At 38.1% G+C, this 288,358-nt stretch overlaps 2 protein-coding genes across 4 annotated transcripts; one reads left to right on the top strand and one right to left on the bottom strand.

Annotated features, from left to right (window-relative positions):
* Positions 1-96,080: 96,080 nt before the first annotated feature.
* Positions 96,081-211,956, bottom strand: EXOC5 (exocyst complex component 5). 2 transcript variants are annotated; one of them, XM_079909234.1, is made up of 18 exons: positions 211,683-211,956; positions 201,341-201,435; positions 200,568-200,715; positions 199,402-199,596; positions 195,718-195,782; positions 193,425-193,453; positions 189,924-190,033; positions 189,369-189,413; positions 189,129-189,269; positions 188,065-188,147; positions 186,532-186,741; positions 185,084-185,231; positions 174,734-174,842; positions 171,088-171,208; positions 169,771-169,857; positions 167,456-167,564; positions 167,044-167,259; positions 96,081-96,189 (listed from the first exon to the last, which is right to left on the bottom strand). In XM_079909234.1, the coding sequence occupies exons 1-18, from the start codon at positions 211,707-211,709 to the stop codon at positions 96,148-96,150; spliced, it is 1,980 nt and encodes a 659-aa protein (XP_079765360.1). In that variant the 5' UTR covers positions 211,710-211,956; the 3' UTR covers positions 96,081-96,147. The 2 variants fall into 2 exon arrangements, with proteins under 2 accessions (XP_079765360.1, XP_079765359.1); XM_079909233.1 differs by lacking the exon at positions 96,081-96,189 and adding an exon at positions 158,100-166,387 and having other exon boundaries at positions 211,683-211,955.
* Positions 211,957-212,091: 135 nt separating this feature from the next.
* AP5M1 (adaptor related protein complex 5 subunit mu 1) lies at positions 212,092-238,090 on the top strand. Of its 2 annotated transcripts, XR_013825519.1 has the most exons (9): positions 212,092-212,463; positions 218,905-219,550; positions 224,194-224,421; positions 224,991-225,130; positions 225,856-225,941; positions 226,032-226,150; positions 229,020-229,116; positions 231,555-233,634; positions 233,771-238,090. XR_013825519.1 is itself a non-coding variant. In XM_079909249.1 (8 exons), exons 1-8 carry the CDS (start codon positions 212,390-212,392, stop codon positions 231,635-231,637), a joined length of 1,473 nt encoding a protein of 490 aa, XP_079765375.1. In that variant the 5' UTR covers positions 212,092-212,389; the 3' UTR covers positions 231,638-238,090. The 2 variants fall into 2 exon arrangements, 1 of the variants encoding a protein (XP_079765375.1); XM_079909249.1 differs by having other exon boundaries at positions 231,555-238,090.
* The last annotated feature ends 50,268 nt before the right edge of the window (positions 238,091-288,358 follow it).

Here is a 288,358-nt window from a genome sequence, read left to right as displayed (position 1 = left end):
AGAAATAGAAGCCCACAGATTAATGTTTGCAAGTACTACCTATGACAGGACTGTCTTAGAAAATTAATGGAATGGTAATTGAGTTAGAGTAGGAAACTTAAAAACTATGCATTTACACTGCATTCTTATAAGTGCTCTTTGAAGGAAGGGAAACTCGCAGTCTCTGCCTTCTAAGTGTTCATGGTAGCGATACCATAGATTTATTATCAAAGAATAAATGCCCTGAGATATATCACACCCAGACAACTCCACCCTGCCCAGTAAAACTGTAGAGAAATGATGCCAAACACATAAGAAAATACATGTTTTATAGTGGCGTTATGGCCAAGATGTTGGCTTTATTTCATGCGTGTTGTAGGGTAAGAACTGGCAATCGGGTTTATCTATATTGCTAGGGGAAGAGCACTTAATCACTACCAAACCTAGGCACAAAACATGGGGCATACCCCCAAACAGAAGAAATGGTCAGAGGACTTTCCCTCTGTCTTCATTCCCTGGCTCTTTGTATTTAGCATTCTTTTCATCTACCATACACAGGCTCTCTCCAAATGGCAGGAAAAAAATGGCTGCTGCCCACCCAGCTCAAATCCTTGTAGCCTGCAGTTCAAAAGGAAAAGAGACCATCTCTCTCCAAGACCCCTTATATCAAATCACATGGAAAGGCTCTGATTGGCCCTACTTGGGACAATATTTATGTGTTAGACCAGTCAATGTGAACAGGGTAGGATAGGGATACTGTGACCAGCCAGTCCTGGGTCACATGCCCTCCTATGAAACCAGAAGTAGATGGACATTCTGATTGGCAGATAGAGTTGGCCCATGTATTTATTGTTTTTCTGAAATGCAAACTTAGCTGGGTGTTCTGTATTTTATCTGGCAGGCCTGCCACCAGAACCATACAGGAGCGAGAAGGAGCAGTTCCCAAAAGAACGAAGGTTGTGGGCTAATATTTCCTAAAGATAGAGTTCAGTCCTATTGGTTTGGCCCCCAAAGACTAGATCTCAGTCCCAAGTTCTCCGAGAAAATGCTGAGTTTTAGTTATAGCCCCATTTTCAGGGCCAAATCCTTCACTTGTGAGTTAGCACTTGACGCTCTAAATCTATTGCCACGACTGATGTACATGTCTGAAAGCTATTGAAATTCTACTTAAAACTTTAAATTCGCTTCTCTTGTTAAATGAATATTAATGAATCCAACAAAGTCACAATACTTATTGCCATTTATGCATTTGGGTTTGTTATGTTAAAAGTTCAATGTAACATTTTAGTTTTAAATGGAACAAAAAGGCTAGTTATTTATTTATTTTTTTAACAAACCAGGAGATACTTTCTAAAACTGTTGAACCAAAAAATATATTTTGCCAAAGGTTTATACAGGGACTTCCCTGGTGGCACAATGGTTAAGAATCCGCCTGCCAATGCAGGGGACACGGGTTCGAGCCCTGGTCCGGGAAAATCCCACATGCCGGGGAGCAACTAAGCCCGTGCTCCACAACTACTGAGCCTGAGCTCTAGAGACCACGTGCCACAACTACTGAAGCCCGCGCGCCTGGAGCCCGTGCTCCGCAGCAAGAGAAGCCACCGCAATGAGAACCCCGCGAACTGCAATGAAGAGTAGCCCCCGCTCGCCGCAACTAGAGAAAGCCATGTGCGGCAAGGAAGACCCAGTGCAGCCAAAGATAAATAAATAAATATTTTTTAAAAAGGCTTATACAGTCAAATCCTGTTGGAGAAATCAATCTATTTAATTGAAAAATATTTAAGGTGACTCTAGTCAATGGACCAGATGTTACAGACAATATAGAACAGAATTAAATTATTGTACAAAAGGAAAATTTGGATGGCCCCCTACAATATGTTGAAATGTAATTTAGTCTTGAAACCAAGCTCAAGCATTGTGACCTTGAGGTATATTTAAAAATGAAGATTAAAATTTTCCCTTTTGTCCTCCCTCAGTCTTCCGGCAGTCCTTTTGCCCACCCTTGGATTCTCATCCTCATGTAAAACGTGATAAAAATGTAGAAAAAAACGTGGAACATGGGCTTCCCTGGTGGCGCAGTGGTTGAGAGTCCGCCTGCCGATGCAGGGGACGCGAGTTCGTGCCCCGGTCCGGGAAGATCCCACATGCCGTGGAGCTGCTGGGCCCGTGAGCCATGGCCGCTGAGCCTGCGCGTCCGGAGGCTGTGCTCCGCAATGGGAGAGGCCACAGCAGTGAGAGGCCCGCGTACCGCAAAAAAAACAAACAAACATGGAACAGCACTGTCCAATTGCAATATCATAAGAGCCAAATATGTAATTTAGAATTTTCTAGTAGGCACATTTAGAAACGTAAAAAGAAACAGGTGAAAGTAATTTTAACAGTATACTTTATTTAACCTAATATATTCAAAATTTTATTACTTTGACATGTAATCATTATTAAAAATTAATGAGATATTTTACATTCTTTTTATACTTACAGTACATCTCAATTTGACACTAATTTAATTGGAAATATTTGATCTGTATTTAGATTTTACAAAATTTACAGTTAAAAAAGTAGATTCAGGGCTTCCCTGGTGGCACAGTGGTTGGGAGTCCGCCTGCCAATGCAGGGGACACGGGTTCGAGGCCTGGTCCGGGAGGATCCCGCATGCCGCGGAGCAACTAGGCCCGTGCGCCACAGCTGCTGAGCCTGTGCTCTGGAGCCCGTGAGCCACAACTACTGAGCCCTCACGCCACAACTACTGAAGCCCACGCGCCTGGAGCCTGTGCTTCGCAGCAGGAGAGGCCACCGCAGTGAGAAGCCCGCGCACCGCAGTGAGGAGTGGCCCCTGCTCGCCGCAACTAGAGAAAGCCCGCGCGCAGCAATGAAGACCCAATGCAGCCAAAAAAAAAAAAAAAAAAAAAAAAAAGTAGATTCAGGGACTTCCCCAGTGGTCCAGTGGTAAAGAATCCACCTTCCAATGCAGGGGAGGCAGGTTCCATCCCTGGTCGGGGAATTAAGATTCCACATGCCTCGGGGCAGCTAAGCCAGCGCACCACAACTACTGAGCCCGAGCGCTTCAACTAGAGAGCCCGCGTTCCACAAACTAGAGCCCACGTGCCCTGGAGCCTGTGTGCCGCAACTAGATAGAAGCCAGCACGCTGCAACGAAGAGCCTGTGCACCGCAACGAAAGATCCTACGTGCCTCAAGGAAGATCCCACGTGCCGCAAGGCAACTAAGACCCAACAAAGACAAAAAAAAAAAGAAAAAGTAGATTCACATACCCACGTTGTTCCAAAAATATTTAATAATTTTCCAATAACTGAATTGCGTTTCATTTCAGGATATGTATCAGTTAGGGTCCACTCAGGAGACAAAACCACATCAGTATTTGAACAGAGAGAATTTAATTCAAAGTTATACAAAATTTAAATTTAGCTGTACAAAATTATCAACTTGGTAACTAAACAGTGTAAAACAAGATAACTGCCTGCTCTCACAGACCTAGCAACTGCAGGAAGCAGCTACCACTACTGCTAGGAGGGCTGGGGAAACAAAAGGAAGAGGTGGGAATTAATAAAACTTAGAAGCTTAAAGGTGGGGTTTTTGGAGATAAAATTCAGCCTTGAGAAAGGAGCACTGCTTGCCTAGTGCTGTGTCAGCATTTGGAAGATTTCTAATGAGCTAGAGTAAAACTTTTATATACATTTCCAAACATTACAATACCCAAGCTAGTACATTTTTACAGGGCTGCTGAAATGAGTCTAAATTATTCATAGACATAAAATTAAAGGTATTAAATTGAAGAAGAGATGGATTACAAGGGTTGTTAAAATTTTCATGAGGAGGAGATACAAAAAAAAAAAAAAGCCTTCTTCAATTTTGGAAATTGACAAACGATCATCTAAGCCAGGTATCAGCAAACTATGGCCTGTGGGCCAAATCTGTCCTGCCTCGTGTTTTGTAAATTTTTACTTATTTAAACTTTTTTATTTATTAAAATTTTTGTAAAGTTTTATTGGAATACAATGATGCTCATTTATTTACATATTGTCTATGGCTGCTTTTCCACCACAGTGACAGAGATGAGTAGTGGCAGCAGAGACCATATGGCTTACAAAGTCTAAAATACATACTGTTTTGCTTTTTACAGAAAAGTTTGCAGAACCTTGATCTAAATTTTTGCTGAAATAAATGTTTTGCTCATTTAAACATGACACCAGTAGCAAAACGTTTCCTAGTATGCCAGGCAGTACATATTCTTATGGTGCACAGTCCAATCCCAACTGTTGGCATACTGACATCTATTTCTTAATGTTGGCTTACTTTAAGCTTTCCCAAAATCTTAGGAACTGCATAACATCAATAAGCATATGAATTAAAATTAGCCTGTCTGCTGGCATTCACCCCTCTGGATTTCTAAATTCTACTGTAGTTATTTTTTCATGGAATATAATCTAAATGTAAAACTAGAGGATATCCACATATTCCTTTAAATATTAGACTCCCTCAAAATAAAAAAGATTATTCAATCAGTACAAGAAGCAGAAATAAAAACTCAACACTCATATTGAGGTAAAATATATCTTATTCATTGTCAAAGTCAGTTGCAGTGCAAAATTATATTTAATTTTCTATTCATTACATTAAAATTGCACAAAGTGTGAGTCTTCCCAAATAATTTTTGATAATATAATTTTCCCAGAAATGGGAAAATGAATATTTTTACAGTTATTTTAAAGCCCTAAGTTTAAAAAAAATTCAAGATTTTATTTAGGCTCCCATGTAGAAAGTTTAGTTACTTAAGCAAAAGCTGTGATTTTTAAAGAGAAAAAAAAAATCTAGACCGCTCTCTTTGACTCTTTAATAATGGCCTTCATATTGGCCTTCATCATGTGTGCATTCCACCCCTTTATCTATCTAAAGTCATAACCAGACACACAAATAAACACAAAGGCAAATAATCACCTATGTTATTTAGAGCATAAACTAGTTCTGAAATTTGGGCATGTTCCCTTAAATAAAAAGCTTACCATTATGGGAATAATAAACTTGATGATAAAGCTTTCTCCTCCTCCCCCCTCCTCCTTCTCCTTTTTTCACCTTTTCCTTACCCATTTCCTTCTTCTTTCTCCTCCTTCTTCTTTTAATTTTCTTTTGTGTGAGCAGATAAAGACCTTTTTATCCAAGTCCTGCATGCCTGTGACAGAAAAGAAAGATATATGAGACAAAGGGCAGAAGATGAGAGAAAAGGGAGAAAAATTTTAAGCTTATCAATGACAAGTTTCTTTGAATGTTAGTCAATTAAAAGAAGTGAAGTTTCTATGCAGACACAAAAGTTGTGTTCCATGTTGGAAAGGGTGCATGAGTGAGTGGTGATGGGGAGAGAAGGGAGAGCTTGAATATTAGAGAGAAGTCTTCATGTTACCAGTTTCTATTGTATCTTATTTTAATTGGACCATGTACTACGTGCTAGTGCTTTCATGCTTGTGCTTTGGTGAGGGTTCAACTTGCCTAAGGCAGCCAGAGTACTGAAGGTTTCTGCAAAATCAAATTCCTGGAGCTGATTCTTAATTAATGGTCAAACCCATTGCTCAATAGGCAAGTAAACGTTCTCTCTGCCACTAAATAGGGTTCAAAAGAGAAAACAAAAAAATATCTAGGCTATTCATCAAACTTTAATTCAATTCATTCAAAACCTATTATAAATTGTTCACTTCATTGGAAATCAAGAATGCAACTTATGGAGTCAAGTAAATTCTTGGGCCATTAAAAAGAAACACTGGACAGAACAGTACCTTGATTCCCATTATAGCATCTGACTCTGGCAGTGAACGAGACATGTTTTACCCCTCAATAAGTGTTGAGATTTCATTTATCTCTTTCTCGTGCTGTTTGATTAGAGTTTCATAAAAGATCAAGGATCTAACCCTAAGGTGCTAGTGAGGCAAAAAAGTACCCCCGACTGTATACAGTTGAAATTCACAATGGAGCTATACACTTGGACTCTATTAATAATAGTACCTAACTTTTCTGATAACCCAAAATGTATCAGGCACTGCATTAGGCAAGTTGCTTGGATTATGTCACGTTTGATATGGCGGAAAAACAAAATGCAATAAAGCTTAAAAGAAAAAAAAGGAAGATTTAGAGTTGAGGGAGGGAAATGTTGCTTTTTAAGCTGTGTGTGGCAACAACCAAGTAGAGATATCCAGGCAGAAATTAGCTGCATGAGTCTTGAGCTCATAAAAGAGATCTTGATAAGAGGTGTAGATTTATACATATTTAGAGGAGTAGGAGAAGAAAAACAGAGTACAGAGGAATATGTGCAGTTAAGCAATGGTGAAAACATGAGTAGAAAACTAGGAGACCATGGCATTACAGAAGCTGATTAAAATAAAAATAAGTGGTTACGAAAAGATATAATAGTCACAAACCCATGTACATCAAATAACCTTACAACTGAATATATAAAACAAACACTTTTACAAATGCAAGAACCTAATAAAATTGCAGTAGCAGTTTTTTATCAGTGACAAAGAACTTTATTACTCATAGCAATAGCAGATGCCAGAGTACCATCATCTGCATCAATGCTCAGTTTTCACAGAGCATCAAGAAGAGGGCTAGATGATGCCTGCTCATGCAATTGGCTGTCTATAGGAGAGGAGCCCTGATCCTACGGAGCCCAATTCTTTTATACTGGGTAGTAAGCTTGCCTGACCTTTGCCCCAAAGAGAGACATTATCTTTATTATATTGGATAGTCAACAAACCTACTCTTTGCTCTGGAAAGAGACACAATCTCTATCTTCCAAGGCTGTTTGCTGTACAAAAACCCTTGAAAAGGTATTTGGAACAAAGGGATCCAGTGCCTCTGCTTACAAGATGCAAAAACAAGAGAGATCCATGAGGAATACATCTAATATTTAACATACTAGTCCTTCTTTGATCTTTCTCTTTCCTGATTATTTAAACTAATTAATTTCTCTGTACTCTCTCCTTTCCTTTAGTGTTCTGGATGATACACATTTGATCTGTAATTTTTTTTTTTAATCTTTTTTTTTGGGGGGGAGTGCACCTTGCAGCACGTGGGATCTTAGTTCCCTGACCAGGGATGAAATCCATGCCCCCTGCAGTGGAAGCACAGAGTCTTAACCACTGGAGTGCCAGGAGAGTCCCTGATCTGTAGTATTTTAATGGTTACTCTTAAAGTTTTTAATATGTATAATTGACTAGAACACTGTAGTTAGTCAATCAAAGACCTGTATCCTTTTTCTTTACAATATAGGACCTGGTAAATTTTAACTCTAATTATATCTAACAGTCTCACAAGTTATTATGGTATATATTCTCATTCAAATTTATAATTCCCAAGTTGGTCATTATTATAATTATTTTTATTATACATCCAATATATTTGTTATTTTTTCCCCATGCCATTATTTTATTTGTAATTAAAACATTTTAAAAATTGTAGTAAAATACACATAACATAAAATTTACTATTTTAACCATTTTAAAGTATATAGTTAAGTAGTGTTAAGTACATTCACATTGGTATACAAATAATTTCCAGAATTCTATTCATCTTACAAAACTAAAATACTATACTATTAAAAAATAATTCTCCATTCCCTCCTCCTCTACAATTCTACATTCCTTTTTTATGAATTTGTTCTAGGTACCTCATATAAGTGGGATCATACAATGTCTTTTTTGGTTGACTAATTTCATTCAGTATAATGACTTCATGGTTCATCCATGCTGTAGCTTGTGTCAGAATTTCCTTCTTTTTAAGATTGAATAATATTCCATTGTTACAGTTACAATTTAAAAAATATATCTTTTGAAGCAAAAAGATTCAGTACACAAAAGAATAAGGACATAGAGAAATTGACTAATAAGAGCAATAAAGTAGATGTAATAAAATTATATGGGGACTTCCCTGGTGGCGCAGTGGTTAAGAATCCGCCTGACAATGCAGGGGACATGGGTTTGAGCCCTGGTCCAGGAAGATCCCACATGCCACGGAGCAACTAAGCCCATGCACCACAACTACTAAGCCTGTGCTCTAGAGCCCATGAGCCACAACTACTGAGCCCACACACCGCAACTACTGAAGCCTGTGCGCCTAGAGCCCGTGCTCCGCAACAAGAGAAGCCACCACAATGAGAAGCCCGCGCACCACAACGAAGAGTAGCCCCCACTCACCGCAACTAGAGAAGGCCTGCGCGCAGCAACGAAGACCCAATGCAGCCAAAAATAAAATAAATAAATAAATTTATTTAAAAACATTATATGTACTTTGTTTCCTACCAATTCAGAGTGTGCATTTTTGCATGACTATAAAACATGGAGGAATTGATGGTGTATTTGACTACAAAGAAAACTTTTTAAAACTTTTTGAAAGGTAGACTACTCATAGAACACACAAAATTAGAAGTAAATAAAAACTAATGACTAAAAACATCTTAACAATAAAAAAACTTAACATTTTGGAAGTTAAGGAACACTCTCATAAATAACCTCTGAATCAGAGAGAAATTTTTTTTTTTTTTTTTGCGGTACGCGGGCCTTTCACTGTTGTGGCCTCTCCCGTTGTGGAGCACAGGCTCCGGACGCGCAGGCTCAGCAGCCATGGCTCACGGGCCTAGCCGCTCTGCGGCATGTGGGATCTTCCTGGACTGGGGCACGAACCCGCGTCCCCTGCATTGGCAGGCGGACTCTCAACCACTGCGCCACCAGGGAAGCCCCAGAGAGAAATTTTAAACTGAAATTACATACTATCTAAAAGCGTGGAAAGGAGAATACTTCACATTTAATACTTTATATTAAACCAACTGAGTTTATATTCAGGGAACAATGCATAGACTCAAATTCCTTCATGCTTGAAGAAATTTGAAAATAAAGTAATTTAGACTCACTGTTACTGGCTGAATTATGTCTATCTAAAATTCGTATGTTGAAATCCTGACCCCTAGAACCTCCAGAAGTGATTGTATTTGGATATAGGGCCTTCAAAGAGTTAATTTGGGTAAAATGAGGTTATAGAGGTGGGCTCTGATTCAATATGACTGGTGTCCTTATAAGAAGAGATTAGGACACAGACAACACACAGACCAAGGGACAACCATGTGAGGACACAGGGAGAAGACAGTCATCTGCAAGCCAAGGAGGGAGGCCTCAGAAGAAACCAAATCTGCTGACACTTTGATCTTGGACTTCCAGCCTTCAGAACTGTGCGAAATAAATTTCTGGGGCTTCCTGGTGGCACAGTGGTTAAGAATCCACCTGCCAATGCAGGGGACACAGGTTCGAGCCCTGGTCCGGGAAGATCACACATACCTCGGAGCAACTAAGCCCGCGAGCCACAACTACTGAAGCCCGTGTGCCTAGAGCCCGTGCTCCGCAACAAGTGAAGCCACTTCAAGGAGAAGCCCACGCACTGCAACAAAGAGTCGCCCCTGCTCGCCGCAACTAGAGAAAGCCTGCATGCAGCAACGAAGACCCAATGAAACCAAAGATAAATAAATTAAATAAATTTATTAAAAAAAAAAGAAATTTCTGTTGTTTAAGTCACCCACTCTACAGTAGTTTGTTATGGCAGTCCTAGCAAATTAATACACCCATCTTAAGAATTAGTAAAAAATCATAAAATAAATTGAAGAGGGTATACAGTGGGAATTAACAAAGACAAAAGATAGAGTTAATAAAATAGGAAACACAAAAATGAAAGAAGGAAAGAAAAACCCAAAAAATGATGTTATGAAAACAATAAATAAATTGCTATTAGACTGAATAGAGGAAAGAACTAGAGAGAAAATATGCGAGATTAAGAATGAATTTACATAGTCACAGAAAAGAGATGAAGGTATTTATAAATGTATCATGTGAAATCCTATGGCAACAATTTGATATAACCTAGAAGAAACAGATGATTTACTAACATAAATAACAAAATTGACCCAAGAAGACATTAAAATTTTGAAAAGAGTAATCAACGTGTGAAAGATTATGAAAGTGACTGAAGATCTACCCATTTTCAAAAAACCATCAGATGATTTTACAGCTGAGTTCAACTTAACCTTTAAAGCAGAGGTAACTCCAATATCATTCACACTCTTTCAGATCATAGCAGAAGATGAGAAGCCCTCCAATTTGTTTTATGATGCTAATATAACTTTAGTATTAAAGCCTGATAAAGATAGTTAAGAAAAAGTGATAACGGTGGGGGAAGGAGCTGACAGAACAACAGTACAGAAAAAAACTATAATCCAGTAACAGAAATTAATGCATATCAATGCACATGGGGAAGGAGTAAATTATTCAAACAATGGAGTTGGGGAAAATGGTTAAGAATTTGGGTAGGAAGGAGAATTCAATTAGAGCTTTACCTAACATTATAACCAAAATAAATTGAAGATAGGTTAAAATGTTGAAAGTAAAATATGAAAACAAAAAAAAAAAGCTGTCAAAGAAAATATGGGCAAATATTTTAAAAGCTCTTGAGATGGGGATTTACTAAAGATTAAGGCCTTGGAAGAAATCACAAAGGAAAAGAAATAGATTCATTTGGCAACCTAAACATTTTAAACTTCTGAACATTAAAAAGTCATGAACAAAATAAAAAAGAAAATAGCAAACTAAGATATAATTGAAAATATTACAGATAAAATATTAATCTGATATCATTATAATTTATTAGGAAAAGTACAAACATGTTAACAGAAGCATTGATAGAAGAGAGAGATGAACAAAATTTATGGAAGAAAAATTTTAAAAATAGAAAAATGAATAATTTTCAATCTCTAGTAATTAATCAAAGACATAACTGAGCAGATATTTTTTGTGTAAAATTAGCAAAAAATCTAAAAAATTATCGTATTCAGTGTTATTAAAGATGAAAAGAAATCAGTGCTCATGATACACTGTAAGTAGGAAAATTCTAGCTGGAGTTTTGGAAATATATATAAAAAGTTTATTTTTTAAAATATCTTTTATTTCAAAGATTCTATTTATAGAATATATTTTAAGAAAATTTACATATGCATTAAAGGTAAAAATGTTAATCTGCATTTTTAATATGAAAAGATATCCAAAACAGATTAATAAGAGCAAAAAATAAGTTATAAAATAGAATATACTGTGGTCCCAATTTTGTTTAAATATGCTGTCTAAAAGAAAGATCAAAAAGAAATACATCAAGCCATAAATATGATTGTCTCTTGGCTAAAAGATTTTGTGTGATATAATTTTCAAACTTAGACTTTATATTTTCCAGTTTTTCTGTAATCAATATATTTCCTAATTTAAAAACATTTAAATTGAAAATGCAATACAGTACAATTTAGGATATTTCTATTACAAAAGTTTGTTAACATCATTTGAGATTGAAAATTATGGTTGATAAAATTTAATATTATAATTGAAATTCATTCATTAGAAAATAATGGATCTATGCAAAGATCATCAATGAATGTAAAACAGTTAGCTGAAAAGTTGATGGGAACTTTCTAATGGATGTATCAATCTGACAAAACCTGTGCCCTCAGATTAACCTCAGCATCATGAAAGAGGGACCACTAGACATTAAGTGTCTTGTGATGTGAAGCAACCCATGAATATTCTTGCCAGAAAGAAAGAAAAGATGGAAAGAAGGGAGGGAGGACAGAGGGATGGTGGGGAGGAAGAACCTAAATCTAATCACACTTATAAACCTACCAGTTTACAGAAAATACAGGGGATGGAAGAATAAGCTGAGCAATGCCACAGGGAGGCTAATAGCCAAATTCAGAATGTGGGAAAGTCAACAAGTTAAACAACCTGGTCCTTTCAAACCTAAATGGTAAGAATAAAAGGGAAGGGGATGCATCATAGATTAAAAGAAATTTGAGAAATATAATAACTAAGTATGACATATGGTTCTTTTTTGGATCGTGATTTGAACAAACAATAAAAAGTCATTTTTTAGATTAGTTGGGGGACTGGATTATAGGCCATGTTACATGATACCAAAGAATTTTTATTAAGTTTCTTAGTTGCAGTAATGGTGTGTTATATTTAAAATATCCTTATCTAGGGACTTCCCTGGTGGCGCAGTGGTTGAGAGTCCGCCTGCCGATGCAGGGGACACGGCTTCGTGCCCCGGTCCGGGAAGATCCCACATGCCGCGGAGCAGCTGGGCCCGTGAGCCATGGCCGCTGATCCTGCGCGTCCGGAGCCTGTGCTCTGCAACGGGAGAGGCCACAACAGTGAGAGGCCCGAGTACTGCAAAAAAAAAAAAAAAAAATCCTAATCTGTTAGATAGGAATACTGAGGTATTTGTGAGTGACATTATATAATGTCTGAAATTTGATTTTAAATACTCCAGAAGTTTTTAGAAAAGAAATCTGTGTGTGATGGGGGAAGCTATATTGATAAAGTAAAATTTACAAAATTTTTGAAGCTTAAATGAGGAGTACACTGGGGTTCAATAGATTATCCTCTTCACTTTGGTGTATATTTGAAAATATCCATCATTAAAATTAGAAAATAAAATGCTAAAATTATTAGCACAGACTTTCAGGTGAAGAAAAAATATTTCTGCTCAAAGTTTGGTATGAATGGACATTGTTTGCAAATGTGTGCATCTTTATTCTTTAGAAATTAAGATCTTATATCTCTGACTGGGACAAATAGATATTTGGGAATTCTTAGTTTAACCTTAGTTTAACATAGATGTACATAGAGTTTTGAAAATGGTAATGAAAATCACAGAGTAAAACAGATTGTGAGAAGGTGCTGTGAGAGAAAATATATCTGAAAAGCTAAAAAAGAAAACATAACAACCCCTATAAGACACAGCACGTGTTCTTTGTAAGGTGTTGCATAAGAATAACTGAATAATAGAGTCTCTAAGAAAGAATAAGGGTCCTCCATGGACATGGTTCTGCATGTCCAAAGGACAGCTTAGTGAAGAAGAAAAAGAAAGGAATCATGAGCATTTTTAAGGTTGCATTCTCTCTAGTAGACTGGATGTCCAAATCCTACAAGGAGATGCCTTTAGTTCTCTCTGAGTTGGGAGACTGTCAATCCTAACCTCATCTTTTGTTAGGCATGACTAGCTTGTCACACTTGCTCTGTACCTGTCCTGCCCACTAGAGTGTAAGAGTCATGAGGGCAGGGACCATGCCTGCAGAGTCACTGCATAACCCCATTCCCTCTACGGTGCCTGGTACACAGAAGTGCTCAGTGAATATTATTTAATGAGTTGATTATCTTTTTTGTTATAAAATTACTTCCCAGTCTTCTCTACCCTATTCTATATGATAAGGGCTTGTTTTTATTGAGAAATGGCAAAATAAAGACTTTAGAACCCCTGAAGATTAAATACTAAAATCCCCACAACAATTTTTTTGTTCTTATGAGACTGCATGGATTCGAAGGACATTTATAATGCCTAATAATGCTCTAGGAAGTTAGCCAAGAATTCCACCATCACCTAGGAGTTTCAAAACCTTGAGAACTTTTCTCCTGGTGTGTTTAAGAGTATTCAAGCTCACTCTGCACGAGGAATGGTCTGGCTTATGTTGACATTTCTGTCTCCCCCAGCTCCCCCCTTAAATAATACTGCAGTTTCTTTTCAGGGTCATACACGATTCCAGCAGCCTTTTTGGTGTGGGGAAGATAGCTCTACATGTTTCCCTCAGCTCTCACGGCTCTAATAAGAGACAATCCCTACAGCATAGTACAGTTTCTCAGCAGGATAAAAGCTAGTTTCTGTAAGATAATATTTCTCTCTTGAGAAAGTATAGTTTGTAACTTTGGCACTATCAAATTTCCAGGTCATCTTTGCTTGCTGGGAAAAAGAATCCTTATGAAGAGAAGTTGCTCCCTGTAGGGAGAAGAAGGCAACGATCGCCACCCAAAGTGACCCTGTGTCCTGGAAGGATGGCTACAATGGCCACAGGGAGGCTGCTAAGTTGTTGGGCAGAAGAGGTTTGGGTGACCACAGAAGAGAAGATCCCTTAAATGGAGTGACTTTCGCGGCCCTTCTGTAAAGCTTTCGCAAACTGGCCAACGCGGTCATCAACCACGCTCTGATCATTTTCAAGTTGCTGAAGTAGCTCAGCGGATTAATAGGACATTGCATTGGCTTTCTCAAATGCACACCTACAGAATCATTTAACGTCATTTTCAAGGGCACAAGCAAAGAGATATGAGAGCTCTGCAAGTGAACAGAGAATAACAACATAAAACCATCACTACCACCAAACCGGGAAAACACTTCATGGGAGAACTCATGCCCTCCATTGCCCCTGCCCTGCGCATTCTCCACTGAAACTCTTCTTTCCCATTCCTACTTCACTGGGGCCCCACCTCAGCAATGGAGGAGGGAGCTGTGCTAAGGAAAGGTCCATGTCTCCTTAACACAAACTCTCTCCTCTTAAAGTACCTGCATGCTCATCTCATTGCATTTCTAGCCTCACCCCAGTCAAGAGAACAACTTCTTTGTGACCTTTGGAGTTTATCTTGATTTTTCAAAAATCTAGATAGACCTAGTAAAGGGGGGAAAAATCACTTGATGTAGAATCGTATCACTGGAAAACTGATTCAGGTTGAGATTTTACAACATCGTTATTTGGTCATATTTACTAACTTTCTTACCTGCTCTATTATCTGCTTTTTCAGATGTGTGCTGTTTTTGATTTTTTAAAAAATTATTTATATATATATATATATATATATATATATATATATATATATATATATTTATGGCCGCATTGGGTCTTCGTTGCTGTGGGCGGGCTTTCTCTAGTTGTGGTGAGCGGGGGCTGCTCTTCGTTGTGGTGGGCAGGCTTCTCATTGCAGTGGCTTCTCTTGTTGTGGAGCACGATCTCTAGGTGCACAGGCTTCAGTAATTGTGGCACGCGGGCTTCAGCAGTTGTGGCATGTGGGCTTCAGTAGTTGTGGCTCGTGGGCTCTAGAGCGCAGGCTCAGTAGTTGTGGTGCACGGGCTTAGCTGCTCAGCGGCATGTGGGATCTTCCCAGACCAGGGCTCGAACCTGCGTCCCCTGCATTGGCAGGCAGATTCTTAACCACTGTGCCACCAGGGAAGTCCCACTGTTTTTGATTTTTAATTGCTTTTATTTACCAAATGTCTTATTCATTATATTTTCTGGTTTTTCAGTTGTGTTGTCTTTTTAATTTCACTGCTAAGAGAGTCTAGCCTAACAAAATCAGTGACTTGCTTAATAATCCAAGAACTGTCAAGCACCCTGTGCAGGTTAAGTTGGCAGCTTCCATGGCAGTGACTGGTTTCTTCATTCTTACAATCAATGCTTTTTATAAGAACTGAAAGAATTTGTCTTCAAAAGGAAATTTTAAATGCTGACAGTTTATTTGATAAGCATCAAATGTTTTTTTGGATCAAATGTTTATTTTATCAAATGTTTTCAAATATTTGAAAGGACTGTTTCAGTGGTCCTCCCATCATCTTGTAAAATCAAACAAGCAAACAAATAAATCTTTGGAATCTTTTGTAATTTAAAGAAGTTATATTAGTGCTTCAATTTCTGAAAATACCCATGTGGACAAATATATCCTAATATGTCTATGGAAGGAGGTAACAATGGAAAATATTTCCGAAAAGTATACAGTCAATAATAGAGTGCACGGGTATAATACACTTTATAATATTTTGGATGTTTACATTTTGGTATTCTTTTTTTTTCACTCATAAACTGGACAGAAAAATATTTTGGCTTTTCTATTCTCTTCTAAGAAACTCCAGGTTACTTTACTTGTGGCCAAGCACAGAATTAGCTAGACCTTTGTACTAATACCCTTCACGGTACAGACTGAGAGATGCTGTGAGACAAATCATGTCCAACAAAAAAAATCATTACCATATAGAGAAAAAACCTTAAACTGCAGAGCATATGCCTGTCTATTTGGTTTCCTCCTAAGGCTTTTGCTTTCATGATGCACTAGACTGTTTTGGTCAACTATACTATCATTTGAGTTTTAATCAACACTCATAAACTTTATATATATATATATACACACAGTATTTTATTTATTTATTATAAATTTATTTATTTTTGGCAGCATTGGGTCTTCGTTGCTGTGCATGGGCTTTCTCTAGTTGTGGTGCACAGGCTTCTCATTGCGGTGGCTTCTCTTGTTGTGGAGCATGGGCTCTAGGCACATGGGCTCAGTAGCTGTGGCACATGGGCTTAGTTGCTCTGTGGCATGGGGGATCTTCCTGGACCAGGGATTGAACCTGTGTCCCCTGCATTGGCAAGCAGATTCTTAACCAGTGCGCCACCAGGGAAGTCCCAGTATTTTATAATATAGATATAGATATAGATATAGATATAGATATAGATATAGATATAGATAAAATGAATTTATAGGTCCTTACAGGTCCTTTAGGCACCTATCATGAACTCGCAACCATTAGCTGTGTGTTCAGTTACCAAGGAGATCTTTCAGATTTCTCTGTCTCAAAGCTATTGAAGAACTAACTGTTCTTGCAGCCACAATTATTAAGAAATAACTTCATAAAAGCAATTTTTAACCAGAAGACAGTCTATGTGTTTATATAACAGATGGATCAAACTATTCTAAGGCTTTTTTTTTTTTTCTGTACGCGGGCCTCTCACTGTTGTGGCCTCTCCCGTTGCAGAGCACAGGCTCCGGACGCGCAGGCCCAGCGGTCATGGCTCACGGGCCCAGCCGCTCCGCAGCATGTGGGATCCTCCCGGACCGGAGCACGAACCCGCGTCCCCTGCATCGGCAGGCGGACTCTCAACCACTGCGCCACCAGGGAAGCCCCCTATTCTAAGGCTTTTAAATTTTTTCCTTTTAAATTTAAGACTTCAGATGACCCAGGAGGCTCCATAGAAAAACCAAAAATTGACACACTTTCACATGTTCACATTTAACTCACTTCAACAAATATTCACTGGGACTAGGTCCTGGGGTTCAAAGATGAGTAACAGCTCCTCTTCAAGGAGCTAACAATCTGAGAAGAAATCAGTGAATAGACAGCCAGCTGTGTCACGAAATAATAAGTGTAAAACTATCCATCTGAAGGAAAGTCTCTGAGGGCATATGAGAAGAAATTATTAATTTCCCCTGGAGGATGTGTGGAAAGATGGTAAATTCACTTTACTGGTTGCTTCCCAATATTCAATTTTCCCTTTGGGTGGGACTGTAAGTGATTGACCCCCACTTAGGTTCCAGGGGTGAGTCTTCATAAGTGTCCAGCCACTCAGCACAATCTGAGACCCTTTTCAAGTGTTTAGCTCAAAAATGGATGCTATTATCTTCATTGGCGGTAGAGACTGGTTCAAGGAACCTAAACTGGTCCATTCCGAGTCCACCCTTCCTCCCATTTTCTTTCTATCATGAGTCTCTTCAGTCTCCTTCACTCGTTCCCCTCTTCTCCCAGTCTTCTTGGTTTTGAGGACCCCATGGTTCAGTCCTTGGTCTTCTCTTCTCTACCTTCTCTTGCTTCCTTGGTGATTCATCCAGTCTATGGCTTTAAATATTATCTGTGTGCTGACAAGTGCTGAAAGACGTCTCACCAGTCTAGACTCCTCTCCCAAATGCAGACTCAGATCCCTCTGCCTACTCAACATATACACCTGAATGTTGGTGGACTTCTAAAATTCAACATGTCCAAAACTCAAGACTGGATCTTCCTCCCCATACCTGTTCTGCCCACAGCCTTTCCCACCTCAGATAATGGCTTACAACAAAAACCTGGGAGTCATTCTTGACTATTCTATCAACTCCCACATCCAATCTGTCAGGAAATTCTTTTATCCCTACATTCATTCTCTCTCCAGAATCCTACTATGTCTCATTACCTTCGCCACTACCCTGGTCCAACCACTGTCATCTGCCTGGATTACTAGAAGAGGCCCTCACTGGTTTTCCAGACTCCACTTTCGCTCCCTTGCAATCTACTTTCAATGCAGCTGCTGGAGAGATCCTCTTTTTCCATAGACTTCATCATCATTTAACATGCTATACGATCTGCATATGTGTTTATATATATATATATATACACACATTTATAACTGTGTATGTGCATATATATATATAATATATATATATATATATATATATATTTTAAATGTGTCTTCCCCCATTTGAATGTATGCCCCACAAGGGCAGGAATATTTTATCAGTTTTGTTTACTATTCCAATAGCCTAGGACAGTGTCTAGCATGCAGCAGGTGCCCAATAAATATTTGTTAAATAAATAAATAAAATAAGGAAATCAGTCTGAGGGCAAATCCAACTCCCAGGAAAGAACTCAGAGAATTGGACCCAAAGCCCTGATTGAACCATGCCTAAAGTCCACACTGGAATTTTTTCAGTAGCCTAAAGCCACCATTGGATTTTACATTTTAAGCAAGTTCGAGTTCGGTTTTCTATTATTTACCAGCAAAAGCATCCTAAGGACTGCAGAAGGTAAGGGAAACTTCAGAGACCTCAAATGAGAAGGGCCTTAAAAGCTGAATAGGCTCTCATACTCTTTCATAACCTTGACACTTACAAGAGTGGTCTGCATGTCTTATCTGCATTTCCTTATCACCTCTAAATAGGCTTCCACACCTAGCACTGCCTGAAACTGCATGTCACTCAGGTCACCAGGGATCTGCTAATTGGATATTGTTCAACTCTTATCTTATTTGTCCCTCTGTAGAACTTCTCTCTATAGAATTAGTCTTTTCTCTGCAGAGTTGGCCCCTCTTACTTCTCCTCCCATGGCCTCTATTATGCCATTTTCTCCTGGATTGCCCACTTTCCTTCTGGAAACTCCTTCATACCTCCACAGTGGAGGCTGGACATCTCCTAAAGGTTAGTGCCCTCCAGGGCGGTGTCTACGGACCACATAACCTCTTATTCTACAGTCTGCCTGTGAGGGATCTCATACAGTCCCAAGGCTTTCAGAACGCATAGATGCTGCGCTGCTCATTCCTACATTTCTACCTCCAGCCCAGACCTCTGGGTACCACACTCACAGATTCTACAACCTAGAAGACAGCTCCTCTTAGGCCTCCCACAGAAATCTTAACCTCAATAAATGGAATTCATTAATTCCACAGTAAACTCCTACCCCGTACTCCCTGCCTATTTGAATGGTCCCACTTACTTCCTCCTTTCCTTTCCCCCGCTTCCTGCTGGTTCCCCAGACATTCATCCCTGAGATGAAAGCAGTCACTTCCTAATCAGCCTCCCAACTTCATATGCCTTTCTCTGCCTTTCCCTCTCCTACTGCCAATCCTGTCTCTAACTTGTGTTTATCTCTTGGGGCAGCATCCCACCAAGAGGCATTTTAGAAATGTGGAGGGGGTATTTTTGTTGTCACAAAGATTGTGGGACAGTCACACAAGGAAGCTAGACACCCCGCAATACATGGGCAGCCACATGTCCCATACAACTCTCAAACGTCTCACCAGACAGTCACTAGTGCTACCAAAGCAATTGCCTATTGAAATAATTTTCTTTTTATTTCCTCTTAATCTTATAATTAAGGCCTTATGTTAATTAAAAATACATTACGTGTGATAGGTTGTATCATCTACGAAGTTTATTTTAGCACAATAAGCATGATGACATGAACTATTTGCTACAAAAGGGTGGCACTCCCCAGAGAGTCTAGAACCTCTGTGATCTGGACCACAGGGCACCATCTGATAGCTCACACTCCTGATGTGATCCATGTGTGTGTCTGTTTGACTCCTAGTTAAATTTGATTTCAGATAAACAACACGTCATATTTTAACATAAGTATGCCTCATGCAATATTTGGGTTCTACTTGTACTAAAAATTATTCATTGCTTATCTGAAATTCAAATTTAACCAGGTGTCCTGTACTTTTATTTGCTAACTCTGGCAATTCTAGTTTGACCTGCTTGCTTTTTTTTTTGTCAGTATTTAAAATCAGCATATTTTTATGTTAACATTTGAAATCTTAAGATTTCTTTGGAAAAGCAGAGGTCTCAATCTGGCCTACATGCTTGCCTGGGAACAATCTCCTGGAGATGAGTAGGGATCTCACCCTTTAGATGGGGCCTGATCTGCTCACCAGAGTTCACTGCAGCCCTCACCCCACGTGCTCAGTGGAGTAGTCAAAGCATTGTCACACGTCCAAGTATTTACTGTTAGTAACTCTTATAGCTAAGAGAAAAGTAAATGTTTCTTTTATTCATTTATTGTATCTACTAAAAATGGAAAAATTAAAGACAGTTTAATAGGGCTACATGTCTCCAAGAAAATGAGAGGAAATAGATATATATATATATTTGGCCGTGCCTTGTGGCATGCAGGATCTTAGTTCTCCAACCAGGGATCCAACCCATGCCCCGTGTAGTGGAAGCGCGGAGTCCTAACCACTGGTTAGGACCACTGGAAGTCCCAGAAATACATTTCTTTAAGGATGTGAAGAATTTTCCTATGTGTTCTCTTACCTTTGACCAGCTTTGCTCAAAGGTTTGTAAATATTTAAGTTTGTGATGTTTTCCCTAAACTATTTCCAAATTGATTTAACCAAAATTGCTAATATGATTAGGTCATTTCCCTACTAAGTAGAGAAATCCTTCGTTAGCTTTCCATTTTCTCAAGGTAAAAGTCTGAACTCTTCTATGTCACCCCATAGCCCCTCCCAGCCTCATCTGTCATTCTTCCCACCTGTTCTCACTTAATCCACTTTTGCAAGATTTAAGTCAGTTTCGTATATTCACTTGTTCTCTCATTCCTTCCTGCTTATCTAGGAAAACCTCCTCCTTCTGCCATTCTTCAAGTCCTAACTTACGCATCACTTCCTTTGAAAAGCCCCTTGACATGAATCATTCCCTGCACCTCCCTCCCCAGCCTCAAAACCTGGGTCAGATCTCCCCCCGAGAACTGCTGTAATGTGCCCGCCCCACTGTGTTATAATTTCCTGTCATCTCTCTGTGTGTCCCACCAGACTGTTAGCCAGTTGAGGTTAGAGACCTGGATTTATTCACCTTTATAGCCCCAGAGCCTGGCACATAGTAGGAGCTCAATATATGTGGGATCAACAAACGAATGAATGAGGGAAGGGAATTCCAGGCAAAAGGAACAGTAGGAGCAAAGGCACAGAGGCATGATGGTACCTGTCATGTTTGGGAAATAGCAAGAAGTTAGATTAGCTGGTACTGCACTTGATGATGTGGTGGAGGTCAAATAAATCTGGAAAGGATGTGGCATCAGACTGTAAAGATCTTGAAAAATGAGACTAAGGAGGTTGGATTTTTCTCTACAGGCATTAGAAAGCCAAAGATGGGTTTACGTAGAGAAAACATGCAAGCAGGTATATATGGCAAACCGGTGATAAAGCAGAGATTCCGTATTTTTCTCTATGCTCTTTTCCTTAAGTTAATTTTTTCCCTAACAGTGATTAAATTGGAAAGATAGACAGAGGGCGAAAGGGAAAGAAAAGAGGATAATGATTTTTTTTTTAAAGTACAGGAAATAGAGTCGGACATATATGAGGTTTCAATATTGGCTCTGTGTGAACTGTCTTAATTCATCATTTCTAACTGTCTCAATTCATCATTTCTGTGTCCTGGTCTAGAGATGTTAGGCTGAGGAAAGAGTAACAGCCAGTCGCCTGCTCAGAGGGTTGCTAACGTTTAACTAAAATAATGTGTGCCAATTGCCAAGCACAGGGCTGTCCATAGTAAGAGTTCAAGAACATCAGCTGTTCCGTGTGGCTCCTATCTGCGTGTCACCTCCAGAGGCTGCTTTCCGGAGGAAAGCAAAGAAGGGACATTGCAGCAGGGAGAAGAGGTAACAGTTCCTGCTCAGAAGACCCCACATTTGGTATTTACTGATGCCACCTGCTCCCTGCTACAAATTAGGCAACATTTCTTTTGCTTTCCTCCTACCTTATTAGGAGTTATATTTAGGGACCTAAAATAACTGCTGTAGGGCTATTGGTGAGGGAAGGTTTGGCTTCAGGTAAAATTGTGGTGAGTGGACATCACCGGGGGCCTCCCCTCTCATAACTCTCTGGTCCTTGAGGCCTTCTTCACATGATCCTGACACATTGAGACTCTGGGGGAATCTCTTCTCATTCTGACCCTGAACCGGATCTCCAACGAGCAGCCGGGGGCAATTGTTTCTCCCTAATCTGATCTTTTCTGTCTATATTCTGTTCCCAAGTTCTACAGAGGTGACTGAAGGCAAGCTGACTGATTAATTCCCAAAAAAGGAACAATGGATTAATGTGTGAGCCCTCTCACATCCTAATAAAGGCTCATAAGTCTCTACATAAAGAGGTGGGTGGGGCTTCCCTGGTGGCGCAAGTGGTTGAGAGTCCGCCTGCCGATGCAGGGGACGCGGGTTCGTGCCCCGTTCCGGGAGGATCCCACATGCCGCGGAGTGGCTGAGCCCATGAGCTGTGGCCGCTGATCCTGCGCGTCCGGAGCCTGTGCTCTGCAACGGGAGAAGCCACAACGGTGAGAGGCCCGCGTACCTCAAAAAAAAGAGAGAGGGGTGTTCTCAGGCTTTCAGGCACCAGAAGCCAATGGGAAGGACACAGGGAGCTGAGGAAGGTTTGAAGAGTGACAACATGTACAAAGTCAGAAGGAGCAGCTCTGCTGATATTTGCTTTATCTTGAGGACTAGATAATTTCCCTTGGCTCTGAAGATGAGGGAAACAAATTTGAATACCACCAACAGAATACAGATCCCACATTTTGTGCAAAAAGAAACTGAGGGCCAGGGAGGTTAAGTGGGTTGAACAAGGTCTCTCAGCAGCCGAGGCAGGACCAGAACCCAGGTCTTGCCAACTGCCAGCCCAAGGTTCTTTCTGCCAAGTGCCCAGTTCTAGGAGGCCCATGGGCCTCAGGGGGGAAGTGGCTGTGCTGGGAGCGGCTCAGACCCAGGAAGGGCAGCGCAGCAGGTTCTTAGGTTGGAGACTTGCCACTTAGCCAAGGCCTCCCTGACAGGTTCTGTCCCACCGGCTGTGTCAGGAATGCAACTCTGACCCATGGGGAAGAGCCCAGGAATACTCGGATAGCTTCTCCCCAGAGCCTGCTGGTGAGGCCCTTGGCATTTTACCCCACTGTGCATATCACCACCAACCAGGGCAGAGCTCATTTGTGAAACTCTGCTTCTGAAAATGATTTTATGAATAGAACTGAGAGGAATGTTTATTTTCTAAAGAGCACAGAGAGGAAGGATCTGGGATCCCTGAGGGATAAATTGAATGAACGAATGAATGAATGAATGAATGGAGGAAGACCATTGATGTCTCCTGTGTGTCTGTGGCTCTACAATGCGCTTCCGAAGTTCTCACTGTCAGCTCATCTGCGCTCTATGACTCTAACTTCCTGCTGAGCAGGACTTATCCTTGCTTCTCATGTGAGGACGCAGAGGATCTAAGAGCTGAAGTGACTTGCCCAGTGTCACACCAGGCAAGGGGGTTTTGCCTCAGCCCCCTGACTGCAGTTGAGTGTCCCATTACCCAACAGCTGCCACGGTAGGGGCCTTTTGGCCGATGGATAAGGTCACCCATATAAATTCTTCTCTTTCTTGCCAGTTATTTTATGTGTGCTGCATAGACTTACCGAGAGAAAAGGTTGTTTCACATAAAACTGTTCCTCCAAATATCTAGCAGAAATGGTGGAAGGGCATCTTCTCTGTAGAATTAGGGAAACTCTCCTTGAAAATGGGCCCAGATGCATTGTGCCCTTTTGATCCCACTCCTTTCCTTAGATTGCCTGGGGTGTTCCGTAGGGTGGACCCTCTCACCTGTGGCTTGTCTGGTGACCCCGGATATGATTATGGTGCCTTAATTGGATACTGATCTCCTGGAGTAACTCTCCCTGCTTCACCTGTAGAAAAAGAGAATTGGGTGCTCACTCTCTCTCTACACACATGCACACACACACACACACACACAATACATATATACTTTTGTGTACACACATATGTGTGCGTATGTATGTAAAACATTTTGTGGGAGCCATTAGTGCTGTTCTCCAAATATTTCCAGCTCTCTGCCTCCTGAGCATATTCCTTCCTGGCCCCTTTGTGAGAAGGTGAGGTCATATGACTGATACTGACCAAGGAATTTGATGAGAGGTGTCTCACTTCTAGACTGAGTCTTTTAATGCTGCCATGAAACCCTTAGAGCTCTTTTGCCCTCTGCATGTGACCAGCAAAGTCCAAGATGGTGGCTGCTTCATCACCTGGACCCCTGAATGGCTATCATGAGCAGAGCCCCCACCTTGCCAACCAACAGTGGGTATGTAGCATAAATTAGAAAAACTTAGTTGTTTCAAGCCCGTGAGAACATGGGGCTGTTTGTTATGCAGTATAAGCAGCCTAGCTGGACTGATACAATTTACAGGGTCAAGCACTTTTTGCGCATATTCTGTTTCATCCTCTAAATAAATTTAGGAGGTAGGTACTATTGTCATGCCCATTTTACAGATGAAAACACCTCGGCTGAGAGAAGTTAATTAACTTGTCTAAGATCAGTGCCTATGGCTAAGACAGTTTTCTATTCTACATTTCTGTGGCTCCAAATCCTGGTACTTTCTTAATTAGCACTTCACCTCTGTTCTCTGTGCCTAGGTACTTTCTGAGCCAGAAGGAAAACAATACTTGTTAAACATTCTTCCAGCGCACATATTTGCTTCATCATGTCACTTCACACATAACCTCAAATTTCAAATTGTACTTAAAATCCACATCTTAAAAAAAAGAAAATTTGGTTTTTGACAAACTATTAGAACATCATAAATAATAGTTTAATGATTGGCATTCTACCACATTCTACAAAATATGATCTGGCAGATATAAATCCTTCTCACAGCAAGCGGCCCTCAGCTAAGAAAATTAGTTTTATTAACCAAAAAATCATTCTTAGAATTGATGGCTGTGTAGATGACCTTTGGCCTACTGTAATATAGCAATGTGTCTACCACAGTAAAAATGCCAAAGTAAGACAGGTCCCACAAAAGGCAATAAAGGAACAACATTCCAAAGACAAATGCACTTGAGACACATATGACAGCCACGGGAAGGGGGGAGTAATCAGTTATAAGAAATGACAGTGTTTTGGCAGCCTCAGTTACTTTAACTGACAGGACAAATAAAACTAATGTAAATTATTTTTTTAAAGAGCAAGTCAGAAGAGTTACAAATATAAATCAGAGTTAGTTTTGGACTTTGGTTTAAGTCAGCTGGATATCCCTCCTTTTTCAACGCACTGAGGTTGGCATTTCCCTGTTACAAACGTTAAAACTTTTCTTGTTCTTCTACTAATTTTTCTTTGGTTATTTGATTTAATCTGGGTTTTATTCTGCTGTTAATCCTCTCAGACTTACTTTGCCCTTCTCATATTCTGTTAGAGACATATCTTCATCTGGGTGTGCTTATGTTTAAGTGCAAATCTCCCATGAATTTCGTGGGGAATACAGAGGGCAGTCCATTAAAACAGCCATTGTCATTTTAAATGCAACCTGTTCTAAAGAGACTGTGTAATATTTTAACTTCTGGACTTTCTAAATCTGGATCCTAAAATACTAACACGACAATGTTTAAGTGCCTATCGGTTCTTTCAGGGAGGCAGAAATGAAAGTCTTGCTTAAGCTAAGTTCACATTTATTCTGTGACCAGAAATTAGAAACAAAACGAACAAAGAAGGAAAATAAATACCCCCTCCTGATGATAATTCTTCACCAAGCATATCACTACTAGAACCGGGATGAGCAGGTTCCACCTTATTTGCTGGTCAGAGACAAGGGTATTGGGATTCTTGCTAAAGAACAGGACATAAATCCAGGGGCTTTTGAAGTCTTCAGTGGCTTAATGTTCAAATCTTTGCTTCCTCAAGATGAAGGTTCAAACACAATTTAGGTCAAAGGTTAAAGAAGTCTGCCACTTCAGTGGACAGAGAAGGGTTCTGAAGGTTGCGGCTGAGGCCTGGTGGCCGGGCCAGGCAAGGAAGACAGAGGATAAAGGAGACCCAGCTCATCCCTCCCTTATCTGCCTCTGGTTTCCTTAAGAGCTAATGTCTATTAAATTCCTCTCCCTTAATAAAGAAGAGAAATTCACAACAACCAAAAAAGTAAATCCTGTCTTTGTTCTGGCAAACTAGGTCAGCATCATGTGTTTCTGCTGTCAGTTTTCTGCAATGTGGGCTCACAATGAGTCACAGGTATTTATGAAACTGTGCTTGATTAAACTTTTCCTTTCTCCCCATCTGAGGGCTCCAGTGTCTCTTAGTCAGAGAGAGATTGAGTTGGCGGGTGTTTCTCTCGGAAGACTCCTAAGTGAAGACAGCAGATCTGAGGACTACCTTTGCACCAGCTGCATTTGGAACCGAAGCATCACAAACAGATACGCTGCCTGCCGAGATGCCACTGCCACATAAAAGCAGCTTAGCAGCATGGAAACTTTATTTTTTTTACAACCTGTTTTAATGGGATTGGATTCAGTGCTATAAATGTCCACGAAGTCTGCCTTTTAAAAAAAGAAATTCATTCACATTTTCCCCAGACTCTGGTTCTCTCCCCAGACTCATCAATATTGCCATTTAGCACTCTGTGTTGATTCTAAAGCCAAGATAAGGATTTTCTTATATAAGCAGTAAGACAATAGCCGTCTTTGGATATAGTTCCGAGGCATCAAAGAAGAGTAACACAGGCTATAGATGTCAGTGCAAATACAGAAAGCAAATCTCCCCTCCACGAGCAGACGAGGTGGCATTCATGACTTCCATGTGCACAGCCTCAGAAATGGAGACAAGGGTTCCCAGGGCAAGGTTTTTGTAAAGGAGGACTCAATAATCAGTACAAAAGATGATTTCACGTGTGTGGTCCCATTGCTAGAGCCAGGGAATAAGAGCTAGGAATTCTTGGGTCTTGTGATTACATCTACTCTCTGCGCACTGGAGCTTTCGTTATTCTCCACCTCTGTTTTTCATGACTATAAATGAGTATGACTCAGCTATCAGGGAGCACAAAAAAAAAGACGGGAGGGACAATATTTTCCCTCCACATTAGTGAGGCTCTCAGAAATACCTTGATGCATACCTTTTCCTATTCAAATATGTAGAAGACTGTGCCAGGCATGGAGCTGGCGTCCTAGAGCGAGCAGATATTCTCCAGGTCACACAGCTGTGACGCCAGGTCCCCACTTCTCTTTTCATGTGTCCCCAAATCTTCTTGAGCTGTGTTAGAAAGATGCATTGCCATTGGTTAGAAGTGCTTCTGTCTTAAAAGAAAAATTCTCGCCTCAAACAACAGATAAGTCCATTTGAGAGGGAATTATAGAATAGGGACGTGAAGGTAAGCATTGGGTTTAATTATCCGCACCTACACATCACTCTCAGAAGCTGGCCTCCAGTAGGGCTTCATAAGCAGGGCTTCCATGGATCACCCAGGCATGTAGTTAAATGCGGATTCTGATGCAGAATCTTTGGCTCTGAGATTTGGCATTCTAGCAAGGTCCCAGGTGATGCAATGCTGTGGTTCTCTGGACCACACTTTGGGTAGCAAGAGAATAGACTACACTTTGAGTAGCAAAATGTAATTTGTGGTTCAAATCCTGGTACCAACAGTTGTCATCACAAGCACCAGTTACTTAATATAACTAAGCTTCAGTTTTTTCTTCTGGAAAAGGGGAATGTTATGAGTATTAACTAAGATGGTATGTTAGAAATCCAGATGAGAACTGATGAAGGTCTGCAAGAAGGTAAAATAGGGGTGGAAATAAGGGGAAATGCTCCTGAGATGTTAAGGAGGTCGAATAAAGAGGATTGACTGAGTGTGGAAAGAGTCGAGGGTGAGCCCCAGATTTCAGTCATGGACGGCCAGGTGGGTGGGGTCACACTCACTGAACACAGAAGTTACGTGTGGTGTGTGAGGAGAGGGTTGCACTGGGGAGAAGTGATGGATATAATTCTGCACACTTTGAGTTGTGGGTCTGGGCTGGAGATATAGGTTTGGTAGAGCTCATCGAGGGAAACACTGTGGGGTGACAAGGGAGGAGAAACCGGACAGAACCCTGGCAAACACTCACGTTCAGGGAGTAAGTGGCAGAAGGGAAGCCACAAAAGAGACTGAGAAAGAAGTGTCGGAAAAGCGGGAGTAAAACCAGGAAAGCGTGGTGCCCTTCTGCTGGGAGGTTGGGAAAGAGAACACTGACAAAGATGGGATGAGCAGGAAAGGAACCACGTTCGGGAGAGAAGATGATAAATTGCACACTGGCTATGCTGATTTTGAGATGTGGAACGACGAAGTGTGGGTTTTTGGAAATACAAGATAGATGTACCAGGAGAACTAGGCAAAGACCTTTAGGAGATGGCAACATTTGGACTCAACATTTGGACTCAAAATTTGGAGTCAATAAAGACCAGAAGGGTGAGGGGGCAGCAGTTAGGGAGGGTGTGGGGGAAAGGAGCCAGAAAATATAGAGAGGGAGGCTCAGAGACGGTGTGGCAGCTAGAACACGGGGATTCACAAAGGCGGAGAGGCCAGTTTCATAGTCAATTTTCATTTTAAAATTTTCATTTTAAACATGTGGCAGTTAGAAAAGCTGTAAGAAACCTTCCTCCATGAAAAAGAAAAATTTTAATCTTTTAAGACAGTATCATAAGTATAAGAGATTGAAAACATCAGTGGAAATTTGAAGGGAACCTTTAAATTTGTGTCTCTGTAGTAACAACCCTGCTAAATGAAAAGTTCAATAAAGCAACTCTTTTGTAAGCAAAATGGCAAACAGCTAACCTGAATACTTTTCGACAGAACAGGCCAAACTGCTGGATGATTTTAAGAAGTCCACATGGGCTTGAGACATTCATTGTGCTCCTTTTGGTACAGAATTTTGGGGTGTCCTTTCTACATTAGCTCTGATGATACACCTTAGGTAACAGACTTTATTACTTTTTTAATTCTCCCTGCTCTTGCAGTGACCAGAAAGTCAACATCAGTCCCTAGATCTAGAAACCGTCAAGAAAAAATTCTAATATGGTATAGAACATGGTACGAAGTGAGGTCAGAATGAACATTAAGCCTTGGGAATATGACCTTGTCTCATTCATCCTGCCATCCAAGATGTTCACAGACCCAGGACCCAGCCCACAGAGACACTTACTTCACAAACGTTTGTTGAATAAAAGGCAACATAAAATACTTCATTTAACAAGCTCTGCTCAAATCCCACTACTTCAGAGGGCTTTTCCTGACGAATCCCACTCTCAGAAGGCACTTTGTACTCATGGATTTCTATATAAGCTTTTAATCTTGCCATCTTGCAATTATTATTATTCATGTGTTGTTTTTAATTATTCTCTTATTAATTTGTGTGTGTGTCTGTGCGTGCACACACACATGCACGTGTGCTTCACTTCTTCAATTGACTACAGGTCCCTTAAGTCAGATCCTTTATTTTCGTCTGTTTTGAATTCCCAAAGTGCTTGCACAGGTCTGGGCACAGTGGATGCCTAAAAATAGTTGTCAGTGAAGTATCTCTCCTCTGCCTGGACTGCACTGTCAAATATTTTAAGCACTGACAATAATTCTTTTGCCCCTCGTTTATGCGCTTTTCTACTTGACAGGAAAATGGAAAATTAGAAATACTTGAGGGCTAAGATTTTGTAATAGAATGAATTTCTAAAAGAATTAAGATGATTCTACCCTAGAAGTCTTCTAGAGCCTTTACTTTTTGCCAGCACACTGCCACATATACCTAAAGGCTAATGTTATGTAGATAATACATCACATCCAAGCTGGAGTTCTGTCACATCACATACGTACAGCACTTTATTTCTGTAGATCATAGGTAGACCCATGTTCCCAATTTCACATGCAAACATATATATTATGGGAAGGATCCAAAGCAACAATCATAAAAACTAAATGGATTCCTTAAGATTTACTTAAAAATAGACATTTCCCTGATGACCATTCATTTCAGTAAGATCCTTTTTGGAAGCACAAAGTTTTCCAAGGCACAGAAGAATCCGTTTTTCTGTTACATGCAACAATATTAAAAAGGGCTAGGGACTCCCTGATCATATTTAGGGGAATACAAACATCAAAAGGCAAGCTCTGTTTTTACTGTGATAACCATAATTATAGCCTTCACATAATGATACGACTAAAATATATGCCTTTTATCAGCTTAGCATAGAATTCACTCATTCATTCAACAAATATTTCTGGAGCACCTACTATATGTCAGGTGCTGATCTAGGTGCTGAGGATACATGATAAGACAAAACAAAATATCTATCTTCAGCTAACACATTCTGGTTTAATAAAATACTAGTAGCCCAATGGCATTATATTTTTAAACTAAAAGAAATGGCTAAGGGGTTAATTTTTTTTTTTTTTTGAGAATTGCTGAATATTTAAAATTAGGAATAACACGGTGGTAAATTGAAGAGATAATTGTAATTTTATATAAAAACTTTAAAATATTTTTTGATGCAGTATTTTAAGTACAGCAAATAATAATCACATAAAAGAAGCACTACCTGGGATTCCCTGGTGACGCAGTGGTTGAGAGTCCGCCTGCCGATGCAGGGGACACGGGTTCGTGCCCCGGTCTGAGAAGATCCCACATGCTGCGGAGCGGCTGGGCCTGTGAGCCATGGCCGCTGGGCCTGCACGTCCGGAGCCTGTGCTCTGCGATGGGAGAGGCCGCAACAGTGAGATGCCCGCGTACCGCAAAAAAAAAAAAAAAAAAAAAAAAAAAAAAAAATGAAGCACTACCTATTCTTACTTAAGGGGCATATTGAGCCTCTTAGAAATGCGGCTCCTAAGTTTTAGGCTTTTATGACAGATTACTTGTGGTCCTCTATAACATACAGCCTGATTAAATACCAGGTTAATTAAAATATGATCTTCCTAGGATTTATAACAAAGAATTTACTTCTTCTTTGACCTATCAAAATGAGTTTCAATCCAGACTGAACAGCGTAATTTTTATCTTTGAAGCTACTAAGATGAACAGTCTTCCGGTGCCAAGTTCTTAACTCTAGCCCCACACAGATAGTTATGTTTTGAAAAGAAGACCATTTGAGTGATGGATTCTTTTGGCCTCCATGTTGACCTTATTGTTCTGTTTCCCAAAGCTGTTCGTGTTGTGGTTATTGTAATAAAGCTCAGCTATTGAAAACCTGAAGCTACACATCCTAGCGTGTGCTTACTGTATGACATGTTTATTATTTTTCTTTCTGTTGGTTTCATGGTACATTCCCACGGTGGCACATGAGTCACAATATGTATTTGTTTTTGAGGTGTCTGAATTGGCTCAGAGGTAGACAACAGTGCTAGCCTCACCTGCGGTGAATTAGAATTCCAAGAACTGTAAAGGACCCAAGGAGACCCTAATACCTTTGAGCAATATGGCCCAATTTTCCTAGATAAAGACTTTGGTTCAAAGTTCATTTATTAGTAGGACTATTAGTTGGTTTGTCTCCTTCCTCTGTTACAAACAAGAACAGATGAGTTAGGTTATGGGGATGTCAATGTTCTAATCTTCATCTCTTCACCATTCCCTTATAATTCACCCTTTTTGAGAGAATAGATCCTTTAGTGGCATCATTTATTCTGGTGTAAGAAAGTCCAACTTGTTGATTGCTAGGAGGAGAGAAAAGCCAACTATTGATTGTTGATATTACTTAATATAGGAGCTGTTATCCCATAAAAAATACTTATTTTTAACTTTTGCTTTAAAATGTTTTAGAAACAAATAGAGTTGATTCTCTAGTTAAAATATCAAAAAATCTACTTGGTCAGTATTTTTTTGATACTGACCAAGTATCAAAAATTTTGATACTGACCAAGCTATTTTATCACTTTTTTTTTTTTTTTTGCCCCATTAGGTACTTTGGCTTTCTCATTGGTTCTTTATTAAAGTTCCTTGGATTGCCTCAAAGTACAATCCCTTAGACAAATTTAGTTGCCTTTAAAAAAACACCAGCAATAGAAAGCACACTAGGAAAACAAGCATTACTCTAAGAAGCAGCAACCCTGGAAAGACAGTTTTGTTAGTGGAAACACATTAGTCTTGCACAAACTAAGCAGTGATGATATTTACAGAGCAGTTTATAAAAGGTCAAATGCCCGTCTTCTGCCAGCAAGTGATGCATGACCTTGTAAAAGGAAAAGTAGGTTTTCAAATGGTGGCCCATGGATATGTTTTCAGGAATCTGTGACTTTTAGGATGTTGAAAATATTTTTAATCATTGCATCTCAATAACAGAATAAAGATTTAAAAAATCAACCTTTTAGCAGTTATCAAGACAGAACTTTTCGGGCTTCCCTGGCAGTGCAGTGGTTAAGAATCCACCTGCCAATGCAGGGGACACAGGTTCAAGCCCTGGGCCAGGAAGATCCCACATGCCATGGAGCAACTAAGCCCATGAGCCACAATTACTGAGCCTGTGAGCCACAACTACTGAACCAGCATGCCACAACTACTGAAGCCTGCACACCTAGCGTCCATGCTCCGCAACGAGAGAAGCTGCAAGGAAGACCCAACGCAGCCAATAAATAAATAAATAAATAAGAGGGTTAACATAAATTATAAAAAGACAGAACCTTTCTTTGCAGTTATAATTCTCAATTGAAAGACATTGATGTAGAAAAAGATCCTCATTTTTAAGTCAGTGTTTCCCAAAGTGGACTCCGCTGATGTATTGTGGGGTGTGTGAAGATAATTCTATGCTTTTAAAAGGGGTCCTGGCATTATTCAAGTTTGAGAACCGGAGCTCTGCTGCGTGAACCACTCACTCCCTGCTGAAGAGGCCGGCAAAGGTAGAGGGCGCCACCGTGAGGCTCCCATTTCAACGCTTGTCATTTCAATTGTGGTGGGTTAGAGATCACAGGAAGCAGTGCTATCTGTTGAAGAGACATCAGACAGTGTAGTAAAAAGGGTAATCCATTTATTTTTAGAGAAGTTTTCCACTCAGAGATCATACACGCTGCAGATCACAGAAACACATGCAAGCATGAAATTTAATTTTTAGGAACTCTTTCCTGGGGCTTCCACAGAAAGCAACAGTGAAAGGAAAATGATAATCATGACAAGAAAATTATAGAGAGGTTGAGGGAAAATGAAAAACATGTAGTTAAAAAATTTTTTTAATGAAAAATCATGCAAGTGGCATTATTTTAGCTCAACAGAGATAAATTAACATCACAGAGACAACACTTTAAAACTTTAAAACAGTCAAGAAAAAATGATGCGCATGTTTTTTCCCCCATGTGTTTTTTCCCCCTAGTCACAATTATAATTTATAAATGTGATAAATATTGACTTACTAGGCTTCCAAGAGATGGAATGAAGCATGCAGTAAAACCAAAGCAATACATTTGTGCTTTTGGCATGAAATGAGTGAGAGATTAAGCTGAGGCTTCCCTAGATTATTAACGGGAAACAAAGTGGATAATACTAGTGTTTATGCACAACTGCATGCTGTTTTCAGCAAATAAATACAACGATTTTTTAAAAACTCAACCATTATTTTTTTCCAGGGTGATAATTACCTTTCCTGTAATTTTCCATTAAAAAAAATCACTGAAAAACAATAATAAAAAGTTTATATTGCATGTCTTCAACTAAACTCTCAGTGAAGATTTATTTCAAAAGAGAATTAAGATTTGGCATGTCTAACAGTGCTAAGAAAGAATACCAGTGCAGCAGAATACTGACTTACTGAAATTCCCCAGTATTTAGCAAATATGTCCAACAGACATAGTTCGAAACTTATACTCAAATCTTCCCTGATGGCAAAAGTCACAATGCAATGGAAATTCAAATTGTAGATGAACTAATTAATAACTATGACATGATATGGTCACACTGGCACGAGAGACTTTTTCCTCAATTGAAAAATCTTTGGAAAGAGCTTTTAGCTGAAGAACAGGCCAAAATGGCAATTTTTCCTTGAAAGTATTGGATGAAATAATATATGAAGAAAATGTGAAAATCCATTTACCAATGTTTCGGTATATATAGCTATAGATATATAGATATATGCACACACATATTCTCTCTCTATATAGAGAGAGATTTTATCTATCTATCTATCTATCTATTTCTTTTACAAAGGTTGCTACCTTTGTTGCATTGATATAATGCAGGTCCAGTGGAAAGAAGGGAGCTCTCAAGGAACTAAATTCTCACATGTGAGGTTTTCTAAACCGTCATCACAGCAACAAAATAATTTGTCAAATTCTTAAAATTTACAGCCATCCCAGACATGAGAAATTTTGACCAAATTTGCGCCTTCACACGGAGCTAATCTCACTCCCGTAGCTGTAAACATGATGGTCGAAGTGACAGCCTGGCTACAAATCTGTCTGGCAGCTTCATTAGACATCTCTCGCCTGACTGATTAAACTACATTTAAGACCCACTTTTATTTTTCCAAGCCTTTTGTTTAAATTAAAAGGTCATGTTTTCAAGCAAATGATCTGCTGCTCCCCTCAGTCCAGCACCATAATACAGTTACATTATTACTAGTATAACCCCAAGTGATGAGTCAGCTGCCCAGGCACATGGGTCCCGGCCCCTCCCGGGGGGACAGCAGGACACTGGGGAGGGGGCTGTTTATTTATTTACAGTAGAACCTAGTGAGGGGGCCTGGCTGGGTAACCATCAAGTGTTCCTTCCCAACAAAATCCTAATGGAGTCCTAATGGGAAAACTGGGTTCAATATGTAGGACACACCTGTAATTTGGAAATCCTTCCTTTCAAATTTTGGCAGTGGCTTTTTTCTTTAAGTGGACACCATTTCATAAACCTCCATATTTTATCACTGTCCATTTAATTTTTTTTAAATTGAAGTAAAGTTGAATTTCAATGTTGTATGAATTTCTGCTGTACAGTGAAGTGACTCAGCTATACATACATATGCATTCTTTTTCATATTCTTTGCCATTATGGTTATCACAGGATATTGAATCTAGTTCCCTGTGCTATACAGTAGGACCTTGTTGTTTATCCATTCTATATATACCAGTTTGCATCTGCTAATCCCAAACTCCCACTGTCCATTTTTTAAAAAACAACCAACTTTCTCAGATAATGAATTATTGCATCAAGAAAATAGAAACATACACCACACTTTACATAATATATGCTAACTTTTTACTGTAGTGAATCAAGAGGTTTATGTTATGCATAAAACAGAGAGCAGGCCCACCCTCATGAACCCCTCCTACAGGCATTCAGGCCAAACAAGGAAACTTCACTTACTCTGTCCTGAGATTTTTCTGTTGGTGTGATGGCAGATACAGAAGAACCAACTGAGAGATAGACCATTACTGAGCTATTTTAACTTTGTGGGTGACCACTGAAGGCTATGTCCCATACATTTCACAGCAGGCCTAAGACGAGGAATCTAAAAGCTAGAGACTGCAGATGTGGGAAATCTCTGCTTTAATGCAAGAGAGGAAGAAACTGTGTCTGTTTGCAGCCCTGTTTTTCCCTTTATCTCACATGGTTTATATTGTTTATAATGCCTGCCTTTATTTCATAATGTATTTGCCATGCCTCAGTGTGAGACCAATTCCTCTGTCATGAAGTGGTTGAAAGAAGCCAGGTCAGGAAGCATCTACACAGGTGTGGGATTGATGCTGGGAACGAAAGTCTTATTTCCTAGTGCTGATATTTTTCATTTGTTAGTTATAGAATTTTGAGCTTTTATCTGTTATTAAATTCTATGCGAAATTGATTTTTGGATTAGATTTTGTCCTTTTTTTTTTACATTTTCAGTTATAATTAAATCCTCCATAATCATCAAGGGTTGAGTAGAACTGCTGTTGGCAAACTCCTACTGAGCGTCAGTACTCGGTGTGAACAGGGTTAGTGAACCATGTTAAAGAAGTAGTATTGCCTTTTCATTTTCATTTCAATGACATTCAATTTATAATAAATAAATTTGCATATTGATACTGCAAATAAAATCCAAAAATTTAAAATGCACACATACACACACACACACACGTTTTCACGTACTTGAAATGTAAACAGTTTCCAGTTCTTTGAGAATATTGTTTGGCTGTCTGAACCACAAAGCCCAAGTTCTGGACACACATTCATGTCAGCCTATTTGTGGGAGACTTTGCTGCCGTTGATGTGTAGGGAGTTCACACATGGGCACTGATGAGAAAAGAGAATCAAGACTTTTTTTTAACTTAAAGGATTTTTTCGAGTTTTATTTCTCAACTTTCTGATGCTGAAAATCAAAACAAAACAAAACAAGAAAGCTGGTTATAGAAAACAAAATTCCTGTACTGATATCAAGTCATTATTTAACCTGAATAATATAAATCGGTTTAAATACAATGAGTTTTAAATGATTCTGACACCTAAAAGTTAGATTCATAATGAAAATATCTTTTGAAAGGTACAGAATTCTAAAATTATTTATCTGCTTGCAAATTTCATTAACGAAGAAATTAGTTTTAAGCTTTTTTTAATTCTCATAAAAGTATATTAACACATACTCTAACTGAGGATCACTTGAGATGTTACGTGAGTACATTCCTGTTACTTTTGTACAGTTCAAACTCCATAGTAATTTTAAACTGTAAAATTGATATAAATCACGTAAATAAGGAAACACATACGTAAAGTGCTTTGAACTTAGCTGTTGTCTAGCAAATGTTGGTTGTTGTTACTTAGTTATTGGAGTAGTTTCTAGATAAATATCTGACTGCTAATGATCAAAGTAATTGATCTATTACAGCTTCTGTTCCTGATCCTATATTTCAATAAAATAAGCCAATCTTTACCGATAGAAAACAAAAAAATAGTAATAAATAAATAACTTCAAAATGTTTTCAGATATCAAAACCTTCTTAAAATTAAGTTAATGTCAACAATTTTAGGTTCTATGCAAAAATTCTCCCCACATAACAGTGCCAGATTGGCAGGGAGAAGGGGTGATATTTCTCTAGTCTTTCATATGATGTTTTTAATCTGAAAGTAAGAGTCTATTTGAAAATCTCTACCAAGTAGGTCTGAATACAAATAACTTACAGTTTGTTCCATTCGTTAATCATGTAAGCTCTAAATATGTTTTTGAAAAAAAGTATATTATTATTGATGGACGTATTTGGCAAAGCAATATCAGCTATACACAAAAGCCATTTTAAACAGCCTCTTTAATAAGGCAGGAGATGAAAAATACCAGCTCACAATAGTATGTGTTTAATTAGGAGGTATACTGTACTTAGAGACATTCTAATGAATAATAAATGATGTTTTATTTCCTGTGTCTGAGACACAAAGCCAAATAATCAAGAATCAAAGCAACTCAAAGTATTAGGTAACAATCAGTAAACTTGGGCAAGATCCTTTTCCCTCTCAAGTTTAATTGGCTCATTGTTCCCAGGAACTATAAACCATGGGGTTGGTGGCAGTGCTGAAGTTTACTTCTATAAAGGAAGATTAACATATTCTGGAACTTTACACTAATCCTTGTTTTGAATTAACTCAAGCAGATTGGATTAGTAATTCTTACCTACCACCCACTAGAAGAGACCCGGCTTCGGCTTCGCTTCTTTGACAACCAGTGGTATTGTACACTTTCTGTGCAGTATCTCCCACTGAAAACATTCTCAGGAAAGAAACTGTTTTACGGGAAAAAGGAAAAGTTTTACATGAGGGGGGCAAGAACCAAGGCCTCTCAAAGCCAAACCCGGTTAGTTTTTCTATTATCAGCTTGGTGCACATTTGGTTAATTCAGGCAGTGGTGGGCTATTCTGAGAAGTTCATTAAACATCTCCTTGTCACTGAATTGGCTTTTCTCTGCTCCTCATCTGGGGAGGGCTGTGGGCAGAAAGGCAAGAGGAAGGGCTTCTCCCTCACAACCTTCTAGAACCATTTCCATACCCTTTCTTTCCTCGTATTCCCTCATCTCTCAGATATGAACTAAAAATAAAGAAAGAAAGAAATCAACTACTGAACGATTCTCTAGGGCAATGGTTACTAACCCCCGCTTTCATGACTGCAATGAATTTATACACCTATTGATGTGGAGTCTTTACAGAAAGAACACCAACAAAATCAAGTTCTGCCAGACTCTTCAAGAAAGATGCTCTTGGCCTGTAGGTTCAGATCACATAGGCCTATGTTTGCTACCATGTGCCTGAAGATTTTTGATTTTCCATTTATAAATAAATAGCTTAAAATCTCTCTTTTCTGGTTTTATTGAGATATAGTTGACATACAGCGCTAAGTTTAATGAATTGACTTACATATATTGTGAAATGATTACCACAGTAAGTTTAGTTAACATCCACCATCTCCTATAGATACAAAATAAAAGAAAAAAAAAATTTCCCTTGCGATGAGAACTCCTAGGGTTTACTCTCTCAGCAACTTTCAAATATACCATACTGCCATGTAAGTGTAGTCTTCGTGTTGTAATTACATCTCTAGCACTTATTTATATTATAACTGGAAGTTTGTACCTTTTGACTACCTTTACCCAACTCTCTTTATTCCTTCCTTTAACTTTCTAAATGCCTTAAACTGTGAACCACAACTCTTCATGATCTTCTTCCTTTCTCTAAAGAATAACGTCATAAAAATCCACTCTGTCCTCATTTTCTTGGTTGCTTTTGCTACAGAGCAGCCAGATGGCCCTTTTGTAATGATGAGGCATAGTTAATTACTGTTTTTACTATTTAAAATGATTAGAAACACATAAAATATTCATATTTCATTTTATAAGTAAAAGTCTACATATTAACTGTTGCTTTACTCCAAATAATCAAAATAATATAATCTGAAGCAGAATTGACAATAAGCTAATTTTAAAAATTAATCTGATGTTTAAGATTACTTGACCTCATTCCTTTCAGTGGACTCTGGCCAAATGAAAACAACTACCTACCAATCATTAAACGGGGAATACTGATCTATGATTTTGAGGAATTTGAAAGGAGTAAAGGGAAGGATAATTACTTAGCATCTACTTGGCATCCAGGCACTGGCTAAGCAGTTTATATACAATCCTGAGGGAAATGGACATGTTTCCCAGGTGTACAGATGCAGACGCTGGGAAGTTAGATAATGTGCCCAGGTCCATACAGCAGGAATGGGGATTTGAACCCAGGTCGACTGGTCTCCAATACTCATATTTTTCAGTACCAACTGCCTTTATGTTTCAGATATCTTTTTTTATTTTTTATTTTTATTTTTTTGAAGTACGCGGGCCTCTCACTGTTGTGGCCTCTCCCGTTGCAGAGCACAGGCTCTGGACGCGCAGGCTCAGCGGCCATGGCTCACGGGCCCAGCCGCTCCGCGGCATGTGGGATCTTCCCGGACCGGGACACAAACCCGCGTCCCCTGCATCGGCAGGCGGACTCTCAACCACTGCGCCACCAGGGAAGCCCCAGATACTATCATTTTGAGAGCTAGATGTTAAAAAATTTAAAATACTGAACAGTAAACGAACTAACTTAAATACACTTTCACCACCTGCACATGACATTGACTGAAGGAAGAGGAGGAAGGAGAGATGGGCCTGAGAGATGAGCTTTGAGCAAGACCCCCTCCTAGAAGGGCAGGTCTAAGTAGGACTTGGAAGCATTTTTGCTTATGGTAATGGATACGTGGACGCCTGCTAAAGGGATCTCTGAATCCGTGGAGGTGAAGGCTTCAAGCAAGAACATCACTTCTAAGTGGGGCTTCCTTCTTCCCACTCCCGTCCTTCTCACCACTGTCTGTTCAATGCTGGCCTAGAAAACGAGCCAAGCCATCCTCCTGGCCTGTGGAGAAAGAGCACACAGCAGCTGGGGTCCAAGACCCAGACCCTCCCCTCAACCCTGTCTGCCTCTTGGTAGTGCCTCAATCTCATTTTCACTGGCTCCGAAATGGTCCCGTGATGTCCGTGTCCACCCTCCCTCTCTCCAGCCCCTCACTGGTCCTCTGCCAGCACTGCTGGGCTCACCTTTCAGTTCAGGGTCTCCCAGGAGCCTCAGATAGCAAGTCTCCCACCTGGCCCCCGGCTGGCCTTCTAGGGCTCACGGTCTCACTCACCTCTCATGCTCTCCTTCTGGCATGGGGAGTCCTCCCCACTACACTCCAGCTCAGGCACCCCTGGCAAGAATGAGGCAGCAGCACTTTAGCGTGAACACTGTTCATGAGGGCTCACTCTTCCTGTCGCCCCTACCCACACCAGCACTCTGGCAGCGGGGTTGGGTCAGGGCATGTCCTCCCCAAAACCTCTGCCACACTTCCTGCCCCTGCTCCTTTCTACCTCCCCTCTTCACCTGGTTAGGGACGGGAAGTCAAGAGGAAAAAAGAGACAATATAAAAATAAGTCAATCCTGCTAGAGTAGAAAGTAACTCAGAGGCCCATAGACTAAAGTGAGGAACTTTGAAGAAAAGAGGGGAGAGGAGGGGATACTCCAGCACCCAAGTCCCTCCCTGCCAGAGACGTGATAGGGATGGGTCAGCCAGGCTTCTCGTTCCTCCTTGTGTGGTGGCTGTGTTGTCTGGGATACCTGATTCAGAGGGGCTGCTTTCCTTCCCTGAAGAAGGACACCTCACAGAGAAGGAGAGGAGGGGAGGCAGCAGCTGGTCTGAAAACTTAGACACTTCCCTGTCCCTACTAGTAACAACGGGGTGTCAGGCACCCCGTCCCCCGTCCACACCAGGATCTGGGTGTAGGTCCCTGCAGAAGTCTCAGAGAAACTCCCGCTTTATTTCCCCTCCTTCTGCTGGATGTGACCCTGTTTGACAACGGGCAGGACAGTTACGACTAGGCACACACGTAAGCGTCAGATGACTTGTTAAGACATTTGCTCTGGATTATGGCTCTAACTGCGTATCTGCTCAGTCTTCTGAGTGCTCTGCTCAGGAAGCATGGGTGGCCACGCACCACCTGAAAAAAATGAAAAGGCCCATCGTTTTCGTGCATGTTTGTTATGACTGTTGCTTTGCTCCTGCTGTTTTCTGTGACTCTCAACATTCACTGAGTGCCTGCCTTGCTCTACTGCACTAGGAACATGAAGATCTGCACCTTGTCCTCACAGGGCTCACAGTTTAGTAGATGACAGCAAGTTTGACTAAGGGAATGAAGTTGAATAAAAAAGCACTATCCCAGTTAGTGCTATTAACAGGTGTCCATGCACTTGTTCCTGAGTGTTTATTACTAGTGACCCCTTTCAGTCTCAAAAATGTCCCATTTTAAAGGATAAATTATATAGTTATCCTAGCTGTTGGGTAAGTACACACATACACACACACACACACACACACACACACACACACTCACATACATACATTATCATCAGCCAAAGTCCAGAGCTTTCCTTAAAAGGAAAGCAACCCTGGCAGGGCATATAATAAGTTTCTGTGAAAGGGAAGGGATGAACAACTACATTCTAAACTTTCCTCTTAAGTCACGTGCCATGATTAGAGTGAGAAATAGAAAGCAAGCTTGCATTTATTAGTTGCCTCCTTCCTGTGTCAGCCAGGGATGGGAAACAGGTTTCGGAGGTGTGTCGTCCCAGCAAGCGACAGTGTCTGTGGGAGTGTCCTGTGGAACTGTGAGCTTTGCCCATGCTCAGTTGCACAGAGAGCCACAACCGACCCACAATGTCAGCAGCATTTGCAGAAGCAGCTCTGGATTAGTTCTACTTGAAAACACGATTTTGGTTTCTGAGTATACTTTACAGACGAAATTTCAAAACTTCAGCTTTATTTAATAAACTCTGTCATTTGTCTTGGTTCTTTCTTTTTCTGTTTCCTCAGTATTCTTTTTGGTCCATGCTCGTGAAGAAAATTATCTGACATTGCATTCAGACAATTTTTTTTTCTTTTTACTGCCCTGTAAATGTTTAAATCTATAGAATATTCTTTGACTATGCATTGGGGTGCCCCATGTATTAGTCAAGATTCTTTGGGGTTGCTAGTAAAGGAAAACCAGATCAAGCTACTTTAAGCCTTAAAAGGTATTTGATTGGCTCACTCAAATGAGAAGTACGAAACTAGCTTCCAGTATGGCAGAATCCAGGGGCAAATGTCATCCAAACTTTCTCTGTCTCTCAGATTTGCCTTCCACTAAATGTGGGCCTCATTAATTCTCTTGTTTTGCAAATGTCCTTCCTCAAAGGGCCTGGGGAAGATGGCTGCCAGCAGTTCCCAAGCACATACACACATATACAGTCGTACATTAAACAGAGAAGGAATGCTAGGAACAAACGCAAAATGACATGCCATACTTTTCACCAAGACCCTTTCCGTTTTCCCTTTCTTCCTTCTTTTTCCTTCTTTCCTTTCTTTTTCTCTTTAAAATTTTCAGCATTTTAACACCTCTGAAATCAGAATGTATCTTAAGTTTGCTGTTACCAGGTGGCAGTTGAGACATAGTTGTCTTTACCTGGACACGTGCATCAAAACTTGCAGAATTGGTGTCCATGGCTTGGGAGAAAAATCCCAGGACTCTAATAGAGCACTCTTTCCAGAAGTACTGCATCACTGATATTCTTGATGGTACGAAGAACACTGGGTGAAAAAACATGTGTGGCAGCAACTGCAAGTCCAAAAATGATTCAGAAGAATTGAACACTGCATATAAGGAAGTTTTAGATATATCATTAGACTTGTTTATATCTTCTTTTTACTTATACACAAGAGTAAGACCTCATAGAAATGAGTAATCTAAATAAGGCTTAAAGAGTTCTATTAGTAAATATAAAATAAAATTTCATAATTATGCAATTTACAACCAAGGGCACCTTAGTGCAAACGAAATAGGTGGTGTCTACAAATCCACATGCATTTTCTACTGACAGAATAGGATTATCACAAGTCCCAAGTCTAAGCTGATAGAAGTGTTATTCTATGGTGTTATAATACTATTCCTGACCTGCACTAAATTTTTTTCATTGAGCTATCATTGACATATAACATTATATTAGTTTAAGAGGTACAACACAATGACTTGATATTCGTATATATTGCAAAATGATTGCCATGATAGTCCAGTTAACATCCGATCTGCATTTTACAGTTTACATGTGAGATCACGGAGAGGGAAACAGCAGAGCTTCCTCGGGCTGGTATAGTGGAAAGGGCTTGGGATTCTAACTCCAATTCTCACTCTTACCGGCAAACTTAGGGGACTCATCTCACCTCTCTGGGCCTCAGTTTCCTTACCTGTAACAGAAATTTCATTATCACTAAGATCACTTCTGGTTATAAAACACTTAAAGCTAGTGATGGCATATGTTATATAAACCTAGTGTTCTATTGTAGAGCTACATTGATTATTTTAGAAATTGTCAAGCATGACAACTGTATCACAAAGAAAATTTAGTAGTAATTCATATTACCTATTAGAGCAGCAACACCCACAGTTTTTCCTAAATCCATCAAAATAGCACAAAATACTAGGTTAAGCATTATTAAATTGTTTTTCTTTTAACCTGCCTATGATAAACACACCAAGATATCCAGTGTAAGTGCTAATGAGTTTAGCATTGTTAGGCAACATAAAGAAACAGTAATTCCTGACTCTAAGTTCTGCAGGTTGATTCTGTACATGCAGAAAATGTGTCAGCCAATTTCTTATTCTTTTCTCAAAGAATCAAGAGAAGGAAGTCGTCACCAGGTAGAGGCCAGACCGAATGCATCCCACAGTTAAGAATCAGAGTGCAAAGAAAAAAACAGCTTGGGCTGCAGAATTACATGAGGTTTCTATTAAAGCACAATGCAGACTAGATATTAAGTTTACAAAAAAGTCTTACCAACCAAGAAAAGAAGAAAACATGTGATAGATGTATTGCAACCTGACAGTAACAGCCTTTCTAATGAGGCTGTACAGAATATCAAGGCAGCCGCTCCTTATTTTGTCCTAGTTACAGTCTTACTCATTTCTTTTCATCACATCTGCATAAAAACCCCAGGATGTTGGTGCTTCTGATTTCTGTAAAACATGTAAACAGTAAGAAGCAGGAAAAAAAAAAATCTTTACTAAGATTTGGAAGTCCAGTATATGCTAAGTGTGATCCAGAGCAGGTTTTTTTGGTGAGAAAATGGAGGCAATTAAAGAGTGAGTTAGTTATCCAGGGTCACAGAAGGGATCAGTGCCTAGAATTAGAATAAGTCTGATTCCTGAGTCATTGATTACATGAAAAATCGAGTTCTCATGTCAACAATGACTGCATCGGGACTTTCACTAGAGCGCGAAAATTTGGGGATAGACATAAGGACAACTTCCCTAATATGAAAATGTAAGCTAGTAGAGTATGCCGAGAAGGGAGAAGGGACACCCTCTGCCCGTTCAGAAAAGAGGCGCCAGACAATGTGTCGTTCTAGACAACCACTGCTGGCCTGGTATCCCTTTAGACGTGGAAATGTCTGATTCCTACCCATTGCTCTGAGTGCTTCTTTCTAGTTTCTTTCAATAACTTACACTGCCTTTTACTAGTCCATCATTCTCCTGTGTCTCAAGCTACTTTATCAATAGTATTTTTAAATGTTGTGCCCCAGACTGAGTGTAGTACCCCGAGTGGTCTGACTAATAGAGAAGAGTCCACTTAACTCCCTTTTTCTCTGTACTAAAGGATTAGTGCAACCAGTACTCCCTGTGGCTTTTTATTTTTTTGGTAAACTATGGCCACGTTGCGATGTCAGTCCAAAAACCTGAAGCTCTCATGTGCTGTTGTCACGATTTCCCCATTCCATACTTGATTTTTGGGCCCAAGTGCAGGAGTTCATATTATTTTCTTATTACATTCCTTTTTGTTAGAGTTGGCCCATTGAGATATTTTTAGATTCTGATTCTGCCATTTGCAAGTGTGATTAGCATACGCAGTAACTACATCATCATCCAAATTATTGTTAAAAATGGTGAGAGCAGAGAAGAGAGCTTGGCAATACTGGGGTCTAAACCTCCCTCTTGGGTGACATAAGTTAGCCCCTGTATCAGTCAGGGTCCAAACAGGAAAACAGAAACCACCCTGAGTATTTAAAACAGAGAGGATTTAATACATGGGAGTTGTTTCCCAGGCGCTAGAAGATCTGAGAAGTCAACCAAGGAACAGTTAGGCAACCAAGAGTAGCAACAACAGGAAGCCATTGTCAGTCGTAGACTGGAGTACGCATGGGGGCAGGGGTAGTAGAACCTACATAGCAGTGAAAAGTGGAGCCAAGGAGGAGATGCAGCCACTGCTGGAGCTGCCACCCAAGGCACAGAAGCAGGAGGCAAAATACGCCAATCCTCCCTTCCTACCTTTGGCCTAACCGAGCTGGAAACCAGCTGACGCAGAAGCTTAGGCAACACAGCTGGCTAGGTCAGCCTCTGCGACACAGAGCAGAGAAGCACTCTTGAATCTAAGACAGTTTCTCCATCTTGCTCACAAGAAAATAAGAAAAGAGTTTCTCTTATGGAAACGAAGATCCTTCATCTTTCACCAGACACTCTCTGTCCTGACTACAAACATCTAGTGGTTTCTACTTCAGCTCTTTTATGCTAACCACGTGTAGGCCACATATACTTGACACAGGCAAATTTATGAAGCAGAAAGGGCGACAGAACAGATTCGTTTGGCTCAGTCTCTAAAAGCCATCTAATAGCCCTTATTCTCTCCCAAAGTCACCCTAGAGATACACTACAGGAGCACCTCTTAAATTAATGACCACTATGAGGATATATTTTTTTGAATTATCCTAAATATAATTATGTGATTTTATACTACTTCTCTAATCAATGAAAGTTATCCTTTAGAAAACTTTATGTAACAAAAACACATTCAAACAGTATCAGTGTCTGGGGGGCTTCCCTGGTGGTGCAGTGGTTAAGAATCCGCCTGCTAACGAAATTGAGTCATTTGTTGAGACGTGGATGGATCTAGAGACTGTCATACAGAGTAAAGTAAGTCAGAAAGAGGAAAACAAATATCGTATATTAACACATGTATGTGGAACCTAGAAAAATGGTACAGATGAACTGGTTTGCAGGGCAGAAGTTGAGACACAGATGTAGAGAACAAACGTACGGACATCAAGGGGGAAAAGCTGTGGGGGGTGGAGATGGTGGTGTGCTGAATTGGGCGATTGGGATTGACATGTATACACTGATGTGTATAAAATTGATGACTAATAAGAATCTGCTGTATAAAAAAGTAAATAAAATTAAATTAAAAAAAAAAAAAAGAATCCACCTGCCAGTGCGGGAGACACAGGTTCGAGCTGTGGTCCCGGAAGATCTCACATGCCACGAAGCAACTAAGCCCGTGCGCCACAACTCCTGAGCCTGCGCTCTATAGCCAGTGCTCCTCAACAAGAGAAGCCACTGCAATGAGAAGCCTGCGCACCACAGCGAAGAGCGGCCCCCCGCTCGCCGCAACTAGAGAAAGCCTGTGTGCAGTGACGAAGACCCAATGCAGATGAAAATAAATAAATAAATAAAATTAATTTATTAAAAAAAAAAAAAGAGTTTCTTAAGTGTCCCGCTGAAGTCCAGATCCATAATCTTGACTCCATTTGACTTATCCTAATACACTGATGGTCCCATTAAATGAAGAAATAAGATGATTCTGCCATAACTTATTTTTGGTGATCTCTTGCTTTCTCAACCAAGTCCTCACAAATTATTGGTCTATATGCATAAGTTAGCAAACTACAGCCTACAGACCAAATCCAGCTCATCATCTGTTATTGTAAATAAAGTTTTACTGAACATAGCCATGCTCGTTCATTTATGTACTCTCTATGGTTGCTTTCGTGCCTTAAAGGCAGAGTTGAGTTGTTGTGACAAAGACCAGAGGCCCTCAACACCTCACACATTTACCATGTGATCCTTTACTTTAACTATTCCTTTTATTTAAAATTTTGGCCACGCAGCATGGCTTGTAGGATCTCTTTTCCCTAACAAGGGATTGAACCCGGGCCATGAAAACGCTGAATCCTAACCACTAGACCACCAGGGAACTCCCTGATCCTTTACTTTAACAGCCAACCCCTGGTCTATAATTTGCCATATCCAACTACTTCCACCTTCTAAACACCAGACACTTCCCATCTTTAGCCTTTTCATTTCTTTCCCATTTTCTGTTTTATCTGTTAGATAGTCAACAGTGGTTGATCAATCTTCTTTGCTCTTTCCCTCAGGGGGACCTAAAATGTCCCCACAATGGCCTATAAGACCCTTCGCAAATGGGCCCCTCTTACTTCTCTAACCTCATCTACCATCCCTCTGCTCTCATTCCTGCCTGTTAAATTCCATCTTGTTTGGGTTGGTCCATTGAAATATGTTTAGATTTTGATTCTCTTTCTCACTAACTCCTAGGACAAGCTAAGCACACCCCACCACAGGATCTTTGCACTTGTTGTTCCCTCTTTTTTTTTTTTATACACTTATTTATTTATTTTTGGCTAATTTGGGTCTTCGTTGTTGCGCTTGGGCTTTCTCTAGTTGCGGTGAGCAGGGGCTACTCTTCGTTGCAGTGCACAGGCTTCTTATTGCGGTGGCTTCTCTTGTTGCAGAGCACGGGCTCTAGGCGCGCGGGCTTCAGTAGTTGTGGTACGCAGGCTCAGAAGTTGTGGCTCATGGGCTCTAGAGCACAGGCTCAGTAGTTGTGGTGCACGGGCTTAGTTGCTCCGTGGCATGTGGGATCTTCCCGCACCAGGGATCAAACTCGTGTCACCTGCATTAGCAGGCGGATTCTCAACCACTGTGCCAGCTGGAAAGCCCTTGTTGTTCCTTCTGAGCGGAGAACTCACGCCCCAGATGTCTACGGGGATGCCCTCTACACTCCTTTGCTGAAGATTCACTTCTCAGTGAGCCCTTCCTGACTTTCCTGTTCTAAACTGCAATCACCATCTCTCTCTGTAGCATTCCCTCCTCCCCATCTCTGCTTTACTCTTCTCCATAGCACTTTTCACCTGACATAGTTATTTGCTGTACTTCTGTACTTCTAACTCCCCCGAGAATGTAAATTCCAGTAGGCCAGCTTTTCATCTGGTTTGTTCACTAATGTACTCCCAGCCTCTAGAACAGTGCCAGGTATGCAATAAATATTTTTTGAGTGAATGAATGAAAGTCAGGCCGCTGACAAACTCATTTAGAGCAACTGGCTACTCCCATCATCTCTTCACCCATCTCAGGTTCTCGTTAGTGTCATCTTCTGCAAGCAGGGAGAGCAGGTAAAGAATCATCCCTGCAGCTGGACCAGCAAAGAGAGAACCTCAACATGGCAAGACAAAGAAAAGTAAGCCATTAAGGATCTATTAGAGTTTGTGTACAAATTGCTCACAAACGGTCTGTAGTCAACATTTTAAAACTCAAGGTTAAAAAAATCTTGAAAGGTCCAGGTCTAGTTAGCAGTTCTGATTTTTAATTGCTGCTCCAAGGACTTGTCCCTTCCCCTCACACACCCATGATACTCCTTTAATAAAGTTGCTCTGACTTAACCCTACGTGGGTGTAACAACCATATCCTAAGAGCTCTGAGAATTTCCTTTTAACTCATTGAGCCACAGGACACCTTTCCAGTACCTAAGTCAGAAATAATATTTGTTCTAAGAACCTATAAATTTATAAATGCTAAAAAGTTAGTCAGAAATGTCATAATGGTGATAAATAAATATGATGATTATACATAAAAAGAAATAGTATTTGTTCACAACTATTCCTTTACCTTTTTTCAATCCACAAAGAGGTCTTTAGGCTGATAAAACTGAGAAAACTTGCACTCTTCACACACGGAGTCTTGCCATGAATCTGGTGACTAAATGATGGCTGGTCGAAATAAATTTGATTGGGCAAACTGTTTATTTCACTGTTCATTTCACAGCCAATAATTATTGGCTTTTAGACTGTTTTTATTGATGAAGTTGACTTTTTAAGATTTTGAAATATGCATATAACTACACAATACTGCAGTTTTTTCAGCATGAAGTTTTTTACTGAACATATTGAATCTAAGCCCTCAGCACAATTGAAATTTTTGCACATTCTTAATGTTAACATTTTGTCTTTTTTTTTTTTCAAATAAACCTTTACTTTCTGAATATCACTTCCTTATTCAAATACTTGTCTGTCCTCACTATTAAGTATGTGGCTTTTTCTTATTCAGGGATTTAAAAATTATCTCTCTTTTTATTTCATCTTATAGAAACATTTTACAAGTGTTCAGGTCATTAAACATTCCTTAAGATCTATAAGATAAGTCATTGTTATTTCAAAATTAAACATGAAGCTATTCTGCCTGGAAGTCTTTGTTCTGTGTCACCAGGAAGAAGCTCATGCAAGTGAACTATGAAATGATCTAAGCTCTTTCAGTCATTCTTTAGGTTCTACCTGTATGCTTATAATTATAAATGTTTATAATTTATTTTAAATACCTTTATAGTTAATAAAAATATAATTAAAAGAAAGATTTAATTGCACCTTTAGTACTAATCTAAAACTGTTTCAAATGACCCCCATTTCATTATTCCACAATAGTCTTTTGTTCTGGCTTTTTCCATCTGTTTGCTAAGCATTTTTCAATGGAAGTCTCAATTAGAAGAAAAAAAGGGAGGGGGGACAATCATTTAATTCAAAAATTAATTTGGAGATCAGGCAACTGACTTAGGCTCATGCCAGCAACTTAAGGCTTTTCAGCCTTGGCCACATGATCCGAAGGAACTGAGCAACAACTGTCTGGCGGCTTTAATCCTCCTTAATTTGAGAGCAAAGAAACTCACATGTGTTTCTAAGAACATTTTCGGAGTACAAGAAGTCCATTTCTGGGGGACACCATCTAATGCCCTTGTTTCGCTGATCTCATGTATTCTAAATTAATTTTTAAACTGCACGTAAGCAGAGGGTGGGGTGGGGCAGGGCGGGGGGAATAACTAACAGCAAGGCAGCTGTCCTGAGTTGTTAAAACAACTACTGAGGAGGCTTCAAAGACTCCCTTCATAACATGACATGAATTTTCTTTACGTTGTGATAAAGCTGGGCCCAGTCATGAGAAAGACAAAAGTTGGGAATGCTCACCTTATCTTCTCTGAGAAGCTGCTGAAAGGCACACCCCTGGCAGGCTGCTTCTCCCTCTTTGTGTTGAGCCCTCTAGGTTCACTGGTCTTTAGAACTTAATTAAAATCTGCGGACAATTTTCCAGGAAGTTGATTAGGCCCTTATAGTAAACACATTCTGTTTGGGGGCTTCGATTCTCTCGACTTGTTTTACTGGAGAGGGGAAAAGCTGAAAGACTGAAAAACTGGTGGGTCTCCTATGCATTTTAAGTCTGATGAGTTGATAGGCAGCTGAATCCTCAAGACTTTTTATCTGGGGTTTACTCATCAAATGGAAACTCAGGAAACCAGGCAGGATGGGACTTCCTTGGGCAACATTTCAAAATAGAAGCTGTTGTCCCCTGCACCGTGTTCTGCTTTCTTTAGCTTCCTCCCCCTTGGTTCCCATCTCCAGCCGTTCAGAGAACCACCTTCCCTAAAGCAAAAATCCCTCCTTGCCCCTCACCTACACAAAGCCAAACTTACCTCAAGAAAGAGTCTGATCAAACCCTTCAAACCAAGGAGTAAATAACAGCTGGTATTTCCTGATCTCTCACTTTCTCCCAGGCATCGGTCTAAGCATTTGACGTGTATTTCATTTAATTCTCCCAGCATCCCTATAAGATAGGCATTATTCTCATCCCCATTTTACAGATGAGGCTAGGGATTTGCTGAAATTCACACAGAGATTCCAACCCAGGAAGTCTCATTGCAAAGCTCCTTCTCTTAAACACATGACTCTGCAATCATTATCCCTCAGTGCACCGGGACAAGATGACTGGTAACACTTAGTGCATTGCTTTTCCCAGATAGGTTGCACTGGCTAGGGGACACAGCCTTAAGTAAAACAGTGAGGCTGTAATTGTGTCTGTTTCTAATCCGTGGAGCCTTCCTGAGTTCCTTGAAACCCAATCTTAGGAGCAGTTGCCTATTCTGAACTTGCTATTGGCCTTCATGTACACTAATGAGCCAATTTGGAAACAGAATTAAATAATATTCATAAACTTATGACATAGATTTATGTTAACGATATTCAGGGAATCACAATCCTTTTGGTTATATGAATCTTAAAAGTCATCTATCCAACTTTTCATCCAAAACAGGAACCCCCTTTCCGAATCCTTGAAAGATAGTCTTTAAGCCTCTTACTTCCAATGCCAGAGAGCTCATTGTACATCTCAGCTGACTGATCTTCCCTACTTGTTACAACGTTCTTCTTCATACTGAGTGCAAACTTGCCTCCGCATAAGTCCAATTTGCATTCAGGGTGAGAAAGATACAGGGCACTGCTTTCCCCTCTCTCCTCAGAACTTTCCAAATAAAATGATATTCTCAAGAGCACTGTCATGGACCAGAGGGGACGCATATGGGCCCAGAATTTGAAAGCCTATGAGGCCAGCTCCACCAGCAGCAGCTGTGAGGATAAAAACCACTAAGTTCCACCATTTTCCACAGCACTGACATAGCTAGGGAAACTAACTCTGGGAATTGTCTTCAGTCTCCCCAAGCCACCTGACATCTGCTCTGCCTTCATTCCCCAAGCTACACTCTAAATTTCCGTGGCCTTTATAACATAGCCACCTCTTGACCTCAGCTACCCCAATCCTGGCTTCTGACAATGACTCACAAAAACAACAAAAAAAAAGCGAAGTGTGAGCCTCAAATGCCTTGGCCGTGCGCTTCACTTTGTTAATGGCAACCTGCTTTCACAGACTCAAACTCTTTGAGGTTTTCACTATGTGATTCTTTTTGGAACTCATGGCTATATTTTTAAAAAATATTAGCCACTGTGATATAAACAAGCAACAAATCAATAAGAAATTGCCTTTAAGATCTGAATAAAGAAAAGGAAGCTTCTGTGAATGACATGTCTGCCCCCCAAAATGAGTCTAGTTTGCTTGAGGTTTGATGAGCTGATTTCTGGAAACTAGGCATCTTTATCAAAGGAAAAAAGGGTGTATGTAATTTCTGGAACTAAATTATGAAAGGCTGAGGAGACAACAAGAGGGACTCACATCTTGACCTCCAAACTCAGACCTAGAGTTTACCTCGTCCAGGAGGCAGCTCTGGAGCTGGGCCAGGTATTCAGCCTTAATGTAGAAACTCAGCTGATGAAGAAGCACCACGAAAGTAATTAAAACAGGATAGGAGAAGGCACAGGAAGTTCTGAAATCTCTCCACTGTTGATGACAGCCAAGTTCTGGGCTGCTGCCTGGAATAGCTATCCCAAAAACCAGCAGGTGAAAGTTCCAACATTTTGTGAATGTATTTTGGGCATGCTGAAATAAGCAGGCTTCATACACACATTATTATTATTATTAAAATGTGTGAATCTTTTTGATATTTCACCCATTTCTTACTGATTAGATAGCAGAAGAATCAAAGCATAGAGCCTGAATTATACGGGTTAAGGATCACTGTGTGTTGGAAACAGTAATGACCAAGAGTCAGAAGCCAGTTCTCTAGTCTCAACTGTAAAACAGTTAGCTGTGACCTTAAGCAAGTCACTCAGACCTGTGAACCTCTATGAGGAAAGGACTCTCACAGAACGTCTTACATTTCTTCCAATTTAATGCTTCTGTGCCACATAACAGCTCACACCAAAAGATATCTCTATTATCAACTACCTATCTGTTTATCCATCCATCTGTCTATCTATCTATCTACCACCTATCTATCCATCCATCTATTCATATATCCATATCCATCTCTCTGCAAAATGGTCCAATGTAGTTTCAGTATTACTGTGTTTCTAGGTTCAGCCATAAGAGGGATTTAAGACTAAAGTAAGCAATGTTGGAGGGAAGGCAAAAATGTATGAATGGCCAAATGCATGGTAACTCAATGGTAGATCTTAAAACAACTGAAAAAGCAGGAAGACAGAATTAAATTGCAATGTTGAGAAAAGCTTAAATAGGGGAGGGGCTACATTTGATTAGGGCAGTTCCCAGCACGACACTTGGTGTCTAGTGGGTGCTTAGTTAATATTGAATGAATGAAACACTTATAGACAAAGACTCTCAGGTAATGGATGAACACGCTCCAGTGTAGGGTTAAGTTGTGAGCGGGGCACTACCAGAGTTCAAATCCTATCTGACGACTCTAGAAATACAGAGTCACACAACCGCAAGGGACATTTTTGTATTCATACCATGGGGTCTGTGAGTGTTCTGACCTGACTTATTTATATCAGGAAAATTGGGAAAAGCAAGAGTGCAGACAGACAATTTCAAAACCAGTTCCTGGTCTGCTTTGTGGAGAGCTCCCACACAGGTTTGTGTGGCTGGAATCAAAGGCAGTCAAACTGCAGAGCTGAGCTCTGGAAGAATGAGCAATCACTTTGCTCCTTTCTAGCACACATTCCCCGGCGAGGGAGGGCAAGCACTCGTTAGATGCCAGCAGCAGGACCCAACCTGGGCACAATGATAATCAAACAGTCAATGTTTGCCTTCTGCAGCCCAGTGCCCTCTTGCTGCCCTCTTCCCTGGAATTAGACTTGCTGCTGGCAACTCTTTGATTCAGAGATCTGGCCTCAGGAGCTCTGGGGAGGAATCCTTTAGAGCTAGTGTATTTATTTGTTTGTTTGTTTAGGCTGCATTGGGTCTTCGTTGCTGTGCGTCGGCTTTCTCTAGTTGCGGCAAGTGGGGGCTACTCTTCGTTGCGGTGCCCGGGCTTCTCATTGCAGTGGCTTCTCTTGTTGCGGAGCATGGGCTCTAGGCGTGCAGGCTTCAGTAGCTGCGGCATGTGGGCTCAGTAGTTGTGGCTCGCAGCCTCAGTAGTTGTGGCACACAAGCTTATTTGCTCCACGGCATGTGGGATCTTCCCGGACCAGGGCTAGAACCCGTGTCCCCTGCATTGGCAGGCAGATTCTTAACCACTGTGCCACCAGGGAAATCCTAGAGCTATTTTTAAAGGTGATCATTAGGACAACAGTATGATCAACCAGTTATGCTTAACCATGTATCATGCTATTGGATGCATAGTTATCCTTCCACACACCCACAATGGGTTGGCTTCTAATTCTCTATGCCTCTGACCCTATAAAATGGGAGGGTTTCCGTGATCCTTTTGGCATGAGATGTATTTAATTCCATTTGTGAATAGAGGCACCAAATCTGCTCCAAAATTTGGTTCAGTTACCACCTGGGTTACTAGTTGCCTGCCTCTATCCTTCTCCATTTGAATGGTATTTTGCCACCCTATAACGAAGCTTCTTAAGCCATTTATTGGCCGCCGTGCAAGGCAACTGCAGAACAACAAAGAGTTAATGTGCTGTTATCCCAATGCATCTCAGCAACCCCAGAACATCACGTCCTCCTGAATGTTGAGAAGCAAAAGCAAAATTCCCCCAAATATTTGTATCTTCCAAATAAAAGAGCAAGGTTTAGGAGGAGGACCAGACTGGAAAACAAAAGAGAGGAGGAACCTCCAGGGGGAGGTGGCAGATGGTCCACCAGGTGGACCTTGACAGTCCATAGAACTGGCCAAACTGACTGGTGGACCAGGCAATTTTTAGCAATGATTGCAGTGTGAGCCAGAGTGCACCAGCCATATGGCACATTGCCAGGCATTACTCCTAGTGACATTCCAACCAGATAAGCAATACATTCATTGAAGGAAGGGGGTTGAGGGGCACCCGGGAGGAAGTTAAGGAGAATGGGCAGGCAAGCAGGATGGAACAGGGATGGCATAGAGCACACTCACAACCCACATCTAAGAGGTTCCAACATGTCTGAACAGGTAACTAGTAAGGTGGCTTAACCTTTGGTCTCTGCACACCCAGGAACATTGCCCTGTAAGAAAGATTTGATTTACTCAAAGAAGTAATTAAATCTGGTGGCACAGTGCTAATCAGGATAGCATTCATCAGCACTCAGAGCTGGAAAATTCTTTCTCTCCCCTTTGTAAATGTCCAAACCCTGGGCACCTTATTATTCAGGTTTTTAATTAAAAAGGAACAGGAACAGTTCAATAACCTGGAGCAATCCATCATGCTCACAACCTAATAAAAGAATGCAGGGTTGTGAAGATACCCTCCCCTCTACAGGGTCCTGTATGGCTCCGCAGTGAGAAAGCCAGGAGTTGCTTGGTTCTTTACCTCTCTGCTGACTTAACTGTCATATTGCATATTTGCTGCTGAACTGCACAAAAGGTATTTCTAATCTCATGACGGTGACTGGAAGAGGTTGAAGGACACAAATTAAGTCTCAGAGCAGTACAGCTGAGTAAGAATGGAAGGTCAGTCAGTTGACTCTTCCCACAATTCCCCGAACAAGGCAATTATTCATGAAGGAAATTTCAAATTATTTTCATTAGACTTGTGTTTTACCAATCTAACCAAAGTGATTAATTAGGGATTAAAATATTTACTCTGCACATGCTGCCTTGGCTCAGTACTAGCATATTTAAGCATCGTGCTAAAAGGGTCAGCTGTTTCCAGTATTGTTTGGAATTCATTTCCTATTTTTTATGTAAAAGGGCACTGACATGCATGTCTATACCATACTTGGGGCCTCTCCAGGCACCAAACTGGAGAAGGAGAAAGAGGCTCCAGTGTTCCCACCCTTTACTCCCAAATGTCTTCCTTGTTAGAAGCACTTTGTGTCAATGGCCATAGTTTTGCTGTATCTGTGCCTTTGTAACAAGGTGTTCAGGATGCCTGGGGCCAACACAACACCTTAATCAATGACCCATGGTAGAGCAGTGACAGTTGTAGAATGAGATACACCATGGCACATGGGGGGGAAGGAGACAAGAATGGGAGGGTTTTTTGAGATTTTAGAGGGGTTTTCAGCACTATATGATTGTGAACAGCAAGTTATAATAACAATTTCCCGTGTGTTGAGATAGTGGCAGCAGAAGTGGTTATTCAGACAGGATGCCCGAGCTTCACTTGCTCTGAGGTGCCCAGCAGGGCCAGAGTATTTATATAAGTTTGAATTTATTGCCACCTTAATGAGACTCCAAATGGGACACCAGTGCTGGAGTTGTGCCTTGTTTATTCATAAGTTTCTAATCTTTTAAAGGATTGCTAAGACCTTGCAGGGACAGGAGATAGTGGGTGAATTACTCCCTTATCTTGCTGCTGGATGCCTTCACTGAAGGGATGAGACCCACGGAGGTTCCATGACTTACCTCTGAAGGTTTGTAAAGGGTGGTTAAAACCTGCAGATGATGCTTAGGCATTTTCCAGTCCGCTTCCTGCCAACAATGTTAATCACATTCCTTCAACTGTTCCCACCAAGACCTTAGGGAAAAAATTATATATGTATGTATATATATCATATATATATATACACACACATATGTTTATGTAATTTGAGGATAAACCAATTAGTTGGTCTAGAAGCAGATATGGTGAATGCAATGTGGTGAATATGGAGGGGTAAATAAAACCATGATCCATGCAGAGCACAGTAGAAGAGGAGAATAGTACGTTGAAGACTCTGTCTGCAGGGACAGGCAGAGCTCTGAAGGGTGGGATAAAGGGTGGGGAGTGGCGCCATTGGAAGGGGAAGGAGTCATGTATGAGGAAAACCACGAGGGTGGGTGCCCTGATGTCAAAACCAAAAAGCATCCAGTGGAGAGGAGGGAGTCCACAGTACCCAAAGCAGGAGAGGTCCTGGAGTGGTCAGGAGGATTCACTGACAGGGAGAACAGTAGTTTGGTAGATTGGCTGGAGCCCAAGGAGGCAGCTGGTGTGGAGATGTGGCTATGGTAGCAGGTACAGCAGTGCAGCTCTGGAGTTTATCTAGGAATAATAATAATAACAATGGAAATAACCTACTGAGTGCTTTCCATGTGCCAGGTACTACACGGGCAATATCTCACTTTCTTTACAAATCTATGTGCACTTTACACATAGCTTTTAAGAGCCAGAATCAGGATTCAAACACAGATCTGTCAGAGAGCAAAGCTTGTGCTCTTAACGAGCACAAAATTCAGTCTTAATAAAAGAGGCATGGGATGGGGACTAAAGGAGCTGATGAGAGCATAGCTGGGGAGCATTACTGATAGTTATGATGCCTTAAGGGATGACACATGGAGAAGTCTTGGGCCATTTCTCACCCCAGAGCGATGATGTGGTTTAGAAGACCCTAGGCAGCACACTTGAGGTTGGAAACCAGGAGGTATGGATTCTAATGTTGATTCAGATCCCCCAAAAGTTTCTTGACTTTAGGAAAGCCATTCAACCTTTGTGCCTTGGATTCAAAGGCACTCATGAAACAAAAAGAATACTGCTTAACTCTGTCTACTTTATGAAGCTACTGTAAGGATGGGATATAGTCAATTAGTTCATTTAAATGGTTTACAATTATTTGGTAAATGCTATGGGTCAGCACTGTGCTAAGCACTTCACATGCGTTCTTTCATCTAGCTCTCGTCATAACCCTGTGCACATGTATTATTATTACCATGAGATAAAAGAGGAAAAAAAGAAACATTTCAGAAAGTTCAAAGAACGACAAGCATATCAGGTTTGATGACGATGATTTTATAGGAATTAGTACTATCTGTTTAAAGAGAAGATGGTAAAAAATCTCCTCTGGGGACTTCTCTGGTGGCGCAGTGGTTAAGAATTGCCTGCCAGGCTCAGTAGTTGTGGCACACAGGCTTGGTTGCTCTGCGGCATGTGGGATCTTCCAGGACCAGGGCTTGAGCCTGTGTCCCCTGCATTGGCAGGCGGATTCTTTTTTTTTTTTTTTTTTTGCGGTACGTAGGCCTCTCACTGTTGTGGCCCCTCCCATTACGGAGCACAGGTTCCGGACGCGCAGGCTCAGCGACCATGACTCACGGGCCCAGCCGCTCCGCGGCATGTGGGATCTTTCCGGACCGGGGCACGAACCCGTGTCCCCTGCATCGGCAGGCGGACTCTCAACCACCGCGCCACCAGGGAAGCCCTGTTGATAAAAGTTTTAAGTTAGATTTATAAAAATCTTACCTTCAAACAAACTGGACAATTAATTTTATAATTCTTTAATTTCTAAGTATTAATTCTACAATATAGATGATGGGTTTAAAAAAAAAATTGCCTGCCAGTGCAGGGGACATGGGTTCGATCCCTGGTCCAGGAAGATCCCACATGCCACGGAGCAACTAAGCCCGCGTGTCACAACTATTGAAGCCCGTGCGCCTAGAGCCTGTGCTCTGCAACAAGAGAAGCCACTGCAATGAGAAGCCCGTGCCCCGCAAAGAAGAGTAGTCCCCGCTCACCACAACTAGAGAAAGCGCGTGCACAGCAACGAAGACCCAACACAGCCAAAAATAAATTTTAAAAAAACTGCTTAAAAAAAGAATCTCTGAAACGTCTAGAAAGAAAAAAGGATAGAGGCTGAGGTAAGGCACTCATAGGTATGTAATTAGGAATCATGTAATATAGCTGAAGGCTCAGCTATAGGGGAAATTTTATAGATAAGTAATGTTGTTTACCTAAAATTCTGAATAATTGAATTTGGGATAATCTTGGCTCTATTTCTGAGAGAGAATGTATCAGATATAAAACAAATTGATCTTGGCCAACAGCTTTGAAACATTATCTGCCCCTAGAAGTTGGACATGTTTCGGGGTATTTTAAGTCTCAAGGGAAGTTATACTTTCCTTTACCTTATATCTAACTTTTATAGCCATTGCAACCTCACCAAGATGAAACAGATGCATAACAGGATTTGCATTCCTTCTCAGAATATGACTGCTGCAAGCAAACAGTTCAGAACTTACTTGTTAGCAATATTATTAGAAGTCTCAACCGTTTCCTCACAGGGCAAAATGCCCGGAGGGGAAAGAAGTCACCTGTCACTTTCTAATGTTATTTAATCTTTTTAGTCTGTCTGAGCTGTAAACTGTCAATCACAGTTAATGTTTAGTCACCTTGAATGCTGTTTAATCAGTAGAATGCTTTGTATATCTATAAATACATGATGACACAGGAATTAAGTCTTCACAATAATTACCCCACTACATCATTTGACATCATTACTCACAGGCAAGGCCAAAACCATTTTTAATCTCTCACAGTTTTTCACTAAGAAATGTTTCATTACTGCTACATAAATGGAATTGTTATTTCACATTGAGAAAAACGGGCTACTCAAATCTGCACATTTGGTTGTTTATAATGTCTGAATGGCCCTGTCTGTCGTTAAATGCTGCCGATGACAGGATAATTATGATCGTGGGAACTGATTGCTAAGTGTATGCAGCAAGAAATAAGAGCAGTTCTGCTTCAGTATTTGATAAGTGATTTGTGTTATGTGCACTGAGGTTCATGCTAATGTATTTAACTTATTAAGTTCATTGAAAGATGACTTTTTTTAATGTAAAGAAATGAATGTAGGTCCTGAGACAATATGTTAATTGTACATGTCTTTGTGACTATGGGTGTTCCTTCCTTTCTAAGTTTTTTTCATTCTATTTCATTGTTTATTCCTTTATTGTTTTTTATATTTTCCAAATTATGTATACTGTGTATGTAATATTTTTTACAAAGAGAAATATACATTTAAAACCATGTTAAAGTGATAATCACTTAGTAATATTACATAAAATAAAGACACACTTGGTTTAACATATTGGTTATGTTCACTTTAACAACACCAGCTTCAAGTGCCTGCTTGCCATGGGTTCTTGGAATGCTGGTCATAGGGCCTCAGTCTTCCACGAATGGCTCTGTAAGCATGGTTATTGGCATGGATTCAATTTTGAGGGCTGTGAAAATGCTGGCTGGTAAAGGTGCAGTGTATTTTGTTAGAATGTGAAGCCACAGATTTTTCTTTTTTTTTTCTTTCCTTCTTCCTTTCTCTGCTTCTCCTTCCTTCCTTCCTTCCACTTACATATGGTTTATTTTTTAAGAAGCATTTTAAAATTTGTTTTTTCCTGTCTGACTTAAAAGGAAAGCAGAGAATGCATTCATTCGTTCGTTCATTCCACAAATATTTCTTGAGCACTACTATGTGTGCCAGGCCCTGGTCTAGGTACTGAAATACAGCAGGAAACAAAACAAACAAAAATCCCTGCCTGCAGTGAGCTAAATCCTATGGAGGGAAGACCAAAGAAAACAGAAAATCAAATAAATTTTATGCATGATGGTGATAACTTCTATGGAGAAAATCTGAAAAGGAAAGGAGAGAAGTGAGTGTGTGTGGAAGGGTTGAAATTTAAATGGATGTCATGGAAATTTCACTGACGAAATGCTATTTGAGTCAAGGTGACAGGTGGAGGCCCTGGGACCATCTGGGGGGAAAAAAAACAGGAAGAAAAGAGGCTCTGAGGTGGGAATATACAAGGAGGAGCTGCAAGGTGGCCAGCATGGCAAGGGTGTCGGGACGGAAAGTTGTAGGAAATGAAGTCAAAGAGGTAACAGGGGCTGCTCATGCAGGATCTTGGAAGCCATTGTAAAGACTCCAGAGAGTGGGATGCAAAGTTATAAAGGTTTTGAGCAGAGGAGTGCCATGATCTAACTTTTATCCTGACTCATTTTAGTGACTAGGTTAAGGACAGACTGAAAAGGGCAAGGTCAGAAACAGGAAGACCAGTAAGAGGATATTATGACTAGGCTATTATTTGACTAGCCTGATGCCTATGGAGATGGTGAGAAGGAGAAAGATACTGGATATATTTTGAAGGTAGAGCCACTAGGATTTATTGGCTGATAAATGTGGGGCTCAAGAATGGTTTTTAGCCTGAGCAGCTGGGAGAATGAAGCTGACAAAAATAGAGTTGGTATTGAAAGGTGTGAGACTGGATGAGGTCACAAGGGAAAGAGGGTAGAAAGAGAAGAAATCCAAGGACTGAGCCCTGGGCACTCAGTGTTGAGGGTACGGGCAGGTAAGGAGCAAATTAGTCCAGATACTTCTACTTGCTGTAACCAGCAAAACCAGAGATGAATAATGGTTCAAACTCAATAGAAGTACATTTCTCACTCACATAAAGTCCATAATGGGTGTCCTGATTGGTGGGTGACTCTGCTTCCATTCTGTGGCTCTTCAATCTTCAACACATGGATTCTGAGGTCATCATGAGTATCTGCGTCATGTAAGGAGGAAGGAAGGAATGTGGAGGATGGTGCATGGCAAAATTTTAGGAACCATGCTTAGAAGTGGTACCCATGGGCCCTTCAAATTGCAAGGGAGATTCAGAAATGCTCACGAGAAACAGAAAGCACATTTGGTAAGCAGCCACCCCGGCTCTGCCACAAGGAGGAACCAGGAAAGGGGGCTGAAAAAGACAGGCTTACTAGGCATTAGAAAAGTCAGTAGAGCATGATGTCCAGGAAGCCAAGTGAAGAGAAAATTTCAAGGAGGAGAGAAAGGTCAACTGTGCCCATTGCTGCTGAGAAATTAAGATGAGGGCTAAGAACTGACCATAGGATTATTATTATTAACATTGTTGGTGACAACATTAATGGTAGAGTGATAGGGGCATTGACTTGGAATGAATTCAAGAGAAAAATAAAGAAAGGAAATTAGAAGAGTAGGTATGGTTAACTCTCTCCAGAACCTGTTGAATGTATATCAACACAAAGGTGTATCAGCTACCTTCCCTGTCATCGTTGTGACAGGAAACGGAATTCACCCCAGTTGGTTTAAATGAAGAAACTTTCAGGAAAGTATTACTTAAGGAGGTTTGGGCTGGGTTGCGGGAGTAAACAACAGATGGTGAAGTCCCAGTCACTAGCTATAGTGGGAAGCTGTTATCGCCTCTAAACTGAAGGGACAAGAAGAAGAAATCAGGTTACTGGAACACAATGAGAGACGAAAGAGCAGAGCAGAGTCACCCAGTGGGAGCTGTGGTCATAAAGAGAACCAGCTGTGCCTGAGATAGAGCGTGGAACGAAGGAGAGAGCCCAGAGAAACTGCCCAAACCTTCACTCTCACCCTCTGATCTCCCAAAATAGATCAAAGCTAAGTCCACCAGCAAGGGAGCTCAGGAGATGTAGTCCATATAAGATAGGGTCTTTGTGCCGTGGGTCCATCTTGCCACACTCAGCAGGTTGGGAGGGAAAGGACAGAAAATAACAAGCTCAGATGGGTTGCTTGACTTGGATTTCAGAAGTGGAAGGGTGTTTGCTGCATCTCATAAGGGACATACCTTTTGCTCTATAGACTGCTCAAGGGATAGTTATCATATCATTCTTGTTGGTTATCACACGATATGAAGAAAGAAATATGATTACTCCAAATAACACTAAATGGGGTCTATATAAACACTTGTGGAGATTAGCACACTATGTTTACTTAAAATGGGAAACAAATATTTGACTAAGTCTCCAAAAACTGACTCAGTGATAGCAACTATTCCACGGGAAGGGTTATATAAGTCCCACAATGTTCTGAGGCAGCAAATTGTGTGCATAACTAAAATAAGGAGGGGTTACTTAATATCCAAGGCTACCTGCATTTAACTGAAAAGGAAGTACATTTGTATTGGTAATCCACTTGCAGAGTACAGTTTGTAATTAGAAGGCCAGGTGAGGATGTTATGCAATTAGGTCACACGTGTCCATGTGCACATGCACCATTCCCAGAAAGGAATTAAAGAGGGATTCTGGAGTATACCAAAATTAGCATAATCACTATGCCATCTACCCCTGCCCCCAGCTCTTCCTCTTCTGATTTTGTGAAATACAAACACATCCAGGAATCGTTGCTCTTTTGTGGAACAGATAACAGCTTTACACGTATTCATGTTTTCAATAATATCCCTTGCAGAGCACCCTTGAGGTTTCTTTTATAACTCTCCTAATCATCTTCCACCCAATACAATTAGCATTATCTAAATTAGTTATCAGTTTACCAAATTGTCTCCTCCTTTTAAAGAAGTTGTATTGCGAAATTATAGGTATAGCCAGAGACAGAACCAATCGTCTATGCTTGCAGCCATTTGGAGAGAGATAATGTTCTTAATCCTAATTAGAATTCTTAGATGAACTCCTCAGAATCAGGGGTGATCTTTTTTTTCGTTTGGACCGAGGCATGGTAAATCAGCTGATTTTCATTTGCCTTGACACATAGCACCTCCTATTCAAATGTGTTTATTTAAGCTCTGGGCCTTTTACCGTCTTTCTGCATTACTGCTTCTCCCAAAGATATCCATTTGGAATAGATTGCATTCCCTTATTCTGCAATATGCTCTTTAGTACATATTAACGATTGTTTGAACCATGAGTCCTGCCTTTTGAAGTTAGTGCTTCCAAGCTCAGTGTTACAATGTTTCTATCAGATTGTCTCTCAAAGACTGGAAAACTGTGGATTGTCCTCCAAAATCTGTTCTCCCCTCTTTCCATAGCACTAGAATTTAAACTAAGCATGTGGATGCTCAGCTAGAGACTACATTTTTGGCCTCCTTCGCACGGGAATGTGGTTACGTGACTAAGTTCAGGCCAAAGGAATGCGTGCAACTTTTGGGACTTCCACCTTTAAAGACAAGCCACTTGTCCCAATGCACTTCTCGTTCCTATTCCCATAAAGCTGGGACGTGGATGTGACCACGTCCATGTTTTGATTAAGCAAGGCCAGCTTTGATTATTCGGACAAGGACGAAGCCCTAAGGGATGACAAAACAACAAGATGGGTTCCTGAATGACCATGTGGAATATATTCTCCCTAGAACTATCTTCTTTAAGCCACTGTATTTAAGGTTGCTTTGTTAAAGCAACTTAACCTCTACCCTAACTAATACCATTGTCAAATGGGCTGAACTTTTCAAATATATCAGAAGAGATGAGATTAGATCAAAGCATAACTACCCTCAAGGAAAGTATCACTTTTCCTTAATTGTTGTGTTTGAGTTAGCAAAACATGGATTTACCCAGAACATTCTTCTTCCTGTCCCTGACGATGGAGTGTAAATCATAACTCTTACTCTCAACTTTCCAACATCTGGCCTTTTTTCAAACATTGCTCATTCAAACTAGAATCTGAAAAAAGTAATTATTTCTAAACAACTTTGTAACTATTGACTAAGTTAAAAATAGGATCAATTACCCAAGCACAAAAATTTGTTTTTTAAAATGTACTCTTTTACTGAGGATTTCCAAATTTAGAGTCATCAACAACAGCTAATAATAATAATAATAAATAAACTAAAAAAAAAAAAACCCAAACGAAAACACAGAGAAATTTGTATCTTGGTCTTTTTGATTTTCCAGTGGGTGTATCTGGCTATCCATCTGTTTGGTTGCTACAGTGAATAGTAGTGTTTGTTGGTGTAATTATATGAGTTGTCATTCAAAACAAGAAGACATTTCTCAAAGAAAATTGACTCCTAGAAACATTGTGACATATAGAAATGCACAAGATTTCTTTGTATTTCTTCAAGAAAGCGTTCTGCACCTTGCTAACACAAGAAAACGCTTAGATGTGGCATTTGCTGCAATAATGAGGCATTTTTTTAAAACAACAGAATGAATCAGCACAAAAGCTTTCCCATATGCTGAGGTTGCAGCAGTAGATCCATTTTTATATTTTTAAATATTCAAGCGATTTGATATAAATATCGTTCATATTATTTCTCTTTCTTTCTCATTTCGGGGTCAGGATGGCACATAGGTACAACCACACAAGTGGATCCCTGTCAAAGAAACTCACAAACACTCAAAAAGACTAGAGTGTAACACTGACACTGTGCTCCCATTTATGAGATCCAGCTTCAGGATCTTGTGAGCAGACATTTCTTTTTCTTTTTTTTTTACTTTTTGGCTGCACCCCGCAACATGTGGGATCTTAGTGCCCCAACCAAAGATCGAAACTGCGCCCCCTGCATTGGAAGCGTGGAGTCTCAACCACTGGACCTCCAGGGAAGTCCAGTGATTAGACATTTTAAAGAGCAGAAATTACTTGATTATGGCGACTAAGCCAAGCCACTAAGCCCCAGTCTTGTGGCCCCTGACTTGAAGCTTAATATTTAAGTTTTCTATGCACTCCTAGGTTCAAGGGAAGCAAGTGAAAGAGGCTAGAGATACACCAAGGATCCAGCCACAAACACAGATGTCGCTGGAGCATGGCCTCCCTTGTTTCTGTGGCACTGCTCATTTCTAATCAGCTTCTCCAGAATCAGACCATTTTCTACACCTCTTTCCATCTATCTGAGCCTTAAATATTGGTGTTTCTAAGAACTCTGACCTTTAATCTTTTATTAATGTATATACTCACTCTGGGGGATTTTATTCATGCTTATAACTTACAAAGAGAATTGTCAGTTGGTTATTTCTGGCTGTTCCTCCCCAGAAATCTCAAATGCAAAATAAGCAAGACTCAGCTTCCAAAGTTCCCTTCAAAATTGCCTTCCCCTCTATTTCCTATTAACGAATAGTACCACTACTTATCCACACCAGAAACCTAGGAGGTAGTCTTCATGCTTCCTTCTCTGCCAGCCCCTACCTCTGAATCTCCTCCTCAGCTAAATCTTGCTGATTCTATCTTTTAAGTGTCAGCTGTGTCCCTTCTCCTTATGACTGCTTGTCTGCCCCTGTCTCCACACATCAAGTCACTTGTAAGTTTCCAAACTGGACTCCCTGGATCCTGATTTGTCAGGTTCTCACCTTCAGTTCACTCTCATGTTGCCACCAGGGTAATCTTTCTAATATGAAATTTTCTCTCTCCGATGGTCCTCCACTTAAGAAACCTGAGGAGCTTCCAACAGAGCAAAGCCCAAAGCTCTCAGCAAAGTACATGCAGCTTATTCATCCACCAACAATTTATTAAGTGTCTACTACATGCTAGGCACTTTTCTGGGTGTTAGGGATTAATCAGTGAACAAAACAGACAAAAAAAAAAAACCTCCCTGCTTTCAAGGAGCTTAAATTCTGGTGGGAAAGACAGATAACAAGCAACTTAAATAAATTAAAAATATATTAAATATTGATAAGTTTTAAGTTAGAAAAATAAGCAAATAAAAAGAATTGTGTGCATGTGTGTATGTAGGGGATGTTGATATTTTATGTAATGTGACCAGAAATACCTCACTGAGAAGATGATATTGAGTAGAGACTTAAATGAGGTGAAGGAGCAAGCCCAGCATATAGCCTGGGAGAACACTGTAGGAAGATTGGACAGCAAGTGCAAAAGCACTGAGGCTGATAAGGGCTTGGTGTTTTCAAGAAACAGTGAGAACTCCAGGGTGGCTGGGGCAGAAGGGGGAGAGAAATAGGAGATGAAGTCATAGAGATAACAGGGGTCAGATCATACAGGGGGCTTTGGGTAATTATAAGAATTTCAGCCATTATTCTGAATGAGATGGGAGACCCATAGAAAGGTTTTGAGTAGAGGGATAACATGATCTGTCTGACTTTGTTTTTCCATAGGATCACTCAGGCTGAAGCAGGGCAAGGGTGGAAGCAGAGAGACTAGTTATTGCTACTGCAATAATCTAGGCAAGAGATGATGATGGCTTACACGAGGCCACAGTAGGATGTTGAGAAGCCATAGAATCCTAGATAGATTTTTTAGGGTATGGATAACAGTATTTACTGACAGATCAAATGTGGGGCGTAAGACAAAGAAAGGAGTCAAGAAAGTCCTGAGCAACCAGAAGGGTGTGGTTGTCATTAACAGAGATGGGAAGACTGGAGAAATGAGTTTGGAGGGTACCAGAATGAGCTCTATTTAATCACATTAAGTTTAAGGGGTCTATTAGATATACAAATGGAGATGTAGGCAATTGAGAGATGATAAGGAAACGGCAGAGCATTCTAAGAAGAGGGATTAGAGAGATACTGAAAAACCATAAGAGTTAGAAGTCAAGTGATCCATCTTCCTTCAAGGAGGAAGGTGGATCCATAAGGTATAATGTCACTGATTGGCCAAGTGAGGTGGAACCAGATAATTTACCATTGGCTCTAGCAATGTGGAGGTCACTGGTGACCTGGATAGAAGTAGTCCTAGTGGAGAGGTGAGAGCAAAATGCCTAATGGGAGGCGGTTCAAAGAGATGGAGAGAAATTGGTGACAACGGTATAGACAACTCTTTCAAGAATTTTTGCCATGAAGAGGAGAAAAGTGGGAACAAGAGAGAGTTTTTTTTTTTAATGGATGAAATATTTGATGCTGAAGGAAATGAATGATCCATGAGGGAATCAAAAATCTGGGGACCAAGGAGAGAAAAGGAAGGAATTGAGACCTTAAGTAGGTAAGTGAAGGTGTGATCTAGTATAAAATAATCATCTGGGTTATTTCATAATTGAACATATACCGAAAGTTAAAAATTCAGCTAACTAGACTTATTGTGGTGATCATTTCACAGTATATACACAAATGTGGAATCATTATGTTGTATACCTGAAACTAATATAATATTCTATGTCAATCATTCCTCAAATTTTTTAAAAATAAATTTATTTTATTTATTTATTTTTGGCTGGGTTGGGTCTTCATTGCTGCGTGTGGGCTTTCTCTAGTTGCAGCAAGTGGGGCTACTCTTTGTTGCGGTGCATGGGCTTCTTGTTGCGGTGCATGGGCTTCTTGTTGCAATGGCTTCTCTTGTTGCAGAGCACGGGCTCTAGGCTCGTGGGCTTCTGTAGTTGTGGCACGTGGGCTCAGTAGCTGTGGCGCACGGGCTTAGCTGCTCCACAGCATGTGGGATCTTCCCGGACCAGGGCTTGAACTCATGTCCCCTGCATTGGCAGGCAGATTCTTAACCACTGCGCCATCAGGGAAGCCCCTCCTCAATTTTTTTTAATAATTAATAATAATTTATTCCACACTTAATATTGACCAGGTATTGCTTTAAGCATTTTATAGTTATTGATTAATGTATTCATTTCCAAAAATACTGATTCATTAAGTTAATATTTTGTGTCAAAGTTAATTCAAATTTGTCTGTTTTTTTTTAACATCTTTATTGGAGTATAATTGCTTTACAATGGTGTGTTAGTTTCTGCTTTATAACAAAGTGAATCAGCTATACATATATATATATATATATATATATATATATATATATATATCTCCATATCTCTTCTCTCTTGCATCTCCCTCCCTGCCACCCTCCCTATCCCACCCCTCTAGGTGGTCACAAACCACCGAGCTGATCTCCCTGTGCTATGCGGCTGCTTCCCACTAGCTATCGATTTTACATTTGGTAGTGTATATATGTCCATGCCACTCTCTCACTTTGCCCCAGCTTACCCTTCTCCCTCCCCATGTCAAGTCCATTCTCTAGTAGGTCTGCGTCTTTATTCCTGTCTTGCCCCTAGGTTCTTCATGACCATTTTTTTTTCCTTAGATTCCACATGCATGTGTTAGCATACAGTATTTGTTTTTCTCTTTCTGACTTACTTCACTCTGTATGACAGACTCTAGGTCCATCCACCTCACTAAAATAACTCAATTTCATTTCATTTTATGGCTGAGTAATATTCCATTGTATATATGTGCCACATCTTCTTTATCCATTCATCTGTTGATGGACACTTAGGTTGCTTCCACGTCCTGACTATTGTAAATAGAGCTGCAATGAACATTGTGGTACACGACTCTTTTTGAATTATGGTTTTCTCAGGGTATATGCCAGTAATGGGATTGCTGGGTCATATGGTAGTTCTGTTTTTAGTTTTTTAAGGAACCTCCATACTGTTCTCCATAGTGGCTGTCTCAATTTACATTTCCACCAACATTGCAAGAGGGTTCCCTTTTCTCCACACCCTCTCCAGCATTTATTGTTTGTAGATATTGTTATGATAGCTTTCTGACCGGTGTGCGGTGATACCTCATTGAACCTGTGTCCCCTGCATTGGCAGGTGGATTCTTAACCACTGTGCCACCAGGGAAGCCCCTCCTCAATTTTTAAAAAGCTAAAAATTCAGGATGTAATGGGGTAACCTGAGCACAGTTATTTACATTTGGTGCATTTAAAAACACTATATTTCTTTTGTAAGGACAGAAGGCTGAAATAAAAAAGGCTTTGGGGGCTTCCCTGGTGGCTCAGTGGTTGAGAGTCTGCCTGACGATGCAGGGGACGTGGGTTCGTGCCCCAGTCCGGGAGGACCCCACATGCTGCGGAGCGGCTGGGACCGTGAGCCGTGGCCGCTGAGCCTGCGCGTCCCGAGCCTGTGCTCCACGACGGGAGAGGCCGCAACAGTGAGAGGCCCGCATACCGCAAAAAATAAATAAATAAATAAAAGACTTTGGTAATTTCTCCTGTGAACCTTGAAGATCAAGTGGCATAGAAAGAGCACTGACTGGAGGAAGTGCACTTGGGTTCCAGGCCTGGCTCATCCATGAACTTACTGGGTTGGCTCAGAGCCTCTCTGAGCACTTGGTTCTTTACCGCTGAATAAAGGAAGAACTCTCAAGTGTTTCCTTTTCAGATGCTTTGTGATGCTGGACCTCCAGCTTGATTTTCACAGCGTGCCACGTTAGCAGTGTTCAGGATGCCACACCAAGAAGCAGACATGCCCCTTCCGTAATTTCCAGAACCCTGGAAGTTGCTTTCCCCAGAAACTGCAAGGGAAATGCACTGTGAAACACGCCCATTATCTGAGCCACTGTCCACAACTGATTCCCAACACCTGAGCTGCAGCGGAATCATCCAGGTGCTACTAGCATTACAAGATTCTGTCCTCACTCTCAGATATGCCATAATCTGAGTGAGGCCATGGAATCTATATTTTCATAAATTCCCTCATGTGATCCAGGTAATTTGGTCAAGTTTGAAACTATTGGTTTAGAGGTCTGAACCTTTCCTATGCATTTAAATTTACTAGTTTACATTGTTATTATTGGCAGTCTTTCTTGTTATTACACTTCAAATGTTATTCATCAGCTAAGTGAGATAAATGAGAAAATGGCTCAACCTGCATAATCTTTCTTCTAAATATTAAATGAGTACAAAATAAAGTGTAGTCTACAGTAGTGAAAGCTACTCATTTACTTTTCCTATTTTATTATGAAAATTTTCAAACATACAGAAAAGTTGAAAGGCTTACACAGTGAGTAGTTATATACCCACCACCTAGATTCTACTATTAACATGTTACATTACTTGCTTTAAAGCACTTACCTATCTATCCACCAATCCATCTTATTTTTTGGATGCATTTCAAAGTAAGATGCAGACATCATTACACAACACTCCTAAAGAATAGAGCATGCATATTACAAATAGAGTTAAATATTTGTTCATGAATTCTTACTTTTGAGGTAAAATTTTCTTACAATTAAATGATCGTAAGTGTACCATTTAATTAGTTTTGACAACCTGTATAGCCTAAACCACTATCTAGATATAGAAAAGTGTCAACCTCCTCCACCCCAGGAGCACCATAGATCAATTTTGCATGTTCTAGAACTTCCTGTATGTGGAATCATACTGTATATATTCTTTTGTGTCTGGCTTCTTTTACTCTGCATGATGCTTTTGAAATTCTTACATATTGCATGGTTTAGTAGTTTGCTCCTTTTTGTTGCTGAGTAGCATACCAGTCAATAAATTTACCACAATTTATTCACTCTTTTGTTGATTCTTTTTTTTTATTATTGGAGTATAGTTGCTTTACAATGTCGTATATATATATATATATATATATATATATATATATATCCCCTCCCTCTTGGACCTCTCCCTCGCCCCGCCCCCGCACCAGGGCTCTTACCAGGTTGGGTTGTTATGAATTAAAAGCTTTTATTCTTGTAAAAGTTTTTTTTTTTTTAATATGTTTTCATTTCTCTTGGGCAATTACACAGGAGTGGAATTGTTGGGACATAAGATAGGTGTATATTTAGTTTTAGAAGAAATCGTCAGGCTGTTTTCCAAAGTGGTTATGCCATTTTACATTCCCACCAACACTGTATGCGAGTTTCAGCCATTCCCATTTCCCCACTAATATTTGATGATATCAGTCTTTTAAATTTTAACTGTTCTGGTAGGTGTGTAATGGTGGGTTTTTTTTACATTGAAGTATAGTTGATATACAATGTTGTGTTAGTTTCAGGTGTACAGCTGTAATGGCATTTTGTTGTGGCTTAAATTTGCATTTCCTTTATGGATAATGATGTTAAACACCTTTTTTGTGTACTCAGGCATTTATATATCTCCCTTTACTGTTCAAATCATTTTTCTAATTTTAAATTGGGTTATTTTTAGTTGTATAAGTTCTTTACACATTTTGGATGCACATTCTTTGTCAAATATATATTTCATAAATATTTTCTCCTCATCTGTGATTTGCCTGTTCCTTTTCTTATTGATGTTTTTTGATGAGCAGAGTTATAAATTTGAAGTCTAATTTATCAGATTTTTCTTTTTATGGTTTGTGCATTCTGTGTCCTGTCTAAGAAGTATTTGCCTACCCTCAAACTGCAAAAATATTATCCTATACTTTAAAAATCTTTAGAGTTCTAGCTTTTACATTTAAGTGTATGATCCATCTTGAATTGATTTTCCTCTGTGATGTGATGTAAGATCAAGGTTCTTTTTTCATTTTCCCATATGGTTATCCAGTTGTTCCAGCACCATTTGTTGAAAAGACTTTCCTTCCTCATTGGATTACTTTAGTACCTTTATCAAAAATCAAATGGCAGTAAGTGTGGGCTCTCTATTTGGTTCCATTGCCTATTTATCTGTCTGTGTGTCAATACCACAGGTTTTGATTACTGTAGCTTCATAATAAGTCATAAAATCAGAAAGCAAAGTCCTCCAAACCTGTACTTCTTTTTCAAGCTCCTATTAGATATTCTAGGTTCTTTGCATTTCCATACAAATTTTAGAATCAAAATATATTCATATACTCTTAAAAACTGAAGTTTAAAATGTTTAATATAGCCATGCATCCAAATAGAGTTCCATGCATCCAAGAAGAGTTTTATGCATTTATGTTCCTGTATTAATTGATACACTAACATCTTAAGGTCACTCACCTCATCATGAAAGTCAATATTTCTTCCCATTGGTACATCAACTACTCCCAAATCATGTGGGAGTAGTTGATGTAGTTAGTAGTAGCTGCTACTACTAGTTAGTAGCTGCTACTACTAGTTAGTAGTAGCTGCTAACTACAAATGCCTCACTTCTACCAGTGAGGCATTTGTAGTTAGCAGCTCTGCATTTTTCAGACTGGATTAACTAACCAGGTCCTATCACATCATAAACACAACTAACTACAATAACAAAGTAGCTCATTACTTTGACTAAAATCAAGTAAATTCAAATATCAAAATTTTAACTGATCCATTAAAAAATTTGTGGCTTGTTTGTTTCAAGTTAATCCTATTGAATAAGCTGAAACAAAATTTGTAATTTCTAAAGAAAACTGAAGAAAAAATTTATTCCAATTGCTCAACTAAGTTTTAAATAAAGATTTCTATAAAGAACAGCTTACCATGACTTAAATATTCTTTCTGCAGGGTATCATAGAGTGATACTTTCCAAAGCCTAGTTATTTTATCCATCATATGGTAATTAATAGCAACGGGGTAGCAGAGCTTCTCTTTTTAAATTCTTTTTTTTTTCTTTTTAAAATTCTAGTCGATTCCACACTTTCTCAAAGATTCTTTCTATCTTGAGAAAATGGTTTGGAAACAAGAATAACTAGTGGAAGGGGAAAGGGAAAAAGAAGTCTTTCTTATAAAATTAAATCTTTAGCAGACACTGCATGTACTTAACATATTCACAGAAGTATCCCCTCCAGTTATGTTGCAAAAGCCATGCAAATAATAATTGTGGCTAAGTGCACAACACTGACAGTCAATATTGTATTTTCCAAGCTTGTACTCATTATTCTTTATAGTATTCATGCATTTTGTGAAAGATCAAAAGATTTACATATCATATGGAGTGCTTTAGGGAATAACTTGCTGAGTACTTTAAATGCACAATGTTCCGTAGCCTTTTAAATACGGATTTCACTTCTCTCTTCTTTGTGATAAAGAAATAACAAGATAGAGCTAGATGTTTTTTCTTAATATAATAAAATGTCTATTTTAAGATATAAGATAAAAGTTTGATATTTTTATCTGTAATTCTAAATACAATTCTGTGATCCAGAACAATAAATTATGGGTTTTCTTCCATATGTGTGTTGAAAAAGCCTCCATATGACCCAACTCCAACAGATTCTCAAGCAATTCGTTACACAAACATGCCACAACTTTTATTGAAGTTACTAAATAATAAAACTGATTCAGTTGCCTGAAGACACTGAAAGGGTAGCCTTTCTGGAAACTGAGAACAGGACTCCATTCCAAAAAGCTTTAATATAAAATAAGGTGGGAGGAGCTAGCAACAGGCATATTTCAGTGAGCATGGATATAAAAACATAAGGGAGAAAATTCTTAAGAGAAAAGGAGTCTGGTTTACTAGCGAAATTTCCCTTACCCGAGATGAATCAAAAGGAGTTGGAAAGGTTTGCCATTCCCAGACTCCGCATAAAGCTCATCAGTATTTCTTCCGCCCATAAGGTTATTATCAACAATAACATTAAGAGGCGGTTATCGACATGAACAACACCAGCTGGAAGACACTGCTCTTCGAACAACAGCTTAGAACAGAAACCATGAAAATTTCCAAAAATCACCTATGCCAATGTGAACCATACCAGAAAGGCATTCTCCCAATACCCCCCAAAATATTAGTGATTAGATATTTTAGGAACACTGCTTTCCAGGCTTGGTTTTTTCCCCCGATAAATCATACTAGTTTAACTAACATTAGTTATCCAGATCAATAATTACAATATCGAGGTTTTTGTTTTTGTTGCAGTCATTTACCCTGGTGCTTTATACAGCATGTACATTCAACCGAGGAATAAGGAGGGGACAACTGAAGGAGAAGAGGGAAGGAAAGACCTTATAATGTATAAGGATAGGAGTGCTGGCACCATATTACCACAGGATACTGAACAGGTGACACGTTTATGCTTTCCAATCCAGCCAAATACTCAAAAATTTTGCAGCATGGGAAAGCACAGAAGAAGGAGGTTGAATGGTACATGAGTCAATTCAAAGCATATATGTTTCAGCAGCTGGGAGAAGAATGTCACTCACTCATATGTAGCCACTTTGCACAAGGATGCACACAAACACCCTTTATTTGATCCATTCCTGTCACAGTGTTTTCCTGCCACAGACCAAATTCTGGTAAAGGGGCATGGATAAGAGAGGAGGGTTCATCATCATAAAGCCTTTCTTCCTGAGAAGTCCTTGTTTTCCTACTGTGGAAAAAAAAAATGCTGGGAAAAACTGGAGAATGTATTGATTTGGAGCAACTCACTTTACTCCAGAACAAACCGAAAGAAAACTGTTCTTTAATGAAGCATAACAGTGTAGAGAATTCTGCTTAAATATTTGCTCAGATAATATTTTCTTACTCTGAAGCTGTGAATCTGGCAACAGAGACAGATTAATAATAGCAATGAGCCCCATGACTGTTTGAAGAGAGACTCTGCGTATCCAGAGGTAGCAATCAAATTAGCTTTGATAACTTCTACCACAGAACCATATACAGAGTGCCAGGGAGCTCTCCTCCATGTGCCTAAATGTTTAAAGTTGTGACACTGGCCCCTCTACATCCTAGAGTGTTGCTCTAGTGACTACTACTGAAATTACAAAGTCAGAAAGTACATGAAATTGTGCCATCTGATTCAGTTTCAGCTTCAGAAATAGTATTTCAAAACACTTGAAGAAAAACTGCAGCTTTTAAATCCATATTTACATTTAACATCACAATACAGAAGATGTCTGGATAATAATCCTGAACTAAAGAAGCCAAAAACATAAAATAGTGATCTTTAGGGAAAAGAAAAATATGTATATAAATATGTATATTTAGATATATATACAACTAAAGAAATAGGGTTTTTTTGCTTTTATAATGAGAAGGAGAGGAAGAAAACAATAAACAAAGTGAGATTTAGGTTTTCCCCTATTAGACTATCAGATCATTTACATCTAGTGTTGGTGGCATGCAAAATAATAGGCATTAGCATAGCTGCTGGTGACCTTGGAAAGTGACACAATCTTCGTAGAGGGCAATCTGACAATACATGTCAAAAATCTTTAAAACGGGGACTTCCCTGGTGGCTCAGTGTTTAAGAATCCACCTGCCAATGCAAGGGACACAGGTTCGTTCCCTGGTCCGGGAAGATCCCACATGCCATGGAGCGATTAAGCCTGTGCGCCACAACTACTGAGCCTGTGCTCTAGAGCCTGCGAGCCACAACTACTGAGCTCTCGTGCCACAACTACTGAAGCTTGCACACCTAGAGCCTGTGCTCCGCAACAAGAGAAGCCACTGCAATGAGAAGCCCACGCACTGCAACGAAGTGTAGCCCCCGCTCGCTGCAACTAGAGAAAGCCTGTGCACAGCAACGAAGACCCAATGCAGCCAAAAAAAAATAAATAAATAAAATGAATAAATTAAAAAAAAAATCTTTAAAGTGGACTTAGAAATTCCTCCTCTATGAATTTACACTGAGGAAACAGATAAAAAGAAATTTAAAATGTTTATTTTGGCTTTGTTCATAAAAATTAAAGACAAGTTGAATATTCAGAATAGGGGGTATATATATATATATTTTTTTTTTTTCGGTACGTGGGCCTCTCACTGTTGTGGCCTCTCCTGTTGCGGAGCACAGGCTCCGGACGCGCAGGCTCAGCGGCCATGGCTCACGGGTTCAGCCGCTCCGCAGCATGTGGGATCTTCCCAGACCGGGGCACGAACCTGTGTCCCCTGCATCGGCAGGCGGACTCTCAACCACTGCACCACCAGGGAAGCCCAGGAGTATGTTTTATATAAGGAAGATATATACAATGTCTACTAAGCATTTAATATCAGTTTTTGATATTAATATGCAGATTTGATATGAAAATATGTTCACAATATATCAGGTGAAAAGCATATTACAGAGCAATCTTTTTGTCATGTTCTTGATTTTATAAAATATGTGTGTTATGTATGTCCAAGCACAGAAAAAGAACGGCAATTATCTCAGATAAAATGTTTGTAAATAAGCTTTTGCTGTTTTTCTTATTCTTTTTACTGTTGCTTAACATACTTAATATGTGCACAAGTTCATTTTACAATCAGAACTAAAGCTAGAAAACTGTTTCCATTATGAACAAAGAAAGAAGCAATCCATTTGATTTTAAAATAAAAACTTTTTTGAGTGCTCAGCACCAAATTCTACTTTAATACATAAATTCATACTTAAGTGATTATTATTTTTTGTTTTCAAAACATCAAATCTAGAAACTTTGACCAAAGGTGGCACTATTAGTGCAGGTTCAGTTACAGAGAACAGAATCTACTCTGGTTCACTGAGGTAGAAATGGATTTATTACACTGTACAGCATGGCCTATGCTATGGGTGGGATGGCCAAAGAAACAGATTCTAGGCTGAGTTTCTAGGAACTGCCTGAAGCAGTAGATCTGTTAATTCTTCTTAACTCAGTCTTTGGTAAACAGATCTGACTGGTGAAATCAAATTACATTTGAGTCTACATCTAGTCTGCACGGGAGTCCAGGAATTGTAGTTTTCAGATTTTTAGCTTCTGCAGCATAGGAAAGCACACAAAAAAGAGGTTGAATGGTGAGTGGGCCAATCAAAAGTATATGCTTCAGCAATTGAGTAGAAGAATGTCAGTTAATATGTGGAGAGATTTCCATTATTAGTTTGCCAAGTGATTGTTATAAACCTTTTCTGCAGAGTTTCTATTCATATACCAAGGCTGATGGAAGGAAAGAAGTGTGGTGGATGGAATATGTCTAAAAACCAAACAGGTCAGAAAAAAAGAGTTGGTAAATTCATCAATTATCCTTCTCTTTATACTTCAGCTTGTTCAAATAAATCTTTTAAAAGTTTTAATGAGATATCTATTTTAAAATAGTTTTAACTTCTTTATACGTGTGTTTCATGAAATTTGAATACTCTTTTCAAATTCAAACACAATTTTATTTGTTAATAGCCTTTAATCATAACAGGTAATCTTAGCTAAATAATTACCTTTCTAAATTAAATAACAGCATATATGCTTAGTTCATAAATTTTTTCTGAGTTCTCCCTTGCAGCGGTATTTTCAGATAATGGTACACATAATCTTCATATTTTTTATGTGTCTTTTAATATATGGGTGTGTGTATCTGTTCTTAATCTTTCACTGGCAATGATGATGTTTTATCACTCTCTCTACTTTCTCTGCTAGAAAAATATTACTCAGCCTTCAGGACTCAATCCCAAAATCTCCTCCTCTGAAAAGACTTTCCAAATTTTATGCCAGAATTTTATTATTTTCACCTGTCTCTCTGTACCATCACTACTAAAAGACTTAGCATAGTGTATTGTAGAGAGTATAATACCTGTCTCCATTTCTGCCCCTTCTCCCTCACACTGAGAGCAATTTGAGGACAAGTTTTGGTTATGTGACCTCCGTTGGGAGCACGGGGGTGAATGTACTAAAAGTGGAGGAGGAGTGATCCTCCAAAGGAAAATTACCATGCTCTCATTAGAAGAAGGAGGAAGACGATCAATGAATGGCCACTGTACAATAAAGAGAACATCCCAACTGGATCTCAAAGGCATTTCAAAGGAAAAAAGTCAGTCTAAAGGCTCACATATGATTCCATTTATATAACATTCTCAGCATGACAAAATTATAGAGATGGAGAAGAAATTAATGGTTGTTAGGGGGTAAGAATGGTGGTGGAATATATCTAAGGGTTATATATCCAGAGAATATATCTCCTGGGCATATATCCAGAGAAAACTCTAATTGAAAAGATACATGCACCCCTATGTTCGTAGCAGCACTATTTACAATAGCCAAGACATGGAAGCAACCTAAATGTCCATCGACAGATGAATTGATAAAGATGTGGTATGTATATATAATGGAATATTAGCCACAAAACAAGAATGAAATAATGCCATTTGCAGCAACATGAATGGTTCTAAAGATTATCATACGAAGTGAAGTAAGTCAAAGACAAATATCATACGATTTCACTTATATGTGGAATCTAAAATATGATACAAATGAACTTACTTACAAAACAGAAACAGACTCACAAACATAGAAAACAAACTTATGGTTACCAAAGGGGAAAGGGGGTGGGGGAGGGATAAATTAGGGGTTTGGGATTAGCAGATAAAACTACTATATATAAAATAAACAACAAGGTCCTACTATATGCACAAGGAACTATAGTCAATATTCTGTAATAAACCATAATGGAAAAGAACATGAAAAAGAACATATATATATATACTATATATATATACTCTCTCTCTCTCTCTCTCTCTCTCTCTCTCTCTCTCTCTATATATATATATATATATATATACACACACACTTATATATAACTGAATTACTTTGCTGCACACCAGAAACTAACACAATATTGTAAATCAACTATACTTCCAAAAAAAAAAAAAAAAAAGAATGGTGGTGGAGAAGAAAAGTAGGTATGACTATAAAGTCATGGAATAGTTCTACATATTGATTCTAGTGGTGGTTAGGTTATACAAATGTACACATGCAGATCAGAGTTCTGAAGAAAAGAAAATGTGATCCAAGAAACTCTTATCCAGTGAGGCAAATGTTATTCTTGTATGAAAGCTACAGGTAGATATTCTCAAATTAGGGGAAAAAAACCCTTAGAAATAAAGCATGCATATATCCTTCTTTAGAAAAAACTACTTGACAATTAAATTCATCTTATTCTGAGATTAATCAAAATTCATAACTTAGAGTGGAAGCTGTTGTAAAAGGATTGGAAATGAGCATTATAGTCATTTAAATGTATTAAATGAATTAATACAATACATTTTTAAAGAATAGAATCTCAATATTACAAACATGGGCGTTGTACAAATAATAACATAAAAACTGGGAAGTGAGAGCACAGGAGATGAGAGAGTATGTAAGAGTACAAAGATTCTCTTATTTCACAGAAAAGCTTAATTGGTAATATCTACTTGTTTTTTAACATCTTTATTGGAGTATAATTGCTTTACAATGGTGTGTTAGTTTCTGCTTTATAACAAAGGGAACCAGCTTGGTGATATCTAATATTGAAACATACATAACTGCAGTTCAAACTTGTTATAATCTTTTTTTTTTTAATTTAGATATACCGGGCTTCCCTGGTGGCGTAGTGGTTGTGAGTCCTCCTGCCGATGCAGGGAACACGGGTTCGTGCCCCGGTCTGGGAAGATCCCACATGCCGCGGAGCGACTGGGCCCGTGAGCCATGGCCGCTGAGCCTTGCGCGTCTGGAGCCTGTGCTCCGCAACGGGAGAGGCCACAACAGTGAGAGGCCCACGTACCGCAAAAAAAAAAAAAAAATTTAGAGATATCATGTGGAATATGTTAATTCTTACCATGAAAACACACTTAGTTTAAGTTCCACAGTTCCTGAAGTTTCATTTTTCCCATTAAATTATATGTATTTTTTGTTTTATTAAAAATAATTTCTAGAGTATGGTCTCCATTTTATAAAAGCATTTCTCTCTCTCCCTTTCCCTCTCTCCCTCTCTCTTGCTCTCTGTATTTGTAGGTGTACACACAGAAAGATATCTGAAAATATGTTCATCTAATGTAATGATTACAATATCATTTCTGGGTAATTGAATTTGAGGTGATTTTAAAATATTCAGCATTATTTGTCAATGTCTGATTCTTTTCTATGTGTATGTTTCATTTTTATTAAAGTAGTGAAACTTTTTTCTTACTTAAAATTATGGATATAAAATATGCCACAGAAAATTATTAGAAAATAAGTCAACAGTTGTTATTTCTAGGTGGTGGATGTATTAAAAACTTTTTTCTTTGTGCTTTAATATTTTTTAAATTTTAGAAATAAATAATATTTTACTTAATAAATAAAAGATGAGCAGCGACCTGAGACACTAAGGAAGACTTTTCCAATATCTGAAATTTATCCTTGAAATTAAGGCAAGATAAAAAACAACACCTCAGGCGGACAGGAGGATCCAGAAACACTGTGCTCCATTTTTAGGTTCTTTCTCTGCACTACTCTAAATCAGTTAATATATTTTCATTTCTTAGTAGTCAGATCTGCACACTAACCAGTTGACAGTGTGACCACCATCTCAAAGATCTGGGTTTTCAACGAAAGATGCAGTGATAGAGTTTCTTAACCCTGTTGATTTGAAGGAATATTTGTGAGTGCTTCAGTTTACATGGTTTCATTTGATGCCCTGGGAAAGGACTGGAAAGATTCCCCCAGCCAAATGAATGAAAGCCTCTCTGAAACTGGGAAGTGAGCAAGGTGTGGGACAAGCTGAAAATATCATGTAGATCTTAGTAGAGAAATCTGAGTAGAAAGTAGGGTTCAGAGAAGAAAATCTACTTCAGGTACCACCTATGAGGTATAGGCATTGACACCCCTCTGTGTAAAATGTTCTGACTTCTAAGAAAGTCTCATGGCTTGGAACAATGCTGTTGCTATTCAAACACAATCTACTGTAAGATTTACAAGTACTTCCAAAGATTCTACTTTGACAATGGCTTACATTCATTTGCAGATCTGTGTGGGTTATCCCACCTAAATGAAGGGAGAGAGAACTGGGGACTTGACCCAATATGACCAATATGACTGTGAAGCACCCTTTCCATGACTGTGTCCAGAGAGATGGGTTGGAATTGAAGAGCAGAGCTGATCTTTCTGGGAATCAAATTACAACTTAGAGGAGCATCTGCTAATCAGAACAGCTAATATTTATCAAATGCTTAAGGTGGACCCGCAACTCTACTAAGTATTTGACATAATAAAATACTAAGTATCTTATTTAACCCTGATGATCTCTATTATCTTCATTTTATAGATGAGGAAATTGAGGATCAGAGAAGTTAAGAAACTTACCCAAGTTTACATGGTCACATAGCTGGGTAGCACAGGATCCAAACTAAGATCGACTGTGCCGTCCATTGTGTGTCCTTGTTGATACCTGCTGCAAAGAGGGAGGCTACATAAGACTTGTGGTAGTCACAGATCTGATAAACTTCAACACAGGAAGGTGGAATTCTTCCTCTTGATTTTAAACCCCAGTACAACTTTTATATATTATGGCCAAATGTAACAATACGAAAACATAAATTGAAAATAACAGTACAAATAATGTCTGTTCTAAAATCACACTTAGCCACTGAAAAACCCTCTGGATTTATCAGAATACAAATAAAAGAGTGATGAATGCACTTTACAGAAATGCATAAAGGTATACCAAACCAGCCAATTTGTCCTGAGACAAGACCATGTAACAGTTCTAAAGTCATGGGTGTTTAGAATCTATTGAAAATATTACTTCTTTATAATGAACGTAATGTTAATCAAATGATAATGGTTTCTGTGTAAGGACTACAGAGAGTGGATAATACAAAAGCCACTTATATTTTGCTTTGATTTGCAATTTATATTATTTGTGCAGCAACAGATTTACCTGCCTATTGAATGTTGCTTATTCAGACTAGTAAATCAGTTTGTTTTCTCTGAGCATAAACCAAGTGAGTAAGTTGGGGAGTGTTCACACGTTAAGGAGAAGTAAGCGGGTGCGTAGTGCACAGATCATCTAGTGCAGAAGACTGGACTTGTTATTCTTTGAGGACATTGAAGAAATCCCTGCCCTCATGGAATTTATGGTCTAGTTGTAGAGATAAAATGTACACATATAAGACACCTTAAATTTTTGAAGCAACATGTTAACAAAAGCAAAAAAAACAAGATAAGAAGTAAATTATAATTAAATACAAACGTTCTAAGGATATGCAAAGAATAAAATGATTAGAACAAAGATATAACTAGTAAGTGACGATTTTTGAACTGAGTTTACATGAAGCCTTCCGAGGATGAAAAGCTTATGAAAGATAATCCCCAACACCTAGTCTAAATTAAATAAAGGTTGCTGCTTTTTTTTTTTTCATGTCAAATATGCCAAGAGACATACGTGGTCCTCTATCAGTAGAGTTAAGAAGTGAACTCTGCTTTCCCTTTAACAAGAAGACTGTCAATAGTTCTTTTGGTTTCTCTTTGTGAAATAAAAATTTCAATGTTTTTCCTAGATATTGGAGGCTAACAATGCCACATATAAATTGCCTTTCATTCCATACACGTTTGAATTTATTTGAGCAGAGGAGCATGGACATAAAAGTCTTGATTTAATATACATTTTAGGATATATAGCTATTAATTCTATTATACTATGCCAAGGTGAGGAGTTAGATGACTCGTAGCCAATAAGGAAAATGTCACTATACAATCCCACAGAGATAAAATTGAAATATATGCTATAAAAGAGATTATTTTAGCTCCAGAAGAAACTGAACATATCCTGGTGCTTTTCAATACAGAGTGACTTTCACTTCACCTTTGTACACAGAAGTTCAGAAATTAACTATTTTTCCAGACAACTTGCTTTTTTGCTGTGAGCATGTCTCTCAAGCCTGTCATTACAAGTTCTCTTATATTTTCTATTATAAATGTCTTCAAATCCCAAACTCTGTAATCTTGGCATGACTCATAATGACCAGATACCTGTAAAAGAAATCCCAGGGGAACCATTTCTGTCCCTGAACTTCCACTCAGCTCTTTTTTGTATCTGTACAAGATACAGAGCTGAACATGATCTAACTCATTATTACATTTCAGCCTCAGCATAAGGATCCCACATGGTGGGAATACTCATTCGATTTCACTGGCCACTAATGGAAATTGTCATGAGAGCATCGGAGAAGAGGCAGTTCAGTAGGTTGGGCTCCATATCCTTTAACATGCACACACACACACAAACACACACACACACTTTCTTTCACTTCAGCTCCACTTGGCCCACCCCCCGCCCTTTTTTTTTTTTTGAATCATACTGGAAATCTGCCTACTACTTCTTTTGAACAAAATGTTCTGCCACTTTAAAAACACATATGTTCTAAAACCACTGTTCTGAAAGATGAGATATAATGCCTTAGTGCTGTCTTCCAACTTAAAACCACTACCTTTAGAGTCAAATTCTCAATAGGAAATACTGTCTATCAACGAAGAGAAATACATAGAAGGAATTAGTTCATCTAATAAAATGCATTCAAAATAAGTGAAATTAAAGGGCAGTACTTAGTCTTTCAAAACTCTTTATTTCTTATTTCTGAGAAACATGATCAAGGAACCCCACTTAAATCTTACTTAGAGTGTCTAAATAAAATTCTTTTTTTTTGCGGTATGCGGGCCTCTCACTGTTGTGGCCTCTCCCGTTGCGGAGTACAGGCTCCGGACGCGCAGGCTCAGTGGCCATGGCTCACGGGCCCAGCTGCTCCGCGGCATGTGGGATCTTCCCGGACCGGGTCATGAACCCGTGTCCCCTGCATCGGCAGGCGGACTCTCAAGCGCTGAGCCACCAGGGAAGCACTAAATAAAATTCTTTGCATGAATTTAAGATTATGTAAGTGTAAAATAGTCAGCTCATAAAATGTGTCTGCACTTTCCAGGGTTCTGCCCTTGTACACACATAAACCCACAAGAATGGGCTGAGTCCAGTGGTCTCAGAGTTATCTGCCTTAAATGTGTGCCTCGGGTTTCATTTTAGGTTCACTCTGTTTGGATGCTGCCACAGCATCAGTCCTCTTAGCGAAAGCTGCCCTTGGAAATGGCAGGCATAAATCAACTTGAAAATACTGACAATGTTCATGCCAATCACTGTACAGAATCAGATTCAGCAAAGAACTTTGAAACAAAATCCACTTTATTCTTATCCAAAATGAATGTGATATCCAATAAAAATAACTACTAGAGCATCACAATTTCAAAGTGCTCTTTCATTACCCACTAGCTCATTTGGTTCTCTGAACAGTCCTACAAGATGAGCACCATTTCACTCATTTTATATTGTACTGAGACTAGGAGAAGCAGGAGACTCATTTGACAGAAACTCAGATTTTTCAGAATCCAAATTCCCCAAAGGGAACAAACTCACCTCTGATTTAAAGTTCGACATTCTTTGATTCAAGGGCAGTATCAGAATTTTGATATGTTATGAACTCTATAGGCAAAAGTTCCCTCTCTTTCAATGTATTTCTTTGACATATTGTCTACAGAAGAAAGAGAGAGAGAGCATTTTGATGTGAAGGTAGGTGAACATTTCAAGTATGTTCTTGGATCCATGAAAATTTTCACTAGTTTTTCCCATTATTTATTATAAATAGAGTCATGTGACTATGAATATACAATAATAACACTGAAGGCATCAAAATGCTTTCAAAATGCAATACAAAAGACTGGGGGCACAAGTGCTATTGCAGAATTATGGCAATTAAGTCCTTAAAAGCAATCTTATTTCATTCGTGGTGAGCAACAATTCATCTGAGCTGATTTATGTGACTGAGGAAGAAAAAGAACCTCGTCTCAATTTAAACTCATAATAGATCTTTTGACTACATTGACTCATATTTTCTAATTAGTCACTAGAAAGTTGAATTCAACTAATCAAGTTACTAATCTGTAATAATGGTCAAAGTACTTGTGTGTGACATCAAACTCACACACTTAAAACAAAAAGAACCTAGAAATTAAATATCTAGTACTCAACTTAAGAGCTTGGTGAGAAATAAGTTTATTTTATTAATTTACTTTTTTATACTTTTGAAGACGTGGCATAGGTACAAAATAATAGGAAAACTTCAAACAGTACAAAACAATACACAGTAAAATCTGAATGTCAGATCACTTGTCTCCCATTCCCAGAGGTAACCACTGTTAAGTGCTTCTTGTTTATCCTCCAGACATAGTCTATGTATAGATAAACATATATATGCATGTGTGTATATTTCTTTTCTGTTTTTACACAAATGAAGGAAAAATATACACATTATTCTACACCTCATTTTTTGCCCTTGTGGTTTGTCTCAAAGGTTAGCCCATGTCTACACATACGGAGCTAATTCACGCTTCTGAACAGTTGCATAATGCTGTTTTTAAGGATGTACTATCCATGAGATGTGCCCTACAGATGGGCCTTTAGAGTTTTCCCAGTCTTTTGCTATTATTTGAAACAATTCTGTATTCAATACCCTTTATGTACATATATAAGTGTATGTTAGAGATAAATTCATAAGATAAATTTTTGACTCAAAACCTGTTACTTAACTGGGAATTTCTGACATTACTTAATGATTTTAACAGAAAGCTACTCAAGAAAGATTTATCATCATTAAGAGGGAAAGGAATGTTAACAATCACAAGACTGTTAATGCTCTTCCTTTACAAACCCTACATTGAAATGAAGTGAAAGTTTTTATTAAGGAGTGGTGTGTCTGTGTGTGTGTCTGTGTGTGTGTCTGTGTGTGTGCGTGCACGCGCGCAATGTTAGAAGGTCAGAAACAAGAACGGGGTAATTTCTATCATTCGAGGTCTAGTTACTCATTAAGACCTCTGGGAGAAAGGCTATCCGAAACAGTAATCCACAAAGCTTCTCCCTTCCTTAAGGCTTTATCTCTCTCACCACCTCTGCTGCATGCTGGCGTGAAGTGGCTGAAATGATATGTGCTATAATAGATAGATAGATAGATAGATAGATCTCCAAATCACAAGCAGTGGTCTGTGCAGAGAAAAACTCCCTCATCCAGATCTGAGACTTATTCCTGAAGGGTATCCCTGGAGTCTTGAGAAAAGATAAGAAGAAATTAGACATATCTGACACTTCTCCATCTTAGGAGGCAATTTTGTGGGCAGAACCAAACTTTGCTATAACATCCCACTGCAGTTGTGAAACTCTTTCAGCTTAGCTGAGAACCCCCTTAATTTCAAGGTGCTCAAATAAAGGAAGGGTCTGGGTGAGCATAATGTTTGCATGAGATAAAATGTAAAACCCCATCTATTCTTTCTTCTCAGAAAAAAAAATTAAAATTACCCAGGATATTTTTCTAGCCAACTGCCAAAAACCTGAAATGGAGTTGTTTTTGTCTTGCTCTTGACGGCTGATGCTGGCTTCCTTCGAAGCAATTCAGGACAGCATCTGGCTTACCTCATGTTCCACTGAAATACAGGTTCTGAAAAGCAGCCTGAAGATGACATTCTGGAAAGAGGAACTATGTTCTGTGTGGTGGGGAGGCACTGGGGAAGTGGGAGCACGGGGAGGTGGCAGAGCCGTGTTAATGCAAATGTATTCCCCGGGCTTATTTGCTGGCAAACCGAGTGGACACCCAGCTATCTGAATCTGGGCCAGCGAGTTTGGCACATCTTCTGCTGGCAGAGCACGAGCCCAGCACAGCATCCTGCTGCTGCTGGCATGTATACAGCTGTCTTTCTTCATCTGACTCTCCACCACAGCGGCCGGCTCAACAGGTGTTGCCAGGGACACAGTGTGTTTGGCAGCTGTCAACTTTCAATAATCATCTCTGTAGCATATCCTTTTCTACTCTCCCACCCCAGTTCTTCCCCCCTTGCCACCACCTTCAAAGCTCCCAGCACCATTTGGGCCTTTGCGAAGGGCAGAGTGAGGCAAAGATGCTGAACAAGGCGCATGGTCATCTGGAGGGTAAAATTCTGCCTGGGCCTCGACCGAAGTGTAATAGGATTTTTATAAGATATAGGCCTTTCGTGTGCATCCGATTATCCTTTTTTATTCCCCCTTCTGAGGTAAACTGTTAACCCATTTTTTCCTGACCTTTATTCCTTCCATTTTCTATTAGTCCTTTCAAATGCCAGCTCCTCTCCTTACAGCTGTGAGATCTTAACCGTGTTCTTTAACTATCCAAGCCTGAAAAATGGAGATAATAATATTTGCCGCCTATACCAATGAGAAAACGGAGGCGAAATATTTAACACTATACGTTAGTGATTCCCCTCCTCCCAACTGCTCTGAAGTTCCATCCTTAAAAGCCCTAGGCTTTAATGACTGCCCTTGAATTCCAAAGATGTGAGGACTTGCTCTGTTCTGGGGCTTCTTTCCCATTCTTATCAAAGTTAGAATCAGAAAACATACTGGCCCCTTAAGTTCTGGGGGAGATGCCAAATAGATTTTTTTTTAAGGCAGGGATATACAGTTATTTATTACAGCCTTATTTATAATTCTAAATATTGGAAATCCCTAACTGTCCATCACTGAGAAATAGATAAATAAATGGATGAAGAAATATGGCACTGGTAAAATTAATTAATTAGATTAGTCATGAATAAATTAACTAGATTATTTATGTAAGCACATATAGTCCTTACTATATGTCCGATGATTTCTTTTGTTTTTTACTTAATCTTTTTTTTTTTTATAGAACATTGGCTGTATTCCCTGTGCTGTACAATATATCCTTGTATCTTATTATATTTTTTATACAGCAGGTTCTTATTAGTCATCAATTTTATACACATCAGTGTATACGTGTCAATCCCAATCTCCCAATTCATCCCACCACCACCCCCACCCCCCCGCCACTTTCCCACCTTGGTGTCCATACGTTTGTTCTCTGCATCTGTGTCTCAATTTCTGCCCTGCAAACTGGTTCATCTGTACCATTTTTCTAGGTTCCACATATATGCGTTAATATACGATATTTGTTTTTCTCTTTCTGACTTACTTCACTCTGTATGACAGTCTCTAGATCCATCCACGTCTCAACAAATGACCCAATTTTGTTCCTTTTTATGGCTGAGTAATATTCCATTGTATATATGTACCACATCTTCTTTATCCATTCGTCTGTCGATGGGCATTTAGGTTGCTTCCATGACCTGGCTATTGTAAATAGTGCTGCAATGAACATTGGGGTGCATGTGTCTTTTTGAATTGTGGTCTTCTCTGGGTATATGCCCAGTAGTAGGATTGCTGGGTCATATGGTAATTCTATTTTTAGTTTTTTAAGGAACCTCGACACTGTTCTCCATAGTGGCTGTATCAGTTTACATTCCCACCAACAGTGCAAGAGGGCTCCCTTTTCTCCACACCCTCTCCAGCATTTGTCGTTTGTAGATTTTCTGATGATGCCCATTCTAACTGGTGTGAGGTGATGCCTCATGGTAGTTTTGATGTGCATTTCTCTAATAATTAGTGATGTTGAGCAGTGAAACACGTGCTTCTTGGCCATCTGTATGTCTTCTTTGGAGTAATGTCTATTTAGGTCTTCTGCCCATTTTTCGATTGGGTTGTTTGTTTTTTTTAATATCGAGCTGCATGAGCTGTTTATATATTTTGGAGATTAATCCTTTGTCCATTGATTCGTTTGCAACTATTTTCTCCCATTCTGAGGGTTGTCTTTTCGTCTTGTTTATGGTTTCCTTTGCTGTGCAAAAGCTTTTAAGTTTCATTAGGTCCCATTTGTTTACTTTTGTTTTTATTTCCATTTCTCTAGGAGGTGGGTCAAAAAAGATTTTGCTGTGATTTATGTCAAAGAGTGTTCTTCCTATGTTTTCCTCTAAGAGTTTTATAGTGTCCTGTCTTACACTTAGGTCTCTAATCCATTTTGAGTTTATTTTTGTGTATGGTGTTAGGGAGTGTTCTAATTTCATTCTTTTACATGTAGCTGTCCAGTTTTCCCAGCACCACTTATTGAAGAGACTGTCTTTTCTCCATTGTATACCCTTGCCTTCTTTGGCATAGATTAGTTGACAATAGGTGTGTGGGTTTATCTCTGGCCTTTGTATCTTGTTGCATTGATCTATGTTTCTGTTTTTGTGCCAGTACCATATTGTCATTATTACTGTAGCTTTGTAGTATAGTCTGAAGTCAGGGAGTCTGATTCCTCCAGCTCTGTTTTTTTTCCCTCAAGACTGCTTTGGCTACTCGGGGTCTTTTGTGTCTCCACAAAAATTTTAAGGTTTTTTTGTTCTAGTTCCGTAAAAAATGTCATTGGTAATTTGATAGGGATTGCATTGAATCTGTAGATTGCTTTGGGTAGTATAGTCATTTTCACAATATTGATTCTTCCAATCCAAGAACATGGTATATCTCTCCATCTGTTTGTATTGTCTTTAATTTCTTTCATCAGTGTCTTATAGTTTTCTGCATACAGGTATTTTGTCTCCCTAGGTAGGTTTATTCCTAGGTATTTTATTCTTTTGTTGCAATGGTAAATGGGAGTGTTTTCTTAATTTCTCTTTCAGATTTTTCATCATTAGTGTATAGGAATACAAGAGATTTCTGTGCATTAATTTTGTATCCTGCTACTTTACCAAATCCATTGATTAGCTCTAGTAGTTTTCTGGTAGCATCTTTAGGATTCTCTATGTATAGTATCGTGTCATCTGTAAACAGTGACAGTTTTACTTCTTCTTTTCCGATTTGGATTCCTTTTATTTCTTTTTCTTCTCTGATTGCCAAGGCTAGGACTTCCAAAACTATGTTGAATAATAGTGGTGAGAGTGGACATCCTTGTCTTGTTCCTGATCTTAGAGAATATGCTTTCAGTTTTTCACCATTGAGAATGATGTTTGCTGTGGGTTTGTCATATATGACCTTTATTACACTGAGGTAGGTTCCCTCTATGCCCACTTTCTGGAGAGTTTTTATCATAAATGGGTTTTGAATTTTGTCAAAAGTTTTTGCTGCATCTATTGAGATGATCATATGGTTTTTATTCTTCAATTTCTTAATATGGTGTATCACATTGATTTGTGTGTATTAAAGAATCCTTGCATCCCTGGGATAAATCCCACTTGATCATGGTGTATGATCCTTTTAATGTGCTGTTGGATTCTGTTTGCTAGTATTTTGTTGAGAATTTTTGCTTCTATATTCATCAGTGATATTGGTCTGTAATTTTCTTTTTTTGTACTATCTTTGTCTGGTTTTGGTATCAGGGTGATGGTGGCCTCATAGAATGAGTTTGGGAGTGTTCCTTCCTCCACAGTTTTTTGGAAGACTTTGAGAAGGATGGGTGTTAGCTCTTCTCTAAATATTTGATAGAATTCACCTGTGAAGCCATCTGGTCCTGGACTTTTGTTTGTTGCATGATTTTTAATCACAGTTTCAATTTCATTACTTGTGACTGGTCTGTTCATATTTTCTATTTCTTCCTGGTTCAGTCTTGGAAGGTTTTACCTTTCTAAGAATTTGTCCATTTCTTTCAGGTTGTCCATTTTATTGGCATAGAGTTGCTTATAGTAGTCTCTTAGGATGCTTTGATCTCTGTGGTGTCTGTTATAACTTCTCCTTTTTCATTTCTAATTCTATTCATTTGAGTCCTCCCCCTCTTTTTCTTGATGAGTTTGGCTAATGGTTTATCAATTTTGTTTATCTTCTCAAAGAACTAGCTTTCAGTTTTATTGATCTTTGCTATTGTTTTCTTTGTTTCTATTTCATTTATTTCTGCTCTGATCTTTATGATTTCTTTCCTTCTGCTAACTTTGGGTTTTGTTTGTTCTTCTTTCTCTAGTTCCTTTAGGTGTAAGGTTAGATTATTTATTTGAGATTTTTCTTGTTTCTTGAGGTAGGCTTGTATAGCTATAAACTTCCCTCTTAGAACTGCTTTTGCTGCATCCCATAGGCTTTGGATTGTGGTGTTTTCATTGTCATTTGTCTCTAGGTATTTTTTGATTTCCTTTTTTATTTCTTCAGTGATCTCTTGGTTATTTAGTAACATAGTCTTTAGCCTCCATGTGTTTGTGCTTTTTACGTTTTTCCCCTGTAATTCATTTCTAATCTCATAGCGTTGTGGTCAGAAAAGATGCTTGATATGATTTCAATTTTCTTAAATTTACTGAGGCTTGATTTGTGACCCAAGATGTGATCTATCCTGGAGAATGTTCTATGCGCACTTGAGAAGAAAGTGTAATCTGCTGTTTTTGGATGGAATGTCCTATAAATGTCAATTAAATCTATCTGGTCTATTGAGTTATTTAAAGCTTCTGTTTCCATATTTATTTTCATTTTGGATGAGCTGTCCATTGGGGTAAGTGTGGTGTTAAAGTCCCCCACTATTATTGTGCTACTGTCGATTTCCTCTTTTACAGCTGTTAGCAGTTGCCTTATGTATTGAGGTGCTCCTATGTTGGGTGCATATATATTTATAATCATTATATCTTCTTCTTGGACTGCTCCCTTGATCATTATGTAGTGTCCTTCCTTGTCTCTTGTAACAGTCTTTATTTTAAAATCTATTTTATCTGATATGAGTATTGCTACTCCAGCTTTCTTTTGATTTCCATTTACAGGGAATGTCTTTTTCCATCCCCTCACTTTAAGTTTGTATGTGTCCCTATGTCTGAAGTGGGTCTCTTGTAGACAGCATATATATGGGTCATGTTTTTGTATCCATTCAGCAAGTCTGTGTCTTTTGGTTAGAACATTTAATCCATTCACGTTTAAGGTAATTATCGATATGTATGTTCCTATGACCATTTCCTTAATTGTTTTGGTTTGTTTTTGTAGGTCCTTTTCTTCTCTTGTGTTTCCCACTTAGAGAAGTTCCTTTAGAATTTGTTGTAGAGATGGTTTGGTGGTGCTGAATTCTCTTAGCTTCTGCTTGTCTGTAAAGCTTTTGCTTTCTCCATTGAATCTGAATGAGATCCTTGCCGGGTAGAGTAATCTTGGGTGTAGGTTCTTCCCTTTCATCATTTTAAGTATATCATGCCACTCCCTTCTGGCTTGTAGATTTTCTGCTGAGAAATCAGCTGTTAAACTTATGGGAGTTCCTTGTATGTTATTTGTCATTTTTCCCTTGCTGCTTTCAATAATTTTCTTTAATTTTTGCCCATTTGATTTCGATGTGTCTCAGCATGTTTCTCCTTTGGTTTATCCTGTATGGGACTTGCGCTTCCTGGACTTGGGTGGCTATTTCCTTTCCCACATTAGGGAAGTTTTCGACTATAATCTGTTCATATATTTTCTCGGGTCCTTTCTCTCTCTCTTCTCCTTTGTGGACCCCTATAATGTGAATGTTTTTGAGTTTAATGTTGTCCCAGAGGTCTCTTAGGCTGTCTTCATTTCTTTTCATTCTTTTTTCTTTATTCTGTTCTGCAGCAGTGAATTCCACCATTCTGTCTTCCAGGTCACTTATCCATTCTTCTGCCTCAGTTATTCTGCTATTGATTCCTTCTAATGTAGTTTTCATTTCAGTTATTGTATTGTTCATCTCTGTTTGTTTGTTTTTTAATTCTTCTAGGCCTTTGTTAAACATTTCTTGCATCCTCTAGATCTTTGCCTCTATTATTTTTCCGAGGTCCTGGATCATCTTCACCATCATTATTCTGAATTCTTTTTATGGAAGGTTGCCTATCTCCACTTCATTTAGTTGTTTTCTGGGGTTTTATCTTGTTCCTTCATCTGGTACACAGCCCTCTGCCTTTTCATGTTGTCTATCTTTCTGTGAATGTGGTTTTTGTTCCACAGGCTGCAGGATTGTCCGATGATGTCTATATATTAACTCATTTCAACCTCATAACAACCCAGTTGGTGGATACCATTATTATCATCATATTTGCTGATGAGGAAGCCAAGCATGGAGAAGCAGAGCCACATATATATATATACATATACACACATATGATCATAAATGGATCTCACAAACAAGGTCAAGTGTAAAAAGCAAGTTGAAAAAATAATACATGCATCAAAGAATTGATGTAAAGTTTAAAAATACACAAAGGAATATGTTACTTATGGAAACGTATGTATCTAAAATTATGCAAACAAGGAATGAGAGAATATACTCCAAATTCATGTTGTAGTTGTTTCAAATGGGGGGGAAGGAGGGTAGGACTGAGAAGTACACAGGGGAGACTCCACTTTTATCTGTAGGGTCCCATTTAGTTAATTTTTAAAAGGACATGTTAAAATTAGATCACTCTGGTTAATGCATATAATGTTTTAAAACATATAATGTTTTTAAGTATATTTTCTGCTGTATTTTGTGTTTTGTAAAACAATGTATATACAGAAAAGGACATAAAATATATTTACAGGGTTTCACAATCATTATTAAGCAAAAGTCATGTGACCACCATTCAGGTCAACAAAAGGAATGAAAGGGCTCTATAGCAGCTCTGTGGACCCTTCCCCAATCATAACCCCATCCAGCATCCCCCCTCCACCCCCTACAAAAGGAATCTCCATCCTGAGCTCTGTGGTGCTCATTGCCTATTTCTCCCCTACAACTCTACCACCTATGTCTGTATCCTAAACATCAGAGTCCAGCTGTCCTGTTTCTGAACTATAACAAGTGGAATCATGAAGTACGTATTTTTTCACGGCTGCCTCTTGCTCAATGTTGTATTTGTGAGATTTATCTGCATTGTTCTTTATTCAGGGTTGCTGAAGAGACTTCCACATTTACTTATCATACTCACTCTTTTTTTTTTTTTTTTTTTGCGGTACGCGGGCCTCTCACTGTTGTGGCCTCTCCTGTTGCGGAGCACAGGCTCCGGACTCACAGGCTCAGCGGCCATGGCTCACCGGCCCAGCCGCTCCGCGGCATGTGGGATCATCCCGGACCGGGGCACGAACCCGTGTCCCCTACATCGGCAGGCGGACTCTCAACCATTGCGCCACCAGAGAAACCCTCCTACTCACTCTTGATTGACATTTGGGTTGTCTTCTCTATAATTTGCAAGCTCAAAAGAAAAGGCAGCTGTTGCATCCAGCAGATACCCAAGAATGAGTATCTTCAGATTTTTCCTTGGCCTTAATTTTTTTAACCAAGAAACATATTTTCCTTTGGACTTATTATTGCTTTATTTTCTTTAATTTCTTCTTCACTTCCCTAAGTCAACAAGTTGCTTTTCTTTGCTACATTATTTGCCTTTACACCGTGAAGTATTGTCATACAGAATGGTATCGTTGAGGCCATAATCTAACTCAAACCCTTTGTTTTACATTTCAGGAAACAGGCTTTTGTGCCCTGCAGCTCATTTTAAAATTCACCTTAGTAGCTCTGAGACCTATAGATGGTAACTGGGTCATTGGAATAGGAGTTTTAAATGTTCTATTGTCTCTGGCAGCTGGTTAATCGTATGTTTAAGAATAACGCCTTGCCAGCGTTTCTCTGCAGGGCAAATCTATTCTATATGAGACCCATACAGAGTGCCATAAAGATGTAGCCAAACGTCTAAATGAATTTTTCCCTCTTCATTATTAATCATTATACAGCATTGCTTTAAAAAAAAAAAACCACCCCAGGCCCCAGTAGTGAGGAGGGAAGAGCCCACAAAACAGCATTATTCTCCCAGCACATACCAGTAATCAGGCCAAGCAGCAAAGGCATTTTTTATTGTAAGGACCTCAGCGATGCTGTAAAAGGCATCTTCCTGCTCTCCAATATTGCCATTAATATGTAAAAGCTTAAGCTTGCTAAAGGGATTATTGCACATCCTATCTGATGGTAAACTAGCATTGCAATGATTACATGTATCTTTTTGTCATTTTCTCATAAAACATCTTACTCTTGAACGGTGTAATTGGCCTCTTACTAATGTTAATGATTAAATCGGCATAAATGTAACACACTGCTTTAAATGGAAGGCATGTTTGCAATCTCCAGGGTCTTGAATGTATGCTTTACAGCATGGTCGTTATATTCATTGTGTGTGTGTATGCTGCATGCACATATACATATATATTATATAGGGTCTATACATATTATAGTAGCAGAAAGCACAGATTTCACGAGTGGGTCATTGAGTGTGATAGTCAGCAGAGATGCTCTTACTTTCAACTTTGCTTCATGGACCCACATATTCTAGATATGGGAGATAAAGTACCACATATCAGCCAGTGGCTTAATGCATGTACCACTTCCCAGAAGACCGTGCTCCAACCATGCAAGATGTTGTCCCCAGCTAACCAACACCTTAGCTAAGGCTTCAATAGGCTGTTTTACCTTTAATCCAGCAGGCTACTGCTGGGTGATGAAGTACATGGTAATCCTTTGGTCATGAGTCTATTTTCACAGCTTTTAAAAAATATTTATTTATTTATCTATTTGGCTGCGCCAGGTCTTATTTGTAGCACATGGGATCTTCTTTGCGGCATGCGGGCTCTTAGTTGCAGCATGCAAACTCTTAGTTGCAGCATGCATGTGGGATCTAGTTACCTGAACAGGGATCGAACCCGGGCCCCCTGCATTGGGACCACGGAGTGTTAACCACTGAACCACCAGGGAAGTCCAGCTTTTTTTTTTTGTTTTGCCATAAAATGGGTCCCTTGGCCTGAGGCAATTGGTGGGAGATATAATGTCGATGGAACAGATGGTAGCGTTACTGGAGGTGCTGTAGGCAGGCAAGGCAAACTCCAGTAAGGATGAATGGTGACCCCCTCCCAGGTGTAAGGGGTCAGATGTAGTCGGCCTACCACTCTGGCTGGCTGGCTTCCCTGAGGAATGGTGACAGGTTGAGGGCGCAGTGTCCATCTTTGCTGCTGGCAGTGGTGGCAGGAGCTGGCTCAGACTTAATGAGAGGGATCCACGGTATTGGGTCCACGCACAGCCTCAGTCCCTTCTATCAAATACTGTGATCACTATATTCATTTGTTATTAAGCAAGCATCAGGATGGCTAAGGAGAGAGTCTGGCCGACATCCACAAGATGGGTCAAACTCTTCACCTGTTTGTTAAGAACCTCTTCAGGAGGTCATTCACATGAGACTCAAAAGTACATGTAATTTGTGCCACTCCCACTGGGTCTCTACATATCCCTTCCCCTGACTTCCTTGTCATCAGTCTTTCAGTTCTGCTCCTTCTAGACCCCCTCGTTAACCAGTCAAATTATTTACCACTGACCAGGGGCCCATGTACCATACCATATACATCCATCAAGCCACTTCTCCCTCCACACAGAGTGGACAATTCATGTGTAATGAGGAGGCCATAACTAAAACACTTCCTCCTTCTCCTCTACCACCCATTTTCAATTTCTGCTGGTCTAGGTGGCTTGCCTTGTGGGGTGATTCAGACTCTCATCTCTAAGGGACTTCTCAGGCCGTGGCTACTGTACTTATCCATTTATTGTTGAAATTGGACATGGAAGCACCAAGAAACACACCCGTGGGTATACTGAACACCAACCATATTCTTCCCTGTCCCCACTGTGTAGAAGCAGCCTTACCTGCTCCTGGTAATTAACCACCTCACAGCTCCCTGAGAGTCAGACCTCTCCTGGTACCACTCCGACCTTGCCATTAATTGTGGTAATTGCACCTACCTTGCTTCTGATGACTACAATCCCCTTCGTTCTCAGAGAGCCCAATTCTGTAACAGCATCTCCACCACCATTCCTGATCTGAGCTGAGGAAGAAGACAGCTACCACCGAGCTTCTCGATAATGTTGGTGCCACTTACCTTCCTGCAGAAGGTTGAGTACTTGGTTAGTAAGAGCTTTTGGACTTATGTAGTATATCCATTTTATCATGCCCACTTTTTTGTGCCTTTCGATCCTTTCCTGTACCACCTGCCATTAGCAGTTCTGGTACTTTCTCTTCACTTAGTGTGGCCATCGTTTTTTCTAAGCTACTAGGAGCATTCTATATTAGCACAATCTCTGGGGTCTTTTAGTCTATTAAATCCCATTTCATAAACTCTCCTTTATTCAATTTCATGTTCTACCCTCTTTACTCAGTATAAGTCCCAAGCATACTCCCCTGACCATAGCTCCTTCTGTATTTAGTCTCCCCTACTTCCCCAGCCTAGCACATCCCTAGCCAGGATATGCTGAGATTTGATCTTTGTTATTGGTCTGGTTACTTGGAGGGGAGATGGAGCTCAGGGAGGGTGGCAAGAGACAGCATAGTTTTTTTTAAGTACTTGCATGATTTGAGTCTTTGGCATGCTCTTCAAGGGGTTCCATTATATTCTGACAAGGAGAATGGCCCCCTTCTGCAGGCCCAGTGGCTTCAGGAAATTTAGGAGTTCAAAGTTTTCAAATACATATACCTAGATAGCCCCATCTCAAATCACAGGGTCCACCCTGAGGTTGGCGTGAAGCTCCACTACTTTTACAATTAAGTTCTGAGTCTGGTCCTTCATCTGTCTGCACTTTGGCTGCAAGACATCAGGGTATACTTAAATGCTACCAAGCAGGTCCTCTAGCTTTCACATTTTGCCTTGAATTGGTTATTAATCACAGGAACCTAACTTTTTCTCTCTTCAAGTAATCAGTGGCACTCAACAATGGCCACACAGTTCCATTGTTCTCATAGAATAATTTCTCTCACACCTCTTATACAATGGAGATATCGCACCAAACAGCGCATCCCCTTCCACTGGTCTCCCATCCCAGTTTACCACTGGTGAAAGTTTCAACAACTGCACTGTGACAGAATGCTAGGGGCTAACCATATTCCACCTACTCTCAGTGATAGAGTTATTGGTAGCTGGTTGGTGAGTGATCCAGCAGCAAAGTCCAATTTTAGAGTCAATCTGGTTCCTAGGACACTTGTGGGACCAACTGTGTTAGATTGGGCTCCCTGGAAACACACTCTGAGTGAAAAGTTGCAGAAGGTTTATTGGGGAGTACTTTTAGGAGATATATCTGAGAGAAACAAAAAGGAAAGGATTGGGCAAATGATGAAGCTGATCCAAAATGCAATTGTCACTAAGCCCTCAGTTGATTCAACAGAGAACTCTAGAACCAGGATGGCTCATGAGACTAGTCAAAGATTAAGGCAATGGGGCCAGGCCTTTGTACCTGCACATCTTCAGTTATTAGCCAGAGGCCAATGGGGAAGGGTCATATCCTTGGGTGAGGCATTTCCTGGTGATAGACACATCTGTGACCTGTTAACCACCAATATTCCCAGTAACAGCGCGCATTGGCCTTGGAAAAGGGATCTGAGCAGAGAACCACTGTATCCACTACAGACAGTTAAGAGTTTCTACCGGATCTCTGCTATTCCCCAATCCCATTAACCCCAAAGATAGTAGGGAACTCAATACCAAGGCTGAATCCTCCTCTCTGAATCTCAGAATACAATAGCCATACAATACGGCCACTAACAAGTTTATCAAAAATGAGAGTGCCTCCCTCACCTGTGAATCCATTACTAAAACACAGTGTCCTCTAGACTCTCCCAGGGAATATAGTCAGCTGACAGGCAAGTACTTGGCATAATACTGAGTCCTGAGTAACAGGATGAAAATCCCCATGTCAATAACTTTAGCCTTATATTCCACCCTCCATTCTAAAACCTTCAAGATCTTTTCTACTTGTATTCTCCCCTTTTCTGCCAATACATACTAGCGAGAACTTACTATTCTTCTGCAAAGCTTATAGAAGCTAAGCTAATGGGAAATTTATCAAGACCAGGAATCAGTCATGAGAAACTGAGGCAAGAGCATAGTCACTGGAATTGCAAACAATGTAGAGATATGGTCACAAGAAAAAGGTAGAAGCAGAAGCTGAAGAGTGGTCAAATTTTCACCATTCAGGGGAGGAAACAACTAAAATATGTCATCACCCCAAAATAACCTTCTTTCAGTGTTTGCAAAGGCTCCCTTTTACTGAATGTTCTCCTTAGCCCTAGTCCCCCTGACATCTTTTCAGCTCTATCACCAAGCAGAAGGCCATTCAGTGTGAATCAAGTACAGGGTAAGAGCTGGCATAGCAGCAAGAGTGACTTCAAATGCTGAGCTAAAGTTCCTTAATTTTCCTCGACTCAGAATTGGATTGGTTCTAGAATCAAAGGATGGACTGAGCCGAGAGGAGAGGGGACTTAGAGGCATTATACAGAATGGTTAAAAACCTGGAATGGGAAATAAGATACAGCCTCCATTCAAATCTCAGCTAGTCTACTCAGCACTTGAGTGTCCTTGAGGAAGTTACTGAGCTTGCTAAATTTCAACTAACTACTCATGTGTAAATTGGGGATGATAACACCAACCTCAGTGGGTTGCAGTGAGGACTAAATGAAGTGTTACAGGGGCTTCCCGGGTGGCGCAGTGGTTGGGAGTCCGCCTGCCGATGCAGGGGACACGGGTTCGTGCCCCAGTTTGGGAGGATCCCACGTGCCGCGGAGCGGCTGGGCCCGTGAGCCGTGGCCGCTGAGCCTGCGCGTCCGGAGCCTGTGCCCCGCAATGGGAGAGGCCACAAGAGTGAGAGGCCCGCGTACCGCAAAAAAAAAAAAAAAATGAAGTGTTACATTTGGAGTGCTTAGACTCATGCCCAGTGCATAACTAGTGCTCAGTAACAGCAACAGTAACAGCAGAGTAGTTGTTGTTCTTACTATTAAGGGTTAGAATGGAGGAGGTTGGGAGCAGAGAACCAAGCTGTTAATTATAAATATTGCCAAGAGAACTGTAGTCTCTGGCCGATGAAACAGGGGAATTCACAGGCCAATGCCTACGGAACTTGGGTGAAGCTATAAATATCCCAGAGGCCTGGGCAATCTTGACAGCCCCCTAGCAGAAGACAGAGCATGGCAGCAGAGCAATGAGCACACCATACCACAAAGCAGATACCAGGAATCCTAGAAAAGCAACTTAAATGCTATGAACAGTAGTCCCTATAAATTTTAAAATATATGCAAAATTGGTAGGGGGTAGGTGAAATAGTATTTGGGAGTGTAAATTGATATAATCCATTGGAAAGCAGTTGGGTAATCTTAAATGTCTTAAATGGTGTAAAATGCTCATGACCCAATAATCCACTTCTGAAAACCTAAGGAAATAATCCCAAATGTGGCAAGATCTGTACATGTAAAAATTAATTCTGTCATATTCCTATCAATTATTTATAAGAGCAAAGCACCAGAGGGAAACTAATATCCAACATTAGGAAATAGTTATGAAAATAATAATACAGATTATATGAAATATTACACATTCATTTAATATCATATGTATCAAGTGTTTATAATAAAATTAAAATATACTTTTCATAATAAAAATAGAACACAAAAACTGGTGCATATGTTATGATGATGATTATATAAAAAAGAAACAAAACTTCATTTTTTTAATTTTTATTTTATATTGGAGTATATTTGATTAACAATGTTGTGTTAATTTCAGGTGTACAGCAAAGTGATTCAGTTATACATATGCATGTATCTATTCTTTTTCGAATTCTTTTCCCATTTAGGTTATTACAGAATATTGAGCAGAGTTCCCTGTGCTATACAGTAAGTCCTTGTTGGTTATCTATTTTAAATATAGCAGTGTGTACATGTCAATCCCAAACTCCCAATCTATCCCTCCCATCCCCCCATCCCTCCCCCCGGTAACCATAAGTTTGTTCTCTACTCTGAAAAACAAAGCTTTAGTCAAAAAAATACTGAAAGGGAAATCCACGTCCTGTTAACCTTATCTCTAGGCCCACTAGACGCATGGCGGAAAAACAGAGGCAGGTGAAGGATTCATTCTGAAACCAGAATGGAAAATACGTCTCTTCTTTTCCCCCAACACCAAAGGATGGATGGTGGCTGCATAGAGAATTGTCTTAGAAAGGGTTCTAAAGACCTGGGTCTGGTTCAGCTGGAAAGAGGATCAAGATTGATAATGTTTGCCATGGGCAAATTCAGGGACAGTAGCAACAATTGCTCTAAATATTTGGCAACGTTGGATATGAAATTTGGGTAACTGAGTGAAATTGTTGTAGAGGAGATCCCTTCATTGAGATTCCTCAGTGTCAGTTCATCACCTTCTACCTACCTCTCAGGGTAGAAGATTCCTTCCAACCCTGAGAGTCATAAGTCAAACTATTTCAGGCCCTCACAGAATTAGCGAGGGATATGTTTGGGGGGAACTGGGAGCATAAAAGAAGTTTCAGAGCCCCTCAAAAGTCACAACACAACTGCTTACTTCATAGACTTGGTCCAAAGGCTACCCAAACAGAACACCATGATTACTGATTTCTCACTCAGCCCAGCATCCCAAAAGAAAAGTAGATAAAATCCATTTCACACAACAGTTCTGAAGAAGCAATTTGCTTGTAAAGATTATACCTGGCGTCTATCAAATTGCAGGTGTATTTGTATATCAGGTTTCGCTGCCTCCTGACCAGGAAGTAGTCAGCCTGTACACTTGACCCAACCTGAGAGTTTCTGAAAGTAAAACATAGAGCCCTCTAGCATCTCTCAAATTATTCACACGTCAATGATATTCTCACCACTCTAGTCAGCAACAAGTTACTCAACTGAGTATAAATTTTCCCCTCTAAGTTCAGTCAAAGGTTAATTTCTTCAAAGGAAACTGTCAAACCTCATGAGAGACCTTAAGCCAGAGCCACTTAGCCTCACTCAGATTCCTGACCTACAGATCCTGTGTGATAATAAATGTTCATTGTTCTAAGCAACTAAATTTTGGGGTGATATGCAGCAATAGACATCTGTATTTTTAGGAAAGTTTGTAATAGAGAATTAGATATTTTTAAAAGACTGATTTTGAGTTTTTAAGGGAGCATCTTTCAGTTTTAGATATCTAAATAAATCATCTCTTAAGAATTCTGTCTAGCTTATCTAACCTTTATATCAAAATTGGTCTACAATACTACTTCAATCAAAAATATTTATTGAGGGACTTCCCTGGTGGTCCAGTAGTTAAGAATCCGCCTTCCAGTGCAGGGGATGCGGGTTTGATCCCTGGTCGGGGAATTAAGATCCCACATGCCGCGGGGCAACTAAGCCCATGTGCCATGACTACTGAGCCCGCACACTCTAGAGCCCATGTGCCACAACTAGAGAACCCGCATGCTGCAACTACTGAGCCCATGCACTCTAGAGCCATGTGCCACAACTAGAGAGCTCAAATGCTGCAACTACTGAGCCTGCGTGCCCTGGAGCCCATGCGCCGTAACTAGATAGAAGCCCGCGCACCGCAATGAAGAGCCTGTGCGCTGCAAAAAAAGTTCCCACTTGCCGCAACGAAGATCCTGCGTGCCGCAACTAAGACCCGATGCAGCCAAATAAATAAATAAAACATTTTTTTTTTAAAAAGGAAACTGTCAAAACCTGACATCATGTGTGGTTTGCAATGTGGTGGTAACATTAAACGTGGAAACACGCTTCCCTCACTAAGTTTTCGGGTTATGGTGGAACCAACACGTGTTTGAGTTCCAAGCGAAAGTTGGCCTGTGGCAACTTGCCTGGGAAGCGAGGCTCACCCCAGCAGGCAAAACACAACAAACAAATGTGGTTTAAAATAATTATTTCCCATGCAGAGCGATCCCTGCAGTGTTCTGCTAGACGAGATGCTTGAAGCTTTCTTCTGCATAAAGAAATGGGCTGATGGGCAGGGAGAGGAGGCTTGAGGTACAGGTTGAGAAAAGAGGCTGGAATTTTTCCGACATATTATAAAGCAGAGCTAAGAAAACAAAAGTTGGTCTCAAGGTCCCAAACACACTGAAAGGCCATATGAAGCCAAAGTTTCCTGTGAATAATTAAAAGTTTTGCTCCATCCAGTGTCTTTTAGTGATCCAACCATTTTCTAGTTCAGTTGAAAATTATGTTTTATTTGCTAGTGTTCTCCAATTGGGAAAGCTTGCAGTGATCTTTCTTACTAAAGTCAGTGCTTATTTTGATACTAAGTACAAATAAAGTTTTGGCAGAAGTTTCCACAGGCCAGGAGATTTGGGGGATATTAGCTTTTGCCCATTGAGCTTATTTGCCAGAACCACTTGGATGGGTGGAACAGCCAAAGCAGCCAAGAGTATTTTTGCTTCGCAATAGATTTTAACCAAGAGCTGTCAGTCCTACATACATTCAAAATTAGAATATGAGGTGTGGGTGTATCTAGAGAATTGTAATAATCCAAATATGTTTCAGGTTTGTAGAAGATACTTATTTTAAAGGCAATGATGTAAGTTTAATTTCAGATTCCCTAAGAAAACAAAGTCTCAAGGCATTTTTTGCTTTTACTATTTACAAAATAGGCATCTCTGAAGGGAGGAGTGCCATTCTTTGATGCATCCCAACCTGGACCTATTTTATGATCATGTTGAAAATTGTTAGCATTCAAACATACTTACTGTATAGAAACCAAATTAATCTAGGTCTTGACTCATTTAATAGAGCTTGGGAGCCCTGATGCCCATTCAATTAATTAATAATGGAAGAAGAGTCTAAATATCAGCCATTCCTAAAAGCTCTTCAGCATGATGAGCTCAGGAAGATAAGCATTTCATTAGTGCAATGACCACTTGCATCTAATTCTTTGATGTGCCCTAGATAAGCAACTCTAAATGTAATTACAAGGGCATCCTTGGGAGATGGTTACCAGCTGTCATAAAGAGAAATGATTCTCATGATTTTTTAAATTCTAATAACTTAATTCAAATAGATTCCTATTGAACTGACTGCATTTTCATATATAAAAATATTTAGAAACCAATTAGCAGCAATTTTGCATCAGATAAATTTCTTGAACTACTCTACTGCCCAAAGGTTAAAGCATTTAGGATTTCATATACCTTCAAAACTGCTCTTGGGGAATTCCTTCTATGATAATAGAATATTTCACCAAACTTGGAATAATGGAGAACATAAAAGCCCATTCTCCATTCCAATCCTTCTGCCTCCCACAAGAGTTTCTAGCTTTAGAACACTTCCAATAGTGAGCAGCTCCTAAGATAACCTATTCTATTGTGGAGAGTTGTAGTTTAAAAAAATTATTTTTACATATATTAAATCCAAACCTTTTTCCTTATAATTTCCAATTTATTTATGTACTGTCTTCTGGAATCACATTGAAGGAGCCTATTAAAATTTGCTTTTCCCAGGATAATCATCCACAATATCTTCAATATTTTCTCATAGTTTCTCTTTTCAAGACCCCCTATTCCCATAACTCTCGTTTGGGTTCAAACCCCAGCTTCCCCACTCCCTTAGCTGGTGGACCTCTGTACCATAATGAGTGTCGTTTTAAGTAACAGATTGCTCATCAATTTTTTCAAGTGGGAACCATAATAGCAACAACTTAAAAGGTTGTCCTAAGGACTAAATAAAGTATCAAATGTAGTATATGCTTAATAAATGTTTGTTTTCCATCTTTAAGCGAGGCTCACATACCAAATGAGATGAAATAGATCGTTTGGGGGCACTTCTATTAACATAATATATAGGTTGGTGTTTCCTGTAGCTATGTCACACTGATGACTAATGTTGCATGCTATGGACTGAACTGTGTCCCTCCAAAATTCATATATTGAAGGCTTCACCCCCCCAATGTGACTATATTTGAAGAGATAATGAATGTTAAATGAGGTTACAGGGGTTGGGCCCTAATGTGATAGGATTGGTGTCTTTATGAGAAGAGGAAGTCAGACCACTTCTCTCTCTCTCTCTCTCTCTCTCTCTCTCTCCTCTCTCTTGTTCCTCCTCCATGCCACAGAGGAAAGGCAATGTGAGGATGCAATGGGAAGGTGGCCACATGCAAGGCAGGAAAAAAGGCTTCACCAGAAACTGAGTTTGCTGGCACCGTGATTATGGACTTCCAACCTTCAGAACTGTGAGAAAATAAATGTCATTTAAGCCACCCAGTCTGTGGTATTTTGATATGGCAGCCTGAACGGACTGCCTACCATCAATCAAAATCTCTACATTTCTCCCTTCATATGCTGCTGTGAAGCTATGGCTAACATACCTAATGATGTGTGAGAAAGAGCAAAGTGCTCAACACTACCTCTTCAGTGATTCATGAATAATTCTTTCAGCCAAGAGTAACAGATTCTTACCCAGTACCTATGTCAGCTCATCAGGTTACAGTGGTAGAATCATACAGTTATGAAAATTTGGAGTCACATTGGCTCATCTCCAGACCTCTGTAACTGCTTCATTTCTCCCACTCTTTTTTCTCAATAATCATCATAGCAGCCATTGCTAGGCACCATGCTAAGTGTTTTACATTGATTGACAATCTTTTTGTGCCTCAGTTTTCTCACCTATAAAATGTGGATGATAATAATAATCCCTACCTTATAAGGTTGTTGTAAAGATTAAGTAAGGTGGCCAAGCTCACATAACTTCTAAGTGGCAGAGTCCAGATTCAAGCTAGTTATGGGACCTTGAGCAAGTGACTGGACCTCTTTGTGCCTTGGTCTTCTTACCTGTAAAATGAGGACAGTAATGGTGCTTACCACATAGGGCTAGTTCAAGGATTAGATTACTTAATACATGTGAAATGTTTGGAGCTCGCATACTGTCCCATAAATCACCAAATTCAGGTATGGTCCTAAGGCCTAGGATAGAACTGTCAGCTACATGAGGGCAGGAAACCGACTGTGTCTTATTCACTGGTCTATTCCCTGCTGCTAGTGCAGTACCTGACACGCAACAGTCATTCAATGGGTATTTGTTGAATGAGCCAGAGGCTGGTACCAAGTGGTTAAGAGTGATGGAAGAAAGGTCAAGAATAGGAAAACAGAAACCAGGAAGAGTCCTGGAGATGTTCCTTTTATCTCCACCCACTATGTCTCCAGTTTTTCTCATTTCTTATTTTCTGTATACAGGCAAAGGGTATTTGAGAAAACTCTCCCTTACCTGTATACCTTCTGTTTACAGGCAAGTGTCCCAGCCACTTGCTCCCACACCTTCCCAAACCTCCTTTCAAAGCACACTGCCTAGCACTTGGCCTTCCCTGTTGAACTGTTAAGTGTCTTACTCATCTTGCTCACTCACCATTGGTCTCCAGTGCCCTGCACATGGAAGTGGCTCAATCAATATCTGTGAAAGAAAGAAATGAAGGAAAGAGGGAGAGGGTTGGAGGAGAAAGGGAGCTAGAGTGAGAAGAAGAGAAGGAGGGAAAAAAACAAATGGTCTCTGGGAAATTTTGTCCAGGAGGTGGGGTGCTCTGGTGGAAAAAGCAAGAAAGAGAATGACCCAGAGAGCAGAGCTGTTGGTACATAATTAATCTAGGCTGGGAGACCTTCTTTACCGCAAACAGTGACCTGTTCTTTAGAGTCATCTCAGTATAATAGGTTTCAGCTTATCATGGTCAGTGTTTGATCTCCCTTCCAATCTGACAATGACCATGTTCCTCGATCCAGGAGAGAACAAAAAGTGCACAGGACTAATGACAGAACACAGGAGATAAACTCTGGAAGTCCTATCGGAGTGCAGAGGTGGGGAAGAGGTCTGTATGCTGGGGAAGTCAAGGGAGTCTCCACAAAGGAGGGTGGAAAACCTAGCCCAAGAAGAGGTAACGACAAAGGGCAAGAAAAGATAAGGGAACAGGGACATCGTCAGCCTCACAGAGGATGACACCTAAGGACAACATGATAATTGTGAAAATAAAACAATGACATTGATAATGGCTAACATGGGGCACTTACTTTGAGCCAGGAATGGTGCTAAGTGTCTGACAATATATTAACATCCATAAGTATATACTGTAACTATAAGTATGTGTATATATGTATATATACATGTATAGAATACAATTATTATTGTCACCATTTTACAAGAAGGAGCTCTGTCAGAGGAGTGAGCTAATTTGCCTATAATGACTGTATAAATGGTAGAACCAGGATGACGCTGTGGACCCAGGACCCAAGCAGTCTGGCAGACAAAGATTTTCCTGGAAGAGCACAGACTCTGAAGACAGCTATGTTGCAAAATACAAAACTTCAAGGCCTGAGGGATTACACTGGGAAGCTGGGAGGAGCCGGTGAAGTTGCTCCCAGAATATAGAGGTAAGAGGGGGTGGATGAAAAGGATGAGGTCAGATTTACTGAGCATCCACCTGACCTCACACCCCATGTTCCTTCCACTACATTGTGACACAGAGACAGAACTTATTAGAATTCCCCTCCTTCTCCCCAGGTTGAGGACGTTTCTCAATCATATGCCCATTTATCTAGAGAGAGAGAGTCACACAAAGAAAGCAGTGTACAACTGTGGAGCTGCCCAGAGGCACTGTCCCATCTGCTCGCACAGCAGAGCCATCACTGCCTCACATGTGTGCAATGAGAAGTCTGAGGCCAAGCCTCTTTTTCCCTTGAATCCCTTTGGCTGGTCATAGCTCTGTTCTACAGCACTGGTCCTGCTCTCTTCTCCAATAACAAACTTATGAATGTAACCAGACAGAAGAATTTATGTGGATAGCACCAACTTTTGGGGTAAGATTTATCTTCAAAAAATTGTAAAGCTTGGGGGATGGCGCCATGGAGTTTGGGGATGGTGAAGCCTGAGCAAGGATCTGTAGTGGACGCCATGATGTGCCAGCCCACGTCCTCCTTCAGGACTGAAGAACTGAGTCCCCCAGTTGCTGGGACACAGCATCCTCTGGGAATATCCTGGCTGAAGAGAGCTCTACATGGGCAGCACATACCCAATGACTGACCGATGTGCGGTTCAAAGACCCTGCCCCATCGAGGGGAAACTCTGAAGGACCATCCTCACTCCAGAGCTCCCTGAAGGCGAACTGAGACCTGGACTGAGTCTGTATGACAGCTCAGCTTCTCCTTCTGCACAACCCTTGCCCTTCCCTTCCTCAGTTGTTAATCCCAAGAGCTCTCCTAATAAACATCCTGCATGCTAATCTCCATTTCAGATTCTGCTTCCCAGGGAACTCCACTGTGACAGGATCGGATCAGGTCACCTTTAGAGGAGAGAAGATATGCTCTAGTTGCCTCTCTACTCACTCACCACCCGTGAAAAGCAGTGCATTTCCAAAGTGTGTTTCAGAAGAAATATTTGAGCACTGAGGCAAAACCTAATTGCTAGCCTATCTCATTAGGAACTATATCTCACTTTTCTTTTTCTCCATGTCCCTGGTTCTCTTGTCTTTTCATTCTACTACACTGTGAGTTGCTCAAGGGTAGGGCCATCTCTGTGCACCTTTGTGGCACCCCTGGTGCCTTGCAGAGATCATGAAGTGCTCAATACCAGACTTAATGCCTGTCCTCTCCTCTCATGCTGATTAAGTCCCAAAAGCATTCATGTCTTATTTCTGCTACTTTCCAGCAGTTCCTCATAAATAAATTATGGGCTAAGGTGATTTGGGGATGAATCATATGTTAATCATTTATGTATATGCTTCATCATTAAACCCAGACTTTCTACGCCACTGCTTTAGAAATCTTGGAACAGGGATTAATGTGTAGTAGGTTAAATTGTGGCCCTAAACAGGTATGCTCACTTCCAAATCCCCAGAACCTATAAATGTTACCTTATTTGGAAAAAGGATCCGTGCAGATGTACTTAAGTTAAAGATGTTGAGATGAAACGATCTTGGATTACCAGGGTGGACCCTAAATCTAATGACAAGTGTCCTATAAGAGACAAAAAAAGAGAAGTCACAGAGAGACCGAAGAGGAGGAGGCAATGTAATGGGGAGGGGGCGGCAGAGACTGGAATGATACAGCTGTAAGGCAAGATGCTTGGGGCCAGCAGAAGCTGGAAAAGGCTAGGGACAGAATCTCCCTAGAGCCCTCGATTTCAGACCTCTTGCCTTCGGAACTGTGAGAGAATAAATTTCTGTGGTTTTATGCCACCAGCTTGTGGTGACTTGTTATAGCACTCCTGGAAAACTAATACTTCTGGGAACTGGAAAATCCAGAGATGGTTCTCCCTCTACTGTAAGATCTATGTGTTGGGACTTGGATTTCTACTCCAGCCATTCCCAGACACCACCCTGTGTCTCCCCCTTTGCAGATGACCTCAGCAGCATGCTCATAGGGAGGGCATTGAGGTCACCCAGTAAATTTGCAGCTGCCTCTGATGCCTGTGGCGCAGTGTTGGCCAAGCCAGGGCCTAAAGAAAGGCCAGAGCACTAGACACCCCAGAGGAGGGAAACAGAGCCTCATTTGGGTGAATTTTCCAACACTTAAAGATTTTATTGAATTAATAATCCAACTGTTCAAAAAACCAAAACAAACCTCAAGAAAAGGCAGTACTGGGACTTCTCTGGTGGTGCAGTGGTTAAGAATCCACCTGTCGATGGCGCAGGTTCAAGCCCTGGTCCAGGAAGATCCCTCATGTCGTGAAGCAACTAAGCCCATGAGCCACAACTACTGAGCCCCTGCATGCCACAACTACTGAACCCAAGTGCCTAGAGCCTGTGCTCCACAACAAAGACAAGCCACCGCTATGAGAAGCCCGCGCACTGCAACGAAGAGTAGCCCCCGCTCGCCGCCAACTAGAGAAAGCCAGTGAGCAGCAATGAAGACTCAACGCAACCAAAACTGACTAAATAAATAAATTTATAAATAAATAATAATGCTTTAAAAAAAAAAGAAAAAGGCAGTACTATCAGATAATGAATGATAGGCCTTGCTGGAGTGGAAAGGAATTTTTAACAATCATAAACTAACCTTTATTTTTGATGAGAAAATTGAGGTGGCAATGTCTTGATGGCCTATGGCCATATACCTAGTTGGAGCAGAGCCTGAAGCAGAACCCAGAAGCAGGAATTCTAGCCCAACATTCTTCACCATACTAATGTATAATCCTGGAACCTCTTTTTTTGGTCGTCTTAACATTTCTAAGTTACCACAGAGGATTACTTATCTATGTATTTCAAATGAGCTATATGAAAGTAAAATATTAGTCTTGATTTTGAAAATAGCTGTGTTTCGGATAGATATTAAGAATTCCACACCAGTTTGCATCCTGGTGACATTCAGCTAGATGGAAACAGAAGCAATAGACAAAAGGAAGGCTTAAGAACTGACCTCCCAGCTGCATGGGAAAATGGCTTTGAGACGGTTAACCCCAGCTAGGAAGAGCCCGGGGAAGCAGCATGTCTACACCCTACCCATACATATTCAGATGCTTTGTCAAAAATGCCCAGTGCTGGAGGATTTCAATTAACAAAGTGGGATGGTTTACCTGATAAAATGCTCCCTGCGTGAGTGTAATTACATATTTATACCCCACAGAGATTTTTTAATTTCTGTTTGGTTTGTTTGCCTTGAAAGTGTTTGTCACTGGGAGTGTTCTTGATATGCAATTTAAAAGCAGTGTTGGCCAACTGTGTGGCTCGTTTTCATTTTAGATTCATTACAGTTTGAAGATGATGCTTTTCCCCTTGTCTACACAGAACAGTGATACTTCCACAAGAAGACAATGCATCAAGGAACAGGCAAAGCATTAAAGGAATACTGTCAAGTACCTGTCTTCTGGTTCTCCCCTAGTAGTTTTCTCTTTTTTTAACCCACCAGCGGCTATTAATTGAATCTAAAATGCATGACAATAGGTTTTCTTTCTTTGCAAGTTTGCTTGTTTCCCATCATCAGTTCATAAAGCTTTTCCTTCACTCCTACCCCATCAATATAGCAAATAAAGCTGAAAGGACCGCAGTCCTTTCTGTAGTTCTCCACCCCTCCATTCCCTGATGAATACACAAACACGCAGATACAGATTGCTGATTAATTGGAGTTGCTTTCATTCCATCACTAAGCAGCAGAGCCCCTGCTATGGGCCGGGGACCACTGCTCAGCTTTGGATATACAGAGATAAGTCTTGGTCCCTGACCTCACGGAGCTATACGCTAGCAGAGAAGCCAGGCATGGAGAGAAGCAACTATATAGCCTAGTATAGCAAGTGCTGTCACCAAGGTGTGTGTGAGGCACCGTGGAGACAGAAATCAGTTCTGCCCAAGGCAGGCTTCATGGAGGAGGAGGCGGCTCTTAAAGAGATCGCCTCGCAGACATGCAAGTTCACCAATTGCTCAGACCAGAGATAAAGCACTGAATAAGACCACCATGGTCCCTGAATTCATTCTGCTAGGAGGGAGCAAACACTCAGGAAGAGAACAAAAAGGATTTTTCATTGCAAATAATCGTGATCAGTGCTGTGAAGGGACTAATGATAGAGATGACATAGGAAGGGAATTCCTTTATATGGCTGGTCAGAGAAGGCCTCTCTAAGGAGATGACATTTGAGTTGACACGTGAAGGATGACAAGGAGCTCATCACGCGCAAAGCTAAGCGGAGGGCAAGTGCCAGGCCCAGAGAGGGGCTGGAGAAGGCAAGGAGCAGAGAGACAGTGTTGCCAGTACAGCAAGGCAGAGAAAATGGGGAGTTCAGCTGGAGCCAGGTCCCAGAGAGCTTTCGAGGACGTAGCAAATGTTTGGATTTTACTCCCAGAAATGCAAAACAAAACCACAATGAGGTATCACATCACACCTGTTAGGAAGGCTATCACCAAAGAGATAAGAGGTAACAAAATTTGGTGAGGATGTGAAGAAAAAGGAACCCTTGGGTACTGTTGTTGGGAATGTAAATTGGTGCAGCCACTGTGGATAATTCATGGATAACTTTTTGATATTTCTCAAACAATTAAAAATAGAACTGTTGGGCTTCCCTGGTGGCGCAGTGGTTGAGAGTCTGCCTGCCAATGCAGAGGACACGGGTTTGAGCCCTGGTTTGGGAAGATCCCACATGCCGCGGAGCAACTGGGCCCGTGAGCCATAACTACTGAGCCTGCGCGTCTGGAGCCTGTGCTCCGCAACAAGAGGGGCCGCGATAGTGAGAGGCCCGTGCACCGCGATGAAGAGTGGCCCCCACTCGCCGCAACTAGAGAAAGCCCTCGCACAGAAACGAAGACCCAATACAGCCAAAAATAAAAATAAATAAATAAATAAAAAGAAATATAGTAAGCCCATTACATGTTAACACAGATAGCATATTTAAAAAAAAACTTTAAAAAAAATAGAACTGTCATATGATCCATCAATTCCACTTCTGGACATGTATTCAAAGGAAATGAAAATAGGATCTTGACAATACATCTGCCCTCCATTGCTCATAGCAGTACTATTTATAATAGCCAAGATATGGAAACCACCAAAGTGTTCATTAACAGATGAATGGATAAAGAAGATGTGGGGGGTGTGTGTGTGTGTGTAATGGAATATTACTCAGCCATGAGAAAGAAGGAAATCCTGCCATTTGCAACAACATGGGCATTATTCTTAGTGAAATAAGTCAGACAGAAGAAGATAAATACTGTGTGATTTTATATATGGAATCTAAAAAAGCTGAACCCATAGAAACAGAAAGTAGAATGGTGGTAACCAGGGGCTGGAGGGTGAGAGATATGGGGAGATGTTGGTCAAAGGGTACACATTTCCAGGTACAAGACGAATAAATTCTGGGGTTCTAATATACAGTATGGTGATTCTTGCTAACAACACTGTATTATATACTTGAAAGTGTAGGTCTTAAATGTTCTCACCACAAAAAAGAACTCGTGATTATGTGGTGTGATGGAGGTGTTAACTACCATTATGGTGGTAATCAATTTATAATATATATGTATCAAGTCAACACCTTGTACACCTTAAACTTATACAATGTTATATGCCAATTATATGTCTAAAGTTGGAAAAAAATTATTACAATAAAAAAGAGATTTTAATCACAGAGAAATAAAAAGTCATTGAAGGATTTTAAGCAGGGAAATTATGTAATTTGATATAGTCTGTTAAAAAACATCAGTTTGGCTACATTTGGAGTATGGGTAAGGGAGGAAGAGTTGAAACGATGACAAAACTGAGAGGGTAACTGGGTAATTCTTTGGTTAGTGTCTATACTCTCTAATAGACTGTAATCTCCATGGGGCAAGAGCAATGTAACAACTCGTATCAAAATGCCAGACACGTGGTAGGAATTCAAGAAATAATTACTGAATGAATGAATGAATAAAGGGCATCCTGAGTCAAAACCAGCCTATGCAAAGGCAAGGGAGCTTGCTGACTTTATGGCTTATCACAGACCAGAATACTTTCCATTCTGAGAGACAGAATTTGTGCCATGGCCAGCCAAAGGCATTCCCATACATGCCCACAAGGAAGCCAGCCTGCCCTGTGCTTCTCTCATGCACTTCACCTCACTAACTCAAACGTTCATCAGTAGGCTCACGGAAAGCGGTATGCATGGGGAGAAGAAGCAATCAACAGACTGAGTTGTGCTGGGCTAGAAAAGACAGTAGTTTAGTGCCATTGAATGCCTACAACTAGATGCAATATGGATCACTGAGTCAAAGATGCACAGACCTTGGCATCCCACCCCACCGCTAAGCTGCCAACTTTTATTCCAAAACATTCTGAGTGGCTCTTGGAACTCCTGTTTTGATCTGCTCTGTATTTTTTTCTCTCCTCCTTCCTTCCTCGGAAAAGCACCCCTATTTCCTTGTTGATTTCAAATGATTTTTAGTAGAGTTCTTGATCACAGTAAATCACTCTGCTTTTGGCCACAGAGCTGAATGTGTGACTCAGACTTGGCCAATTATGGTATCCTTTGGCCGTGACCAGACAGACTGGTCCAAGAGATAGTACTTGGTTGCTAGTAGACTTCTTTCCCTCCACATGGCAAGAATTTCTCTGCAGCAGGAAAGAGTAAGACGCATATATCATATAAAGAGAAGAAGAAATAAATGCACAAAGTCAAGAGACAGAGAGACAGAACAGACCTCATCCCTGAGGTCCTGGATCCAGCAATGCCTGACAGCCAGGTAACATGAGTTAATGGATTTGCATTTGTGTTTAATCTAACTGAAATTGGAGTTCTGTTGATTGCAACCAAAGAGTCCATTTCAGTCCTCTCCCTGGCTCCATCCAGTTCTCCTGTTTTAGGAACCTAGAACAGAAGCTGTTTGCCGGTAGGCAGGGATTCTCAGTCGGAAACTACAAGTCAGGTTGTCAATTCTAGCTGAGAGCCAGAGAAATGAGCTCCACATAAAATTATGCTAATTCCATTTGTAATAGGTCTCTGAAGTTCCAGCATTTTATATTCATAGGATAGCCTCTTTTATCACACCCAGAAGAGTCCCATCAGCAGGGCGTCCAACAGAAGTCTTTAACTGGCTACTATGAATATCTGGGCCCTGAGTTGCTCACTTCTTAGGGAATTACCTTTAAGAACAAGAGTACTGACTATTTTCTAATAGTTGTGCCAGCCCATGGTGAAGGCTCACTCTCTGGGAGCCAGTATATCTAGATTCTGCCACTGACTGTCATTGTGATCTTAAAGAAATTACCCTTTGCCGTGTGACCCCTGCTCCCCTAATCTTCCTAAACTGTTTTTTTTTTTTTAACTTTTAATTTCCCTTCAAATAGAGTGAACATGCCATTGGATGTTCCAATAAGCTCATTATGGCTACTATGGAGTCAAATTGAGGGTTTCATTACTATTCACTGTTCACTGACATAAAACCAATCAGCAAAACAAAAACATATGCCAAAGAGTAGAGAATTTTGAGTTGGGATGTGCTGTGAACTAGACAAAGGACTCCCCTCATAATCAGATCTTTATAGGGTGGCCTCAACGTCTAGTCTGAATTTTGATGCTGAGGACACCTGTAGCCTAAGGCATACTCATATATAAAGAACATACAGACACAATCTGATACTAACGAAAAACTATTCTGGAGCCACTTAGCCTCCTTCTAGGCATTCCTCACTGTTCTTTATCTTTAAAATTACTCTCAAAATTTCACCTAATGCTAATTTTGCCTTAATTTTTCTTAATCATAGTTTACCAGCTAACCAGTCAGTAAGTATGGACTGGGAAGCTCCTATGTATCCATGTTCTGGTAGACGCTCAGTTAAGGGAATAAGGAACAATAGAAGTAGAAAAGGCATGGGCAGGAAGGGTGATATTTGTGGGAGTACAGATACTTCCACAGAGTGGCAGCTTTCATGCCACCCCAAGAGGATGACATACAGATGGAATAAAAGAACCACACGGGATCAACTTTGAGGACCACCATATGGCAAGCCCAAGGCTGTGCAAGTTCTTACCCTGGAGATATGGGGCGCTACCTGGAGAATGTCTCTGGGGAGAGAGAATCGTGGGTGGGAATTAAATAACTGGGCAGGCCAACCAGAATAATATAATTGGGCATGGTTACATATTAGTGGTCTCTTGAAAATGTGTCATAAAGCTAGGTTATATGATAGCAATTAATCACTAGGGCTTATTGAGCATTTACAATGTGTTCTGCACTATTCTAAACACTATACACACGTTATTTTATCCTCACATAGTATCCCTATTTTTAGATGGGGAAAATGAGGCACAGAGTTGTTAAGTGACTTGTCCAAAGACACACAGCCAGTTGATAATAGAACTGAGATTTGAAGTCCATATTGAACCACACTGATGCTCACCAACATGTTGGGATGATATAATTATCCACATTGTCACTCATAATCCATTCCTCTCCTTTGCACTTTGCTCATTTGGGGCCTTCATTTCAGGTATGTGACTGATATTTCCCAAGGAGAAATTAAATATCTACATTTATTCTCTTTAGAGATTCTATTTCCCTTTTAAAAAGTGTGAAATTTAGAAATCCACAGACCTCCACAAAAATAAACATCCATATTCTATGCATGTGCACTTCTTTCAAATTTTCACTGACTCTAGCTGTAGGATTTGCCCCACTGACTCCAAATTGAGAACGTGATCAGTGATCCAGTGACTATAGTGAATGGTCAGCTCAGGGTCTTGTTGGTATGCACGTATGACACATTTTAAATGGTGGTGTGTGAAGTTCAAATGCTTGGTAAATTTGCTGCATAAGTCAATAAAAAATTTTTTAAATAATAATAATTACATATTTATTCACTAGACCACCTGGAACACAGTCATGTTACTTTAGTCAGCATTCAGGGAAATGCAAGGTTTTCATTTTTCTCTTTTTTAGAAGAAAGCATACTGCTGAGACTATTAAAGAAAACACAAATCTCCTAGCTGTTTGGGAAGGCTCCAAAAGAGTGAAAGTGAGCAGCTGTTACCAGCAGTGTTTAGATGAAAATGTAAAATCTTTGTCTTTAAAAATGTTTGTTTAACTGAGGAAAGTTTACACAACTTGTGGAGAATTACAGTGGAAGGAATTACATTTTGCTTCTACCATCATCCGTTTTCTCCGCCTGACAACTGTCCCCATTTCAGTCTGCTGGGGCATTAGTGATGCTTAAAATGATCAGAAAGAAATAACAACATTTCTTATTAAGATGAGGAAGAATGCAATTAGCTCAAAATGAGAAATTTGCATCCCTCATGGTCCACACACATTTGGAATAATTTCTTCTAACATAAGATTGTCAATCAGATTTTTATTCTCATTTCCCCTTGCCCATTGCTAATGAACAGGGTAGAGAATATTTGGAAAGTTCCTAAAACCACTGACCCTTTGGCAAGCACAGAACTCTATATCCTATAAATGTTCAGTAAATATTTGTTGACTAAATTTTTTAAAGTACCTATATAAATTAGTGATCAATTAGTGATTAATGATCAATGAATGTATTTATTTAAGTGCTTTTTGGGAAAAACTCCACTTGAGGCAGAGGTAAGGTAATGAATGTTTAGGTTTCTTTGTAACATTCTCTTGTCTCCTCTTCCCTAAATTCCTTCCTTACTTTCAACCAACCCTAGATATGGGCACCACAGTAGATGACAATTAATAATGGATGAGCCAAAGTGTGCCAGAATGGCCCCTTTGTTCCAAGTTTCTAGAGCTTAAGTCATAGTATCCTCATTAAAACTTTCTTCTTCTCATATTAATATAGAAACTATAAATCCCAGGAAACCATATCTATTCCTTATCATACTGAGGTATAATGTGGCAAAAGGAAAGATACGAAAATACCACATCGGGCTGTCAAATTACAGTTCAGGAGGCCTCTGATTGTTCCTAATCATGGGATTCATGTAGGGAAACTTTTTTTAAAAGCTCTTGATTCTTGGGGCCACCTTCCCCCCAAAATCTAATTAAGTCATCGTGACAGCTGGGGATGTAAAATTTTTTTAACTTCCTTTCTTGGTGTCAGCCATGTCTACAAACAATTTCTTCAAATTGCAACAATACAGTCCCTAAGACGTATTCAAGCACATGTATTTAGATGACAGACATGAATACAGGAGATATGGGTGTACTAGAAAGCATATATTTGGTTTCATGTGAAGTAGATACTTAGCTGACTAAGATATTAATGATTAGATTCTAGATTACATTCACTTTATGTTGATTGCTCCGCAATGGCCTGGAAAACAACTGAGTTTTTTTGAAGTAAGCACCTTTCTACTCTATCAAGGTCAAACCTTTTACTTGATGTACTTAACTAACCATGTAAAATATTATATCAGCAAGCCTACGAGGCACTTAGAGATATATTCACATTTGCATAATGTCCTCTGTAAGTTAGTCTTTGGTCCTTAAGGGTGTTTAGAATAACTGCATGTAAGAATATACTTAATCCAATCTCATTTTAGCTTTTGCTCTTTTAAGATTTCAAAATTAATAAATCCTCCTGATACTCCAAATTACCATGAGCTTTTATAAGCATAACTTTGTAACTTTAACCCATTTATGAACATACCCCATAGGCAAATGTACTAATGAATAAGAAATAACATTAGAAGTTTAAAAGATGGTCTCTTTATGAAGTAATGTAAGAAAATCCTGTTAGCTGGATCAACTACAAAAGTGCGATTTCTTAAAAAATAGAAAATCCGTCACAAAATTACATGTAATTACAATAACCAAAGGATAGGAAGTAAGAATAGTTGAAGTACCATGCATTATTTAACTTAGTACATGTTATCACTTGCTTGCATATGGATGAAAGCAGGAAGAAAGGAGCCGACAAACTCTATGCCTGTGGCTAAAGAAATTGTGGTATTTTGTACCTGACTTCCTGGTATGTGAATTCTTGACCAAAGCTATCAACACACCTGACAGGCAGACTGTGCTTCAAGCTCCTTGTCATTATCTGCCGGTCCCCTCTCTACTTTCACACCCTTATCATTGCCTACCTCATTACCTGGTTACCCCATAGAGTAAAGGCAGTGCCAGATGTCTCCTTCAGAGCCCAAAGAAATGTTAAAATCAGCTTGATCAACACACTGGACCTCGCCTTTGGAAGGACAATAAAATTATGAGCTGTATGTTGTCATTATAGGCAGGTGTGCATGTGAATTTCTACCTTTCTTTGATTTTATTCACTACAAGAATGCCATAAATACCATATTACACACACCTCTAGTTTACTGATGAGGACACTGAGACACAGAGGGGATAAATCACTTCCTAATGTCACACAGCTAGTCCCTGCAGGAGCAGAAAATAGAATTTAGATTTGCTGAGATTCTAATCTTCTACGGTTCACAGAAGGGATATCCAAAAAGAGGATGAAGTGTTGCCATAAAGAATCTGAAAGAAAGATTATGAAAAGCAAGAAATGATATTAGATAAGCCCTGAATACAGAGCAAGAATCCAGCATACGGACCATCAGAGTCTTAATGACAGAATAGAATATCTAGCATGTTATCTGTGGCTGAGATTGCCAGGCTCCATCTGGCCCTGGGAAAGGTGAAGAAGCAGTGATCTAGTGGATGCTTCCAGATTGGAAAAGTGGAGGCTGACTTCTGAAGGCCATTCCTGGAACAGGCACTCCCTTATGTTGCTGAGAACCTTCCTGGAAAGCACCTTGGCAATCAAAAGTCTGTATCCTTCACGTTTTAAGTAAAACTGAAACGTGGGCAAAAACTTATGCTCAAAAGCTAACTGTAGACGTATTCATATGGTGAAAAATTAGGAATAACTTAAATATCCAACAAATAGAGAACAGTTAAGTAAATGATGGTGTATTCATGTGACAGAATATTATATATCATGGGCAAGTGCTTTCTCTATAATGTGTATTGAGTGAAAAACAACTACATACACTTATATGATAAAAATAAAATGATTCCCAAGAAATACATTAAAATGTTAAGTGATTTTATCTCTGAATGGTAGGGCTTTGACATTTTTGATATTTTCCAAATTCTCTGCAATGAGCATGTATTACTTTTATAATCAGAAATACAACAAAAGTAAAACATACTATTTTACCCATATTTAACTTTTATATTGCGTGACTTTTACAACAATCAAAAAAAATTCAAAAAAAAAAAAGCAATACAAGAAACATTTAAAAATTGCCACACTGGATTCTTATACTCTATTGGTGGAAAGATGAATTAGTATTGTTTAGTGTGCAAGGGTATATGTAAGGATGGTCATTGAAGAATTATTTGTAAAAGTAAAAAATTAGAGAAAACAAAAGTCTATTAGCAAGCTATCTTCTAGTTTGAGGAGGGGCAAGGCTGCAGATGGCTTCTTTCCTTTCCTGGGGTAGGCTTTTCTGACCTTCTGTGACAATGAAGCCTAGGTGACCTAATTTTAAGAAGACCTATGTGAGAAGGATTGACTTCATTGCCTATGCATTGTAAAAGAGTTTTTGTTTTATTTTATTTTGTTTTCTGTGCCTCATGGAGATTTGGGGACTACATTAAGCTGTGTGGATGAAAGGCTCTTGGTGCTGCAGCCAGGCATCAGGGCTATGCCTCTGAGGTGGGAGAGCCAAGTTCACGACACTGGTCCACAAGAGACCTCCCAGCTCCACGTAATATCAAATGGCGAAAAACTCCAAGAGATCTTCATCTCAACGCCAAGACCCAGCTTCACTCAATGACCAGAAAGCTATAGTGCTGGACACCCTATGCCAAACAACTAGCAAGACAGGAACACAACCCCGCCCATTAGCAGAGAGACTGCCTAAAATCATAATAAGGCCACAGACACACCAAAGCACACCACCAGACGTGGACCTGCCCACCAGAAAGACAAGTTCCAGCCTCATTCACCAGAACACAGGCACTAGTCCCCTCCACCAGGAAGCCTATACAACCCACTGAACCAACCTTAGCCACTGGGGACAGACACCAAAAACAACGGGAACTACGAACCTGCAGCCTGTGAAAAGGAGGCCCCAAACACAGTAAGATAAGCAAAATTAGAAGACAGAAAAACACACAGCAGATGAAGGAGCAAGGCAAAAATCCACCAGAACTAACAAATAAAGAGGAAATAGGAAGTCTACCTGAAAAAGAATTCAGAGCAATGATAGTAAAGATGATCCAAAATCTTGGAAATAGAATGAACAAAATACAAGAAACGTTTAACAAGGACCTAGAAGAACTAAAGAGAAAACAAACAGTGATGAACAACACAATAAATGAAATCAAAAATTCTCTAGAAGGGATCAGTAGCAGAATAACTGAGGCAGAAGAATGGATATGTGACCTGGAAGATAAAATAGTGGAAATAACTACTGCAGAGCAGAATAAAGACAAAAGAATGAAAAGAATTGAGGACAGACTCAGAGACCTCTGGGACAACATTAAATGCACCAACATTCGAATTATAGGGGTCCCAGAAGAAGAAGAGAAAAAGAAAGGGATTGAGAAAATATTTGAAGAGATTATAGTTGAAACCTTCCCTAATATGGGAAAGGAGATAGTTAATCAAGTCCAGGAAGAACAGAGAGTCCCATACAGGATAAATCCAAGGAGAAACACACCAAGACACGTATTAATCAAACTATCAAAAATTAAATACAAAGAAAAAATATTAAAAGCAGCAAGGGAAAAACAAGAAATAACACACAAGGTAATCCCCATAAGGTTAACAGCTGATCTTTCAGCAGAAACTCTGCAGAGCCAGAAGGGAGTGGCAGGACATATTTAAAGTGGTGAAGGAGAAAAACCTACAACCAAGATTACTCTACCCAGCAAGTATCTCATTCAAATTTGATGGAGAAATTAAAACCTTTACAGACAAGCAAAAGCTGAGAGAATTCAGCACCACCAAACCAGCTGTACAACAAATGCTAAAGGAACTTCTCTAGGCAGGAAACACAAGAGAAGGAAAAGATCTACAATAACAAACCCAAAACAATTAAGAAAATGGTAATAGGAACATACATATCGATAATTACCTTAAATGTAAATGGATTAAATGCTTCAACCAAACGACATAGACTGGCTGAATGGATACAAAAACAAGACCCGTATATATGCTGTCTACAGGAGACCCACTTCAAACCTAGGGACACATACAGACTGATAGTGAGGGGATGGAAAAAGATATTCCATGCAAATGGAAATCAAAAGAAAGCTGGAGTAGCAATTCTCATATGAGACAAAATAGACTTTAAAATAAAAAGTATTACAAGAGACAAAGAGGGACACTACATAATGATCAAGGGATCGATCCAAGAAGAAGATATAACAATTGTAAATATTTATGGAACCAACACAGGAGCACCTCAATACATAAGGCAAACACTAATAGCCATAAAAGGGGAAATTGACAGCAACACAATCATAGTAGGGGAATTTAACACCCCACTTTCACCAATGGACAGATCATCCAAAATGAAAATAAATAAGGAAACACAAGCTTTAAATGATACATTAAACAAGATGGACTTAATTGATATTTATAGGACATTCCATCCAAAAACAACAGAATACACTTTCTTCTCAAGTGCTTATGGAACATTCTCCAGGATAGATAATATCTTGGGTCACAAATCATGCCTTGGTAAATTTAAGAAAACTGAAATCATATCAAGTATCTTTTCTGACCACACACTATGAGACTAGATATCAATTACAGGAAAAGATCTGTAAAAAATACAAACACATGGAGGCTAAACAATACACTACTTAATAACCAAGAGATCACTGAAGAAATCAAAGAGGAAGTCAAAAATACCTAGAAACAAATGACAGTGAAAACACGACGACCCAAAACCTATGGGATGTAGCAAAAGCAGTTCTAAGAGGGAAGTTTATAGCAATACAATCCTACCTTAAGAAACAAGAACCATCTCAAATAAACAACCTAACCCTACACCTAAAGCAAGTAGAGAAAGAAGAACAAAAAACCCCCCAAAGTTAGCAGAAGGAAAGAAATCATAAAGATTAGACCAGAAATAAAGGAAAAAGAAATGAAGGAAATGATAGCAAAGATCAATAAAACTAAAAACTGGTTCTTTGAGAAGATAAACAAAATAGATAAATCATTAGCCAGACTCATCAAGAAAAAAAGGGAGAAGACTCAAATCAATAGAATTAGAAATGAAAAAGGAGAAGTAACAACTGACACTGCAGAAATACAAAAGATCATGAGAGATTACTACAAGCAACCCTATGCCAATAAAATGGACAACCTGGAAGAAATGGACACATTCTTAGAAATGCACAACCTTCCGAGACTGAACCAGGAAGAAATAGAAAATATGAACAGACCAATCACAAGCACTGAAATTGAAACTGTGATTAAATATCTTCCAATAAACAAAAGCCCAGGACCAGATGGCTTCACAGGCGAATTCTATGAAACATTTAGAGAAGAGCTAACACCTATCCTTCTCAAACTCTTCCAAAATATAGCAGAGGGAGGAACACTCCCAAACTCATTCTACGAGGCCACCATCACCCTGATACCAAAACCAGACAAAGATGTCACCAAGAAAGAAAACTATAGGCCAATATCACTGATGAACATAGATGCAAAATTCCTCAACAACATACTAGCAAACAGAATCCAATGGAACATTAAAAGGATCATACACCATGACCAAGTGGGGTTTATCCCAGGAAGTCAAGGATTCTTCAATATATGCAAATCAATCAATGTGATACACCATATTAACAAATTGAAGGAGAAAAACTATATGATCATCTCAATAGATGCAGAGAAAGCTTTTGACAAAATTCAACACCCATTTATGATAAAAATCCTGCAGAAAGTAGGCATAGAGGGAACTTTCCTCAACATAATAAAGGCCATATATAACAAACCCATAGCCAACATTGTCCTCAATGGTGAAAAACTGAAACAATTTCCACTAAGATCAGGAACAAGACAAGATTGCCCACTCTCACCACTATTATTCAACATAGTTTTGGATACATCATAGTTTAGCCACAGCAATCAGAGAAGAAAAAGAAATAAAAGGAATACAAATCGGAAAAGAAGAAGTAAAGCGGTCACTGTTTGCAGATGACATGATACTATACATAGAGAATCCTAAAGATGCTACCAGAAAACTACTAGAGCTAATCAATGAATTTGGTAAAGTAGCAGGATACAAAATTAATACACAGAAATCTCTAGCATTCCTATACACTAATGATGAAAAATCTGAAAGTGAAATCAAGAAAACACTCCCATTTACCATTGCAGCAAAATGAATAAAATATCTAGGAATAAACCTACCTAAGGAGACAAAAGACCTGTATGCAGAAAATTATAAGACACTGATGAAAGAAATTAAAGATGATACAAATAGATGGAGAGATATATCATGTTCTTGGATTGGAAGAATCAACACTGTGAAAATGACTATACTACCCAAAGCAATCTACAGATTCAATGCAATTCCTTTCAAACTACCACTGGCATTTTTCACAGAACTAGAACAAAAAATTTCACAATTTGTATGGAAACACAAAAGACCCTGAATAGCCAAAGCAATCTTGAGAAAGCAAAACAGAGCTAGAGGAATCAGGCTCCCTCACTTCAGCCTATACTACAAAGCTACAGTAATCAAGACAGTATGGTACTGGCATAAAAACAGAAACATAGATCAATAGAACAGGATAGAAAGCCCAGAGATAAGCCCACACACATATGGTCACCTTATCTTTGATAAAGGAGGCAAGAATATACAGTGGAGAAAAGACAGCCTCTTCAATAAGTGGTGCTGGGAAAACTGAACAGCTACATGTAAAAGTATGAAATTAGAACACTCCCTAACACCATACAAAAAAATAAACTCAAAATGGATTTAAGACCTAAATGTAAGGCCAGACACTATAAAACTCTTAGAGGAAAACATAGGCAGAACACTCTATGGTATAAATCACAGCAAGATCCTTTTTGACCCACCTCCTAGAGAAATGGAAATAAAAACAAAAGTAAACAAATGGGACTTAATGAAACTTAAAAGCTTTTGCACAGCAAAGGAACCATAAACAAGATGAAAAGACAACCCTCAGAATGGGAGAAAATATTTGCAAATGAAGCCGCTGACAAAGGATTAATCTCCAAAATTTACAAGCAGCTCATGCAGCTCAATATCAAAAAAACAAACTACCCAATCCAAAACTGGGCAGAAGACCTACATAGACATTTCTCCAAAGAAGATATACAGATTACCAACAAACACATGAAATGCTCAACATCATTAATCATTAGGAAATGCAAATCAAAACTACAATGAGATATCATCTCACACCAGTCAGAATGGCCATGATCAAAAAATCTACAAACAATAAATGCTGGAGAGGGTGTGGATAAAAGGGAACCCTCTTGCACTGTTGGTGAGAATGTAAAATGATACAGCCACTATGGAGATCAGTATGGAAGTTTCCTTAAAAAACTACAAATAGAACTACCATATGACTTAGTAATCCCACTACTGGGCATATACCCTTTGAAAACCATAATTAAAAAAGAGTCATGTACCAAAATGTTCATTGCAGCTCTATTTACAATAGCCAGGACATGGAAACAACCTAAGTGTCCATCAACAGATGAATGGATAAAGAAGATGTGGCACATATATACAATGGAATATTACTCAGCCATAAAAAGAAACGGAATTGAGTTGTTTGTAGTGAGGTGGATGGACCTAGAGACTGTCATACAGAGTGAAGTAATTCAGAAAGAGAAAAACAAATACCGTATACTAACACATATATATGGAATCTTAGAAAAAAAACAAAAAGGTCATGAAGAACATAGGGGCAAGACGGGAATACAAGACACAGACCTACTAGAGAATGGACTTGAGGATATGGGGAAGGGGGAGGGTAAGCTGTGACAAAGCGAGAGAGTGGCATGGACATATATACACTGTGAAACATAAAATAGATAGCTAGTGGGAAGCAGCTGCATAGCACAGGGAGATCAGCTCGGTGCTTTGTGACCACAAGGAAGGGTGGGATAGGGAGGGTGGGAGTGAGACACAAGGAGGAGATATGGGGATATATGTATATGTATAACTGATTCACTTTGTTATAAAGCAGAAACTAACATACCATTGTAAAGCAATTATACTCCAATAAAAATGTTAAAAAATTTTTAAAATTAAAAAAAATAGGGCTTCCCTGGTGGCGCAGTGGTTGAGAGTCCGCCTGCCGATGCAGGGGACACGGGTTCGTGCCCCGGTCTGGGAAGATCCCACATGCCGCGGAGCAGCTGGGCCCGTGAGCCATGGCCGCTGAGCCTGTGCGTCCGGAGCCTGTGCTCCGCAACGGGAGAGGCCACAACAGTGAGAGGCCCGGTACCGCAAAAAAAAAAAAAAAAAAAAAAAAAAAAAATTAAAAAAAATAGTATGGGTTAAAAAAAGAAAAAAAGTCTATTAGCAGAAAATAAGAAAATAAATTAATAATAATAGTATTAAATGGTTGTTTTTATTATTAAACAGGTTACTTGTATTTATCCTTACCATGTGCTAGACACAGTTCTGAGCACTTCAAATGTCTTAACATTTTTTTTTTTTTTGCGGTACGCGGGCCTCTCACTGTTGTGGCCTCTGCCGTTGCGGAGCATAGGCTCCGGACGCGCAGGCTCAGCGGCCATGGCTCACAGGCCCAGCCGCTCAGCGGCATGTGGGATCTTCCCGGACCGGGGCACGAACCCGTGTCCCCTGCATCGGCAGGCGGACTCTCAACCACTGTGTCACCAGGGAAGCCCCAACTGTCTTAACATTTTTAATCCCCACCATAACTCTTTGAAATACATACTATTGTTATTCTCATTTACAGTTGGGATTTTATATTCATATAATATCCATTATATGCAGCTTTTAAAGAATGAGATAGTCTGATGGGCTGACATGGAAAGTCATCTGTGATATAGTGTTACGCAAATAAAGAAAATCATAAAAAAGAATATTTAAGATCATTACTACCTTCTTTGCTTTTACAAAAGGTGTATACAAAAATGTTTGTAAACATTTGTATACATGAAAAAGGCTGAAACAACAAACAAAATTATTGATAGGGCTTTCTCCAGGGGAATGAGAGTGGAAGTGATGAAGAGAGTGACATTTTCCTTAATATACTTCTAAATTTTTATTTAAAACATAAATATTTATTCTCCTAATTGAAATATGACTATAGCCTTAAAAGAACAAAGAAGAATAAAATTACTTTTATACAACTAATACTTAGAAAGACAAAATATAATCCAGCTGGAAAAAATCCACAGGCCACCTAACAGAAGCTGATGTACATAAGCCAAAAGATGTTTACTATTACCTAGTCAAGGTTATATGGATAAAAAAAGTGGGGATGTTTGTGAGCAAAGTTACTCAACAAAGAATGAGAACTACAAGTTTAGGGGGTATAAGAGAGCAAAGGGTATTTATCAGTAAACAGAGGAAATTAATTGATGAGGTGAGATAGTCTTAATATTTAGGATTTGATTCAGTAGGCATCAGGTAACTACTGTAAGTTCTAAGGCAAGAAATGACTCGGTAGGTCACAGAATTTAAGAAAAATTCACCTTACAGATGATGTAGATGACGTGGCAGGAGAAAAATTCATAGGTGGTTAGAGCTACTTCAATATGAAGATACAAGATAACTAGAACCAGGACTAAGAAATGGAGGGAAAGAGACACATCAGGACAGTTCCATCCTTAGACCCAGGCAAGACGGCTGGGATTCCAAGCTTTAGAGGGTTCTACGTATCACAAAATTCAAAAAAATTAAATTTAGTGAAAAGCACATGGACACGTCTTTCTGGATCCAATGCTCTTCACCAGCATGGCACAACCCATAGCTCTAAACATTCACACTGCCAACTAACACCGCTTAGGCCCCAGGAAAATGCTTTTCCACCTTTCTTGCCCCATACCCTTAAAACAGAATGCAGTGGTGTTCAGGCACCTGTGTCCAGTACCATGAGGGTGGTCGGCTGTGCAGCTGAGGCCGCCCTCCTAGAGACAGACACTGATTTGGAGCACAGGAGGGCTTCAGCAGCAGGACTGCTTAGATTCAAGAGAAGACAAAAACTTACAAAGCCTTCCTCCCAGCATGAATGCCACAGATTCTTGCATAGAGAAATATCTTTTCCTAGTAGAGTTGAGCATCCATTTTCTTGCTTCTCTTTGTGTCCCAGTTTGTGGTTTCAGAGTCCTCATAAATTAGTGTATATTGAAAACAATTGCACATGGAAGCTGACGAGCATTTTGCTATATTCAACAATTCACTTACTCTTAAATTTGAGGATCTAAATACAACACCTTCGTAAAAAAGATCTTTCACTGCTGCTAATAGTTTCATTTTGACAAGCATAGTTAATGAAATTGAATTCATTTTTAAAATTAAATTTAAAAGGTTAGCTTTATCTAAATAATTTTGCTTTAAAATATGGAAATTCATTACTATTTGTATTTTACCTTTTAAACTTTAATACATAAATTTAAATATTTTAGAAGAAAATAACTTTTTGGAAGACCTATTAAAACAATTCCAATTTTTCAAACTAACTTAAATGTTTCAATGCTTATTTTTACTTTAAGTTATATTTTTGCTGAAAACATATTCAAAATTTGTACACTTGAATGCATTTTATTTTTCAGTCCTTTAGATCATCCCTGTTCATAGAAAACAAATTACGTGAAAATCTTCATTATAACAACATAATTGGTGATTTTGCTGAAAGAAGACAAAAATTTTAATAAATATATACATAATAGTTTATGAAATATGTGTATCTTTATTACTCACCTAAACATTGTCAGCCCGTCAACAATACACCCAGATATGTGCAATTATAATTAATGCACAAAAGCAATGTCAGTTGCTTTTGACATTTTGCCAACTTTCAGTCACAAATAAACCATAGCTTCACTCACACTTTTCTATTGTGTTGTTAGGAAGGTATTATTTGTCCAGGCAAAAGAGAACATTTTGTTCAATAGTTTGTGAGCTCAATTTTTTTATAACTTTCAAGTATTTAGACACAGGGTACATGGGCCACTATTATTTTACTCTTGCTCTGGGTCCCTCAAATGATAAGAGGCAGTCCTGGATTCCAGAGACATTGAAAAGAAAGATATGGGGGAGCTATAGGATACAGGGTATGGGGAGCAAAGGAAATAAAGACAATAAGAATAAAAACGATTATGAGGGAGGTGGGGTGGGGGGTGGGATGAGTTGGGAGATTGGGATTGACATATATACACTACTATGTATAAAATAGATAACAACCTGCTGTGTAGCACAGGGAACTCTACTTCACTGTACAGTAGAAACTAACACAACATTGTAAAACAACTATACCCCAACTAAAAAAAAAAAAATCAAAACTCATTCTTTTGGAAACTTCTTTAGAGAGAGTAGCATTTTGAATATATGCATAGTGCCTTTGAATAGTATTATGTAGATTTCACGTAGCTTTCTCCATATCTGTAGGTTAAGAAAATGATTAGTGGGACTTCCCTGGTGGTGCAGTGGTTAAGAATCTGCCTGCCAATGCAGGGGACACGGGTCTGGGATCCCTGATCCCTGGTCTGGGAAGATCCCACATGCTGCGGAGCAGCTAAGCCCGTGTGCCACAACTACTGAGCCTGCGCTCTAGAGCCTGTGAGCCACAGCTACGGAGCCCGCATGCCACAACTACTGAAGCCCGCGTGCCTAGAGCCCATGCTCCACAACAAGAGAAGCCACCGCAATGAGAAGCCCGCGCACCACAACAAAGAGTAGCCCCAGCTCGCCACAATTAAAGAAAGCCCGTGCACAGCAACAAAGACCCAACACAGCCAAAAATAAAATAAATTATGTTTTAAAATGATTAGTATATTTGCCATGCCTTGCTACTGTTCAATAATATTAAAAAAATTAACTAATCATGTTGACCTTAAAAAAAAAAAGATTATGAACCTGGTGGTCCCACTGACAAGAAGAGGGAAGTTGAAGAGAATAACCTGAATCTTATCTGTCCTGTCATAAAGCCTGGTGAGTTTGGGTAGTTGCAATCAGTCATCAACTTGAAGTCATAAACTGAGGAGCTACAAAATCAGAATCAGTACCATTAGTCAGGAATAGCAGAAGGATATCCTCGGGCATCAGCCCCATCAGGACACCACTAGTATAGCAGTCTCTGATGGCCAATGACTAGGATGAACAGATGCTCTGTTGGGTGGAATTAGATTTAGGTATTTCTACTATGGATAATTCCAGAGTAGTTCTTTAATAGAAATTTCAGAAACATGGGCATTATCTCAGAATTTCTGAATCACACCAGGGGCTTTTTAGAAGCAAATTTTACTACATAAAACATCTAGATCTTTCTTGTTACTGTACTCCGAAAATCACTTCTTTTTCTCTTAAGTAGCCTATGCATCTGTGCATTGTCTTACATTATGTGGGCTCTGTTGCCCTCATCTTCATGTTTCTACATTTTATATTGAAGATACATTTTTCTCTAAGGTTGTCGAACCCTTTAGAAAAAGGAACTAAGTACCGTCTTTGGCTGTAGGTCTAGGACTTGACTGGTCACTCTTTGTTTCTCATCACATTGGCCCACCACCCAGGTGGTCACAGCCAATGGCTGGGTGGCCGCACACTGACCATTTTACTTTCACGGCCTCAGTCCTGCTGGTCTAATTGATCTCAGTCTCCTCCAGCTTTGCCCTACATGAGGCAGCTCTGGATATGGTCCCTGCAGATTTCAGCAGAGGAAAAAAGAAGATCTCAGCAAAGAACCATGAGAAAGACTACCCCCACCCAAGCATATAACTTAGCCTTTTCCTTCCTTTCACATCCATCTCTCCCCATTCCACCCCTAACTACCACCACCCAAGTCTTCAGGAATCTCCCAGGGTCAAAGCAGTGCTTTTGGCAACTCTGACCCACATCGGGCAGTCTTTCAATACTTTTAACCCTTTAATAGGCTGTCCTACTCATTTTTTGATGTTAAGATGTAGCATCCCTAACCCTTACCCATGTTCAATTTATGTTGTTTTTTAAAAAATTCAGCTCAATTAATCATTTCTGAGATAAGCCTTATTAACATGAGTATTCCCAGTCTCCACCCACACTCTCCCACCCATGCACACACACACACACACATCACCCCTACCAGCTGAAAGAATGTAGTCCACTTCTCCCCACTCTCTCATCCTTTAAGCATATTCTGGCATTTGCCAAACCAGTTTGGGCTCTTTGAGAGACAGAATTTGAGGAATGAGTAGACAGAAAAAGGACCCAAAAGAAAGAGGAAAATGGGGAAGAATCTTGCTAGTAGGGCCACCTCCATTGCTGTCCTTTGTTGTAAAAAATCTAGGGGATGGGAAAAGCAGAAAGGAATTTTTTTTTAAAAAGAAGCATGAACAGTTTAATTGGTCTACACAATAAAGAACAGAGGAAAGGAGGAGGTACAGAGAGAGAAAATACCACAGTATGTAGCATCTAGAAATTATTTCTGGGGTAGGGTTGGTAAGTGAGAGTCTTTAGAACTGCTGTGGGGTATGGAAGAAGAGAGAAGGGGAGAAGGGATTTTTGTCACTGTGGGATATGAAATATACCCCCTAAAATGCTCTTTAAGTGAGTTAGTTAAGAATTAGAATTCTTTTAATTTCTTGTGGTTGCTGGGCTTCCCAGAATATAACGCCTCACGGAGACTAGGTTAATTGGGCCTTAGTTAATATTTAAGTTACATAATTATAAGCCTCTGGTTAGAAAGGTATTATCAACTCCTTTTTACAGTCCACAGGGTGAAGGCTCTCCACACAAAAGGAAGAGCAGGGGCAAAGGCACAGAAATATGTTCAGGCAACAAGGAAAGTTCTAGCTGGCACAAAGATGAACTCAACATTTCCCACTGACATTCTTTCCTTTTTTTCCCCCATTAGGAATCTTTCAAAAACCAGGTTCAAATGTTTCTTACTTTTCCAGGAAGAAAGATAGAATTTCAAAATGATGACCTTTTTCTACCTGAGAAAATTTACTATAGGAAGGCTTGCCACATTCTATTCCTTGGCCTGGTGGTGGATCACTGGGCTAAACATTATTTATTTTTGCAGTTTTCTGATGTGTGCGTGTGTGTGTGTCTCTGTGTGTGTGTGTGTGTCTGTGTATTTCACAACAAAAAGGCTAAAAATTATTAAAAGCATTTCCTACCACTGTGTTGGTCACTAATAATTGAAACAACTCAAAATGCTGGGGAAAATGAAAGGGCACTTTTATTCTCTTTGATAATCTGAGACTTGGGGGAACCACTCTTAAATTTGGAAACACCTAGATTTTCACTTTCACTGTTCCTCTCTCACACAGTTGAGAACACCAGAAAAAGACTGATTCATTTTAAAACTACTCTTTACACATGTAAAATTGAAAAGGACTTCCCCAGCAGTCTGTGGTTAAGACTGCGCTTCCACTGCAGGGGGGACGGGTTTGATCCCTGGTCACCCTGGTCGGGGAATTAAGATCCTGCATGCCGCATGACCAAAAAAAATTTTTTTATTAAAATATAATAAAATTAAATTGAAGAAAATCCTGGAAATCCTTACCAAATACTACCTAGCCCCATTATTGTCACTTCACTATTGAAATGCATGTATTTTTTTACCTTAATAAGGTGATCTAGATATTTGCTTATAACTCTCCCATGTTTATTATTTCAAGAAGTGTGGATTTCCATCTGTTAGAATTTGAAGTCAGATTCCAAAACAGGCCTAAATGAACAAGAACCCATGGAAATTGTTAAGACCCATTTTTCCATAAGGATATAATCCAGTTCTAGAAGCAGCCACAGTCTAAGTATGCCAGATTTGGGGACAAAATCCCTTTTGGTCTGTGAAGAGGGTTAAAATTTTAATCAACTATTTTCTAGCTCATAGAATCCCATATGGTGTTGGGTCGTTTTGACCTTGGGAATACTTTGACGCTGCATGTCACTTTTGTTTCTCCCCCTACAGGAAAGCCACAACACCCTCCTTTATGTGAGGAGCTGCACTGGGTGGAAGCTACTCCCAAGAGCCCGTTGTTATCTGCTGGCAAAGCCACCTGAGCAAGTCAGGCGTGAGTAGTTTCCTTGCTAATGGTTTGGCTTGTCATGGTTATGCACTGCTAAGTCTTTGTCGGGAACGGACCTGTTGACAGTGTTTGTTGTTCATGGGTGTTGTTATTAATTTTCTTTCTTCCCCTCCCCTACAGCAATCACACTCTGTTGTAAATGGAAACTAACAAGGAAGCTGAAGGTTGCTCTCCTTCCACTGGTTTGCAAGAGCAAAGAGAGATGAGATGCAGGAGAGAGGAGAGACAGGAGTGTATCAAACAACTTCAAGAAAGGAAGTTTCACTGGTACGAATTCCTAAGTCTAAAGCAGTTGTATTCTACCTTCGCTGCACATTGTAATCACTGGGGGAGATTTGAAAAGACTGATGCCTGGACCCCTTCCCCATGATTTCATGTGTCTGGGGATAGACCTAAGTATTAGAAGTTTTTTTAAAGTTCACGAGATGATGCTGATGTGAAGTCAAGATTGAGAATCACTCTTCTAGACTCGGTGAGTCATCACAATGATGATCACTCTTGAATCATTTCTATCTTCCACTCAGACTCATTGAATTGTACCCTCTCATCATCATGGGACCATGTTACATTACAGCCATACAGGACCTGCAAGACCAGCTAGTCTTGCCCACTTTTGAGGCAGCTGTGATGTGACAGAAAGAGCACTGGATCTAGGTCCAGGGACTAGACCCTTCTGTTCATAGTTAAATGAACTAGACAAATCTTGAACAAGACACTGCATCTCTCTGTGTTTCCTTTTTCTAAGAAACTGGACTTCGGGGAAATTCAGTGACCATTATGAATATACCTAACTCAGTTTCAGGCATATGGTAATGTACCATATGTCATTGTTTCTGTTTTTATAGAGGAGGGCACTGCACCCCAAAGGGATAAAGTAATTGCCCAGAGCTCTTTCTATTATATCTAAGGCCATCAGCAGTTTTCTTGTTTGGATGTATTTTTTATTTAATTGGACCAGTTGAAAACGTATCATTTAACTCTTCCCATTGGTCGCCCGTCACCCCCTCCCCCTATCAACATACAAACACATATACTCACAAATGTGGCTCAAGAGGATCTACAGTCCAGGGGCAAACAGATAATTTAAAGCTGCCTCAGGATTTCTAGGGCTTGGACTGCTCACCAAATCCCAGCTCTGAAAACATTCCACTTTGAAGTCCCAGACAATCTATCTATATCTCCTCCATCTACAAAATGGAAAAATTCTACCAGAGATTAATTCTTGCCTGCATAGCACTTTAAAGATTAAAATGCACTTCATAAAAAAGGCAAAGCATTAACCATAGGGCAGAATAGGAAAATTACCAAGGGAAGAGGTAATGGCAAGTGAACCAACCAGAAGGTAAGCCTTTGCTAAGAATGAGCTACACAATTGATATAAACTTAAATTTCCTGTCTTGATCCCTGGAGTATCTGTAGTTTACCTGATTGAGACTTAACTAAAATCAAATTTCCAGGCAAGGCTGTTGTGTTTATATAACGGGCAAGCCCATTTTTTAAATTAGAAAAATGCAGGGTAACTTAATTCTTAGGTGAACATTAGAGCACTTTTTCTCTTTCTCTCCATCTCTCTCTCTCTCTCTTATGTGTTGATCTTTACATTCAAACATGTCACGGTTGATGGTGTTTTAAGTAATGCATTAGTACAGATAAATATCTACCTGTAAAAAAGGCCCTTTTCTCTAGTGCCAAAAGTGCTTAGGGGCAGGAATTCCCTGGCAGTCCAGTGGTTAGGTCTCCGTGCTTCCACTGCAGGGGACACGGGTTCAATCCCTGGTGGGGAACTAAGATCCCACAGGCTGTGCATGTGGCCAAAAAAAAAGTGCTTAGGGGCCATCAAATATTTTGAAAACAGCAAGCACCATCAGGTACCAATACAGACTCTTGTCCCTTACTATCACCCAAAAGATCCCAAAGTTCCCAAAATGTACCTTATTTGGTCAAATATATTCTAAATCAGGTACAGGTTTTCCAGAAAACTGCAAAATCAGCTAGGAGAATATTCTTTACTTGATCTTGTAAAGTTTGTCTTTCCTGACTAACTATATTTCACATTTCCACAAAAGGTGCAAGCCTAACTTCTTTCAAGAAACCTTTGCTGCTACAACATACACTGGAATAACTACTCTCCAAGTTTGTGAAATAAAAAAATAACAAAAAATTTTAAAGAATAATAAAAGGTAAATTTGAATATGACAAAAGTAATGATTGGCTGCCGTTGCCTGCCCAGCCCTGTTCTCAAAGATGCTGGAGGGTGGGAAGACAGGCTGCTTGGAAGGAAAAGAGGAACTATGCAGGTAACCCCATCAGGAAGCAGGGAAGCCAAGGTGGTCACCACGTCCCCAATTTCCCTGGATTGAGCTAATGAAACGGATGCCAACTTTCTGGGAGATTCCTGGAATTGCTGCCTCTTTCCTGGAAGTCCCATCAACCACAGGGCCCAGAATCATTCCAGGTATATTTAAACTGGAGCGGACAACTGCCACCAGGTGGCACCAAACTGTGGCCAGGACCAGGGCGGATTTAGATGGCAAAGACCCCTGTAACTCCCAGATGGCTAGTTGGGCAACCTCACTCTGGTCATTTCATTAATCTTGCAATATGACACCAGGTTTTAAGCAAATGAATTTGTTGGAACACGCTTCTCTCATCACGAAGACAGTTTTACTCTACTTATTATTGTACTCAATTTTATCATCCAGTTATCTTTGAGTTTGTGTATTTGAACCCCCAGCCAAATTGCAAGCTCACTGAGAAAAGGAATCATGTTTTCTATCACTCTTACATACGCCACAAGTTCTAGTGTGGTACAGATGAGGGTTAGATATTGAACAACTGCCAGTTTTATTGCATTGCTGAAGCTTTAGTACAGTATGAACTGTCTCAATATAGATTTCTTACTTGTCTACCATAGATACTCTTCCTGCAAATACATCCTTACATACATAGGAGGCCCTGGTACTTGACTCTATCATTGGTCAGACTTTCAGGATACAAGCAGCTCATTCCTTTATCAGAGAAGTAAACAAAGGAATGAAGTATCTTTATTCAAAATATCTTTGAATTCCAGTGTTCAGTTATAAACACAACTTTCTACTTTTTCTGGCTTTGCACATAGCTACTTATCAAATGGCTATTTATTTTTTCCTATTTTTGCTTAGTGATCAAGAAAAATAGAAAACACACAAACACAGACACACATAGTGTCCTTCTCGGAAGGAGTCACCAGCACAAAAGTCTGGAATGTGCTTGGCTTTGCACCCATCACAGCAAGGCATTAGAAATATTGGATTTAGTGTTGTGTATCCACAGATATAAAATTAGGCCGACAGAAGTCTGGATCTGGGCCTTACTCCACACTGCTAACTTGTAGAGCACTGGTAGCCAAAAGGGTTTGGAACGGTTGTCTCTCTACAGATGCTGCCATTCATTTCTGTGGGAACAGGACCATTTACATCTAATTACAGTTTCTGCTTAAATTAACAGGACAGATATGACAGCAAAAACTTCTTCAGACTAACTGGTAGGGAGACCTTTAGCTGACACAGCTTATGAAGTAGTTGGCTTGCAGCAAAGTAATGTCAATTTTAAAAAGTAATTTAGAATTCATATGATTCCATCCAACAATTTGCAGCAGCCCAGAAAAATATGGGGGGGGGCAGCTGAGGAAGCAGGCAGGAGCTCCCACCATTTCAGAAAGAAAAATAGATTATCTTCCAGAGTCAACAATTTTAGACAGATTAGGTTATTTTACACAGCACCATTATCAGCTAATAAGCGGTGAAGCTGATGTTGAAACCTGACAGTTGAACTTCAGAGCCCTTGTTTTTAACCTTGACTGCCTCCAAGGATATCTAAAGCCCTAACTCATGTTGAAAATGCCACTAACAATGAAAGGGGATTCTGTGTCTAATACCAGTTTGATGACAGTCTTACTGGTCTTCTTTCTGACTAGTCAATTTTATGCTGTGGGATCCAAGATGAACTGACCCTTCAGAACTCTACAAATCCCTAGAATGGGTCACTAAGTAGCCTACAGAGTTCATTCACTGTTAAAATTGGTCCCCAGCCAACAAAAGGTGCCAGGCTGCCCTTGAGAAGGGACATCCCAGCAGATGCCCAGGGTTCACAGAATTTGCCTCCAAAGTGCCTTCTTGCCTGTTTTACACCATCTCTTTCAGTGCTCTAAACCTATCCTATCTACCTAACCTGCCAATTCCAACCTTTGTCTTTGCAACCTGGGCTCTGATTACCATCTCTCTTTACCTTGATCAAACAACCTGGCAAACAACGACTTTGGCACAGGGCAGCCCAAGAGCCATACACTGCCCCATGGACAGCTCTCACCTGGAACAGACCAACCCTGCAATTACTAACAGACATATGGTGGATTGGGATGCTTGTTTCACTTGGAGTCTAGAGAATGACAAGGAGGGACCCAGTCTTGTTCTTTGTGAAAGTAGCTACTAAAAATAAAGTTTGGGGCTTCCCTGGTGGCGCAGTGGTTGAGAGTCCGCCTGCCGATGCAGGGGACACAGGTTCGTGCCCTGGTCCGGGAAGATCCCACATACCGCGGAGCGGCTGGGCCCATGAGCCATGGCCGCTGAGGCTGTGCGTCCAGAGCCTGTGCTCCACAAGGGGAGAGGCCACAACAGTGAGAGGCCCGCGTAAAAAATAAATAAATAAATAAATAAATAAATAAAGTTTGAAAAAGGTGTTGTAGGGTTTCACAGCATGCTAGATATAAGTATAGATATATCAGATACATAGATGCAATATATGGATATATATGCAAACATACACATATATATTTCCATGAGGAATATACCTCATTTAAAAGTTGTATTTTAACATGAAGCAATTAAATTAAATTCTCTTAATTGCTCAGCCTAATTCCTGATGTGAGGACAGGAAGTCCCTCATTTAAAGGTATAATTCTGGAGCCTAAATCATAGGAGTCAGAATCATAAAGCTTGTCTACAACTAACTGACCTTTTTATTTTTTATCTGATATAATCTTATACAGTTCAGAATAACAAATTTATTCCAAGAAGCCTCTAGATCAGAGGTCAGCAAACCACAGCCCATGGGCCAAATTCTACCCCACTGCCTGTTTTTGTAAATAAAGTTTTATTGGAACACAGACACACTTATTTGTTTACATACTGTCTACAGCTACTTTCACTCTACAGTGGCTGAGTTAAGTACTTGTGACAGAAATTACACGACCCGCTAAGGGAAAAACTGTTTCCCTTTTCTACTCATAACACTTCTGACACCACTTCCCCACACCAACCAGTTCTCCAACTCTCCAAACACCAACGGGGTGTACCACAATTCAGTTCTATCACTAACTACCCAGAGTTAGTGCAGACCCCTGGGTTAAGGGCTCGGTCTCAGGAGACATCCATCACTTCAGATATCAATCAGGTCTCAGGTTGTTACCTATGCTTCTGACCAACAGGTTATAAATTGGGGGTTCCTGCAAACCCTTCCTCAGGTTTGACAACTTGCTATAATGGCTCATAGAACTCAGAGAAACACTTAGATCTACTAGTTTATTATATAATAAAGGATACAGATGAACAGCTAGATAAAGAGGTACATATGGTGAGGTCTGAAAGGTCTCAAGTACAGGAGCTTCTGTCCTCATGAAGTTGAGGCGTAACACCCTCCCAGCTTGTGGGTGTGTTCACCAACACGGGAACTCTCCAAACCCTGTAGTTTAGAGATTTTTATGGAGTTTTCATCGTTTAGGCGTGATAGAGTATTAACTCCATTTCCAGCCCCAGAGGATGGAGGGTGGGGCTGAAAGTTCCAAGCTTCTAATCATGGCTTGGTCTTTCTGGTGATCAGCCCCCATCCTGAAGCTATCTAGAGGCCCCCAGCCACCGGCCATCTCATTAGCATACAAAAAGACACTCATACCACTCCAGGGATTTCAAGGATCTTAGAAGCTCTTGTATCAGGAACTTGAGTCAAAGACCAAATATTAGAACAAAGGATGCTCCTAGCACCCCTATCATTCAGGAAATTACAAAGGTTGTAGGAGCTCTCTGCCAGGAACTGGTACAAAGACCAAATATATTTCTTATCAAACCACACCCGCAAGACCTGAGATATATGCTTTATGACCCTTCTGACCCTTTACAGAAAGAGTTTGATGACCCCCTGGCCTAGATGAATAACACAGGACAGCTTATATGAATAGTTCTGCAACAACAAAAATGTAGCCTCTTGATAGGTCCACTCTAGGACTAACAATAACACCATATCTGATGTCTGAATTCAGGACAGACGGTTCCAAATGGCTAATTTTTTAATTCATACACTTCACACTCAAATCATTAAAAACCCAACCTTGAACTTAAATACCAAGACATTTTTGCCAGTTACTTTCTCCAGGGGGTACTCAAGTTATAAAATAAAATCATCATTCTTTATTCACACAATCTCAGACTAGAATGAGAACATATTTGCCTGGTTGACTTAAATAATGAAGAATAACTGAAAAAAGCGCAACTCATAGGGTTAATATAAGATCTCCATTTCTTTGGAGGTAAAGAAAAAAGAGTTGGGGAAACAGTGATAAAGTTTCATTTCTCGTTAGAGGGAAAAAAATATTGCTTCCAACTAATTTAAATAATTATTTAAATAGCATTTGACTGTGTAATAATGAGATAGGTCTGTAAGTTAGTGGTTTCTAAACTCTCTTCTAAACACAAAAAATAATTGTAAAACATGCACAATGAACCAAATAAACACATTTTTACCTGTGAACTTAAGGAGGACGTAAAGGGAGCTTCCCAAGTTCACACTGTACCAGAGGTGAAGAAGCAGAGCATGGGAAGTTAATAAAGTATGTGCTGGATTCATGACTGTATATAAAACCATCTCCAAAACCTTGGGCACATGTATTAAAACTGTTCTCTTTTGAGGAAAAACCTCCCAAAAAACAGTTGTCCTTTTTGAGTCCGATTCTCATTTTGTTCATTTTAGTCACTTTTCAAAAGGTGTTTGTTTTATCGATGCTAGACTATTGTTTGGATTACTCTTTTTGTTGAGGGGAAGGAGAACAAAGTTTGCAGCATCTCAGGTATATAACTGCCACACTAACACTCATTGCTTCAAGGGAGGTAGAAAAGGGTTTGCTGGACATCGCAAGAACTGATTTGAGTCTCATCCCCACTTCTGTCAAAGCTGTGTGATTTTAGACCTGCCTGCTCTGTGCCTCAGGTTCCTCATCTGAAAAACGTAGATCATGAAAGAAGTCCCAACCTATCAGAATGCAAAACTGCAGGAATAAAATGAGGTAGAAGATAAAGAATAACTCTTAAAACATTAAAGATTTAATAAAGATTAACTTTTTCTCCCAGGGGTATATTTTCAATTCAAGTCATCAAACAGAAATTGAACATCTTCTTACCTCAAGTGTGCCGACAATCTTAATACAGAAAGCCCTAATTAGTTTGGATGTATCAAGATTTGCAATTGACTCCCGTTTTCTCCCAGTCCTCGTTCTCAAATGGGGCTGGTTAAAGTTCTAACCTTTTGTGGGGAGAGGCTGAGGCTTCAGGGGAAAACATTGGGAAGCTGGGAAGCAGAGAGTGGGACCTCATAACCGTATATCCTCCCAGCCCAATCTCCCACCATTGGGTCAATGCAAGGAAAGGTAATTATCTGGAAAATTTTTGGAATTGTTATCATAGTCTTGTTAGTCCCAGAGAGCTACAAGACCCAGAATTATCCCCATTGATATATAAGCCAGAGTGAAATATCACCACAGGTGGTGCCAACCAAAGTTGGGAAAGGGATGGATTCGGATGTTTCATTTTTACCCAGAACCCAGCAGCTAGTTGAACAAGCTTGCCCTGGCCATTTCCTTGGAACACTGTGACTCACATCTCAGCCAGTTTATTTTTTCAGCCCTCATTTGTCACCTTATGATGAGTAATGATGACAAAAATTAGCTTAATAAAGTGGGAGTGAAAGTCAAAGATCACTGGCTCTGCCCTGAAGTATTTGGTGAGAAAACTAAAGAATCTAGCGTATTGGCTTTAATGGTAAAGCTCTGGTGAAGGGCTCATTGCTACACAGTAGAATCTTGAATTTGTGACCAAATGAAGAGGGGATCTTATTTAATATGGACGTATCTCAGTGGATCCTATAGAGTTGAATAACAGAAACCACCATTAAATTTGTAGGTCCTGAATGGGCCTTTTCAATTAGAACCTTCTGAGAAACAAACTTTTAGGGCTCAAGACCAAAAATAAGATAAGGAAAATATTTTTCCCATGTCCCCCTAATGTTACTACTCAGATATTAAAACCATAGTGGTGATCATATGCAAAACAAGAATATATATGACACTGGCTAGTGGTAAAAAATTTACTCAGATCTCCAGCACATTTTGAAAGCAGAAACTGACACAAAACCCTACTTAGAGAGTGAGTATGACCAACAGTCCCTCAGATAGCCACTCCGGTAGGTAAAGAAAAAACGATAGAAACGGAAATTTTAGCCTTCAGCTCACTGGTACTATCCTCCTTCAGGCCACCAATATGTGTTATGATCAAAGGAAAGGCAATTTAAATTTGTTGGGCAGAATTTTTTTTCCCCAGCCTATGGGCAAGGCTGTTTTATTTGCTTGACCCTCTCTAGTCCTAAAACTATTTATGGTCAGATATCACCAAATGTGTGAAGAGCCACAGAATAAAATTACATTTCTTTTAACCAAGGGTAGGGGAAATAAGTTAATTTCATGCTATTTCTTGAGGTCAGATAACAAAATGCACATTTACCCAGGAAGAGAAATCATACACTTTTCTTCCCAAAATTGTTCGGCCTGAAAGTAAAGGCAGCTGAATCCAGGAAGTTGATGAAGCAAAGCTCTGAGAGAGCAGTTAGCTGGATGGAGAACCCAATGCCAGCCAGTCAGGCTGCTTTCAGAGCACAGGGCCACTGATAATGGCTCCTTCACTGGGTGACTACAATAAGGTACCTAAGAGAAGCACCTGAAGATCCTCATTTCTACTTCCAATGAAGTAGAACCCAGGAGAGAACACAGGTGGTCACAGCTTCCTAGGTAGCTGCCTTCTACATCAGTGGTTCTCAAACTTTAGTGAATCACAATCACCTGGAGGGCTTCTTATAACACAGATTGCTGGGTCTTACCCCCAGAGTTTCTAATTCAGAAGATCTGGGGTGGAGCTGATGATTGATCTGCATTTTTAACAAGTTCCCCTGGTGATGCTGCTGCTGGTGGTCTGGGGATCACACATTGAGAACCACTGTCCTAGATCAAGACAAGGACAGCCTAGAACAGGAAAGGATAAACAAGCCCCAACATTTCCTACTGAATTGTATTTGCATAGCAGATTCCACCACACGACACTGATGAACAACCACAAGTCCTATCAATAAAGTTCTAAGAGAGTGTCTTGGATTGATGTTATAGGAGATTCTCACAACCCCAAGGAATTACAGACCACAAAGGGGCCCTTTAAGGGCTTAGAGATTGGTGGACCCAAAGCTAAAATGATAATCTTCAGAGGAAACTCTGGTCCTGTACCTTCAAAGCCACGTGGCTCACTCTGATTACCACAAACTGAAGAGCCCTACCCGAGGTCAAATCTACCAACCCAACAGTCCATACAAATCTCTCTGATGTCAGATTCTGGGGCAGAGCACCCAATGAGTGATGTGCCCAGAGGCTGGTGATGATGACTCTTGAGCCGTGGCCTCAGGAAGGCCAGAGGATGATCTCAGCCCATTTGTTCTGAAATGATCGATAGACCAAGAGCAGATGTCTTAAAAATATTCCCCAATAATCCATCCCCTTTCATCCTATCCTGAAGAGCTTTAACAGGCCCTCCCTGTGAGAGGGCCATGGAAGGGGAAAGAATCCTTTACACAGCATGTTATATAGTTTATAAAGCAATTTTCACATGTATTGTCACTCAATGCTCATAATTCTGCCAGTGTATTAGCATCGTTCCCATTTTACAGATGAGGAAAAGGAAATCAACAAGATTTGCCCAAGGTCAAAGACTTGAGATTCAAACCCAGGATGCACAACTTCAGTGCATGATGCCACACTGCCTCTCAGAGGCTGTGGATTAGAGGTAACGTAGCAGCCCTGGAAAATGTTCTAAACAAAAGTCAGGAGGACAAACAACAAAACTAATTAAAATTCTTCATGCCAAGTAAAGTGACAAGTGAATGGGTCAAGGGGCAAGCTGTTTGGCTGGCAAATGATGGAGAAGCAAACTAAAGCAAGATAAAATTGGATTGGTGTTTTAAAAAAGGACATTTACACAGTGATTTTACAATAACAAAATATGACTTATTTCTCTGAGGGCACACTTCAAGGTTCTTATATAAACTGTCTTGTCCTTAAGCAAACACCTCACTTACCACTACTCCCATAGATATTTTAACACTCAATTTTGTGCTAGTTTTTATTTTAGGATTTTCCAGGAAGAATCAGTACTACAGGAATTAAAAGTGCTTTGTTAGAGGTGGTCAATTTCCGAAACCCAGTGATGTTGAGAATGCTTGTTAAGACAGTTTTTAAATAAGTATTCATGAAGATGCACTTTTCTCATAAACTCACTCTCCTCCTCACTTCTTATCTCTCTTATGTCCTGGGTCAGAGCCAGCCCTAGGCAAAATTGACAAATAGAAGTTTATTTTCAGTGCCACCTCCTCATTCCTAATCTCCATTGTCCCCATCTTCCTATAAAAACCCCAGGTACTTCTTCCTACCTCCCGTTGCCCAAGGATTCAGTTTTCTTTCCTTCCCAATCAAAATCTGCCCTCCAGAAATGATATGATCAAATTTTTCACACTCTAGACCAGTGATTGCCAACTTTGACTGCACATTAAAATTACCTTTCATTTTTAAAAAAACATATACTAATGCCTAGGCCTTACCCTAGACCAACTGAATCAGAATCTCTGACAATGAAGCCCTGGCTTCAGTATTTAAAAAGCAGAACTAAAAAACCTTCCAAGTGATTCTAACATGTAGCAAGGGTTGAGAATCACTGTATAGACATTAATGGGGAGGCTTATTGCACTTTCTGGAGATAGTTGTATTTTATACCAAATAACAAAGCCTAAATTGTGAGATTTTCAGGCAGGCCACAAGACTGATGCAGGGTAGAGGGAGAAATGGAAAGAGAGAAGAGCCCTGTGTTGAAATTGCCCCCAGCCTCCTATGGTTCTCATCTCCACTAGCGAGTTTCATGGAACTGGACATTGGAGGGTCCTTCGAACATGTGTATTTGGCTTAGGATTTTTCTGTCTCATGGTCTACTTCTCGGAGACACTGCCCTTTGGTGTTCATGCCTGCACTTAGACCCTTCAGTTATCTCTATTTTGTCTCCAAGCTGTCGGATTATTTTTCTTCTTAGACCCAAGTCAAATACCTGCCCGTGATTTCCAGCACTCAGCTAAGGGAGTAAGAGGCCCCAGTGTATTCAACATGGTAAATGCTGTGGGATGTTTCCTGGGTCTTCCTGTAAAGAGACGGACTTAAAATGAAAAAGACGTCTCTTTCTGCGCAAGTCTCAAGGGGTGGCAGTTTGGTAGGATCATCAAGAAAGCTGGGTCTGGTTCTCAGCTTGGTGGGCTCTGCACCAGTCTTATCATTGCACCTGAGAGTGATCAGGCCTTCATGAGGCGGCTCATACACAAACCATAACGCCAACATATTCATTCTTACTGAGATCTTTGATTGCCAGATGGGACTACTCCTGTTGGCTAGCTTATACCTTAGCTTAGGAAATTTAATTAAAGTCAAGAACTTTCTTACTGAGAATAAAGGTAGAGCAAAGGTACATAACAAAAAAGTACCTCCACAATATGTTTCCTGAGACCCTACCTAGAAACTCTAGAAAACCAGAGATTCCTATGTTTTAGCCATACTCACTGTCTCTCCTTCTCCTTTCCTTTGAAACAGAGACCTGCTTTCTGTGCATTAGATTTGGGGAGTGGCAGAAGGATCAATCCAAGAGAATACCCTCGTTGAGGAGATATTGCAAAGAGTCAATTACCTGACATCTGATGTAGTTTCCTCAACTAGACCAGTGGTTCTCAAACACTTCTGCACATTAGAATCACCTGCTAGCTTTAAAAAATCCTGAGACTTAGGTCAAAACTAGATCAGTGCCTCTAGGGGTGGGAGCCCATGGCATCAATATATTAGTTCTAAAAATACCACAGAAATGTGTTGCCAGTGAACTCCGGTTATTTTTTAAAACTGCCCCGGGGTGAGTGCAAAGAAAAGTCAACTTTGCGAACCACTGAACTGTATCTGTTAATCCAATTAGCACATCCACGTCAGAGCCCCTTCCTCGTCAGACCTGGCTGGAAATAAATCCTTATTCCCTTTTTGTCTGCCATCCTGCTTAGGAGGGTTCAGGGTAAGGAAAGTTTATATTTATAGTCAAAGTCTTTACATACTTTGTTTCATCAGTTCTGGACATGGGCTGCACATCCCAATCCACGGTGCTGAGCTTCCTAAAAATACATATGTCAACTACAACTCCTTGGGTCTCCTTAATCAGAAACTCTGAGATTGGGTGCTAGGAATCGGAAGGCTTTTAAAACTCTTCGAATGCGTTGATTCAAAACTAACTAGGGTTGAGAATCGCTGAGCCATGGAGATCAACCTGGAACTTGTGACATCTTTTGGCACATTTCATAATAATATCTCTCTTTATACAGAGTCAGATTATGGAGTGGACCAACCAGACCAATGTCTGTGGTACCAATATATTAGAAGTGCTAAAAATACCACAAAATGTGTTGACAGTGAACTGGGGTCTCTATACATGCCTCCTAACGTAAAGGGCAAAATTTAACATGGTCCCATTTCTACTGAAATACATAAGCTTTTAGAGGAAATTGAAAGGGGGGAAAAGGAAGCATTCTTGCCAGTGTTGACCCCTCCCCACTAAACAAATCTTGAACAAGTATATTTGACATCCACGGTGTTCACATATATCAATCCAGCCCTAATTTCAAGTCAGATTTTCACTGATGCTATTTGGGTTGTTTGCTGCTACATAGAACATATGACAAAATAAAGCCAATGGCACTGCCATTTCTTGAGCACTTACTACACACCTGATGCTAAGTCTCACTTCAACTTCTTACTTGCTTCTCACCCAAACTTCTCACATGTAAGGAGAGTACCCGTTCATTTATTCATTGATTCATTCGACATGTATTGACTGCCTGCTGCAGAAAAAGGTAGTATTGGATATTGGTAAGTACACAGGCTTTGGAATGAGACAGCATGAATTTGAGTCCCCTCCCCATGAGATATTGGCTGTCTGCCTTTGGATAAGTGATTTATTCCTTCTAAGCCTCAGAGTTTCCTCCTCTGTAGAATAAGGATAATAATATCACCATAAAAGAGTAATTCATTAAAGGACTGAACACAAAATCTGATAACTATTCAGTAAAACATAGCATCAGAAACTATTATCACTACTATGCATACTAACTGTGCTGCTAGGCTGGGTGCTAGACACCTTTATCTTTTTTTTTTCACCTTTATCTTATGAGTAAATTCATCCATCCATTTGTTTATTCATCTATTTAGTAAGTCAATGCATCAACAAATCATTTTTTAATGCTGTGCTAGGCTGTGGGAGCTCACAGGTAAGGAGGAGACAGATAGTAAATAAATGGTGGAAACCGGAGGTGATGAGAGCTGCAGTGGAGGTTTGTGTGTGTGTGAAGGGCCCTGTCAGTGTGGAGGGAGGTGCCAGGAACCTTGCCAGGGGCAGGAGACAAAGGTTTCATGGCACAGGAGACATCCGAGCAGCATCTCCAAGGAAGAGTGCAGCCAGTAACGTGAGGGTGTGAGGGAGGGAGGGGAATAGCATGCTGGGGAGAGGGAAAACCATGTGACAGGATAGGTTGCTGGGATGATGGCCATCGCTGACTGGAGAGGAAGGTCCTTGACTTTTCCCCAGATTTGGCATTCTGAGGGTTTGGGATTTAATTTTTGAGCCTGTAGACTTAGGTCTACCTATTATACTTCTCAGAAAATCCTCATTAAGATTTGATGAGTTAACCTATGCAATCCTTATGAATAAATTGAGCAAAGCTGTAGGCAAGTAGTATTTTCATTTTTGCAATCACTCAATCATTTACTGGCAAGAAACTGAAGGTCCAAAGGCAAAAAGGAAATTTGGGTTTAATAACTGTTTGCAATGGATATGCCAATATGATTTTCATACTATTTTTCTATTATTTGGATTTATTTTATTAGCCTTTAAATATCAAACACATGATTCTGCAGCAAAAATGGGCTTTTGAAATGTTAACAGAAAGAAGTATTATCAACATTCACTTATTAGGTTAGAATATATTCTAAACACAAAGGTTCTCATCACTGGGGTTTCTATAGGAAGAAAGCACTGCTAGCGCAGCTACAAAACACAGACCAAACCTGTAGTGCTCTGTGTCACTTACCCCGGATCCAGAAGCTGCAAGGGACCCTTTCTGAACGCTTCTGCACGCTCCCAGCAGCCAGAATGTCTCCTGGGAGGTACATTTTATACTTAAATCTGGATTAAACCAAGATAAGGGGAAAAAACTGACTTTACAAGACAGTGATTGTCTCTGAAAATTGGAGTTGAGGGTAATATTTATTTTCTTTTTATACTTTTCTGTATTTTCCAATTTTCTGTAATGAATGTGTTTTACTTCTTAAAAATTTCCCCCAAATTACATAATTTAAAACATCATAATGAGAACACAGGTCAAACACTAAATCACTTGGGCTTCACATATAGCTCTCTCTCTTCCCTTAAGCCCATTTTGCTTTGTTTAATTCAATTGTGACAGAGACATTAACATTAGTGATCAAGTGCCTCAATAAAAACCACATTTATTGTTACTGTTGTCAAATTCATCTGTTAAATTTCATTTCTGTTCATTTCCTTTTCTTAGCTGTATCATGTGTTGGAATTTATTACTTAATTATATTTTAGTAATGTGTGTTTTTAAATCAATTTATTGTCACAAATGATAAAACAGTAGGAATACAATGGCTGAACACTGATCTTTTTCTTACGAAAGCTTCCCCAGAAACCTTGTAATAGGCGCAGTAGACTTGGCGGTAATTCACTAAAATTTCTCCCAAGAACTTATAACAAACCACACAATGCCAGAAATGACAACATTTTAATCATTTGGAAATACCAATGGCTAATATTATACTTTAAGAATCAAATCAGGATTATAATATAATCTTATAGACTGCTTCTTTTCTCAAGAAATTAAATTATAGGGAAAAAACGTCATCTCCTGGTCATAGTCTTACACAGCAAGAAACATTTTAATTGTAAATGTGTCTTTTAGAGCCTTTAAATTTCAAAAAGATGAGGAGGAGGATGGATCCTGTGTACTTACTAATCTGTAAATAGAGTATCAGGCCAGGAATCAATTCTGAAATGCAGCATCAATTGCATAGACTTCCACTTACTTTTAGTTGAATAAAAGCCCTACTAGATACGCAAATAACATCAAACTTGCCAGATTAAAGAGAGGCCCCTCATACTCTAAATCATGATTGTCAATCATCACCCAGGATTAAGGGATATATTTTAAAAACCTAAAAGCAAGCGCTTCCTTTTAACTTCTGCCTACTGCGCATTTTGGATTATCGCCCAGAAATAGTATTACTTGAAACAAGACTGCCTCCCTCCTACCATCTATGAGAAGTGCATTGTTACCATCTGCTGTTGTCTATTTGGAATAAAACTCAGCAAGGCATGCAGCTTAATGTTCAGAGTCCTTCAGCAGAGTCTGCTTGTGTCTAGAACGCAGCTTCACATTTAAATGGAGCTGATTTTTGGTTTAGTCAGTGTTTTCTCCACATTGCTATCCTCCCCACCAGAAAGAAGCAAATTAGTCTAAGGACTAAGACGACCACAACATATTCACATTGTAAAGTGGAAACTTCCTTTAAACCCTACAGTGACCAGTGAAGCCTTACTTGTAAACACTCCAGGTTTATTCAGGTGAATAAGTTTTCCCATTTTGTATTTTCTCATTAGCATTATCTTCTCCAGACATATTACTTTCATTATTAGAAAATATTTTCTTTTAAAAGGCATGTGTTCTTAGAAAATAATACCCCAAAGATGTGATCATCAAAGGGCCTTGAATATAAATATAATAGGGAACTTTTAAAAAGAGTTATAATAGGTCTAACAAACAACAGATTTTGTGAATTTGTATGAAAGAGATGTGCAAATAATATCTCTAAAGTATACACAAGAAACTAATAACAGGTTTCTTTAGTTAGGGGTAGCAGGGAGACAGAGTCTGAAGTGGGAAAGACATTTACTTGTCTATACTATTTTGTGCTTTTTATTTTTAACATAGAAATTTATTAAGTATTTTTATAAATAACCAATAATGCGGTTATTTAAAATTGTGAAAAAGAAAAAAATATATACTGGTTCTTTAAATTTAAAACAAAATGACATTCCAGGACTAACCTTATCAAGAAACAACCTTTTAATAAGATTATTAAAACAAAGTGTTAATTTATGAAAAGTTCAACATTCTATTAAATTGCTAACAAAACACTGAATTACAACCCAACAGGTTGCTTCATTGAATTCATTCATCTACTCCTGGCAAAGACATTCCAAATTTGAACTTAATTAATATTCCTTCTTCTGGTTTCCATAGTTTCTTTTTAAACATGAGTACCAGTAGAAACTGGCAGTAACTTCACCCATGTTCTCAATAATAACCCCCTCTGGCTGTCAATATGTATGAAAAGGAAATTTTTTTCCATACCGAGAAGAGCCCGCATTTTCATGTCTATTGTTTAAAAATATGCTGGTAACATTTCTTTCTCCCTCTTTTTGGTGTATGCAGTTTGACATACTTAACTCTTTCCCTGCCTGTGGTTCTCACAATGCTCAGCTGAAAAATGAATGTTCAAGAGTAGTGTTGCCATACTGGATCCTAATAATAGCCTCCCATTCTGCCTTCCAGGAACCTCAAAAGAGCAGTGGTAGATGAAACTGATGCCTGACAATTAACTGTTCTGGTAGAAACCAATATCATGGCTTATTGGTTTCTAAATGTAGCTGGGTGCAAAAGACTCTTGTTTCTGTTCTGTTTTAACACCTAAATGAAGGTCTCTCTTGGCCACTGTAAATGGCCTTTATCCTAAGGCCAGGTATTTTCCTATAGCCCAAAGCAAACAGAAGCTGTCTCAGACCTAGTCTGGTACCTCTTCTCTCTGCCTCATTTCCTCTTGGGTCCATGCTTGTCCTTGCTGGGCTGATTGCCCTCCATGAGTCACAATGTCTCCAGCAGTATGCTGCTGGGTTCTGGCTGCATACCAAAACATCTCTGTGTCCACTTTAGTCTAGAATGTTCACCTCTTTCTGCCATGATACTGTTGCTACTTTTAAGATTTTGCTCTTATTTTTCATCTAGCTGCTCCATCTCTATGCATTTGCACATCCTACACTGCTGGTGAAAATATTTCTGCTGACTAAATGGGTCCGTTGAGGTTTACAATAACATTTACAGCCTTCTTGATCTGGGATGAGCTTCATTTTCCTTGGTTTGCACAAATCAGGCCTGGCCACACATCACATCAGCCCCTGTGGTCCCTGCTTGTGCTGCTCTTTGCATTTAGTCCTCAGTGGCCAGTGGTGTCAAAGGTACATATGTAGACCCCACCCAAGAGGCCATGGGGTCACTGACCTCTCTGTCTACTTCTCTTTGGTCTTGCTGACAGCCATAGTTATCCCAACAAGTAACCACACAGAGCAGTCTGTTCTCATGGCCAGTACAGGCTTTGTCTCATCCACTACTACTCTAACTTTGAGACTCACTGATCCCTGTATTTTCCCCCCAAAAGGATTATTTACCCAATTTCAATGGGTCTGAAGGAGAAGAATAAACTTGCAAGCAAAGGATGGCCAGAAATACAACATGCCAGGAAACAAAAAGACTATTTTGTTCCTAGTTGTGTGTTTCTCCGGAACTTTCTCCCTTCTCCTATGATTTTAAGTCAAAAGACAAAATGCTGATTTTTAATATGAAAAATATGTGCGTTGCATCGAAACTGCTGTCTCTCCAGAAAAGGTCCAGGAATAAATTAAAATAGAATTTAAATAAAAAAGAAATGTGCTGGCCCTAAATAGAAAATATCTATATAATATCACCAGAGGACATAAAAACAGATAGAAAAGCATACCATCTTCTTGAATGGAAAGAACTTAATAATCTAAAAATGCCAAATTAATACACCAATGTAGTGCAGTTTTCAATTAGAATCTCAACAGACATGGCAGACATGCAAATTATGCATACCTCCTCTGCTTATACACATACTCCATTGTCCCATCAGACTTCACTTAAAAAACGTAAGTTTAGGGGCTTTCCTGGTGACACAGTGGTTAGGAATCCGCCTGCCAATGCAGGGGACACGGGTTCGAGCCCTGGACAGGCAAGATCCCACATGCTGTGAAGAAACTAAGCCCATGCACCAGAACTACTCTAGAGCCTGCGCTCTAGAGCCTGTGAGCCACAACTACTGAGCCCGCGTGCCACAACTACTGAAGCCCATGCACCTAGAGCCCGTGCTCTGCAACAAAGAGAAGTCACCGCAACGAGAAGCCCGCATACCGCAACAAAGAGTAGCCCCCTCTCACCGCAAATAGAGAAAGCCCAAGAGCAGCAAGGAAGATCCAATGCAGCCAAAACCAAATAAATAAATTTATAAAAAAAACCCAACACATAAGTTCAAAGACAAAATTATCAAGAATTTCAAGATGATGTCAGCAGAGCACTAAACCAAGTGCAATCCCTTCTGAGTATGGGCCTTGTGTAACTGCACAGACTGCACACATATAAAGCTGATCCTACCATATTGAAAAGAGAAGCTCTTCCCTGCCAACTCTTTTTCTTTATACCCTGATCTGTTTTTTTTCCCCAAAGCACTTATCGCTTTCTAATGTACTGCAGACTTTACTAATTGTATTGATTTGCTTCTGCTGCTAAAAGGTAAGCTCAACAACATCTGGGACTTTGTTCACTGATGTATCCCATGTGCCTAGACCAAAGCCCAGCACATAGGTGTTCAGCAAATATTGAATTGAGTGAATGATAAACCCCTGAGTGCTGATAGGGCCTTTATCCTAGGCTAATAAGACTCTGAGGTAGAGTTGTGCAGTGATTCATTACTGGAAACATGCCATGTTGACTTCTGAACTTTGGGCACCCTTCCATGAAGAGCAAAGGAGACACTGAGGCCTCTCCACTCACACACTTGTATTGCTGCTCTTTTGCAGGTTTGTAAATTGGATCAGAGTAATCTTAAAATGAGTTCAAGTCGTTTTTATTGCCCATCTTTGAATGTGGATCAGGCTTTGGGTCTGGCCTAGCCCAACACTTAGGCAACATTATTACTAACTGGCCTATGAATTCTCACCCACTGGCTCTAAATAACAAAGGAAAGGCTTATTCCCTAAACTCTTCATGTTGGTTCAGGTATTTTTATCCTCTGCTTGTGCTATGAAGGGTCACATCAATGTTCAACTTGCTGCATATTTAAATGTGAAAGGTATGGATTTCTTTAAGAGTTAAGAACAAGTTTGAGAAGCTACCCAAATCAAAATTCATAACATGTCTACTAACAGAGTTGAGCACTGAGCAGGATTACAGGGATTTTCCACTTTTTAAATGTACTGGTTTGTTTTGTGAAAGGATCTGGCTTTGGGGAGTTGCTGGATAGTTTGGGTTCCTGGTAGTTGATAAATCCATTATATTCTGAGATGTACCCTTTGTTTGGGGAAAATTATTCAGAATAGTCTCTTGTTATATGAAAGTAAGAGTTCATCAGTTAATCTTGGAGAAGCATGTGAAGTCGTCAGAAGTCCAAAGCCAGATGTTATCATCTGAGCAGCTTATTTTCCAAGAAATGTAACATGGTGGTGGTTAGGAGTACAGGTACCAATTGCTGACTGCCCATGTTCAATCCTGGTTCTAACTTCCCCTACCTGGGTGAACTTGCTTTAGGTTTCTCCACGCCTCCACTCTTTTAACCATAAAATAATGACAATATTAGTATCTACCTCATAGAGTTTTTGTGTAGATTGAATATAAAGTCATTAAAATAACATCTGACATAAAGTAAATGTTCCATTGAGTGTTAGCTATCATCATGAGGAGTTCTGTTTAGCAACCAGATGTGGTGTTGGCTGTGCTGGGCTCTTGAAGCACTGGAGGAATGCTTTCCTATATGTATATTTAGATAGGACTCTCAGTGTTCCTCTGTGGTGTTATTAAAATGAACTAACTTGGGCTTTGAGAAATCCACTCTACTGTGACTTACCATCTAGTCCCTCTCTCAAATCATTTTAAAGCAGAAAAATGAACGGGCCTTGGAATCAGGAGTGTGGGCATGGGGCAGACAGAGCCTCTTTGAGTCTGGATTTGGCACATGAAAGTTCTTGGAGAGTTTTGTTGATGGGCGTTAAATTAGCCTCAACATCTGGGAGTCTGATAGAAAGTCCATGGGGTCCCTGATATTGAATTCAGGGCACATGAGCCTGAGAAAAATCACTGCCAATGGCAGAGTAAATCACTTTTGCTGCTGTTCTTTGGTTATCCCCCAAGCATGCAGTAAAGCTTTATTAACCTCTACAACCTTAGGTTTGGGGGAATCTAGGTGTTGGATTGGAATTCTTAGAATTTTAGTATTTTTAAAAAACTGACCTTTTGTAGACCAAGCCAATAAAGCAGGGGTACACTACCTAGATATTTCTGGTTATGCTGCATTGTATATTTCTGTAATGTCTGGAGTATTTAGAGCATGTATATATTACTTTAGAATGAGAAAAGAGAAAAAATATTATATATACACACATGGGTTTTAATCCACCTACACAGGAATTACTCTAGTACGTCTTATCCTCTGAGGTCATATGATATAAATTATTCAACAAACAGCACAAGCCAGGAGATGTATTATAGCCAGAAAGTTCTAGAAAATGTGCCTCTAGATTTTACATTATTTTTAATAGCACCATTAATGGCTATGAATGCAAAACCAAAGTAGTTCTGTTTCAATTACTTTAAATAACCGCTTAATTAGAATATAACTTAAATTCAGAAAAGTGCACAAACTGTAAATGTACTTTTCTATGAATTATTACAAAGTGAACACACTCATGTAACTGTCCCCTGATCAAGAAATAAAACAATACCCCAGGACCTAAGCTCTTGAGCCACCTCCTCAGACACTACCTTTCCTTCCCTTCAAAGGAAGGGAGTGGAATTGCTGGGTATGCATATGCAGTAGAAAATAGCAAAGTTACCCAAATAGCAATATATCTGTTCCTACCAGAATTGTATACAAATCCCACTTGCTTCACATTTGCCAATACATGGAATTGTCAAGGCTTCTTAATTTTTGCCATTCTGTGGAATGTGTAATAGTATCTTATTACACATTATTACATATTAAACCACATATATTGTGGTTTTAATTTGCAATTCCCTGATAACCAATAAGGTTGAGAATCTTTATATCTATTGGGTGCTGAATATCCTCTTTTGTGTACTGTGATTCAAATCTTTTGCCAATTTTTCTATTAAAATGTCCTTTTCTTAATGATTTATAGAAGTTATTCATATGTTTTGGACACTAATCTTTTGTCAATTATGCATATTGCAAATATTCTCCCTACTCTCTTTGGTCTTTTCAACTTAACTCCCACCAACAAATTTCTTCAAGAATCTTCATGCTTTTAAATCCAGTTCCCCAATCTCTAGCCTCCAGAGATTCAGAGGCTCTTTGTCCTGACCCTCTCACACCTGACTGCAAAGTCTATTCATTTTCTGCCTTAGCATGACTGGGAGTTCCTAATTTATATGTAATTCAAGTTAGAGTTACTTCTGTCACTTGCAAAGATAGTTTTTCCTATTCTATTACAAATATATTTGCCTGTTATTTTTCAGAAGCTTTATTGTTTTATCTTTCACATTTGGGTGCATAAACCACCAAGAATTTGTGTATGGTATTAAGCAGGGAGGAGGGATGGAGATTCATAAATATACTACTCCTCAGCACCAATTTTATCATAAATCAAGTATCCATGTATGTGTCAGTCTATTTCTGGACCCTTTATTCTGCTCTATTGGTCTATTTTTCTATCCTTTTGTCAATATCACACTGTCTCAATTACTGTAACTTTTTAGTGTTGGTATCTAGTGGTGAAAGTTCTCCAAATTTTTTTTCTATAAGAATATTTGGCTATTGTTGGACCTTTGCATTTCCATATGAATTTCAGAGTCATTCTGTCAATTTCCACAACAAATGAGCTGGGATTTTGATTAAGATTTTATTAAATCTATAGATCACTTTGTGGAGAACTGATTTATAATGTTGAGTTCTGATCAATAAACATGGCCTTTCACTCCCTTTAATTTCTCTCTATAATGTTTTAGAGTCTTATGCATAGAGGTCTTACATGTCTTTCACTAGTTTCATTCTTAGGTATTTGATGTTTTTGTAACAGATAACATTTCAAAATTATCTTCAAATTGTTTACTGGTATAAAGAATAGTTTCTATAGTTAATCTGTAGTATACAGATTTTGTAACCTTGCTAAATTCACTTATGATAACTTATCTGTACTCGTTGACTTTCTATGTACATAATCACAGTATCGGCCATAATGAGTTTTATTTCTTCCCTTCTGCCTTATACATACATACATATATATATATAAAATAAGTTTTTTGCATTACTGTATTGGCTAGGATCTCCATTATGATGTTAAACAGAGTGGTGACAGCAAGCATGTACAGATCTCAGGAAGATAGCTTTCAAAACTTTTACCATTACTAATCAAGGAAGTCATCTAAGCCTGCTTTCTTCACAGGAAAGACTTTAATTAAAGAATAGCTATTTTTAATAGATATAGAATTGTTAATATTTTCTATTTTATCTTGTATCAGTGTTTTTAAATTTTTTTGAAGAATAACCTTAATCTATTTTTTAAAGTTTATTAGCAAAGAGTTGGTATTATTCTTTTTTTTGTTAAGTTTTTTTGGCTGCGTTGGGTCTTAGTTGCTGCACGCGGGATCTTTGTCACGGTGCGTGGGCTTCTTTCTAGTTGCAGTGTGAGGGTTTTCTCTCTCTAGTTGTGGCATGTGGGCTCCAGGGCGTGTGGGCTCTCTAGTTGTGGCGTGCAAGCTCAGTAGTTGTGGCACGCGGGCTTAGTTGCCCCGCGGCATGTGGGATCTTAGTTCCCCGACCAGGGATTGAACCCGCATCCCCTGCATTGGAAGGCGGATTCTTTACCACAGGACCACAGGGGAAGTCCCGCTTCAGTTTTCTTTTTAATGTCTTCAGAATATGTACAGAAGTTTCCCTCTGCTTTCCTGAGATAATATTCGTGCTCTTTTTCTACTTGATCAGTCTTGCAGAGGTTTATGTTTCATTAGTCTTTACAATAAAGCCAAGTTTTGTTTTTGTTGATCCTCTGTTTTATATTTTATTTTCTGTTATTTTCCTTCCTACTTTCCTATGTGTTTAATTTGATGCTTTATTCTAACTTTTTGAAATAGATTTAAATAGTTGTTTTCTGCTTTTCTTCTTTTAAATACATTCACATTTAAGTCTTTAAATGTTTCTCTATGCACTGCTTTGGCTGCATCTCACAAGTTTTGATAAGTTGTATTTTTACCAGTCAGTTCAAATATTTTCTAATTTCCAGTGTAATTTTTTTGACTCCTGAGTTATTTAGAAATTGTTTATTTTTCAAGTGTATGAAAATTTAGTAAACTCTTATTTCTAACTTTATTCCACTACAGTCATAAAACATACTCTGAATAATTTCAAATTTTTGAAAATTGTTAGGACATTATAGACCTAGCACATAGCCCATTTTCTAAATTTCCGTGTGCACTTGAAATGAATATGTATTCTGTGGTTATGTATGACTATCATTTACTTTTTTATAATCTCCTTTACAGAAAAATCAAAATATTACAATCTATTTTAAAAACACATTTCTCTGTACTGATGAAAGTTAAATGTGTATTAAAATTAAAATATTTACTAAATATAATCACAAAATTTTAATGAAATTTGTATCCACAATTTTCTTAAACAAAAATATTCAATATTCTGTAAATGATCTCTTTTGATCAAAGCCATTAGTAATCACAATGAAAATAATTTTATTTCATTGTGTTAAAAAATTGCTAAAGCAGAGTAAAAGGCATCTGATAAAAGGATGACAATGTGTGAGTTTTGGGGTTTTTTAAAATCAGATTCAGAAATAAATTACCTCTAAAGGATTTTGCTAATCCTTTGGTTAACTATTACCCTGCTTAAGACAACTCAGTTATGTCAAACTTCCAAAAGATCCAAAAATATGCCTTCAAAACATGTCTGAAATCCATCAAATACAATTAATTTGTGGTATATCCATAATTTGTAATTATACTTTACACATACTACTGCCAAGCAGTCATTTGTTAACCTTAATGAGATAAACATGCTTTCTTTGGGATTACAGTTAAATATGATGGCTAAGAACTCTGTTATAGATCTGCAGTGTCTTCCCATAAGAAGATACTTGGCATCCTCAAGGTTAAAGGTTAAAATTCTGGTTCCGAATCGGGAAGCATTCCTAGCATATAAACAGTCCAACTATAGGAAGTCATACTTCACAGCTTAAATTTTCTAGAGGACTGGAGTCATTGCATTTGAGTCTACCCATTATATCCATACACTAAAATGCTAGAAAGCTTTCTTTTTTGCTTTAAAAACAAAAACTCAACAACTATACATTATCAAAGTATTATTAAAATTTCAAAATCATTCCTCTGTTTCAAAGCCATAAAGAAGGGATGTTTTTCTTCTCCCACCATTTCTAGTATTTCTGAAAAGATGATGATTAAAAAGTTTAAAAAATTTTACATGACCTTAACCAAGTTCTCTTGGTGAGAAAATAGATGTTCTTCCAGCACTCACTGACATTCCCCCTAAACATACTTTTGCTAATGCATATAATGTAAGTAAGTAATGTTGGTATTCAACAAGATATGTAAGCTAAGAATCTTGGAATCATATTTGATTCCCTCTCTTCCTTGCCCTCCACATCCCATAATCAACAATAGATAAGTCCCATTGGTTTAATCTTCCAAGTGTTTCCTGAGTCCATCACTTCCTCCTCATTCCTGTGCTACTTCCCCAGTTCAGGCCCTCAGCATCCAGATTAATGCAGTAGCCTAGCTTCTGCTCTCTTCTGCCCTCTCACCCACGGCACACATTCCTATCAGCCACCTTTTTAAAGAGCTGTTCATGTCATTCACCTACTTAATCATTAATGGTTGGTTCTCTATTATTTTTATGATAAAGCCTAAACAATTAGCATAGCATTTAAAACTCTTAATAAACTAACCCTGACCCAAATATTCCAGGCTTTACTTGCCTTTCTGACAGACCACATACCCTAAGCTCTACTCACATTCAGTGAATACACCAGTGACTCATGCACCACACCTTTGCAAGTGTGAGTCACATCTACCTGGAATGCCCCTCTACCTGTTCCATTTCCTGAAATGCTCCTTGACTTTTAAAAGTCTAGTGTGAAATCTTCTTGGAGGTAACAGAACAAAGTGGTTAAATCACTGGCTCTGGAAGCCTGTGGTTATAGTTTGAATTCTGACTCTATTATTTCTTAGATATTTAACCTCTGTCAAGTTATCTAACTTCTCTGTGCCTCAGTTCCCTCATATGTAAAATGGGGATAAAAATTTTATTAAGCACAATAACAAATGTATTATTAGCAAGGTGTCTGACACATAATAGGTGTTTAATAAAAAGTAACTTTAATAGTTTTAATTATCTACTCTCCCCACCAGCCCACAATTTAGTAACAGCTCCCTGTGGATTCTCACAGTACTTGGTTCCATGCTACTGTTATAGCACTTATAGAATACTATCATTGGTTGCATACATTAACTTTCTCACTAGGCTACACTCTTGAGGGCAGGATCTTATTACTTAATCTTAATATCCCTAACTTCTAATACAGTACCGGACAAAGGACATTTCAATAAATGTTGGTCAGATGAAAAATGAGCCAATGAGGTGATCCCATATAGGACTGGAAATACCTTCAAAAAGCTGATAGAAGTGGTGAGGATGAAAACCACAAATGTCTTTCCTCCCCACTTTACGACACTCGCACAAGGTCACATAATTAGCAAGTGACAAAGCCAAGATGCACATCTGCCATTTGTCTGATTCAAGAGCCTTAGCTCTTAATCAAAGTGGTATACGGTCACTGAAAGCTGGCAGCACTGGAGGAGGATCTAGCTCTCAGATACTCTCAGTGGGCTCAGACATGACTTCTTAAGCTAATCCATTTCTGACATCACTATACATTCTCAACAAAATGCCTGCATTTGGAATTACAGAATTTTAGCCTTAGCAGTGATCACAGAGCACTAACAAGGAAACTGAGGATTAAGTACTTTGCCCATATATAGACTCCTATTTCAAACGAAGTTTAAGATGTATTAAATCCAGTCTAGATACAGACTCCTTTCTCATATAAAGCTGATCTTACTTAAATATATTTTTATTTGCTGGCCTACGAAACAATTTTATGATCATTTTTTCTTTGAATTTTATTAGCAATAGAGTACCAATATCCTATTGGTATTTAGTCCTTAATGGTCAGATTTCCTTTCTCAGAATCAGTTTCTCTGATGTACTTTATCATTAATTAACAACTACTCATAGTAGCAAGGCCACGTATTATAGAAAAACGTATGATTTCAAATTTAATTCCTTAAAATATAAGCCTCGTGTTTTTGGCATAAACACTTTACCCTTCTCAATTCAGCTTTATTAATTTGATCACTACAATAAAAGAAAATACACCAAAAAAAAAAGTTGTTTCTGAATGATGAAATTATGAGTAATTTTTATTTAGATTTTTTAAATCTTTACATGTTTTCTGTAATGACTGTTTTCATTCCCCCAACCTGTCCTAAAGCCAAAGCCTCAGACGCTGAGTGGAGTGAGGAAGTCCCCCTCCTGCATGGGGTAAGAGAGAAATACAATATGGGGTACTGGAGCTCAAATGAGGTGAAAAGGGTGTCACACAGTGAAGTGTATGTGTATGTAAATTTAAAACATATACACGTATATACACACATAAAGCCCTAGAGCACCATCCACCGAGAAGGAGTGTGGCACCGATATCTCAATTATAAGCACATCTCATGCACAAATTGTAGTTTCTAAATACCAATTTCCACTAAAAGGCAGAGAAACAGCTGATTCCAAAGATGGGGCAGGCAAGTACAAGGTAAGTTTGGAGAAACCTGTGTGCCCAAATGTAAGAAAGTACTTAAAAAATGATGGCAACTTGTCAAAGGACAGAGGAGCCAACTTGAAAGGGCTCCCATTGACCAAATGGGGGATGATTTGAGATTCAAAATAAATAACAGATTATAATCCATTGACTAGAAAACCGTGAATTCATAGATATTAATAACCTGAAATTTTGATTAGGAGCAGGATATATACATAGCTTCAAACTACCTCCTCACAAAATACTTACAAAGGGAGGAAGTAACTTTACAGTGAAGAAGCCTGATAGGTAGTACCTTAAGCAAGTGATCAAAATGAGTATCATCAGAAATAGTGCACTGAAATTGTGCACTACCTCATAGGATGCAATGAGAACACAGAATTGCTTTTGTAATACCCCTGCCAAAAAAGCAACTGGAATCTATTCACGAGGAAACAGATAAACCAAATTTAGGGACATTTTACATAATAACTGGCTTATAATCTACAAAAGTGCCAAGGGTAGTAAAAGTCAAGGAAAGACTGAGGAACCATTCCAGAGTGAAAGAAACTAGAGACACTACAACCTAAGACAACACATGATTTTGAAGTGGATCCTTATAAAACATTATTGGGACAACTGGTGAAACCTGAATGGGGTCTTAGGATTAGATGGGAGTAATATATCAATGTTAATTTCCTGATTTTGATGGTTGTATTGTGGCTATATAGGAGAATTTCTTCTCTTTGGAAATACAAAAGTATTGCAGGGTGATGGGGCATCATGACAGCAACTTACTCTCAAAGTGGAAAAATTTTATTTGTACCATATTTACAACCTTTCTGTAAGTTAGAGATTGTTTCGAAAATTTTTCTTTAAAAAGCAGAAAGCAAAAAAATGAATCAATAGATTCTTATTATTCTTAAAGAGCTGATAAAGGAATTCAATGATTAAAAAAACAATTTTAATGACGAAGTCTGTCCAGTTCCTGGGTCCACTGTGCACATATATGTTCTTCAAAACTGTTTTAGTTTTGTGTCATTAATTCACCCAGAAATTCTTCTCACACATGACTTTCAGAATCTTAAAACACACACACATACTCACACACTCTTCCTGTTAGTTAGGATAATGACATGTTCATAGGTGCTGTTCAGTAGAGAGAAGCTATGTGAGTTCTATTTTTATCAAACAAAAATGTTTGTAAGTATTACTATAAAAATAACTTCTCCCCCTTGTGGCAAAAATTGAAAATACATTCTGAAGAATCCTAATACAGAGGCACTTAGTATTATTCGTTATAAAGTATTTTCATATAATTTTATGTGAATCCTCTAGCACACAGCATTTGCAAACAATATATTTAAGAGGTAGTTTCACAGTTTGCTTTAGTTCAGCATTGTCCAGATTCTATTTGGATAATATTCTCTATAGCAAAAAGCTGCAGGTTTGATAGACTGCCACAACAAAATGCCAGAGTTCAAAGAAACCAAATTTACCCACAGTATAAAGATTAAAATGACAGGCAGGTAAAAAGGGATGGCCCCATTCCAAGGCACCTGCCTATTTAAGATTACAGGGGCATCAAGAAGGATTCCTACCTCTCAAAGTTTAATCTAAAAAATCTGAAAGTCCACCATTGGAGATTAATTCCTTGGAGTTGGTTCCATCCAATCTTCAAACTTAGTTTATTAATATGAAGATACTCTGGAAGAAAGACATTTTCCTTCATTTAAGATTGCCAATGGTGAAAACAAAAGAAGTCACTCATCTGAGTATAAATTAACTCATTCCAGATTCTTATCCCTATTCTTACCCCTCCATACTTCTTCCTATTAAGTGACCAGTCACTGATAATTCTATGTTTTATTGACCTTCCAGTGATTATAAAGTAATTTAAGTGGTTTTTGAAAGTAAACGTAATTCCAGTTTCAGACTTTTAAATTAAAAGTGGCTCAGTTGGATACTGTCTCTTCAACACAGTAATATAGTGTCTTGGCTAAAATGAATTATTGACAATTTTAATACATGTTGCACAGTACATATTAATATAGGAAAATACATGTTAGCAGCAGCATAATGTTGACCATGTTCTAATCCATTCCACCTGCTCAAATATTAGTAAAAATAATTATATATTTGTAATGCATCACTGCTGTCTAGTGCAAATCTATGCTTTCTGAATAAATGACTTTCCTCTGAGCTTGTTTGCTGTTTGGAGTATGACTGTTATATATTCATATTTAAATTAGCTTTGTATGGTGAGGCAGACTGCAACCTTCTAAACCACTTAGAAAATGAGCAAGTATAGTTAATTACCTGTCTCTCCCCCACAAAAGTGTTATTAATCACAAGAACTGAAGTTTAGTGTTACCTCCCAGATAACAATGTTAAAGTATACAGGGCCTAGTTTAAAAATATCAGTCTTGTTAAGCCCAGGGTTATCAACCCAGCTGCTTCAAATCACCAATTGAAATTCTTACTCTCTAATGTGTCAGGTTTCTCTCCTATATACACTTGAGGATTGTTTCTCCCCTAAATTTGGAAAGAGAAAGATTGATCAGTGGTAAGAATAAAAGTTAAGAGTTAAGGCAATTTTAAAAAGATTAAATATGCAATATTTGATTACATAAAAATGACCCCTATTGCTAATACATTGAGTACATTTTTCTCCATGTTTTCACTCCAGCATTAGCCATTTAAAACTACCAATGCACTAAATAAACAACAGAATTGGCAAACTTGTGACATTAAAATAGTCTGTTTTTGAAGGTAGAAATACTGATTTCTTCATATGTTTCAAGGTAGAGCTGTCATTCACTCCCATGTTACAAAATATGGTACAAAATACCTGAAGTCTTTCTGTTGCAAAAATTACTCAAACAGTATTATGATTATGCAAAATAACTCACTAAAGAACTTTTTGATGAAAAGACTTCTAGTAGGTACACACTTAATGTTCAATTAAAATTTCATGACCACTTATAAAATTTTAAAAACCAAACTTTATAAAAGTATGACCACACACCGGACACATTATGAAAAAGTCTAACAGTAAATCAGATATTAGCCCTGTATCTCAACTTCATAATCTAAACACTACAACGAGAACCAAACATTGGATGAAAAGAAAATTAGACTAAGCAAAACTAATGAGCCTATCAAACAATATTTTATGTTGCATAAGGAGAACAGTGTATAGAAGATAAAGTGTGAGAAACATTCAGGTTTCTATCTGAGTCTTTTACTTAGCTGTAGACCTTGAGCAGATCTACTTAAAACTTTCTGTGCACGGGGTCTGTCAAATGGAGATAACAGTACCCTACTCCTAGGGCTCCTTTGAAACCAAATGAGATAATATATGTAAAGGGCTTAGCACAGTGCATGGGACTAAAGTCAATAAATATAGCTATACTTTATTATGCGTCAAAAATTTTTAAATGCTATTTTTACTTTATGTAGAATTATTTACAGTAACAATATGGACTGGTCTTTTCCTCCAAAGTATACAACGTATTTCAGGACAGACTTCTTCAAGCAGAGAGAAGTACTACAGGGACTGAATATAGTTAAACTAATTGGATGAAAGCTCAGAATGCTTCATATGTCAAATTCTCCACTAGAAATCACTATGCTTCTAGAAAATATGTCATACTTCTGAGTCAATGGGCAATAAACGGTAATACATAGAATATTTTTGTATTAAAAAAAAATTAAACTCCCAGATCTGAGCTTTTAAAGTCACTAACAAATTATGCACCCAGGGAACCTTACTTACTCTCACGTGCAGTTCAAGCATGCCTTAAGCACTACTTCACAAACATGACCACCTTAATGGGTTTTGTGGCATTTCAAGAACAAAAATCTCTTTATCTAGATAGATGTAAATATTTCACCATCATAGATGAGAAAAAGGCATTTTAAGGAAGCAGTAAATTCTCCACTTTGAGTCGATCTACTGGCTAATTAAATTATTTTATGGTGAGTGAGAAGGCTGATATTCAGAGTGATATATTTAAAGTGAAAGGAAAGGGATGGTCTAAAATATACCATGAATTAACTTACTTAGAAGCTCTTTTTAAAACAAGAAAGGTGCTAGGGACTTGCAAACATGGGGATATTCAAAATGAGGCTACTAATAACTATCTTGAAATAGTCAGATAACCAACTGTCTAAAGATGCAACCAGCCATTATTTAACAATTCCTCATAAGAAGTATTCAGCTACTTTGGTTAGCTGTCATTTTCAATATCATAACTTATAGAAGTTAGACTTCCTTCTTAAACCTGTGTTCTGTATTTCACTTTCTGTGTTATGAAAACATAATACACTCAAGCTTTTTATCGAGTGTTTCTGCATTTTCTAAAAACACAGTGTTTAAGAGTCTATTTTCAATTTCAAAACATTATCTAAACATTGCATGTTAGCTCATGTGAAACTACGGAAAATTATAAAGATTTTCCTTATTCAAATGTTGACTAAAGTTACTGATATACAAAGTTCCATTATCGCTACCTAAAATTTTACCATGTGCATATGAAAAACATTTTACTTATTGACCATCTCTATTGAGCCATATATTTTGAGAATTTTGTAGTATCCATTAATATGAAAAATACTTTCAAAATGAAATACAATGAATGCAAAGAATGCATACTGCTTTATATAACAAATTTTTTTTTCTTAGAGAAAGACAATCTGTTTCTAATTTTGATTATATAGTCAAGTATTTTTCTGCTTAAAAAGGAAGACCTATGCTATGAAAAATAAGAAACATCTTAAAAATTTAAATAAAAAATAATTTATAAAATTCAGTATGGATGTCCTCAAAATGTAAAAATGGAGTGAAATAAAAAAAAAACAATTGCAGGGAATTTGTTTATTGAGCATTAATGTTAACACTTCTAAATTAAGTAGTCACTTATGAGTTTTCTTTGTTACTGTCCTGTCAATGGACATAATGGAAAATATTGCACAGAACTCAAACATGGAAATAATAATTAACAAAATATCTAAGCAACAAATATATGTTTTACATTTAAAAAATTAATCCAAACAAAATAATTTGAAGCACTTTTCTGATTTGGAAGTCTTAAAGTGTTCTCTCATGTTTTATTTGATATTTTTTTCCCTTTTTTATTTTTTTACAAATTGACACTGTGTACAAAGAGTTCAAGTGGCCAGTAAAACTACTGCTTTAAAATTGTTGGCTTTAAGTAACAGAGGTATAATTTGAATTCACATCAGAGCTTTCTAAAATGGCAATAGTACAAGCATATGACTTTCTCTAGTATCCAAAACCTGTTCTGGCTTTCCTTTGGCTAAGGAATAGAAAATTAGACAGCCTTCTAAAGCTGCCACAATTTCCTAAAATGCTTTGACAAAAGTTGGCATACTTCATTTCTCTTGCTTACCCTGATAACACTGGGCTAAATAGAAAATGAAGAAAATTCAGTCAATAGTAACTTATACAGTAGCTAGCTCGCTTTGGACCTGGAAGTTTGGGTAAAGCTGATGAACATTCAGAAACATATTTCTTTTTCTTTTTCTTTTTTTTTTTTTTTGCGGTACGCGGGCCTCTCACTGTTGTGGCCTCTCCCGTTGCGGAGCACAGGCTCCAGACACGCAGGCTCAGCGGCCATGGCTCACGGGCCCAGCCGCTTCCGTGGCATGTGGGATCTTCCCAGACCGGGGCACGAACCCATGTCCCCTGCATCGGCAGGCGGACTCTCAACCACTGCGCCACCAGGGAAGCCCCAGAAACATATTCTTAAAATTAGTTTTCCAAAATTAGGCCAAAAAGCCTACATTAAAGGAAAAAGAAAAGTCAAGAATGAGTTGAACATTAAAGTTTATCTGTTCCTGAAGACTATGAAAAACACAATGAAAGCTGAAACACTACATATAGCTAAGAATGCATTCTCACAGAGCAAGTTTATAGTTTTTAGAGTAAAGATATTTCTAAATTTCTGCTTGATGTTTAAAATTTTATAAGTGATTTATTATGCCACCATATTAAGCCAATTCAATTAACTACATTCAGTAGGAATCGCTTCAGAAATGCCCTGAAAAAGGTAATGACAGAAACTATAGATTTAAAAAGCAACTAGTCCTTGCAAAGTTTATCTCAAGACTTAGAATATAATGCTAACTATCAATTCCCAATTCCTCTTAAAATAGAAGACTACCTGCATGTTTAGCCATTCCATCTTATTCCAGTTTTGCATAAAGGTAGAAATCTTAAAGGACTGCATTGTTGCTAAACACTGTCAATACTTCTCATATGCACCATTTAGACCACACCTCATTTTTTTACTTCCCTTGTAATATTAAAATAATGAATAAATATGGTCCTTTAATTAAGATCCTCCACCTTATCTTAAGCAAAATATAAAATAAGGTAATTTTATTAATTTCTTGCTGGCATTGGCTTAAAAATCTGTTTACCAAATAAGAAATTGTAAACATTTAAGTTTTTTTTTTTCCCAGAAAGCAGATGTATTCCGATCCACTGCTAATACCTACATAAAACATTTCATCATTTTAGTTTTGTTTATAACATTTTTCTTGGAATAGTATTATTGTTGTACCTCAGAAAAATCCAATCAACCAACTACAAAAATTATGCCCAATTGTTAATTAACCTTCTGAAAGAAGCAAAAAAGTTCTCTAGGAAAACCTAAAATAACCTGATTCACAATTACCAGTGCTGAAAAGGTCATTGAAAATTGATAAATAATAAATGTAGTTTTGCTGGAGTTTACCCATCTTTAGTGCAAAACAGGATGGTGAAATTTCCCAATGGACTATGTTAAAGAACATGAACCAGAACACTGGTAACATCTCATTTGCCTTCTGACACTAACATTTTCCAGGATGAAAACAATGACATATAGCTTTACAGAGTTTGAAATTTATAAGTTCAAAAACGGAATTAAAATCCAACTTAAGGGAAAAGAGCAAAATATGCTTAGTAGTGTCCAAATTTCAAATAAAATCTCAAGGGTAAGTATGGCTGCTGTTTTTCTAAACAGTCATTTATCAATAAAATGTTGGCTGTGTCATAAGAAACCGCCTGTGCTTTCTATCAACCAAGGCCTGCTGAAGTACAACACACTGCCCTTGTAAATTCAACCTCAGCTGAAATGTCGAGCAAGGCGGGCAGATCTATAGTCAGCACGAAGTTGTACGAAGGAGTGAAGAATGTTCTTGTCCAGATTAGCAAGTTGTTCTCCTGAGCAGACTTGCTTTAAATTATCTGGGTTTACTACCAGAAGATTGCAAAGTGCATGCAGAGTATCAAAAAGCTGTAATACCAGAGGAATCTGAATTGAGATAAGGGAAGGAAAAAAATAACATTGAAACAAGATAATGTTTAGTTTTACAATCAGTTTGTAAATTCTTCTCACTTACGTACTGTTATTCAGGACTTAACTAATGATGGAGAGTTCAATGTTAGAATTTTTTAAAGTTCCTGAAGCGTTAAAACTCAAATATTTCAGACATTATAAAACTCACTATAATCTTTTTGAAAAGATTCATATTATGCCAATTTTCTTAAATAGTAATAATCATTTATACTTTTGTAAACTAGAATTAGTTATCATTGATTTAGCAGGTTTCTTAAATAATTTAAACATTAAGGGAAACTGATTCCAGAGAGATGTACATGAAGAAAGAACATATCTTCCTGATATCTGATATATGCAGCATTAGTCATGGGCGTTATTTAATAAGGTCATTTGGACTATGGAACTGAAATATGGCCTTGTCTAAAATAAAGCTCAAAGCAAAAATGTGTTAATATTGAAAATATGACTGCAACAATACTTTTTCAGTTAGGAAATGTTAGATCTGTTTCACTACAATGTCAACAAAAGTTATAAATTTTTCACTGATGATTATAAGTCAGTGCACATTTTTTATGATCTGACTTATGTTCTTGAACCTATTTACAAGTTTGATATTTGTGAATACATACCTTGAAGTCTTTGGCACACTTCCTATATTCAGCAACATCACAAATTGCTAACATGCCACCCATACAACTATAGGAATATTGTTGAAGATGCTCATAAATAAGTCGATGAAAACGTACTCCAAGTTCCATCAAAACTGTATCCACATTCTTCCCATCCATGGAATTTTTAATCTTCTCCACTTGTTTTCTTACATAAGCACAGACTTTAACACAGGCCTGTAAAAATTTTTTCTATACTTATTACCTAGAAATGTGTATCAGCTTAGCTAAGGAGAAAATACATATAGTTTCTCATTAATCTTTAAGTATAAAATAAAAAAACGTGGAGCATAATAAGATACATCAATGAAATGTTAACAAAAGTACAAACAAAGCAGATATTCTTAGTAGCATACTGAATCATTTTACTCACATTAGTATACTGAATCAAAACATTGTTTTCATCTTCTGGCTTAAAATCTGTTTTCTTTTGTTCTGCAGCCAAGATATGCTTCATTTGTCCAATCATACAATTTAATGTCCTAGAGAATTGAGAACACCATGTATTTGATCCATTTAATTTACTTTATATTTACTTTTATTTATATTATTTATAATAAATTAAATTTAAATTATTTCATTTCATGTCACCATGATACTATTTTACTATGGGTATACTTTAGATTTCAAAAAAGTAAATTCTAGGTCTTGACATCAAAGACCTCTTAGTTTTATTAGCTTCCTGCTCAAAACACAGGGCAAAAATTCATTTGCCCATTACTCTATTTAAGGAAATCTTAAAGATCTTAGAAGACTGTCACTAATTTGTTTCCTTAACAACTATATTTGGAGAATGCTTAGGAAGGCAGTAAGATAGAGGGGCTTATGAGGAATGGCCAAAGTTTAGAAGAACAGGTGAGAAGAACCCGAGTTTCACAGTCTAAGGACAAGCAGGAGGCTGAACAAGTGGTACTGAAGACCCAGTTGAGAAATGAGAGTATGTGTTTGTAATGGCACGAATAATGTTTGAGTTATGTGGCACTCTCCAACAGCAATGAGCCATCCGGTTATGGGAATAAAAGAGTCTGCATTAATCCAGATTTTAGGATCTGTAAGATAATTACGGTTAAAGGAAATAAATTTTAGGGTAATTACGAGGGAGTAATTAAAGAGATGGACCAAGCTATCTAAGCACAACAATGAATAAAATAAAGCTGGGAAAGGATAATAGATAGGCAAAAGACAAAGATATTAAGGGCTAGAGTTCCTGTAACTAACTTATATTCAAATATGTTTTCTTGAATAGAAGAGAAAGGAGGAGAATTACAATAAATAAAAATATGCCCAAACCTAGGAGCGTGGGCTTTAGAATTTGAGTCCCAAATATCCAGCATTATGATCTTGAGCAAACTACCTCATTTCTTTAGCTTTCATTTCCTCACCTGTAAAATGGGAATAGTATTTCCTACTTAATAAATGAAATTATACAGGTAAAGATCCTTGTACTGTGCCCGGCACATAGCAAATTCTTTTCTTTTTTTAATAAATTTATTTATTTATCTATTCATTTATTTATTTTTGGCTGCATTGGGTCTTCATTGCTGTGCATGGGCTTTCTTTAGTTGCGGTGAGCAGGGGCTACTCTTCATTGAGGTGCATGGGCTTCTCATTGTGGTGGCTTCTCTTGTTGTGGAGCACGGGATCTAGGTGCGCGGGCTTCAGTAGTTGTGGCACGCGGGCTCAGTAGTTGTGGCGCACAAGCTTCATTGCTCCGCGGCATGTGGGATCTTACCGGACCAGGGCTCAAACCTGTGTCCCCTGAGTTGGCAGACAGATTCTTAACCACTGTGCCACCAGGGAAGTCCGCAAATTCTTGATAAATATTGAGTTGGCCAAAAAGTTCATTCGGGTTTTTCATGTTACAAAAACCCGAACAAACTTTCTGGCCAAACCAAATAGTAGCTATTATCATCATCAATATATAAATGCCCACTATCATCTCAAAAGACAGAGATTCACTGCTCCATATTATGAACAGGTAATTAACTACAATAAACATTACAAAAATTTTTTTGAATATAGAGTCTGCATTCACTTAATGGAAGTTACTTTTAGAAAATCAGTAAATTTATTTAAAGCATTTCAGATATTAGCCTGACAGTTCTAACTGAAAATAAAATCTTCTATGTTACATACCATTTTTAAGGAGTTTGGAGAGAGGGAGAGCGAGAGGGTGTGTGTGTGTATGTGTAGGAGGGGGCATCTACAAAAAAATATATTAAATAGAATCTGCTTTAAAAGTAAGTCTAAACATACTGACTTCCATAAATAATAAACCTGGAAGGCAATAAAAACAACATTCTAATAAAGATGAAAGCAATATGTAAAAATAAAATCAAACGTTATAGCAGGATGGTGGAATTAAAATAGACTTTCTTCTTCTCTGAAAATCATTTTCATGGTGTTTTTACAATTTAAAAAAAATGCAAGAGAGAGCACAGGGAGATCAGCTCGGTGCTTTTTGTGACCACCTAGAGGGGTGGGATAGGGAGGGTGGGAGGGAGGTACAAGAGGGAGAGGATATTGGGATATACGTATACATATAACTGATTTACTCTGTTATACAGTAGAAACTAACACAACATTGTAAAGCAATTATACTCCAATAAAGAGGTTAAAAATTTTTTTAAATAAAAAAATAAACACAACAACAAAAGTGCAAGAGAAATAGTAAAACTAACAACTTGCCTGTCAATGCCAGTATCTAATTTCATCTCCATCTGTTCAATTATTTCTTTTTTCTTCTGAAGGCATTCAGATAACTTAGGAGAAGAGCTATTGAATGTTTAAAGGGGGAAAAAGATCACATTAGTAGCCTTACAATTCTAACAGTTTTTCATAGGCATATGTGTATAGCTATATACCTACACACACACACACACACACACACACACACACACACACACACACACACACACACACACACACACACACACATTATAATTTGCTCCCCAATCCAAGAAGCATATAAATAGTAAAATAATTATTTAGTATTCACTATGCCCAATTCATTACAATAGTCATGCTAGGAAAAATTAACCCGTTAAAAGAGAAGGAAGAGGAGGATTTAGATTTATTACTTTCATCTGTGAGGAGACAGCCCTTTAGAATATAAATATGTGATTTTGATATTCTGAAATTATTTGGTTTCCTTTTTAATTAAATTTCTGGTATTTCAGTAAGAAAAATCACAAAGTCTTGAGAATATAGCAAATTATACTAATTAAAATTTGCAGACTAACACCCAATTCAATTGTATTTAGCTTTCCTATATTAAAAAAAACGAAAAACAAAACCAACTTGGTAGCCATATTTACCTTCTGAATAATATTACCTAAATGTCAAAAAACACCCAAAATATTAAAGAATATGCAACCCTAATAATTACGTGAATTCTTTGTTATGTGACATTAGAGCTCTTTAAAAAGTAAATTTCCTTTCAAAATGTGATTCAGGGATCACAAGTAATCTTTATCTTTGAGATCATTTCTAGACTAATTATTTCTTGGCATATCAACGCTTATACAAAATGTCTAGAATTTTATCTTCTATATGAATATTCTTCCTCTTTAATTATAGTACTACACATACAATTTTAAAAATCACGTTCACATATATACTACCTTATTTAATCCTCACATGCTTTAAAAGTTCACATAAATTGATAGGAAGATATAAACCAAACCCCATTTAATGCCTCATCAAAACCTGTCCTATTAATCTCATAAAATTGTTATTGTACATCTTTTTATTATAATAAGTGGGAACAAGCTAGAAGTTGTCTTTCATATCAGATTTAGGTTTATGACACATTCAGTAAACCAAAATTAATACCACAGAAGGAAAACAGGAAGGCAAGGAAGAGGAAAAGGGCTTTTACTTATTTCACACCCTCCTGTTCCTGTTTATGTTTTAACAAACATCTATTATTTTTAAATTTTAACAAGAAGTAGAATACTATAATATTCATTGAAACACCAATGAAAATCAGACAATTTGACTAACCTTATTAGTGGCATAAGGTGATCATTAAACTGCTTGTCAAAAAGATGAAAAATAGTATTGGCCTGGTGCACAACATCCAAAAAATAGAGATTTGCATTCCTAGAATCTGAAGAAGGAATTCCTAAAGTTGGAAGGCATGTATATGTTAGAATCATATTAAAGAAATTCATGTAAGCAACAGAAAAAAGAATGTGGTTTTATATATACAACATGCATAAAAGTAACTGCTGTTTCATTAAATCAGCAATAATTTTTGTGGACAGAAGAGTAAAATTAAGCTTGTTAATAATTTAATAAAATTCATCCAAAGTTTTTACATCCAAATTTTCACTATCTACTCGTCTTCATTATTTGTGGAGATAAATAAAAAACAAATCAATCAATAAATGAATCATCTTGGACTATACCTTCTCCTTCCCTTTTCTGCCCTCTTATGCGCAATGATTCATGAGCCATGAATACACTTCTATCATTTTTCTTATAACCATTTTTCTTATAACCAGGCCTCTTTACCTCTGATAACAGTTAAAATAATTTTCTTATTAGTATCCTGGTTCAAATCTCATCTTTTATGCTATATATTGTTGCCATAATAATGTATTTAACATATTTCACTCACCATGTTCTCTACTATTTCCTCAAAAATAAGTCAAAGTCTCCTCACTGTCAAAATAATAAATTCCAGATTTTCAGCACTGTATTCAAGCCACTTCACATTCTGACCCCAAAACAGACAGCTGGTCTCTCCAGATTTGTTTCCTCTCTTGTAAGAGAGTAATAGTTAAACTCTAAGGTCCCTACTAACCACAGACATTTATGTTTCTAGCTAAAGTTCAAAGACATAAGGGGCTAGGAAAAATACTCACAGAAAATGAGAAAACAAAAGTTTAATACCTAGAGTTCTTTACAGGAGGAGGATTTTTTTCAAAGTTTTAAAAATGGAAAATAAAGGTGTTTTATTTTCCCATAAACGACAAAATCACCAACTGATAAGAAAATTAAAGGCTCCAACACAAATTTACAAGAGAAAAAAATAAAGTCAATACACATGTAGAAAATACTAATCCTTGCTATTAATGAAAGACATGAAAAGGCAATAGTGATGTACATTTTTAACCACTAAATTATTAAAGTTTTTAAAGAATATTCACTGGTGTGCAGAAAAGCTGGAATAATCATACATGCCAGCAGCAGCATAGATTAGTGGGGAAAAACCCCTTAGGAAAATCGTTTATATGTATAAAAATTTTTTTAATTTGCAATACACTTTGATCTGGTAATTTCACTTCCAGAATTTTATCCAAAGAAAATAATTCAAAATAAGGAAAACACTTTAAGCTCTACAATTGTTCACTGTAGCATTATTTATACTACTAAATTGCTGAAAAGATCCAAGATGTCTAATAATAGGGGGTGGTTAACTTTATAATATATATGCACGGCAGAATTTTATAAAATCATTAGAAATAAAAGCAGTATGTACTAACTAAATAGCTGCATGGAAAATGTTTATGAGTATAAGGGACATTCTCATCCTACCAGGAAATTTTTTAAGCCCTTCCAAATTATGAATACTGCTATTAAAATGAATAAGCTAGGCTTCCATACTAGGTAAAGAACAACTCCTTCATACCATATAGAATCAAATTCATGTTACTTTTTTATTATCTTCTTTAATCTTCACATCTTTGAGGTGGATATTATTATCCCAATACAAATAACCACATTAGCTTATTTGTAAATGGCAAATGTTAAATACTTGATGTCAAGTTTCTGCTGTATTGGGTGGAGTAGGGGGGAAGCAGGCTACAAATGCTTATCTATGTCCTGCAGGTTAAAAAAAAAAAAAGGGTAAGAATAAACCACAAGGTTACTGAATTATGGGTAATTCTGCTTCAACCTTAGAAACTTTATGGAATGAAGTTATATACAAACATTTTTGAGCATGTGCTATGTGCTTTCTAGGTGCTAGCCTATAATGGCAATTAAGACAGATAAGATTCTTAAGACAGGTAAGATTCCCGTGAAGTTCACTATTCAAGAGAACTTACATGCTGTTCTCTCTACTTAAAATACTCTTTCTCCAAATATTCAATTTACTCCTTCACTTCATTCAGCTCTCCAGTTCATGTCTCCTCAGAGAGGCCTTTTCTGACCAGCCTTTCTAAAAAAGCCCTCTCTCTGCCCCTGAATTCTCCATCCTACCTCCCATTACTATTCTCTATTCCTTACTCAATTTTATTTTTATTCATTGCACTTACTAGTCATTTGTCTATCTTTTCCACAAGAATGTAAGCTGCATGAGTACAAGGTTAAGGACTTAATAAGCATGTGTTCAATGAATGAATTCTGGTGAGTGAGGCAGATATTAACAAGTGAAAATTTCATTGTAACAAGTGCTATGAAAAAAGTTAATTCAATGATGAAATAACGCGTAACTAGGCTGGGAAAGGGGTGTCACTTTAGCTAGGTCGATCAGCAAAGGCCTCTCTAAGAAGGTAGCCCCTTAGCTAAGATCAGAAGGGTGAAAAGCCAGACATGAGAAGAGCTGAAGGAAAAGGATTGGGGGGTAGGGAGATACCAAGTGCAAAGAACCTGAGTGAGGAAAATGAATGAAGGCCAAAGGGGCTGGGGTAGTGAGGGGAAATGCAATATGAGATGAAGATGAATATATAAGAGGAGGCCAGATAAAAAGCTATACTTTCATAAAGAGTTTTTTGTTGTTTTTCCCCTAACAGTAACAGGAAACCACTAAAGGGTCTTAAGCAAGAAATTTTGAGACCCTTGAATTTATAACATAACTGTTACATGGAGTCAGTTATTTGGAAAGGTAAGAATGTACACAAAGAGACCAGTTAGGAATGGATAGAGATGATGATCTTTAAATCAGGGTGGCATCAGCAAAAATGGAGAAAAGTAGACGAATTTGAGTTATGTTTCGCAGTATACAGACAGGATTTGCTGATAGACTGGCTATCAGGTTTGATGAAAAGAAGAATTATGATAACTCCGGGGTTTGGGCCTTGAGCAAACAGTAAATAGTAATGCCTTTTAAAGACATGGAAAAGAAGGGGAAAGGAAGTTTAGGTGGCAGATAAAGAGTTTCATTTGGGATATATTAAATTTGAGATGAACACAGAACAGGTGAGAGAGGTCAAGGAGGCAACTGAATTAATGGGACTGGAATTTAGGGAAGAAGTCATTATTATCCTATTAATACCAGTAAACCCAGGAGACCAAAAATAAAAGAAAAAATTTTATATGAATCTATTCCTCTCCAGGCTTATTTTGAAAAGGCTTACTTTCCTTTCTAAATCTTACTTTACTCAACTGTCTCAACCAGAATTGCTGTCACTTCCATTTCTGCTCCTTTGGCATTTCATAGCTTACAGCATTGTATTACATTCTTCCATTCACTGTAGTGACTCATGTAGCCCTGGTCAATGTAAGCAATATGAGAACTGTGTCTTTCTATAGCTTCTAGCATATGACAAATCCTTGTTACAGAAGCTCAAAAAGCATTTTGTTGCACTGAACTGCTTTTGACAGATAGAGTTGAATATATATAAAACAACATTATGCATAGTTTAACCAAATAGGATCAAAGGAATTTAACACGAAGTATAACACAAATAAATATACTTACCAGCAAGTCCTGTTTCCAAGGCATAATCAATATGTTCAATACATAAAAATTCCACAAGAATGGTAAAAATTCTAAAGGCATTCCTTGGTAAATCAGAAGGATCAGAGAGCTTTAAAAACAAAAACCAAATAGATCATTCCTCAAGTTTACCTTTAAAAAAAGGCAATACTTTTTTTTTTTTTTTAGCAATCAACTTTGTATAAGACATAGTCAGTATTCAGGTATCAAAATGATAACTTAAAACTCTTCCTGCCCACCCAAAATGCCTTTCTCATATACATACAGTTACAATGCTCCGTGTCTGTCTACAACTCTCCTGGCTTAGACTAGATCAATGTTTTTCTGACCTGGATTGTAACCCATTAGTGGACTGTGACAAGAAAGAAAGAGAGAAAAGAAGAGAGAACCAATAGAAAATAATGTCTAAAGTACACATTAAAACCAAATATGTTTTAATGAAATAAACACATATAAACATAACACACACACACATAAATACATATAATAAATGTACACTCAACTGCCAGGTAAAGTGCCTTTTTTATTGTGAGTCACAGTAAAAGAATTTTGAGAGACACCAAATGAACAAATGCTATTCTAGTAAAACTCAGAACAAAAAGGATTCTTTATTTTATTGGAGGGTGGGGATGGGAAATCAATAACAGACACACTATAAAATACGATAGGCTCAAATCCCACTTTCATCACTTCCTGGTTGAGTGAACCCTTGAGATGTTATTTAACCCCACCAAGCCTCAATTTCTTCATCTGTAAGGTAGGAATAATATTAATAGTACTTATATCCTAGCCTTGAGGTGAAAATAAAGTATGAAAATGCATGTAAGGTATTTTTCGCTCAGTGTTTGGCATATAATAGGTTCACAATAATAAATTTTCATTTTGATGTTGATGTTGCTGCTGCTGATTAACTACTTAGTAAAGGAATTATTAGTAATTATGCTGAGAAAATTAAATCCCTCTTTAAAAGTTAGAAAATTACCTCTCAACTTCTTATAACTGCTTCCTATATTATTTATCAATTGATTGTTGCCTACTTGTAGTCTCCATTTGTGATCCACTCTCAGAGTAATGGGCACTGAAGTGCATAACCCACTTTAAATTCCCTAAATCTCTACTGATTATAAATACTAATTTGGTATTACTCAATTCCCTTCCTGGTCTTCTTAATACAATCCTAACCTTTACCCTCATCAGTCTCTCTACCACAACCCTCACCTTCCTTCTTTGCTCACTGATGCTTAACAAATGCCCTTAGCAAGCCACAAAGAATAAATTTAATTTTTCACATTCCTCCTCTCTACATCCGTACATTCATGCATAACTCATTGAAGAGGTAGACTGAATATGTGTAAGGATATAAAAGACATAAACAACACTGTTAATCAACTGGACCTAACTGACATTCATAGAATACGCTATCCAACAACATCAGGATATACATTTTCTTTAAGTATTCATAAAACACTTACCAAGATGGATCATATTCTGGGCTAAAAAACAAGTCTTGATAAATTTAAAATGGATTCATATCACACAAAGTATGTCCTCTAACCACAACGGAATCAAATTTAAATCAATAACAGAAAGACATCTAAAAAATCCCCTAATATGTGGAAATGAAATAACACACTTCTAAGCCACTCTTGGGCCAAAAGAAATCAAAAGGGAAATTTAAAAGTATTTTGAACTGAATGAAAATAAATACAACAAATTAAAATTTGTGGTATGCAGCTAAAGCAGTACCTTAAAGGGAAATTTATAAGACTAAATGCCTATATTAGAAAATAAGAAAGGTCTCTAATCAATGTCTCACCTCCACCTTAAAAAACTAGAAAAAGAAGGGGAAATGAAACCCAAGTAAGCAGAAAGAAAAGACGTAATAAAGAGTGGAAATCAATGAAATACAAAACAGAAAACAGAAAAGTCAATGATACCAAAAGCTGATTCTCTGGGGAAACCAATAAAACTGATAAACCTCCAGCCAGAATGATCACACACACAAAAATACCAATCATCAAAAGTGAATAAGAGACATCGCTAAAGATTCTACAAACGTTAAAAAGATAATAAGCTACTATACATAAAATAAACAACAAGGTCCTACTGTAAAGCAGAGGGAACTATATTCAATATCTTGTAATAACCTATATTGAAAAAGAATATATATATTATATATATTATGTATATATAACTGAATCACTTTGCTATACACCAGAAACTTAACAGTGTAAACAAATTATACTTCAATTAAAAATCACACACACACACACACAAAATCAATTGACCATAAAAAAAAGATAATAAGGCAATACCATGAACATCTTAATCCCAATAAATTCAACAATTTGTGTGAAATACACAAATCTTAAAAGACACAAACTACCAAAACTCACTTAAAAAGAAACAGGTAACTAAAATAGCTCCATATCTACTAGAGAAGTTAATTTGTAGTTTAAAACCCTCACAAAGTTAAAAACTGCAGGCCCAAATGACTTCACTGGTGAGTTCTACCAAATATTTAAGGAAAATATAACACCAATTTTACATAAACTCTTCCAGAATATTGATGAGGAAGGAACACTTTCCAACTTATTCTATGAGGCAAACATTACCCTGATACCAAAACTACACAAAGACATTACGAGAAAAAAATATGTACACATCAATATCCCTCTTGAAGGCAAACACAAAAATTCTTAACAAAAGTTTAGCAAACCTCATCCAACCATACATAAATAGGATAATACGTGATGACCAATGGGGTTTATCAAAGGAATGCAAGGTTAACATTTGGAAATCAATGTAATCCAACCACATTAACAGAACAACAACAAAAAAAGCATTTGACAAAGTCTAACATCTAATCCTTATAAAAACACCCAGAAAACTAGGAATAAAAGAACTTCATCAATTTGATAAACAGCATCTATGAAAAACAAATGGGACCTAATTAAACTTAAAAGATTTTGCACAGCAAAGGAAACCATAAACAAAACTAAAAGACAACCTACAGAATGGGAGAAAACATTTACAAATGATGCGACTAACAAGGGATTAATTTCCAAAATATACAAACAGCTCATAAAGCTCAATAACAAAAAAACCAACAACCTAATCAAAACATGGGCAGATGACCTAAATAGACATTTCTCCAAAGAAGACATACAGATGGCCAAGAGGCACATGAAAAGATGCTCGACATCGTTAAGTATTAGAGAAAGGCAAATCAAAACTACCATGAGGTATCACCTCATACCAGTCAGAATGGCCATCATCAAAAAGTCTATACATAATAAATGCTGGAGAGGGTATGGAGAAAAGGAAACCCTCCTACACTGTTGGTGGGAATGTAAATTGGTAAATGTAAATTGCAGCCACTATGGAGAACAGTATGGAGGTTCCTTAAAAAACTAAAAATAGAATTACCATATGACCCAGCAATCCCACTATTGGGCATATATCCAGATAAAACTATAATTCAAAAAGTTACATGCACCCCTATGTACATAGCAGCACTATTTACAATAGCAAGACATGGAAACAACCTAAATGTCCACTGACAGATAAATGGATAAAGATGTGGTGTGTGTATAAATTTATACATATATATATATATATATATACACACACACACACACACACACACACAATGGAATACTACTTAGCCATAAAAAAGAAGGAAATAATGCCATTTGCAACATGTATGGATCTAGAGACTATCATAGTAAGTGAAGTAAGCCAGACAGAGAAAGACAAATCTCATATGATATACCTTATATGTGGAATCTAAAAGAAAAAGAAACGACACAAACGAACTTATTTCCAAAACAGAAAGAGACTCACAGACACAGAAAACAAGCTTATGGTTACCGAAGGGGAAAGCGGGATGCGAGAGGGATAAATTAGGAGGCTGGGATTAACATATACACACTACTATGTATAAAACAGATAACCTGGGCTTCCCTGGTGGCGCAGTGGTTGAGAGTCTGCCTGCCGATGCATGGGACATGGGTTCGTGCCCCGGTTCGGGAAGATCCCACATGCTGTGGAGCAGCTAGGCCCGTGAGCCATGGCTGCTGAGCCTGTGCGTCCGGAGCCTGTGCTCCGCAACGGAAGAGGCCACAACAGTGAGAGGTCCGCGTACCACACACACAAAAAAACAACAGATAACCAACAAGGACCTACTGTATAGCACAGGGAACTATATTCAGTATTAAGTAATAACCTATAAGGTTACATATTTATATGTATACATATCGCTGTGCTGTACACCTGAAAGTTACACGATATTGTAAATCAACTATATGTCAATAGGGGCTTCCATGGTGGTGCAGTGGTCAAGAATCTGCCTGCCAGTGCAAGGGACAGGGTTCAAGCCCTGGTCTGGGAAGATCCCACATGCCACGGAGCAACTAAGCCCACGCACCACAACTACTGAGCCTGGGCTCTAGAGCCCTCGAGCCACAACTACTGAAGCCCGCGCGCCTAGAGCCCACGCTCCGCAACAAGAGAAGCCACCACAATGAGAAGGCTGTGCACCTCAACGAAGAGTAGCCCCTGCTCGCCACAACTAGAGAAAGCCCGTGCACAGCAACGAAGACCCAACACAACCAAAAATAAATAAATAAATTAATTAATTAATTTAAAAAACCTATACGTCAATAAAAAAAATTTTAAAAAAGAAAAACCTACAGTTAGCATCATATTAATGATAAAGACAAGAATAATGCAGGGTATAGGGAGGGTGGGAGGGAGAAGCAAGAGGGAGGGGATATGTGGATATATGTATACGTATAGCTGATTCACTTTGTTATACGGCAGAAACTAACACACCAGTGTAAAGCAATTATACTCCAATAAAGATGTTTAAAAAAAAGATTAAAAAACAAACAAACAAAAAGAATAATGCAAGGTGTATGTTCTCGCCACTTATAGTCAGCATTGTATTGGAGGTTCTCACCAGGGCAATAAGGCAAGAGACAAAACAACAGGCATCTATATTGAAAGGAATAAGTAAAACTGACTTTATTGGCAGAAAACATGATATTCTATACAGAAAATCCTGTGGAATCTACAAAAAATGCTATTAGAATAAGCGAGTTTAGTCAGGTTGCAGGTACAAAATCAACATATAAAAATCAACTGTATTTGAGAACTCAATATTGCTAAGACGTCAATTCTCCACAAACAGAACTATAGATTCAAAGCAATTCCAGTCAAAATCCCAAAATTTTTTCCCCCAGAAAATGAAAAATTGATTATCAGACTTATATAAAAACGCTTTAGAGGACTCACACTACCTTATTCAAGATTTATAGTTACAGTGATCAAAACAGTGTAGTATTAAACTTCCAGAAGAAAACATAGGCAGTACATAGGTCTTAGCGATATTTTTTTGGATCTGTCTCCTCAGGAAAGGGAAACAAAAGCAAAAATAAACAAACGGGACACAATCAAACTTAAAAGCTTTTGCACAACGAAGGAAACCATCAACAAAACAAAAAGGCAACATATTGAATGGGAAAAGATATTTGCAAATGATATGCAAGATAAGGGGTTAATATCCAAAGTATATAAAAAAACTCATACAACTCAATATCCAAAAAAAAACCTGATTAAAAAATGGGCAGAGAATCTGAACAGACATTTTTCCAAAGGAGACAAACAGATGGCCAACAGGCAGATGAAAAGATGCTCAACATCACTGATCATCAGAGAAATGCAAATCAAAATCACAATGAGATACCATGTCACACCTCATACAGAATGGCTATCAAGTCTACAAACAACAAATGTTGGCAAGGATGTGAAGAAAAAGAACCCTGTACAATGTTAGTAGGAATGTAAACATTCCTACTGGCACAGCCACTATGAAAAACAGTATGGAGGTTCCTCAAAAAACTGAAAATAGAACTACCATATGACCCAGCAATTCCATACCTGGGTATATATCCGAAAAAAACAAAAACACTAATTCCAAAAGATACATGCACCCCAATAGTCAGAGCAGCATTATTTACAACTGCCAAGATACAGAAGCAACCTACGTGTCCATCAGCAGATGAATGAATAAAGAAGATGTGGTATATATATATACAAGGGAATACTACTCAGCCATTAAAAAAAATGAAATTTTGCCATTTGCAGCAACATGGATGGACTCAGAGGGCATTATGCTAAGTGAAATAAGTCATACAGAAAAAGACAAATACTGTATGATATCACTTATATGTGGAATCTAAAAAAATGCAACGGACTAATGATACAACAAAAAAGAAGCAGACTCACAGATGCAGAGAACAAACTAGTGGTTACAGAGCAGGGGGGCAGGGGGCAATGTAAGGGTTGGGGAGTGGCAGGCAGAAACCACTGGGGTAAGATAGGCTCAAGGTATTGACAATGTGGGGAATATAGCCAATATTTTCTAATAACTGTAAATGGAAAGTAACCTTTCAAAATGTTGAAAACTTTTAAAAATATGTATTTTTTTAAAAAAGAAAGAAAACTTAAGGAAATAAACAAAAGAAAGAAAATATAAAAGGAAATCTTTGTGACCTTAGGTTAGGCAAAGATTCCTTAAATATGATACCAAAAATACCTCCCATAACAGAAAAGTGTTAAATTGGGTATCATCAAAATTAATAACTTCCATTCTTTGAAATACTCTTTAGATATGAAAAAGACAAGCCACAGACTGAAAGAAAACATTTGTAAATCATATATCGAATAAATGAATTTTAACCAGATATACAACTGTCAAAAAATAAGAAAACAGACAACCCAATTTTAAAAAACGCACGCAAAATACACCAAATAATATACATGAATGGTAAATAAATGCAAGAAAAGATGCTCATCTTTAGTCATTAGGAAAATGCCAACTAAAACCATAATAAGGTATCATTACATACCTTATTAGACTCTAAAATAAAGACTGATCATACCAAATGTTGGAAATCATGTGGAACAAATGCAACTCTCTCATATACTGCTGGTAAGAACGTCAAACGAAACAACTTTGAAAAACAGTTTGGCAGTTTCGTAAAAAGAATTACCGTATCACATCATATAGCTACTCAGGAGAAATGAAAGCATATGTCTGCATAAAGACATATGCATGAATATTCACAGCAACTTCATTTGTAATAGTCAAACACTGGAGCCAATCTAAACTGCCATCAATAGGTAAATGGATAAACAAATTGTGGCATATTCATTAAATAAAATACTACTCAGCAATAGAAGAACATACTAATTAATACACACGAATGAATTTCAAAATATTTATGCTGAGTTAAAGAATCCAGAAACACATGTATACACTATAATATACTATAACCCCATTTATTAAAAATTCTAGAAAATTAATCAATTTCTTGAAAAATCCTATTTAGCTTTCAAGACTCAGTACTGAAGCAACCCCTTCTTTTTGAAAACTAATCTACAGTGAATCAGATCAGCAGTTGCCCAAGGACAGAAATAGAGGCGAAAGGGAGATTTTAAAAGGGCAGAAGGAAACTTTTGGAGGTGATGGATCTGTTCATTATCTTGACTGCGTCACAGTTTCACAAAAGTACACATAATTTACCAAAGTTATCAAATTGTACAGTTCAAATACATGCAGCTTATTGAATGTCAATTATATCTCAAAGTTACTAAGTTTTTTAAAAAGAAAGGAAAAAAACACCAATCTGCTCATTACACTGCTCTTTTTAATATCCTTTAAAGTTTCCATCATCACCTAACAAGGTCAAGTCCAAATTTCTAAGTATGGCATACAAAGAGTTTTGTCTACATTTTCAACCTCCTGACTTATTACTCTCCCCATATCCTTTTTTAGTTCAAGCATTTCATACTGCGTGATTGATATCTGTATGTCTCTGTGTACGTAATTTTCTCTATTCCTGAAACAGCCTGCCAGAATCATCCTCTTGAAGATATCCTATTTAGCTTTCAAGATCCAGACCTCAAATGTCTCCTCCGTTTTAAAATCTTTCCTGATACTCTTTCTCAATTCCTTAACCAGGCAGAGCTGGTTGTTTCCTCTTTGGTCCCAGCAGTGTTTACCTACCTTGCACTAATTCTTTATATGTCTACCTCTTTTCTCCACACTATTCAAAAGTAATGTAAATGTCTTGTATTTATAACCTCAATGCCTAACATGGCAGATGGTACAAAGTAAACACAAAATAATGTTTGTTGGATCAGACTGCAATGAATTAAACTGATTTTCAATCTCATGACTTTCCAGACAGAAGGTCATGATTTAGACCTAGTTGCTGTGATTCAAATAAATATGTTAAAGGCTTCATGTTTGATGATCCGATGCTTTAGAAACATTTTAATATATTTCCAGTATTCAGAAAAGTACAGATATTACTGTACCAAATATACCCATCGCCTACCCAGATATGTCATATCTTAACATTTCTCCAAATGTACTTCAGATTTTCTTCCTTTTGGGGGGCAGGAGTTGTCCAACATTATACATATAGATAACGTCCCTTGGGTTTTCCTCCCAAGGCAACCACTACTCTGAAGTTGTTTATCACACCCATGCTTATGTATGCTCCTGAATAATGTATTGTTTTACTTTTTAAAATTTTATGTTGTGGTATACTGAATATATCTTTTCCCCATTTTGCTCTTTTCACTAAACATTGCATTTTTGAGATTTATTCATGCTGATGATACATGTAACTCTAGTTTAGTCATTTAAATTGGTATATAGTTTTCTAGTATATGAACAATGTTAGTTTATCAATCCTCTTTACAGCACACTTTGTTTCTAATTTTTCACCACAACAAACAACATAGCTTATGATGTCAGACATGTCATGTGCACCTACAAATTTCTCTAAGGAATTAACAAATTACTCTCCAAAGTATACCAATTTTTACTTCCATTGGCAGTGTATGAGAACTTCTATTGCTCCACACCCTTACCAATACTTAGTATCAACAGACTTCTTAATTTTTGCCAACCTATTGAGAATGACAGTATTTTCCCTGTTTTAAGTTTCATTTCCCCACTAGTGAGACTGAATATCTTATTGATAATTTATATTTTCTGTATTTATGTGTAGCCTTTGACTTGTTTTCTATTGATTTATATTTACATGTATAATTTATATTGATTTACTACCTATCAATATAAGTATATAGACAATATACATCAGTACAAATAAAAAATTAAGACTGTCTCAACTCTCAACTTCATACTTAAGAAGTAAGTACCTCAGTTTCTTCCTCTGTAAAACAGGAATAATAACCTCACAGAAATGTTACAATGATTAAATGAGTTAATAACATACCTAAACTGCTTGGAATAGTGCCTGGAACATAGTATGTGGTATACAATTATTAACCACTAATATTTGTTTTATAAATCTTCTGCTAGTGGGCTTCCCTGGTGGTGCAGTGGTTGAGAATCTGCCTGCTAATGCAGGGTACACGGGTTCCTGCCCTGGTCTGGGAGAATCCCACATGCCGCGGAGCAACTAGGCCCGTGAGCCACAACTACTTAGCCTGCACGTCTGGAGCCTGTGCTCTGCAACAAGAGAGGCCACGACAGTGAGAGGCCTGTGCACAGCGATGAAGAGTGGCCCCCGCTTGCCACAACTAGCGTAAGCCCTCGCACAGAAACAAAGACCCAACACAGCCAAAAATAAAAATTAAAAGAAGGCTCAACATTTAAAAAAAAAAAAATCTTCTGCTAGTCATATTGGTTGCAAATACCTTCTCAGAGGCTGTGACTTATTTGTTACTTTGTTAAAGTATGTTTGTGGAAAAAATTCTAATTTTTTTTTTTTTGCGGTAAGTGGGCCTCTCGCTGTTGTGGCCTCTCCCGTTGCGGAGCACAGGCTCCGGACGCACAGGCTCAGCGGCCATGGCTCACAGGCCCAGCCGCTCCGCGGCATGTGGGATCTTCCCGGACTGGGACACGAACCCGTGTCCCCTGCATCAGCAGGTGGACTCTCAACCACTGCGCCACCAGGGAAGCCCAGAAATTCTAAATTTTAATGGAGTCAACTTTTCCTTTCCTTTGATATCTGTGTTCTTAAACGTCCTTCTCTCCCTAATGCTCTATTTCTTTATAAGATAGGTCTAACTTTCCCTTTCATATCTTGATTTAATATCTCACTAAAGAAAATCTGACACGCTCAACTTTAAAATTATGTTAAAATATACTTCTAAATAACTTAAAAATAATTTTGTTCCCCAAGCAAAAATCCTATTTTTTTATTACAATAAACAATTGTTCCTAACCAGAGAAAAATTAAAATACACAACTATATACAAATAAAATAAATTTACAATTACTCTTACCCTATGACATCTTTCAAAGGCTTGCTTGGTTTCTTGTAAAAGATTAACCACCACTTCTTGGGATAGGAAAGTCTCTCCATGAGTATCGATACTTGGTCCCAGTGGTAAGTTGGTACGCTGTCTAATTCTCTCTTTCAAATCTTGAATACTAGTGCATAATACCAACAAATGAAAAAAGAACACTACTATACATAGATTTCAATTTCAAATACTCTCAAACTTAGTATACATGAACTAAGAAAAAGAAAGAAGAAAGAAAAATAGACCAACAGCCAGGAAACCTAAAACTTCTAATTTCAGTAAGTAGTTCTGTAAAGTGAAGCAAGCATTAATCTCTAAACAGAAGATGTTCGTCTGAAAAATGAGTAGATTTGGAGTTATTATCTCTAAAGTCTCTTTCAACTCTACAATTCTGACTCAGTAGCCCAAAACTCCTTGTCTGGTTTCCTTGGGAAGTGGGCTTTTCCAAATAAGTTAATATTCCAGATAACTAAATGGTCCTGCTTAAAACAAACTTTAAAATTTTAAAGATTTTTAAACATATTAACCCTTTAAACATATTGTACATTTCATTATTATTAAACATAATTTAGCTTTTCTCAATGACTGAGGGTCATTAAGAACTTTTATTACATGATAGTATCTTTAGAAAATTACTTTATTTTTTGGTCCTAGAATATATAGCTCCAGACTGTGAACTAATTTTTCAAAAAATTCTCATGATTGTTTTTTAGGTTTTCTCTTTTACTTGCTACTGCCTTTGAGATGTCACTTCTTATTCCTAATTATAATCTCTCCATGATCATTATTTAATATATGACAGACTGGGAAACAAGAAAATGATTTGGGTGTGCATTATGTGAACTGTCAACTCTGATTATATGGCTCCACAGAAGTCATTCTGATTCATCCAAAAATCAACTCAATTCCAGATAGTTGAGATCTAGATAACTGAGTTGCCACCAATTCTTACAGCAAATCATTTAATTTTATTCTAGTAGGTAAGTACATTCACGTTTTAATGTATTACTTAAATAATTTTATGCCCAAGTCATGAAAAAGCTCAGGGTACAAAATTGTGATCTGCATTTTTTTTTTAACCACACCTGCAATAGCAGCAATAAAACAATGTGCTTCCTAGTCAATAACCTGGAATAATTTACTCAAGTCTAAAAAAAGGAAGGAAGGAAGGCAGGCAGGAAGGGCGCGAGGGAGGAACTCTTTACGGTACTAGTATTCTGCTTTACATTTTAATAATGTTATGTAGGAACATTTCAACATGTGGCTTGAAGGACAGGATTTGATGAATGGTGTAAACAAACTGAATTAAAAAAATTCTTCACAGAAAATTCTAATGACTATCAATATTTCACAAGTTTGTCCAAATATAATAGCTTTTAATATCTTTAGTTTTAACTATAACATTTAACAAAAACAAAAACACTTACCCTCCTGTGCCAATCGATCTCTTTTGATGGTTTTTTGAATCATAATAGCGCTGTAGGATCATAGCACTTCTGCTTTTCAAATATCCAGTCTCCACTTCAATATAGTTCTCCAAATAGGAAATGAAAATGGACTTGATAAGCTTAGACAAGAAAGTCTGTTTATCAGTACCTAAGTTAAACTCCATCAACTTGCTGGAAAGATTTGTGGTTCTTTTCATGCAAAAGGGAGAAAAAAGATTAATGTATATTGTAGGTATAGTAACAATATTTAAGAAATACATATTTTTATAACGTGACTTTTTAATAACTTATGTTACACCATCATTTCTTAAACCCTGGGAAGTTACTCAGGATGCAGACGGCGACTGTACAGGGTTATATATATTAAGTAGAATGAATATTACAAACAACATCATGGTTTTGAAAACTACCATAAACTCCTAGAGATGACTCAGGAGAGGAAACTAAGGCAACCAACCAGACTAGAAATGGCAACAGTGGCAGAATGGCTTCAAGTATGCCACATTCATGACATGGTACCCAAGTCAAAATATTGAGAAGTCTATGCGCTGTTCATTCTCTTTAGTCTTTGTCCCTGGACTTTCCTCTAATTTTCTGTTTCTCACTGTTGAAGATAGGCTCACAATAGTGCTGTTGCTGAGATGGACTTCCTGATTATAGTTACTTTTGAAAACCCTCTTCTCAAAGCGATGACAATAAAGAAAAGCAATAGAGTTGGAAAAAAAACTCCACATGAAGCTTCTACAAAGTATAACACTGCCATTTACAAAAGCACAAGACAAATTTTCACATCAGACTTAAGTCTGAAATTGTCATATAAGAGTTTGTCACTCTGGGGGCTTCCCTGGTGGCGCAGTGGTTAAGAATCCGCCTGCCAATGCAGGGGACACGCGTTTGAGCCCTGGTCTGGAAAGATCCCACATGCCGCAAAGCAAATAAGCCCATGCACCACAACTACTGAGCCTGCGCTCTAGAGCCCATGCTCCACAACAAGAGAAGCCACTGCAATAAGAAGCCCGGGCACCACAACAAAGAACAGCCGCCGTTCGCCGCAACTAGAGAAAGCCTGCACGCAGCAACAAAGACCCAACACAGCCAAAAATAAATAAAAATAAAATAAAAAAATTTAAAAGAGAGTTTGTCACTCCCTTTCTCAACTTTTAAAGTTTTAACTGCAGATAAATGTAATAATACTAGTTCTTAAAGAAAAGAATTAAAGAATAATGAACTAGCTTACAATTAAAATCAGAAACAAAATTCTCAAGTCTTAAACAAGGTTTTTATATTTCATTAAAGTACATTAATATAAAGCATAATATCCAATTCCTTAAGTTAACATGCTAAGAATGCTGCTCTTGTACAATACTAGTCTATACAGCCGAGTATTTAATGCTAAAAGGTATATTGCTATCTGACAAACTGTTACTCAAAAATACCTGAATACTTCCCCATTTTCTATTTGAAAAAAAGAAAATGTGAGATATTACTATTTTCTAATAATTAAAAATATACCTTGTATATAAATCGTAGAGACTTTTGAGATACTGCTCTGCATCGGACTTCCTACATTCTTCTAACTGGTCTTTCACAAAGCTCTAAAACAAAAAGTCAACATTCTGTCAATTAAGTAAATATTAAATTATATAGTCAATATTTTTTTCTCTAGAATTACTCCACATTCTTCAACTGTTCTAACTTAAAATCCAGTGGAAAAGGCAGTGCATAGAAAAGAGACCAATATAAAAAAAATAGGTTTTTAATTTTTACTGCTTCTCATATTTACTCATACATCTTATCAGTGTTGGGAATAAGCATTAAGAATCTCAAATACCTTGTCTTTTGAGATCTGCCTATCCTGCCTCATGGGTACATTGGGGGAAAAAAAAAAAAATCCCAAAAAACAAAACCTGAAGCTATATCAATATGGTCAATTCCTTAAAGCAGCTTTTCCCAAACTGTAGTCTAAGTAACACTAGTGTCCTTTGAGACACTACTGTAAAATTGGGAAATGCTGTACATTACATCTCCACTTCTAGAGAATCACAATACATATTAGTATCTTTAAAGGCTATTAAAAGTCCTGAATTGTGTTGTAAAGACAACACTTATTTAATGTTGCTCAATCCATTGGTAAACATAGTTTAGGAAATGTTGCCTTAAAGTACAGAGCTATGGAAGTCAAGGTTGTAAATGAAATTCCTGTTTTCTTTTAATCTTAGTACCATATTATAAAAAATTCTACAGATTGAGCTTGTAATTCCTGTTCAATTTCAAAATGCCATCTATTGGTTAAGGTAAGAAACCAATAAAAATTAAAACTTTGGCTAACCTACCACACAACCTGATACATATGTAATTTCAAACACATCCTCTGCTGACACTGAGTGATTACCACCTTTTTTCTTAGTAAACATTTTTTTTTTTTAAAGCATGACACTGTCATTCCTTTCTCCTACACTTAATAAGTGGATTACTATGCCTAAGGATATTATACAAACTAAATTTTAAAAACTTTTAAAACATAGAGGAAAAAAATCACATATTGCCTTAAGTACTTAGTCATTGTTTAAAATTACCTGTAGTTTGATTTCAAATACATTTTGAATAAGTTTAGCCAGTACTGTTTCTGGATTACTAAAGATATCTCCAACTTGTTTGTTCACCCGTTGACAGAGTATTGCTGCGTCTTCAAATATATCATTTCTCAAGTAAGCACCCTAAACAGCAGAGGAAATTTACATTGAATATATAATTTTAAAATGCTTTTTAAAAATACAAATTAGCATAAAATAAAATACAATAAAGTATACTGTTACCTCCTGGCACTGCTTTATATAAACATCAACACAATGGGAATAACCCTAGGAAAAAGAAAGAAATACATATCACTCTTTTGGTTCAATTATAACAATAATAACAACAATGTCAATAAAAGAGGTATTATATGTAATAAAGCTATGTCTATGCCTCAATAAATGGCCAACGGTAATAGCTACTCTCTGGTTCCTATATTCCAAACTTAAGGTCAATCCTTCTTGCTTTTGAATTATTTCATCAAATGTTTGACTGAAAAAAAAAAAATACATTAAATACCCAGAAGGCAGACAATATGATTTTCTATGTCAAACTACATAAAAATTCAGTGATAAAATATTAATCTTATTGAATATAAGATCCTTATTTAAATAATATTACCTAAAATTTAATATCATTTCTGGAGAAAGATACAAATGTACATTCAAATTATTCCAAATAATGAAAATTATCAGTGACTCATACAACTGGGGAAAAACAGAGACTATAATATATAGAATTCATATAACCTCTGTACTCTTTAAGACTAATCTGCACTTTAAACTTTTACTATTTACCTTAAAATGGAGTAAAACAGCTGCTACTTCTCTCATTCTGGAGATTTCACCTCTTCTTTGAGCACCAGTAAACTCCTGTATCAGTTGGCATTCTAAGTCATGGTATTTACCTAAAAATAGAAAGTCATTCAGCTACAATGAGACAAAGTATCCAAGTTATTTATGAGTATATGGTTTCTTTATAAAGATAATGACTAGGAATCTAGCTTTCTTTTAAAAGAATTGCAAAAACTATATGAGATTATAGGTAGTGGATCAAAACCCGACAATATACTGTGGTATATAAATATGTATTTTAAACCAAAAAATCTTCCCAACTGGTAAAACAGGTGAGCTCCTACAGTGTGACTGCCATTTATCACTGCTATGTAAAAAAGCAGCTGGCTGGCAATATCGTTCTCAATGGTGAAAAACTGAAACCATTTCCTCTAAGATCAGGAACAAGACAAGGTTGTCCACACCCACCACTATTATTCAACATAGTTTTGGAAGTTTTAGCCAGAGCAATCAGAGAAGAAAAAGAAATAAAAGGATTCCAAATCAGAAAAGAAGAAGTAAAGCTGTCACTGTTTGCAGATGACATGATACTATACATAGAGAATCCTAAAGATGTTACCAGAAAACTACTAGAGCTAATCAATGAATTTGGTAAAGTAGCAGGATACAAAATTAATGCACAGAAATCTCTCGCATTCCTATACACTAATGATGAAAAATCTAAAAGAGAAATTAAGGAAACATATCCATTTACCAATGCAACAAAAAGAATAAAATACCTAGGAATAAACCTACCTAGGGAGACAAAAGACCTGTATGCAGAGAACTATAAGACACTGATGAAAGAAATTAAAGATGATACAAACAACTGGAGAGATATACCATGTTCTTGGATTGGAAGAATCAACAATGTGAAAATGACTCTACTACCCAAAGCAATCTACAGATTCAATGCAATCCCTATCAAACTACCAATGGCATTTTTCACAGAACTAGAACAAAAAATTTCACAATTTGTATGGAAACACAAAAGACCCCGAATAGCAAAAGCAATCTTGAGAAAGAAAAACAGAGCTGGAGGAATCAGGCTCCCAGGCTTCAGACTATGCTACAAAGCTACAGTAATCAAGGCAGTATGGTACTGGCACAAAAACAGAAATATAGATCAATGGAACAGGATAGACAGCCCAGAGATAAACCCACGCACATATGGTCACCTTATTTTTGATAAAGAAGACAAGAATATACAGTGGAGAAAAGACAGCCTCTTCAATAAGTGGTGCTGGGAAAACTGGACATGTAAAAGAATGTAAAAGAATGTAAAAGAATGAAATTAGAACACTCCCTAACACCATACACAAAAATAAACTCAAACTGGACTAAACACCTAAATGTAAGGCCAGACACTATAAAACTCTTAGAGGAAAACATAGGCAGAACACTCTATGATATAAATCACAGCAAGATCCTTTTTGACCCACCTCCTAGAGAAATGGAAATAAAAACAAAAATAAACAAATGGGACCTAATGAAACTTAAAAGCTTTTGCACAACAAAGGAAACCATAAACAAGACAAAAAGACAACCCTCAGAATGGGAGAAAATATTTGCAAATGAAGCAACTGACAAAGGATTCATCTCCAAAATTTACAAGCAGCTCAATATCAAAAAAACAAACAACCCAATCCCAAAATGGGTAGAAGACCTAAATAGACATTTCTCCAAAGAGGATATACAGATTGCCAACAAACACATGAAAGGATGCTCAACATCACTAATCATTAGAGAAATGCAAATCAAAACTACAATGAGGTATCACCTCACACCAGTCAGAATGGCCATCATCAAAAAATCTACAAACAATAAATGCTGGAGAGGGTGTGGAAAAAAGGGAACCCTCTTGCACTGCTGGTGGGAATGTGAATTGGTACAGCCACTATGGAGAACAATCTGGAGGTTCCTTAAAAAACTAAAAATAGAACTACCATACTACCCAGCAGTCCTACTACTGGGCATATACACTGAGAAAACCATAATTCAAAGAGTCATGTACCACAGTGTTCATTGCAGCTCTGTTTACAATAGCCAGGACATGGAAGCAACCTAAGTGTCCATCAAGAGATGAGTGGATAAAGATGTGGCACATATATACAATGGAATATTACTCAGCCATAAAAAGAAACAAAATTGAGTTATTTGTAGTGAGGTGGATGGACCTAGAGTCAGTCATACAGAGTGAATTAAGTCTGAAAGAGAAAAACAAATACTGTATAGTAACACGTATCTGTGGAATCTAAAAAAAAAAAAAAAATGGTTCTGATGAACCTAGGGGCAGGACAGGAATAAAGACACAGGCATAGAGAATGGACTTGAGGACATGGGGAGGGGCAAGGTTAAGCTGGGATGAAGTGAGAGAGTAACACTGACATATATACAGTACCAAATGTAAAACAGATAGCTAGTGGGAAGCAGCTGCATAGCACAGGGAGATAAGTTCAGTCCTCTGTGACCACCTAGAGGGGTGGGATAGGGAGGGTGGGAAGGAGACGCAATAGGCAAGAGATATGGGGATATGTGTATATGTATAGCTGATTCACTTTGTTATAAAGCAGAAACTTAACACACCATTGTAAAGCAATTATACTCCAATAAAGATGTTAAAAAAAAAAAAAAGCAGCTGCCTGGGAAAAGCCTTCTGGATGTCATTTGTGATAGCAAGAGACAGGAAAAATCTTAAACCTGAATTTATGGAAAGGGTGAGCAGAATTATAAAACACTTTACGAGAGTTCAGATGCCTTTATTACAAACAATGGCAGATTCAATACCAAGGTACACCTTAAGACAACATGTGGTATTTGATTCACTACATTCTTGAGGCTATTACGGTACACTTTTGGGAAAACAGGTGGTCTCTGAACTTCAATGACTTCCCAAAACAGTGACTTAGACTACCATGGGAGCCTGTAAATATAGCAGCTTTTAAAGAAATTCAGAATGATCTGCTTAAAATACAATCCAAAGATCAAGAATCAAGCTATCATGTAAGAAGTTAAATAGGTACCGAAATGGTCATTACGAGCTAGCTTTAAAAAAAGAGAACCTACATTAGGTCTGTATGTATGAATACAAAAACAATCCCCAAGATACATTGTTAAATTAAAAACACAAGGTATGGAAGCTATTTGTATAGTATGCCAAGAACACAAGGTATGGAAGCTATTTGTATAGCATGCCACCAATTATTTTAAAATAAATGCGGACAGCAGAACTAAATTCTACACATTATATACATGATCTATGTCTTATGCTTGTATATCCATAGAATATTCTGGAAGAATACTCAAGAAATTGATAACAATTGTTTCAAGGAAGAGGAATCAAACTCAGGGATGGGGTGGGAGGATGACATTGTTCCCACTCTCTTCTTTTACTATTTTCTATTTTTTTATACAAGTAGTTTGATTACCTATCCAAAACAGTTAAATAAATAGAACCCCACTTACTTGCAATTTTGGATTTAACTTCTGAAAATCTGAAAGATAAAAACCAATGATGAGGTTCATTATTTGTGACAAATGTACCATAGTAATTTAAGATGTTAATAAAAGGGGAAACTGGTTTGGGGGGTACATAGGAACCCTCTATACTAAATATTGTCAGAAAAAAAAGGAAGGAAGCAGGGGGAGGGAGGGAGGGGAGGGAAAGACAAAGCCAGAGGTGAGAGAGTACTGATAGTAGGAAGCATGCCATGTAACAAAACTGAATTTGGGCAATCCAGATGGGGTCTCTGGTTCTCACTGAGGAAATTCACATTGAACAACCAATTCCCCCACCCCGTTTTTTAAATTTTTTAATTTATTTTTTGATGTGGACCATTTTTTTTTAAAGTCTTTATTGAACTTGCTATAATATTGATTTTATGCTTTGGTTTTTTGGCCCAGAGCCATGTGGGATCTTTAGCTCCAACCAGGGATCAAACCTGCACCCCCTGCATTAGAAGGCGAAGTCTTAACCACTGGACTACCAGGGAAGTCCCACCAATTCCCTTTTAAAGGGAGGAATTCTGTATGAGGCATTAACAACCCAGAAAGCCCCAACAACTGGGTTACTGTCCCTACTCATATTCACTGGCATTTTAAATTCACTTGATATTTGTCTATTTTCCCCTCAGCTGGGATTTCCTCATATGACATTCCACTATTGTTACTTAAAGAAAAACAACTATAAAATAAGCATATACAAATGAGTTATTTTAAAACTAGAAAAATAAAATAGAAGCCATAAAAAGGACCCAGCAATGTGCCTAGCATTCAACCTCTGCAAATTCAAAAACTAAAATATCATACACTACCATACACTAGAACTTTTTTCAAATCATAAGTATCCAGGGGGAATGCACAACATGGAAAATTAATGTTGAGAGATCTTATGCGATTAGTTTGAAGAGACAGGACAGTGGCTGGCAAAAGAGATGCCAAAGACAGATGAAGAAGCTAATAATTTAAAGATCTATATAAAATTGATATCAAAGTCACAGTGGATCACAAAGTATGATAGGCCATACTGATCTTTGTGAAATAATTAAACTTGATTAGGCTATATATTCAATTCTAAGGCCTGATAGGCTAAAACAAAACTGTAAGAGAAGCATGTAATTGAGAAGCAGGAGAAGATGAGTATATGCCTCTGTGTTTGTAGGGGTGGGAGACAGATGAAGCCAACAATTATGATGCAGTTATTGTGAGCCACATATTTTACCCATTTAAGAAAATGGTTTAACTCTGAAATAAAGTTAAAGAGAGGTTTTTTGTGAGCATTTAAAAATCATTGCTCATAATGCTGGACAAGTATGAAATTATTAATAATAGCTAAATGATAGATGATGATTACTGCTAATCCTTTATGATGATACAAAGTTCAGAGTAAAATAAGATATATTTGGGGGTAGGGAATTCACTTTCACTCTATGTTTGGGACATAATGGACAAGCTTTAAGTATAGCAATACATTTACATTCTACCTGTACCTCAGGATTTTCAAGTATTACCAAAAGAATAAAATACGTATATTATCTGTTAAAAGGGAAGACATTTTTTCCAGATATTTAAATGGGAGAACCACCGCTAACAAGATTTTATTATAGAGTCTGACATTCCATGAACTAAAGGAAATCATGAAAGAATTTCCTTCTCAGTGAAGTTCTTTTAGGATGAAACCATTAATACCTAACTTAGCAATGGCCCCAGGGCCTTGCATCTAAAACAGGACTTCTTAACCTGAAGTCCCTAGGAAGGAGCCTACAGATAGGCTAAAGGGTCTAAAACTCCATGAAATTGTATACAACGGCCTGTGTATCTGGTTTTTTTAAGGAAATTTCATAGCTTTCACCAGCTTTTCAAAGGTGTCCAAGACCCCTAAAAGCTTAAGAATTCTCATGTAGACAGAAGAAAAAGGAGCTCAAGAGCCCCATGTTTAAGCTTTCTCTGTCCCCTTCTAGTCTGTTGATCAAAGTCTAAAAAAAAAAGAAAATTCAAAATCTTACTCTAATTTCAAAATTCTCCATCAATTTTTTTCAAAAGAAAAACATAAGATTGAAATTATTTCAAGATATATCATTAAATTTAGTTGTTAAGATACCACATTTTTTTCAATCAGCTATTACATACTGTACCTGTACAAAGGCAGTCCTCAATAAGTTCTTGTTGAATTAATGAGCAAAATCATACAGGAAAAAGTACAATTTTATTCTATACACTACACCATATACCCAAATTAGCTCTTGAGAAATATACTTGCCTATCAAAAGGTAACTCTTGGGCAATTAGGTGCAACTTCTGAATGATGTCTGCTGCCTCCTTTATCTATTAAAAAACAAAAGCAATAATTTTACAAAACCTTTATACATATCAAAAAATAATTTTATATTTAAAAACAGTAATATTCTTCTATGTATGCCCACAGACCCTCACCCAAACAATTTTCTTTAAAAAACACAACAAATAAAATCTTATGAGCAACAGGAATACATCTGGGGTATCACCAATAATGAATCAATAAAACATAAATATTTGTCATTATTGTACTGAAATCTTGTGATTTTATAATGCAACAATCCCTTCCCAATGAAACCTGCAGTTCAAGTTTACTCCGAATAAATTCAAATCATTGACTGCTGAAAGCAAGTGTAAGTATCTTTTGAGTTTGTGAAATGATAAACAAGATTTATAAAAATTCAGATCATACTGCTGTATAAATCCCATTTAAGTGAAGAAAATAACAACAAAATGCCTGTCATTTAATGAACATATCAAGTTATAAAACTTGTTATAAAAGCAAAGATTACGTTTAATATGAAGTTTCTAGAATGGAATATGGTAAAGAAATGTTTGTACTTATTCAAGTTGTGGAACTGAAGGATTTAGGCAAGGGGTCCAAAATTCTTAAAATGCAGACATTTGTGCTTATTCACACTAAATGTATAGGGGAGTTATATAATGTTTACTTTTAAAAACAAATTTCAAATAAGTATTGAGTTTTATTTTGGCACACCTTTAAGTAAATGATTTTATGATCATTCACTTTCTTTTACACTAAAAAAAAAAAGAAGAGAGAGACTCATACAAATGTGAAGGAAGAGCTGAGAACATTAACAAAGATCTTTCTAACCGAGTACTCATGTGAAGTCTGGCAAGCAACTATGGAAAACAAAAGCAGGACCAAACGATATTGTTGTTTTGCCCAACAATAGTGAATACAGATAGCATTTCTGCTTCAGTTATCTCTTCTCTCCTAGTCAGCATGTCACTGTCATTTTCAGTTACCAGATGTTCACTCTATTCTACTGAACATGGGCACAGATACCACTGCATTATCTCTTTTCACCATGCCATTTGGTTGTACTAGCAATGTCCACCCTTTTCTCCTCACCGATACTCCCTTCAGAAAGGACCTACATACATGTTTTATGTTCCTATCAGGAGTTTGTTCTTGTTGTTTCAAGAGATGGAAGTGTTTGCAAACTTCACTTAATATAGTAAGAAGTACAGCAGAGTAAATAACACTTGATTTTATGGAATTCCCATAGGTAATTATTTTATAAAAATTGTTTCAAGCACAAGTAGCTCTTAAGGTCATCCATCAGTTGAAATATACTATAAAAGTACAGAAGCTTTCAAAACCACAATCTAATAACTTGCTTATATCTGCTACTGATGTTAGGGTAAGGTGAGAGACCACCCATGCTAACAGGTTAAAGATAATCAGGGCCATCAGGCATTATCTACATGAAGAACATTAAGTTGTGATGCTAGGAAGAGAAACAACTAACATACTCTGTAATGACAGAGGTAAGAGGGAATATATACTATGGTCATAAAATGGGTTTTTTCCCCCAGAGAAGAAAATTAGAAGATTCTGAGAAGCAAAGATTTAAAAAAAGCAAAAATGACTTTGGAGCAGGAAGAAAAAGGAAAAAGATGGTTGTTATCTTTTCGCATTCTAATTCCTTCCAAAATCACACACCTCCCTAACTACATGGGTGATTTTCCTTTTCTTTCCATTGGGAAGGTGGCTGGCACACAGTGCAGAAATTGAGATACTTAGAAGTTTATCTAATAATTAGCAATCTAATACCATATATGATGTTCCTAAGTGTAGTTAACTGTGATAGTACCAGGCCAAAAATAATGATTCAACAGTAACCCAAAACTTATGGGAGATATGAGAGAAAAACAAGACAATTGGGAAAAGAGGACTAGAGTATAAGAAAAAAGGAACAAGATGAAAGAAAATGGGATATGGTAGAGAGTGAAGCAAAGGAGAGAAAATAAGAGGAAGTAGCTTAAGCACTGTTAGCTCTACTTGCTCTTCAAAAATTACAGACAGCTAATGACCAAGTGAATGAAGTAGCAAGAATATGAAGATTTCTTCTTCTTCTTTCAATCAAAATCTTAAAAATTAAGAGACAATAGTAATACCATGAACTACACAATTACTTGATAATTAAAATGTTTAAAGAAAAGTGTAAAAAACATACTTTCATTATGCAAAACATTACAAGCAATACAAATCAGGATAAAAATATGTGTAATCATTCAATTTTAAAATATTTATTTTCTCTAGATTCTAAATGGCTGCCTTGAGCTGCATCAAATAAACAGACCAACTCACACTGGGTAAAATATCGGCATTTTCTTTATAACAAAACATAAATATACGCTACAGTCCAACAGGTATAATCCAAGGTAACCCAAGGTATAAGACTTGAATTATATGCCATTTTATATATATATAAATTTTTACATGTATAAATATGTACTTTTATAATACATTAGAAATATGTATGTTTATATTTAGGAAACATAAAATAAAAGCATTCCATAAGGTATCCTGAAAAACAGTTCAGTGTTCAAGTCGTGTGTGTGTGTGTGTGTGTGTGTGTGTGTATACACTATTATACATAAAAATCACGTGAATATATAAAAGCTAGATATTGCCAGTATTTTACAAGTGTTTAAGTATGATAATGTTCTTGATGTTAATCTTATCAGTTCTACTTTATATTACAAATGTAATTCCTGAAACTCATTATTTAAAATACTGCCTTTTCTTTAGAGGAGTTATCTCTACATATGTAACCATTCCTTTTAAAGATCTCTAAAACTTATAAATTCTATACCCCTATATAGTTCCTACTCACAAAAAAATGTGTTGCTTAATTCAAAGTGAACTTCAGTACTACTTAGTTTTTAAAATTTCACTATCTGAGCTATCCCATGGAGTACACTCAGAAAAATTCTGGAAGACTGTATTCAACGTATTAGTGGACAATGTCACTATGTGCATATACCATCCATAAGAATGTCTATTTTTTCATGCATTTTGATTTTTTCCCCCGAGGGGAAGAAAGTGAGCTAAATAACCTCTTCCAAGATTGTATAGCAGCCAACACCATGCAACCTTAGACCAGGATTAAGTGACTAGTGCTATAAAAAAGATTAACATGAACAATTAATTCAGATTTTTCTATTCTCTTTGATCCAAAGTATGCTTTAATTCTTTGTAAAAGATCTTTATTCAAGTAACAAAAACTAGAAGCTCTGAATTCCTTGCACAGAAAGATACTTCAGCTTGTCAATGATTTAGGTCAGCCCACCCCCTCACCCAATGGAATGTGCCTATCAAATTCTGTTAATATTAAAAGTAAATTATGAGAAAGAAATATTTATTAAAATAGTTACCTCAACATTTCTAAACGATACAAATTTCATAAACAAAAATGCCAGGCAATCCAACTAAAAATCTGAATATATATAGTTGATCAGTAATCTGTAGATAAGTGTACATTTCAGAATAAAGACTTTTAATAAGTCACCTACTCAGTGATTTGAAGTCTGACTCTGGAAAGTAATAACTGCAGTTCATAATTAGGGCATTGTTATTAATGCTATAATTTGCTTTTATCCTTCTGACAGTGCTCACCTTTTCAGAATTTGTAAAAACATCAGATTTCAATTCTCCATCTAGAAACTCATTAAAGTATTTCATCAATTTCTGAGCCTCTACTGCCCGTTGTCTGGGTGTGTTTACCCCCTCCAACTGGTCTCCAAGGTGACAGACCTTGGTTGCTACATAGCTGATGTGCTCATCTAGTTCCTGGAAATGTTGGAAGGCAACCTAGGAAAAATGTGAACAAGCATAAAATACAATCAGAGAACCCAGATTAACTACAAATACTATCATTATTACCAAGGGGAATCTGCATTAGAAGTATTTGGAATCTATCACCTTAACTACTTAAAAACACATTATCTTATGTAAATTACTGACTTTATTATTTTCTAACAGTTATACATGCTTAAGTGAAGGAATCTAAATATATGAAATCTGAGCAGAAATCAGCTTTCTAACCCCTAACACTAAAGAACAAAGAGCCCCTGGGAGGCAGCAATGCTAAACATGCTCTTCTAACTACATTTACAAAGGGCAATCAAGTTCCACATCAGGTCCAGGCTGTGAAAGAGGTTCAGAGGTTCCAGATTAAGTTTAGGGCCTAAGAATGGCTAAGAAGCTTGGCCTACTTACCCCAGAGTCAGTCTAGAGATCTAGTTTTACTCCCAAATGGTCTGAGGAAGAGTTCTGCACATGCTTTTCCCAGTTACACCAGCATTCTCATTAGGGTATATACCTCATGACTTTTGTGAAGCTTCCCAGACCAGGTTTCCTCTAGGGAAAAACTTCATCCAGGCAATAGTTGGTCTGGTATTATTATTTTGCTTTATGATTAAATGAGAATGCAAATAAATACCTAAATATCCAAGCTAATCATGATCCCCTAAAAATACAGGTCTACTGAATTATCATTCTTAAAAGTTTGCACTGTTAAAGAGAAAGCAAGGACCACACTGTAATGGATACCACCCCATCCTAAGGGAGTACTGTGATCCCAAACCAACACTCAGTAGGCAAGCAAGTGCACCAAGAGTGCCTGATAACAATTCCTTAACATTTTATCCCATGAGATGGGAGCAGTATAAAGAAACCTCAACAATTCTGTTGCATTAGATTTTTTTAAAAAACTGAAAACTGAAAGGAAATAAAGATATTAAAGCCTGCATAAACTACTCATTATTTAACTAACTGTTTACCTGATTGCTTTTCTGGAGATCTTGTACCTTCCTGGCAAATTCCTTAGCTTCTTTCTGACACTGTTGCTCTAGTTTCTCTACTTTCCTTTGAATCCTTTCATCCATTATCTGGAGTTCTTGAATATGATTTACAAATTCTTCTAATAATCTAACAAAGGAAAATTAGAATATGTATCAATCCATCTATAACTGATCACTAGGAAGTGACCAGTTCACTTAAAATTGGAAATAAAGTATTAGTGAGCATTCCTTGAGGTAAGGATGAACATGTTAATTTTCTCTTCAGCATCCTGTTAGGGATTATCTCTGACATAAATGAAAACCTCATATGGAATCTCCATTAACCCCCAGAATTGAAACCAATTTTATAGAAATAGTTAAAAAGGTAAATCGTACTATATAAAAATAATACTGTGCATTCCAGGGTATGGTGAATTTTTGTTCCCTCAATTTACGATACTTAAAACAACATATTCAACATGTTTTATTTTAGAGGTATAGTCAGCCATTTCTAATTTATTACTAATTGGAGAGAATATTAAATTCTCATAATGCAATAAAATCCCTTCCCTCCTATCACTTAAAGTCCTTCTCTAAAATAAAAGAAACATAAAAGGAAAAAAATAAATCTCAAACTTCTAATGCTTCTTCCTTTTATTGGCCAGTTGTTAACTCCCTTTACATGAATGTTGAAAGGAATTCCAACAGTCACCTCTATTCCAGATACAAATTTGTACTAGATTGGGTCTATGAAAAAAAATTTTTTACTTCACCTTTTAGGATCAAAAGCTTCAGGTCCCCCTCTAGAGCCTCCTCCTGGGGTTCTCCATACAAGACGTTCAATATACTCATCTGCCACAAAAGGCTCCTAGTTTACAAAATAAATGTTCCTTTAAAAAGTTTCACAGGCCATGACTTAATACTACTTACAAAAATGAAACAGTTTGTACCATGTGAGAACTTAAAATTAAATTACTAATTAAATATATCTGTATTATTAAAATGTACAGGCTTTTTCAATTTAAAAAATCTTCAATAAACAAATTACTTAATGAAAATTAGTATATTAAAATATTAAAGAGTATTATGAGCAGGAACATACCAAAGGAAAAATGAGCAAGGGACACAAACAATTTATAGAAGAAATACAAATGGCCAAGAAACATGAAATATATACAGCTTCACTAGTAATCAAATAAGGTCAAGTTATCACTTTTTTTTTCTTCTTTTTGCCTCACAAACTGACAAAGTTTTTCTTTTTCCTTAATTATCATATGCATAAAAGAGCAGGTAAGCTAAAATTCACTCTCATTATTGTTAGAAATGTTAAAAGGTACAGTATTTTTGGAGGACAGTAGGTAACATTTTGGTAACATCAAAGTACTACAAATGCTCATACCCTTTAACCCCAGTAATTCTACTTTTAAAATTCTAAGGGAAAAAGCAGATATGAACACAAAATTTTTGTATCATATATAACTCTGAAAAATTATTACACAAATATTCAACAAAATCATTATTGAAAAATTATAGTAAACTTACAGGATAAAACAATTATTTTCCTATTAAAATCATGTTGTAAAAAAATTTAATGAAATGAGAAAAAAATGCTCATGTATAATATCTGATATTAAAAAAGCAGGATAGGACTTCCCTGGTGGCGCCGTGGTTAAGAGTCCGGCTGCCAATGCAGGGCACACAGGTTTGAGCCCTGGTCGGGGAAGATCCCATATGCCACAGAACAACTAAGCCCGTGCGCCACAACTACTGAGCCTGTGCTCTAGAGCCCGTGAGCCACAACTACTGAAGCCCGCATCTAGAGCCCGCGAGCCACAACTACTGAAGCCTGTGTGCCACAAGCAAGGCTGATCCATCTAGTGTCAAAGCCAAAGATCTAGCTTAAGAGTGACAGAGACCAACTCTAAGCTCCTAAAACAGCCCCATCCTTCAAGTAGGCTAATCAGCCATGTGGTAGCAAGTTGACTACACTGGGCTTTTTCCATGCTGGAAGAGTCATTCATTCTAACAGGAATAGAAACATTCCAAATTGAGTTTGCCTATCCTCAGAGGAAGTGTTTGTTCTCCTGGCATAGGATCTCACATATCAGACCATGGGACCCATTTAACAGCAAAGGAGGTGACCATGGAATCAACTGGTCATATCATAAACCATACCACCCAGAAGCTGCCAGTCTGATAGAGCACTGAAAGAGCCTGCTGAAGGTATAACTGAACTACCAGTTCAGAGACAATACTCTATAAAGATGGAGCACTATCCGCCAAAATGCAGTATACATTCTGAATTGAAAACCTTTATATGATGCTGTGTCCCCAACAGAAAAAACACATGAGCCTGGGAACAAGGAATAAAATCAGAAGTGGCCCTGCTCATCATGACTCCCAATTTGTTCTTGCTATTCCTGCAATTCTAAGGTCTACAGGGTTAGAGGTCTTAATCTCCAAAGGGGGAATACTTTTGTATGGGAACATAATTAAGAGTCCCAATAAACTATAACTGCAAGTGCTGCCTGGGCATTTGGCTGCTTTTATCCAGCGAATAAAAAACAAGAAGAGGAGTGACCATCTTTGGCAGGGCAACTGACATCATCAGAGGGAGGCAGGGTGGCTACTATACAGAGGGGGCAGGGAACAATATGTTTGACACACAGATCTCCTTGTAAGGATCTTGTGATACTCCCTTGACCAATTCTGAAAGTACATGGACATGTGCGCAGCCCCGGCCTAAGAAGAGTATGGTAACCAGTTAAGCCACCTAAAGCAGCAGACATACTAGCTGAAGGTGAGAGGGAGTTAGAATGGAGAGTAAAAAATGGAAAGTGATATCAAGTTGCAACCTGAGACCACATGCAACAGTAGGGGCCATAGTTCATCTCACTAACCACCTTCTAATTTTCCTCCAGGATAAGAACCCCAACTGGAGTCTAGAGGAGGTACCCCCCAAATGTATGTGAAGACATAGAGTCTAGTGGCACAGGGGTGGTCTGCGGTGGACACGTGTCATCCAGATCTCCCTTCAAGAAGAGTCTTGCTCTAACTGCTAGCAGTGCTGTCAGCACAGAACCTTCACCTGGCAGTATTTTCAGGGATCCACTCAGCTGCAGAGAGCCACTTCACTCAATGTCATACTTTTCTCAATGTGGTCTATATCCAATGACTAAATAAGATGGGGATATAAAGGCCTGACCACTTTGGTAAAAAGCAGGACAACTCTGATACGTAATTTTAGTTCCAGATCTTCCCACAGGGATCATCACCATTATCACTGGGCCAGCATTGTACTGCTACTTCTCCTAAGGCCCAATCTTGCTTCTTTACCCTGTCCCTTCACATGTGTTTATCCCAAGCGTACTTTCTAATAAATATTCTGCACACTAAACTCTGTCTCAAAGTCTGCTTCTCTGGGAAAACCTGCAACACTGTACTAGTCTAGTCAAGAGATGCTAATGACTCAGATGAAAGTGGCAGTAGAGGGGGTACTGTGATGTGGCCCGGTTCACGACATTTTGAAGACTGTACTCATACAAAGTGCTGATGAATTGGATGTGGGAGAAATTTTAAAAAGGAATCATGATTACTCATAGACGTCTGCAGCCTGAACAACTGTATGAATGGTAAATGGTGCCATTTAGTGAGACTGGGGAAAGAGATGGAAAAGGGAGTAGGGACGTAAGAGTTCTATTCTGCATATGATATGTTGAAGATGCCAATTAGATATACAAGTGAATATGCAGAAGACAGAGTCAGAAAAATAAGTTTGTATTACAGGGAAGAAACTGGCATTAGACATAATCTTAGAGCTACTTAAAACCTCAGAACAGGATGAGATCATCTAGGAAGAAGAAGGGCATGCCAACATGTGGAGATAGGAGGAGGAAAGGGATCCAACAAAAGACAAAGTAAGGGGGACCAGTAAAGCAGGAGGAAAACTTAGGAGACAACAGCATCCAGGAAGCAAAGTTCAGGTTTCATCTGCAGAAGCGATCAAATTATCAACAAGGGTTTAAGATAAATCAACTACTGATTCCAATGGAATGGAAGTTCCAAAAAACAAAACAAAACCTTTGCTGCTTATAAAACCAAATAAATCCCAATAATTTACTTTCCAATACTTAGCATTGCTGCAAAGGCATTTACAATGAGAAAAAGATAGTCAAATTAACAAATTCTCCAAGACCTCCAAATAACCAAGTCCTCCTAAGAGGATTCTCAAAGATACCTGTAAACTATTACCCCAAAAATCTTTTAGAATTTCGTGAACCTGACAAAGGTATATCTTAATCTCTATTTTTCTGTAGTAATTAAAAGCAAACAGCCAAAACAAAAACAAAAATCTAAGTGTGTACTACAAAGATACTATCATATTAAATTCAACTTTACATAATTGATTACTGTGTTGATCTATTAAGCTGATTTCCTATTCTTTACAAATACTACCAATTGTAATAAAAACTTGGAGTTTGTGGTCATTTCTATTAAAAAGTAAGACCTCAAGCCCTTGGACAGGAACATAAATCCCTAATTTAACATTGTTTCCTTGAGAAAATCCAACTGTTTATATTTTCTTATAGTAGCTTTCCCAAAAATAGATCCAATAAAATATGTTACAGCCACCCACAAACTCAAAGAACATATAATATTTTCGCTTGCTTGGATTAAAAAATAAGGCTCAGGGCTTCCCTGGTGGCGCAGTGGTTGACAGTCCGCCTGCTGATGCAGGGGACATGGGTTCGTGCCCCGGTCCGGGAGGATCCCACATGCCGCAGAGCGGCTGGGTCCGTGAGCCATAGCCGCTGAGCCTGCGCGTCAGGAGCCTGTGCTCCGCAACGGGAGAGGCCACAACAGTGAGAGGCCTGCGTACCGCATAAAAATAAAAATAAGGCTCAGAGGATTTCAGAGAGAAGTATTTCTGTGTCCTATTAAACCAACTAACAGGTGGGTTCAAGTACTTCCTATATAAGGTGCTTTTCTTAAATTCATTGTGCAGACCACTGCCAAACTAATCTTTAAAACACTATATTCCCTTTTAGTCAGAAACTTCCCTATGCAATTCCTAAACTATGACGTTTACACTCTTAAGTCTGCCCTTGAAGTTCTTATATTACACTACCTAACCAAATTTCTTTGCACCCCAAAATGAACAGGTACACTACCAGCAGCCTCCTCTAGTCTTCTTTTCAAACCCATGCTACTTCTGCTTCCTTACCTGTGACCAGGTAACTCAACCTACAAGGATACTTATGGGGAAAGGGTTCTTTCCCTAGATGATCTCCACTGATTTCTTTACTCTTAACCCCTATGAGGCTTAAAAATTCAAATGCCAACACAAAACAATATATTACTGCCATTTTGTCATTTATTGTTTTATAGTAACATTTGTAAGTTTTTCTCTTCTCCACAATTAAATTGAAAGCAAAGTCAGGATTTGTCATACACTTCTCTTGCTTTCCAGTTGTGGTCAATAGAACAATGTTGAACACACCATAGATGCACAATAAATCAAACCACTTGTTATCGGGGCCATGGCCAAATCCCCTGCACAGGATCTTGAAAATCAAAACTTGCTTCATAGATCCAAAACCAAAAAGGCAGGACCACCACCCTCCACTCCAGAAATAAAAAAATAGGCATTCTATGGTGTTATAAATCCAAGATTCTACCAGAAACCAAATATGAACTTTATGCAATTCTGGCACTGGAACTAAATGAATTTTATCACATTTCGCTCTCCTTTTAACCACATTTGATTTGATTTTCATGAGACTATGTGTTTCATGGTGGATTTAAATGAATTACATTTATTGAACATTGATTCTTTTGAAAAGCACTACAAACGTTTCGTTTCGTTTCAGACTAGCAAAATGGGATTCACCCTACCCATGGAAAGGTAGAAAGAAAGCATACACAAGACAACTAAGGGACTAAGTGATAAGCGTACTAGGAGCATCTTTTGTTCCAGTGGTCTTCAACCCTGGCTCCTCACACAGACCTCCTAAAACTCTTGTAATTTCCGGAGTGACAAAGGTGATAGGAGTGGTTTACACAGAACTCCTAAATCCCTTGGAATCTCCTGGGTAATAGGAGCATCTTTTGTCCTACTAAAGCAACTCTTGGTGGGCTCCTGTATGGGGACTGGTCACCAGAAAGATAAGCATGATTAGAAGCCTGGAACTTTCAGCCTCACCCCTTATACTCTGGGAAGGGGAGAAGGGCTAGAGATTGAGTTAATGATTATCCCTACATGATGAGACCTCCATAAAAATCCCTAAAGTGTGGGGTTCAGAGAGCTTCCAGGTTGCTGAACACATCAAGGTGCTGGAAGGGTGGCAGCGCCCAAGAGAAGGGAAGTGCTGCACTCCTTCCCCATATCTTGTCTTATGTACCTCTTCCATCTGGTTGTTCCTGCGTTTTAGCTTTTTATAATAAACCAGTAATCTAGTTAGCAAACTGTTTTCCTGAGTTCTGTGAGCCGTTCTAGCAAATTACTGAATCTCTAAGAGGGGGTCATGAGACCCTCCAATTTATAGCTGTCAGTCAGAAACACAGGTGACAACCTGGACTGCAATTGGTATCTGAACTGGGGGCATTTTTGTGGGACTGAGCCCTTAACTTGTGGGATCTGATGCTAACTCCAGGTAAACAGTATCAGAATTAGAGTGAATTGTAGGACACCCAGTCAGTGTCTATTGGAAGACTGAACTGAATTGTTGTGGAAGAAAATCCCCACACATCTGGTATCAGAAATGAAGTAATACTGAGAGTAGTGGTAGAATGTTGAGAGAAGAAAGAGTTCTTTTTTTTTTCTTTGATTCCCCCAACTAGATTTTTAACTCAAACCATCTTTAACTCCAGTACCTGGAAGGATTTCTGGCCTAGGGTAGGTAAGGTAAGGTAAGCTAAATGTTTACTGAATGAATACATTTTCTCATATACATGATACTGTAATTGGTGGCAAGGTTCCACAAACACTTGTTTAATAGCTAATATGTCTAAAACAAGTAGCATTTCAGCACCCTGAAGGTAAAGGAGTGGTCCTTACTTGTATATCTCATGTTCATTAAACATATTTAAATAGTTAATTGAACAAGAGAATAAGTCTTTTTCAATAAGTCTGTTTAAATAGCTTTTGTTACTTAGTTTGTAAATCTAAGAGACATAAATATGTTTTTACACAAACGTGTTGTTAGCTATTCAAATTCTAATCTGGAAGTCAAATAGCCATTGTCACCACAGTCAAATTACATGACCTCAAACACTATTATCAAGGCATCTACGTTTACAAGAAAGAAAAAAAAATCAAATTCCTAATCCTGGCATTTAGGACCTCTACAATTAAACCCCGATTACCTTACATAGCACTCTTCTTCTTCATGCATGCTATATATTTCAGCTAAAATGAACTCTTCCCTTGTCTCTGGGGTCTACAGTTACCTCCCTTTATATCTGGACTTTTATCGTCTTGTCTGCTTTATACATATATATATAGTTATATATCTATCTTCTCTTCCCTTATTTAACAGTAAGGGTGAGTTCTATATATAATTCAACATTTTCCAAAGTATGTTCCATAGAATTCACAAAACTAACTGTAGAAAGTAGAACAGGCTCATGGTCAAAGAAGTGTGGGAAATGAACTTCTTAGAATATTTAACATACTAAGGTATATTGTAAATCTCTAATGAAACAAAGCATGCCCATACCCCAAACTTCCTTGGGCTCTGAACCATTTGGGTTTTTTGCAGCACATCTCATAGGATTAATATGTATACAGCACACCCTTTGAGACATGCAGCCTCATTAACTTAGTAGGTACTCAACAAATATTTGTTGAATGAATGGGTAACGGACCCTACTTAACAAAGAACTTTCCCATAAAGGTAGCTTGCCCAAGCAGAAGAATAGTCATTGTCTCCAGAAGAATGACAGGAGAGAAAAATAGCAAGTGAGAAGGGAGTACAATGTTCTCAGTAGTGCAGTGAAAAGAGAGGAATACTTATGACAACAAAGAAAAAATTTACTATCCCTGCCACTTTTTATAAAGAGGACATAATCCAAACCACATAGGAATTCCTGTTTAGAATGTCCAACCTGAGGTGATCATTTAGAAACACTGCAGACAAAACTTTTAAACTATTTCTGTCAATTGAGGAAATATCCGGTAGTTTGATTTTGTTGTATGAAGGTGTTTATGTTAAAAAGGAAGTCTCACAGGACCAATAAGAAGATTTTAAAAGAAATAGGATTAACACTTATGAAATTTCATGGATTCAAAACATAATTTTGTATTGATTTAACTTGTTTTTCAATGTGAAAAAATTAAAACACAACTCAGTTTATTGGTGCATTAAAGCCAGGATGCAAAAACTAAATATCCTTGACTACATCCTGACCTCTGTTTTCCACAGTTCTCCAGCTGTGACTAAGAAAGGGAAGCAAGAGAAAAAGAACTCCTGACTTTCCTACAACCTAGGTCCTAAGGCAAAAGCAACAGGAAATGGCGGTGACAAACGAAGTTTGGTTTTTGTTTTCTTTTTTTCCTTCTCCCTCTAAAGCAAGAGACCAACTTTTCACTTAGGGATGAAAACTTATTCAAGAGTAGAATCCACTGTAGGGATGAAAAGATAAATACACTTCTTAATCATGACTATTTACCTTTAATTGTAACTATTAAAGTAATATGCTTTTTAAAAAATTCTATTTATTTATTTATTTATTTTTGGCTGCCTTGGGTCTTCGTTGCTGCACGCGGGCTTTCTCTAGCTGCGGCGAGCGGGGGCTACTCTTCGTTGCAGTGCAAGGGCTTCTCACTGCGGTGGCTTCTCTTGTTGCGGAGCACAGGCTCCAGATGCGCAGGCTCAGTAGTTGCGGCGCACGGGCTTAGTTGCTCCACAGCATGTGGGATCTTCCCGGACCAGGGCTTGAACCCGTGTCCCCTGCATTGGCAGGCAGATTCTCAACCACTGCACCACCAGGGAAGTCCCTAAGATAGTACACTTTTAATTTTGATGAAACAACATACTACATATGGTCAGGAAAGAGAAAGTCACATGAGTTAAGATCCATAAGCATGTTCAAGGTCGTTCTATGAACGCTGTGGACACAGGACTAGTCTGTCTCTATCATCACTGGTAAGTGAATATTACCTGCTATCATAACTGGAGTCACTGAGTTAACTTAAACCCTAATTTAGTTTAACTACTTTACTAAATGGCAAGACCCTAGAAAGCTAAATATACTACAGATATTTCTCTACCTCCTCTCCTTCCCCCATGGTGGGGGCAGGGGGAACAGAAATCAAATATATTTTCAAGGAAGTATATGTGGACTCATGGGATCAAACATTCAAAGAAAAAAAAGACAACTGGGAATGTCAAGCAGGATCCATAAGCCCAAAGGTTAATGCCTTCTGAACTGTATGACAAAATAACAGTTTTCTATTAGTAGCTGGCTCGTCCCATATTTCATTATATTAAAGGCTTCAAGTTCATAAACTGTTTTCTACCTTTACAAAAATGTGAAAATAAAACAAGGAACTACAGAATTACTTAGTATCTTGCTCAGGAACACACAGTAAAAGCTTGTAGCAAAAAGAATGTCTCCCTGCTCCTGTGTCAATCAATAAACAGATGGCACAATTTTGGAGTTAGAGAAATTAATGTAAAGTATATCCCTACACTTAAATCCGAGGAAATGTAATTAATATTTCCCAATTCTTTCTTACAATTATATTTCTTCACTCATAAATTACTATCTTATTACAACTTATTATAAAAATGGCATATACTATTCCTCAATAAATGCATTATCTATCCAAAAGCTGACAGAAACCCAAAATATAGTTAGCTAACAAATGAAAAGTTCCCAGTTGTTATAGAAACTGTGGCGTTCAAATTTTAAGCCAAAAAAACCCAAACAAAACCTGCTGAATCTCACGCAGAAAAAAGGATCCAATTTTCACTTATGGAGAAATTATCTATTGTCAACTGCAGTCTTCTTAATTATTTCTTACACTTTTATTATTCAATATGAAACACAAGCACACATCAAAAAGGTTCTTCCTTCCCCTTCCTTCACATCTCAGTTTTCATTTCTGTCACAAAAGAAGATCCCCTACACGTTGTTAGGTGGTCTAATTAAAATTTTCCTATTCTATTATCTCAAGCATCACAGCTTCTCACACAGGATTCCCCTAAACTGAATTTTAAGTTTTAGAGACTGAAAACGGTCCAAGAAACACATTAGAATCTCACTGTCTCACGCGTTAAGGATTCTTTTTTTTTTTTTACATCTTTATTGGAGTGTAATTGCTTTACAACAGTGTGTTAGTTGCTGTTGTATAATAAAGTGAATCAGCTATACATATACATACATCCCCATATCCCCTCCCTCTTGCGTCTCCCTCCCACCCTCCCTATCCCACCCCTCTAGGTCGTCACAAAGCACCGAGCTGAGGGGGGTTATAATACACTTCAATTCCTCAAGACCCGAACACAAATGTTAATTTTAGTTTTGACTTCCTTCAGTCGGAAAGGGCTTAGTAGGCCTTTATCGTCGTAAAAAATACTACAGCCTTTTCAAATGGAAGGGTAAACTCGTAGGCAAGTGAGCGCCGCTTCCAACACCGGCTAACGTAGTCATTACTCAACCACCAAAAGCGCCTAGTCGTCCCAATCTCAAGGTGGGGGGGGGGGCCTAGAATATCACGCGGGGATCCAGGCGACAAGACGGGGCTCGCCAGACCTGGATCAGGCTCCTCTTTCCGCGCCCCAAGTCAGCCCTTCCCACTCTCATCCCGAGTTCATCTTCCAACGCCCAAACCCCGAGGCTCCCTTCCAGCCGTACGGACAAAACCAATGCTCCTCCGCTGGGACTCCGGGATTGCTCCCCTGCCCACCTCCCCACCCCGGTCCCCAAGCCACCCCTCCCCCCTTTCACGCTCCGCCCGCGCCGACACGGGAGCCACCACCCCACCCCTTCCCCTTCTCACCTTCCTTCCCCAGGGCTGCTCCCGCAGCCGCGAACGCCCGCTCCTCTGCCCGCCCACCTCGCTGCTCGCACCCCGGGCCCGCCACTCCCTTAAGAGCTGCGGAGACCCACCTCGAACAGCTCGGCCGTCGTGGCCATCCCGGCCGGCTGAGAGGCTCGCTTCGTACTGGATGCCGTCTCTTCTTCACATGCTGCGCCTCAGCGGCGCCGCGCACAGGTCTCTGCTCGGCTCGCCAGCTCCGGCTCCCGGCCGCCGCGGGCCGCCCCGCTCCCCGCAGAGCCCAGGCGGGGCGGGAAAGCGGCCATGAAGCGAAGCCGCAGACGCCTGTCAGCTGCCTCCCGGCGCCGCCCGCGCCGCTCCCATTGTCACCGCCTCGTACGCCGGAAGTGGAGCTGCGCGCGCCCGGGTGGCTGTTGGGAGGGGCCGGCAAGGGGGAGAGCAGCAGGCGAACCGCGAAGAGCCTCCCCGCGCGGGCGAGTGAGGCATCATGATCCTTGCGGGCTACCGTCCCGGAAGTGGACTCGAAAGGAAGAAAGTAGCAGGGTTGGTGGGGATAAATAGATTTCCGGAGGTTTTAAGGGCGGATTCACAGAACTTTTTGTGGCGTGTGTTGTCCAGCGCGGACTCAGAGGTTTTAGTGACTTCACCTGAAGGAGTTAGCTTCTCTGCTGAGCCCGACCTGTCTGTGGTGGGGCAGAATGTGGCTCTAGTTGCGTGAGCCTCGGGGCTTCTGGTAAAAGAAAACGCCTGAGAAAGCTGGTCTGCGCTCTTCTTCGGTGGCCACCTTAGCGAAGAGCTGATGCCTTAGTGGCTTATCATGGCCCAGCGGGCAGTGTGGCTCATAAGCCACGAACCGGGAAGTCCACTTTGTGGCACCGTCAGATTCTCCAGGTAAACGCAAATCTAAATCCTCAGGCGTGATGGATCGGACAGATGAATGGTGTAGCGTAGTTTTGTGATGCTGTGTATCCCTGGTCCGACACCTGGACAAGTTACTTAACATTTGTTTCATCTGTTAAGTGGAGATTGTAATAATACTGCCTCATAGTGTTGTGAGAATTAAATGAGTTGATGCCTGGCACATTTTAAGTATTATGTATTTTCTTATATTAATGTTACTGTATCGTAACTCCACCTACGTAAGATTGATGTAGAGATGACGAAAGGAAAGGAAACTTCCTGAGCAATAAACATGTTTCACATTTTTCTACTTTAATAAAAATCATTCAAGGACATTTTAACTCATTTTTATGGAAAGTTCTTGCTGAGCAGTATCAGGCTGTTACTTTCAGCTTATAATTATTTTTCATTCCCAGAAATTCTCAGATAGTTTACTTTAAAGTTCCTAATTGTTGAAGAAAATTGAAAAAGTACAAAAAATTAAACTGAATTCACTTTTTTAAAATGGTGTGAGCTGATCTGGTTCCACTTTTAGAATTTGCCGCGTTTTATCAAACTAGCTCTGTGAAGAGAATATACAGTAACTCACTGTAAAATATGGGTGGCAATTGAGTGATCTGTTTCACCTTTTGTTCTCAGTGGTGGACAGTTCTTTCTTGCAAACATTCATTCTTCCCTGAGAAAAGCTCTATAGTGAAGTAGCTAGTTCTGAATCCAGATTGAGGCTGACAAAGATGAGTGTAATTTTAAGGAAAAGTGGTAGGCAATGTGGATATGAAAAATTCCCTCTTTCCTACCTTAACAATTTTTGTTACTGAAGGCATCCAGCCTTGGAGTTTACCATTTTCTCTGGGATACCTGGCTTACATTTGTTGTTCTTCTTGTTGTACCTCAGGAGGTTAATAATCTTCAATATGGTTCATCAGCCTTATTGGTCCATCCATCCTAGGTACTCCTGCTTTACTTATATATTCCCTTTGGTATCTTTATCCTTTTGTTTGTGTGTTTGTGTATGTATTTTTCAAATTATACAATTAAGTGTGCTATAGTGTGCTATATGTCATTCCCTTTTCTTACGCTTGTCAGATTTCTCAGCACTATTTTTAGGAAACATCCAGTTTACTTTGTGTTCATCTAGGGCAGCACTGTCCAGTAGAATTTTCTTCAGTGATGGAAATGGGAGATGTTCTAAATCTATACTGTCTAATATTGCAGCTACTGGCCACATGTAGCTGTTGAGTTTTTGAAATGTGGTTATTGTAACTGAGGAACTCAGTTTTTAATTGTGTTTCATTTTAAGTTTAAATAGCCATGTATGGCTAGCAGCTACTATACTGGATAGTGCAGATCTAGGCCATTGAATCTACTTGCTCTGTAGTACTCCATGGTTTACATCTGTCACATTTTACATCTCCCCTTCCCCTGGTGATGATCTCCCAGATTGCCCCCGACTCAGCTATCAAAACGGTGCTGCAGTAGATAACCTCAGACAGTTACATGGGGGCATATCTATACTGATTTTGACTAAATATTACCAATAATTAGCTCCTCAGAATTCTTTGACCAGTCTAGACTCTCATCAGCAGTATCTATTCTTTCCTAACACTTACTCCACTATTTGCCAGTACTGGTGTAAAGAATACCTTACTTTCATTTGCATTTCTCTGTGTAGCAATGGCCTTTGGGTTTCCTCTTATGTGAATTGCCTGTATATATCAGTTGTCTGTTTTTTTCTGCAAGAGTTGCTGGTTTTTTCCTGTTAACTTGTAGGAGTTCATTGCGTGATCTTGATATTAGTCCTATGTCATTTTTAGCTATTATAGATATTTTATCTTAACTTATTGTTATTGTCAATTAACTTTTCATTACCCTCGGTTAAACAGAAATCCCTAGTTTTGTTGCAGTCAAAGTAGTTAGCCCTTTGGGGGAATTTGTTGAAGTCTTTTCCTACCTTTATTTCCCGAAGATATCTTACTACATTATTTCCTCTTGACTTTATCATTTTCTCTATTATATTTAGGCCTTTAATCCGTCTGTAGTCCATCTCTGGATGTGGTGTTAAGTAGTATTCTCATTTTGTTTTTCTCTATGCTGTGGGGCAGTTTTCCTGACATCATCTTCCAAACAGTATGTATTTTTTTCATTGATTTCTGGGCCTGTTGATAGTAGTTTATTATGTCTCCCATATAAACATTGGTCTGTCTCAGTTCTATTACTTTGTTCTTTGCCAGTACCATAGTGTATTTATATCTGTGGCTTTGTAGCTTATTTTAATATTTCGTAGAGGTAAGATTTTTGTACTGTGTACAATAATAAGTTTCTTGAAGAAGTTGTGCTTGTTTTCAGAGTTCTTTCCCACTGTGCTCAGAATATTTCAAAAGAAAAATTCTTTTTGTTTGGGTGGACTTTTCAACATCTCTATGAAGGCAGCAACTTGGGTTCAGATAATTCATCTGCCACTTATTTAATCCTGTATCATTGAACGAATTAGTTAGGTTTTATTTTTTTTTCTGTTTTCTGACCTCCTGGGGCCAGAGTTAGAGCTAAACAGATATGCACTGGCCTTTTATCCACATATTTGCCAAAGGGTGATGGCCATCACTTAAGATTTAAGAATGCAAATGATCTTTCCTATATCTAGCTACTTTTTCCCCACAACAGAACTTGATTTAGATTCTGGTTTAGAGATTTGCTGTCTGGATAGATAGTAACAGTACCAGCTTAAGTCTAGCTTAGGTTGGTATTGTTCCCTATAGTTGCAGGGCCATTTAAAGTTCAAGTCCTGTTTTAGAAAAGGCCTAGAATAACTCTGAAATGACAGGTTGAGTCATCCGGCAAAGTATTTATTGAACATATATTGAGACATTCTGTAATAAGATCCCAGACAAACTTATTTTTGCAATTTCAATCATGAAATTCTTACACTTAAGAGAACTTGAATTATCCTCTAGAGGATAATAGTCTGGGCTAGAGTTCAGTCCAGAGTTTTTAACTATCCTTATCCAAAGACTAAGAGGAAGAAGTGGCATTCACCTGCTAGGCCATTACTGGAGGGCTAGCTAATTCTTCCCTTTCCTCAATCAAGAAAATGCATCAGAATGTAAATGAGTGAGGTTCACTAATACATGGATAACTTTGAATACATTCTTATTTTTCTTTTTTAGAATTATTAGTAGTATTAGTGAATTAGTAGAAAAACATTATTTGGCTAGGTCTGTTCTTGATTCTTGATGAGAATTGCTTATATGTTCTTTAGCCACTCCCTTATTTTACAAATAAGAAGACAGACTTAGGGAAGTTAGGCAATTTACACAGAAGTTAATAGCAAATAAATGACTTTGTTGTGGACTTTGGAGTGGAGAGATAAGGAATTGGGAAAGTACTTTTTTTAATTAAGAAGATGTGATCTAACATTTTTGTAAATTTCTGTTTCCCCAAAAAAAGGATGAATTAGTAACTTACTGTTCAGGATAGAGCATGCAAACCATAAAAGATTATTCATTTTATTCTTTTTGTTACCTCATAGTATCTTCCAGGGCCATAGGGATAAACCACTATTACTAAGATGCTCTTACATGTTTTTGTAGGGGTTGGCAAGAAGACTCAGGGTACCAAGTGTACTCAGGATACTAGTGAATCCACAATGTGGAGGATTAAATTGAACCACTTTTTTCCATCATACTCTACTAAGATGGAATCAGAAAAAAAAGTCCTGTGGTGGGGTGGGAGAAATTTATGAAGAGGGTCAAAAGGTATACTCTTTCAGTTATAAAATAAATAAGTCATAGGGATGTAATATACAGCATGGTGACTATAGTTGAATTATACTGTATTGCATATTTGGAAGTTGCTAAGACAGGAAGTCTTTTTTTTTTAATTTATTTAATTTATTTATTTTTGGCTGTGTTGGGTCTTCGTTGCTGCGCGCACTTCATTGCGGCTACTCTTCATTGCGGTGCACGGGCTTCTCGTTGTGGTGGCTTCCCTTGTTGTGGAGCACGGGCTGTAAGCGCGCGGGCTTCAGTAGTTGTGGTGCGTAGGCTCAGTAGTTCTGGCTCCCGGGCTCTAGAGCGCAGGCTCAGGAGTTCTGGCACACGGGCTTAGTTGCTCTGCGGCATGTGGGATCTTCCCAGACCGGGTTCAAATCTGTGTCCCCTGTATTAGCAGGCAGGTTCTTAACCACTGCACCACCAAGGAAGCCCCAACAGGAAGTCTTAAAAGTTTTCATCACAAAAAAAATAAAATTTTGTAACTATGTAAGGTGATAGATGTTAACTAGACTTACTGTGGTGATCATTTTGCAGTGTATACAAATATCAAATCATTATGTTACATACCTGAAACTATTGGGTTGGCCAAAAAGTTCCTTAGGTTTTTAAGTAAAAATAAAAGACACATTTTTCATTTTCACCAAGAACTTTATTGAACAAGGTATTCACTGTTTTGTTCCACTACCTTCTGCCATTTTTCAAGCAGCTTCATAATTCCATCTTCCCAAAACTTTTTATCTTTTTGAGCAAAGAACTGTTCCAGGAGCCTTTTACAGTCTTCCAGGGAATTTAAATTTTTTCCATTAAGAGAATTTTGTAAAGACGGAAATAAATGGAAATCCTGGAAATGTCTGGTGAATACGGCGGATGAATCGGAACTTCCCAGCCAAGCTATAACAGTTTTTTCCTGGTCATCAAAGAAACACGCGGTCTTGCGTTATCCTGATGGAAGATTATGCGTTTTCTGTTGACTAATTCTGGATGCTTTTTGTGGAGTGCTGCTTTCAGTTGGTCTAATTGGGAACAGTACTTGTTGGATTTAATTGTTTGGTTTTCCAGAAGGAGCTCATAATAGAGGACTCCCTTCCAGTCCCACTATATATAACATCACCTTCTTTGCATGAAGACCGGCCTTTGGTGTGGTTGGTGGTGGTTCATTTCAGTTGCCCCACGATCTCTTCCATTCCACACTATTGTACAGTATCAACTTTTCATCACCCATCACAATTTGTTTCAAATACAGAACGTTTTTGATATGTTTCAGTAGAGAATCGCATGCGGAAATACGGTCAAGAAGGTTTGTTTCACTTAAATTACGTGGAACCCAAATACCAAAGCGATTAACATTACCAAGCTGGTACAAATGATGTTCAAGACTTGATTTGGATATTTTGAGTATGTCGGCTGTCTCCAGTGTGCTATAACATTGACTGTTCTCCGTTAATGTCTCGATTTGATTGCTATCCACTTCAACTGGTCTACCCAATGGTGGAGCATCGTCCAGCAGGAAATCTCTAGCATGAAACTTTGCAAACCATTTTTGACACGTTCTATCAGTCACAGCACCTTCTCCATACACTGCACAAATCTTGTTTTTTGCGTTTTAATTGTGTTTTTACCTTTCTTGAAATAATAAAGCATAATATGCTAAAAATGTTGCTTTTTCTTTCTTTTTCAATATTAAAATGGCCACACAGAAATTCTCCAATTTTGATTTTTTTTTTAAATGAACACTGAAGTTAAAGACAACTAAGCACTACTAGAGCCACCTTATGGAAAAAAACAAATGAACTTTTTGACCAACCTAATGATATAATGTTATATCTAAATTATACCTCAATTAGAAAGTGGGGATGGGAGGAGAGGGAGGAAGGGGAAAGGAAAGACAAGACAAGAAAATCTTCTTTGCAGCCTTATCTGTAACAACAAAAGAAGTGATGTTTCTACCAATGGGGGTGCAGATAGATTGCAGGTCCTTAACCCAATGGAATACTGTGCAGCTGTAGCTTTACGTGACCTAACTTGGAAAGTGTAAAAAGTAAGTTTCACTGCAAAATGTATCATTCTGTTTTTTTAAAATGACAGTGTGTTTATGTTTATGCTTTAAAAGCATTGAAAACCCTCTAGAAGGATGAAACAGTAAACCCTTGGCAGTGGTTACTCCTGGAGGTAGGATTGAGTGGGGAGAAAGATGTTCCTTGTGATTAAAAAACAAAGGAAAGGAGGAAATAAAATAAATTTTTTTTAAAAAGATAAGAAAGAAAAAAAAGTCCTTATAGATGCCTAAAATGTATACAGGTATACACACCTTGCTTAAGTGCGAATCTGAGCGGCCAAAGACTAGGATTTTGAATTAGAACCAGGTACTCTATTCTACCTATTGAAAAAATTAACTAAATTGAATTTTTTTAGATAATAGATAATGATACTTTATCATTTGAGATATATCAAGTACACAACAGGTAATTGTTTTAGTAAGAATTTAACATGTAATATAATATTTTTTTGGTTGTGGTTTTTGTTTGTTGGTGTGTGTATTTGTTATTGTGTGTTTTGTTGTTATTAGTGTTTGCCTTATGTTTTGTGTTTGTTTTTAGGTTTTGAACTTGCAGTTTTATTTTACTTGCAGGAATTAATTATGGTTTTGTTTCCATCAATACAGACGGTATCCAACTGTTGAAAAAAGAGCCAAAGTCTTCAATGGAGCAAGTTATGTGCCTGTTCCTGAAGATGGTCCCTTCCTTAAAGCACTGCTTTTCGAACTGAGATTGTTGCGTGATGATAAGGACTTTTCGGAGAGTCGTGATAGCTGTTCACACATCAATAAAACATCCATTTATGCACTCCCGATAGGAGGTGAAGAACTCTGGCCAGTTGTTGCTTTCATGAAGAATGGCATGATATATGCTTGTGTTCCACTGGTTGAACAAACTTTATCCCCTCGTCCACCATTAATTAGCATTAGTGGAATTTCACAAGGCTTTGAACTTCTTTTTGGGGTACAGGGTTTTCTTTACTCAGGTCAAAAAAATGACAGTGAGCTAAATACAAAATTGAGCCAGTTGCCTGACTTGCTTCTACAGGCTTGTCCCTTTGGCACTTTGTTAGATGCCAACTTACAGAATTCATTGGATAGTATTAATTTTGCTTCTGTTACTCATCCACAAAAACAGCCGACCTGGAAAGCTGGAACATACAAAGGAAAACCACAGGTTTCTATTTCTATCACTGAAAAGGTAAAATCCATGCAATATGATAAACAGGATATAGCAGATACATGGCAAGTCATTGGAGTTGTCACTTGCAAGGTGAGATTTTCTCTGGTACTTGTTTTATCATAGCATTTAACATTTATGGAGAAAAGTAAAATTTGCCGACCTTATTTTACATCAGAATGTGACATTCTTGATTCTTATAAACAGTCATTAAATGTTATGTTCACGTGAAATTTTATAATGTTATCTTTTTGCATTTCTTACTAATTATACTGGCTATATGCATTTGACCCTTGAACAATACAGATTTGAACTGCGTGGGTCTACTTCTACGTGGCTTTTTTTCACTAAATACATACTGCATTCGGTACTATAGTATCTGCAGTTGGCTGAATCTACAGTTGGCTAAATCCACAGATGCGGAACCTCGGACACAGAGTGCTGACTGTAAAGTTTATACATGGATTTTGACTGAACAGAGGGTCAGTGCCCCTAACCCTCGCATTGTTCAAGAGTCGACTGCATTGCTGTGTAATGAATTGACCTGTTACCACAACCAATAAACATTTATTATACTCGTAGTTTCTGTAGGTCAGGACTTCAAGAGCAACTTAGCTGGGAACTTCTAGTGTGGAAGTCTGTCACAGTCAAGAATTCAGCTGGGGCTATAGTCACCTGAAGGTATGACTGGAGCTGGAAGTTCTACTTGCAAGGTGACTCAGTCACATGGCTGGCAAGTTGGTGCTGATTATTGGTAGGAGACCTCAGTTTCTTTCCATGTGGACTTCTCAACAGGCTGCTTAAGAATATTCTCACAACTTGGTGACTGCCTTCCCTTTGATCAAATGATCATACAGACAGCCAGCCACATGAGGCACAAGTGAAAGCTGTTCTTTTTATTACCTAGGCTGAAAGGTCACATAGTATCACTTCTGCCACTTTCTGTTCATCAGAAGCAGGTCACTTTGTCTGGTCCACGTTCAAGGGGAGTGGGATGAGGCTCCATCTTTTGAAAAGAGTAGGGTCAGAGAATTTGTGAAAATATTTTAAAGTCACCATACCTACTTTCCATTTTTCCTAGAGGGGTGAAATTGACAAATCTCTGACTTAATATCTGAAGCCATTTTCAAGGGCTCACGTTTTATTTAAACAAGTCACTAGGTTAATATAGGGTTCTGTGGTTTAAGGTTAGGTAATAGGAAAAAGCAATGAAAATAACAATACAGTTAGCAGTGATCAGTGCCACATTCAATAATGATCAAAAATAGAGCCCCTCCAAGAGAATGTCTACAAGTACATATTAATATTCTCAGGTGTCTGTTTTTCTGTTATCTTCCTTTATTTTCTGCACTTATTAATATAAACTTTTTATATATCATATCAATGTTGAGTAGTTAAGTGCAAATCCAATAGATAAAAGTAGATTTCAAGAACAGAGAATGAGAAGAGTCCTGGCAGACAAATTGGGTCTTTTTTTTTCCTTTTTAACCTTAAAGTGACCTAAAAATTTATGTGCCTGTTTTAAACTCACTTCTATTACGATCAAAAATACATTCCAGGGCTTCCTTGGTGACACAGTGGTTGAGAGTCCGCCTGCCGATGCAGGGGACACGGGTTCGTGCCCCGATCCGGGAAGATCCCACATGCCGCGGAGCGGCTGGGCCCGTGAGCCATGGCCGCTGAGCCTGCGCATCCAGAGCCTGTGCTCCGCAACGGGAGAGGCCACAACAGTGAGAGGCCTGCGTACCGAAAAAAGAAAAAAATACATTCCAGTTATTAATTTTAATAGAAATAATTATCATAAATGTCTCCAAAATTAAGGTGTTTACAGATTATGTCATGCATACCTCTTAAAGCAGTTGAATCTACGTTTCTTGTAAGTTCTGTAAAATACAAGTAGGAAAATTCACTGTCTCTGTTTTTCATTCTGTAGTAATGAACAGGGAATATGTTATATATAATTTAATACTAATTAATATTATGCTATTTAAATATCTCAGCTCATTGATAGGCTGACCCTAGTTTATTGCTTCTGGGAATTTTAGATTGGCTCCTATTCTTGGTCTAATACAAATGATCATTATGGGAAACTTTCATCTTTAAAAAACTTTTTTCTAAAAATAAAAATAGTGAGGGTATACTGAAACTCATGAACTAAATGTTTCTTTAGGGTTGTATGTAAATAGTATAACTGTTAGCCAAACCATTTTTAAAGTATTTAAAGGAGTTTTATTATGAAGCCTATTGTAAATGGAAATAATTATCTTCATTTTATCTCAATCCTAGTAGGAAACCTGGTGAACCAAAAGCCAGTGGACTGAAGTTCTAATCCTCATTCCACCACTAATTTCTCTGTCTCTTTGGAAGACTTACACAATTTTTTCAATCTTTTCTCTTTTTTTTTTTTTTTTTTTGCGGTACACGGGCCTCTCACTGTTGTGGCCTCTCCCGTTGCGGAGCACAGGCTCCGGACGCGCAGGCTCAGCGGCCATGGCTCATGGGCCTAGCCACTCCACGGCATGTGGGATCTTCCCAGACCGGGGCACGAACCCCTGTCCCCTGCATCAGCAGGCGGACTCTCAACCACTGCGCCACCAGGGAAGCCCTCTTTTCTCATTTTTAAAATTAGATAAGGACCTAGGTTGCTTCTGTTTGTATAATTCCTAATTAAAAGTCCAGATCTACATATGCCAGATTGGTTTAAAAGGTAGTATACAGATTTCTTCTAGAATGGATGTCCTCATCCCGTAGTGAATGGCTAGTGCTCTGGTATTTCAGATGCCTAGACAGCAGATAATTTCTTGGTTATTTCCATAATGGTTGCTGTTTCTCTGATTCCTTTAATTATGTTAGAGTGTTAGAGGATAATAAGTATAAACCGAATATTTTAAAATGTTGATACTATTTGCTACTAATATTTGTTCATATATTATCTCCATAAATATCTGCCAAAAAATAAAACTTTTTTCTTTAATTCTTGCTATCCACATATAGAGAGTGAAGTAGCAGATGATTTTAAGTTGAAAATACTAAAATGTTCTTAAGTTTCATAGTAGTTATTTGGCATTTTTATTATCAAATGGGATTGACGTTATTCTAACTATCACTGAAAGACCTTTATAAGTCACTAATTATACATGGTACTGTTCATAATGCCTGCCTGCTCTCTAAATGCTTGCATTATACAGCAGATATATTCATGAATTCACACATATGTCAAGTGGTAGATAAAAATATAAAACATTTCCTATTAAAATTGCGAACCAAAGGTACGGTTCATAATTATAAAAAGATATCCATTCAGCAAACATTATTGGAGTATCTCTGGCTGCGTTGGGTCTTTGTTGCTGCACATGGGCTTTCTCTTGTTGCAGAGGGCGGGACCTACTCTTCGTTGCGGTGCGTGGGCTTCTCCTCACGGTGGCTTCTGTTGTTGTGGAGCACGAGCTCTAGGCGTGCGGGCTTCAGTAGTTGTGGCACGCGGGCTTCAGTAGTCATGGCTTGTGGGCTTCAGTAGTTGTGTCTCACGAGCTCTAGAGTGCAGGCTCAGTAGTTGTGCCACACGGGCTTAGTTGCTCCGCGGCATGTGGGACCTTCCCAGACCAGGGCTCGAACTCATGTCCCCTGCATTGGCAGGCGGATTCTTAACCACTTCACCACAAGGGAAGTCCCTGGAGTATCTCTTATACTTAGCAATGTACTGGGCACTAGAGATACAAAGAAAAATATAATAATTCTTGCTTTCAAAAACTTAAAGCTTAAAGAAGGAAACAAACAGGGGCACAGACATTTGATCTCACCTCTAGAGAGCGGGCAGTTAATGCATAATGCAGACTATGTATATGATAGTGGAACTAGCTGCTTGCACTTGGAGCTAAGCATTATACCTACTGAGTTCCACCAACTCTTAAAATATTGTACAAGTCTAGCCAAACAAAAGTTATCAGTAAGCCTTATATGCCTCAATTGGACAGTTGTAATTGAGTGCTTTAATAGAGGTAAATGTCAAGTTTGAGTTATAAAGGAAGAGCCTGACCGCCCACCGCCTCCCGCCCCCGGCCCCCAGCACACACCCAAGTAAGGTATATCAATCTGGCTGGGTGAGAAAAAGAGCCGCTACAGATTTATGGGAGTAAAGGTGTTTAGTATAGGAATGAGGGCTTACTCACGGATAAGAGGAGCTGGGAGAATGTCTCTGATCCTCTGACAGTCCCCAATGTGTCTCCAGCATTACTTGCAGGGTAGAAAATGATTAAAGAGGTAGATGGGAACCAAACAGCAAAAGGCTTTAAAAGTAATACAAAACTGAGGGGGAACTTTTGAGAGGATTTGACATGGATACAATATAATTAGAATTATGTTTTATTAAGATAGCTCAAGATAGCTCTAGCATTGATGAAGGATGGATTGATTAGGGGAAAGTGAGTCTAGATACACTTAGAGGGCTATGACAGAAATTGTAAGGGCCTGTACCAGTGTAACAGGAATGAAGAAAAGTTGCTTTTTAAGGGTTTTAAATGTAAGCAGAGGGCTCTAGGAAGGCTCTCCTGGTCTCTGGCTTGGGTGTCTGAGAGCATGATAGAATCATTAACCAGAACACAGAAAGCAATGAGAATAATACCTTGAGAGAAAAGTGAATTAAGTTGTGGAAAGTGACTCAGATAAATTAAGAAAGGCCTCATTCAAAAGATGTATGCTTCAAAGATCTTGGTAATATCTGTTTGTTTGTGTTGCAGTGTGATTTAGAAGGAAGTATGCCAAATGTTACCATCAGCTTGAGTCTCCCCACCAATGGATCTCCACTTCAGGATATTCTGGTTCATCCTTGTGTGACATCTCTCGACTCTGCCATTCTGACTTCTAGTAGCATTGATGCAGCAGATGATTCTGCATTTAGTGGGCCTTACAAATTTCCACTCACTCCACCTTTAGAGTCATTCAACTTATGCTACTACACTTCTCAGGTAAACAACCTTGGAGAAGTTGGGACTTTGCTAATCTTCATATTTATGAATTCTGTTGTAAGCAAATCATCCATACTTTTGGTCCAAACAAGAACTTTTCATGAGTTATTTACCAGAAGATTCAGATTGTTTCGCTTCAATCAGTTATTGATGACCCATTAAACTACTGCTGATTTGGGAGGGTTGGGGAGTCAAGCTACAAGCAGGGCAGCAGAAACTGTGGGTGGGTGTCAGTGATCAGTATGTCTAGTGCACGTTCTGTGTTGCAGGTTATAGAGACCTGGAAGGGAATCTGAACAAGCAGGAGTAGGAAAAAGAATGTATCACACACCTCTGTAAGGCACCTTTCTCACCTCTGGAAATAGAAAGAGATGCAAGAATCCCTGACCTTAGAAGGAATGTAGCTTCATCATCTATTATCAAAATAACTTGGAGTAACCCATTAGTCATTAAAGTCATATCTGTATATAATGACTATATTACTGCAAGGCTTTTTTCTCCATCACCACTGATATTTTAGACCCATTAACCTGAGAATTATATAAAAATGTGTTTATGTTTGTTTCCAGGTCCCTGTGCCACCAATTTTGGGTTTTTATCAAGTAAAAGAGGAAGAAGTACAACTAAAAATAACAGTTAATTTAAAACTTCATGAAAGTGTGAAAAATAGTTTTGAATTCTGTGAAGCTCGAATACCTTTTTACAACAGGTAGGAATAAAGTAACATAATGCCATGATCTCTGCCTTCTTTAGTACATTCCCACTGCCCTATAATAAATTGTCTTGGTTTTTACCTTATTTTTAAGATCTAAAAATTTTATGTTATTCAAATGTATGCTGATTCTTAACCAAAACATTGTCATAAAAATAATCTCTTTATTTTTAAATATCGTCATTTTTCTGGTTAAACTACTTGCTAGTAAATTATAAACTTCAGCCAGTGTAGCTTCTTCAGGGTTTATTTTACTACTGGCTTTATTTCTAACAATTTTCTGTACTCAACATACAGATCAAGCCCAACTAGAAAACCTGGTGAATTAATATCATAAGATTACTTCCTTATCAGTTCTACTTTTAAGTTTGTCCTACAGAATAGTTCTTTTCAAAGGATACATAAATATATAGTAAAATCACAGTTTTAATGTTACGTCAATCTATGTGCCTGTATTAATACATTCTGCATGACTTTGTAGTTATCTTTAGAATTAATAATGAAATGTATAGCATCACCAAAAAAACGTTTATAGTGTTTCTGTGTTTTCTGAGATATAATATTCATTATTTATTCTACTCTATTCTGCAAACTTGAATACAGATCTGCTTTTATGTTGTCCTTGTATTAAGTAACAGTAGCAAGATTTGACTTAAATCTCTTTAAACTGTTATATCTATGATTATTTTTTTCTTTCCATTTTGTCCATTTCTTTTTTAAAGAGGTCCAGTCACACATGTGGAATACAAAGTTAGTTTTGGCCAGCTTGAAGTATTTCGAGAGAAAAGCTTATTGATCTGGAATATTGGTAAACTAGGTTTTGTTTATTTTTTTTTCATTCATTTGCTGTAGAATCTATTTAATTTATAATAGTTGATTGATGTATTTCTGTTTTTAGGACAGAAGTTCCCAAAATCAATGGAAATTAGTCTTTCTGGAACTGTAACTTTTGGAGCCAAGAGCCATGAAAAGCAGCCATTTGACCAGATTTGCATTGGAGGCACAGCGTATTTAAAGGTAAATATATTTATATGGCTCACTACATTAGAAACCTTTCCTTTTGTTCCAAATTGCATATAATTGATTTTTAATGTTTCCTAACATTTTTTTGTTTTTGGAGTTCTGTTCTTTTTGTCTAAGTCCTCTGTTAGATTTTAGTAAGATTCTTTTTGTTTAGTAATCACTTTCTATTTCACTTAATACTTTAAAATTTTTAAGGTGAAAGAATTATGTAAAACCTAAATACCTCAACTTAACCTAGTTCTACACAGCTCTTAGATATCACATTTGAGATTTGTATAAAAAGAATGTAAGATGTAGTCTTTGCCCTCTAGGGATTTTTCAATGATGCATGTCAGTAACTGATCAGGACTGACTGCTTTTGGTCTTTCAAAAAAAAGACTGAGCACTTCCAACCAAAGTGATCAAGGAAAGCTTTGTAGTAGAGATGGAGTTTAGGCAAAACTCTGAGGCTCAGATAAGCATCGATATGAAGCCTTGAATATTAACTCTCATTTGTATAGGTGAAGAAATGACTTAATCACAGGAATGAAGGACAACAAGGCATGTTTAGGAACCAGTGCTAGAAACAGTAGTCACACAGAAGTCTGAATAAGTGATTTAGGTCTGGATTGTAGAGAATTTGAATCTGGCTTTCATTGCTTTGTTAGAAAATGTTATACTTTCTTTGAGTACGGGAGTGGTCCTCCAGAAAGCGATACTTTATGAGGATCAATCTGAAATGGATGTGAGGAAGGTGAGTGAAGAAAAAAACTAGAGACAAAGAAACTATTTTTTAGCTATATTAGTATTCCATCTGAAAGGTAGTAAGTTAATAATGCTGAACTAGTGTAGTGTCACAGAAAGAGAAAGGAAGGGAGAAAAAGGAATAGAGCTGTGATAAAGGTATAGCCTTTAATCTCAGTAATTAAGTAGAAAGATAAGAAATAGTTTTAAGTCAAAGATGATGTCATTAAAAAATTGTGACTTAGACCAGACTTGAAGCTCCAGGAGGGCAAAGACTGTGTGAATCTCATTCATTCATTGTTTTATTCCCAACATCTAGTTCAGTACCTAGCGCATAAATATTTGATGAATGGATGTACATACTTAGAAGAAAGTTCTGTATCTTAGAAGAAATGTGGAGAAATTTGGGAGGGAGTGGGCTTCATATCACATATGTTGCTGGTAATAGCAATTTACCCCAGTATAGGTGTCCAGTAGGTGGCTTAAAACCCAAAGCTTGATTCTCAAGAGAAAGCTCAACTGTTCTTAGGATCTAGGATTTATCCATGGAGAAGAAATAGTTGAGGCAGTAGAAATGAATAAGGTCAGAAAAAGATAAGAGAAAATAGGAGGAAGGTTCAAAAGAATCAGTGAGGGAAAGTGAAAATGCGATCAGAAAGGTAGCAGGAAAACCTAAATAGAATAGTATCAAAGAAATCAAAGAGAGATTGAAATCTATATGTAAAAGCAACTAGGGGAAATGGTAGTGAAGTCAGAAGTACACTAGTGATATTCATTTCTTCTGTATTGGCTTCAACTATGTCCATGAGCTTTGTTTCAATGATTATTATAGAAATTCCCTCTTCCAGATGTTTTTCAGAAAAAAAAGTGAGATGTTACTATACTATATGTTTTTCAAAGGTAGGGATTATGACTCTTTTATTCATTTTCATCACCTAACCAGTTATAGCCGCATCAAAAGCGTGTAGTACGTATTTGTGTTCAATGAATAGATTTATTTTTATAATATCTAGTTGTGTGGAAATCAACCTTGTCATAACTTCCAGCATCCAGAATTATACCAAACAAGCAAGCAAAAGCCCTTTACTATTAGATAATTTGAGTTGCAATAGGGAAGAAATTGCTGAGAAGATCTGAAAATTACATCTATGCCTGTGATCAGTTAGTTTGGCAATCAAAAGGAGAAAGATAGGAAAAGAGAGAAATTTGCAGGGAAGGGAGAAGGAAGAAAAAAAGTATAGAAAAGCTATCAGGATATTGCCAAATCAAAAGCTTTTAGCAGCAAAGATGAGAATCACAGCAAAAGGAGGCAGGAGTTCTGTAAGAATAGACCTTTCATGGTTCATGTGAATATCATTGTGGCTCAGAGACAGCCCAACACTATGCCTTCAGAGAAGGTATTAATGGCCCTCTCTATTATAGCCCAATATATTAATTGGCATTTATACTGATATCACCACATTATCAATTAAATCCAGGAACTTACATTCATTCATTACATTCATTACATTTTAGAAAGGTTAGTTATGTAAAAGTTAAATTTTAGTTTTCTGAAAAATTAAGCAGAGCGTTTCATTCCCTCCAAACACCAGATAAACTGGTGTTTCTGTTTTAGTAATTATTTTATTGTGTTCTGCTAAAAGGTGTATAAAAGAATTATGATCTGAAATCTATCACAGCCACATAGCCTTAGAGATAGGAGAGAACATACAGAACACCAAACACCATAGGGGAAGGAGCACCATCTTTTGTAGTCAGGCAGGTCTGAGTTCAAATGCCAGCTCTACTACTTACCTACTGGGACGCTAAGTGTTTCCATCTCTGAACCTCAGTTCCCTCATGTGTAAAATAGGGATACCTTGCAGTGCAGATTAGAGTTTATATTAGTGAAGGGCCTGGTATGTGTTAAGCACTTCATAATGGCAGCCTTACAAAGAAACGACCCTAATGCAGAAGGGAAAGGTGAGTATATATGTGTGAACATGTGCACTCGCACGCAAACACACACAGTATTATTTGTGATTTTTATTTTGTGAACTCTGTGAAATAAATTCCTAAACTTGTGTCAAGGGAAAAAAATGTGACCATCATTTTTACCAAATAATCACCTTAATTTGGTACATTTCTCTTCTTGTTCTAGCTTCATTTTAGGATCTTAGATTACACACTCACTGGGTGTTATGCGGATCAGCATTCAGTTCAAGTTTTTGCATCAGGAAAACCAAAAATAAGTACATGTAAGTTGTACAGATTCAAACTAACTTAAGGTAACTAAAGTGGTGTTACGTTATTATTAACTAAGATAAAATTAAAATATGACAGAAAAAGATCAGAGAATAATACCAATTTATAAAAATTCTGGCCTAATCCATCCTGTGTAACAGTTTATGTACATTGCCCTCTGCCTTCTCCTATTTGTAAAGTGGTCTGGATGAGCAAGGATTGACATAGAGGTGGGCTCTAGTCTAAAGTTGGATTTGCTTTGCTCTGCTTATAATTTACTTCTGGGCAAGTTAGTGAACTTCTTATTTAGTTTCCTCATATATAAAACGGAATTAGTAGTAGTATTTACCTCAGGGTTGTTAGGAGGTTTAAATAAAATCATATCAACCATGCACTTAGCATTAATGCTTAGCATGTGGGATGGATTCAATAAATGTTAAGTATGATTATTACTTAAAATTTTAAATATTTTTAGCAAATGTTGTAGTCAATGAGCATTATTTAGTACTCTGTTTTACCAAAAGGAGGGTAAGAGAAATGTGTGTGTGTGTGTGTATACACACACACACACACATATAGTACAAATGGAAATATAGGGAGGGGAAACAGAGCAATTTGTAGATGAATTCAAAATTATTTAATTCAGATCAAATATAGATATGTGGCATAGAACAAAAAGTAGCTAGAATGAGGTAGAGTTAGATAAACGTAAGCAGCAACATTTTTGCCTCATATATTAAGGGGAATAAAGCTATTTAGGTAAGTATTTCTTAAACTAAGGGTTAGGGTCCCTAGGAAGGATAAGACAAGACTTTGTACTTGAAAGTTTCTAAAGAATTACAGAACTCAGAACTACTGAATTCTAAGGAATTACCTGTGAATGGCAATAATATATTCTATGTAATATAACCAGAATAAGCCATATTCTTTACCTCCATACATCCCTGTGCTTTCTCCTACATCATTTTTTCATTGCTTTTTAGAGAAATTCATGTATATGGAAGAGTCTTCATAATGCTTTTTTTTTTTTTTTTTTTTTAAATGAAGGCACAATACAGTTGTTAGTTTGGACAAACCAGCAGTTTTGTCTAAATGCAAACAGACCAGTATTTTAGGTTGTCTATGGGAAATATGTTGTCTCTTTAGATAATGTTTAAAATATTGTATCTTATTAATATTAACTAAACATATTGTAGTAATTTTCAGGGATTATAATACAGAATGGGATGTTTCAGTAATTCACCTGCTTCTTAATATATGAATGAAAGAGGTCACTTTAAATGCATAATTATGACCAATCTTTTATTTCCTTCTTCTATTAGTTTCAGAGCATAACTATCACTTCGTGCAACTATGTAAAAACCTTTATTTTGCCATCATCTTGACAATAAAATCTATATTCATAATATACAACTTAGTTCTGAAAATAGTTTAATAATGCTAATAATCTTAATTTAAATAATAATAGCTGATGTTTATTGCTTACTATGTGCCAGGCACAGTTCTGAGTATGTAATGTGTGCTAACTCATTAATCCTTACAGCACCCTATGTAAGTGTTGTTATCTCCATTTTACAGATGAGGATGTTGACGGAACAGAGAGAATAGGGTCACATAGCTAGTAAATGGCAGAACTGGACTCAAAGCCAAGCAGTCTGTCTCTAGACCCTGACCACTTAACCAGTATGCTATGTTGCCTCTCAATGTCTTAACCAATATGCTGTGTTGCCTCTCAATGTTACTAGGTTCTCAAACTGAACAAACAACAAAAAAAAGGCAATGCAGTAATACATCCTACCTCTATCCTTTTCATTATGAAGAAGGTATAAAAGGCAGAATTGGATACATAGAGATGTATGGAATAAGAACTTACACATGTCTAGCTCCAAATGAGCATTATCATCTCAGTTTTACATATCAGAAAACTTTAAAGAGGTTTTCATTTGTCCAAAGCTCTTAAAACAGAAACCTTAAATTTGATCAGAACAATAAGAAACCACTGAAGCAACCTTTTTAAAACGTTACTAGAAAGTTGGGTGTGTATTTCCATCTCTGAAACTTTGAATGCATAAAGAATAGCAAGATCAGAATCAGAACTGTAGTGAAGAGGTTACAGAAGGGTAACAATAAAACTATTTTTAATGTTTTTGTAGCTGAAGTAATGGTCTATAATAAAAAGAATTTAGGGAAGATGTGAGAAAAAAATTAGCAGATTTGGCATGAGGGATTTTGGCATGTATAAGCTAAAAGGTGGATTATTCATGTATTTAATGAAGCCATATTTTTAAAGTGGTGAAAGTTATAATAATGCCTTGATAAAAATTGAATTGAAATGGATATCTCAAAGTATTGCCTTCCTTGAAATAATTGTGTTCCACAATTTTAAATATCATGACTTTGCTTTCTCATTGAATTTTTAAGATAATATAATCTTATCATTTTTTTTTTTTAGACCGGAAACTAATTTCTTCTGACTATTACATCTGGAATTCTAAAGCTCCTGCTCCAGTAACATATGGATCATTATTACTGTAATTGTCTCATGTTTAAATGGGATTTATACAATAGTAACATAAATTAAATCACAGTCTTTTATTTTTAAGGTGTATGCATATAACCTATGAGTGAAAATCATTGATTTAATTACAAAATGCTCTTGTTCAATGTTTTTAGTCTGATCTAGTTTGAAAGAACATTTTAAAGACTAATGTATCCAATTTCATTACCCTTTGATTTTACTCAAGTATGATTTCAGAGCATAAAATGTAGTGATTCACTTTCAGCTTATTGTAGACTAGTCTTGGGTTACCCTGCCATACATGTTTCTTCCTGCCCCTGTGGCAGACCTGGCTAATCAGTCACAGTCCTCTTTCTCCACTGAGCCTTCCTGGATATGGGCTTAGGCTCCTCAGTGCAGAGCTGCAGGCAGCTACTCCCAATAGATTGTAGATGACGTGCAAGATAAAAAACTATTTGCTCTTCCAAACCTAAGTGCTAAGTGCTAGTACGATGTGTTGTTACAGAATACCAGAGACCACATTAGAAACAACTTTGTAAATCTCTTGAGAAAACAGCTGATGAAAATGAAAGAAAATTGTTTAAATAGTAACCTGTTTTTTTTTTTTTTTTTAAATAGTAACCTGTTTTTAATCAGAACTATCCTACTGACTAATAAAGAATCTGCATAATTCTATTTTGTTTATCTCTGTTCTGGAGTTACTTTTCAGGCAAGCTTATTAATCTGCCACAATAACATTTTGTTTAGTAAGCATATTAAGAGGAGTGGGATACCTTTAGAAGATGAGCATAGTGTTTTGTGATTACTGAATATCTGCAGCCAAATTTTTAAATATAAATTTAGATATAATATCGGTCTTTTCCTGTTTTATTATAATTCATTAATGAATGAATTCAGGTAAAAATCAAAAGCTATTTTATGGGTAGAGAGTATCACTTAAATCTTATTTCAGTTTCATGTAGCACATTTTCTTTAAATTTGTCACCCTTGCTTCCTTATTGGCATGCTCTGGGTTTCTTCAGGAACCATCCAGTCATACAGTCTACCTGTCTTTACAATTATTTGTCACATTCTGTTTTCAAAGTAGTTCATTGTCAAGTTGGACTTTAAATGACCATTCAAGAAAAGATGAAATCTCAAGAACCTCAAAACCTATTCCATGTCAAGTTTCTTTTTACAGAACAGAATTAGAAGAGTTATATAAAAAAAATACGCATTACAGATTAATATTCAATTAAATTATATCTTGGTTTCTTTTTTTTATGAGTCTCTTAAGGAAAAGCTTAGAAAAAGCTGCTAACTTCTTGAAAGAGAGCTATGGTAGTTTGAAAGGAGATTGCATAGAAATTTAGGATTTGAAATGTAAGTTTTTAAAATTAAGGTCAATCCTACTCATAAACTCATTTTCTGCAAGACATTATCATGGCATAATGTTCTATGTTCAAAATTATCCCAAGTAATGAAGAAAACAGAGTAACTTCCAGACCAGGACTTTAGCTTGTTATTCTAGGTTAATCATAGATAATCAGTAGTAAAAACGTTCCTTTTGAAAAAAGAAAAAAATCATTCCCTTTAAGTTTTTTGATCTCTCTTAAACTCAAGGAAAGCTTAACATTTCACTTATATTAACGGAGCCATTTGTACATCTTGATTGTATAAGTGTTTAGCAAAGTATACTAAAATAGGGAAGAGGCATTTATCTAGTGAGTAGGCTAAGATTCAGTATAATAATCCCCTAGGCAAAACTTTATAAGCAGTCGTAAAAACCAATGAATCTTTGATCTGACATTTCTAGAAACCTGAGGAAAATCTAAGGAGTACTGGAAAAGTGTAGGGACAATGGGGAACCTGATGCCATCTGTTGCCATTGCATTCTAACATAACGCTACAGAACTAAAACTAACTCATGTTTTCATCCTGTTGAGATCAGCTGGGCACACTGTGATGCTTTGATTTTGTCTAGAAACCTGTCACTTCAGGATAATTTCTGAAGACAAAGTCTGTTTCCCGTTTGGTAGGTGACCTGTTTAATGTTTTCTCTGTGTCTGGGAACTCCTTAGTGTAATTAGCGACCTTTGAACTCCACAACTAATCCTGAGCTATTTTGTATTCCTTACTCATCTTTAAGGCTGGACCTTTCTTTTCTTCAGAGTCCGCTGCCACAATTAAAGAAGAAACAGCTGCATTTCAAAGGGATTCCGATTCCAGAAGCTTAATCGTGATTGACATGTTCTTATTCTAAGCTATAAGACACTCTAAGAGTCCTTTCTTGGGTTAAAACTTCAATCATTTTCTAAAATATTATCTCGCTATGGATTTTATTCATTTTCTTTGATAACTATTCTTTGCATTTTTTAACTTGAAAGATGCTGTGTGTTTGCACTGAATATGAGCACCTACTTCCAGTTAAAGGTTTGGATGGTGTCAGACCGCTGGATGCAAAATTGCTAAATTCCCTTTAGTGCCAAAATATGATTATGAAATCTGATGTCTATCATATGGGTAATTATTCTTCAGTAGATCCAAAATGTACAAAAAGTGTTACATTTCTGAAAATGTACTCAAACTTTTTAAAGTCAGCTGTACCCTTAACAGTGTAAGACAATCCCCTTACAGTGGTGGGCATTTTTTACCTTTTACTTTTTAAATAATTGATTCAAATGTCAGGTTTGAAGTAAATAGCCTTATCAGGAATTCTTAAATTTTTTTTAAAATTTTTAATTAAGCATTAGTCTTACAAAATTAATTTTTTCACACCAACTCAATATTTTCAGTGAGTTAAAATTGTGGTTTTATATATACATTGTATGATTTAAGATATTTCAAAGCACAATTTAATACATAGAACAACTACTAGTATTTTTCTTCTAGTTTTTATTATAGTATTTCAGAATCCTTTATAGATATTCATGGACTCCTGCACCACCCCTGGGAGGAAGGTAGGTCGAGTTATCATCCAGAGTCTCTGCAGGGACCGCTGCCACAGCAGAATGGTTGTTTCTAAGACAAAGGTCAGAAAAGGGATGTTAATAAACAGTTCTCAGGTTTAAGGGACTTTTTTAGGATTACATCTTAAATTCCAACAAATCAGATTTAGGAGTTACTGAAAGTGAAATTGATCCATCCCTCATCCAAACTTTGCAATACTTTCCTGTTCTGACATCATTTAGATAGTTAGCTGTATTATCAGATTAGAAACCATTGTACCAGGCTGCTGAAAGGAAAAGGAGGCAAAAAGCTAAACATGGGATGAATTCTGAACCTTTTAACCTGGCTGAAGTACGTAGGTCCCTGTTATGCAAATACCTTCAATCCTCTGCTAAGTTCAGTGGAAATAATTTTCTTGAATGACAGGTTTATTCAGCAAGGATTCAGTTGGTGATTAATCCCCCTTTGATCTAGGGTATTTCACTTAACTACCAGTTACCTCGTTCTGACAAAGTGCAACTGAGATTAGGGAGATCACTAGAACACTACCAGGGTGTGCGTTTATTCTCTATAACCTTTTAAAGCAAGGGCCAAGAATGCAATTTATTTTCAGTATTTGAAGATGTAAAAGTCCTGTCTGCTAAGTTAGAAAGTCAATTGAATACCAAATGAAGTTTAGTTCTTATGTAATAGAACAAACATTTCTTTTTACTTTGCCTAACAATGATTTTCGAAAACATAGGCTTTGAAGAAACAAAGACTACAGTTTAAGTATATCTTCTAGTTTTGTTTCATATACTAGAGTGTATATTTATTGGCCCTGAGATAACCCAAAAATCAAAGCTACAACTTACGCTGAGAAAATGCTTCTATTTTATTCAACTGCACAGTTTCTCCCCATCCGCCTCCATTAAAAAATGTCATGGTATGTGGTAAAGAAATCCAATTTGGGAAAACATGTCGCAGTACACAATTATTCATAAGACTTGTGATTTCAAAGCTTTATTTAACTTTGTCCTTTCTTGAAAAAGAGCTTGTTTTGTTCCCATGATGAATCAAGATTTTTTTCATAAAAGTACCATTACAAAAATACTTCAAACTGATTATTTTAAGTTATCAAAATAACCATTTCGACAGTACTGTTTACTATTTTTTTCTGCCTTTTTCTCATTTAACTGGGTACCCTTCCTCCATAACTTTAAAGTTTGAAACATTCTATGAAATTTTGCACAATATTTGAAGAATAAAATTGTAAGATGTGTTTCTTGACTAGTTTTATTATTATAGACAACATTTTTTAATGCTTTGTAATTGTTCATTATTCTAGTATCAGTTTGCAAGTTATGTATTTGGATAATTTTCTTATACCTTTTTTTTGGCTCAAACTTTTTGTGATCCAATTTCTAAATTGAAACAGTGACTCAAATAAATGCATATCTAACTTATGTTTATGCCAAATGAACATCTCTAGTTTGAATTTAGTAACCAAAATGTTTCTAAATATCTTTTGATAGCAAGTTACTTAACCATGGTAAAATTGAGGATCAGAAAAAATATAAGATGGAAGGCAGGATCCCCTGGCCATGTTGCTAAGAAACTAGTATTTTTAATAATTAACTTACTCTGTGCAGTAAATTTTTAGTTAATAAAATGTTGCAATATATCTTGAAATATGCTATCAGAGAAAATATATTTATGTAAAGCATAGATGTATGTGTGTGGGTATTTATATAATGTTTTATGTTAGTGTGTACAACTTGGTGGGTTTCCCTATGAAATATTTCATTATGTCAGAGGAAGAAGAATATTTAAAGTTAAATATTCAAATGTCCTCCCTGCAAACACAATGTTAGTCAGTAGTAATGAGGAGGTGCCTAAAATGAATATTACCAAAGAACTCTTGAGGTTACTCTTATAAAATGGTTAAAACTCTTATGAGTTGAAAGCTTTTCAGCTAGCTTCTAGGTTTTTTTTCAACAACAGTTTTATGGATATGATAACATTATTGTCTGTATATAACCTGGAGCAATGCAATGCCTTATCTGTATTACTAATTTACTGCTTTGTAAGCAGATTACTTTGAGGTCCAGGTTGACTTTTCTCAGGCCCTGGCCAATCTGTGTAATTGATGGTAGTGTGGTGTTAATATATGATGCACAGCATTTACATATTGACGGATGCCCTGGGGTGGAAACCACCTGCTGAATTGTTTTTCCAGTAGGACGTGAAAATTTGTATATCTTAATACTCCATTAAACATTTAAAATCAAACTATGTTTCCTTTAAATGTCTTCTCTTTAAATGATAGTTTCTGTGAAAAAAAAAGGTTATTTAGTTAACATACTACTAATAAATAAAAATGAAAAATTATTGTTATCCCTCTTAAATTTTTTACTTTTTCTTTCAAGGGACTTTAGTGCCCTCTGCAGGTTATATAAAGAGATAACTAATGACTATATTTTTAAACCCTGTGATTTTTCCCTTTTAGAAGCAAAGCCTGGTAAGTGTGATCCATTTTACTTATATTGTTAACTTTGTTAATTTGCCAGTGATTGAAGTAAGAGTTTCTTTTCTTTGCCAGTTTTATAGTTTTGTTTAGTGTGAAGAATGTAATACCATTGAATTTTCCAAATCACTTAGCTGGCACTCTTTAAATGTTAGAACTATAGTAATACACATTCCCTCACAGAAAGCAGATTGGGAAAACATTCAGCGATTTTGAAATTTATTGAAAATGTGGAGAATAACTTGATTATTTCCCATTACATTATTAGAATATTATACATTGAAATAAAATAAGCCTTTTCCAGTATGCATCATGTAAATTTTAAAAATTACCTGAGTTTTATTTCTTAATCTTGTTGATGAGTGATGATTGTGTTCAAGCTCAAAACACGAGGCTACTTAGAATTTCTTTAAACAAAGTTAAGGTTGAACAGATAATGCTTTGGTATTATTGTTGCATAGGTCCACTAACCAGAAAGAGTATTTCTATTTGAAGAACAAAAGGCAAAGGTTTCGTATCTGAGTCACTCATTTCAAAGAACCCATACTTTCTCAATGAGTATGACAAATTTGTTTCTAAAGGATATAGGAATTCATTTTGTATATGAAACTATAGAACTGGAGCACCAGTGGCACTTCTGATTCACTTAAAGCTGCCAGGGAAACTAAATATGATGAGAACAAGAGGAATGACTGGATCAAGTTAATAGAAATAGTTCTGCAAGCCACATAATGATCCTGATCATCAACCTTGAAAAGTAAATTAGAACAAGCAAATTGCTGTTGAAAAATTCTTTCAGCGCTCTGCTGTTGCTACTCAGCTAGTCATGACTCAACCAGAGACAAGGAAAAAATGCACTCAGTTTTGCATTAACAAAGGAAACATTATTAAAGTGAATGTTTACATTCTGTTTATTGAAGTGTTCAAAGAATATTTGTTACATCTTCAAGCAACCTGCTGTTCTCCCAGCTATTACAGTGCATGAGTGATAATAAAAATGAGTCATTTGTACATTTTAGAAAAGTAAATAAATAGCATTTAACTTGTGTTTCTGAGCTATCTTACTTCAAAATATTGAGGTATTAATACTTTCTCTTTTAAAGATTATTGTCACTAGGAAAAGTATCCTATTAAAATAAAAACCTCATTCACTTGAATACACCTTTGAATTATTTTCAAATGCTTTATGTAACTTTCCTCCCAGAATCTACAATGCATAAGAAATAATCAACTGAAAATAATTTTTTAAATGAAAACAATTGTGAAATTACTTGAGTGTGTAATTGAATATATAATATGTGCATTGGAAAAATAGCTTGATAATTATGAGAGCTTTTTTGAGCTACATTTATCTTGAGCTACTTCATAAGAAAAAGTTGAGAATTAAACAAGACAGCAATTGGAAGCAGGCATACCAATCTGACATTTAAAAATTTAATAAGTATTATATGTACTGCTAAAATTGGGGGAAAGTCAATAATTAAAAATTCAGAATTTTAGCTTTCATCTGTGGAAAATGAACAATCTAAATCACTTTTATATTTTAGAAGTGTAGTGTTTAATAGGGGTTTAAATACCATATTTTACTTGGTCCCTTGCAGGTGTTACTGAATACAATTCAGTATTCTGTAATCTCTTATGGATTAAGTAATTTTTGAAGAATTGTCTTCTTAGATTCACCAAGATGACCAGTTGTCAGTCTTCTGTATTTCAGCCTAAAAATCTTTCTATCACACTTAGCAAAGATTATTAGCCTATGCTACAGGCTCTTGAGAACCTCTTTGCCAGATATTTTATTATTTACCATTTCTGTAGTATTTACAGAGCATCATATAAAGTATAGAAATAATTGATAAAAAATATTTCATTTGCGTTAACCTGGATATTTTATATTTAAAATGAATATCTTATTTAACATTTTTCTAAGGAACTTCAGTCTTTGTTCATAATCTTAAAAAAGTTTTTTTGAATCTAAAATAAAGCAAATGCCAAGCTTCTAACTCCACTTTTGCTAAGGAAATCACCGGGAGAAGTGGTTAATAATGCCTACAGCTTGTTAACTGGTAGCAGCAAGAGGACTTTTTAACTAAGGAGAATATAAGTGGCTTCAGGCCCATAATTAAAGTATTTCCCTCATACTAAAATAGTAAGTCATTTAATTTAATGTTAAAGGCCTAAACAAAGTTGAACATAACATATGATTTGGATTTAAAAACTGCTGAGTAATCCAGTTGAAATTGAGAACTTAGTTTAGTCAATAAAAACTCATAATTAATATTAAACTTTTACTGTGCTCCTATTATATACCATTCCAGAACTAGACAAAAAATAGTACCTGATTTTGAATGGTACATAATAAGTCCTGCAATGTGTTAGCACTGTAATATGGAAGACTACTTCTATATATTGTTTGTACAGAAATTGTCCAAAGAGGTGTGATGGTTGAAGTTCACCAGGCAGACAAAGGAAAGAAGGGCATCCCAGGGACAATGTCATATCCCTGGAGGTCTGTCTCTCCAAAAAGAGAATCCCAGAAACCCAGAAACATCTAATATAGTAAGTATATACATTGCAAGGGAATATTTTTTGCTTCCAGATGTTTGATATTTAGATAAATATAAACTTCTAAAGGAATTACTATATTTAATTTCCACCTTAATATACAGACATACTAACGCATTCCTAAAGACTCAAATATACACTCACACACTCTGTCTCCCCTCTCTGCCTCCCTTCCTTGCTAATTTTGAATGAATGTTCACATGTGCTCGTATGAGACTTACCTCTGCATTATCAATGAAGAAAATGTAATGATGTATAAATAGGATTATACAGAAAATATATAAGTGAAGAGCTGTTATATAATTTGTTGATATGCTAATATACGTTGTACTCAGTCAGTTGATAAACTAAATTTTTTTTTGGTACACCCAGATATTTATTTATAATATAACTTCTGTATTTTTGTCATTACCCACTGCAAGTGGATAATGCAAGAAGTCATGAAGCAGAGTTAATGCCAATCTAAAATGCCATGGTCTAAAAAGTCATAGCTTTTTAGCATTTTTATTTTTTTAATAGATCTTTATTGGAGTATACTTGCTTCACAATACTGTGTTAGTTTCTGTTGTACAACAAAGTGAATCAGCTATATGCATACAATTATCCCCATATCCCCTCCCTCTTGAGCCTCCCTTCCACCCTCCTTATTCCACCCCTCTAGGTCCTTGGCAAAGCACCGAGCTGAGCTCCCTGTGCTATGCAGCTGCTTCCCACTAGCTATCTGTTTTACATTTGGTAGTGTATATATTTTGATGCTACTGTCACTTCGCCCCAGCTTCCCCCTCCCGCCGTGTCCTCAAGTCCATCTGTGTCTTCGTCTTTATTCCTGCCCTGCCACTAGGTTCATCAGTACCGTTGTTTTTTTGTTTTTTGTTTTAGATTCCATGTGTATGTGTTAGCATACAGAATTTGTTTTTTCTTTCTGACTTACTTCACCCTGTATGACAGACTCTAGGTCCATCCACCTCACTACAAATAACTCAATTCTATTTCTTTTTATGGCTGAGTAATATTCCATTGTATATATGTGCCACATCTTTTTTTTTTTTTTTTTGCGGTACGCGGGCCTCTCACTGCTGTGGCTGTGGCCTCCCGTTGCGGAGCACAGGCTCTGGACGCGCAGGCTCAGCGGCCATGGCCCACGGGCCCAGCCGCTCTGCGGCATGTGGAATCTTCCCGGACCGGGGCACGAATCCGTGTACCCCGCATCGGCAGGCAGACTCTCAACCACTGCGCCACCAGGGAAGCCCATGTGCCACATCTTCTTTATCCATTCATCTATCAATGGACAGATAAATTAAAAAACTAAATTTTTTAGTTCACATCCAGTAGAACTGTGGAATACATTCTTAACCTTGTTTCATTTGAGTATATATATACATACATATATACAAGACTGTGCATATGTGTGTAAGTAAAACAAAAATGCAAGCTCTAGAGCACTGCTCTTATGTATTAGTTTGCAAACTTTACCCCACCTTCCTCACCAATATTTTGAACTTGAGGACAATGACATTCATCTTTGCATCTTTGTATTCCCAGTGCCACTAGAAACAGAAGCTTAGCCTTGCTTCACTAACACAATGAAATGTTAAATATGAAATAAAGCAGATTGTCCTCCCACCTGAGACAAATCAATGATGTCGAGTGATTATGGTTTTGCATGTGTGTATAAAAAGTCCATTGGGCAAACAGTAGTTCCATTCACATTCAGCACAGGTGGTTTCTACCCTGTGATTGCCATCTCTAACACTATTTGGAGGGTTTGTCACCGTCTGTGATACTGCTCTTCAGACACAGTGTGCAGCGTTTTGGCTCAACCTGTTAGACTAGCAACAGTGGAGGCCTGCAGTTGTTACCCATCATAGGACACATTCTTTGCAATTATGCTTCCGTAAACCCTAAAGCATTTGGCACTCTCATCTTAGAAATTCCCTTCTGGAACTTACTCTACAATGGCTTTGTGAGCTCCCCACTATTCACCAGAGTCAATCCTCATTTTGTTCAATATAATATGACCTGGTATGCTATGACTCCCCTCACCTCATAAAGTCACAGCTTTCGGTGAGTCCCATATACTGATGAAGTAGAGTTGCCAGTATCCAAGAATTCCAAGTGATTATTTTGAAAATTTCCATTTATCATAAAGGCAGAATGATGTAGAGGAAATATATAATCTTTGAAGTCATACAGGCCTGATTTCAAATCCCAGCTCTGCCATTTACAAGCTGGGTGGTCTTGGATAAATTACTTAACGTCTGTGGTCTTCTCTTTCCTCAAAGCTTCATAGGGTATTGTGAGCATTGAATGATACAAAGTTCTAAGTACATAGGTATTTGATTAGTGTTCATTCCCTTCTACATCAAAGATTAAAAATGGCCTTTTCATGCAACTAGTTATTAGACAGTTATGCCTTCAGACTATCAAAATTATATGAATTGTCCATTTGGCCTTGGTTTTGAATGTTCAGCTGTATATTGTATTGCAGGAATGCCTACTCCATTGCTTGAATGGGTCTTTGGGAGTTAATAAAATGGCCGTAGAACTGAGTGGGTTTAAGTGTTTATATAAAGTTTGCTAAAGTTTAACAATTCATCATTATTCATGGAAAGACATTTACGCAAAACTCACATATTATAAGGTGACCTAACAGTCATATTCTGCCAAAAGTGGGATTGAGCGAAAATAAAATTCATCCACAGGAACATTGAACAAATGCAGTAATAACCCACAAACTATTAACAGAGCTCAATTAACTTCTGGAAGGCTTTTCTTTATAATGTCCAAGATTAAGTCTGTACCATTCATAACTAATTGCTACGTGTGGGAATCATTTCTTCATAAGATGAACAACTGATTAAACCTGGTAAGGAAATAAATACATTCAGAATATTCTGACACATTATTTATTATGTAATATATGGTACTAGACTCTAGGGAAAAAAAGGTAAAGATTAAAGGTAAAGATTAAACAAAGTGCTTGCTTTCCCAGAATTTACAATCTGAAAGAAAGAAATGCTTTAAGTACCAACTCTTATCTCTTGAATTTTCTTGAAATTTTTTTCTTAAAAATAATAGAAAAAAGTGATTTAATTGACAACATAATTTTTTTAAATGGCAGATTGCTTGGGCTTCCCTGGTGGCGCAGTGGTTGAGAGTCCGCCTGCCAATGCAGGGGACATGGGTTCGTGCCCCGGTCTGGGAAGATCCCACATGCCGTGGAGCGGTTGGGCCCGTGAGCCATGGCCGCTGAGCCTGCGCGTCCGGAGCCTGTGCTCCGCAAAGGGAGAGGCCACAACAGTGAGAGGCCCGCGAACCCCGCGATCCCCGCCCCCTGCAAAAAAAAAAACGCAGATTGCTTTATTTATTGATTTAATGAAACATTTGAATCGTCAAATTTAGCTTCCTAGAAATCTGAAGTTTTGGATCAGGGCACTTAAATCTTAGTAATGCTAAAAAGAGTTGAAAATAATTTGTTCTCTTTTAACAGAATAGGAACATTTTGTTTTTTTATTCTACCAGCACTTTTGCCCAAATTAGCTCTATTGAATAAAGTACTCTGAGCTGCAGCTACAGATTTCTAATAGCAGTGGACATATTCCTTCATCTTCTCTAGGCCTGAGTCCCTACCACAACGCGAAGACTGTCTGATATCTGAAAGTGGAAAAGTGAATGGCATGATAAAACCATCGAGGCCTGTGTGTGACCCTCAGGAAACTCGTGTTGAGGACCACTCCCCACACCCAGGGAGGGAGGAGCTTCCTAACTTCCCAGTCCTGCACCAGAGGCTTCCCTTGGGATGCCCAGTTGATGGTGCCTGAGAGCTTCCTAGAGGCCACATAAACTCACAGCTATTAATAGTTATTTCCTTTATGTTTCTATTTCTAGCAAACATGCTGGTTGTACATTTTTAATAGTATAAATTTTCCTCTATTGATAAATTTTAAATGAATACATATAAGGCAAAATATAGAGTAAATAATAGTTCAGGTAGTATTTGGCAACAGAAAAGTTGAAGCTCAAATGGGTACACAAAAGTTACCTTGAGCCTTTTTGAAAATGAAAGATTGACGCTCAGGGAATCTGAAATCAGGATGAGTCTTCATTGTGCTACTTAACATAGTTTTCCAGTAAAGCCCTTGGAGGGGTTAGTAAGCAGTGTGGTCAGTGGAGAATATAGTGTGACTTTCAGGTTAGGCAGACACAGTTCAAATGCCATCTCTGTTTAAGGAAACCTTGGACCCAGCGTCCTCATTTGTAAAATAGGAATCTTCATAAGATTGGTGTATGAATGAAATGGCACAGCACATATAAAGTGAATGGTACACGGGTGATGGCACACATTCCCCTTGACTCGCCCTCAAATAATGATAGCTGTTTCTATTAATGACTTATGAACTGGAAGTAGGTCACTATTATTTACATCCCAAGTATTTTCTTTTTTGTAATGTGCTAGCAAAATAGGGAAAAGCAAAATATTAAATCCCCACATTTACTGCAGGACAGACAAATTTAAAGTTTGTGTTAATGGCAAAGTTAGGTTTAGATTTCCATCTAGTTAAGCTAACCAGCCCCACTGCTTTTCCTTAAACACGCACACACACCACACGGGGGGTGGGGACAGGGTGGGGAGAGAGAAGAGAAAGAGAATGAACTCATTCACACACATATATATTCTTGTAACAGATCATTTTCCTCTCTGGTCACAAGGAAGCTGAGAGCTGAAATTTTGACCTTTATTAAAGATGTGCAGAGTTTTTCATATATATTTTTTGTGGTCTTTGTATTGAATCATTTTACTATTCTAACTTTACTTTCCTTTGCCTCAATTTCTCTATCTTTTTATCTTACTGTATCCTATTGTACTACTCTATCCTATTATATTGAACTTTATTAATATTATACTATTATATCCTTTATTTTTAATTTCCTCAAATCATTTTTGGAATGAGGTTGAGAATAATTACATATGCAAAAGGGTGTCATTGATCCACCACTGATAATGTTCTAGGCAAAATTTAAGAGAAAAAGATCAGAGAAAATTTAATATGATTGTGAAACTGATTATGTCAGTTTCCTGGTGACTTCTAACTTGAAGTATTTCACTCTTGTTCAAACACAGCTAACTTAGTTATGCCACCATCACTGCTTTACATCAAAAACCATTAGAATCCATTTGCCTCTCTTTTAAAAATGGGACTCACATCATCAACAACCCCACCAGTTATTCACCAGGTATTCAAATACATGTTGTCTTTCAGATTAATCTCCTCTAGAGGTGATTCTAGTGAAGCTATCATAGCAAGAAAGATATTTCGGGGACTTCTCTTTGCAAAAGCCTTCAAAGCTAATTTAGAAGCTGCAGAAGGAAAATGAATCTTATGATTGCCTCATTGTATTAAATAAAAAACCATTTTATCTAGCTTAATCAACCATCTTATAGTCATGGGGCTTAAATTTAAGAAATCAAATATTTGGAAGAATATGCCACATGGTTTAAAGGCTATTCACAAAGAAAAAGGAATTCCCAGAAAGATTTGGTACAAAGACAGAATCATGGAATAAGTGTGTAGTTAACCAAAGACTACTTTGAAGCTCAGTTGCAAATTCTGATGTGTTTGTTTTTAAATGAATCTCAATAATAAGCACACCCCGTATAGCATAATCCTACATGTTTCTAGCAAGCCAAAATATTTTCAATATCAAGATTTATTTGGGTTCTGTTTGTATAAAGCATAAAGATAAATTTTTAAAATAATCATTTGGGGGTCTTTTATAGCAAAGATCTATTTTGACAGGAAAATTATAGCAATTGTACCTGTAGTATATAGGAGTGGGACTGCTTAAAATGAAGGGGAAATAAAAGAGTATTTGTGCATGTGTTTTCATATTCTAATGTGGGTACTCTCTCAAGAGAAACTAAAAATCGTGTTTTATAGGTCATTCTCATTTTTATGACAATCTTGTGATTCCTTGTATTTAATGTTAAATATTTCCTGACATTTTTACTTCAATTATTTTTAGTTATTCACCCACAAATGCAGTAAGGCTGACATAATTACCCCTTTTAATTCACAAAAGATGTGTATTTACCTATTTGTTACAAGGCTTTTCAAGCTAGCATGCTGTTACTGTGACAAGACTACTTTGAACAAACAGTAGGTAAAATCATATCGTATGTTGCACAGCAACCCCAAGAGCTGAATGTTAATTTAACCGGTAAAGACAAAGTAATTACAATAGTAAGAATCCTTATCTTTTGATGGAGTTAAAAATGGAACTCAAATTGTTATACAAACCATTGGCTTAGTAATCACTAGAAAAAACAACCAACATGCAAAGTATTATTTGCAAAGTTACAACTAGCTACTAGAGATGCTGGTAGAAGATCTCAGTGTAGTGTCAGTGTGGATATTGGTGGCATACCTGCGGTATTTGACATATGGAGTGGATTATTTTTTAACACCTATCACCTCCATATGACAAAATTATTTTCAGCATACGAAAGGAACAAGAATGATGGCCAGAAAAGGGGTGCAGATAATAAAAATTGTCTTTTATTGAATATGTATGTACATATGTGTGTATCTCATATATGTATATATATGCCATATATATAATAATCATGCCAGTAAAAAATACAAAATAAAATATCACAGAACAAACTAAAATGTACTTACTTTTAAATTACATTGATGTATTTTTAAAGGGGGATGAATTTATACCTACATAACAGTTTGTTACAGTAACAAAAAATAACATTGCAGTAACTGATAAGTGAGTTTTAATAAAACCAAAACATATGCAAAAGGTACAATTTAGACAACTAAAACATACCACTGATGTAACATTCTATTTTCTTGTTATTTTTTAGTTTAAAACAAATGATTAACGATGAAAGTATTATTCTAATTGAGTAAAAGATTTGTTGTTTGAAACAAAATTTACACTTCCCAAACAGAAACATTATACCTCAGAGTTAGTATACTGTTTCACTATTATAATAAAAACTGCCCAGAAAGACCGAATTGAAGCAACCCAAGTTCTATTTCTTCATCTTTCCAATCACTGTGCTAAATTGTTAATTTCAAAAGAAAAAAAAAAAGCTGTTTAAACACAGGACTATGTAGTGCCCCAAAGTTTAGAGAGAGAAACTGCTTTCAAAGCAAGCTTTAACAATCTTCAATTGTTATTACTCTGGAAAGGAATGAGTGTAGCCGGGTCCACGTGTGGGGCAAACAGTATAATTGGGAATTCTCCAAATCAATCTACATGTAGGATACAGTGTTTATTAAAGGATAAGTTATCAAAATGTGCTCATTTTATATATTTTAACTCAACAATAATGACAGCAATTGTTTAGAATTTAGACTAAAAGAGTTTGGGGGAGGATTATTTCATCACTAACATTATTTAGAATTGTTGGCACATGGCAATAAAAAGCAGACCAACTTTTGATCAGTTTTGTTATTGTGTTTAGCTTCTCTACAGACAATGCATCCCCTTCTTGCGTACATGCGAAGAGGACCACCCTGCCCTCGATACATCACTGCCTACTCCTCTCTACCCGCAAAACATGCTTTGTTTTGTGCCACGTACACCAACTGCAGAAAACATCCAGAGATGTACGGTACCCACTGAAGTATTAGGAACCTGTGTGTTCCACCATTCAGAAGATTTGCTTTTCAAATAGGACTGCAGAGTGAGTAAAGCTTGGCACAAAGGCCAGTGGTGCAATTTCTGACCTTGGGGGTGTTCTGTATTTGGAGTTATAGGGCCTCCATCCTACCTCTCAAATTACACCACGTCAACCATTCCCTACTCATCCTGTTCACATGGTCCACCCTGATAAATCATTACCTCCAGATCCCAAACGGGGAATTAGGGCTTGCGAGTTTAACGGGGGATCTTCTATTCTGATGAGGACAGGTTTTCAAATCCCTTTGTAAAGTCACATGACTTTTCTATCCTAAAACTAAAACAAAAGCCCCCAGATCCAGGCAGTGCTGGTAGCTATGCAATCATGACTACATCATTTACTATCTGTTTCCTCATCTGAAAAATGTGGGAGCAAGGCAAGATGACTGGGTGATCTCTAAGTCTCTGTCACCTGCTATGCTTCTATTATGCATATAAGACACATTTTATGTAAACCAAATATTATCGTTTGTAGCCATGTAATTTGGGGAAAATAATTTGGATGACACAAATTATTAGCAATAGGAAAGAGTGATGGTGATGAAAATGATGGTAGGGCTCATAGTTAGGAAGGCAAGTTGTGGAGTTATAAAGATCTTTCCCTTGCAGAATTTTCTTGGTTGGGTCGCAAACACACACACATATACAAAGACTTTGGTAAATTTCTGCCTACAGTTTTTTCTTTAATTCAACAACTATTTATTGAGCATCTACTATGTTCAGGCATATTAGGCACTGGGAATTCAGCAATGAATAAAACAAACCCCTGCCCTCATTGAGCTTATACTATATTAAGGAGAGATAGGAAATAAAGACATAAATAAGTGTTGAGAGTTTAGACGACCCTATAACACATATTCCTGCCTTGGCATTCATTTTATGTGGCCACACTGCCTGCAGGGGCCTTGAACTGACACCATACCCGCAGAATCACAAGATCCTGATATGACTCCCCCAATTGTGATAAGCACTCTCCCCCATCTCCCAGGGCCTCTCCTTGTGCACCCCTTAGATTACACCAAAACTGTACTCTTTTGGGTTTGAATTGACCAATTCAGCCTTCACCTGGGAATCCCAAAGCATTCCACCCGAGGACCCTATTAAGGCATGTGCCCTGGGTCCTGCCACACTCTCTCTGCCTGCACCCTGACTCGACCTCTCCTCATGGCCCCTCTTAGTGTATCATGTACCTCCTCCAGGACCTATGAGTAATAAGTTTCTCTATTTCACTTTCCCTGGTGGTTTTCGTTGAACACCTCGTGGCTCACCATCCAACACCCCAGGGCTCTACTTAATAAATGTTAACAAAGTCACAACAATAAGTAAAATATGGAGTATGTCAGTAGTGACAAATTCTCTGGAGTTAAAAAAGGAGGGCGGGGGGAGGAAGAAAGATGCAGAGGTCCAGAGGGTGGTGTAATTTCTACAACATAATGCACAATGGCCACAGAACCTGAGGGTGGAGGTGGCAGGGGGCAAGAGTGAGCCTTCTGGTAATCAGGGAGAGAGCAGCAAGTGCTGTGAAAAGTAGCTACCACACGATTCAGGAAAGGGAGGTGACCGCGCTTGTCACAAGGACTGGTGACGGTGTAATTGGGAAGTGCTCTACTTCTCCAACTCAGTATCTTGTTACGAATTAATGACTTTAAAACAACTGGTTATTTCACCAAACACCTAAAGACTAACTGTAGTCGCAGACTATCTCCTGAAACACGGGCAAACCCCACAGACATGAAGGATAATCATGCTTGAAAGACTGTCTCCTAGGCAATACTATTTCTCAATAAGATATAGTCTGCTATTCAACTTAACATTTTTCTTTTCAGCTTTCTCTCAGTCACTATTATTGGAAGTCAGAGGTTGGAAATTTGTAATCCAGGAAACCCCTCTGAGGGTATTTCGAGGGTTTAAACTGAGAAGTTGCCCAATTCCTGGAGGTGTCAAATTCAGGGAAGGGTGGGGAGAGAGGGCTCTAGGTTGAATCAGTCCTGATCCAGAGTTACTGAGGCTGACCAGGACGTGGGGTATAAAACAGAAAAAGGCATACTCTGGTCAAAGCTAGCTCCTAGGAAGAGGAGTTAGCCTTCATCTAAGATCAGTTTTGTCCTGCTGAGAGAGGCCTCCTTGCAACATGGATGGGGGCTGTTGGACATTCTTCAGCAGCGACCCTGTGGGGCAATAAGAAGCAATAGCAGTAGTGGACCGGTGTGATCGAGGTCAGTGTTCTGCTTCGTTGAGTGGAGCAGTTTTTTCCCCTCCTGTGGTCATCTTCTTAGCAGAGGTAACAAGGAAGCTACATTACTCACATTGAACAAATCCATATTTTCTCTAATTAGGTTGGTGTAAACATTTCTTGGCTTTAAGCTCTCTTAACCTTCCCTTTTACACACCACGCCATTCAGCTGATGTGTGTTCTCCAGCAAGCCTGCCAACAATACTTTGTAGTCAACTCTGAAATAAACTTTCATCCTGACTCCCTCTGTTTCCACAAGCAAATGACTCACTCAAATTTCATAGATAAGAGGTGAGAAAAATGTAAATGTGATTCTTTAAATGTCTCCTTTGGGTTCAGGGAACACACTTTGTAGGGGCTAATTGTCAGAAAGTTTAATTGTTACCCTGCATCTCCAGCTTCCCTCATGTAGCGCCATAGGTGCTAATAGTGAGAAAATTTGTGCCCCTGCTGTGCTCTCTTCATTAAGCTAATGGAACATTTTCCTCTCATTTTCTCCGTAGGGTGGCTGTAGGAGTACAACCTTATAATAGTTGCTCTAACTGTAATTGGAAGTAGTAGGAGTGTATATAATCATACTGTCTTTCCTATGTGGTAGTCGTTTATTTATGACCTATTGATAATAGGTCCCAGCCAGCAGCAGAAGACTGTAAGGATTACATTAGCATTTCCTCATAGGAGAGTGACTACTAAACAAAGACTATTGTTAACCAGAAAGAACACATACTAGGGATGGCCCATCATACCAAATACTGCAAATACTTGCATACCAAATACTTGCATCATTACTGCAAAGATTGGCCCCTCTGGGTATCATGGGTGTTTTTTCACTAAAATTAGTGGAGACTTCATCTTACCTTTCTTTAGATATGTGAACTAAGCTTCATGAGTCTTTTGGGGAGCCTCTCGAAGGCCATTGCATACCTTCTTCAAAGTGATTGGGAGTTTTGTTTGGCCACTGAAGTCTTTGGAGTATAATGGGCCTAGAGAAAAACTCACAATTTAGCATCCACCAACCTGATTCAGGGCCACTGGGCTGCACTGAGTACAGTTTGCGGCCAGCAGGACCCTCCCCAAAAAAGAGAGGCTGAGATGCCCCGGGAACCTGTTAACCCAAATACGAATTAGGAGATCTGCTGAGGCACCAATATCTGTATTGTTACATCTTGACCTCTTACAACATACTTTGATGAAATAACCCTTTTACTATCTTTTACAAGATGTAACATTCTTCAGGACATTGAGTATTCTCTGAAAATTCTCCACAGTTTGTGTGCGGCATTTGATCTTCGGTTAAAGAGTAACTGAAGAGAACTTGCATGTTTACCATTTACTATTTAAAATAGTTCTATTCAAGGACTGCCCTTTACTTTTGGACAGAAAGTATCTTCTAAGGTCAGTACGCAGAGCTCATAAATGTATAAAATTAGGTTGGCATCCATGAGAACATAGCATTGTGTATTCTGCCCCCACAAAGATACTGAACATCTAAGAATTTAATGCTGGACAGGATGCACAGTCAAATATCTGAATTGCTAAAATTTACAAACTGCAAAGAGGTATTGGTCAAATGTCTGCTATGTGGCAAGCACATTGCTAAGAATAGTCACAGATATTGTTTCATTTTATACTCCTGTAGCAGGCAGAATAATGACCTCCAAAGATGTCTGTGTTCTAATCCCTGAATCCTATAAGTATGTTATCCTGTATGGCAAAAAGGACCTTACAGATGTGACTGAGCTAAGGATCATGATATGGGAAGATTACCCTGGATTATCTGGGTGGGCCAGTGTAATCACAAGGATCGTTGTAAGAGGGAGGCAGGAGGGTCAGCATTGGAAAAGAAGATGTGACCACAGAAGCAGAAGTTGGAGTGATGTGGCCATGAGCTAAGGAATGTGGGTAGCCTCTAGAACCTAGAAAAGGCAAAAAAAAAAAAAAAAAGGATTATCCCTCTAGAGAATCCAGAAAGAATACAACCCTGCTGACCCATTTCGGACTCTGACTGCCAGAACTATAGATAAGTTTGTGTTGTTTGAAGCCACTAAGTTTGTAGTATTTGTTATAGCAGCAATAGGGCACAAATACAACTCCCAACAGCTTTGCAAAACAAATTTATCTCCATTTTGCAGATGAGGAAACTGGCGTTTAAAGGGATTTGAGAGGCTTAGTTCACCCTGCTTCCTCTCACAACACATAGTGTGTAGATTTTTTTTTTTTTTTTTTTTTTATGTGTAGATATTTTTGAGTGTAGCAGCTTTCTCTCTTGAAGCAGGTGGGTTCTCCCAAGGTTCTGAAAAAGCTGCAAGATGCATGAGCTGGGTAACTCACTAACTGAATATCCACCCTTTTGTCTTCAATCATCATGTTAGATGATTTCTTAATGAGCTTAGCTGAGTTTTTTACTTTCTAAAAATTTGGCAGCGTTATGAAGATTAATTCAGCATTTCTGAAATCAGAGCTTCTTGCATTACTCTTTCTTTTGGCAAACATCTTCCTTTGTCTCATCATTTAAGTTTAGACTCTAAAACTATTTATATCAGGAGTGAATAAACAGTGTGTGAGGGGAAGGGGCTTGATGTGTTTTCCAGTTTGTTATAGCAACTTTAATCAGGTAGGGTCTTAGAGAAGGATGTCAACTTCACGCCCACATAAATGGAGAGCAAACTTTTATATGATGAATGGTCATTTTCCAGGTCCCTAGCATCTTGTGGATCCCTGAGTTCTGCAGTAAGTCTAGATATAAATGCCTAGGGATTTGGATTTGTTCTGGTTTTAAGTACATTTGGCTCTATAGTAGATATGTGTTCACTGCCCATCATGCCAGCCTTGGGGGAATATTCCTCCCCTTTCTGTGTGGTACAAGTGAGGGCATCCTCACCATTCCCGTATGCCCTAGGTCTGGCCAATCAGAGTATTCTACCTCCTGACCACAATGATTGGTTCAGGGGTCAAGAAGGATATGTGACCCAAGATAGTCTAGACTGAACTGTCAGAGAAGGAAAGATGTTTTCTCTTCCTCTTTGGCAAGGTCTCAGGATAATATAAGCCTATGACTCATGCATCTTGTGGCCATTTTTCCTGAACTTTGAGGGTCAGCCATCTGCTGCAAGAGAGAATACAGCCAACACCCAGGAGCTGAGAGTTGAGAGTTAGAGAACAAAAACAAGAAAGTTCTGATTTATCCAGCGATCTCTTACTCTGCCCCTGGACTCTTCCAGTACATAAACCAACAAAACACATTTTTCAAACTTAAGTTAGTTGAATATGGATTTGTGATTAAAATGGAATATATTTTTAAATTTAAATTTTCAGAAAGGTGATAGCATAACTAAAGAAAAGGTGTATAACAAAAGCCTCCTCTTCAGATTGTCCCGTCTGCCCAGTTCCCACCCCGTAGGTTCACAGTGGTTATGAAATTTTTACATAACCTATGGATTTATTTCATGTTTATACAAGCAACTATAAAAATATATCTCTATTTTCCTCTACTTTACCACAAAAAGTGTTATATTAGACACATTGTTCTCCACCTTGGCTTTTCACCTAACGATGTATCTTATCAATCTTTTCCTATCAATGGTGAGGGAGCTTCTCCACTCCTTTATGAGGCTAGATAATATTACAGGATCCATTTTGATCAGAAGGACCTTGGAAAAGCAGGTCGGTTTTGAGGAGTTGGGTCAACTCTATATGAGAAAACTGTGTAGCTCCTTGGCAAGGATTTCTAGACCCATTTTTTCACATTTCCTTTTTCATATCTTAACAAGCTTACTATTCCCCAAAGATCAACATCAAACTTTAGGGTTACATTTGCTGTGAAAATTATGAATGACCCTATATAATCTTGAAAAATAAACCCAGGGCAAATAGAAGACTGTGGCTTAGATTGTAAATTGGAGACCTGCAACTCAGTTTGGTTCACAAATATGTTTTCTTTGAACAGTATTTTAAAAAGAGTTTTAACTACTTGCTAATGTTTAAAACTTTTAAATTGGGCCATTTCATATTAATATTTTAGTATTTCATTTTTTATATTTCATTTTTTGTTCAATTATGGATTCATGGCTATTTATTTTATACTATGGGTCATACATCCAATACTACCTTATTTATTTTGTTGCCCACATTGTTCCAGGTTTGTCTGTTCGTAGTTTTTTCAGGTTGCTTTTTATTTCCCTTTGACATGCCTCATTTTGTTTGTTTGTTTGTTTCTTTTTGTGTTTTGAGCACTTCCTCACTCTCTGGCACTACAGGATGCTCCAGATTCATGCTGCATATTCTCTGCCTCAGTCCTATAATCAGCCATTTTTCCAAGGAGCCTGGTTCCTTTTATTAGAGAATGTCACATACCCCTAGTTTACTGCTGTGATTCTTCTGTTTTTTTTAATGACTCCACCCCCCTGTCAACTTAAGAGCTATTTGAAATATCAGGGAAAGAGAAAGATACTGTGAATTTTCCTCAGGATTAATGTAAACTTTATTTTAACATCTGACTCCAGCTTCCTACAAGACAAAGACTGTATTAGTTGTCCCTTATCTTGGAAAAACAGTACTAGAAATTGGAATTTTCAGTCTTCACCTTGTACCCTTAGAAATATTATTTAACTAACATTTTACAATCCATCTGAAGAATGCTAAACAGGTATTCCAAGAATTAGATTAAGTGATATTAAGTATTTTAAGAGCAGGAGCCTCACAAATATATAAGATCGTTAGCATTCTTAGTCTTTGCATTTTTATTAGGAATAGCTAACAGATTTTATAAATCCCATACCCTGAGTTATTCAGTATGTGCATAGCTAGTGTCATTTTTTTAAACTTATCTTAACGTGGAAAAAAATATGTTTTTACTCTACACATAAAGTGAATAACCAACACTACAAGTAAAAAATTACTTCAGAAAGGGGCAGTTAACTTAGTCTGAAATCTATACTATATAAATGTGAATGCAAAGTTAACTGTATTTTTTTCCAAAAACCTACATTTGTATTTACAGATACAAGGCTCAACTCAACTGTCTGTGTCAAATGACATAATCTGGTTATTAGACTTATGATGGGATTTAAACATTTTAATGAAAGGGAAAAAATAAAATATTCTTTTGTGTAAGTTAAGTTTTGCAATTCAAAGGATTTGTTCATTTGGGTCTCCAAGTTCTTCTTTTCAACGTTTGAGAGTCTTGAAGGTAGTATCTTGGCTTCAAAGCCTTTTGCTTTGAATCTAACTTTTACTTTGAAACTAACCAAAAAGAAACTAAGTATATCAGAACCATACCTAATCCCGTAGGAGTCAGCATTGCATCAAGTTTATTAAAATTAAAGGCTTCTTTTTTTTTTTCTCCTCCCCAAATAGGCATCTGGTAATAAAAGGCAAATCAGCTGGGTTAGGATAAAACAGGCAATGTTTTTCCTTCACTAGTTCATTTAGAAAAGTCGGCTTGCTAACTGAGAAAAATTAATGAATTTTACTTGTATTAAACTAAAGGTGATTGCTTCATGGCAACAGTGTGCTCATTTGAGAAAGTCATTACATTTACGTATTGTGTTTTCATGTAAATACTTTTGCCAAAGTGTATTAGCAGGGAATATAATATTATGGTTCATGGTTCATGTAGTATCTGAAAAGAATAATTGTATAACTAATCAGTGAAAACAAAGTAAATGTTCCTCTTGGGTTTGTATAATAAAAATGGAATTAAAATTATTCAGGCTCAAAAATGCAAATATAATGCATCTCTACCAGCAGGAAAATAAAATTTTAAAGGCAAAACTTGTATGTGAAGACGAGTGTTTCAATTCTTCTGAAAGTCTTAGTTTGATTCTAGAACCGATCTCATCAAAATTTACTTCATGCATTTTATAAAGTAATCAAATATTTCACTGTTTTAAAAATAATAAAATTATCATTCCTTCTGAACAAGTTCACTGATATTCAGAACACATTCTGGGGAAAATTAATGCTAATCAGTGTAGTGGTAGCAACCAAAGTAGCACTTTAATGTACTAAACAGTAATATAAGATTAAATTCACAGTAAACTCAAGAGCAAATAACCAATATTAATTTAAACAGATTAAATCCTGGGAAAGGGCAAAGGTTAGCAATGATTTGAAGCGATAACCAAATTCTATTGAGAACAATAGGCCTTGTATTAGACAACAGCAACCCCTACCGGAAGCTTGAGGCTGCCTGGGCAGGCATTTTTGGAGGCTGCAAGGAAGGATGGGTAGGGAGAATGGATTTGTGAAGATGCTCAGACCTCCACCTGGCAGGTGGAGCCGCCATGGAATTCATGTGCATCAATCCCCAAATCATTTCTTCTCCAGTACTGCGTAATCACAGTCCTCATGTTCATCACCTAGAATTTTTAAAGAGGAAGAAATTGATTCAGAATGTTTTATTAGTAAATATTTAGAGTGCCCTTTTTTAAAAGAAAGCTAAAATTCTGTGATAAATACCTGACATGAAAAAGCAGTATCTGCTCTGTCAAGGATTTTAATTAGGCTTCCTTGGAATTTCCCCCACAGTGCTCAAAATTGTTCCTGTCCTTAGTAGAGAATGTTTTGGAGGGTGCTTTGATCTGACACCCCAACAAGTATGCATGGTGGCTAAATTTATACATCTGTATACATAAACATACATACACACACCCATATATACAAACAGCGTGTTATCTAAGGTTCAAAGTGGAACCGAGAGAAGCCTGGGTAAGATGGAAGGTCTTCACCATCCGCTTGGCCCTTCCTGTTCAGGTTTATGGCTTTTTTTTTTTCCATTATTCTTTGGGTGAGTAACCATCCTTAATAAACACTTACAAGAAGAAATATGAAAACTTTTAAGAAACGGTAAAAGGCAATAATTTGACAAACAGACTAGTCATCTATAAAGCATCTTCTTAAAATTAATGTGAAATGCCCAACAGTATTTTGAATTCAGCAATTCAAATACATCAAATATTTAAACTGGCTTATGTTACATAACTAAAGGAAACCTCCGTCAAGCTGACTAGCTAAAACATGTTTAAATGTCACAAGCAATAAGTATAGTGATCAGAGAAATAAGCTGAAGAAAAATCAGGAGTGATCATTTTAACAGATGGGGGCAGAGTCATAGAATGGAAGAAAGAAGGAAACAGAAGCAAGGACTCAAACTAGGCTTGGCTGGAATAGAAGCCTAAATTACTGTGGGAAGCAATCATAGAAACAACTCACAGCTTTGCTTTACTTTCTGAACACCCATCCCACCACCTCCAGCACCACATACTTTAGTTTCATGACTAACTTGTAAATGGTTTTTATAGAAACCTACCAGGGGGCGCATTACACAACCAAGTGGATCCTGTCTCAGAGACCATGTTCACGTTTCCAGTCAGAGAGAAGAAGCAGACTTTCCTTAGAATTTTTGAAGTGCTTGGAGGAGGCCATGGGCAGCTGAATTGGAAACACTTTGTTTAACCCTCCTACCTGAAATACAGAGTAACATCATTTCAGAAAGGAGTCAGATATCTCCTGGGAGCTGTCTGCAGGTAGGAGCGTCTATTTCCTGAGGCTAGAAGCACTCAACACATTCCTCAAAGAAACAAGATCAAAAGTATTTGAAATTACAAGTGCTTGAGGGAGGCAGCTTAGTAGCTGGGAAAAAAAACACTGAGTCAGGACAGAGGAGCCCAGGATCCTACCCTAGCTGTGTGCCCTTGAGTGTCATTCAACCTCTCTGTGCCTTAGTTTCCTCATCTGTAAAGACAAAGACATTTGACTATTTTTCCAGCTTTGATGGCAAAAGAAATTTTAATGAGGATATAGGGTTCAGACATGACACGATCTAGCAGTGTTTCATAAAACCATCATTGTTCAAGAAGAGAATGGGTCCACAGAATCAAAGAACTAGAATTAGTGAGCATCTTCCCTGCATTCACTCATTTATCTATTCTTCAATAGGTGTTTATTAAGGATAAATTATCCTGTTTATTAAGGATAAATGGAATACAAGTTTGCCTAAGACTCAATCTCTTCCCTCAGAGAACTTGCAGCTTAATGGGGAAGAAAGACAAATTTGTTTTCACAACACAGGGCAGCGAATCCTCTGCTCGCATATGCCACAGTGGCGTAAGAGCATGTCTGGAAGATCTCAACCAAGGAGCCAAGGTTGAAAACTGTCACCAAAGGATGCCTGGAGCAGCAACACCCAAGTCCCCCCTTAAATCATGAACAGGAGTTAGCCACGAAGAAAGAAGGAAAAAGAGACATTTTTGGCAAAGTGAGCAGCCTTTGAGCTAAATCCTGGAGCAGGGAGAGAAAGTGGCAGGTTCAGGGAACTGCAAGCTGTTCAGTGGCTGCAGAGCAGGGGTGTGGCCAGAGAAGGGGCTGCAGAGAGAGCAGGAGTGAGCTGCTGAAGGACAAAGCACCTTCTAGCCAGGGTGAGAGTAGGGGTGGGAATAGGACAGAATAGACAGGGGTTTGTTAAAACTGGTGGCCAGAAGACTAGTTAAGAGCCTGTAATAAAGATATGTACTAAGGCCACAGCAGTGGAAAGACAGAGAAGGGAAGAAATTTGCAAATCTTTATAAAGTAGAATTAGCAGGGTTTGGGGATTGCTTGCGTTTGGGCGTGAAGAAGAGGAAGATGTTGAGGATGACTTCCAGATGTCTGGCTTGGATGGCTGGTGCTACTGACAGCAATGCAGGATGGAGATCAGTTTGGGTGGGGGGAAATGAAGAATTCTGTCGAGGCCCTGGGTTAATGAGGAATTCAGATGGAGATGTTTTTAGGGATTCTAGAGGACAAAGGAGAGATTAGAGGCAGAGATATCGATTTGGGAGTCACCTGGAGCACTGTTCCAGAATCATATCCTCACAGCTCAGTGCCCAGAGAGGAACTCTCTTCTCCTGTCTTCCACCCACTTCCCCAACCAAGTACTGAAAAGTCCTGTGGAAGAATTCTGCTGGGCTTTCATGATACACCCAACCCTGTGGTCAAGAGAGTAGGTTGCCATGATTGGCAGCCTCTACTAGGACCATTTACTTGGATGGATTATTTCCCAAAGAATATGAGTGCTGTGCAAAGCAGCAAATGTCCCCAACACCCCTCTTTCCATCATTCATTATCTTCTGGTAAGAACTCATTCTCATGACCACATCCTGAAAATTAATAATTCTGGAACTCGTCCACACCAGAAATTCCATTCTCCCATCACTGCCTTTTCTCATCTCACATGTCTCCATCAGCCTCAGTCTCATACTCACACTTAACCTAATCTTGAAGTTCATCAAGGACTCCAGTCTGCAGTCCCTGCCCATCTCCCCATTATACCATCCTCCTCCCAGCTTTACTTCCTTCCCTATCCAGTCTGGACCACACAGGTCATCATTTTTGGTCTGACTGTAGGTTCATACAGGATCACAAGAAACTCATAGAAGACACTGACCAGCTTGAGGATGGACCACGACCATCCTGAATTGTCTTTTGGACTCAGACCTGAATGTTCACATACTCTGTGATATGTCCTCCCCCAAACCCCTAGTTCAGATGATGCTCAGCTTATTGGCCCACAACTACCTCTGCATAGCCCCAAACCAAGTTGTTTTAAAGTGAGGTTGAGTTCTTGGCCAAATCCTCTCCTCCTAGGAAATTTGGAAGTGCCAGTGAAAGTTACCACAATTATAAAATGGCAGCCTCACTGTGTCATTAGAGAAATCCACAGTTCCTGGACTTGAGGAGTTACTCCATTTATTTTCTTTTTCATTAAGTAATCAGTAAATATCTGTCAAGCAAATATTTCAAGATATATCCATAGCCTTTAAATTTTTTATTCTGTAAGCATTTTAATAAATAGACTAAAACCTTTTTATTCTCTCTGCCAAAGTGCCCAACCAACAGGGACCATTGATGAATATGGTGATAAAGAAAAATAAGGTTACCCAGTTACCTAGAGTTAACTAGTGATATCCACATAAAATGAACAGCCATCTGAAGAAGTAAACCAAGACTTTGTCTATAAGTGTGTGACTTAAACCCCCACAATTAGAAATCCCCACAGTTCCAATCAAGGTGATATGGAAATTGTGTTTAGAAAGGGTAAACTTATATAGTGAATTATATGGTACTAAAACTGGAGATAGGCTGTATGAAATGTCCAGGAAAGAGAGTGACCTCTCTGAATAACAAGGCTACATACATCTCATCTGATTCTGTTTGTTAGTAAACTTGTGATTTTCGGTGGGCAGTTGTTGTTTGACTATAAAAGGAGAAAATACTGGTTGTGCAGATGGAAATGCACCATCTCCCTAGCAGTTATATTTCTCATTGCCAATTAAAATTTTGGTATTAATTTAGCCATCTCTACCGTGAGTTTAGTTATGTGAGTTGGCATGTCCAGATGCTGACTGCATAGGTTGTTGCAGGTTCTGCAAAGCATCAGGTTTGAAAGTCATGGAGAAGTAAATGCTGCCTTGTGGGACCCTCCAGCAGAAGGCTTGCTAATCCCTCCAGTCATACACTTGAACAGGATCCCTACAGGGCACCTTCTGTAGTATTCGAAAAGGAACCCCAGTTGATAAGTCAACAAATAATTATTGACCACACTAAACTTAGGTGTGGTTGTTAGTGAAAATGATAATTCCTATTTGTTGAATGTCTACAATATGCCACAAGGAGCTGTAGGTAATTTATGGAGGTACACAAAAAAGTATGTAAAATTTTTCCCTTGAAACATTATTTATAACAGTGTGCTATGGACTGAATATCTGTACTCCTCCAAACTTCAAATGTTGAAGCCCTAAGCCCCGGCATTTGGAAGTGGGGCCTTTGGGAGGTGATTAGGTCAGGAGAATGGGGCTCTCATGAATGGGAGTAGTGCCCTTATAAGAAGAGGCAAGAGAGCTTGCCCTCTCTTTCTCTCTACTCTGTGCCACGTAAGGATACAATCAGAAGGTGGCTGTCTGCAAACCAAGGAGACACTGCCCGCTCTCACCAGACACTGAATTTGCTGACACTTTGATCTTGGACTTCCTAACCTCCAGAACTGTGAGAAATAATAAATATTTGTCGTATAAGCCACCCACCCTATGGTAATTTGTTATAGAAGCCCAAGCTAAGACAGTGAAAAACTAGAATTAACCTAAATATTCAACATACAAAAATAAAGTACAATCCCAATTGGTAAAAACATATAAATGAAAAGACTGAAGAGCTACACATGAAAACATTAACAGCCAGGATCAGGTGCCCTTTTTTCTTTATCATCTGCTATTTTTGTTTATTTATTTAAATTTTTTTCTGCAGCAAACATGTATTTTATAATTGAGAAGTTTTCATTCACTGTTAAATCACAAAAAGAAACTTTAATATGACTGTGTAAGTCTTCAGAATCTTTTTAGATTTTATTATTTCAAAGGAACGTAGGAGTTCTTATAAAGTTTACATTGAAATTTTAGATGAAATACAGTTAGACTGTCTTTTAGGCTTACTGAAGACTTCATTTGTCGTTCTGCTTGCTCAGAGTTGGTCTCTCATTCAAAACAAAACCAGTAGAGCAGCATCAGCCCAATTTTGCTTCATTACCATAGCAACATAATAGTGACAAAAGCATGCAGCTCCTTCCCTCCCTCTCACATATGTGCACTGTTACTGTCTCTCTTCCACCTTTCATTCATTGCCATTTTCTTCCATCCAGTTTTCTTCATCTTTTTTCGTATGTTGGCTTCCTTCCTCACCCCAAAATTTATGTGTGGCAAAGAGTCTATGTGGTTCATCAAAATGCCCTAAATTCTAAATGCCAATTTGTTTGCTCTGTTTTTACTCTTCAGGGATCCTGCTAGTCAACCATGAGTAAGGAATAGTTATAGTTTCCCTGGGAAGCCCGTCTAATTCATACTTCTGAACACTAGTAATTTCAATACTCAGACTTAATTCAAATGAGCCCTTAGGCAGAGGAGAGAACGCATATTGGGGGAGCTACTAGCAGTAACTGAGTTTAATTGGACTTTGTTCCATTCCCCTGCTCTCACCTCCCCCCACAGAAATACACAATAAATTCACTATTGATTTTGGTAGTTGAGAAGAGATGGGACTATATAACAGGAGCCATCACAGACAAACATTTCAGTTGCACTTAAAATATAATCAAGGACGTGGGCACTGTTATACTCTATGCATAGGGTGTACAGGTGACCTTGCCTACCAACTTTACTCTGGACCCCCCTTTTCCTACACCCTTTCTTCCTCCTATGAATTCTGACTTCTTTCAGGTGTCTGCCCTCTTCCGGGAAGCCATGTCCTTCAGGAGGGGCTAGCACCAGCTCCAAGCCTAGATGGTGAGTCTTGATTGATATAAGTTAATTATCGTGGCACCATCCTTTTGTCAGGTTTGGCCTAGGCATGGGCAAGCAATGCTCTTTTTTTTTTTTTTTTTGCGGTATGCGGGGCTCTCACCGTTGTGGCCTCACCCGTTGCGGAGCACAGGCTCCGGACGCGCAGGCTCAGCGGCCATGGCTCACGGGCCCAGCCGCTCCGCGGCATGTGGGATCCTCCCGGACCAGGGCACGAACCCGTGTCCCCCGCATCGGCAGGCGGACTCTCAACCACTGTGCCACCAGGGAAGCCCAAGCAATGCTCTTTTGGCCAATAAAACATAAGGTGAAGTCTAGGACTTCCCTGGCGGTCCTGTAGTTAAGACTCCGAGCTTCCACTGCAGGGGGGCCGCAGGTTGGATCCTTGGTCAGGGAATCCTGCATACGGCGCAGTGTGATCAAAAGAAAAAAGAAAAGACATAAGGGGAAGTCTGCTGGTGGCTCTGAGAAAGGTTGCTGAAAGGTACAAGAACGTGGCAGTGAATGGTCCACTCAGTCCATAGGCAAAACATTTTGTAGACACTAAGTACAGATTTTTTTTAACGTAATTGTTTTTGAAGATATCTCTCTGAACAATTCTTAAACTGGGTATGCATAATATAGCAATGTGTATTCATATATCTGAACTATTTATAAACTTCAAGCATAGTAAACTGAAAATTATCAAAGTTTAAAAAAATTTATCTTTGGCCTGACACAGTTTGCAAGGTGATAGCTTTTTGTCTAACGTAAATGTAATGGAAAGACCAGAAGCTGTTCACGAATAATAATAAAGGAGAATTTCAGGCACAAATAAAAATTGAAAAAGAATGGAATTGTTAAAAACCTTTACCAACGCATTCATGCTGACAGCACCATCATAAAGTGGTTGAAATATTTGTTGTCATCAAGAAATTGTGAATCAATGAAAAGCCAGGTAGGCACATAGAAAGAGCTTAGCTGCACTGCACTAAGAAGACAGTCTAGGGTCCTGTGGGGAGAGGCAGTGTGCTGTGCAGAAGGTCAGGGAGCCCAGGGGAGTCTGCTCTCAGGAACGCCAGGTTGTCACCTAGAGAAACAGCATCTCCCTTATTACCCCACCGTGCTTTTCTGCCACACATCAAACACCAGATGGACAGCCAGCTGTCAGAAAACACTGTAACACTGTCCGCTTGCCTCCTAAATGGGAGTATAGTGTGTGGAAGGTACCGTTTTAAAGTCTTGTACTTTCATGTGAGAAGTGCTTGTAAGGCAGCAGGAGCTCGGGGTAGGGGTTTTGTGTTGCAAAAATGTCCAGAAACATCAAACATTACGCTCTCTGCAGAAAGGTAGCCTCCAACTTTAGCTGCTGATTCTTTGGCTCAAGCTGAGTCAAGCAGTACACAAAGAATAGACAAAAGCCGGCAAACGACGGGCAGTCACCATGGGGTATGACAAACCAGTGTCGGCTAACTCCGGACATTGTTCCTTCTCCGTGGAAGAGTGGCTGCACCTGCGTCCAGCTGAAGCTTGGCCACATCTCCTCCTCTGGACACCTGGAAAACTCTCCACAGCAAGAAGACAGGACCCTGGTCACTGAAGGTCCTTGTTTCTCGACAAGAAACATATTTGAATGTTTATTCATATGGAGATTTTATTCCTCAGGCTTCACCGATTTTAAGCTAAGCTTTTTTTTTTTTTTTTAATGAACTACAAAATGAGGCATGACACAACTGTTTAAAATAATTTCTTCTTCAATAAGCAAACCCAAGTGCAGTCTCCTTTTTCTGGAGGCATATGGAATTAGCCATGTGCCTCTAATATTAGCACTTACATCTCTCACAAAACCCTTTGACAACCCAAACAAGTCACTCTTTCAATTACCCATTTACTGTTTACTGTAATGCTAATCCTCACAGAGCACACTTTTGAGTGTCTTCTGCCAGCTGTCATGGTATATCAACTTTTTAAAAATACCAGTTTTCTTCAATAAGAAAGTAAAAAGAAAAAGCATTTTCTTTCATCTAGTATTACAGATGTCAAGCATAATAAGATATTTATGGATCTTAAGAGCTGTCTGCCCATAGGATTCATTTCTCCAATGAACATTTCTTTTATTTCTTTTTATAAATTTATTTATTTATTTATTTTTGGCTGCGTTGGGTCTTCGTTGCTGGGCGCAGGCTCTCTCTAGTTGCAGCGAGCGTGGGCTACTCTTCGTTGCAGTGCGTGGGCTTCTCATTGCAGTGGCTTCTCGTTGCGGAGCAGGGGCTCTAGGCGTGCAGGCTCAGTAGTTGTGGCTCGTGGAGCACAGGCTCAGCAGTTGTGGCACACGGACTTGTTTGCTCTGTAGCATGTGGGACCTTCCCGGACCAGGGATTGAACCCGTGTCCCCTGCATTGGCAGGCGGATTCTAACCACTGTGCCACCAGGGAAGTCCCCAGTGAACATTTCTTAAATGTGTATAAAACATCCTATTACATAAGAAGGAGTTACCCATTATGCTTTCCATTTTATGGAAAAGGAAATAAAGACCAGTTGCATGATTTCTGCAGATCCTTACCATCCTTTCTGCATTGGGGACATGAGAAATTCCAGGAATACCACCCATTAAATGATTTAATTGCTATTATATTGTCATTTATCAGTGTAGAAACAGTATTGAGAAACCTGCACATTTCAAGCCTTTATAGAATGCAAAATTGTGGAAAGAAAAAACATTTCTTTCACCACTTCTTCTTTTGGATTTTCTCCTGTGTCAATTGTAGGGTAAGAGCGCTGACCGCTGTTCACAGCTCCAATGTAATCCTGGGCATCTCTAAGACAGGCGCTCCCCGGGCGGGAGATGTCTAGGGGTGGGTGAAGCCCTCAGCATGCTGAAAAAGCAGACACAAAGAAAACTGTCATGTTAGGCTTTCTTTCCTATTTGTAGTTATATGGTTGGAAGATCCTCCTTTGGGTCAAGTATCTGTCCATTTCTACACAAGAACATGGCTGTTTTTATGTTCATAAAACACCCTCTTCAGAAGTTGACCTTCAAATATCCTTGAAGGTAGAAAGGCAAACAAATGTGCTGTTGTTCGCTTAGATGACACAGGGAACCTCCCAATGTTTGGTCTAATCTGCTAATACCCTGTAGCAGGTGGAAACAGTCAAAGAATTCCCACAGGAGCCATTTTCTCATTTGAACAAGATGGAAATGGCACTGGATTAAGTTCAAATATCGCCTGTGACTATAACATGTAAAGACAGTAAAGAAGTTTATAGTACTGTGGCGACCACCCTTGCAACAATTACTATCTCTTAAAATCCACCCTTATAGCCTATTCCCACAACTTGTTAAGAAAATACAGTGTGAAAGGGCTAACAGCATAGATATTTCATAGTAGATCTAGTAATCCACATATGTTTAGCAAGTCATTCACAGAGTCCAATTCAAAAAGATAAAACAAGTCAAAATGACACTGTGTTTTTTCGTGGTCAATCACACATTTCCTCAGCATGAACTATAACAGTCATCGTGAGACATGCAAGGGGCACCAATGGCAGTGGTGGAAGCAAAAGGCTCTGGCCGATACAAGTCAACATTTGCCACAAATAATTTCCATGGAAATTCATGGTTGGGTAATTTGTACACAAGATGACATCAAGAATAACGTAGTAGATAATCTGGTTTCTGAGTACAACTAAACAACTGAACATATAGAGAATGCACAAATCTTGAACAAATATAGTACTGATGAGATTATAAGTTCTTCTAACTTGTACAGTCATACCAGCCAATAGACTCAACACAGATGTTCTAAGATTTTATAAACCAATAAATCTGGAGAAGTAACTGATACCACTGTCCCAGTAAAAACATCGCAAAAATAAATAAGATGTTAGTTTGGGCAGAGGAAATGTTAAATGAAGAAGTGTAAAAATAAGACAAGTAATCATCTTCGTAGGTCTGGTTTCATGTAGACTGGTGACTCATTTTAATGACAATTCAGCAGACAGTATCTTAAGGATATTTCTATGCTAACAACAACTTATTAAGTACATACTGTTATATGTACTTTACAGCTGTTTCAACCAAGGAATAGTCGTAATAAAAACATGAAAGTATAGAATATAGTGTTTCTGATGTCTTAAAAGAAATCAGAACAAATAGATACAGCCTTTATCATAAAGCAAACACAATTGATTTTAAACTTGATTCCTTACTGAATCTTTATTGTCTCTGCTCCATGTTATGTTCTGAGTGAAAGGTACAAATTAGGGAAATACAGGAAATAGCCTGAGTAGTATCGATACAATACATCTGGTGGCAAAACAATATGATCGGTATCATAATACAAAGAAGAATATGCCATAGTTACCAAGGAAGACTTTAAGTGGTCCTTTGCAATGGGAGAAGGAAAGAAAACATGAAAGAATTCTGATCATGAGGATAAAGATTTTCCTGAAGCAGTGTATTTCCCAGAGGATAAAACAAGGGAAAGCAGAGACAGTGAGACAGGAGTTAATCAAAGGAGCAACATTTGAAAAACAATTTAGGTTAAAAAAAACTGGTAGAAGAGTTTTTGGATATTTGGTTAGTTTTTCTTCAGTGGAAAGAAATTTTTAATTATGTGCAAATGCGTGAGGTATAAAAAAATTCATTATTTAAAAATTGAGAATAAAATAATATAGCAAATGTGAAAACACTTTGATAAACAAAAAGAACTAGACAACTGCAAAGTGTTATTTTGCATTCTGTGACATTTTCCATGATATTTTGTATTCATGAAAATGCTTGTCTTGCTATGACTAATAATTGTCAATAACAATGTGATGCTGTAGGTAATTGACAATAATGTTTGAACATATGTTTGTCATTGATGTTAAAGTCAATATAAATTTAATTGTTCTATTACAATTATTGAATAAGATGTTTTTCTTTGTATATGCTTAATTATGCACTTATTTTCAGTTTTCCCTCATAAGGAGTATTAATTTCAGTCTTTTTTTTTTTTTTTTTTTTTTGCGGTACACAGACCTCTCACTGCTGTGGCCTCTCCTGCTGCGGAGCACAGGCTCCGGACGCACAGGCCCAGCGGCCATGGCTCACGGGCCCAGCCGCTCTGCGGCATGTGGGATCTTCCCGGACCGGGGCACGAACCCGTGTCCCCTGCATCGACAGGTGGACTCTCAACCACTGCGCCACCAGGGAAGCCCTCAATCAGTCATTTTTAAAAATTGCTTTTACTTGCTCCATAAGAATGAAACTCAATGACCATAATTTTGGTAATTTTTATAGTATTATAGGGATGTTATCTAGCCTAATTATATCCCTTCTTTATCTTAGGAAAGTGAATATGGGGTAATTGTTCACTATAAATAATCTATGCCTATGAACGGTACTCTAGCTGAAGCAAAGGAACTAGTTGGTGGAGGTGGTCATCTGGAAATTCAGAATTTAAAAAATTCAGTCAACCACTTAAATAAACCCCACCTCTTAGGTTTACTTAATAGAGACGCAGGTATTGTTCTGCTTTCAAAGTTAGCCTCAATATCATAATACATTTTTACTTCTATGGGACTCTATGATTTCTTCACCTTACCATTGTATCAAGAAATTAAAAGTATAAGAAGGATCTTATATATTAATATATCTTTTCTTACTTTGACTCCCAACTAAGCTCCCATCCTATAATTTTTTTTTAATTTATGAAAATGTAGAGACTGTACTACCAAAATACACAATTTCAACACATTTACACATGTTTTTACTTCCAGGTGAGAAATGAAACTGTATTGCTGAGAAAATTATTAGAAATTTGAACTATATCTCAGTTGTGATTGCCTTAAAATCAATACCATTTTATTTGAACAAACAGCAGCAAAATTCATTAAGATAGTACCCTAGCAATTCAGGATACATTATAGCTCAATTGTGAATTTGTTAGATCATTTGGACAAATTGTTTCAACAATTTCCACTGCTGCCTCGTGTAAGTATAATAAGCATAATCATCCTTGTTGGATGCTATGACTTTGAAGAAAATGTTTTTAGAAAAACTTTCGAGATCCTTAAGTATCTAATACAAGAGAGGAAAGATATAATTTACAAAAGTAGTATTTGTCAACAGGCAAGCTTTTATCTCATGTATTTGAAACCACACCCTTATCCCTATAAGGGTAGCATTCACATACAACTTCAGAGGAACACAGTACTTTATGAAAGAAAATCCAGAATAGGCTTTTAAAAATAATAAAGAGATTGGGGAATAAAGCAGATGAACCAATTTAATTGCCTGAATCCTGAGAACTCTTTTATTCATTCCACCTAGTGTCTAAAACATGCCAATGCCATGGATTTCTTTGTTGACCTCGTTTTGAATTTCCCAAGTGAAAAACATACCCGAGAAGCAAAATTCAATTTAGAACTAACTACTGCGAGAGCCGTGGATATGACTGGTCATGTTAAAACAACGGCAGGCTTCTGCCCATGTGTGTGGGCCACCCTGCCACCCCTCACTGCACCCAGTTGTCCCAGGGATGATGTTTCCATGGCTATCATCTACCACCTCTCTGCACCTGCAGCCTTATTAGACAAAAACTGCTGTTTCTGAGTAAAAGAGTGCTTGCAAAGCCACATAATTATCTTTCGTGGCTTCAATTTCTAAGAATTTGATCCCTAGGTAAAAACAGCCATTTACCTGTCTTCCTAGGTCTTTTTTTTTTTTCAGTTTTATTTCTAATGATTTTTTACATTATTGGATATGCTACCCTCTCCTCCACAATGTATACCCTCTTTCCAATAGCTTTTGTCTAATTCTGCCATAAACCTCTGCTAACACGATCACCTGTTTGTAACTAGCCATTCCTTTTTTCTGAATGTTCTTTAAGACAGACAACCTCCCAAGAATACACACAGCTGGCTAAAAGTACACCATCAGGTGATCATACCACAGGCAGAAACTGCTAAGAAATACCAGAGGTTAAAAGGAAATTCTGCTTTTCAGACCCAGTAAGGTAAGAACTGTCTTAGAGTAGCACAGAATTAGCAGATGTTAAGCCTCGGGTCATTGCTAGAAGGTGTATTCCAAATCATTGACCTTGGGGAGCTCATCAAATTTACCAGAATAACTTGGTCTTTCAGTTCTGCCTGGTGTGTCCCAAAGAAAAGAAATTAACTACAGATTAGGTTTGGAACTAAAAGAGATTTGTAGATTCACAATGCTTGCCTGTGTCTAGTAGCTTTAAGAGGTAAGTTTCCTTTTGTTTCAAAGATTATTATTCAGCAATTTAAAATACTTCTTTTATCAAAATCAGATCTTCTTTTAAAAAGTGCAACATGAAGTTTGTTGATTAACAGAGTACTTTTAAAAATTAAAGTATTTCTTTTTTATATTTTAAGTATAAAAAACTAATGATTTTTAATTTGTGCCTTCAGCTATTCGTGTTGTGTTAATTTAAACTGTACAGACTTAAACTGTATAACTGGCATGCTCCTAACAGGCAATTTTATTTCACAGAGAATGACATTTCCAGTTTGCAATAAGTAGATTCCCTTCTCAGGTCCAGAGTCACATACTGCTTATAAAGATGTAAAAAGGATTTTTTAGTTGTGTTGGGCTGTGTGCATTGACATTAATAAAATGAGAAGGTGGGAAATAAATTTTCCTGATTTATGCAATATCCTCTTAATATTTCTGGAGGATAAAACTAGTTATATGGGGGCTGGGGGATAATGAGGCAGATTCCTGAAATTGCAATTATCAATCAAAATATCAATTATAAAATATCAGTTATGACACTACCCCTGCAACCACTTCCAGAAAACAAACAATATCTCTGTCTTCAAGCCACCTCAGTGTCTTAAGAGGCCTCGCATGCTAGCTTTTCCACTTTCCATTTAAGGTGCCGTGATGATGGGCACTTCCTCACTGAGTGTCAAATTCACTGACACTCAGAACATCAAGTCAGGAAATTTGTTGACAAGTGACTCAATGTCACAAAGTTAGGAATACTGTAGCCTATGGGGACCTTTTTAACTTTCCAAACCCAAACATTCTCCAACATATTCATTTTTCATTGAAGATAGGTGGAGTTCCACATTCACATCCTTTAAACCTCTCGGCTCCATAAATCTCATAGTATTTAAGTGGCAAGCGACTCAACTCATATTGTACCGCAATCTAGATAGTTCAAGGGGCTCTTCTAGTGTGGTTATTCTTTCCTCCTTCAAGTTTCTTGAAGAGGAAGGGGAGGAACTCATATTTACTGATGTGCTTATGGGACTCTACTAGGTACTTGCAAATTCGTTCTGTTTTTGAGTGCTTATTATATACGATACACTGTATGAAGCTCTAGGGATACAGTGGTGAACTAAATGAAATAAGCCAGACACCAAAGGCCACATATTGATTCCATTTATATTCCATTTAGTTCTTACAACAGCCCTGTAAGGTAGATATTGTTGGTTCACATATTACAAATAAAATTGAACTATCTAAATATTTTAACTCATACAAATATTAAAAATTAAGTCATTTTACTGTGTGTTTAAAAGGAAATCCAGTAAGTATATCTTTTTCTATGTTGAAAGAAAAGGAAATCTGGATTTTTCCCCCCCTATTGAAATCTAACAGTTTCTTTTATTCTTAAATATTGATGATGTGTGGATCTGGCTCTTGACAAGCTCACAAAATGAAATCATAACAATAAAAAGACAAGTAACCCAAGTAAAAAGTGGGCAAAGGATCTGGACAGACATCTCTGCAAAGAAGATATACAAAGGGCCAAGAAGCACATGAAAAGATGCTCAACATCATTAGTCATCAGGAATATGAAAATCAGCACCACAAAGAGATATTACTTTGCACCAACTAGGAGAGCTTTAATCAAAAAGACAGACAATTAACAAGTGTTGGCAAGAAAGCGGAGAACTTGGAATCCCCATACATTGCTAGTATGAATGTAAAATGGTGCAGCTGCTGTGGAAAACAGTTTAGCAGTTTCTCAAAAAGTTAAACATAAAATTACCATACCACTTCTAGGTATAGTCTCAAAAGAACTGAAAACAGATACTCAAAAAAATGCTCGTATTTTATTCATAGCAGCGCTATTCACATAGCCAAGAGGTGGAAACAATCCAAATGTCCATCAGTTGATGAATAGATAAACAAAATATGGTATATCCACCCATACAATGAAATTTAGCTACAAAAGTGATGCAGTGCTGATATTCCTACAACATGGATAAACCTTGAAAACATTAAGCTAAGTAAAATAAGCCAAATACCAAAGGCCATATATTATATGATTCCATTTATATGAAATGTCCAAAATAGGCAAATCTATAGAGACAGAAAGCAGATTAGTGGTTGCCAGGGGCTGGGGGAGAGGGAGAGCGACTGCCAATGGTATGGGATTTCTTTTGAGGGGGATGAAAATGTTTTAGAATTAGATAGTGGTAATGGTTGAATGGTATATGAATTATATGTTATTATATTTTTTAAATTAAAGTGAGCTGGACCATTGTCTAATATAAATCTTAAGAATACAGTTCCTGTTCCTCTTTACCCCAGAACATATCTAACACAACTGGCCTCAGTGCATTAAGTGTGACAGCACACGTAGCCTCACATTTCCTCAGCTTGTTTTAGAAATTATTTCAGTGAAATTTTGAGTTTGGAGTTTTGAAGAAAGGCAGCAAAATGCAGGAATTTGACTGTGTATCAACCTTGTGGTTTGAGCTTTAGATTCTTTGGAAACAGCAACTCATGATTTACAACATCTCAGGTTTAGGTACTTTATATTTTGTACTCCAATTCCTACAGAAATAAATGGGATTAGCTTTTTGAAAAAGGATTTCCTTTGGAGATGTGTAAAAATATTAAGGATAATTTTACTCAAGTCAGATGAGAAATGCCTTGCAATTTCAGTTTTAGTAAAAAAAAATTGTGTGTATGTATTTGTGTGTGTGTGCAATAGAGAGAATTCAAATATCTTCAGGTTCCATTGGGCTTACAGTGAGATTTAAGCAAATTTTAGATGAATGTCCCCAATTCTTAGCATATTTGGCATTTTACAGAATCTGGTCCTGTGTGAAAAGAATTTTAAAGGGGGTGATATTTTCACATTTCTTCATTAGTAGATATCAAGTAATCTTTGACTTCGGACTTCCCTGGCGGTCCAGTGGTTGAGACTACAAGTTCCCGATACAGGGGAAATTAAGATCCTGCATGCTGCCTGGAGCAGCCATAAATAAATAAATAAATAAATAAATAAATAAATAAAATCTTTGATTTATAAAAGGTTTTCTGGTCCCTGGGAGTGAGGAATTGGGTTGGAATGGGTTAATTAATTAGAAATTAAAGGCTAGGAATTGCTTGGTTACCATCTGATAAACTTACCAGTTCTTTAAACTAGCAACACTTTGTTTTTTTGGTTTTGTTTTGTTTTGTTTTATTGTTAGATGTGGTTTATTTGTGACTTTTTCTATTTTTTTAAATATCTTTAATGGAGTATAATTGCTTTAAAATGGTGTGTTAGTTTCTGCTTTAAAACAAAGTGAATCAGCTATACATATACATATATCCCCATATCTCCTCCCTCTTGCGTCTTCCTCCCACCCTCCCTATCCCACCCCTCTAGGTGGTCACAAAGCACCAAGTTGATCTCCCTGTGCTATGTGACTGCTTCCCACTAGCTATCTATTTTACCTTTGGTAGTGTATATATGTCCATGCCACTCTCTCATTTTGTCCCAGCTTACCCTTGCCCCTCCCCATGTCCTCAAGTACATTCTCTACGTCTGCACCTTTATTCCTCTCCAGCCCCTAGGTTCTTCATAACCATTTTTTTTTTTTGGATTCCATATATCTGTGTTAGCATACAGTATTTGTTTTTCTCTTTCTGACTTACTTCACTCTGTATGAGACTCTAGGTCCATCCACCTCACTACAAATAACTCAGTTTCATTTCTTTTTATGGCTGAGTAATATTCCATTGTATATATGTGCCACATCTTCTTTATCCACTCATCTGTCAATGGACACTTAGGTTGCTCCCATGTCCTGGCTATTGTAAATAGAACTGCAATGAACATTGTGGTACATGACTCTTTTTGAATTATGGCTTTCTCAGGGTATATGCCCAGTAGTGGTATTGTTGGGTCATATGGTAGTTCTATTTTTAGTTTCTTAAGGAACCTCCATACTGTTCTCCATAGTGGCTGTATCAATTTACGTTCCCACAAACAGTGCAAGAGGGTTCCCTTTACTCAACACCCTCTCCAGCATTTACTGTTTGTAGATTTTTTGATGATGGCCATTCTGACTGGTGTGAGGTGATACCTCATTGTAGTTTTGATTTGCATTTCTCCAATGATTAGTGATGTTGAGCATCCTTTCACGTGTTCATTGGCATCTGTATATCTTCTTTGGAGAAATGTCTATTTAGGTCTTCTGCCCATTTTTGGATTGAGTTGTTTGTTTTTTGGATATTGAGCTGCATGAGCTGCTTATAAATTTTGGAGATGAATCCTTTGTCAGTTGCTTCATTTGCAAATATTTTCTCCCATTCTGAGGGTTGTCCTTTTGTCTTGTTTATAGTTTCCTTTGCTGTGCAAAAGCTTTTAAGTTTCATTAGGTCCCATTTGTTTATTTTTGTTTTTATTTCCATTTCTCTAGGAAGTGGGTCAAAAAGGATCTTTCTGGGCTTCCCTGGTGGCGCAGTGGTTGAGAGTCTGCCTGCTGATGCAGGGGACATGGGTTCATGCCCCGGTACGGGAAGATCCCACATGCCACGGAGCAGCTTAGGAAGTGTTCTAATTTTATACTTTTACATGTAGCTGTCCGGTTTTCCCTGCATCACTTATTGAAGAGGCTGTCTTTTCTCCCAGGTATATTCTTGCCTCCTTTATCAAGGTGACCATATGTGCGTGGGTTTATCTCTGGGCTTTCTATCCTGTTCCATTGATCTATAGTTCTGTTTTACTGCCAGTACCATACTGTCTTGATTACTGTAGCTTTGTAGTATAGTCTGAAGTCTGGGCGCCTGATTACTCCAGCTCCATTTTTCTTTCTCAAGATTGCTTTGAAAAACAAACAAACAAAAAATTAAAAAAAAAAACGATTGCTTTGGCTATTCGGGGTCTTTTGTGTTTCCATACAAATTGTGAAATATTTTGTTCTAGGTCTGTGAAAAATGCCATTGGTAGTTTGATAGAGATTGCATTGAATCTGTAGATTGCTTTGGGTAGTATAGTCATTTTCACAATATTGATTCTTCCAATCCAAGAACATTGTATATCTCTCCAGCTGTTGGTATCATCTTTAATTTCTTTCATCAGTGTCTTAGAGTTTTCACATACAGGTCTTTTGTCTCCCTAGGTAGGTTTATTCCTAGGTATTTTATTCTTTTTGTTGCAATGGTGAATGGGAGTGTTTCCTTAATTTCTCTTTCAGATTTTTCATCATTAGTGTATAGGAATGCCAGAGATTTCTGTGCATTAATTTTGTATCCTGCAACTTTACCAAATTCATTGATTAGCTCTAGCAATTTTCTGGTAGCATCTTTAGGATTCTCTATGTATAGTATCATGTCATCTGCAAACAGTGACAGCTTTACTTCTTCTCTTCCAGTTTGGATTCCTTTTATTTCTTTTTCTTCTCTGATTGCTGTGACTAAAACTTCCATAATTATGTTGACTAATAGTGGTGAGAGTGGACAACCTTGTCTTGTTCCTGATCTTAGAGGAAATGGTTTCCGTTTTTCACCATTGAGAACAACGTTGGCTGTGGGTTTGTCATATATGGACTTTATTATGTTGAGGTAAGTTCCCTCTATGCCTACTTTCTGGAGGGTTTTTTATCATAAATGGGTGTTGAATTTTGTCAAAAGCTTTTCTGCATCTACTGAGATGATCATATGGTTTTTCTCCTTCAGTTTGTTAATATGGTATATCACATTGATTGGTTTGCATATATTGAAGAATCCTTGCACTCCTGGGATAAACCCCACTTGATCATGGTGTATGATACTTTTAATGTGCCGTTGGATTTTGTTTGCCAGTATTTTGTTGAGGATTTTTGCATCTATGTTCATCAGTGATATTGGCCTGTAGTTTTCTTTCTTTACGACATCTTGTCTGGTTTTGATATCAGGGTGATTGTGGCCTCGTAGAATGAGTTTGGGAGTGTTCCTCCCTGTGCTATATTTTAAGGAATTTGAGAAGGATAGGTGTTAGCTCTTCTCTAAATGTTTGGTAGAATTCACCTGTGAAGCCATCTGGTCCTGGGCTTTTGTTTGTTGGAAGATTTTTAATCACAGTCTCAAGTTCAGTGCTTGTGATTGGTCTCTTTATATCTTCTATTTCTTCCTGGTTCTGTCTCAGAAGGTTGTGCTTTTCTAAGAATTTGTCCATTTCTTCCAGGTTGTCCAATATATTGGCATATAGTTGCTTGTAGTAATCTCTCATGATTCTTTGTATTTCTGCAGTGTCAGTTGTTACTTCTTTTTTATTTCTAATTCTATTGATTTGAGTCTTCTCCCTTTTTTTCTTGATGAGTCTGACTAATGGCTTATCAATTTTGTTTATCTTCTCAAGGAACCAGCTTTTAGTTTTACTGATCTTTGCTATTGTTTCCTTCATTTCTATTGTTTCTTTTTCATTTACTTCTGATCTGATCTTTATGATTTCTTTCCTTCAGCTAACTTTGGGATTTTTTTCCTTCTTTCTCTAATTGCTTTAGGTGTAAGGTTAGGTTGTTTATTTGAGATGTTTCTTGTTTCTTGAGGTAGGATTGTATTGCTATACACTTCCCTCTTAGCACTGCTTTTCCTGCATCCCATAGGTTTTGGGTCATCATGTTTTCATTGTCATATGTTTCTAGGTATTTTTTGATTTCATCTTTGATTTCTTCAGTGATCTCTTGGTTATTTAGTAGTGTATTGTTTAGCCTCCATGTGTTTGTATTTTTTACAGATTTTTTCCTGTAACTGATATCTTCTCTCACAGCATTATGGTCAGAAAGGATACTTGAGAGCTTCCCTGGTGGCACAGTGGTTGAGAGTCCACCTGCCGATGCAGGGGACACGGGTTCGTGCCCCGGTCTGGGAAGATCCCACGTGCTGCGGAGCAGCTGGGCCTGTGAGCCATGGCCACTGAGCCTGTGCGTCCGGAGCCTGTGCTCCACAGTGGGAGAGGCCACAACAGTGAGAGGCCCGTGTACCACAAAAAAAAAAAAAAAAAGAAAGGATACTTGATATGATTTCAATTTTCTTAAATTTACCAAGGCTTGATTTGTGACCCAAAATATGATCTATCCTGGAGAATGTTCCATGAGCACTTGAGAAGAAAGTACATTCTGTTGTTTTTGGATGGAATGTCCTATAAATATCAATTAAATCCATCTTGTTTAATGTATCATTTAAATCTTGTGTTTCCTTATTTATTTTCATTTTGGATGATCTGTCCATTGGTGAAAGTGGGGTCTTAAAATTCCCTACTATGATTGTGTTACTGTAGATTTCCCCTTTTATTGCTGTTAGCATTTGCCTTATGTATTGAGGTGCTCCTATGTTGGGTGCTTAAATATTTACAATTGTTATATCTTTTTCTTGGATTGATCCCTTGATCATTATGTAGTGTCCTTCTTTGTCTCTTGTAGTAGTCTTTATTTTAAAGTCTATTTTGTCTGATATGAGAATTGCTACTCCAGCTTTCTTTTGATTTCCATTTGCGTGGAATATCTTTTTCCATTTCCTCACTTTCAGTCTGTATGTGTCCCTAGGTCTGAAGTGGGTCTCTTGTAGACAGCATATATATGGGTCTTGTTTCTGTATCCATTCAGCCAGTGTATGTCTTTTGGTTGGAGCATTTAAACCATTTACATTTAAGGTAGTTATTGATATGTATGCTCCTATTACCATTTTCTTAATTGTTTTGGTTTTGTTATTGTAGGTATTTTCCTTCTCTTGTGTTTTCTGCCTAGAGAAGTTCCTTTTGCATTTGTTGTAAAGCTGGTTTGGTGGTGCTGAATTCTCTTAGCTTTTGCTTGTCTGTAAAGCTTTTAATTCCTCTGTCAAATCTGAATGAGATCCTTGCTGGGTAGAGTAATCTTGGTTGCAGGTTTTTCCTGTTCATCACTTTACATATGTCCTGCCACTCCCTTCTGGCTTCAGAGTTTCTGCTGAAAGATCAGCTGTTAACCTTATCGGGATTCCCTTGCATGTCATTTGTTGTTTTTCCCTTGCTGCTTTTAATATTTTTTCTTTGTATTTAATTTTTGATAGTTTGATTAATATGTGTTTTGGCATGTTTCTCCTTGGATTTATCCTGTATGGGACTCTCTGTGCTCCCTGGACTTGATTGACTATTTCCTTTCCCATATTAGGGAAGTTTTCAACTATAATCTCTTCAAATATTTTCTGAGACCCTTTCTTTTTCTATTCTTCTTCTAGGACCCCTATAATTTGAATGGTGGTGCATTTAATGTTGTCCCAGAGGTCTCTGATACTGTCCTCAACTCTTTTCATTCCTCTTTCTTTATTCTGCTCTGCAGTAGTTATTTCTACTATTTTACCTTCCAGGTCACTTATTCGTTCTTCTGCCTCAGTTATTCTGCCATTAATTCCTTCTAGAGAATTTTTAATTTCATTTACTGTGTGGTTCATCATTGTTTGTTTGCTCTTTAGTTCTTCTAGGTCCTTGTTAAACGTTTCTTGTGTTTTCTTCATTCTATTTCCAAGATTTTGGATCATCTTTACTATCATTACTCTGAATTCTTTTTCAGGTAGACTGCCTGTCTCTTCTTCATTTGTTTGGTCTGGTGGGTTTTTGCCTTGCTCCTTCATCTGCTGTGTGTTTCTCTGTCTTCTTATTTTGCTTAACTTACTGTGTTTGGGGTCTCCTTTTCGCAGGCTGCAGGTTCGTAGTTCCTGTTGTTTTTGGTGTCTGCCCCCAGTGGCTAAGGTTGGTCAGTGGCTTATGTAGGCTTCCTGGTGGAGGGGACTGGTGCTTGTGTTCTGTTGGATGAGGGTGGATCTTGTCTTTCTGGTGGGCAGGACCACGTCAGGTGGTGTGTTTTGGGGTGTCTGTGACCTTATTATCATTTTAGGCAGCCTCTGTGCTAATGGGTGGGGTTGTGTTCCTGTCTTCCTAGTTGTTTGGCATGGGGTGTCCAGCACTGTAGATTGCTGGTCGTTGAGTGGAGCTGGGTCTTAGCATTGTGATGGAGATCTCTGGGAGAGCTTTTGCCGTGTGATATTACATGGGGCTGGGAGTTCTCTGGTGGACCAATGTCCTTACCTCGGCTCTCCCACCTCAGAGTCACAGGCCTGACACCCACGCGGAGCACCAAGACCCTGTGAGCCACACGGCTCAGAAGAAAAGGAAGAAAATAAATAAATAAAATAAAATAGAGTTATTAAAATAAAAAATTATTAACATTTTAAAAATTATAAAATAATAAAAAAAAGAAAAGTAAAGAAGAGAGCACCCAAACCAAAAAACAAATCCACCAATGATAACAAGAGCTGAAAACTATACAAAACAAATAAACAAAAAAACGGACAGACAGAACCCTAGGACAAATGGTAAAAGCAAAGCTATACAGACAAAATCACGCAAAGAAGCATACATATAGACACTCACAAAAAGAGAAAAAGAAAAAAATATATATCTATATATTAAAAAATAAAGACAGCAACCAAATTAATAAACAAATCTACCTATGATAATAAACTCTAAATACTAAACTAAGATAAACATAAAACCAGAAACAGATTAAATGCAGAAAGCAAACCCGAAGTCTGCAGTTGCTCCCAAAGTCCACCACCTCAGTTTTGGGATGATTCATTGTCTATTCAGGTATTCCATAGATGCAGGGTACATCAAGTTGATTGTGGAGATTTAATCCCCTGCTCCTGAGGCTGCTGGGAGAGATTTCCCTTTCTCTTCTTTGTTCGCACAGCTCCCGGGGTTCAGCTTTGGATTTGGCCCCGCCTCTGCGCGTAGGTCCCCTGAGGGCGTCTGTTCTTTGCTCAGACAGGACGGGGTTAAAGAAGCAGCTGCTTCGGGGGCTCTGGCTCACTCAGGCCAGCGGGGAGGGAGGGTTACGGAGTGCAGGGCGAGCCTGCGGCGGCAGAGGCTGCCGTGACGTTTGCACCAGGCTGAGGCGCACCGTGTGTTCTCCCGGGGAAGTTGTCCCTGGATCACGGAACCCTGGCAGCGGCGGACTGCACAGGCTCCCAGGAGGGGAGGTGTGGATAGTGACCTGTACTCGCACACAGGCTTCTTGGTGGCGGCAGTAGCAGCCTTCGCGTTTCATGCCCGTCTCTGTGGTCCGTGCTGATAGCCTTCGCTCGCTCCCATCTCTGAAGCTTGTTTAGGCGGTGCTCTGAATCTCCTCTCCTCGCGCACCACAAAACTATGGTCTCTTGCCTCTTAGGCAGTTCCAGACTTTTTCCCAGACTCCCTCCCGACTAGCCGTGGCACAGTAGCCCCCTTCAGGCTGCATTCATGCAGCCAACCCCAGTCCTGTCCCTGGGATCTGACCTCCGTAGCCGGAGCCTCAGCTCCCAGCCCCCACCCGCCGCAGTGGGTGAGCAGACAAGCCTCTCAGGCTGGTGAGTGCTGGTCAGCACCCATCCTCTGTGCAGGAACCTCTCCACTTTGCCCTCTGCACCCCTATTGCTGCGCTCTCCTCTGTGACGCACTTCCAGCTTTCTGCTCTGGCTTGGACCAGTTGAAGTGAACTCCAGAAATTTTATGGGCAACTTTTGTCTTTTATTAATCTAGCCCAACCTAAAACAGGCCATGTAGGAATCAGACTTGAAAGAAGAGACTTGTAAGAATCTCCTATTAAGAAATTTGAAGCCAAGTATAGGTCTCCCAGGAGATATCTATGCTTTGGAAAATAAACTATCAAAATAATTATTTGTCATTCTGAACTCAAAGTGAGATGCTCCATTCTTAGCTTCCCATACACCCAAAACAAAGGGTAAGAAAGAAAAAGAATGCTTGAATTATTATTGAATTATAGTCTTTTCTTTGTAAACTTGTGGTCCTCTTGAAGCTCAGTGGCTATACACTTAGAAAAATGTTCAATACAGAAAGAACCCCAGACTCAGCAGTCAGCTGTATAACCCCTGGTCCCTTCCCACCTATACTTAAAAAAAAAAAAAAATTATTTTAGTGCATCTATTCACAATTTTCAAAGACATTTCCATGGCTATGAACTTGGGTAAATAAGATTCACATTTTTAGGAATCTTTAAAAGGACAATATTTATCACTAGTTTGGTTCAATGCAACATTGATTGTTAACATTTTTGGATATTTACTCAACTGAGAAGATAAAATATACAAGAGTTGAATTTGGAATAGTATAACTTTAATAGGATGTGTGATAGATTTTAAAATAAGGTAATATGGAGTAATTTAGTAGATCTATATATGAACGAAGAAAGTTTACGATGCTGAATTCTAAAGCTATAGAGCCTCCTGGAGATAAAAGTATAAGAACAGGGCCAGTTTGAGTATAGCGGCAAAAGAATGCTCAGCGGCAAAAGAATGAAATAGATCTATGATTCTATTACTCCAAGACACTGTGATAATACAGGAAATAGATTATAAGAATTCTTAATACTCAAGGAAAAATGAACCATTCAAAGGGAGTAGGACAATTTTGGGCAATTGATAATCCTCCTATATTTTTCAAAGCCACTGGGGAGACCAAATAGAATAGTGATGCAAATAACTACTCCAAACACAATGCCTTAATGTGTTGGGGGTTTGCTTTTTGTTTTGCCAGGTTTCAAACTTATTCATGTCCTGAATCCTTAACCCTAGGGAAAAGCTGAGAATATCCTGGTAGCTCTGGGGATGATAATCATCATGATACTCATGGTCTGAGTTAGCAAATCCAAGACGCATGTGTGGTAACACCCTCTCTCGTGACCAGCATCTCTACCTGATCATGACCCTATGTCACATATTTGTCCTCAGAACCCTTTTCAGCACAGTACTGTAGGCAGCCACTAATTTTCAATTGGATCTGCCTCAAGAGAACAAACTCATTCACCATAGTACAGTCGTCAAGGGTGCCCAGTGGGAGCTGGGGTGGGGCTGGTGACTCATTAAGAAGGAGGCCAGCAGGGGCAAAGGAAGGAGGAGCCCTAGAGGGCTAAAGAATGGTAAATTTAATAAGAACAAAAAGTTTACCAAATCTAATTGCTTTCTCTCATTCATAGATAGACACATTGATGCCATATGTGGCTTCTGCAAGACTATAAATGAGGTTATAAAAAATGCACTCTGGACTTGAAGTCAGAAGCAGGGATGTTATTCCTGCTTTATCTCAACTAACCACTCTGCTTTGAGTTTTTAGATGTATTTATTATATATTTAAATCTGTGTGTATTCCTGCTAACAAAAGCAATTTATTCTTATTTTGAACATTCCACTATTAATAAAATATATAATGAAGAAAATAAGTAAAGATCCATCATAATACTTCTGCTAGGGAAATAACCACTGTTAGTGATTTTGTATCCATTCCTCCATTGTCTTCATGCCTATTTAGTTCATCTTTTCAACAACTGTATAGTATTCTATGTCTGAATGCATCATATTATATTTAACAAACCCCCTTACTGATGGACTTTGAGTTGGGGACACTGTTATTGCACTGTAAACAGTGTTTGCAGTGTCCTAGTACATATGTTTCTGTGTACTTATGCAAATATTTCTGTAAGGAAAACCCCTAGAAGTAAAATTGCAAGAATAGAGAGTATGAACATTTAACATTTTAATAAAAATTGTTAAATTGATCTCCAAATATGTTGTAGCAATTTATACTCTTACCAACAGTGTATTAGACTGTGTGTTTCTCACTTGTTTTTAAAGGAACACAAAAATGATGAGAGAAAATTATTTAAAACTAGACACATATAGTCTTAAGCCATAGTACTTAATAGAAAAAAAATGTGTGTCCAAAGGGAGCAATATCACAGCTGTCAGTTGTCAGGGCAAGCGGATATCACAAATGTGCCTTATTGGACATTTAATTGATTTCTGAGATTCCTCGCCATTATCAGAATGGAAAAATAGGACAATACTTATCTAGTTTCACATTAAAGGAGTGAGATAAAAGGAAAAAGTGAAAACATTTTTAGTGGAGATTTTTGGGTTCATTTTCAGTTCCAATATTTTGTCTCAAGAGCAAGATAGCACATTATTGAGAATAATGTAATATAAAAAATTAGGTTCCTAAAAGTGACATCCTATTTTCTTAATCAAATACCTGTGTTTAGAAAAACCCAAAATAAATTTGGGTGTGAAAAAAATACATGCTTTTTAAAAATCACTTCTTGTTTAGTTTAAACACTTAACAACACTGCCTACCTTTATATGATATTTGTATTACTTAATACAAAAGGAACTATGAGGGAGTGTAGCTTAATGGATAATACATTAGTTAATACATTAATTAATAGTGAATACTAGTAACTACTAGCATCTTTGAGTACTAACCAGGCACTACGTTAAGTGCTTTACAAGCATTATCTCATTTAATCCTTATTACCCTATGAGTTAAGTACTATTATTATCCCCCAGATCCAATTCATAATTCTTTTTCCCCGATAAAACACTTTAAGCATAGTCACAAATATAGATGATTTAGATCGTGATTTGTAATGTTGGAAAGTGCCTTAAATCTCATCGTCCTCCTATGGCTCACTTTACCCTCGGAAGGGGAAACTGATTGATTATACCTTCAGTTTTCCTACCTTGGGTATTGTGAGGATTAAACATTAGCACAAAAATAGGACATGTAATCTGTTCTGGATTTACTTGACAATGAAAGGGATAATTTTAAGCATAGTGATGGATCATCTCAGCTGGGGTGAGCTGAGTAGGCTGGAACCATATCCGTACAGTGGCCCTGCTTCACTTCTCTGTTAAGGCCCAGGTGGGCAAAACATGGCTCTGCTCTTTTGAAGTTTTCTCAGCACAGAAGAAGGTCTCAACAAGCTCTAAACAAGCAACAAGAACGGATCCTTGGCACTCATGTATAAGCCATGAGGACAATTTACCTCATTGATGAATTATTGTTGGACAATTGAAGGTTGCATTATAATATAAGAGCAAAAAAGAAGAAAGCCCCAATGTACAGTAAAACCAGACTACATTTGGCAGGGAAGGGATCCAAATAGAAAAGGAAGCTTGCAAATCTTAGTAGGTACATGCTGGGCAGAGCATGGGCAATAACTTTTGACGTTTGCAGAAGAAAAATGGCATCACTGAGACAAGGAAAAAGAAGAGAGAAATTGATTGAATGTACAAAGGGGGATTAACATTCATTCCACTTTAGTACAAAAGTATATTGTGTTTGTACTGAAATATTAATTCTGAACAATACTTTATCTGAACCCTAGTCTATTTGCAACAAAGGTGGTGTCCTTGGGGCATATTGAAGAAGTCTCAGAAAATGAGCAGTTAGAAGGAAGATGATAATGAAGAAGCCTTGATGCCATTTGATCAAAAGTAATGAAAGCGATGGAGAGATGGTGAGTCATCTATGCAACAAATCCTAAAGGAAAGAACATCAGGTATTACTGGCATAATCTTTGGTATTTAATGCATTCTCAAATTGAACTTCATCTACATCTGCCCTTCTTCCTTCATTTGAACATTAGTAGTTAATTAAACTCAGTTCCTGAACAAAATGTTAGGAGTGTCCAGTCATGCTTTTATCTGAGAAGATTCCCCAAGAAAGGAATATCTTAAAATGAATTTCTGGGCTTTAGGTTTCAAACTACCCTCCCTTTCTGGGCCCTTAATTGCTTTCTGTCAAATTGGGAAGTTAATCTGGAATGTTTTCAGTGTGTTCAAGTTCTTGCAAGTTTTATACCTAAAGCAGATTCACAGCTGTACAGAGAACAACCTTTGAAGTTACCATGTTTTGCTAGTATCTCAAATGTTTTGCTTTGATCTGTAGGCACCATTTTTCCTAGGAAAATTTCTTGTGATTGTTATATTTCCTGTCACCAAGTATTTTTATTCTATAATGTCCATATTTCTTATGAACCAAGGGTGACAAATATGGGCAAATATTTTGCCAGTTGTGTTGCCTTTGGTAATATAAATGTAAGAGAAACAATATCACTAAAGCTATGTGATTTAAGTTCTCATTATAATGGATTTTGATTAAATAGTAATTTTATATTTCCCTTTTATTTCTACCTTCTGTTATTTGAATAAGAAAGGTGGAGTCATTTGCAAACATTATGTAAAATAAGAAAGAGGCAGAAAAAAATCAATTTCTTCATAAGTTTTATTCTTTTATTTGTTACAGGACTGGATTTTGGGAAGTTTTTTATTAAAATATTTAATAACTAATATAAGTTTAAAATTTAATGAAATAGCTAATAATATTGCATATGAAACTATATTTACAAAATGTGATGGGGAAAGAGAAGAAAAGTCAAAGGGAAAAAAGAAAACAGAAGAAAATTTAACAAGGAAGATGAAAGTAAAAGTGAAAAGGACCAAAATCAAGGAAGAACATGAAAGAAAAAGAAAAGAGGGAAGTAGATAAAAGAAATAGAGGGAGGCAAAAAGGAAAAAGGGGGTAAACATGAAGAGATTATTCTCTGCAAATCTTCCTATAGTAGTTGCTATTACTTTAAAATATCTATACTTCACTAAATAAATGTCTTTATTTCCTGAGTACACACAATACTAAAAAAGAGTGGTTCTGAATGCTTTTCTTTCCTGTTATTGTATTTTTTTTTTTTTTTTTTTTTTTTTTTTTTTTTTTTTGCGGTACGCAGGCCTCTCACTGTTGTGGCCTCTCCCCTTGTGGAGCACAGGCTCCGGACGCGCAGGCTCAGCGGCCATGCCTCACGGGCCCAGCCGCTCCGCGACATGTGGGATCTTCCTGTACCGGGGCACGAGCCTGTGTCCCCTGCATCGGCAAGCGGACTCTCAACCACTGTGCCACCAGGGAAGCCTCCTGTTATTGTATTTTAAGGGAAAGAGGCTTTTTAAAGTGATCTTTATTTCTCCATATTCTTGAATACAAGAATAATGCAGTGTGATGATTATTTCGGGTTTAAAAAAAGTACTGCTTGGGTAGATTTTCCTACACTGATATTTGCTGTTAAGGTGTTCATATATTTGTTTATTCTAAAAGACAATTGAATAGCTTAGGGGATACTTCAGCTCCCACCACTGAAAGGTGCTAAAAGTGTTGAATACGTGAATAGACTGTCTACAAAAGCCTTTCTGTATTAAAGTCAAATTACTCTGAAAAACGGGTATTTAACTCTTCCAGAGGGCAATGAATACATTTGAGGTTAGAATTTATAACACTGTGTTAAGAGAATGTATAATAATCGAGTCACTAATCTTGATACAAACATTTTTAGCGTAGTTTTTGTGTTTTGAATTCAGCTTTACTACCAGGATCACCTGGTAAGAGCAATTATAAATGCTATGCTATCAGTTAGAACTCAGCCTAATGCATTTGCTTCGTCTATCTGGGCAATAGCTTTTTGGTCTACTGCACACCTTGAGCATACACATCAGCTACAATGTGTACAGATAGATGCACAGTGTCTGACACAGAATGTAGAATATCTTTAAAACAAGTATTAGCACTGGGATTTGGATGTGAATTTAAGTTTCCTTTTCAAGGTTTCCTCCTTGTAAGATGGTGGCCTTCTGAATACTGGCCAGCTACTTGCCACACTGGGCACTCAGGCGAACCTGTGTCAGGCTTATAAAGTTTTGTTCTTCTTGTTTGCTACCTGTGTGTTGGCACATCGTGTTATGTTGGAACAACAGAAGTAACTAGTGATCAAGCCAACTGGCTACATGACTTTGAAAAATTGCTGAGAAAGGTGAAACCAAGTATAGCCTTCTCTGTAGAGAAGAGCCAAGACGATTCTAAATGTATTTGAGGATCTCAAGAGAAACAACTGCAGATAGGAGCCCTACTTAGTCTTAGAAAATGGCTGATACTTTATACATACTCAGTGCCTTTTCTCCATGGAGCAGAAAACAGGGCATTTTGAAATGTGCAACGGCCCTGCTTCTGAATACAAGGGCACGTTTCATCTGTTTCTGGTGACTTTTATTTTCTTTTGTTGTTGGATCCCCTACATAATTGCAAGCATATCGCAGGCAAGCACAATGGTAAACAGTGGGTGGACGCTTCCTCCTCAGATGCAGACAATATCTGCCTGGCTGTCACAGCTTAATTCAGCCATTAACCCACTTTTATATGCTCTTTTGAGCTAACGGTGCAGAAAAACTCTTAAGAACTTAAAGGAGAAGACGTTTTTCAAATTTCATTTTCTAGTCCAAGATGTTGATGAGTCAGTCTGAAAATACTAAGAAAAAAGCAGAAAGAAAAGCCTTCTAGAGAGTCATAAACAACCCTGGGGTCTCTTTCAGAGTAAGCAACATGTGTAATCTTTGTCAAAGTGAAATACTGTCACTCTTAAAGCAACCCAGTCAGATGAAGAAATATATTTCAAGCAATTTTTCTGATGGGGCTAGGGGATCCCTCTGGATTGCGGGTATTTTCAAACCACAAGCAAGCAGCCCTTCTGTAGGGTCTGAGGGTGAGTGCAGATGCCCTAACCTACTGTCTTTACAGGTTCATTGTTTGCTGTCTGACCTCTCTGGGGCAGCTGCAATCATTTCCTCTCCGGTCTTCCTGACTTCACTAGTTCCCCCATCCCATTCATTCTTTGCACAGCTACAGCAGTCTCCTTAAGGCACCCATGATTGAACTGGGCACTCTCTGATTGAAAACTTCAGTGGTTGTCCATTGCCTGGAGAACAAATGCACACAAGATCCTCTCCCACTGTTTTCTTTCTTTTTTTTTTTTTTTTTGTGATACGCCGGCCTCTCACTGCTGTGGCCTCTCCCGCTGCGGAGCACAGGCTCCAAACACACAGGCTCAGCGGCCATGGCTCACGGGCCCAGCCGCTCCATGGCATGTGGGATCTTCCCGGACCAGGGCACGAACCCGTGTCCCCTGCATCGGCAGGCAGACTCTCAACCACTGCGCCACCAGGGAAGCCCTCCCACTGTTTTCTTACTTGCAACATGCTCTCGAAAAACTGGACAAAGTACTTGATGTTTTCTGGACATGCCCTGCATTTCCTACTGACAAGTCTTTACCCATTTTATTCTCTTCTCCTAGGATATCCACTCCCTACCAACAGCCCCTTATTCTCCCCTGTTGAGGAGAATGCCTGTGAATGTGACTTCATTTGGAAGTAGGGTCTTTGCAGATGATCAAGTTAAATTAAGATGAGGTCATTAGGGGGGTCCTAGTCCAAAATGACTGCTGTCGTTATAAAAAGGAAATATGGACACAGACACAGAAAGGTACAGGGGGAAGACAATGTGAAGATGGCAAGGTGACAACAGAGGCAGAGATTGGATTGTTGGAGCCATGAGCCAAGGGATGCCAAGGATTGCTGGCCACCACCAGAAGCTAGGAAGAGGCAAGGAAGGATTCTACCGCAGGTTTCAGAGGCAGCATGGGCCTGCCAAGACCTTAATTTTGGGTGTCTAGCCTCCAGAACAGTGAGACAATACACTTCTGCTGTTTTATTTTTTAATTTTTTGGCCATGCGGCTTTTGCAGGATCTTAGTTCCCTGACCAGGGATTGAACCCACGCCCTTGACAGTGTCCTAACCACTGGACAGCCAGGGAAGTCCCAAATTATTGCTGTTTTAAAGCACCCAATTTGCGGTACATTATTACAGCAGCTGTAGGAAACCAATACATTTGTCCTTCAAAGCACAGTTCATATGACACCTACTCCATTAAACCTTCCTTGAATTCAATCTGTCAAAGTAATTTCTTGTGCTCTCTTACAGCCTCATAATATTATTTTTAGAGCATGTCTTTTTGTTTACATTTTCTGTATTAAATTGTGAGTTCCCTGAGATAACCCTTTATCCATTTATCCACTTAACCTTTTTGTCTCCCCCAGGGTCTACACCTCTGCGTTTAGAAAGTTTCCCTTAGATGTTTATTGAACTAAGTGGAACGGAATCTATGTTTTTAAAGATACAAATGACAAACAACTTATAAGAAACTAATTTTAGATAATGTTTTATTATCATCTGTTAACTCATTAACTATTTCTGGAAGAAAAAGCTTAGAAAAAATACAATGGAAAAATGAGGAATGGACAGCAACAGGCAATTCTCAGAATAAAATATAAAATATTTGGAAAGATATCACAGTACTCATAATTCAAGCAATACCAATTAAAACAAGTTATCATTTCCCACCAATCAGGTAAATAAAAGATCCAAGTTCGATAATATATCATGTTGGCATGGATTTAACAAAACTAGCATTCTCATACATGATTAGTGAGGATGTAAATTAGTACAACTTTTTTGAGAGTAATTTGAACAAATTATGGTTCATCCATAAAACAGAATATTATGCAGTCCAGAGTAAGAATGGAGTAGAACTACATGTGCTA

The sequence above is a fragment of the Stenella coeruleoalba genome (genome assembly GCF_951394435.1).
Source record: "Stenella coeruleoalba genome assembly, chromosome: 2".
NCBI classification, from domain to species: domain Eukaryota; kingdom Metazoa; phylum Chordata; class Mammalia; order Artiodactyla; family Delphinidae; genus Stenella; species Stenella coeruleoalba.
The sequence above is the reverse complement of the archived record's forward strand: the minus strand, read 5'-3'. Positions and strand labels throughout refer to the sequence as shown.

Bases quoted from the DNA above. Each gene is read 5' to 3' on its own strand.
- EXOC5 (XM_079909233.1), bottom strand. From the start codon at position 211,709: ATGGCCACGACGGCCGAGCTGTTCGAG. The intron at 195,783-199,401 runs GTGAGCACTGTC...GTTTTTTAATAG, and splicing joins TTTTTACAAATTCTGAAAAG to ATAAAGGAGGCAGCAGACAT. The intron at 189,414-189,923 runs GTAAATAGTAAA...TCTTTTTCCTAG, and splicing joins CTGTTTTACTCCATTTTAAG to GGTTATTCCCATTGTGTTGA.
- AP5M1 (XM_079909249.1), top strand. From the start codon at position 212,390: ATGGCCCAGCGGGCAGTGTGGCTCATAAGCCACGAACCGGGAAGTCCA. The intron at 219,551-224,193 runs GTGAGATTTTCT...TTTGTGTTGCAG, and splicing joins TTGGAGTTGTCACTTGCAAG to TGTGATTTAGAAGGAAGTAT. The intron at 224,422-224,990 runs GTAAACAACCTT...GTTTGTTTCCAG, and splicing joins TATGCTACTACACTTCTCAG to GTCCCTGTGCCACCAATTTT.